At 32.9% G+C, this 288,358-nt stretch overlaps 6 protein-coding genes across 8 annotated transcripts; 2 read left to right on the top strand and 4 right to left on the bottom strand.

The window, feature by feature from the left end:
- Positions 1 to 76,853: 76,853 nt before the first annotated feature.
- Positions 76,854 to 107,807, bottom strand: LOC140442824 (serine/threonine-protein phosphatase 2A activator-like). Of its 3 annotated transcripts, none has more exons than XM_072533792.1 (7): positions 107,699 to 107,807; positions 106,101 to 106,186; positions 99,610 to 99,816; positions 85,665 to 85,882; positions 83,385 to 83,509; positions 80,097 to 80,305; positions 76,854 to 77,404 (listed from the first exon to the last, which is right to left on the bottom strand). In XM_072533792.1, exons 1-7 carry the CDS (start codon positions 107,718 to 107,720, stop codon positions 76,916 to 76,918), a joined length of 1,356 nt encoding a protein of 451 aa, XP_072389893.1. In that variant the 5' UTR covers positions 107,721 to 107,807; the 3' UTR covers positions 76,854 to 76,915. The 3 variants fall into 3 exon arrangements, with proteins under 3 accessions (XP_072389893.1, XP_072389892.1, XP_072389894.1); XM_072533791.1 differs by having other exon boundaries at positions 106,101 to 106,189; positions 107,699 to 107,799; XM_072533793.1 differs by lacking the exon at positions 106,101 to 106,186 and having other exon boundaries at positions 107,699 to 107,756.
- A 4,544-nt stretch (positions 107,808 to 112,351) lies between these two features.
- LOC140443896 (serine/threonine-protein phosphatase 2A activator-like) lies at positions 112,352 to 126,082 on the bottom strand. The gene is made up of 7 exons (XM_072535402.1): positions 125,923 to 126,082; positions 125,307 to 125,401; positions 124,532 to 124,738; positions 122,590 to 122,807; positions 119,794 to 119,918; positions 119,259 to 119,467; positions 112,352 to 112,870 (listed from the first exon to the last, which is right to left on the bottom strand). The coding sequence occupies exons 1-7, from the start codon at positions 125,945 to 125,947 to the stop codon at positions 112,454 to 112,456; spliced, it is 1,296 nt and encodes a 431-aa protein (XP_072391503.1). The 5' UTR covers positions 125,948 to 126,082; the 3' UTR covers positions 112,352 to 112,453.
- Positions 126,083 to 132,850: 6,768 nt separating this feature from the next.
- On the bottom strand, positions 132,851 to 155,723 carry Pgd (phosphogluconate dehydrogenase). Its single transcript, XM_072535401.1, has 6 exons — positions 155,566 to 155,723; positions 154,131 to 154,513; positions 147,820 to 148,164; positions 142,896 to 143,164; positions 139,968 to 140,205; positions 132,851 to 133,134 (listed from the first exon to the last, which is right to left on the bottom strand). Exons 1-6 carry the CDS (start codon positions 155,571 to 155,573, stop codon positions 132,932 to 132,934), a joined length of 1,446 nt encoding a protein of 481 aa, XP_072391502.1. The 5' UTR covers positions 155,574 to 155,723; the 3' UTR covers positions 132,851 to 132,931.
- Positions 155,724 to 161,625: 5,902 nt separating this feature from the next.
- LOC140443894 (cytoplasmic aconitate hydratase-like) lies at positions 161,626 to 252,412 on the top strand. Its single transcript, XM_072535400.1, has 15 exons — positions 161,626 to 162,064; positions 174,115 to 174,207; positions 174,926 to 175,092; positions 179,506 to 179,651; positions 187,029 to 187,098; positions 190,478 to 190,606; positions 191,777 to 191,971; positions 193,514 to 193,685; positions 202,186 to 202,403; positions 242,332 to 242,641; positions 244,727 to 245,083; positions 245,138 to 245,363; positions 245,507 to 245,672; positions 247,876 to 247,998; positions 250,967 to 252,412. The coding sequence occupies exons 1-15, from the start codon at positions 162,055 to 162,057 to the stop codon at positions 251,270 to 251,272; spliced, it is 2,688 nt and encodes an 895-aa protein (XP_072391501.1). The 5' UTR covers positions 161,626 to 162,054; the 3' UTR covers positions 251,273 to 252,412.
- A 4,608-nt stretch (positions 252,413 to 257,020) lies between these two features.
- LOC140444612 (uncharacterized) lies at positions 257,021 to 257,455 on the bottom strand. The gene has a single exon (XM_072536373.1). The coding sequence runs from the start codon at positions 257,453 to 257,455 to the stop codon at positions 257,021 to 257,023; it is 435 nt and encodes a 144-aa protein (XP_072392474.1).
- Positions 257,456 to 258,799: 1,344 nt separating this feature from the next.
- On the top strand, positions 258,800 to 280,414 carry LOC140443893 (actin nucleation-promoting factor WAS-like). The gene is made up of 5 exons (XM_072535399.1): positions 258,800 to 259,119; positions 264,813 to 265,306; positions 275,193 to 275,490; positions 276,940 to 277,157; positions 280,071 to 280,414. The coding sequence occupies exons 1-5, from the start codon at positions 258,954 to 258,956 to the stop codon at positions 280,320 to 280,322; spliced, it is 1,428 nt and encodes a 475-aa protein (XP_072391500.1). The 5' UTR covers positions 258,800 to 258,953; the 3' UTR covers positions 280,323 to 280,414.
- The last annotated feature ends 7,944 nt before the right edge of the window (positions 280,415 to 288,358 follow it).

Here is a 288,358-nt window from a genome sequence, read left to right as displayed (position 1 = left end):
CTGGAACCATGTGTTAGAAACAAGCATTTGCTCCTCTTCGCAGAACTAAAATAAGGTATCGCCTCTTTTATTTCTTATTCAAAGCCCATAGCCTCAATTACTGTTAAGATTTATAAAAAATCACTTCAAAAGATGCATTAGTCTCAAAACACAAGAAACATGCAATCAAAGAGGTAAAACCAATCATTTTCCGCGCAGAAGTAGAAAGAGCTCTCGCCAATTAAGAAACAAAAAACCCGGGAATATATGGCATTCTAGCGGAGACACTGAAAGGAAAGGATTTCGATTCAGTAAAATGAGATCCCCTCTGGAATAAAAAGGGAAATATGGGAAGCCTAATTAACCTAATTAAACTATCCCACAGAATATGTATTCTACCATATTTACATTTTCACTGCTTTCAAGTAATTTGTCAATCAATAATTTCGTTTGTTTAAGTGGTATACATGGCATTCTGGTTGTATGATATAATTTTCTAGAAGTATTTTTGAGTGTCTTATTCTTTGCAAGTTCTCCCAATATCCGAATTTTTTGTGTTCTATTGCTTGTTCGATTTTTTCCAGTAGCTCCCTCTATTGGTTAATATTTAAAGCACTTAAATCACGTGTAATTTCAGTTTATTATTTTTACTGTGAACTAACCACAATTTGATTTTAGTTTGAGTAATACCAAAGAATAATCCGTCTATATTCTTTGGTAATGCCTATATTTATTTAGACGTTTCTATTTTCACTTCGGAAATTTCCGAATTAAAGAATTTTTGAAGTAGAAATCGAAACCTTAAAATAAAAATATTTGAAACTAAAATTGTAAAAATAGTAAATTGTATTAAGATGCCACAAAAAAATAGGTTCAGAACAATATTACCTATGTAATTTCAGTGCTTTGACTATCAAACATTGTTACAATGTCTTGCCCCCGATATTTTGTGTAAGTTTAACTGAGCGCATCTTCCAGTGTCCGCTTGAAAAATTCTTGGCATTTTCCCGAGGCTTTCTTGAGTAGTTGTAACAAATGTCGGGCTATTAACATTTGATTGGTTTTATCACAATTTGTGAAACTCAATATAACAAAATATCTTAAAATTGCAATTAAAAGAAGAATATAGTTAAAATTAAAAAAAATATTGAAACTGATTTACCTTCTAAAACCACAAAAATAATTATTAACCTTTATTGGGACTAAGATATAATCAACGTGTATTGCAACTACTCACAAATGGTAAATACACACGGTACTTAGCAAATAATATAATATGGACAAGCTACCATCATCAAAAAGAGTACTTTTAAAACATATTTTCTTTTTTCCTTGTGTTATTCTTAATACCTACCTTTTTAAAGACTAGCATTGTCAAAGATAAATCAATTCAAGTAAAGGATTTAAACCTCATAGGGAATGCTTCAGCCGACATATTTTTAACATATACCTAGCTCTTAACATTTTCTGTTATCTTCTAATCATTCTACCTCTAATTTTCATAAAACCTAGTACCGTTTAGTATTTTCCGTCAGTTTTACCATACGTACGTAAATTCTTTATTCCCAATATCCTTATTTTAATACAGTGATTTGTGAACATATCCTGCTTTTTTATTTCCTTAATTTGCTCTATTATTTTGGGATTCCCTAGAATTTTGCATCACCATGGTTCCCATGAGATCACCATTGTTTTATTTTATTTCTAAATGATTTATTGAATTACTGTTCTTTTAATAAGTTTAATTAGTAAGCTTCATCGAACTACAGAATAAATTTTCTTCTGGACACTCATAATAAATATATGATAGCATTTATGTGGTTTCTTGTAAAAGAACTAGTAAATCAAAACTTTTAGAATTCAACTTCTGTGACATTGTCGATTTAAAATGGTTAAGAAATAATAACATGTTTTTGCATGTGATTATCATATCATAGTAGGTAATTTATTTTTATTCTATTAGACTAAACATATTTATGCCTATTAATGAACGGTTCAAATATGCCCGTTGATCAGAATCTTTGGATTTTAGATCTTTTTGATTCTTAATTTTTTAAAGCTATAAAGCTATAAAAATGTGTACCCTCTGTATTTATTTTGTTTTCCGTACTTTTCCATTCTCTTAGCCGTTACCAGTATGTGTACCCACGCTATATGTGACCAGCAATACAACAAGATCCTAAATATCTAATCTAAAGCTATTCTAATTCAAAAAACCGATTATATTTTGTAAGAAATAAAAGTTTTGAGTTTATCTTATTATTTTTACTGTATTATTATCATCCTTCTAAAGTATATCTCTAAAAGTTAAAATTTTAAATTTCTCTACTAAAGCTCTGTAAAAGACAAATATGTACTTGTAAATATTTTATCAAGAAAACGACTGTAAAACAATTATTGATATAACTAATAATTTTCAAATAATCTTTTAATCGACAAAAATTATAGGGCTAATTGGTAAAACCACAGAAAAAGAAACAATATTTTTCATATTCTGTGATAAAACCCATGTCAAATGGAACATTTACTGTTTTATTTTCCTTGTCTAAGATTTTATCTTTATCCTGTATCTGTATCTGTATTACTGGTTGCATATTGCGTAGGTATAGATTATAAATAATAATAATTAAGGTTTATCATACTAGAAGTCTTATTTTACTTATCCACTAGTAGACACAGTTCTGCCCATGTCTTGCTCTTTCTACTCCTCTTTTTTTTATTCAGAAGATAACAGTATATACGGTTTTTTGAATTAGAATAGCTTTAGAGTAGATTTAGGATCTAGTTGTATTGCTGGTCACATATAGCGTAGGTACACATTCACGCATCATTCACGTAACGGCTAAGAGAATGGAAAAGTACAGAAAACAAAATAAATCCAGAGGATATATTGTATTTTTAGCTTTAAAAAATTAAGAACCAAAAAAATTTAAAATCCAAAAGAATCTAATTTTAATATTTTAGCAGGTATTTAAACGACTCTTTGAAATTTGAACCGTTCATTATGCAGGCATATTATTAGTAAGGATGAGATGTGAGATCCTATATAATATATAGGAATAGCAGTTCATAATAGATTCTTATTTAATATTTTTTTTTATTTTTTTAGTGAAGTGTATCTTAGCTTGATTATGACCATACTTTCAGTGTTATTTTTACCTATACTTAAAATTTTATTTATGCCAGATATACAATTCTGAATTTAATTAATTTATTTAAATATTTGTGCACATAACCTCCATTATTAGAATACGTTTCGGACACGCATGTTATCCAAAGCACTTATTTAAAATAAAGGTTTTGGATGATGACAAATGTGAGCATTGTGGAGAGGAAAGTGATTTAGATCATATATTTTTTGGTTGTTCTAAAAACAAAGTCTTCTCATCCAAACTTATAAATGATTTATTAAAATATAAAATAGCAGCTCCTTAGAATATACTATATTTATTATCACTTGGCTCTGTAGATATTTACAACTCCTTAATTAAATTTTTAAAAGACAGCAAATTATCATTATAATTCTCTAAAAATTATTTAGTTAATCTTGTTACCTTTGTCTTAAACCATTTGTATAACTTCCTCCTCCCCGTGACCTAGTGTTGTTGTGTCTTATATAAATAAATGCCTTGATAGGTCCCTAGGCGAGAAGAGTGTGTCCCTGTTCTCCTAATATCGATGTAATAATCTTTTATTTTGATAGGGCATTTAGGTAAAAATTATAATGATGACTGTCTTAGTCCTTTTGTGTCTGGCTGTATGACGATAAGTCTAAGCCAAAAAAAAAAAAAAAAAATATTTGTGTAATAAAATATATTAAAGTAATGTAACGTTTTAGGGACATATCCGTAATAAAACACATTGTGGAAAAAATTATATGTATTTTTCATTGATTCTTCGATATAAAAATTTGAAATTCCCCAAATATGCATAAAAAACTAAAATTTCCAAATACTTAATTCGTATTAGACAGGTAATACCATGTAATACCAACTTTTAACTCATTTCCTTTTACGATTGTGTAGGAATTTACAAACGCAGTTGTTCAATGATAAGAAATACAGTTTTCATACAGGGTGTGCCGTGTAATAATGGCCAATGGGTAAACTGTAGCAATACTGTATATTAGGAAAAAGTGGCCCAAGAGTACACTCGTAACATTTTTTCCATTATAAAATAATTGGTTAGGTTTTAATTATCAAATAAGTAATGGCTAAAATATGAAATATATTAGATAGAAAGATGCCAATACTTTTTGACTGTTGCATAAAACATAAAAAAATTCACTAATATTCAAATGGTGCACATGCTTGGGAATATATTGTCATAAGGGTACGCAGTAGGTTTCCTTAGAGTGCGCACATCTTTTAAAAGCACAACATTGCAAGCACAACATTAGGTATCTGTTACATATAACTTCAGTTTACATTGATTCTTCGTTTGGTGCCTATTCGTTTCGTATATTGGCGATCATTCTGGCTATAATTATTTTATTAACTGATGGTTTAAATATATTAGTTGTTGTTGTGGAGAACCATTTCCTCAGGTTTTTCAACCATGATATTCTTCTTCTCCCAATTCCTCGCTTTCCGAATACTTTGCCCTGAAGGATTATTTTCAGTAATCTGTATTTAGTGCCGTTTCTCATTAAATGTCCGAGATATTCTAACTTTCTCCTTTTAATCGTATACATCACCTCTATTTCTTTCCTCATTATTCGTAGTACTGTCTCGCTGGTTATCTCGTAAGGCTTTTTGGTTTTTTTCCATCACTTCAGTGAGTGTCCAGGATTCAACTCCGTAGTATAATATCGAGAAGATATAACATCGTAGAAACCTTACTTTTATATCCAGATTAAGGTTATGGCTTTTAAAGAGTTTGGCCATGTTGTTGAATGCACTCGTAGCCTTCTCCATTCTACATTTTACTTCTTGTGAGTAATCCCATTGTTTGTTTACTATTGTTCCAAGATAGGTAAACTAATCTAATTTTATTCTTTTTAGTCTTCAAAAATATTGGTGTTATCTGAATGTTGTTTAGGCGTTCTCCATTTGAAAGGATTCCATGTTCGCAATTTTCCAAGGCTTCACTAAATATTTCCTCTGAATATAGGTTGAATAATATAGGTAAAAGTATACATCCTTGTCTAACACCTCGCAGAATTTGGATCGCTTCCGTCGGTTTACCTCCAAGAGTCTTTATCTGCTGGTTCCACACACTGTTCATTACATGCAGGAGAAAATTATGTCTTTCTCTGACATTTGCTTCAATTTCGATTTATATCCTTTATCCTCAATACTTATTTTAGCAGATTTCGTTTTCGACAACACCTTTCTTTTCAACTTTTTAGTATTCAGACTTTTCACTACAGTTTTCTGATTTTCATTTTCACTTCTGTTTTCATCTATTTTTGTTCATTTTCGAACTTTCAGAACATTCCATTTTTGGTAGTGGCCTAATTTCGGATGGAGATCGAATGGAAGTTGATGGCTCAACGTTAGAAAACAGAAAAGTTAGTTGATATTGCCGGAACCTGTTTAACTTGATTGCCTTCTGGACCATGATTATTAATCTTTATTAATAAATTAACTTGATCGTTACTGATCTCTGGTCTGATCTACGGTCTCTTCAAAAGATCAAATTTTAACTGAGCTACTGATTTTTTTTCATTATTGATATCTAAGGAAATTTCACAATCTACCACTTCTAATTCACCATCAGAGAAATTTTTTTATTTCCACAAACTCCTCTCATATATTAACAGATTCTATCCCCTTTTCATTTTCTCTGCTTGGGCAGATTTTGCTGCTTCCTCCGTCAGTATTTCTTGTTCAGTTTGCTTTTGGGTGTATGGTCCATCATTTACCATAGAAGAAGCGAAGTCTTCTTCTGAAAATATTAGTGGGTTGAACGGAAAAATTCCGGTCGATTTAAAAGCGTTTACAGCCATTTCAATGTTAGCTACTTTATAATAAGCTTCTAAAAACAAACCAGCTACGTCAATCTGGTTAATTTATATAATAACTTTACCAGGATGACTGATTAATAACCAAGTCAGCTGTCATAAAATTGAGTATACTGTTATGTTTTTATTAGTCTAATTTATTGTTTTTATTTATTTATTAAAGGTTCTATTTATAACACTCACAAATTTATTAAAGTCTTTATTACTAATTTACTAATTATACAATTTATTATAATACGGGCGTTACATTTTAACCGCGGCGCGATCTCCAAAAATTTACTGTTCTCCTTAAATAAAATGTCCCATTTATATATAAAATGCCGTTATCTAGAAGGATCGATGACCTTCTCCATTAGAACGGGATCCCATCAAATAGACGAGAACGTCCCTCAAGGACTGGTCTTTCGGCGAATTTACTAGAAGTCGGTCGACGGCTGAAACTGGTTTTTCAACTGAGCGCCGAAATAACTAGAACAGAAAAGATATTAGCAATAAATATGTTTACAGTTTTGAGTCATATGACACGTCATTATTTATCGTAACAATACGTTAAGACCCAAAAAGCCTTTTATCAAGCGGTTGAAATCTCTGACTTGTGTGGGGTGGAATAGTCACAAGATGAATATTATTTTTTAGGCAAAAATTAATGACTTGTAGGGTACGATGTGAAATATGTTTATCAAAAAGAAGCAAAATAGATGTTTCTTAATAACAAGTCTGCATTTATGAACCCTGATACTGAAACTATTTTTGGAGTTCGCAGAATATTTTAGACTTCTCTTGTGTATAATATCCTATACTTATCTTTAACTATTTCGTAAATATTGAGTGTTGTATTGCAAAAAGTGACATTAAAAAAAGGATAATTATTATCGGAGTACAGAAATTTGCTACAACACACTGACAAACTAATAAGTGATACTGTTTAGTTCGTGATAATGTAAAAACAAAAAAATAAATCAACATGGATATACTTCTTCTTCTTCTTCTTCTTCCTTCTTGTATATAGGCTATAAAGCCTGTTTCTTCTTCAATATTAGCGTCCTAAATTGTTTAAAATATCGCACCACCTTTTCTTGGTCTGCCAATACTTCTTCGTCCATTTGGTGACTTATCTCGTACTATTTATAATATCATATTCTCTGCAATTCTACTAATGTGTTCGTTCCACTCCTGTTTCCGTTTTGTCACCCATCCATTTATGTCTTCTATATTGCATGCTCTTCTTATGCTTTCCCTTCTCTCCCTATCCAACAGACTTTTCCCTGATATTCGTCGGAACTTTTTCATCTCTATTGTTTCTAGTAGTCGTCTCGTTTTAGATGTCTCAGGTCTTGCCACCTCCGTGTATATTATTATAGGTCTAATTGCTGCTTAATAGATTCTTGTTTTTGTGTCGTGTCTTTACTTGCTTTTAAGCTTTTTTGTCGTACATCTTCTTCAACATCTCCGTAACCAGTTATATCTATTCCCAGATATCTAAACCTTGCTTCCTGCTTTATTATTTGCCTATCAATTTCGATTTTACATCGTAGTAGGTATTTAGATGTTGTCATACATTTGGTTTTTTCTGCTGATATGATCATATTGTATTTCTTGGCTGTTGTATTGAAGATCTGTGTTAATCTTTGGAGCTCGTCTTCTGTCTCGGCGATCAATGCGGCGTCGTCTGCATAACATAATATTTGGATTTCTTTGTTTCCCATTCTGAAACCATAACTTTTACGTACTGCTTGTATTACTTCGTCCAATATTATATTGCGCTTTGTACTGGTATACACTATGTTAGTTTTCCGTTTATATTTGCCTGTATTCGATTATGTAAGTAGATGTTTTCGATGGTTTATATAATATTGATTGGTATGTTTCTTTTATACAGTAGGTGTAAGAGGTCTTCGACTTGGATGCGATCGAAAGCCTTTGTCAGGTCTATAAAACATATATATGCTGGTTTATTGTACTCGATGGCCTTTTCTCTGATTTGTCTTAGTACAAATACGACTTCTACGCAGGATCTTCCGGAGCTGAATCCTTGTTGTTCATCTGATAAACTTGTTAGTTTATTGATTTTGTTGGTTAGGTTTTTTGTGGTAAGCTTAAGTGTGGTGTTCAGTAGATTTCTTCTTCTTCTTAACATGCCATACACCAAAGTGCGTAGGCGACTATCTCATTACTAGAATTCTGTTCTTGGCGGCGTGACACAGCTCGCCTGTATTGTGTATTCCTGTCCATTCTTTAATATTCGTTAACCAGGATAATTGTTTGCAGCCGGCTCCTCTCCTACCTTCGATCTTCCCTTGTAGGATTAGCTGTGGTATTTCATATTTTGCTCCTCTCAATATGTGCCCAAGGTAACCAATCTTGCGTTTTTTAATTAATTCAAAGAGTTCTCTTTCCACGCCGGCTCTCTTAAGGACGTCATCGTTTCTAACTCTATCCACCCAAGGTATGCGCATCATTCCTCTCAATGACCACATTTCAAATGCTTCAAGTTTGTTGATAGATGTTTTTTTCGAAGTCCACGTTTCCATGCCATAAAGCAAGATGGACCATATGTAGCACTTGACCATTCTGTAGCGTATTTCGAAATTAGTTTTGATTACATAGGAGCGGTCTGAATTTCACAAAAGCTTGTCTTGCCATTTGTATTCGGGTTTTTATCTCTTGTTGTGGATCCGATTGATCATTGATTGTGGTGCCAAGGTATTTAAAAGTTTTCACGCGTTTTATGCGATCGTCACCTATGCATATTATCAGGTTTTCTGGAGGGTTTCTGCTAATGACCATATATTTCGTTTTCAAAATGTTGATTTTGAGGCCATATTTTTTACCTATGCTATTCACCCTATCAAGTAATAACTGCTGATCTTCCAAATTATCAGTTATAATCACTGTGTCGTCCGCATAGCGTAGGTTGCTAATTGGTATGCCGTTCACCTTAATGCCTAAGTAATCAGTAGATTTATACCTCTATAATTGTTGGGGTCTTCTTTATCTCCTTTTTTGAACGTTGGTATCATTATGCTCTTTCTTCATGGGTCTAGTATCTTGCAGTGCAATATAAGTTTTTGTATAAGTTTTGTCATCTCTAGGGTTATAGTTTCTCCTCCGTGTTTTAGAAGCTCGTGTCTGGTCCGGACTGGATATGAATATACCAGATATTCAAAATGTTTGCCGCGAATGTCTTGGCAATATCCTAATCTTATATATAAATTTCTTCCGTCACTCAATATATTAGGTGTGACCAATCTAATCTAAAGCATTATTCTAAATCATATCCCTATAAGGAGAAGTCTATTGGCGTTAGATCAGAAGATCGTACTAAAAGTACGTAAAAGTGCTAAATAATCATCGCTATTCTTCAATGAAAAAGGGACCTATGATATGATCTCCAACAATTCCAGCCCATACATTAACCTTTTCAGGATATTGTGTTTGTTCATTTCTCATCCAGTGAGGATTATAGCGGCAATTCTGACAATTATCATGCCCGTGAAGTATAAAGGTGCACTCATCAGAAAACAAAACATGTGTTTTTTCAGTAGAAAAAACAAATCCCGTTTTTATCGTCCAATTACAAAGCCGATTTAGGAAACTCTGTATAATTTTAGTTGCTGTCATTACATTATTCGATTTAGTATAAATAACAAAGTCATCTGCGTAAAGACTAGCTTTAATGGGTGCTTTAATTACATCCATAATACTATTAAAAGCGATTAAGAATTAAGTTGGACTAAGAATCGAACCTTGAGGAATTCCATTATCTAGTATCTTAGATGAGCTTTTAACACCATTTATTCTAACTTGAATCGAGCGATTTTTTAAAAATTTTTTTATAAATGCAAGTATGTTACCTTGAATGCCAGTATCTTTCAATGTTTGTAGAATATAGTGTCTCCATGGTCTATCGTAAGCTTGGGTTATATCGAAAAATAATGCTATTCGTTTTTGGTTATTTGCAAAAGCTTCATTAATTGAAGTCTGTAATGCAACGTGATAATCTAATGTGAACCTGCCTCTTCGAAAAAAACTTTGAAAGGGAGTAAGAAAGTTATAATGCAAAAGTTAAATAATATACATGATGTATTTGAAATAAAAAAAGTTGGTATTGGCCAGTTACACGACAAACCCTGTATGAAAAGTTTTGATTACAAAAAATGCGCAATTAAAAATACCAATCGACGTGTCCGAGCGTTTTTTTGTTGAAAACGCCCCCCATTGATCTAATATAGAAGATTTAATTACATTTGACTGTTCCACTCTGCACTCTTTATGTGGAATCGAAATTTAAAATAAACGAAAGCTTAAGAAAAATTGGAGAAGCTAATGCGGAAACTCTGACTATTGACCATAGATGAGGAAAAATTCAACAACGACCTTGTGTCAGGTGGAAAAGAAACCCTTACCACTCAGAGAAAAAAGAAAACCTTGAAATTGTCTGATATGTTTTTTTTAACGCCCTAAATGCTATTAAATGGGGAGATATGCCTTAGAATAGAAGAATTTTTTATCTTCAGAAGTGATGAAATAAAGGGGTATTTATTTTACAAATAATAAACCTGAATATTCAGTGTACTCTATTAATTTGAAAAAAAACTTGTTAATGTATTAAGGTGTGCAATAATGTCTTATAGAGTTTTATGTATTTATATATCCAAGTATGTTAATGAATCAAATCCGGTGTCTAATTCAAATTCATGACGAAAATTTTAATTTCCCGCAAATGTAGTTTCCCGCAAACAAAACATAGAGAGCACATGTAAAATACCAGAGGAATGAGTTCACTTAACATTTTTGTTATAAGGAAGTCAACAACTAAAACTGTCGTTAACGTTTCATCAGCCTAATGAGTCATTAGTTAAAAATGTTTTTGGGAATTGTAGACTCACAACAGTCACAACTAAAAAGATAATTTAACAGAAATATTAGTAACAGTTAACAGGAATTTGGTCTCGGTAATCTCTGTTTCAGAACTGGATTTTTTTAAAAGAATCTGAACGTTGGATTTAACGTTGATTACATACTACATTCATAGTATATTCGTACTATTCATAGTCGTTTGTTCACAGACAAGAAATCTTTCGATAATCATAATCTATTAAAAAAAAAACAGGATCTTTAACCTTAACAAATACATTTTGTCGAATAAATTAATGAAAATATTGCCCTGCTTTATAAACTTGCGAAAATTTATGGAAAATATGCAAAAATTAAGTAATTTACAGGGGCGTAGCGTAAGAAATTAAGTAAGTGAAAAGATGAGGAGATAGAATCCACAGGAAAAACGAGAGTAGCAGAAGCTTGGAAAACTATAAATAACCTTACAAAAACGAAAACTATAGAAGCAGCATGATAAGTATGAATGAGTGGGTGAACCACTACAATATAAACAATAAAAAAAGATATCCAGATAACCATAGGTAACGAGGTTAAACCAATAACAGTAGATGAAATAATCAACATATAAAGAAATGAAAAATGAAAAACTAGCAGTACCTGTAAATATTGATCTTGTAAAAGATGGCACAGATGTCCTTCTTGAAATAGTACCTTACAAAAAGGAAAAGGATAGAAGCAGAATGATAAGTAGCTATGAATGAGTGTGTGAACCACCACAAAAAAAAACATTACTTACTGAAGACAGACCATAATTGAGGAGGTTTCCTGACAAGGGGCACATAGACCTATGTGCCCTTTTTCCGGTAATCGTTTTAAATGAACGGCCATGTTTTAAAGTAACTCTACAAAGTTTCATTCCTGTATCTTTGTTCTATAATGTGTGGGAGATTTTTGAATGCCAGTTGGTATTCATGTGATGTTTGTTGATAACAAACTGTTGACGGTCTCTGCTTTGTTATTGAGTTCAAGATTACGTTTTACTTTAGATAAACTAATAAGGGTATTTATTTCTGTCATGGAAGGTGTTGGTATTATTAAAAAGAAACGTAAAATTTATTCTCATGAAAATGTGAAACGTGAGTGTTCTAAGAAGAGAAAGTGTAACGGAGAATCATACATCAATCGTTCTCAGATTGAGGTTATGGCAAAGGAGTTTTGTATTGTAAGTAGCTGTTGCTTGGACAGCTTCGGAAAAAGTAGGTCTTAAGATGAACTTGGAAAAAACAAAAATAATGACAAATACACCGAACATTCCAGAAATAACATTGAACAACATAAATTTAGAAACAGTAAGCGAATACATCTACCTGGGACAGATAATGAAAATTAACAAAGAAAATCAAACTGCCAAAATTACCAGAAGAATAAGGTTAGCGTGGGCAGGATTTGGAAAACTGCGTTGGATCTTGAAAAGTACTAAAATAGAACAGTATTTGAAAACCAGAATTTACGATCAGTGTATCCTCCCTATACTCACGTATGGTTCACAGACGTGGACACTCACCAAGTCCAATATGGATAAAATAGTAAAAGCACAAGGAACGATGGAAAGATCAATGCTCGGGGTCAGACTTATAGAAAAAAAACAAACAAATGGATTAGAAGCAAAACCAAAGTAAAAGACGCATAAGAACATGCTGCCAAATTAAAATGGAGCTTCGCAGGACACAATGCCCGACTGAAGGATAAGAGATGGAACCACGAAATACAACAGTGTAGGCCATGATTAGGAAAGAGAAGCAGAGGAAGACCACAAATGAGATGAGCTGATGACATTAAGAAGATCGGAGGACACAACTGGAAGCAAGTGGCGCAAAATAGAAGACACTGGATTGATTTGGGAGAGGCCTATGTTTACAGTTGGATTACTTAAGGCTGAAGAAGAAGAAGAATTCTTAATCATCAGACATGCACCAAAACATTAAATGTTTGACTATACATAGGATCAATGTGTGAATTAGATCATTTTATAGTAAAAGAAAAGTATTATAACACAATATCATCCATACCAACGTTTATACTGGGTGACAATCGGGAGCCGGATGTTTTTAGAACGCATAGTACGAAGCTTGAGGGGATGAGAGAGGGACAAGCGCTGTGTTACTACCTCTGTAGTAGTGTGCCATTTCAGTAAACATGGAGCAGTGGATGGTAGAATATCGTATGTTTGCATACGGCACGTTTATCCGAAATCAAGAATCAGTGATGACTACGCAGCGGCTTTTTCGCACTCACTTTAATATTGGTAGGCGTGAAGCGGTTCCATCTCGTAACACATTCTTAAGATGGATAAAGAATTTTAGAACAACAGGCAGTGTCTTAAAAAAGGTCCGAATAGAACAGTAAAAACTCCTGTAAACATACAGTGAGTGGGAGATGCCGTCGTCAGAAGCCCTACACGGTCCGTCCGAAAACATGCAATTGAGCTAAACAATAATCGGGAATCGTTTAGAAAAATATTGCATAAGGACCTAAAATTTCACTCCTACAAATTGCAGATTGTCCAGAAATTAATGGAGATGTTGAAAAACGTAAGGATTTCGCTACCAGAATGCGAGTTGGAGTAGAGGATAACTTAGGTCAGCATCTTCTAATGAGCGACGAAGCTCATTTCCATTTTTACGGAACCGTTAATAAACAGAATTACAGATACTGGGCTCCTGAAAACCCACGAAATCTCCATGAGCGTCCTCCAACATTCTCAAAAATTCACATTCTACCCAGTATGGTGTGCCATTGATCCAACTGGTATTATTGGGCCATATTTTTGGAAGAGGCCGGCCATACCGTTAATTCTATTCACTACATTGATATGATACAAAATTTTTTGGTTCCAGAACTACGCAGAAAAGGGAAAAACTCAAGGAATGTGTGGTTTCAGCAGGAGCCACGGCACATACTGCCCATGCTTCAATGAATATTCTCCGCAACCTGTTCCCAGGAAAACTCATTTCACGTTTCGGAGATTTGCCGTGGCCTCCAAGGTCTCCAGACCTGTCAATTTGTGATTTTTTTCTATGGCGATATTTAAAGAGTCGTGTATATGCTAGCAAGCCTCGTAATTTTATCGAGTTGAAGAACGTAATTCATCATGAAATCCTGACTATTGATCGAGCGATGTTAGAGCGTGTTATGGAGGATTTCATAAAGAGGATCGAAAACTGCATCCAACGTGGTGGTAACCATCTTGAACACAATATTTTCCCTACTACTTAATTAGATTCTAAATGGGATAATATTAGCTTCATTTTGATTTTAATAAAATAGTATTTTCTTGCAAATCCCTTGTGTACCAGTTAGTTCAAAATCGTCCTATTATAAAAAAAATGGATTATACGAAACTTAAAAATAATCTAAAATTATTCTACTGTCCCATGGGATACAATAAAAACATAGAACACAAAATCACAAGATCGAAAAGTATAGGTAAGACTAGATTACATGATTAATAATGAAGTAATAAAGACAAAGATTCTTCTTGACAAGGAAAATACGAAGAACTAGATAGACTTATAATGAGGCAGTCTCTTGGAAAGCATGGAAAACCATAATATCACTCTGCATCTCAAAATGCATCTCAAAAGAACAAAGTAAAAGTAACCCAATCAGTGCAGCAATTATAGTACGAAGACATATTAACCGAACAGAGGACGAAATATATATAAGCATTGCCAGGTTGCCTTGTAATGTATTGGTTACTGATCAGTGTAGTAGTGTCTAGGGACTGAAGACTAAGACCTCAATATTAATTCTTGTAATAGTATTAATCTTAGCTCTAGGTTTAATATATATATATATATATATATATATATATATATATATATATATATATATATATATATATATATATTGTTGTGATCTGCTTTATGATGTTTTATTATTAATTAACACTAATTTAATTAATCCAATTATTTAATTAATTAATTCACTAATTTATGCAGAGTCATACAAATCAATTACTATTAAAAATTCTCAGGGTGCCTTTTTAATTTTACTTTAATCAGTTTACTTTATATATCTCTTCTAGTGGGTTCAGTATCTCCTAGTTGCTCATAATCGGGATAGAACAGGAAACGGAACTAACATTAAAACAACATAAATATGCACACAAATTATTATTTATTTTCAATAAGCAATACGATGAATGTTAATAAATAACTTTTTGTGGGCAATTATCTTTCCCAACAAACTCCTATACTCTAAATTTAATTTTAATTAACAAACTATCTATTGATCTGCTTTATAATAATATCTACTAAAAAATTTACCATATAAAAAATATAATTTATTCACAAAAAAATAACTCTTTAAAACTTGGAATCTTAGTTCGTATGCTTATATTTGATTTTATCTTTAGAATGTCTTAAAGTTTTCTTTCATTCAAATTATTTGACTGACCTTTAATTTTTTTACACCAATGATGTCTCCTCTCGATCAAACCACAGTTCCTTCCTTGATTGATTATGTCCGGCTACCATCAAATCTTTCCCGTTCTCAGCATCGCTCCAAAACCGCATACCAGCAAACTACTCCTCCGAAAACACAAGCCCAAGCCTCTTTTGACCGGTACTCTTTATTCACAAATTCTCCTTTCTTTCTCAATTATATCTCGTGGACTATGCAGACTCAAAAGAGGTATTAATCTTCTCGATTTTGATCTGCTCTCAGCTTCCACCTTTTTCACTAACAAACGAAAACACTGGTACTCAGATTGACTACACGAAAACACGTCTTCTCTTCTGGTCTGCCGGTAACATAATAATTCTTTCAATCTCTCCCAGACAACCTTCTCAACTCTCTCATTCCCACCATTCCTTTTTAACCAATCATAAGCATTCATCTTTCCCACTTATTTTCGATTTAGAAAATTTCCAACATGATATTTAAAACAAATAAACTACTTTCACTCAAATTATTTTTCGGAAACCATTAACAATTTTGCCTTTTTCAACAGAAATAAGTTTCCAAATTCTTGTTATCTCATATCTAAATCTAATTCTTATTTACTTTCGAAAAATGCCCACCGCAAAATACAATTACAAGTTTATTCCTAAATCTATAATTATACGGGTTCCATTGTCCTTTCACTATTCACTCAGTCTCTCACGGAAAAACTCGTCAGGGTCCCGTCACGGAACAATGTTTTCTCTTATTCTAACTATTACAAATAAGTACAGAGTTGTATTTTAACTTATATGCCCGCGGTATATTAAAATAATAAAAAAACTCTTTATTCTATTTCTGATCGATAAACTGATCCATAACAATATATATATATATATATATATATATATATATATATATATATATATATATATATATATATATATATATATGTAATTATCTATATACTTTGATATAAATATACTAATAAATAATTGTTAGTAAACAAAAAATATTTTGGACTGATTTTGCTTATACTCACTCTCCGGTCTCGGATTTAGTTGTTTTTGGTTTTATTATTGAATTAATTAATATAATAAATTATATAAACTATCGTAAAACAAAACATATAATTACATAATACCACTTAAAAAAATGGTAAAACCAGTTAATCTATTAGTCTTCGTAGAAACTAAATGTTTATTTACACTGATTATAAACACAACATATGCAAAGGTAATATCCGGTCAAAATTAAAAGGTTGGTAAATAACCGGTTGAACATTCTGATAAAACTACTAACAAATTCATAGAATGCAGATTTAGGAACTACATTGTTATGTAGTTCCTAAATATTCATAAATATGATTTATTAAAAATTTTTTATTAAAATTTTGTTGGAATATACGTATATCTGTTTTTTTATTAAACACCTAAGCGGTGCTTGTACCACATTATTAAATTAATAAAGGATGCTGAAATTCTAAGAGCTTAACCCTATGGTGTCCTCTTATTTTATCTAACGACTATGCACTATAGCTAACACCCAACACAGCACTATGGTCTGCTTTTACACTAATTAACACTTTACACTAACTCCAATTGTTTTCTTCGTTTGAATCTTCTTTTTTAACCAGTATTATCGAGGATCTGGATGTCCTCGATGTTCACGTGACTATGAAGCGATTGTTCGTGACTATAACCTGCCATCTTCATGATAGATCTATCTACATCTTTCATCTCAAGGTCCTTGTGGAGGTCGACATTTCTGATATACTAAGAAGTACCAACGATGTTCCTTAATAGTTTATTCTGGAAGCTCAGGATGATCTGGCCATTACTTGAATTCTCACAGCCCCAGAGTTGGCCACACTACTTCCGTACTGTTCTCAGTATTTGTTTGTATAGTAGTTGTGTGTTATGTATAGACGATGCTGAATTTTATTCATCTTCTTCTCATGGCGCCGTCTTCTTTCGAAAGTTGGCGATCCAAATGGCAATTGTAGCTTTGGAAACTGCTGCGCGAAAGATTTCTGCGGATGAGCAGTCGAACCATCTCCTCAGGTCTTTCAGCCACGAATTCTGGCGTCTTCCTACTGATATTTTGCGATGTACTTTTCCTTCCAGTATAACTTGAAGTAATTCGTATCTTTCGCCTCTTAACACATGACTCAAATATTGCATTTTCCTCTCTTTGATTATTCTTAGTAATTCTTTTTGTTTGCACATGCGACGAAGTACCTCAACATTAGTAACTCTTTGTACCCATGGAATTCTCAATATTCGTCTGTATATATACATCTTAAAGGCATCTATTCTTTTTTCTATTTCAGAGTCCATTGTCCAACTTTCACAGCCGTAGAGTAAGACAGAAGAAACGTAACATCTGATCATTCGGATTCTAAGCTGCAGACTAAGGTCTGATCTTGTAAAAAATGTTTTCATGCTCATGAATGCTTTCCTTGCTTGTTCGATTCTTGATAGGATTTCTTTTTTTGGATTATACTGAATGAAAAATGACCTTTAAAATTCCCTATTTAGCAAAAACAAAAAAATCTTACAACTTATTAATTGCCCGATACATTTTCAAAATTGTTAAAATAAGTTTTCGCTCTATTCTTTTTAGTTCTTAAACAATTTTTAGTTTAAAAAAAGGAGAATAAACTGAAGGTATATAAATTTATTGTCATTAATTATTATTTTAATGTATTTTATATTAAATTAAATAAGAGGTAATGAATTATTTTATTACCTGATATTTATTACATTTATCGATCAATATTGTTTTTTTATATTTCGAAAGGTTTTTTTTTACCATAAATAAAGATATATACTTTCAATTTTACGTAAGGTATTTCCCCGTGTAGATATAATCAAGAATCCGTACCTATCTGTACCTGTATTTAATATGAAATTAAGAACTAAAATGGGGTACCTACCTATTTAACAACATAAATTACAAAAAAGTCTTAACAACTTTTAGCAGGTATATCTATCAGAAATATATTTGTTACAGGGGGTCAACACATTATTTACTATTTGTATTGGGAATTAGAATTAACCACAATTTCCGTATAAAACACATTTATTTTGATTTTTAATTCGATTGCATCAAGCTCTGGAATGGACTATTGAGAAAAAAATGTCTGATCAACAAATAGTAATCCTGTCGGATTCAAAATCTACGTTGTCTGCTTTAGATAATTCGCAAAAGCATTTATACAGGGTGACAATTGACAATAGGACGATTTTGAATTAAATGGTACACAAGAACTTTGCAAGAAACTACTATTTTATTAACATCAAAATGAAGTTTGTATTATGTCATTTACAATCCAATTAAGTATGGAAAATAATGTCATGCAGTTTTCGATCCTCTTTATGAAATCCTCCATAAGACCAGTGGGACCGTACAGTGTTGTAACGTTCTGATATAAATATAGAAAATATGGGAAAACAACAAGTTCTAAATCATCAAACGCAAAAAGAAATTTATGTCGTTTTAAAATTAACAAAAAATGAAGAATTTAATATTTGTACCTGTGTTCTCTTAACAAAAATTTGGTATATCCTTTGGTACGATTTACTAACAAAATAGCAATGGATACTACAGGAGGTATTATTTTATTAAAGAGATTTTAAAGATAGTCTAATTGCATAAATTAACTCAATACTATAGTTTATTTTTATGAACGAGAGAGTAATTAGCATAATTTTAACTGGTAGCTCCGACCACTCCATGGGCGTGCTCAAGATTAATTGAAAAATTACTTTGAATAATTGTAAAAAAAATGAATTATTTCAGTGTTATAAAGTGTTATGTGTATGTAAACAAAAGTGACCTCTTTTATCACACACTACAGGGTGTCCCATAATTAATTGGACATTAGCTAATGGGTGATAGCTGACATCAAAATAAAGCGTTTGAGCTCAAATTGCTTAGGCAAAATGTTGCTAGTTTTCGTTCTACAGGGTGATTCATTAATATTTTTTTATAATATTTTTAGCAATATATTGAAAACTATTCAACCGATTTAAATAAAATTTGGTATCTTGCTATTATTTAGTATGCTTAATATGAAAATGATATTAGTTCTACCGATGACACTAGGTGGCGCCACCTACTATAACATTGGTTCATTAATGGGGCCATAATTTTTTTTCCCGCCCTGTATAAACATTCTAGGAAAAAAACATGAAAAAACATTCAATTCTACACAAAAAAGGTATTCTTGTTTCAAATCAAAAAAGTACACCGTTTTCGAAATAAACGTATTTTTTAGAGACGTGCATAAAATAAAAAAATTTTACAAAAACTTATGTAAATTCAAACATTATTCAAAATGTCTTAAATAAAAGTGAATATTAAATGTATTAGTAGTAGATAATTTTTGCAAACAAAATGCATATGATTGAAACAATTATTTTCATTAAACCTTTGACTCAGTAACAAATTTTAAAAAAATCAGAAATTAAATTAAACAATGAAGTGAATATAAAACAATTAACCAAGTGAATAATTCAAAATGAAACGAAAAAAAATTACAATAAGTGTTCAAAATGTGCACCATTAGATAAACTACATAATCTAAATCTTTTGTGTAAGTTTTGTCTTATTTTAAATAATGAGTTTCTTTGGGCCCTAATTACGTTAACTCCCTCTACAATTTTTTTGCCATAACTCTTGACGGTTATTTATTTTTTTTTTATAAACAAGTAACTTTAGGTAGCCCCACAAGTGAAAGTCTAGGGGATTTAGTTCGGGACTGCGTGCTGGCCATGGGTATACACCACGTCTACCAATCCACATTTGAGGATAAATTTCATCTAGATAATTTCTAACTTCTAGGCTATAATGTGGTGGTGCACCATCATGCATGTACCAAGAGTTCCGTCTCAAATTTAGAGGTATGTCTTCTAAAAGAGTTGGTAAATCTTTTCTGAAAAAATTTAGATACGTTACTCCGTCAAGCCTAGTTGGTAATTCGAATGGTCCTACAATACAATCCCCAAATATGCCACACCAGATATCTATGGAAAACTCGTGTTGAAAATGATGTTCTTGAAATGCATGAGGATTTTCTGTCGCGTAGGTATGGCTATTGCGCCAGTTAAATACACCCCTTCTAGTAAATGTGGCTTCATCGGTAAATAAAATTTTATTATAAAACATTGGATCGTCTAAATGCCGCCCCATCATAAACTGACTAAATCGGAGCCTTGCTGGAAAATCCTGTGGTAAAAGATTCTGTACTGGAGTAAAACGATACGAATACAGATTTTCTGTCCGTATTATTCTTGACACCGTAGATTTGCTTATACCAGTGGCCGCAGAAACAAGCCTTGTACTGGTTTCTGGATCTTCTGCAACACGCACAACAATTTCATCCTCCATATCCGCATCAATTACTCTCGGCCTTCCAGCATTCCTGTTTTTTGGATGAAATGACCCTGTTTCGCGTAATCTGTCCAACAATAATCTAATAGTTTTATGGTTTGGTTGCCTTCTATTGGGATAAAGTTCGAAATAGAGTTCAGCTGCTTTACGAGAACAAAAATTTTGCTGGGCATACAAACAGATCATATCGCGCATTTCTACATTAGAAAATTCACTATGACGTGAAATTTTCCTTTATCTTAAGTGGTTTATAAAAAACTTAATAGCACTTTGACAAATAATGACTCGCACTGCACTTTGACAACTAATAATAAATAAATTCGTAGTTACCTTTGACAACTAATAATAAATAAATTCGTAGTTACCTTTGACAACTAATAATAAATAAATTCGTAGTTACGTCTTGACGTTGTCATTAAGTTCAAAGCATACTTGTTTTGCAAAAAATTAAATAGAGACATGCATCATTAACAAAATACGTTTATTTCGAAAACGGTGTACTTTTTTTATGTGAAAGAAGACTAGGTACCTTTTTTGTGTAGAATTGAATGTTAGTTCATGTTTTTGAAGTTATACTTCTTTAGGTGCAATTGGGAAAAATGTTAAGAGTGAATTTTTATAAAAATGTGCTAGTTGCTAAATCTTTGAATTTACGTATGTATCAGTGTAAATAAAGTGTGAAAAAAATATATTTTATAATTTTTGTGTCTTTGAATTTGTCTTCGTCGGATATAGGATAATAGATATTAAAATATGATGATAAGAAGATTAAAAGGCAATCTTAATATTATTTGTAGATATAATCTGTCAAAATAATTCACTTTAATATGAATTTTACGGCCATAGCACACTGGCTACACCAGTTGTCGCTCGAAAACGGGAGTCAAGTAGTGTCTACCGGGGTCATACCTTGAATGGGTGACCGATTAGGAACATAAAATGTCATGTTATTGCCTTGCTTATTTTTTTTATTTTCGGTATTATTTAAGAAAATTTTTAGGAAACTTGTAAGTATTAAAATTAGTTTAATATTTAAATAAAACACAAATAAACTGTTTAAAATATATTAATTTCGTTGAAGTCATATAATAGAAGTATAACTTCTTACCTGCGTACAAAGTACACACATATTATTTTTTAATAATAGACTCGCACTGCACTTTGACAACAAATAGTAAACAAATTCGTACTTACGCCTTGACTTTGCCATTAAGTTCACAGCATACCTAGGTACCTGCTTGGTTTGCGAAAAACAAAATACGTTTATTTCGAAAACGGTGTACTTTTTTGATTTGAAACAAGAATACCTTTTTTGTGTAGAATTGAATGTTATTTCATGTTTTTTTCCTAGAATGTTTATACAGGGCGGACAAAAAAATTATGGCCCCATTAATGAACCAATGTTACAGTAGGTGGCGCCACCTAGTGTCAATGGTAAAACTAATATCATTTTCTTATTAAGCATACTAAATAATAGCAAGATACCAAATTTCACTTAAATCGGTTGAATAGTTTTCAATATATCCATAAAAATAATATAAAAAAATATTAATGAATCACCCTGTAGAACGAAAACTAGCAACATTTTCCCTAAGCAATTTGAGCTCAAGCGCTTTATTTTGGTGTCAACTATCACCCCTTAGCTAATGTCCAATTAATTATGGGACACCCTGTATATTAGAACTGACTGGCCTACATTAAAAAGGGTTTTAAAAAATTCACATTTTTTTTAATTTTTAAAAATTACAAAAGAGAAAAAGAGTTTTTAAAACCGTCTAAGGTATGTTAAATAGATGAATAAAAATATTAATATAAAACTTACAGCTACTTAATACAAATCAAAATCAGATTCAGAAGATGAACTTTCAGAACCAAGATTTATAATAACTGGCTCGATCATTTTATCAGTAATATTGTAAAGCTTCCACATTTTTTCCTCTTCTTTAATAGTGTGATTTACTGCCTTTTCCCAGTTTTCAGGTTTTACATTATTTACGGCCTCCAAAAACAACTGTTTAACATCATGAATTTTAAAAGTGGTATTTTTTCTTGAAACTTCACTCTTTATCTGTGCCCATACCAGTTCAATCGGGTTTAATTCACAATGATATGGTGGGGATCTAAGTACTGTCATTCCACGATTTTTGGCAATTTCATCAATTTCGTATTTTTTAAATTTTTCTTTATGAAGGGCACACAACGAATAAAGTTCCTTTCTTATAGATCCGGGATGGTACGTAATATTTTTTGAACTCTGCCAATTCTGCAAGTCTTTTTTTAACCACTTGGTTGTGGGCAGGCCTTCTATAAGTCTGGAGTGATAACTTGCATTATCCATTACTATTACACAGTTCTTAGGAAGAAGATCTATCATTTGTTCGAACCATTCTTGAAAGAATGTTGGAATCCAATGTTGGAAATTCTTGTCTAAAGAAGAATTCATGCACTTTCCGTCGAAGTCCTCCTTTAAAATGATATTCTATTTGAAATTTTGGTTTCCCTGGAGCATTACGTGGCATTTGAAAACTACCACATTTCTCTTCTTTAATAACTCTCTAAATCGTAGATTTCCCAACACCAAGTGTACTGCTAACTAACTCAACGGTCTCATCAACACTTTCACATAAACGTTTGTCTGTAAATGATTTAAAACAATTAAATATTAATGTTTTTTCATTAACTGTTAGAGGACCAATTTTTCGGCGTTTACACGGCACTTCCAAATTTTCCATAACACTAGTATACACAATAAACTGCACCTTGCAACTGAAGTACCTACTTTTAGTGAACTGTTAAGAATTTTGAATACGCCACTTGGACCTTCCTACAAAATGGAAAAACCCACTATCACATTTTCTGTGGAATAAGTTTAGAAGGTAATTATCTAGTCAATTACTGTCGTAGATTCCTGGAATTAAAGAATTAAATGTTTGATTGTTGAAACCCTTACTTCGTGGAATGCACTCATTTCAGATAAAATAAAACGTTTTATTTTATCTAAAGAATTAAACTTTATTTTGCAAATAGGCAAAGAATTAAACTTTATTTTGCAAATAGATAAAATAAAACGTTTTATTTTATCTAAAGAATTAAACTTTATTTTGCAAATAGGTAGGTACTTATTAAACTTTTATTGGTTGTATATAACCAATAAAATAAACATCTTACATTTCTTGCAAATTCATTAGTACCTGTTAACCTCCATCACTCCGACACTGGCAACCTTATTTAGGGGTTAGTAACCCTCACAACTATTGTATTCTATTCTGCTCCAACCTTTATACCTGGTGGTCATACTCAATTTAAAATTGTTTTCCTATATACTTCTGTAAACTTGTTGACAAATATCTGTTTTTCATTGAGTCACCCGTATCAACAGTTTAGGGATTTGCATACATAATTCATTGTTTTATTACTCTCTCATACATAAAAATACACTATAACACCTTTTAAGCGGAAGTGTAACTTCGTCGATTTTTAATAATTTTTAAACTATTTGTCCTTCTGTCATGTTGTGTTAATGTATCATTTAATTTTTATGACATTCTTTATATGTTGTTGGATAGCCTAATTTTGATGAAATGCCACTGAACTGAAGATGTTCTATTCGCTTTATAGGAGCGAAAGTACTTGGGCAAGATTTAATAAAAACTGTGCTCGATATCTGTATTTTATTTGATTAAAAAACAAATGTAATTACTGAACTGAAACTCAAATTTAGTTCGGTTAGGTAAATATATTTTATTGGAATGAAGTATCAACAGAAAAGTGAATGGACTTTCAACAGAAAAATGTGAATATGAAATAAAAAAATATGAAAAATCAATTAATTGTTTGTACATTATTTTTCTAGAGGGTGCGCCCACCCCCCTCACCAGCAGTAAGCCGAAACACCGACCCTAAAATAATACAAGTAAAATATACTTTTTTAATGTAGTTTGGAAAAAACTGTTGTACTTGGAATAATTTAAATATTATTGTTTATTAATTACCAAAAAAAAAGACATAATTTTGAAAATTTTCCATGCAGCATTTGGACAAACTCAATTTCTTAGAGGAAAAAGATAAGACAATATAATAGGAGCCCATTAGAAAACACCAATTTTTAATCACTTTTTAATCATTTTACAGATATCATTATATTTATTGGTTTATAATTTTAAATATTAAGATAAATGGCTTAATCATTAGCTTTATCAAGGTTTTGGTTTTTTACATATTTTTATACAATTCGATTAAATAAAATTTTAACATAAATGTAAATTACAGTACAAAAGGAGGAAGTTTCCATTTATATATTAACTAAGTTAGAGATAGAAGAACTTTTTGCTACTCAACAAAAAAAAACTAACTATATTATAACTTAGAAAATAAATAAATTTTTTGACAATTTATTCCAGCTATTTCAAGTTATACGAAGGGTTGTTTGTTAAATACGATTATGGTCAACGACTTATAGGTACCTTATCTTCTGCTTATTCTAGTGCCGACTCCATTATTGAATGACTATAATCATTACAAATGCATCTCTATCTTCGGCTTTTCTAAAAAGTTATGAGTGTTTAACCTGATCCAATTGTGAATGTTTCTCAGCCAGGATATTTGTTTTCTACCAGGACCCCATTTTCCTTCAACTACCCTTCATAGTTGACTGCAATAACTTGTACTATCATTTCTTAGTATGTACCCCAAATATGCTGTATTTCTCCTTTTAATAGTGATCAAAAGTTCTCCGTCTCTTCGCATTCTGTGTCACACCATTTCGTTTGTAATATGATCTGTCCACGGTGTTTTAAAAGTAACTATCTCGTTACTCGTCTTCAAAAATGGCTGCTCTTGGTTGCTCCATTCTTGATGGAATTTCTGATTCCAGATTTAGATCTTAAGCAATCCAGATTCCTTAGTATTTCATTTTGTCCATTTGTTCAATATCTTCATTTTTTATCTGGATCCTAGTTACGACTTTGCCCCTCTTACTGGTAACTATGATTTTTGTTTTCTTAAACCAAACTGTTCTCATTTTCGGCGATAATAACAGCACAACGAATGTTTTCGAGTACTGGTGTCCAACCCTCACCTTACATCGTAACCCTTCCATACACGTCCGTATAAGTTGACTAGTTTTTTTGGAACGCCAAATTCTTGCATCGTTGTCCACAGCCTAAGCCTGCATACTCTATCAAATGCCTGTTTAAAAGCTATGAACATCTGATGAAGCTCACGATCAAACTCCTAGCATTTTTCCATTATCTGTTTTATAGTGAATATCTGGTCAATAGTAGAGCGGCTCGTTCTAAATTCTGTGTCCGTCTGATTTGGTTCTTTATAGCAGAATATTTGCAAGGACCTTATAAGTAGTATTCAGGCGCGTTATTCCCCGGTAGCTAATACACTTCTTTTTGTTTCCTTTTTTGTAGATTGGTACAATAACCCTTTCCTTCCATTCATCTACCATTGTTTCTTCTCGCCAAGAATGGGACTTACTTAGCCTCGATCTATGGTTCCTGTTTATTTGACCACAAGATCGAGGCCAAGTAAGTTACCCATCAGTTTTGAAAAACATATACGCTAAACAAAAGTTTTGGTCATATTTTTCGCATATTTTTTAAAATAATTTTTCTTGAACACGATTTTTGGAGTGGAAATCAAAACGTCTAAAGGTAAGCAAGACCATAACTTTCAAAATCATATTTTGAGGAAGCCTGTAGTTTGGAAAATTTTGGTGTAAGTAATAGTGTCCTTGTGTAGATATTAAAAGGATATGTAGCACTATCCCCAGTATGATTTAGTGACAGTAAATGTGATAAATGAATAAAAACATTCGCGACTGAAAAATAACAATTAAATACTACCACGTAACATGTAATTTCCCAAACTGTTGTGGCTCTGTGGATGGCAAGCACATTCTTTGTTACAAAAAAGATTTTAGTATAACATTATTTAGACTTTTACGGTAGTATTTAACAAGTTTATACCTCTGTAGTTTTCGGGCAGTTTTTATCTCCTTTTTTGAATAGTAGAATTAGTTCGCTCGTTCTTCATTCTTTCCGTATTTTATTGTGTTCTATAATTTAATGTTGTTAATTTTTCTGTCATTGCTACTCCACAAGATTTCAGTAATTCGTTTGGTATCCCGCCTTTACCTGCTGCTTTTTTATTCTTCAGCTTTTCAAGTATTTTACGCATTCCCTGTATATTTATATTAAATCAGTTGTGGTAATTTCCGGTGTTTCCGGTTCTAGCGTCGGCGTCGTTCATTCTTCCTCTGCGTAGAGCTTATTTAGGTAGTCAATCCATGTATCCTTTTGATTCTATTAGTTCCTTTACAGCCGTTCTTTGACCTTTTATAAAGCGCCATATTTCCTTTTGCAGACCATAAAAATCATGCTCCACTGCTTTCGAAAAGCGTTCCCAGTGATCATTTTTTTATTTTCCTTACAAGTGCATGTGTTTCGTTTCTTATTGTCTTGTAATTATGGTATGCCTCTTGTGTTTTGGTTGACATGTGTTTCAGGTAAGCTTTTTTCTTCTCTTTATATTTTACCTTCACTTCTGTGCAAAACCATGAAGTTCTTCGTCTTGAGAAGAGTCTTCACCTAGTCTGCAAACACTGTCCAAAGATTTAACACGAGAGCAAAAGAATTTAATTGATGGCATCCGTATTGAACAAGTAATGGAAATAAAATACCTTGGAATTACGCTGTTCAGCTATGAAGACCTGGACAAAGAGTTAAGAGATCAAATTCAAGTACAAAAAAAAAGTAGACTGGCACGATGCCTTAATAACACTCTATGATGAAACAGACACATTAGCACTGAGATGAAGTCGAGAATTTATAAAGCCACTGTAAGACCAATAATGACACATGCCTTAGAAAGACATTAGTAGAAAATGTATCGTACAGTATAAATGAATGGACACTAAATAGAAAAAAAGAATGGAATAACCATATAAGCAGAATGGAGGAGACCCGTGTCGTCAAAATAGCAAGAGACCATAGTCAGAGAGAGTCACCAATCGGCAGAAGAAGTGTCGGACGACCGCGCAAAAGATCGATACACAGAGGTATTAATCCGTCAATGAACAAGCAGAATTTCTTATAAAGAGGAAGAAGAAGATTATTTACACTTGTTGCTGCAAATTATAATTTTCTGTATACAGATGTGCGAACAAATGACAGAGTTATGATGTCCTGGTATTCTCAAAATCAACGTTCAATGAAACCTTAGGACAAAATATACTTGACGTCCCAGAAAATGGTGATTTTGTTGCAGACGATGCCTTTCCGTGGGACATAATTTACTTAAACCTGATGCAGGTATCACGGCATCAAACAGAACTAAATTAGTTTTCAATAACCGACTTCCGAGGACACAAGGAGTTGTTAAGAGTAGTTTCGGAATCTTAGTGCCTCGATTTAATATTTTTGGAAAACTAATTCCATTAGCTGTGGCGACAACAGAATTAATCAGAAAAGCTACTTATACACTCCATAACTAGTTAAGAAAACTATCGAATAATAATCCGCCTTATTTTGAAAAAGATTTAATAGATCCTGAAGATTGGAATCGGGGAGAAGTTATACCAGGAAGATGCTTACGGCTTAAAACAAATGTAACGACAAAATATGCAGCAAAACAAAACTCAACGATCACCAAAATACAATGAGGAAATGAGATTTAAAAAAAAATCTATTAGGTATAATCAGTATATAAAAGTCAATATAAAACCACTTCATTTATTGTTGTAAAATAAGATACCGATTTCATTGCATATTTATGCACTTAAGCAATTAAAGTAGTTTATTTAGAATTATATTTTCTTTAATATTGCTTTGATCTGATAATTTTCTATTTGCTATTAAGTACTTAACCTTTTGTACTCAAACAATACTTAATACTAAATGATTGTAAATAAGTTGTTACTAAGCAGTAAAATAGGTCAATATGAACATAGAACGAATGGTTTTTAGTAATAAATAGGTTTATTAAACTAACTAAGATCTATAAGAAAAAATCTGGAGAAATAAAAAAGTTAATAATTCTAAGATTCAAGAAAATTATCAAAATGTTTTACTAATTAAATTCTTGTTATTCTAATTCCGGTTGTTTGGTGGATATTCCATGTATAAACTAAAGCAGATCAACAAAGAGTATAGTACAATGTATAGTAAACATCAGTTATTGTGTAGCCCCAGCATTGGTAACACATTGGCTGCCACAAGGATCACCGGCGATCCTAACAGATTTCAATTGTGCCATTAGGATCACTGGTGCTACTTGTGAGTATTTAACTTTCAGAATTATTATATACTGGGCACTGTGAGGATACTCAAATAGTTTTACCAAAGAATATTGACGCATATGCGTCTATATTCTTTGGTTTTACTGTGGCACACTAGGAACCCATAGCTTGCGTATGTTCTTTTGCTGGCGCGATAATGTCGTAAACAGCTTGTACTTGTAACGACAGTTGAGAATAGGCGTTGTAGAAACGATTAGTGGCATTCATTATTAAGTTTTTCTACGGAATTAACAGTTTTTTTTTGTGAATGTAAAATTATATGAAGTAAGTATATGTAGTTTATTCGTTTTAAAATCTTGTTGCTGGATTATTTGTAAGGATAAACAAAATATTACAGTATTTATTTTACATAACCTCAAATGTTTTTGCTTACATTTAATTAATAAAAAATAGTGCTATACAGCGTTCCACGTTAAGAAAATAACATTGCGGAGATAGGGCCATGTATTTCTTATGGACGATAGAAGCGCAGCGATGCCACGATGAACACAAGCACGATTCAGGGTTGTATAATTTGTATTTTCGTTTTCACAGACATGAATTAAATTAATGTTTTTTAACGTAATTAACCAAAAGTGCCCATTCGAAACAAGAGATGAAAAGTAGGGAAAATGATTTTAATTAAATAAATAGTATTTACAAAAGATAATTTTATTTTATCTTATTTTAATTATAGTAACGACAGTTTATTTGTTTTTCGGTAAGAATATCATATACTATGAATCATAGAAATCATTAGAAAATATTGCTTAGTTAAATGATGCACTTTGCCGGCTATTAAAGATTTAAAAGCAAATAAACGGACCGTTTGGAATGCGTATATCTAATTATTAATTGCAACTTAAAATAATACGGTGTGCGTATGTCAGCGATTTTATGTCGTTCACTGAGACTACATAATGATAATAAGGCTTTGTGGTTCTTCAGTTGTTATTCTGACTTTACAGTTAAATGGTAATTGAAAATGGAAATTCGAAAAATATATCGACAATCTAGTAAACCGCATGCCTGAGAGTTTTGGCAACACTGATCTCCATAAGCCTAATGTTATTTTCTTAACGTGAAACGCTCTTTAGTAAAGTTACTTTTTTTAATTGGAATTTGTCTTTCAGATCATGGATAATGTACCAAGTACAAGTAAAACGCAGCGTATGCCAAATAAAAATAAAATGTTGACAGAGGCGGAGTTGCTCCAATTGAGGAGGAGGATTCTGATGAATTTTTTTTTATCCGGTTCAGAATACAACCCTAGTGACGAAGAAGAATCTAATAAAGAAGATGAATGTAACAGTGATTCAAGATTATTGGATGAAAATGCATAACAATCGGTAGAATCTAACGACCAGCAAAATAATGACGATGAATGGTACGAAGTTGACTGTACTCATTTACGTCTGGATATAGTTTCCTGGTAATGAATCATATGTCTATGATAATAGTTATCCTCAAAATAGAACCGAACTAACTTTTTATGTATACAGGAAACTGATCGATGATGAAATTTTACAACTTATTCTAGAGGAGTTACAGAAATTTTACATCTTATTCTAGACTAGAATATGCTGGTGTCTGATCGGCCTATGGTGGAGCAGTACGGCAAGAGATAAGGGCTTGCGACTTAGTGATACTCCTCCATAGATCCCTACCGGAAGGGCGAGGCGCCTAAATACCGGTATATATATATATATATATATATATATATATATATATATATATATATATATATATATATATATATATGTATATATATATATATGTATATATATATATATATATATATATATATATATATATATATATATATATATATATATATATATTCTAGAGGAGTAAGATGTAAAACGCAAGTAAAAAATGCACAACGTTATAGCAGATCAATCAGAATTCATGCGTGGAAACCTACCAATAAAGAAGAAATTTTAAAATTTTTGGGTTGTGTTATGTATATGGTCATTGTCAAGCTTCCCAAAATGGCTGATTATTGGAGTAAGCCACCATTGTATAATTTTACGTTTTATTTCTTCTGTAATGACCAGAAACAGATTTCAGCTTCTTTTGATATTCATTACACTTTGCTAATAACACGGCTGCTTTACCAAACGATCGTTGCAATAAAATTAGAAAATTATTTGAAATTACGTTTTGCCCAATTGATTCCCTTTCGAGGAAGACACTTTTTCAAACAATATATACCTTCAAAGCGTCACCGCTGTGGCTTGAAACTGTTTAAGTGATTATGTAATGAAATATTTAAATGAAATGTAATCCTGAAGGTTTCACTCTAAAAATGATTATATGTACCGGCAAAATGGCTAATAAAAGGCAGGATTTATCGGGAAAATTGTACTAGATTTAGCAAAAGACTATCTACAAAATGGAAGAATTGTAATAACCGATAATTACTACACGTCTGTGCCTTTAGCAAAACAACTATTAGATGCTACTAGTCACTTATTAGGGACACTACGTAAAAACAGAAAATATATTCCAGAAGATATACTTTCCGCAAAATTAAAAAAAGGAGAGATAATTGGAAAGGAACATCGTGATGGCATTGTAATAGGTAAACGGCACGATAAACGTAAATACGACGACCAGACATGGAATCGACATGAAAGAGACCGGTAAACATAAAAAAGATGGTGTAGCCATAATTAAACCTAAAGCAGTTATAGACTTCTTATTGCGACGTCTCCTTTCAAAGGTTGACGATCCATAAGGCAATTGTAGTTTTGGAAACTGCTGCACGAAAGATTTCTGTGGATGAACGGTCAAACCATCCCTCAGGTCTTTCAGCCACGAGACAACAAAGGAAAAGATGGTGTTGACGTCTCAGATCAACTCATAAGCTATTTCTCACATCTCACCTCTACTAATAATACTTCATTCAACATATTTAATATTCCTTTGCATAAACGCTTTTTTTAAGAAGTGTGTGATTTTTTTCTTAAGCATTTATTACAATTAAAGCTACTGTACATAATTTTAACTTCTTTTTCATCATCATTATTTACCTGTGTGTTTTGTCGTTGATTGAATATCGGATTTTCAGCATAACCAAAAGTAATAATTAATAGAAAAATATTAAATTAGAAGGTGGAGCATCTTTTACCTCCCCTGCTGGTCTCAATTTTTAGAAATAAACGATAATACATTGTACAGGAAAATGTGCCAGTTGTAGAAAGTACTCAATTATTTAATTGGTCTAATATAATTTTGATGTTTAATTGTTAAGACCATTTGAAAAAACAAAATATACTCAGAAAAAATATAAATATTAAATTTGTCTTTATGCCTGTCCTACGTGAAACCCAAATCCAAAAATATTTAAAAAAAACCAATCTCCATATTCTGCAAGAAGTGGAGAAACGAATACATTAATAAACAAAATGGATTTGTCGTGAGAGCTTTTAAAAAAATAAATGATTTGATTTGTTAATGAGCTATATTCACTGGGCGTGTATATTAAGTTGGTATTATTTACTGATAGTATTTTTATGATTACTGTTTCTTCTAGCATATGTTCCCAGTTAGTAACACGTATCAGTTGATGTGGATTTATTTTTCTAAATAAAAAATCGATTTTCAGTAAATATTTCCATTAACAAAAATTACGTCAATTTGCTATTCGCATATTAATTTTTATTTCGCTATCGATCTAATAATATACCTTATATTACAATATATTTCATCAAATTTGATATCTTTTCTAATGTTTGAGTTAATACCCCAAGCAATTTTTTTAAAAAAAAGTACAGCATTTTTTCTGAGAAATATGAGGGAATATTTACAAACTTCAAGAATTTTAAAATACCCACTATAACGTATAAATATATACTTTATCGCTTCCGCGATGTGTGGTTAGTTTTGTGGTTGTGAAGTAACCACGAGATAAGACTTTTTGTTGATACTTGAATGTTATTAGTTGTCGTCATATTTACGTTTTTCGGCGACCTAAAAATTTAAATAAGTCACCGTAATTGCGTCAATATGAATCAAACATTTAGGGTAATTATATTAGGTCTTTTTTTAGTTCAAATTTAATGTAGAACATTTTTGTAAAGAACATTGTTCCATACAAAATCGCATAGTTATTTCAAATTTAATGTAGAACATTTTTGTAAAGAACATTGTTCCATACAAAATCGCATAGTTTGTAAAATATTAACGGAAACATAAAAAACTACTAATTTATCGACTTCTCCTTCCTCCCTACCCCCCCACCAAGCCCGACGCTCAAAATTATATCAATTTTTATTGGACAATATGTTGACCATATAGAACAATTTGGTGTTAAAGAAAAACTTTTATTTTGGATGTCGTGGTTAGGCATTTTTTTGGACCAATTGTACCATACTGTTGGTGATTGTAAGACATTTCAATTTTTCGTACACTTGAAGCCACACAAACTACTTCATCTTTGCTAAACAATATAGCCGTCACTCATTGAGGTGGTCAACAGGGTGCGGGAACAATTACCGACGTTAAAATTATATGTTCAAGCCTCAGTTTATGTTGATGGCTTCTTTTCTGCTCAAGCCACTCTCAACAAGACCCTCGAACAAAAGACAGAACTGTATTTAGAATTTTTGAAATTTGCGTTACCCATCTTTATAGAGTTCAAAGATTAAATGAGTCTGAGACCCAAAGTTATATTTACTTTATGACAAAATACTGACTACCGACACAATACTGTTGGGTGCTTTGTTAAAGACCAATATCTAGATTTTACCGAAACAAAAAAACTTGAAACGAGCAATGCAGACGATATAAAAGAAGCATAACACGAAATATACTTCGGAAGAATGGTACTGAGTTTGATCAGAATTAAACGTGAAACAGAAGAGCTGGATGAAGAAAAGGTAAACAATTTATATGCACATTGTAGAGAGTTGTATATAGAAGCGGCAAAGCAAATCAAACGATTTCCTTTTAATGACAGACATCGCCTAGCATTGAAGTATCTGAGGATGCTAAAACCTGGAGGAATTGTTGACCCCAAAATGAAAAAGAATATACTTTCCGTTGCTGATGCTTTACTTTTGTCCTAACACTTGTCCAGCAGATAATGCGACTGAACTTGATGGAGAATAGCGAACGGACTTGCCATTTAACAAACGAAATTCCAGAAATTCACCAATTTTGGAAACACTTATCAAATGAAGAGTGGAATTGTTTCATAAACATTTACAATATTGTGTCTTCTACATCTGCCCTACAGCGGCTATATCTGCTTTTTTCAGTCATAAATATAATTAAAACAAAAATGTGTACACCGATTATTAAAGGCTGAAACTATATATCTAAAGTAGTCAAATTCATGTGTATAGATTAGAGAACAACATAAAGACTCCTTTGATAATAAATAAAAGAGAAATAAGGCTCAGAAAAAGATAACACTAAAGTACTTCAAGTGGTCTAGAAAATAAATACATTGTAAATGGTCAAGATATTTCAAATACAAGTTCATTTGAAAAGGTAAACGACTAATTAAAAACTGTGAAATAATAAAACAACCACGAACAACACTAAAAACGAAATTTAGAAATACATTAACCAACAGATCAACAAATCTGTGATTCCCCATATATACAAAGTTTTTTCTGTAAAAATTAAAAGTGAAACTTTAATAAGGCTATCTTGATAATTATAACGTGTAATTATAAAATATAAATCATTTAAACTGGTTTTCGTACTAATATATCGTATGATAAATATTATTCTTAATTAAACCAAGAAAATTTCCTTTCCAAAAATGTATAACCGGTTGGAATATTATGTGTACGACATTGTTTATGTTTTTTATTGAATGGATATTCAAACTCATTTGGGGTTATTATAGTGTAGATGAACTTTAATCTTATTTTTGATGTGAAGTACCAATCTCGTATGTTACTTGTAACTGTAATAATATACAATTAACCCATTAGATCCGTCAGAAATACACAGAAATAAACAATTTAGCACGTTAGAATTGATATAAATGATATGAATTAAAAAATTATATAATCGAATGGAATGATGATACATCTTATATATTTCTGTTATAATGCATTACCAAATTTAAAAATTTAGCAGGTTCTCGAAGAACTTTGTATAAAATAGAAAGGACTATAAAAATTAGTTACAAATTCTAAACTAGCCTGAGCAAATGACATGCCAATAGTATTAAAGAATCTCCAATTGAAAGAAAGCATTTTTTTTATTAAAAAAAATCACATCCACCAAGAGGTTATTAGTGATGCAACAAAATATAAATAATACCATTGAATAACTACAGATTATAGATCTTAAATATTTAACTATCATATCTTGACCTAGAGCTTCTGCTAGAAAGTCCGAAATATTGTAACGATGTCTTCCTAGATCATATTTACCACATGTTTTTAAAAGTGTTCAACTGTTAATCGGACGTTACACTGATCACATCACATATGGGTGGGTTATTTTTCTTTGTGAAAAGGTAAGAGTATGTTAACTTGGTATGTCCTTGACGTAGACGCACAAGCACAATTTGTTTACCATACGTTAGCGACGATGTGATCCACTGAAAAACATTATTCTTGATCTTATTCAGCTTAGAATTAGTTTAAAACCACTCATTTCGCCACAAACACATTTTTTTTTAATAGAAAGCATTCATTTAGTAACGACGTTTTTTAACATTCATAACACACACCACTGAGTGTGTTCTATACCATTGAGTTATTTAAAAGTTATTTATATTTATTCTAGAGATATATTTATGAAATATGTGTTATTTATTGAGATTTTATTTTTAAAATAAAAATAAAATAAAAAAAATAAAAATAAAATAAAAATAAAAAAAAAATAAAATAAAATAAAAAAAAAATAAAAAAAATAAATAAATAAAATAAAATCTCAATATATAACACATATTTCATAAATATATCTCTAGAATAAATATAAATAACTTTTAAATAACTCAATGGTATAGAACATTACTTTCATCAAACAAACAATTACATTACACCTATCTCTACTTCATTGGATAAAATCTATCTCCTCAAGAACTTCCCCGTTTACTGTCAAACAATTACAATAGCAGACTTGAGTTCTCCAATTAACAATACAGGATAGTTTGAACCATGTTCTTTCAACCATCAATTAATAGAGTACCGGCATGTAAGTAATGTTTTATTTATTTGTTCATTTATTAATTCATTACAGTTTAATAGACTATTTTACCAATTTGTGGGTCTTACCTTGTCTACTTAAACATTTTATTCATTTAGAAAAACCACAGACATGTAATATTGGCATAATTACTGTAATTTATATAGTTTATCTCATCTATCTCTGTTTATCTTTATTAGACAATACCCTATGGGTTTATTATTTCAGCATTTATTTAACTTTGTATCGAGACCTGAAGATGCTTTGCATATTGTAGAAAGCGAAACCGGTCGTCTGGATAGTTAAATTAAATTGATTGTGAGTAAGTCTAATTTATTATTTCTTTTACCTTTTGAAATGGACTCACACAAGCAACACATTCATGAATTGCATAATAATTTAATTGTGTTAGGAAGAGATAGGAATAGTACAAGTTAAGGACCATTGTACCGAACCAACATAGATACAAAAATGATCCACCAAGGGTGCGTGCTATGAACGTTTCTCATAATTATCATCATCATCATCATTCTCTTTGCCTTTACCTCTATGCAATGCCAGCTTCTCTAATTACAATTCTCCATAAATTTCTATCTTAAGTCATATCAATATCAATTCTCTTGGCCTTCTTGTTCAACTCCTTCCATGAACTTGCAAATGAGCAATGTCTGGACGTTATGAATGAACGCCCAAACTATCCTAATCTACACACTTATAATTTGACATGAATTGGTGCCACACCTAGACTTCTTTTAATATCTATCTATCTATACAGCCCTTGCTGTCCAATTTTGGACATAAGCCTCCTCTTCCTTCTTCCACGTCTCTCTATTGTAGGCAGTTTGTATCCACTTCGGGCCTGCGTGTTTCTTCAAGTCATCTGACCATCGCATTTGTGGCCTTCCTCTTTTTCGTTTGTAACTATATGGTCTCCAGTGTATAATCATCTTATTCCATCTGTCGTCTTTCTGTCTTATGGTATGTCCAGCAAACTTCCACTTAAGTTTTGCTATTTGCGTTAATACATCGGTCATTTTGTTTTATTGCGGAAGGATTCTTTTAATATAGTTATTCTTAATTGTTTCCCTTTTTGTCACTTCACTCATCCATCTACGTATTTTCATTTCTTCCACATGCGTTCATTGTTTCTCTTTCTTTTTAACTCTTTGGAGCTATGATGAGTTAGGATGAATTGGAATCTTCTTGTCAAACAACACACCACTCAATTTCACGTTATCCACTTCATAGCCTACCCCAATTCTGTAGCATATATCTCTATATCTATTTACCCATTACTCTACAATACCGATCCTAGCATCTCTGTATTTTTGCATTTTTTCACTTTATGCAAATTTTGATAAAAATCATTATTTTGACGTTTCGGCAAAGTCGCACTTGTCATTGCCAAGTAATGTAGTAGCGCTTCTTGCTGATGCTTAAAGTTAACTGACTAAGGTCAGTACTACCTGACTCGACAATGGTAAGTGCGACCTGGCCGAAACGTCGTCAAAATAAAATTTTAATCAAAACCAAAATTATTCAAACCGGAGTCAAACCCGGAAAACCACAAAAAGCACATATAACTCCCGCGGAACTTTCAAAAGTAACATAAAGCCTGTAACAAAAGTTATTTTGTGCGAAGCTCGTGAACTTATTAATAATGGCGTTTCTATACGTCAGACAGCAAAAGCTATGGGATTTCATGAAGCGAGACTACGGTCATTGCGTTTTTTAATTTACATTTTTTGTGTAAGAAACCGTATTGAGCATCCATTTTCACCTGTAAATCAGTTGGCTGGTCGGGACTTCACTAGATCTTTCATGAAAAAGAACCGACAATCTTTACGAGTTCCACGAAAAACAAGTATTGCTAGAACCATGGGCTTCAATAGAGTAGCAAAAGCTGTAGCTCCCGAGCAAGGACAAACAATTACGGCTGTTTGCTATATGAGTGCAACTGGTCACCATGTCCTTCCATTTTTCTTATTTACTCGGAAACGAATGAATCTTCTTCTAAGAAAAGACGTGCCCACTGCCTGCTACATGGCTGTTACTGATAGTGGTTACATGGACACTCCCACGTTTATCAAGTACCCGGAGCATTTTAAAAACATACAAGTCCAACAGAGGAGAAAACAGTTCTTCTGACTCTAGATAATCATGTATCGCACACAAGTCTTCAAGCAGTAACATTTGCAAAAGATAATTTCATCCATTTATTAAGTCTGCCACCACATAGCAGCCATAAGACCCAGCCACTCAAAAAAGCTTATTATGAGAGCAAAAAATTTTACTAAAAATCCTTTATAAAAGGTATATAATTTAAAAAATCCAATCGGGCTATATCACAAAACGTTTTCGGAATCCATATTCCATCATCAGTGCACTAGGTGGGTATACATGTATTGAGCCACTACACTATTGACACACTTTAGTGGCTCAATACATGTATACCCACCTAGTACACTGATGATGGAATATGGATTCCGAAAACGTTTTGTGATATAGCCCGATTGGATTTTTTAAATTATATACCTTTTATAAAGGATTTTTAATAAAATTTTTTGTTATATATGGTATACAGCCAACTACAGGAACTTAGATTCCTTGTGGATATTATGAGAGCGTCTCTGACAGCTGGACCAGTTCCCATCCAGGACAGGTTCTCTCCATTTACCATGTGGCTGGACTCTTTTCCACAGCATTTGCTTAAATGGTACTGTAGATATAGCAAGACAGGGCTTTCGGTCTACAGGAATCTACCCACTAGATAAAAATATTTTTTCGGACGTAGATTTTATGCCAGCGGAACTAACAGAGCAAGATTCAGGTGAAGGATCAGACGATGAAGGTCATGTTTTTATCCAGTTTCGCAAGAAGAAGAAGAACTTGTTACTGGTGCGATAGAGCCCCAGCCGTCATCAAAATCGGAAGTTAGAATTTCTGTACCTGATCCTTTAAATATTGAAGAAGAAACGGTTATTGACACGAAAGAGCCCCAGTCGTCATCAAAATCAGAACAGTCAGTAATTTCACCTTCAGACATTATTCCCTTTCCAAAAATTAAGATAAAAAGAAAACGAACCAGGAAAAGTTTGAAGTCAACCCTACTAATATCGACACCTAATAAGGAGCGATTTTTAGAAGAACACGAAGAAAAGAAGGAAGCAGAAAAAGAGAAGGAGAGGAAAGCATTACTAAAGAATCAAAAGATCAAATTTCAAAGTGCTAAAGTTCGTGCTGTCAAAAGGAAAGTTTTCGAGGAATCATCATTTGATGAATCAGTAGCACTCTCCTTTTAAGAAAGTATTTATTCTTGCGACGGTTATTTTTCCGATAACGATGAAGAGCAAGATATTGATGTTGTATCAAATATTTTAGCTGATGACTTTATAGTAGTGTTTTTTGTAGTAGTAAGATTTTTGTAAAAAATCATACAGATTAGTCTACCAAAGACTGCCAAGTAAATGATGATGGTTATGAAGGCGTATTTTTTAATAGACTGTCCACAACATTTCGTTTTCGTGAGACAACGGAAGATGCCTTTTTTCGAAAGGACGGTATTGTTTTAAAGCTTTTAAAGCCAATAAAAACCAGCAATTTCAGATTCAAATTCAGTAGGATTCTCTGACCACCTCGCCAAATACAGTTCTCTTTTAGATTAACGTTTTGTATTTTACGTTTGGTTTTTTTCAATAAAGATTGGTTTCTTCTAAACGCCTAGCATCTCTTTTATTTGGAGTTTTATACATTTTAGTTTTGAGGCAAAAATACGCACTTGCGTACTACTGGTCCATTTATAGGGGGAGATCAATAGAGACATAGTGATAAATTTAATTTGTTTCATGAATATAATCTGAGATCTTTTTTTGAACTACTGTGACTGCCCTCGAACTACTTCATAGCAGTTTCCAATGAGTTAAATGCATCGGAATGTGAAGGCTTTGGATCATCATTATCATGGTCATCGTCGCTACTATCCTTGGCGGGCGTTATCGTCAATCATATTAGAAACTATATCGACAATTTCATCGTCCTCATAAATTTGATGTCCTTGTAGATTATGATCGAATTCGAGCTATTCATTAAAATCCTCTTCGTCACATTCTTCGAACCCAGGTATTGACATATTGCAGCGATATCTATCATATTTTCGTCCTGAACGCTTTCGATTTGTTTATCATCTTGTATTTTTCATAATTTATTCCATCCATTTTTTAAATTTTCATTAGTCAAACTGTCCCACGAGTCCTCTAACATATGACAGCAGTCTTTTAAATTTAACTGTTTCGAATCGTTCAGCGATAAGCAAACGTTGTAACACTTGCTTTCGGTACAGTTTCTTACATTTAACAATGATTCCCTGATCCATGGGTTTGCAAAAGAGCCGGTATATTGGTGGGGAAAAACTACTTCTACTAAGGATTTCCACAGTTTTCACTGTCTTCCTTCACTCAACCGTTTTCTCCAATTTTCCCTGTCATTCCAGTCTCCATCTCGCAGGGTTCTTTTCTCCATAGCCTCGTCGATTTCATCTCTGAATGACCTTCGGGGTCTTCCTCTCTTTCTTCTTCCAATCGGGCTCCATTCTGTGATTTTGTTTATCCAGCGTCCTCTGTCCGCTCTTCTGACGTGGCCGTACCAGGATAGTCTCTTCTCCTCTATATAGTCGATTATGTCTGATTGCACTCCCATTCTCCGCTTAATCTCTGCGTTTTCAATTCTGTCTCTTTTTGTAAGTCTACAGCTTCTCCTCAGGAGCTCCATTTCTACTGCTCTTATTCTACCTCTATTTCTCTTGTTTATTGTCCAGTTTTCGGACCCATATGTCAGGATACTTCTTGTCAGGGTATTATATATTCTCTTTTTTGTCTTTATCGTAATGTTCTTATCCCACAACACTGAGTTTAGTTGTCTTATACAGTTTCTTGTTTGTCTCAGTCTGTTGTTTATATCTTCTTCTGTTGTTCCCTGGTTCGATATTATGGTTCCTAAATACTTGAATTTATCTGTTCCATTTATTTGTCTTCCCTCGTCTATCTCTAGGTTTCTCATATCCTTGTTTTCTGTTGTTAGGTATTCGGTTTTCTCTAAGTTTATTTCCATTCCGTTGTTTTTATATTCTTCTTCTAGTTTTCTGAGCATAAAGCTGAGATCTTCTTCATCTTGTGCGATGACTACTTGATCGTCGGCAAAACTTAAGGTGTATAGGTACTCGTCTCTTACTGGTATGCCCATTCCTTCGCACTTTCTCTTCCATGGTTTGAGTGTCTTTTCCAAGAATATTTTAAACAGAGTAGGGGACGTAGCACAGCCTTGTAGAAGTCCTTTTGTCGTCTTAAATGGATTGTAGGCTTTATTTTCACATTTAATAGCTACTTTGTTTTCTTTGTATAGTGCTTTAACTGCTTTTATTAGTGTTTGTCGGATTCCGAGATCATTCATTGCTTCCCATAATTTGACTCTAGGTATTGAGTCATATGCTTTCTTTAGATCAACAAAGGAGAGATGGACCGGTCTACCTTTTGCCATTTTCTTCTCTATCAGTTGTTCTAATGTGTACGTATGATCTAGGCATGATTTTCCTACTGTAAACCCTGCTTGGTCTTCTCCAATTTTTCCTATTATTTCAGTTTCTAGTTTTTCCTTAATAATTTTCCCGTAAAGTCTACCTACCGACGATATTATACTAATTCCTCTATAGTTTTCACATTTTTTCCTGTTTCCTTTCTTATGTATGGATGTGATGTATTCTTGTGTCCATTCCGCAGGTATTTCTTCTCCATTTAGTCCTCTTTCGAACATTCTATGTAGCATGCGGAATAGCTTTTCCGTTCCCTTTTTAATTAGTTCGTTTGGTATTCCTCCGGGTCCTTTGGCTTTTTTGTTCTTCAATGTCTTGATTGCTCTCTTAACTTCTGCCAGGCTTATTTCCATCTGGTCGTATGTCCCATTCCCTTATGTATGGATGTGATGTATGCTTGTGTCCATTCCGCAGGTATTTCTTCTCCATTTAGTCCTCACTAAATGGGGAAAAACATCACCACAAAATCTTCGGCAACTGCGTTTAAACGGTCCCATTCAGAATGAGTCGGTGCATTGTTAATAAGCAGCAATACTTTTCCCGTCTTCTCTTCTTTCTTCCTGTGTTTCTTTACTTCGGGTATAAACATCTTAGAAAACCACTCCATGAAGATTTCCGAATTCATCCAAGAACTTTTTTGTCCTCTATATGTGACAGGAAGACATGTGATGTTTTTGAAGCAACGCAGTTTCTTGTTTTTGCCTATTACCAGCAAAGGAAGAGCGTGCGTGCCACTTGCGTTTGAACATACCATGGCTGTAATTCTGTACTCACTTACTTTATAACCAGGAGATATACACCTTTTTTTCTCGACGACGAGATGCGAGGGATTTGTTTGGGAGCGAACAACAATTTATACCTGTTTCTTCATCCCTTGAATAATTGTGAGATATTACGAGCTCGCTGAATTTTATTCTAAATGTTTCTGCTGCAGCACTGTCACCCGACAGAATTTCTCGTTCAATTTGAAGTTCTCTAATGCCGTGCCGCATTTTAAAATGTTTTAACCATCCGGTACTTGCTTTGAAGTCGGTGGGCCCGTTCAGCTTTTTATTTAATTGCAGGGCTTTTTCACAGAGGAGTGGGCCGGATATTGGTTCGCCCAAACTACGCCTCTGAGTAATCCATAAATAAACAGAATCTTCCAACTTTTTGTTTTGTGAAGTTTTTAGTTTTCCTACATTTTGGACCATCATCCGAATCGAGTTTTGTGGTATAATATAGTATAGATTCCCGTTTGTTTTTAATATCGGTAATTGTCGCCTTTCCTATTCCATAAAACCTGGCCAGGTTTGCTCCAGATTCTCCCTTTTCCAGTCGATTTAAAATCTCATTTTTTTCAATCGTTAGGGTTGTATGTTTTCTTTTCCTGCTCACTGAATCAGCCATTATCATGAATGAATAAAAACGAAAAAAATTAGAAGAAATTAATAAAAAAGAAAACAAAAGTATAATCTTCCTTAAAACTTCAAATATATATTGGAAGGGAGTAATAAAAGAAAAAAATTTAGAAAAACTAGGCATGTATTTTAAAAACTGTATTAAAAAAACTCCTTAAAATTATTGTATACAACTTAAATAAAAATTTGTTGCTAATTTGTTAACATTCAGACTTGAAATTCGTTTATTATACTTATTACTGGCAAAATATACATACATTAAAAATACAATCTATCCTATTATTTTGTTTAAAACTATTTTTTTATTAAAACGTGTAAAGTTTCTTTACATAATTCAAATCCAAATTAAATTATTATCACTGGGAACTACCGTGCAAATTGAATGTTTTATACCGTATAGTTTACTGGTTTACTTATATACCGATTGTCTGATGATTTGCATATTTTCAATGCCAATTTCCGTTTTATCACATTTGTATTTTTGTTTATGAGTTTAAGAGAGATTTTTGATATTCTTTATCTCCAATGACGACAATTAATATATTTGTTTTTTTAAGGTATCTCTTATTAGAGTGGTCTTACTACGTTTTATTTAGAAAAAAAAAAGATATTTGTTGCATCATACTGACACAAAACAAAATTTGAAAATGTTTTATACTAATATTAGTAATTACTCTATCATACTTATCACAAATTATTCGATTGAAATTTCTTGCTATTCGACCTTCAAATAACTTTCTTAAAGTTGAAGGGTTTCTCAAGAAATGCTTTCAGAGTTAAGAAATGTTTCAGAAAGAAAATTGAAAATGAATCTAACAAAGACCAAGATTCTTACTTTTTGTAGAAGTATTAGTTACTGTGGAGGAGCAAGTGACAGAAAGAGTGGTAGAATATTTTTACATGGGTCATCTAATAAAGTTTTCCTATGTTAAATTCTTTGGTTCTTGTTTTTAAATCTGTGAACTAGTTTTCGAAGACTATCTTCATTTTGGGCTATCAATATGGCATTATCTGCGTGTTTTAGTGTCGCAACTGTATATAAACATTTTTAAAATATTAACAGACTTTTTGCAAGTTTTGATTCTCCCCGTATAGTTAGCCAAGATTTCGCTTAAAAAACCCAGACACTATTGAACAATTAAACGATTGTTAATAGATTGTTGCAATGAATGGACTATTTATTCATACATTGTTTTGAAGAATGAAGCATAGAAAAATGAGTGTAAACGTAGCGTCAATTTGTAAAAAACAATTCATTAACCAACCGCTTTTCTTAGAGATGAGTTCCGTCTGCCAAACTTAACAGACGTGTAAGACTGTGTAAACTGTAGATGCATGTCGTAAAAGGTGATTTCTAGCATCGTTCAATAGTAATTACTATTTAAATGGGAATAAGCCACAATTAAAGGTTAAAGTACGTTTATTGACGTTTTAATTTCCACTTCGGAAATCGTTCTCAAAATACAAACATTAGTAAATTAAACAAATTTTGTTCTTTTGTTACTTGGTGAAAAATTCTTCTAATAGTTTAATTTTATCTGACTCATTTATATTGACAATTCAGACATACATTATACATTTTAAAATAGACGACTTTAAAATGATATTGCCAATATTGTTGAGTTGCGTTCCTGGGACGACTTTACTTGTAAGATAGTTCAGTCGATTACATGAAATCAACTTTAACTTGAGAATATCCGTCAGAAAAAATCAGAGCATGTAATTCGTATTTAAAAAGACAAACACATGCCATGATGACAGTAAAATTTTCCTGTTGACTTCATAGTAAATTATAAGGGAAAAACCAAGAAAAAACCTGATAATACTATCCCTACATGGTAAGTATTTGGTCGTACATTTAGTTTCATCTTCTTCTCATTGCGCCGTCTCCTTTCGAAGGTTGGCGATCCAAATGGCAATTGTAATTTTGGAAACTGCTGCGCGAAAGATCTCTGCGGATGAGCGGTCGAACCATCTCCTCAGGTCTTTCAGCCACGAGATATTTATTCACCAAATTCTGATTTAATATGTTTGTTATTTAAAAAACATAAATGATGTATCCTCTATATGTTACTGACTTACTAAAATTGGTATTTTCCTTTTAATAACTTCCTCTTTTAATATGGGTAACCAGATCCTACTCATCCTCGGTCTCATTTAGCATAATTAGAGCCGCTTCTTTGATTTTTCTCTTTTTACCATCCGTTTCTTTTAGGACTATATTTGAATCATTTGAAAAGGACTAATCGTTCCAACAGAATTGCAGAACATTATAAAGGACTGAAATAAGGCCAGAAAAGTTTTCCAAAGGACAAGAAGACAAGAATTCAGGGACTACGGAGACACACTATCTGAAGAAATAAGAGTAAGACTAAGAAGTCTTACCGAAAATAAATGACACAACAACATAAGAAAAGCAGAAGAAAACCAAGGAAACGTCTGGAAAATGCTGAAAGCTAAACGAAGAGGAAAACAAAAGATGCCCCAAATCATAGACAACGAGGAAATACACTTCGAAACACAAGGAAAAGTGGATGCAATAGCAAGAAGAATGGCAGCTACACACAGACAAAATCAGGACATATCAGACGCAGGAACAAGAGAAGAAGTCAACACAGAATACGCTAGGATCAAAAGAAGTAATTAGTCCTAGTAGAGGAACTACAGAAACCCAACAGAAGTCGTCAAAATCATCAAGAAACTAAAAGGAAGCAGAGCACCTCCAGAAGGGATACAGAATATCAACCTCAAGAAACTACCTAAGAAGATAATAGTACAACTGCACTATATCTTCAAGTACTGTCTGGGAAAAGACCGAAAAGCTACAGGCCAATATCTCTCCTAGAAACAATTGCAAAAATTCTGGAAAAAATCATCTATAAAAGTCTAATAAAACACGCAGAAAGAAGAAGAATCATCCAAGAGGAACAACTCGGAATCAGAAAATGAAGAAACTGCGAACTACAACTTGCAAGAGTTATCAGCGACACGAAAATAAGGTTTAACAGAAGACAAAGAACAGGAATGGCAACACTGGACATAGAAAAAGTTTACGACACGGTTTGGAAAAAGGCACTAATCTTCAAGATGGACGGAGCTGGACTACCTCAATATTTAGTTAACATATGTGATATGTATTTAACTAATAGAACCTTTTAAGTTTCAGCAGACCAAAAGATGTCGATGATTCAATAAATCCAAGAAGGAATGCCACAGGGCAGTACTCTATCGCCCATTTTGTATAACATATTTGTTCCAGATTTACCAACAGACCCAAGAACATTTACAGCCCTATACGCAGATGATACGGCAGTGTATGCAACATTAAAGGATGACAGGAGCATCATCAGAAATATAGAAAATCACCTTGGAAAAATTACGGAATACACAGATAAATGGAAGATCAAAATCAACGCAAAGAAGACACAATTCGTCATGTTCACACAGGAAAACAACCCACCAGTGCAAGAAATCGCAGTAGGAGGAAACAGGATCCAATCGGGAAAGTCAGTCAAGTACCTAGGAGTCCACCTAGACAGAAGACTAAACTTCCAGTTGTATACACGAAAAACCAAGATAAAAGCAAATGCTGCTAACAAACTAATTATTCCTTATATTTTCGGAACCAGTCCACTGACAAAGGCCAAGAAGATCCAGTTCTACCAGGCCTACGTTAGATCGGTGATACTTTATGCAGTCCCAGTTTGGAGTTCCATAGCGGAGAGCAAGTGGAGGAGACTTGAAGCCACAGAAACATCCTGTTACAGGATTATCGACGGATCAACATGGGAAGAAAGAATAACCAATGCAACCATCAAAGAAAGAATTCAGTTTACACCACTGAGGGAGGTGGCCGAGAAAAGGACCAGATACTTCTTCCGCCAAGCTACAAGAAGACTCCTAAAGATCAGGGGCATCCTCGCGAAAAATCGGGTCCAGAGGATGTTTAGACAAACCCACAGACTGATCGACCATCTGATCAGGGTCTATCCGGGTGGTTGCTGAAGACAACCAAGCAGGAAAGTAGGTACGATGCCACAAATAAGTACCTACAGAAGAAAAAGCCATTAAGTCAACGATAGAAGATCATAAATGAGAGGAAGAAAAATCAACATCAGGCGGTGCAACAGAGAGACGTCAAGAAAGAAGACTATGATATCTTAAGTTAGCTTTAAGTGTGAATTATATATATTATTAAGGTAATAAACGTTTTTATTTTTATTTTATTTTTATTTCAGTTTGAACTTCCACAACTGTTCCTCATGAGAGCTGAATAACCCAAAACACGTGTAGAACAATGGTGGAATTCGAATTGAAATGAAATGCAATTAGTAAGGTCTCTTTTTATGCGGATTATTTTTATGCGATTTTAAAGTTGTGCGGTTTGTATTTCATCCAAAAATTTCTATTATTAACTATTATAATTAAATATCAACTGTTCACATCCAGATGTCAGTAAAGTGAGCCTTTGCAATTCGGAGATTCCCTTGTTACATGATGTTCCTATTACATCATTGCGAGTTTCGCATTATCGCATTAAAAGGTATAACCTGTTATTGTTTATATCATTATTCTCTTAGCGGTGTTTCGTTTTATAATAATTTGTTTAAAATTTTGCTGATTCCAGGTTGTAGTATAATAAGCAGCAGGGTTTTCGGATTGAACGATTTAAAGTGAGTGTCGTAAATTTTTATTTTTTATTAGAAGAGGTTTTTGTCATCTCAATATCAGTAAGTCTAATTAATTTCTATATCTTTTTTTAAGATTTTATTTGGCTCAATGGAGAAAAAAACATCAATGACAATAATTTCCGTTAGAAACGAAAATTGCAATTTTAGATCGCTTGGAAAGGGAGACGGATCTACGGCAATTGGAAAACATTTTAATTTAGGCGAATCAACTGTAAGAACAATTAAGAAGAATGAAGTTGCTATAAGAAAATCTATAATTTCTGGTACAAAATTAAGCGCCCAATTTTCATCTTACTTAAGGGATGTATTATTAGAAAGAACAGAAGAACAGAACAAAGAGCTACCGCAGTTTGGATTGAGGAACTAATTCAAAGAAGAATTCCTGTAAATGGTTATTTAATCCAGGAAAAAGCTTTTCAGTTTTATGAGTTAATGAAAGAGTCAGAGCCACCAACTTCCACTTCCCAAGCTGGTAAAAAAATTTCAGCTAGCAAAGGATCCGGAAATCGGGTTTATAAAAAGAAATGCATTTCATAATATCAAGATCACAGGAGAGAGTGCTATAGCAGATAAAGCAGCAGAAAAAATATTTCCACAGGAGCTGGCGAAAATTATTGAAGAGCCTAGAAGACTATTGTGCCGATCAAGTATTTCAAGCAAGCAAGCAATTTAATTAAACCCAGCCTGTGAGAAATGTTTATTCCTAAGAATGACGTTCGGGTGTAACAATTCATTGGAGCGAGGTGTGTCAACTCGAGTAAAAACAGGAGTCACCCCACCGCGCTCCAATGCTCCAGACCATCCCTTTCCCCCCTATAGCACTCTGATGCGCTATAGAGGCACAACTATCAGCCAAATGCTCTTCATGTGGAGGTCCTGAGTAATAGAACCCCAACATGGTTTCCTAACCGAATGCAAAACTCAGAACAGAGCATTGTCGCTATATTCCTGTTATCTTAATGTGGCTTATCCGCGAACTAAAATTGCTTACTTGGGCCTCAAGTCTCCGCTCTGAGCCAGGGTCAGTTCGGCGACGACTTGGTGCTCAAGGGGTTGGGCCTTAAGTGCCCGGGTTTTGGGGGGTTTGTTAATTTTTTCTGGCTTGCGCCGGTTTTTGTTAGTATTTTTTAATTTTTTTGGTGGCCGAGGCCGGTTTTTTGTGTGTTTTTTTGTTTTTTTTTTGTAGGTAGCCCTGAAATAAAAATCAAAATTAGTGCAATATCTATACTATGTCACTGAAAAATATATAAAAATATAAAACAATATAATAATATAGAACTTGTCCTCTTTAAGGCAACCGGGCTCACTTTGTATTTGGCGATTGTCCATGGGTGTTTTTGAGCTACGAACTGTCTTCATTGTGCATTGTTGTTGTTTTTTAAAGTGTTTTCTCTCTAGTGTTTTGTTTTCTCTCGTTTTAGTCTACTATTTGTTGTTTAGGTCTTTTGTGCTTCCATCTATGGAAAGCGTCATACCACATTATCTCTCGCAGTGCGATCAAGTATTTAACGCTGATGAAATGGGACTATATTGGAAAAAAATGCATAACCGTACTTACATCACAAAGAATGAAAAAACTGCAAGTGGACATAAAGCAAGTAAAGATCGAGTAACATTATTAGATACATAGAAACAATACATCAGGAGATAAGATGTTGAAACCGATCTTAATAAATAAATCTCTTAGACCACGTGCTTTAAAAGGCAAAGATTTATTTTACAGTTTTATAAGTAAAACAAGAAAAAGCAGTTGATATTAGAAAATTGATAGAAAAACCTAGATTTAAACTGGAAGGGTATTGAAGAATTAAACACGTTTTAGAACGAGACCACTTAAAAAAACATCCACCTGCAGATGAAGTTCATAAATAATTAGTTTACTTTTCACAACAATACTAGTAAAATAAACAGGTTCCTTTGTTTGCCTGTTTATCGACACGATATGAATAAATATAAATGGTCACAAAAACGAATAGAAATATGGACCAGATTTTTTTAAGCTTTTGTATGAATTTCTTTTAATTTATCATGCAGCCTATTTCTTTTAATTTCTGCAAACTTTTTTGTTTTTGTCTTGGTTTTAGAAGGCTACGGGATGTATCCCATCTTTTTCAATTTTCTATGTAATTTTTTTATATGCGCTTTTCTGTGGAACGTATCTCCAGCATAAAACGAGACCTTACTGTATTTATGAATCTACGTCACGCATATTAAACGCACTATAAAGTGATTAATTAATTCTAATTATCATTCTATACAAACAGTTTAGCGTATGATTCATAATGTAAAATTTGTCGTTGTAAAACACATTGAGAATTGACTCTCGTTCATCTGATTAACAGCATCATGGGCAAAATTAAGATTCTGATTGCATGCCAGCTTTCACTATCAATTAATTCATACTATTGTACAAACCAGCGGATTTTACGTTCTTCGATCACATTAGAAATACCTCTTTTTTCTTGCATAAAAAATACAAGCAGATTAGCACGTAACCTTGGATTATGTTTATAAGGACACGATCAAGTTTATACTGCAATTCAGAAAAATATCGCTCCAACAATTGTTTTGAAAATATAAACATGGCTTTAAATAAATTTAAATTGCACGATTAAGCAGATTTTGTGTTAAATTTTAGTTTTGTGTTAATAATAATAGATAATTAGTTTTATTTTTGCATAAAATTCCAAATAAGTTGTTGATAGTCATCATACAAACTTTGTTTACTTATACATTCTTGATTGATATTGCCTTGATCTTAGGAATCATCATGAAAAGTTTGTTTTGGAAGTGATATTTACAGTTTATTGGACAGGCGTTTAATTTAAGAATCTGAGCTACAATGCTACAAAATATATGAACTGCTGCAGATCCCTAAAGTTTCTGCTACAAATAACATTGCTAAAAAGTATTAAAAAATAAACTGATAATAATAATTCACAGTAATTCTCACATGGTACAAAAACATCATTCTTGCAGCGCACTATATAGAAAGAAAAATATTACCGTGGTATCCAGGACGAAGCAAGGGGCGGATCCAGAGAGGGGGCCATGTGAGCCATGGCCCCCCGACAATTTAAAAAAATATAAATTTAAATATTTGCAGTTCAAACGTTTATAGTTTTCTCTAAATTTGAGATACATACACAATAGCAATGTTCGTGAAGAATTTGGCAAGTTCATTGACGCTTATGAGAACATAAAAATAATTCGTGAAAATCAAGAAAGAGGGGAAGAACAACGCCCGGCAGGAAAAGCCTTGGGAAAAATAGCATTAAACTTGTTGAAAGAACTGCACTTGGATCCGAAGAAATGTGTAGGAATCGGTACTGACAGTTGAAGCGTAATGAGCTCTGAAGCAGTAAGTGCAGTAACAGAAATAAAAAAAGATAGAAACGAATGCAGTTAGATGTCCTTACCTAAATCATATTTTAAACAACTTCCCTTTCAACTTCTATTAATATATAGTCCATCACAAACACAGTGGGAACAATGAAGTAAGTAATATCATTTTTTAACATAGCCAAGAGAAATGAAATTTTAAAACTAAAACTCGGACAAAATTTAAGAAGTTTATGCGAAACAAGATGGGTTGAGTGCCATGAAAGCGTAATCCAGTTCAGATCTTGCATTTTACATATAAATTGAAGCTCTAATATATATCTCAATATGGAAGGATCCCAAGACAACAAGCTACACTTGCACCAACTTTGCTTAATTCTTTATGCACATCTGAGTTTCTAGGAACAATGATTGAAATACTAAAATTAACATTGCCACTAAGTCTACTTCTACAAACAAAATCTCCTGATGCTAAGATGGCGACTAAGGTTTCCATTCCATATCGACTTTGAAAAATAGAAGATCTAACTGCAAAGAAAGTTTTAATAAGATTGCATTCTTTGTCATTGTTTTGGTCAGTATTAATTTTATTTTTTTGTCGAGGTAGTCGTATAATAAATTTATTTACCCGCTGAAAAATGGCTCTCCCGTCCTGTAGCAAAAATCGCTATCCCATTCTGCATCCCGTCTCTTCCCGCGGAACAAAATGCTGGATAAAGGGCGGGACGGGACATCCTACGTGCATCACTAAACGACTCATGTTATTCGCCTTTTTTATACTATTTTAATTTCATAAATTAAACTACATTTCTTTGTTTGCACTTGTTGGAGTTTTTGGTGTTTTAGGTTAAAATTTGCTGATTTTTCGTTGCTAGACAAATTTTTTTTTTTTTTTTTTACTAAAGACACAGAAGTGTACTTACATTAAAATCTGGTCAGTAAGACCAATTATCAATTTGTTTCTAATTTAAATTACTAATGAAATCTTAAAATTAGGTGTCTACTCACTAGTATCTTTCCTATTATTTCTAATAACTATCATTAAATTTAGCATGCATACTCGCACAACACTTTACTCTGCTTTTCACTCACTCATTATACCAGTTCAAAAGGCTTTGTTCTTTTGAGCCTTCTTTCTAGGTTCGTATTGTCGAGGAGCTGGATAGCCTCGACGTTTACATGATGATGGAGTCGTTGTTCATGGCTCCCTGCAAATTTCTTGAGATTTCAATTATCTGATTGACGTCTTCCATCTTGAGGTAACGGTGAAGGTCGTTGTTCCTAACGTACCAAGGCGCATCTACGATGTTCCTCAGTACTTTATTCTGGAATATCTGGATTACTTTGATGTTACTAGGCTTGGCACAGCCCCAGAGTTGGCAGCCATAGGTCCATACTGGTCTCAGTATTTGTTTATAGATTAGGAGTTTATTATTTATGGATAGAGAGAAATGTCTTCCCATTAACCAATACATTTTCTTGTAGCGGATGCCTAGTTCTTCTCTTTTCTTCTTCACGTGAGCTTTCCAGCGAAGTTTCGCATCAAGAGTGATCCCCAAGTAATTTGCTGATGTTGCAATAGGCACTTGGACATCATTTATTCTAATAGGAATATTATTAATTGTCTTATTGGTAAAATTCATATGGACTGATTTATTCTCATTCAGTTTAATTTTCCATTTTTTGGTCCATTCATGGATTTTATTTATTGAATTTTGTAGTTTTTCTGTAGCTTTTTCGACGGTGTCACTTACCGCTAAGACAGCAGTGTCATCTGCGAAGGTAGCTATGGTGTCGTCTTCTAGTTCAGGTATATCACACGTGTATATTAGATATAGGACTGGACCCAATACACTCCCTTGTGGAACACCTGCTTCAATATCCTTGAGATCAGTGTATGCATCTTCTTGTTTAACTCTAAAATGTCTGTTCGCTAGATATGATTGTAATATATTTGAATATTGTTTAGGCATGAATGATTTAAGTTTATGTATCAAACCCTTATGCCAGACTTTATCAAACGCCTGTGCCACATCTAGGAAGGTTGCAGAACAGACTTTTCTTTTCTCTAATGATCTTTCAATTGACAAGGAATGGACGGCGGCATATATGACATCTATATTTAAGAAAGGAGATAGAAAACGATGCGAAAACTACAGAGGAATAAGCGTAATATCATCAATAGGAAGATTATATGGGAAGATACTGCGAGAAAAGATAGAGCAAGCGATAAAAGGCAAAATCGGGGAGGATCAGGCAGGCTTCACGGCAGGAAGATCATATATAGACCACATATACACACTGGAACAACTGTTGGAAAAGAAAAAAGCAAAAAATAGAGATATACACTTGGCATTTGTGGATCTGAGAAAGGCGTATGACTCTGTACCAAGGTCAGAACTATGGGAGGCAATGTACAAATTAGAAATACAGACGGAACTCATAGAAGCTACAAAAGCTCTGTATAAAGAAAATAAAGTGTCCATTAAAATGGGAACAAGAATCATAGGAGACTTCACCACAACAAAAGGGCTCCTGCAGGGTTGTTCCACATCTCCAACCCTATTCAAAATATACTTAGAGAAAGCCTTGACTACATGGAAAAGAAAATGCGAAGGCATGGGAGTACCGGTACGGAACGAATACCTATATACGTTAAGTTTTGCAGACGATCAAGTAGTGATTGCACAAGACCAAGACGACCTCAGCTACATGATGAAGAAACTACAACAAGAATATACCAAGGCTGGCCTAGATATTAACCTCGCGAAAACAGAGTACCTATCTACAAGTGAAGAAGACATAGAAGATCTACAGATTGATGACAACGGAACAATCAAAGGAAAGGATAAATTCAAATACCTGGGGTTCATAATCACGAAAAAGGCAACAACAGAGGAAGAAATTACACAAAGATTAGGACAAACAAGAACAGCAATCCGACAACTTAACTCAGTATGGTGGGATAGACACCTAAATATGAAGACAAAAACGCAGATTTATAAAACATTAGTGCGAAGTATTATGACATATGGGGCCGAAAATTGGATCATAAACAAGAAAAACAGCAGTAAGATAATAGCAACAGAGATGGAATGCCTGCGAAGATGCTGCAGAGTAACAAGAATGGATAGGAGAAGTAATGACGAAATAAAGCAAAGAACATCAATAGAAACAGACATACTAACATATATAGAACAAAAAAGACTAAAGTGGTATGGACATGTAAGAAGAGCTAGCGACAGCAGATGGATAAAAAGAATAACCGAATGGAGCCCCATAGGAAGGAGGAAAAGAGGACGACCCCGAAAATCCTGGAGGAACGAAGTAGACGACGCCATGAGTAAGAGAGGACTAAACGATGGAGAATGGAACAACAGAGAGAGATGGAAACGGTTGAGCGAGGGAAGGCAGTGAATACTGTAGAATCCCTAAATATATATATATATATATATATATATATATATCTTTCAATTATAGCAGTTATTCTATGCACCTGGTCAATTGTCGAATGCTTATTTTTAAATCCAAATTAATGATCTGGAATTATTTTCTTTTCTTCAATTATTGGTAGGATTCTTCGCAGGAGGAGTTTTTCAAACACCTTGGACATCACAGGTAGGAGTGATATTGGTCTATATGATGTCACCTCATTGGGGGGTTTCCCAGGCTTTGGTATCATGATCACCTTAGCTATCTTCCATAAATCTGGAACATATTGTAGTCTAAAGGCAGCATTTATTAAATTTGTTAATTTTACGATAGCTTTTCTTGGTAGATTTTTTAGCAGTCTTCCGGTAATGAGGTCATAACCTGGTGCTTTATTTGGGTCGATTTGTTCTTTAATTAACTCAGCTACTTCTTTTGGGGAAGTTGGCTTGATATTCTCATCTATTTGCTTTGGTTCAGGCTAATCCTGGTCATCGTCTTGGTCATCTTGCAACTTAAATGTGTTCTCTAGATGAGTGCTAGACAAATAAAAATACTTTATTAATGATAAATTTTGAATGTCTTTATGGCACTCAAAAATGTGTGCAAAGTGCCTTAAAACTCACAATTTTATCCCTAATTTTTAAAAAATTGCCCCCAGATCCCCCAAAAAAAGTTTGGTTCTGGATCCCCCCTTGGGACGAAGAGGATTTATGAATGTAGATGAGCAATTAAAAAACAGGTTCCTTATTTAAGACCTATTTTAAGAAGCGAGCTGTGAAATGTATTTTACATTGTGCAATTTGCGTATTTAGTAGGAAACCTCTGTTTGGGCGGCATTTAGTTGAAGTCGGCCAAAACTATGTCAACAATATAGTGTCCCATTATTAGTTGAAATCAGTAAAGATGTCTCTCGAAACAGTGATTTTTCTACTTGTTATTCATCAGGTTATTCTAACCATAAGATTACTTGAACTATAACGCGACATATCATCCAATTTACTATTTTTGTTATGAATAAGCCACAATTTTTTCTTTAAACTAAGTTTTCGATCTCAATATATATATATATATATATATATATATATATATATATATATATATATATATATATATATATATATATATAGAGAAAAGAAATTTAATCTTTGCAGATTAGTTAAATAGTAAACTCTTAAATATTGGGGAAATCTGCAAGAAATACTCTAATGTGTATCAATTGTTTCGCCGAACGTTTTCGCCAAAGAGAATTAATTTGGCTTCTTCAGGGCTGAAAGAGAATAAATTATAATTAGCTACCATATATTATCTATTAAAACATTATTGATCTTACCGTAACTTAGAATTGTAGAGTTAGAATACTAAAAAACTTTGCTAGTAACATAGTGGTGTTTTTTGTTACTATGTGCAAAAAAAGTTTTTTATAAGGATTGAAATGTATGGTAGCTTCGAACTTGACACGTAAAGGCTTACCCAAGGTTAATCGAAAAACCCAATGCAACTACATTTAAAAGGAGGTAATTCTTTGAATTGTCGAACAATTGTCCTCTCTTTCTGTGGTTTGGTGGTATCCATTGCCTAATTATTTTTGGGAGCCTTGAGTTATCCATCCTCTAGACGTGTCGTACCATATCAGCTGTTTTCTTTCTATGTCTGTTGTTAGAGAGCCGTCAACTCCCATTCGCTGTCTTATCTCATCATTACGTATTCTCTCTCTGCGTGACTCCTACTGATCTTCTAAAAGCGTCCATTTCTACCGCCTCCAGTTTTCTTCTGTTGTTTTCGGTTATTCGCCAAGTTTCCGCTCCGTACAATAGACTGTTTTTAATAAGAGATTCGTAGATATTGTGTTTTCTTCTTTTTCTTCTTCTCGATCTCAAAATACAAAACATTAATAAATTAAACAAATTTTGTTTTTTGTTACATGGTGAAAAATTCTTGTAATACTTTAATTTTATCTGACTCCTTCATATTGGCGATTCAGATATATATTATAGATTTTAAAGTTGTAGATGACTTTAAAATGATTTTGTCAATTTTTTTGAGTCGCGTTCCTGGAACGACTTTATTGGAAGATAGTTTATTCGATTACATGAAATTAGCTTTAACTTAAGAATACCCATCAGAAAAATGATAACATATTATGTTTTGTCTTTAAAGAGACAACCACATGCAATGATAACAGTAAAAATTTTCTTGTTAGTGATCCCATAGTAAACCATGAGGAAAAAAAAATATCATGATACTATCCCGATACGGTAAGTATTTGGTCATACATTTAGTTTACGCTCAATATTAACACCAAACTCTGATTTCATATGTATGTTAATTAAAAACATAAGTGATGTATCGTCGATATGTTATTGACTTACTAATAGCGGTATTTTCTTTCTATCGATTTCCTCTTTTAATATGGGTTACCAGATCCTCCTACATTCTGCCGAGGAATTTGCGACGCAATTCGTTTCATTTATCATAATTCGAGCCGCTTCTTTGATTTTTCTCTTTTTATCATCTGTTTCTTTCAGGACTATACTCGAATCTTCCCATTGATTGTCCCTCTATGTTCGTTTTCCCATCCGTGTTTACATATTTGAGATCTATCAAATTCTCTATTTTTGATATAAAATTGATGTTCACTTATTCTTTTAATGGTCTTGATGTCTGACCTAAATAAAAATGTTCGCATTCACCAAGTATTTTATAATTACCACACTTTCTCCTTTCTTGTTCGTCTATTCTTGAAAATTCCTTATTTATAAAAGACAAATGATAATATTTTTTTTAATAAAATATATGTTAACAAATGTTTCTCCCCAGAACGAATTTTCCTTAGATCAAGTAATTTTGGCTCTATCGTATAAAGGATTTAATGATTTCCTTTTTAATAATGATGTTCTGATTTGATTTGTAATTTACATATCTGTTGATGTGTGTTCGTGTTCTATACACCTGAGTCTCATATCCAGTATCCTTCTGTGAGATAAAAACATCCAGGAAAGGTAGTGTGTTATTATATTCCTCTTTCATGGTAAATGTTATTGTCTCTTCTTGTCTATCGTTTATTATTATTTGGAAATGTGTACAACAAGTTCATCATCGCAGCCATATTGAGAACAAACACACCATCTACACATCTCCACCATACTGTGGGTTTTAAATTTTGTTTAGAAATAATATTTTTTTCGATATCTTCCATAACTATATTCGGTACAATAAATAAATAAATCTTCCATAAACACGCATGAGAAAATGAACATAGAGTTCAATTGAAAGATTCAAGTATAGTACCTACTGAAAGAAACAAACGAAATAAAGAGAAAAATCAAAAAGCGACTCTAAATATGTTAAATGAAACCAATTTTAATATCTCTGTTAAACATGCCACAAGGATATCGTTTCAGAATCATCCCTTAAATCTCCTTCAAAAGAATTACCAAAATCAATAGTCATTAAAAAGATATAAAATTAAATCTAGCTGTGATAAAAATATACTCCCAAAGTTCTGTTTCTCTACTATATTATATTCTAAAGTATAAATAAAGGTTGTTTATTTTAAGTTTATGGAAAAGATGAAATGATAAGACACCATAAGATTTTAATACATATTTTCCATTTTATTTTTTTATTCATCCATTTAATCCTTAATATCATAAATATTTTAAATCGATAAATCACTTATCTAATGTTCGATAAACAAAATTATGAAAAAACCTTCACAAACTTCAAACACATGGATGGTAGTTCCCAGTAGATAAAACAACGTTGATCGAGGTATTTAGACTAAGAGCCAGCGACTGATTTAGATTTTTTATGCAATATGTAGGAATCCTTAGAATTTGAATATATATATATATATATATATATATATATATATATATATATATATATATATACATATATATATATATATATATATATATATATATAACGACGCTAAGAATACAATTCTTTGGTAGGTAACTTTCGGGAAAGCGTCAAATCAAGGATCGGATAGAGATGGTATAATCCAGTTTGGTGTAGAACTTTATTCTAAATGTGAAATTTCCGAAATCACCGAAAATTTCACATTTAGAATAAAGTTCTACAACAGAAAATAATGTTTATATTCGTAGATACGAAGAATTAAAAATTTTTAAACGGACATTTGGCTTCATTTAGAGATGGTTCTCCACTGAAGACAAGTGTTAGATTTGTAGTATTAGTATTTAGTGTTATGTTGCTTTTAAACTTTATAGTTGGTATATCACGTAACAATTTTGAGGGTACTTCAAGGATAAATTTATTAAAATTTATTAAAAGGATCTCCAGATATTTTAAAACTATTTGCCGTTTGATTAGTACCTCTAATTTTCCTGACTGGCTGCCATAAACATTTTGATTTAAAATCAAAAGATGGCAATCTTCTTCTTAACGTGCCCCATCCCTAAGGACATTGACGATCATCATGGCCCATTTGACTCTATCTGCAGCCGTTCTGAAAAGTTCTATTGACGTTTTCCCACTCCATTGTCTCAGATTCTTCAGCCAGGACGTGCGTCTTCTTCCCGGTCCTCTTTTGCCTTTCACCTTCCCTTGTATGACCAGCCTCATCAATTCGTATTTCTCGTTTCTTAATATGTGACCAAAGTACCTTATTTTGCTTTTCTTTATAGCGTTGAGTATTTCTTTATCTTTTTTCATTCTTCGTAGCGTTTCCGCATTTATTATGTGTTGTGTCCAAGATATTTTTCACATTCTTCGATAACACTACATTTCAAAGTTAAATAGAGTCTTTTCTCTGTCGCCTCTGTAATTGTCCAGGCCTCAACTCCATACAACAGGACAGAAAACACGTAGCATCTCAATACTCTAGTTCTAATTTCGATGTTGAGTTTTCCATTGCATAATATTGCTTTCATCTTATTAAAAGCACTTCTAGCTATCTCAATACGCCGTTTTATTTCCGTACTTCTATCCCATTCCTCATTTAGTTCGCAACCTAAGTATTGATATCTGCGCACCCTGTATAAAAGTTTTCCTTTAGCATAAACACTGTCTTCCTCAATCTTGTTCTTGCGTACCACCATGATTTTTGTTTTATTTGTATTCAGTGCCATTCCATACCTTTCGCAGTATTGGATAATGCGATCAACCAAGATCTGTAGTGCTTCTCTGTTGCCGCAAGGAGTATTGTGTCATCTGCGTATCTAAGATTATTCAGAAGTGCTCCGTTAATAAATATACCTTCATTTACGTCTTATGATGCCTCTTTAAATAATTCTTAAGAATGCATATTAAAAAGTAAAGGGGAAAGCACACATCATTGTCTTACTCCACGATTTATAGGTATTTCTTTCGATTTTTGTTGATCTATTCGTAATATGTCTTTCTGATATCGGTATAGATTGGCAATGATTCTCACGTCTTCGTCATCTGATTCTGTGTTCTGCAGTATTTTTGCTATTCTTCGATGTTGTACTTTGTAGAAAGCTTTTTCGAAGTCGACTAGATATATAAATACGTCGCAATTGACATCTCGACATCGTTCGATTAGTGTTTGTACAGTAAATAATGCTTCTCTGGTGCCAAAGGCTTTTCTGAATCCCAATTGGTTGTCAGCTATTCTATCATCTAGCTTTTTATAGATACGTTCGTGTATCACTCGTAAGAACACTTTTAGAATATAGTTCATCAAGCTAATTGTCCTGTGCTCTTCACACTTCATTGCGTTTGATTTTTTGGGTATTGGAATAAATATTGATATTAACCAGTCTTTCGGAATCTCTCCCGTATAATAAATGTCATTAAATAATTCTATTAGTGTGCCCATATGATTTTTTGTTAATATTCTTAAAATTTCTGTAGGTATTTCATCTGGTCCCATGGCCCTTTCTTTTTTTATACGTTTTAGCGCTTTCTCAATTTCGTCTTCGGTGATTGGTGGTACATTTCTTCCTCTTGATTCAATGACCTCAATTTTATCGTCCTCTTCGAATAGTTTTTTTATGTATTCTTCCCATCTGTTTATTTTATCTGTACATTCCGATATTATCTTGCTGTTTTTATCCATGATATTTCCGATACCCTTATTCTTGTATATGCCAGCTGTCTCTTTGATTTTCCGGTGTATGTTAAAACTGTCATGTTGTTTATCTAACCTTTCTATTTCTTCACACTTTTCTGATAGCCACAGTTCCTTAGCTTCTTTGATTTTCTGTTTGATTGTTTTATTAATTTTTTTGTACTGTTGTTCGTTTTTATTCTTGTGTGCCCTTCTTTCCGTCATCAGTTCTTTTATCTCTTGTGTGATCCATTGTTTATTTTTAGATGATGTGTCTTCTTGAAGTTTTTGTTTTGTGATATTTCTCAAGATCTCCTCTACTTTCCTCCATTTATCTGTTGTTGTCAATTGCTTTTGCCTTTCTACTTCTGAACTGAGTTTCCTTGTGCACTTTGATTTGTTGGTATATATCAGTTTCTTTTAGTTTTCTCAGATTGATTCTCGGTGTTTTGGCAGTGGTTTTTAACTTTTTTAACTTGAGTTTCATGTTTGCTAGAACTAGATTGTGGTCACTTGTTGTATCTGCTTCTGGGTACGCTTTAGCCGATATTATGGCATTTCGGAATATTTGATTTATTATTATGTAATCTATTTAGTTTCTTATTATAATTTCACCATCATCTCTAGGTGCTTTCCATGTATATATTCTTCGATTTGGGAGTTTATACCACGTGTTTTTGATAATAAGTTCGTTATCTTTGCAAAACTGAACTAGTATTTCACCTCTTTCATTACGTGTTCCCAGTCTGTGCTCTCCTACTACTTCTCCATCTCTTCCTACCTTCGAGTTGAACTGACCTAAAATCAAATTTACTTCTTCTTTTTTAGTTTCATTGAATGTTTTGTTTAAGTCATTGTAGAAGCTGTTTACTTCTTCCTCTGTGCTATCAAATATTGGTGCATACACTACAATGATGTTTATGTTGCACTGTATAACGTTTAATTTCAATAGTGAGATTTTATCGGTTATCGGTATGAACCCTTTGACTGACCTTTCGATTTCTTTTCTGATGGCTATTGCTACTCCATTGCGGTTTTGTGTATTGTTATATCCGGAATAGTAAAACGCGTAGTTGTCTATGACACTTCTGCCGCTGTTAGGCCATCGGACTTCACTACATCCAAGGATATCTATCTTTAAGCGTCTTATTTCTTGTGTTATATTATCTGCTTTTCCTTGTTAGTACAAACTCCTCACGTTCCAAGTGCCTATTTTTTCAGTGTATTTAGTTGGATGGCTGGTCTTGTAGATGTTTTTCTCAATACATCACTGGGATTTTGCTTGTTGACGACCTGAGAGGCCCTGTGATCTATTACGTTTGTACCTCTCCTGCCGAATCTTGGCTTCCGATTTCCGTGATCAGTAATGTCTACTGGTTTTGTTACCATTGCGATGATTGTTGTTCTAGGGATATCCTTAAGAATCTTTAATGTAGTAGTCATAACGTGGCTTTCCACATCCTTATGCCGTTGGTTACTTATTTGTAACTCCTCCGGCTTAGGGGTCAATTTCTTAACCCCAGGACAAGAGAGTGCCCTGCCGCTTACTTACTCGTCCTCCCAAAGCTGTTGGTCAATAAGTGGTGGATGATTGCTTATGCCGGCAATCGTTCGGTGGAATTTTCGCCATATCTGGCTACCCTCACTTAGTTTAGCCTGCAGACCAATGCAGTTGCCTGGGGTGTGGCACGTGGAGCCATAAGTGAGAGTTAGTTGTCTTATCAGGACCAGTTATCAAGAACCATCTCCTGTCTATGACGCTCGATGTGGTCGTTCCGATAAAAGGTGCTACCTCTACAGCACAACTCTACACCCCAAGATGACAATACGTCGCCAGAAACCGAACAGAATGGCGATGAATCTTAGATCAGGCCAGGATCCACAAAGGATTGTCGACGCAAAGATGATGATGATGTACTGTATCTAAATCTCTCTGCATTAGTACTCCTAATTGGTTAAAATGTCCCTTCTTGCTGAATTATTTTGCTATCCCTTAATACCTCGTTATCTTATTGGATTCTTGTAGATACATTTTGTTTTGTTTGTTTATGTTATCCTATTAAATTTTATTACTGTTAAATTAAAATAATATAAGATTTTTTGCAAATCTTAACTCTTTGAGGATTATCTTTATTTGATTTTTTTATATCATTACATTTTTAATAAAAAAAAAATAAGAGCGCAATCTCAAATTGGATTTTGTGTCAAAAGTTTTTCACAGATTTCAGGATGTTTTGTGAATTTGATGAGTTGCGAAAAACTTATTCCATTCTAATTTAGCTAATTTTTTATACCTACCGCTGAGAGTCGCTGGCTCTCATTTCATATCTCTCGTTGTTGACCGCCAACCGGTAATAGGCGGACGGTAAATAACCGATTCGATGTTTAAAAACGACGCGAGCCACATTTCAAGCTTATTCAACAAAACATTGTCGTAGTAGTAACATTAAAAAAAAATCGCAATGGTAGTTAAAGTGGAACGTAGAGTTGAAGGAGTTACCGAGAAACTGAAACCCAAACAGTTTGTCGGGAATAACTTAACCCTTAACATTGATGAAAACAAAAGCAGTATCTGCCTTACAGGAAATAACTGTAAGGTGACACTAGCAGAAAACAACGGAAAATTGCAAGTAGTGGGTGATAATTGTGAAATAGTTGTGAGAAAGGGCAACGGAAATATTAAATATGTGGGCAATTGTGGAAAAATAGTTCTTGGCCTGGGAGTTTCTTCAGAAAACGTAAACTATATTGGAAATCGAGGCAATGTGACATCTGTGAACTCCAATGGAAGTAGTGAACCTCAAGAAAGTTTTGGTTTTAGTGAAAATAACAGCAAAAGAAGTACAACTAGGTTTATTAAAGATGGTACAAGAAATTTAACAGTCAGAAACGCCAATATGATTCAAATTACTTCCTCTAAAGTACCGAAGAATTTTGAATTACCGCTACCTTTTGTTAGACTTCCAGGAATAATTCATAGATAAAAGGATAATAAAATTTTGTATCAAGTCTTTACATTATCAGTATTATAATTTATTATTGTAATTAAAGAATAAGACTTGGACTGACCGAATCCTTTTTTAATGCCAAAGAATTAATTTATTTTTATATTTATTTATTTATTTTTATTAAATTTTTTATTGTTTATTTTGTATTATTTCATACTTCTTTTCTTCTTGTAGACATATTTTCGTAATAGCCATTTAAAAAAATCATTATTAGTTTATTTTCCATTTTCATTAAAAAAGTATTAAATTTATATACAGGGTGAGTTTTTAGTGCGACATTGGTTGATAATTCCATTGTAGTACAAGATATCCAAAAAACTTATTAAGAAAAAATGTTGGCAATGATATTTTCCATACTTGGAAAATATATGGAATTCTACAGGGTGATTAATAACTACGTGGTATAGCAAACATACAATTTTATAAATGGGACACCCTATATGTTTTTTCAAATTTGTATTCTCATAATTCTTTTTCTTATAGTATTGGGTTTTGCATTACTATACAAAGTATTTAACTATGAAATCAACACCATATATATAAAGTAATGCATAAACAAGCATTTATTTTATATAATAAGGTAAACAATATATTGTAGTTTTTAAATTAAGTTTAATTGAAATGATTGATAAAAATTTGTATACAGGGTGAACTACAAAACAAAATTTCGATTTTCTTAATTTTTTTTAAATGGATTACCCTATATTTTATTTTTTAGAAACATTGTAATTATGATATTCTTCCATTTTTTATAGCATTTCCTATACCTAAACTCATTACTTTCCGAGATATTTTTAGTTTTCTTCAAATTTCGGAAATACATTCAAAAACAACAAATATAAACCATAACAATATGCAATGAATGTATCAATAAATGTGATATTATGGAAATATCATATTAAAATATGGAAATATCTTAATGAAATATAAGATTTCTAAAATGTCTACAATATGTTTTGTATAATAATATAACAAGATTATTTTTATTCAATAAATAACTCACACATAACAGAAAGCAAAACAATATACAATTAATGTAACAATTTTTAGATTGTTATATCAACAGTATCCTAAGCCAAGAATTTTTAATGAAACATTTTATATATATTTTACATTTTACATTTAATACTAGCGGACCAACTCGACATCGAGTTTTTTAAATGAAATTTTTATTTTGCGAGAAAAATTAAGAGATCAATACAAACAATATAAGCAAGACACAATGTTTTTTGTTACAATGTTATCATTTAGCAGTTAATTTTGCATGCTGATCACGAATCCGGTGTCAGATTTGCTCTATCTTGACGTTTTATGCGCGTTTCGGGTCACTTCCGGTGTCGGATCGCAACCGGAAGTACATATTTAGATTCGTCTCGACGAGACCTTTCGATCCATATATACATTTTGGGGTCTAAAACTTAAAGTAAATTTTAACTTCCGGTCATCTCAAAACCGGAAGTGAATTTTTGTACCAAAAGTATATCTTGACAATCTCATACGTAATACTAATAATATTCCGAAAAAATATTTTAATTATCTAATATGGTTTTTGAGTAAAGTGGTGGACAAGAAAAGGGCTTAGCGTTTAGTATACAAGATTTCACAAATGTAAAATAGTAGGCTTTGAAAAAATAACAGTTTTAATATTATTAAACCGTAAACGGTAGGCTTTAAAAATGACAGTTTTCATATTACCTTTGTAATCGGTCTGTGTGGCTTGTCTTTATTGTTAAAAATGAATTTTTCTGTGGAAGAGTTAACAGATATGTTCTGGGTATTAGGAGAAAGTTCGAGAAATTGCTTACTTGCATCCAGAATATAGTCACGAGCGATATCCTGAACGGAGGAACCGTAGCGCACCTAGAATTTGCCTCTGGGGGGTTTTAGTTGGTCACCGAAATTCTTTTTATGATGTTACCTCCATTCTGAGTCCTTAAAATGTGTGAGTAACACTGTCAGAATAGGGTTCTGGGGAAGGGGGGTTTAACCCCCAACCCCCCCCCCCTGGGAGCGCCACTGCGGAGGAAGCCAAACGAAAAATTAATGGATCGTTTTGTTCGCACTGGGTCAGTTGTATATGAAAAAAATGAAAGAACCCAAACTGTTCTAAGTGAATAAAAGGAATATGATGTACTAATAGCTACTACTGAAGATACCCACATCAGCACTCGTGAAATTTCACGTCAACATGACATTAGTCAAACTTCGGCGGCAATAATCCTTCGTAAGCATAAACTGCATCCTTACTCCATACAGTTACATCAAGAATTGACAGTCGATGATTATCAACGCAGATTAACTTTTTGTCAATAGTCTGAGCAACAAGTGCAAAGAGACCGACTTTTTTTTCGATTACGTGCTTTTTGGAGATGAGGCTACATTTCACAAAAATGGAACGGCAAATCGGCATAATTTTCATTACTATGCATCAAGCAATCCCTATTTTGTTAACACTCATAGTTAAACTAGTTGGTCTATAAATGTTTGGGGTGGTATTGTTGGCGATTATGTGATTGGCCCACATTTTTTTGACGGTCGTCTGAATGGTGCCATATATTTGGATTTTCTAAATAATCATTTGCCAATACTACTCAAAATGTGCCGCTTAATATTCCGCAACGAATGTGGTTTTCACACTCCACACTGCTCCTATTCCCAATAGAATCTAAATAATAACCTTCCTGAGAAGTGGATAGGCAGAGGAGGAACTGTTTGGCCACCACGATCACCGGAATTCTCCAAAATTGATTTTTTCATGTGTAGATAAAAGACCATGTATACCAGAAGCCTCCAACAACGCCAGATGATATGAAAAATATAATAAGAGAAGCTTTTAATAAAATTGATTTACAAATGTTAAGAAATATGGCTCGGCCATTTGAATATCTGTTACATACTTGACGTTGAAGGTGGACATTTTGAACATTTACTTACTGGACTTATTTCCTTAATATCACATTAATTGTTACAATCATTACATATTATTATGGTTTATATTTTTTGTTACGTTACTTATTGAATAAAAATAATTCCTCTACTTACTTCTTCTAAATACCTCTTTCTACTTACAAAAATTGAATGTATTCCCGAAATTTGAATGAAGAAAACTCTATCTATCTATATTTCGAAAAATTATATATATATATATATATATATATATATATATATATATATGTATATATATATATATATATATATATATATATATATATATATATATATATATCTGTGTCGGATTGGCTAAAAACGGCACCAACCTAACTCTAAACGGAAGGCCCAGACTCCAAAGTTTTTTAAAATCCTAATGCATGTAAAGTAAATCAATGTTAAAAGGACATTTAGGTTTCAACATGCAGTAGAAATCTTCGGATTTTTATTTTTTCCTTTAAATCAATATTATTTGTGGATTTATGAGTTTAATTTTAATTTAAATCCTTAAATTATAATATCAGACAAGGAGAGGAGTTTTTCACTGTTCTTTATACTCCGTTATACGTTTTTGTACTATCTGGATACTCCAATAAATTTTTAAAAAGTGTGAATAGTTTTTAACTACTTCTACAGAAGAATATGGCTATTCAAGAAATTTGAGAAAAATTAAAAGTAAATAACACCACAAATGGAAAAACAATTTTTCTTTTTTATATACTCACTTTGAAGTAATAAGCCCCTCGAGCCAAGACAAATAAATATAAGCGTAATAATAAATATAAATAAATAATAATCAAAATAACAACCAACTAGCTCAATCAAAACCCCTGGAATCGAATCTACCTAAATACAATATTGATACACTGCAAAACGACTCGACATCATTCTTATATAAGCTGCGACTCAGCCAAAAATTGGCAAACCTGATCTAGTCCTCAGCCCAGAATACCTATAAAGAGATAACCAATAAAATCAATGAAGCAGCTTACGAAGCGCTCGGCACAATCCAAAAGAACAAATAGAATACTCCATGAGTAAATGACATCGCCAATGCAGTACACAACAAAAAACAAGCATATCAAAAGTGGCTACAAACAAATGATCCAGATGATAGACGAACATATGCAAGATCAAACAGAGAAGTAAAAAATTTAGTAGCTAAAGCAAAAAATATTTCCTGGGAAAGTAAATTGCGAAAAACTCAACAAATATATAGGGTCAACAAGATCAAGAGAAGCATGGAAAATGGTAAAAAATCTGAGAACAAACTGAAAAGAAACGAGTAGAATAGATTTAATAGAAGAAAGATCTTGGATCGAACACTACTCACAACTTTTGACTGAAACAGACCTCAATTCACAAACATCAGTACAACAACATATGAACTGGAATTCAGTGAAGACGATGAAATAACATTACAGGAAGTCGAGAATGCCATACAAACTTTAAAAAATCGGAAGTCATGCGGACCACAAGGTATACCAAATGAATTATTAAAATATAGCCCACAAGTATTACGGGAATTACTGGCGTATGTCTTCACCTTATTCTATAATGAACACGACTTACCACCGGAGTGGACAAAAGCACATATTAACAACATCTACAAAAAAGGAGATAGAAAGAATTGTTCAAACTACAGGGGGCTAAGTGTCATAAATTCACTCTCAAGACTGTATGGAAAAATAATAAAAAACAAAATTGAAAAAGAGATGACAGATGTTGAAGAACAGAATGGCTTTCGTGCAGGCAGATCCTGTATGGACAGTATATTCTCTCTAAAACAAGTTATCGAGAAAAGATTAGCCCACAACCTTTCAACTCATATAGTCTTTATAGATCTGACAAAGCCATACGATAGTGTACCACTCTCAATGCTTTGGGTAGCAATGGAAAAACAAGGAATAAGCAAAAAAAATATACAAGCAGTACAACAGCTCTACAAAAATATGACGGCAAACATTAAAACTGGAAATAGATTAACTAGAGAAATTCCTATTAGTAAGGGCCTAAAGCAAGGCTGCTGCATAGCACCTACACTCTTCAAAATATATCTAAATGAGGCACTCTCAGTGTGGAGAAGAAAGTGCTGCAATATGGGCATCCCAATCGGAGATGATAGATTGTACACGATACACTTTGCTGACGACCAAGCCATTCTAGCTGAAGACGAGCATGATGTAGGCTACATGCTTAGAAAACTGGAAGATGAGTATACCAAATGGGGCCTCACAATTAATATACAAAAAACTGAGTACTTAGTTGTAGGAGAAAAACCAGAAAGCCTACAAACCGAAATGGGAACTATAAAACCAAAAGACAATTTTAAATACTTGGGAGTTCAAATAACATCAAAAGCAGGAAGTAGCGAAGAAATACACTCCAGGATTGGCCAAGCAAGATCAGCCACCAGACAGCTACACGGACTATTATGGAATAAAAAAATAACAAAAGAAAATAAAAGAAGAATTTATAAAACAGTAATAGAAAGTATTGGGCTGTACGGCGCCGAACTCTGGGAAATAAACCAAAGAAACAAATCAAAAATTAAGGCCATGGAAATGAACTACTGGAGACGATGTTGCCAGCTCACTAGACTTGATAGGGTGAGAAACGAAGATATTCGGAGAGAAATGGAAATAAATCTAGACATAATAGACACAATCGAAGCCAAAAGACTTAACTGGTATGGACACCTTCAGAGAATGCCTGAAAATAGATGGGCAAAAAAAATAGAAGAATGGACTCCGCCAACTAGAAGAAAACGAGGTAGAACAAGACGATCCTGGAGAGACGATGTCGACGATGCAATGACCGCCAGAGATCTAACAACTGAAGATTGCTTAGACAGAAAACGCTGGAAGTTAGGATGCGATATATTATATATAATATATTATATAAATAATACAGGTAAACTGCAGGTCTTTATTAATAAATGTGTATTACGAATTGTTCGTATTTTCTGGCCTAACATCGTCAGAAACGAAGATTGTAGTAGATCCTGACCGAACAAAAAAGGATAGATCAAATAAACTCCAGAAAGTGGAATTGGATTGGTCACACACTCAGAAAAAATACTTCCAGTATTGCAAAGATAGCATGGAATGAAGTGAAGGCCTTAGCGCAAAACAGAACCCGATGGCGCGTTGTCACTGAAGCTCTATGCTCCATAACAGGGCCCTGATTCTAATTGAGATTTCGACTCAAAACATGTCGAAATTAATATGGCGACGTCGAAATGCTACTTTGCGAACCTTGTGGATTTCAGCTGAACTAACCAAACGACGTCACTAATTTTCGACTTATCGAAATTAATTTCAACTTCAAGAAAGTGGTTGAAATTTCATTTCGAGTCTAAATTAATCTGACATGACTGACTGGACTGGGAGAAGTGAACTTAGGTTCAGTTTAGGTAGCCGGTGTTTTGATTTTTGCAAGGAAAACTGAGGCAAAAAGTATTAATATGGCTGTGTTTTAAGGACATTTGCTAGTTTTGGAGGAATTTGAGAGGATAGATATCCGACGCTCATAACGGAGGATAAGAAGAATGTTACGGGATACTCAAAATTCTTTTTCAATAAGTGATGCTCAATTTAGGCAGCAATTCCGGCTTAATAAACAAGCTTCAAATTATTTAATATGGGTATTAGAACCATATTTGGAAGAAGGTGTTTATGCCTCTAGGATACCCAAAATGTATAGGGTTAGTATTACTAAGCTGCAAATTTAAAAATATATTAGAATATAACCACTAAGTCAAATCTTAGTGGTTATAACTTAAGGATCTCCCACATCGCCTTTTTTTTCTTGCCATCTTTCCTTTCAATTCAAAATGTAATTGAGAATGGCCACTATTTATGATTTAACAACTCAAACAAGAAAAAAAAGACGTTCACGTAACGTAAACAAAACAAACATTCAACAAGCGTAGTGCAGCCAATAAACAACAGGGCCAACCCAAATTTTCAGCAGTGTCAAAATGATAAAGTAAATATCTCCAGTTTTAACTACAATCGAAATGAATGAGAATCGCTAGCGATTGCGACTGTCATGGCGTAGTCGCTTTTAAATGTCGACATCGAAATGAAATAGAATCAGCCTACAGGTGATGTTTCTGCAAATTTCTTCTTTAAGGTGCCATCTACCGGCCGAGTTTTACAACCATTACAGCTATTCTTATCTTTGATGCTGTCCCCTCTGAATATTTCAATGAAGGTGTAGTCAAACCATTCCCGGGACACTCTTCGTCTTTTTCTCGCCGACGATACAGTTCTCTATATGCTTCCCTCTATTTTACCTTGCATGAGCAGCTGGAGTAGAATATATCTTTCTCCTCTCTAGAGAAATATTCTAATTTTCTCTTTTGGATAGTAAATACTAGTAGATTGATACGTGATTTTTGCATGAGGTTCATTACTTACTCATTTGTTTAACGTTTAGTCCAAAAAATCTTCAACAACTGTGTGTTTTAACAAAACCACTGATTCGTCAGGAAGATAATCGCTTATTTAATGATTGGTGTTCTAAGCGATTAGATCTTACCAAAATCCTATTTAATTTCATGCAAGCAAAAAATCTAACTCTGGAACAATATCACGTTTTGTACAAGAAGAAATATCAAAAGTTTTTCTTCCTACTGTTTTTTTATCCGATGCTGCACCATATAATATGGTCAAGGCAGGACAAAATTTAAAAATAATTTATACCAACTTAATACACGTTACTTATTTAGCACATGGAATGAAGTTTAATTTTGTAAACTCCCTGATATCGAGCATAAAAAAGTATTTCTCAAATCTCTTATAAAATTCAACTTTAAAAAGAAATGCTTCTAAATATTCCACTTCCACCAGAACCCTGTTTTAACACGATGGGCAACATGGTTGGAAGCCGCTTATTCTATTCAGACTATTTAGTACATTTAAAAAATTAATTGACGCTTTAATTCAATCTCTGCTAGATGCTAAACAAATTTTAAAATCAACGATCTTCAGCAGCAACTTTTATTCATTAAATCAAAATTTACTTTACTTCAAAAAACTATTTCTTAATTAGAATCATCAATGTTGTCCTTGATAGAAAGCATAGCCATAATAAAAGAAATTAGATTAGCTTGTCAAAATGTTAAAGGTGAAATTGGAAAATATATTTTTCAAAAATTTGAAACAATAATTCAAAAAAACAATATGGGTTTCAGAACCTTATTAAGGTCGTTGACGTTCTTGTTGGGAATTTTTTGCGACGAAATAGATTTAGATCCAAATATTTTTGTGAATTTAAAATATGCTCCCATTACATCCATTGATGTGGATACAAATTTCTCTATTTACAAATATATGTACACAGATAGAAGCCATAAGTTTTTATTGGAAAATTTTGAAAAAGATTTGGTCATTTATTGTTTTTATAATTCTAAGGAATAGGATTTTACTTTTTTACTACTTTCATTGCAATTAATTAGTACATTACAATTACCTACTTAGTTTTTAAATTTATTTATATTGTTTTCTAATTATTAAAATAAACAATAATTTATATACCACTGTAAAATATATGTGACCATTGACAGTATGCATATTTTCTAAACAAAATGCATATTTTCTAAAATAAATACATATTTAATGCATATTTTTGGGTAAAGTAGTATGGTAAATTAGTTTTTTTAATATTTGCCTGATTCTAGTTATTATCAGTTAATTATATTTATGTGTAATATCTTAAATTTAATTATCTATAATTACTATAAAAACAATCACTTATCGATGGATAATACCCATCTTTTTGTAAAAAACTCAAAAATAAAAACAGTACTCACAAACGGGGAAACCTTTATATGATGTCATTTTCTACCTGCGTTTAATAAAACATTCATTAAACAAAACAAACTGTGGTAACGAAAAACAAAATAATACCACAGTCTAGAAAAAAAAATAGGTGAAAAAAAAATATTTAAGGTATCTGATCGAGTTGTCATAGAGGGGATATTCTTAATGAAAAATAATCATCGATATACTGTCAGGTCAGCCTATTTTTTTTATAAACAAAGGCCAAGGTCCGAAAATATAGTTTTTTTACTTATACCATTTTTTTTATTACATTAGAAGAAATTTTTATATTAAGAAACTATTATTGTGTGCAGCATATTATGAACAGAACAGACGGTTAGTTCAAATCCATCAATAATTTGTTGAGATAATTGCAAAAAAAAACTATTTTTTGTACTATTTAATAAATCTTAATAATTTTTGCAATAGTAACTATAAGTAACACCTTAATAATAACGCTATTATGTGTCTATACAAGAGGGCAAAAGTTCAAAAAGAGTACCAAAAAGGAATATTAAAAATATACAGAAATGCCAAATGTACATTTTATCAATACGTTGTATCCCTAATAAAAATCAATATACTTTATCAATATAAAATTTATATACTTGGCATATAAAATAAATAAAATTTTCTAACAGATCAAAATTATGACATCTGAATTGCAAAAATCTAAACATACAGATCCTATGTTCCTAACGTATTCTTTAATTCTAGGAACCAAATAAGAAAAACTGTTTCTATTCACAAAACCGATAACTTTTCAAAACACCTCTATCTCCCTATGACTGTCTTTTGAAAATTCTAAATTAAAATTTGATCTGCAAATTGATAGAGCTTCCACTTGTTAAAATTCTGCTTCTCCTAGTTTAAAGTGCTTTCCTCTTGGGTCGATATTTGCCCAACGAAATTATCTCTTATCAAAATAAAATATTGACAATCAAATGCTGCTCACAACTTTCAAAATCTGGTGGCCTCTCAAAAAGACATCGACAGCCTCGCCTCAGATAATTTGTTATATTTAAAAAAAAAATAAACTCACAATTGCTTGAAAATATCTGCTTTGCACTGTTTGGCTGCTACCACAAAAACTTCACGTCTTTTCCCACTATTCACTTTTTTATCCAACCGGCAAAAACACCAAAATTTATTTTTCTTTAATAATTTTACGAAGAAATTAAAACAACCTTTCTCTTCCAAATCTCAAACCGGACCCCCGTTTAAAATTCTTTTGTTTTTATACCAAACCTTTTGTTTTCTTTCATACCATTTCCTAAAATCTCTTCTTTAAAAAGTCAAGACACTCAAACAAAAAAACATATCTTTCACTTCTGGACACAATTAACTGCAACATTTTCATTCTTAAAATTTCGACTTTTGTATCGTTGGCTTAAGTGGAATTTTTTGTCATATATTTGGCTACAGGATAAGGCCGGCTCCACACATGAAATCCAACGTTGGACCAACTGTGTTCCCGCGTTCGGTGAGGCATCCATACATTGGGTTGAGTATTCTGCTGATATCAGTCTGTTCCTTCTAGATCCAACGTCAACCTGTCAGACATGGAAATTGCAGCGACTGCAACTGTCATGATAATGAGTGCATATGATTATATTTTATTACAAAAAGGCGATTTTTATGTCATTTTTTCTACAGTGTTCAAAACAAAACGATCTATATTTCAAAATTAAAAGCATATACTTTTGTAAAATATTTAGATAAGAACATTTTTTTGGTGCCTGAAAGGTACTGAAAAAACCAGATATGTATATTATTTATTTATGTAAGAAATAGCCTCATGAGCATAAACCTAGTTCTGATAGACCACCGATATTTATCGGAGTGTTAATTCTAAACAACTCAACGGAGGTGACTCAGGTGGCCGCAAATCGATTTTTACATGTTGTAAATTTGTTTTTTAATGCCGTCATGGAATGGAGATTTTCTTCGATAAACTAATTTTTATTTTCTAACAAGAATGCTGTGTAAAATGACAGAACAAAAAGAGTTTTAAAAGAAAAAAGAAACGAGGATTCTTTTGATAAACTGTGGCTTGTCATTGGTTTATTTTATGTTGCTTTGCTAGATTGTGCAAAATTAGGTACCTAATTTTATGCAGGATGTGAATATTACGCGTCAACAACTAAATTATGCGCAAATAGCATAATTATACGCCGATTGAAACACTGCTGTAGCGTTAATGTGTGGTCGGCATCAACGGCAACACTAATATTGGCGCAAATCCCTTTGATGTGTACGTAAAAATCGACAGTCCACGGAAAACTCCCAACGTTGGAGCAACTCATAAAAACGTTGGCGCCAACATTGGCTCCAACACAGTTTTGTCGGTACACACATTGGACAAACGCTGTTGGGGCCAATGTTGGCCCCCATGAGCGGAGCCGGCGTAATCCTGTTTACATATATCTCTAAACAATAACCAAACTTTTCGACTGCCATTTCGACTGTGTCCATTTTCATTGTGTAATTTCTCCATGATTTTCATTGTAACACAGTACTTGTGTAATTAGGTACAGTTCTTTTCCCTCTATTTTCAAAAAATATCATTTTCTCTATCTGCCCTTTCTTTTCCTTTTTTTCGGGAATCTTCACGTATCGGTTTAATGAAAATATTCCTTCTTCGTTTGCTAAAGTATTCAGTCCCACTTGTATTTGAATAGCTTGTTTTCTTCCCATGTCTTCATCTCGGGTGAGAGCGTATGTTTTCTTTGCCTTTGATATATTTAAAATCGAAGTCGTGTTCCTGCAATAATAGTATCCCTCGATGGATTCTATTATTTACTAAGCGATTTTTCATAATAATATGTACCAAAGCATGATCCGTCTCTATTGTAAATTTAGCTCCCAAAAGATAGAATATTAATTTGTTTACACAGAATAATACACTTGCAAACTCTAGTTCTGTTACGCTATATTTTTTCTCGTGTGTTTTCATGACCCTTGACACAAAACATATCAGAACTTCTTTATTCTCTTGTATCTGGGTTAATACTCCAGCAAATTTCTGGATCGAAGCATCTGTTCGGAGTAAAAAAGGAATCTCGTATTGAGAGTGGTATACTTTAATCTCCTTTGTAAATTCTTCTTTTAGACGTACAAAAGTTTCTTCCTGTTCTTCCTTCCAATTCCATTTTGTGCCTTTTTTAACAATTCAATTGTATTTATTTTTCATTAATATCGGGCATCAATTTTTTGAAATAATTTACCATTCCAAGGAGACCCCGCAATGTTTTCAAATTCTTGAAAACATTGATGATCTATACCCTATCTTCTGCTAGACTAACCCCTTTTGTGTCCAATTTGAAACCTAAATATAATCTCTCTCCCTTATGTCCGATAAGTATTTAGCCTACAAAATAAAAACGAAAATTTGGGAAAAATGACAATTTATTTCTCAACATAGTTTTCTTTCAGCTCGATGCTCCCTTACTTACCAGCGATGCTCCAACTACTTTAACCCGTCTGAAAAATACATTTGCTCGAGGTCTTCAAACTAGGCATCCGTGGTGGCGATGACTTCCTCATTCGACTTACAATTCTGCCTGGGGAGTGACTTTTATAAGTTTGGACATCAAAAGAAGTCACACAGGGCTAATTCTAGAGAATACGGTGGATGGGGCTGCAGTTCGTAGCCCACTTTGGTTCGGAGTCGGTGCGCTGTCTCATGGTGGAAGACCACTTTTTTCTTCGGCGTCGCATTCGCTCAATAATTCAGCATAGTAGAACCCTGCGACCATTTTGTCCTTCTCTAGGTATTCGATATAGATCACACCTTGTTAATCACAAAAAACGGTGGTTAAAGCTAAAGCCACGTACGAAGACCACTTTACCATTTAATGCTGAAACTTTATTACTAGTAGACCAAGTAAGCGAATATATCTTTTACAACATCTTTATGTATAACATTTTACTGCTCTGCTGTGTCAATCAGCGCTGTTCAACAAGTTTGATGCTCGATTTATTATTTTATTGGAATAGGACCTACGGAATATAATATAATATTGTATTCATACAGTGAATTTATTAACATGTTTTAATGATTTTGTTGGCGTATAATGTAGATTTACCAAATAATCAAAGTTTAGAAACACGTATATTCTACACGTGTTTCGAGTTATTTAAATTTGTATCAGCCGGAGTGTCTGATGAAGCAGGGATGCTGAAATGTCATAACACTCTATTGATACCGATTCTAGCAAGGGAAGTTGTCCGGGAAGAGCAACGAATGTGTCCTCCTAGGCTATATATTTGGCTATTCAATTCAACAAAGCTATAGCAGCATTTGCTAAAAGATTTAATCTTTTACACATTCCAATAACCCAGAGGATAGAAAACGATATTATTAAATTATGTATGTGTGTGTGTGTGTGTGTGTGTGTGTGTGTGTGTGTGTGTGTGTGTGTGTGTGTGTGTGTGTGTGTGTGTGTCTGTTTATAAAGTGACAAATACTTCTATAAATAAAAAATGAATAATAATAAATGAAGGAATAATAAATTTTATTCACCATGAAAATAATTACATGATTTGAATTTAATAAATTATTAAAATATATCTTCGCCTCTTTTTTACTAATCTCTTATATTTCATCATACTCAGTGTCAAGAACTATGGTTACTGAAGCATTTTTACTTCTACGAGTGTTAAAATCAGGATTTGCTTTATCCAAATTTGTATCATCTTTGAACATAGAATCTTTGTCAAAAGATGTCTGTGGAGTTTTTTGTAGGTTCTCGCTTGTTAAATCATCTTCTTTAAAATGTTTCTCATCGGATAATTTTGAATCTTGATGACCTTTTTTATTCACATCGGATAATCTATCATAATCTCGACTAAAGCTGCTCGCATTACTAGAAGATTTTCCTGCAGCCCCTGTTACGTCGCTGCGTATATCTGAAGATATTAGACTCCTTATTCCACGTCCGGTAAATTCCACGTTTGCCAGAGATTTATGTAGAGTTGCTATACTTGCCTTCGGTCTTCTGATACTCGAACCTGGTTCAGCTGGATTAAGAGTGAACACCGACCCAAAATTTATATGTTGAACTAACTCAAATTTGCTTAAAACCTAAAATGAGTAAATTAGATCATAATTATGCTTATTAGCGGTTTCATAATTATTAATTCAAATCCATCTTAATATTATCCGATACAAAAATGTACAATAATAGTATGTATTAATAAATCATAGTTCAAAATATGGACTTTCGCTAAATGATTATCTCTAAGAAGGAGCAGCAATTTGGGCGAATCAGTGTGAATGGCCAACGAAGAAAAAGAGTAAAAAGATACACGTACCTCGGTACGAACGTCAATGAAAATTTGGACCATTCCCTATTATCAAATCATGAATCAAATATAACACAGAGAATCTCAGATCTGCATTTCTGCATGATAAAAAGCAGGTCACTAAGATGTTATATCTTTCCTATACTGTTGTACGGAGATGAGTAGTGGACTGTCACAGATGCTACCTGCAAGAAAGTTGCAGCATTCGAAATGCGGCTTTACCGTCCAATCAACCACGTTACTAATTAGGATGTTTTATTGAGAATACAAAAAGAAAAAGAGCTGTTAACCACAATAAAAGCAGCCAAAATCGAATACCTCAGTAATATCATGAGGAACAGCGAAAGATATGGATTGCTGCTGTATTATTTACTGGATGAAAAATCTACGTACGTGGTTTAACACAACAATATATATATATATATATATATATATATATATATATATATAGTAAAACTTGTAGGATTATCGACCAAAACGTAAATAACAATTTATTGGATTGGTGTGTCGGGTATGCGGTCTGTTATTTAAAAAAAAAACTCTTTTTTCTTTTATTACTCTATATTTCGCCTCTTTTTTTGTCAGCTTTATCAGGAGACAACTGAAATATGGTTAAAATGTATATAAATATCAGGTGCAAATAAACAATGATTTACTTCCAGATTTAGACTTAAAAATATTTTAAAATGTTGTACATAATATATTCAAAACAGTACTGACAATATTGGTTAAAGCACCTAGTCACTAGTAATTAAATTAAATTTCTTTTTTATTTATTAGCAAAAAGAACAACTAAGAAACAATTAAAACACAATAAAATTACACATTACAAATATACAGAGTGATTTAAAATATAATTGTAAACAAATATTATTTGAACATACTAAGAATATTACAGTAGATATTGCTCAACTGTCCCGTGCCTGCCTTATAATTTACTGCATATTTTTCTTTATTAATATGACACATTTCTAAAAACAATCTTTTTTGTAATTGTTCTCTTGCTGTAGAACCCTGACATTTGAGTAGTCAAATTGATGCCCAGTTTTTAAGTAATGGTCAACTGCCGCACATGTATTCTTCTTCTTTGTGCAGTCACTTTTGTGTTGTGTGACCCTTTGTTTTAGCCATTGAGAAGTTTGGCCAACATAACAGCTCTGGCAATCCAAACAAGGCAGTTTGTAGATAACATTAGTTTTATTTACAGTTGGCGTCTTGTCTTTTACTTTAGAAAACAGTTGTCGGTTTTCTAATAAATTATATTGGACAATTTTAATGTTAGTAAATTGTTTGTCACCGGTCACTGGTCACAGAAGGTGTTAACTGTTTTATTAATGGTAGTTTTTTATATTGGATTGTTTGTACTGCTCCGATATCAGTGGGACCGTCAACTGATTGAAAAGACAATGGTTCATTCAAAAACGTGCTAAGGCAGTTCCTATTTCGGGGCCAATGGTAAGTGAAAAGGCTATATGGTTTCATGAAAACTTGAAAATTGAGGAGCCATTCTCTGCTTCCCAAGCATGGCTAAACAAATTCAAAAAAAGACACGGTATCAGGCAGTTGGCTATTCAAGGGGAGAGTCTTAGCGGTGATAATGTTTCAGCCACATTATTTATTGAAAATTTTAACTCTTTAGTCAAAAAATTTAATTTAACTCCCCATCAAATTTATAATGGTGATGAATCAGGATTATTTTGGAAAATGGTTCCTTCAAAAACTTTAGCTGCTCAATTCGAAAAATATGCTCCTGGTCACAAAACTAGCAAAGAACGGCTTACAATTATGACATGTAATGCTTAAGGAGATCATAAATTAAAATTAACTGTTATTGGAAAAGTGGTAAAACTTCGATCATTCAAAGGAACTGAAATAAGATGTCTTCCTTGTGACTATTACAACCATCGAAAAGCTTGGATGAACCAAACAATCTTTTCGTCGTGGTTTAAAGATAAATTCGTACCTTCAGTGGGTCACAACTTGAAAAAGAAAGATCTACCTTTTAGAGCTGTTTTATTACTCGACAATGCTCCTTCCCACCCAGCTGAGTCCTTTGTTCATTATCTTCCACCAAACATCACATCCCTGATCCAACCGATGGATCAAGGGGTAATATCCAGTTTAAAGAGAAGATACAAAAAAAATTTCCTGAGATTTCTCCTTGAAGAGAATAACAGCAAAGATTAAATAAAAGAAATTTTAAAAAATGGACCATAAAAGACGCCATCTTTTCAGTCTGTGAAGCCTGGGTAAACTTACCCTCCGAAACATTAAAAATTTCATGGGGGAAAATATTGGAACAAGATGATGTTGTACAAGAAAAAAATATTTGTTGCAATCGTATTTTAATATACAAAAACCAACACCAAAAAAATAAAAACCAATTTTACAAACTGGCCTGTAGGGCTAGTTTTCAAAGTATTCCAAGGCACTTAACGGGTTACTAGTAAAAACTGACTATAGTTACTTACTGCTTCTCGATACATTCTTATGAGACTAGAATTAACTGTAGCCCAAGATGAAAGCCCACTAGCATTCCATAACTGGTTTGAGTGTTCAGCAAAGGGACCGGATTTTATCCTGTTGATATGCTCAATGCAATTGAAAAACATATATTTGGACGAATATCTGTGAACAATTGCTTCTTTAAGGAAACTGGAAGGGCTCAGTAATGCGGTATCTAGATAGAGAAATTAGATTTATTAAGAATAATGACTTCATGTATTGTCCCAAAGAATTAGTTAAAAATGTAAAATAAAATAGTAAATTGTATATAATGAAAAAAACAATATTTTAATTTTGCAATTTAAATCTGGCAAGGTCTGCATCACATTATATTCTAGTGCGGTGGCCCACCTGTGGTTTTTGATCTATGAATAAAATAAGAGTAACGTTCCTGCAACAATGATATTTTTATTTTATCTAGACAAGAATGTGAATACAGAATGACTTTTTTAATTGTATTGACTAAGCTTTTAAAGTACCGTAAAACGAGGTGGCGTTATGACATCCAGGTAAATTTGTGGCAGTATGTAGTGCCCTCATTAAATCCAATATAGAGTCCATACTTACCGACTGAACGCGCTGCAGCCATAACCTAACCTAACCTACCTCTCTTTTCTATGGCCGCAGTTGTTCTCAAAGGCCTCTCATGTAGCCAGAATTTAAAATATGTACAAAGTAGGTACGTAGGTATACGTTATAGTTTAGGCTATGTTGTCATGCATAAATTGACTTAAAATTCCAACTGATAAGCAAGTGGCGTCACCTTAAATAGAATTTCGACAAAACATGAGATGACTTTGTGACCCAATTTATAACAGATTGATAAAAATGAGGTGAGATTGTGACATTTTATTATTATTTTTTAGTTAAGTAGAAATGCCACGAAAATATCAGAGGCTACCGGTAACTCGTCAATACAAAAATTATTCTGACGCGACGTTGCAAGAAGCTCTTCGCAGTGTAAGAGCGAAAACACTTAGCATACGGGATGCTATGGAAAGATATGAATATGTCTTAACAAAAATGTTTTCCTAAAAATTACCTGTTAAACTTTGAATTCACCGCAATAAGCTGTTTCACAAACTCTATAATCAACATAGCCCTCCTTCTAGTGAAGAAACAGCTCTAGAGAGGGAAGAAGAAAAGTCAATTATTGCACAAGTCACTGCTGTATCAACGTTTGGTTTCCCTGGACAGCCCATAGGCCGCGAAGGATTGTAAAGACATACCTAGATAAAAGGGACAAGAATGTAAGATGTTTCAAAGATAATTTTCCAGAAAAAGAATAGGTGACATGTTTCTGACCAGACATAACAGTATATTGGTTAATCGATTTTCTAGAAACATAAGCCTTTCAAGGGCTGCAGTAGACCGTGAAACTATAAATAGTTTTTTCGATAATCTCGAAAGAGAGTGTGAGAATGTCCCTCCATTAAATCTCTGGAATTATGACGAAACGAATCTTGCTGAAGATCCTGGTGCATCTAAAGTTATTATACGACGAGGTACAAAATTCCTTGAGCAAATACGCAGCGCAACAAAGGATTGGACGAAGAACGGGCCTGAAAATTCCAGGTACAACAGAAGCAGATTCGGCTGGTTTGATTACCAATGCTTCGAAGATTGGCTTGTCAACCTGATGCCACCAATACTTAAAAGACAAGATGGCATTAGGGAGGGAAGATGGAGGTTATAATTTGAGTTCACATTTAAATGTTGAAGTGATACAACAGTGTGGAAACAACAATATATCCTTTTATAGCATTGGGCAGAGCCCTGTATGTAGGAAAAAGGTTAATAAAACTTAATATCATAAGTTAGAGACCACTACAAGTTTCACGATTTTCGAAGGAGAGGATTCAAAAGTCATAGAACAGAAAATCCCGTTGAAGTCACATTACGACTACAATACAGCATATCAATCCTCCTCCTCCTCAGTCCTAATCCCTTTTGGGATGTGGTGACACCATCAGACGTTTACATTTTTTTTACGATTTCTCTCCATCCTTCTCTGTCCTGGGCTAGTTGTGCGGCTTGATGTAACCCTTGGTTAATCAATATTTTTGTTTGATCTATCCAGCGGCTTGGAGATCTTCCCCTAGGTCTCTTTCCTTCAACTCTACCCTCGACTATCAGTTTTTCCATCGTACCTGTTCTTCTAGCAATGTGCCCATAGCATATCAATACAGTGTGTCAATTTTAAAACTTACCATGTTTCGCGTTGAACCGAGAATGTTAAAAAATATTTGTTTCACTGGTGAATGTACTTTTATGTTGAATAGTAATGTAAATAAACCAAACTGTCGGTACTGAAGTGATGTGAGCCCGCATCGATTCAGAGAAGGTCATACTTAATATCCTGAAAAACTGAATGTTTGGACAGGAATATTAGGCGATGCTATAATTGGCCCCTTGTTCATACCAGCAAGTGGCGACATTTATCTCGATATACTGGAAAACACCATCGAACCTTTAATTGTGCATGAATTAGAGAACCAAAGGGACGATCAAGGCAACCTAGCTCTAGACGAAGATTTGTTGCACTTCCAATAAGATGGAGCCCCTCCTCACTATGCAGCTCCAGTTAGGCACTGGTTGGATACTAATTATCCGGACAAATAGATTGAAAGGAGAGCTCCTATTGAGTGGCCACCGATATTGAGTGGCCACCGAGGTCAACAGACTTACTGCCACCTGACTTTTTTCTATGTGGCTACCTCAAGTCAGTTGTTTATAAAACTCAACCTGCGTCACTTGGGGAATTCCGAAAAAGAATTACGCAAGCACGTCGCGCTATTACTAGAACAACATTTTAATAAATTTGTAGTTCAACAAAAACCTCATTAAATTTTCCATTTAAGCCAAAGTTTCACATTTATTGTTTCATCCTGTATAATTATTATTTATACCATTGGATAGCATTTTTTATAGTCTTTTCAATGATCTATCACAAGTAGGGATTTACAATTTAAACTTTTTTGGTTGTGGTGGGTGGGGCCTAGAGGGTTGGTGGGGGAGTTCTCTTCCATGTCATTTTAGTTCGCTCTTACTATACTAAAAACGGTTTCAAGCATTTTTCGATATTAGCTTTTGTTCGTGAGATACAGCCCATTGTAAGTTTTAAAATTGACACACTGTACAATTGTGGAGAAAGCATTAGCAAAAATAAATTAATGTAATTAAGATATCAAAACTGAGCAATATTATTCTTGCAACTATAAACTAAGATTGAAGAATTATCGACAATCACTAACCAATTAATTGGGAACTTCCCCAAATAAAGGGTACAAATTGATAATCATCCAGACTCCACACTCCTTCGCTTCCAAATGGTTCCATCTGGTAAGTCATTTGTAACTTTCGAGTCAATTTCAGGTACCTAAAATATTATAAAACTATTTTATTTTTTACACTAATAACGTAATAATTAAAGAAATAAATACAAATTACTTAAACAATTTATTCTAAATAGCAGACAACAATACAAATATCACAAATCATCATTACTCAGCCAATCGCGTCCACTGCTGGACATAGATCTCCCTTAGTTTCTTCCAATGTTCTCTACACTGGGCCGCTTGTAGAAAGTTTCTCGCTACTCTATTCAGTTTGTCGGTTCATGTAGTGAGTGGTTGTCCTCGGTCCTTTGGGCCGTTGGTTTGATATGTGGTCTAGAACGCTTACGCCCAAGATTGCTCGTTTCATGGCTCGTTGTGTAACTTTTGGAGTTTATTTGCGAATCTTACATTTAACTGATGCTTTTTTTTAATCCCTTTTCTCTATTCGGATTGCCGTTGTTGCCAATCTCTGTTGTTTGTAAGGCGTTTCCAGATTGGCCCTGCAGTTCTTTTAATATCGTCGCTCCATCGCATTTGTGGTCTTCCTCGTGGTCTTTTGGCTTCATATGGCCGCCAATTGCCGATTTCTTTATTCCATCGGCCATCCGTAAGACGTTCGTTATGTCCAGCCCATTTCCATTTCAGTTTAGCTGCCAGTTCGACAGCATCTTTTACTTTTGTTCTATTGTTTTCATTAGTTTTATACCCAGCATCTGTCGTTCCATAGCTCTCTGAGTTTTTCTGATCTTCTCCATGTTTATTTTAGTGAATGTCCAGGTTTGAGCTCCATATGTAAGCACAGGTAGGATACAGGAATTAAATACTTTGGTTCGCAGTCTTTGAGGTATATTTTTATTTTTAAGTACGTATGAGAGTCTTCCGAATGCTGCTCATCCCATTTTTACACGTCTGCTTATTTCGTTAGTCTGATTTTCTTTGCTTACCTTGACATTTTGACCCAGATATGTATATTCATCTACGTGTTCTATCTCTGTCCCTTCGATGTTTATCATAGGTTTGTCATCTTTGTTTGACATTAGTTTAGTTTTGCTGAAATTCATTTTCAGTTCTTTTTTAGGGATTCTATGTGTAGCTCCTCAATCATAGTATTCAGTGCATTCCACGTGTCGGCTATTAGTACTACATCATCTGCGTATCTAAGATGGTTCAAGTATCGTCCGTTAATAGGGATTCCCTTATTTTCCCAGTCTGTTGACTTAAAGATATCTTCTAGGGTAGCTGTAAATAATTTTGGAGATATTGTGTCTCCTTGTCTTACTCCTCGGTTGATTTTTACTGATCTTGTTTCGATTCCATTACCCAACGTCACTATCATTTCAGCTTGTTCGTAAATATTATGTATTAATATTTTGTACCTGGAGTCGATCCGGTTGTTGACTAATGCTTCTTCTATTGCCCAAAGTTCTACGCTATCAAAAGCTTTTTCATAATCTATAAAAGCCAGACATAATGGGAGATTGTATTCGTTAGTCTTTTCTATTAGAATTTTTAAAGTATATAGATGATCACAGGTAATGTACCCTTTTCTAAATCCGGCTTGTTCTACTGGTTGATATCCGTCAAATTTAATTGTTAACCTGTTTGTAATAATCTTTGTAAAGGTTTTGTAAAGTTGTGAAAGAAGTGAAATTGGTCGATAATTTTTCAGATCTGTGGTGTCTCCCTTTTTGTGTATAATATTGTTTTAGCAGTATTCCATTGTTCGGGTCTCTTTCTATTTCTTCGTGGCTTATTTACTTTCAAGTTCTGTTTTGAGGAGTTAAGGGGATCGATTCTGGAACGGTACAGATTGGCGTAGAACTTTTCAATTAAGTTTGCAATATCAGATTTACTTTTTTCTAGTTGTCCTTGTTCATTTTTAATGGTTATTATATTTTTCTTTCCTAGTTTCGGTTTGGTGCATTTGAGACTTCGGTTTTTCTCTATGATTTGTTCTATACGGTCTTCTTGATGTTTTTTAATGGCCTCTTTTATCTGTTTTCTTATTACTCGATTAAGTTCCTTAAATTCTGCAGTGTCAAGCAAGCGTCAAAAACGCTTTACCAAACCATAATTAATTGCTTGTTTTGAAAACTTTATTGAATTTAATTACAATTTATAGAAATAAGAGATGGTGGCAGAGGGTTGTAATAATTTGTATTGAATAAGTATATAATTTTAATCAATAATAAATACCTTAAAAGTACTTTGCAGGCTGCTGCAGATACATCGGATGGTTTCAAATATCCAATTTTAAATAGAGAACATAAAAATAAGAGAAAAGATAGTTCATGGATGGTTCCATATTCAACCGTTGTAGAATTACCGAAGCCTTCCACAAAATAGATCATTATTTCTGGTATTGCTCTATGCAAAACTTCTGGTATAAAGTTCTGAAGTAAATTAATAGCTTGCTGCAATTAAGAAATAATCATTAATGGTATTAAAAAGTATCTTACTTCTCAATAACATGAATTACTAATAATTACTGTCAGTATGTAAACACGAAAATGAATTTTCGTCTGACACTCGACATTTATTTACGGAGATAAGTGTCAGATGTAAAAGTACCTTAGTAAAGTACGTCCATTCTATCTTTTACCATGCATGAAATTGTTCACGAATTACTTTTTATACTAGGTCTCTTTTTTACTCACAGAAACTAGTATTGCAAAATTAAGCCGCTTGTCCATAAAAATCACAATAAGTTAAACAAGGATCAACAATATCGCATATCTTTAATACCTTGTTTACTGTAAATTTTGACGTTTATAATTTTCATTGACAGTGCCATTAGCTCATTTGTCGTGTTTATTGATTTATTTGAATCTATTTATTTTTTTTTTGGTTTTTCAAATTATTTAACTTGTAGTCTTTGGGTATGTCATTTGAATTATATATGTTCAAGCATAATTATTTTGAGAACGTCTAACTGTTGCTTTCTTAATTTGATTACTTCCAATAAGTATTTATTTTTAAGCTAATGAGAAAAGTAATATTTTCTAATCTACAAATTGTCATTATACTATCTGAGTCTGGCTATAGTTCCGTCGAACTGAAACTTATTTGTATTTCGTATTAACTTATGTATATTTTCGAGATTACTGATTATTATTATTTTTAAGATATGCCTGGAAAAACGCTGAATTCCCAAGCGCAGCAACTTTTGTTGAATTTATATGAATATTTTGAGTTAGAAAGAAGTAATGGAGGACCTTTGGAGCCCCTTACATCTGTTCAAGAGGTAAAATATCAAATGCATGGTCGTTAATCAGTTACTATTAAATAATTATTTTTTAAGAGAGTTGCCGCTGCTTTAAAAATATCACGGCGGACAATATACTCGATAAAAAAAGGAAAGAAAACAATCCCGTCCTTTCAAAACCAGGCAAAAATAGACGTCGCGTCGTCTTAAAAGTAAGACGACTGATATGCTTGAGGCATCAAAAATGGCAGTACGGAATACGTTGTATGATATGTAGCAGCAGAGTAAGTATTGATTTCTTCAGTGTAAACTTTATGATAAACAAGAACCTGGGTAGGTACTTCAATTTTCATGAAATCTTCTATCTACTTATTTTTGGCTATAAAAGACGATAATGAATTCTTTTTTTTTTCAGAGAAGCATGTTGCTCTGCGGAGTTTGACCTGTCAATTAAGGGATAAAGAAGTAGTGGATATTGGAAAATCATCGCTTAGTACATTGTTAAAAGACATCGGAATTAAATTCAAAAAGGATGACAATCGACGAGCATTAATTGTAATGCTGCTCTAGATTCATAGAGCCAGATTCCTTCGTAAATATATGAAAAATCTTGAAAGTGTATTTACAAGCAAAGTTGTTTTTTAGATGAAACTTGGATTTACTCAAAAGGAAATAAAACAAATTCTTGGCAAGACAATAGTGCCAAAAGTGTCCGGAAATCGGAAGGTTGTGATGGTCCACGTTTTGCAATTGTTCACGCTGGTTCACCAAAGGATTTGTTTCGGAAGCAAATTTATTGTTTTGTTCAAAATCTAACGTAGCTGATTATCATGGAGAAATTAAAAACGAACTTTTTACTAAGTGGATAAAAACACAATTAATACCTATTTAGAAGAGCCATCATTGATTGTAATGGATAATGCTTCTTATACTGTCCTTTTAAATAAACAACCTTCAACTACTTCAAGGAAGTATGAAATTATTAGTTGGTTGATAACAAATAATATTAAATGACCCACATTTTTCTAAAGCTGAATTGCTAAAAAAATTATTTCAACACCTTCATGTTTTCAGTATGATTACGGTTACAGTTTGAATAGATTTTACACATATTTTATTCTCATTACATATAGATCTATAGATCAAGTTTCATCTATAAAAACAAACTTGTAACAGTTCTTCATGTTTATATTTTTTATATAATCTCAAAGATTCTGTTCTCTTTACTGCAATATGAGATTGTTCCATCAGTCCTCGCCTTGGATCATCTTTTATCCATTTAAAACCAATGTCTTTCAGTACAATATTGAGTGACATACGATAACCAGTAAACAGATCTTTTTCCTTCAATTGAATCCATAAATGGATCAAAGTCACATGAGTGACAAAAGGAAAAGTTGCAATTCTGACTTTTGGATCCCCATACAAAGACGAGTTTTAGTAAGATTGTAGTGTTGATAACTCATTTTCTCTAAAGGTGCATTATATTAAAAATATTAATTGTTTTTTATGTAACTCATTCGATAGTTTTGTATTTCTCAACATTAGGTAATATTAAATTTTCTTAACAATATTAACTTTTTTGTTGTGACTTTTTTTAAATCTATTTATTACCGTTCTATATTTATGTTTATACTATGAGTTCGGTATGAGGTTCAAGCTGTTTAATGTTAATAAATATATTTTAAACAGCTTATTTGTATTTTTTTTAATATTAAACTAATTTTAATACTTAATATTTTCCAAAACAGTCCTTAAAATAATACCAAGAATTAAAAAAAAATAAGGAAACAACATGAGGTGTTCCACAGCTACGTGGTTCTATTATAGCGGTCATCCATCCAAATCCACACCGTGTTCGACCCTGCTGCTATGTGACAATAGAATAAAATTGATACAAAATAATTATTTTGGCAGATTGTACAAATAATATTTAGATTACTTTTTAATCTTCTTTTCATCATATTTTTATTAATCCTATTCCCGACGAATACTAATCCAAATACACAAAAATTATGATAAAAAATATATTTACTAAATTTAACTTTATAAAATACATCCACCGGGATAATAGAGTGGACGTACTTATAACAGTTTTTTTTAACGGCATTTTTTAGTTACGACGATTGAATTGCGAAGCCCTACTTCGGTGCTTAAGGCAGCTTTTAATAAAATAATTATAAATGTGCAACTTTGTTTTATATGTATTAATGAGATATGTGCGGATAGTTTCATAAAATTCAGGACTTCAGAGGATTAAGAAGCTTTCCCAGAACATGAGAGTAAAGTTTCCTGGCACGACAAAACTTTAATAAAAGATTTTATTTTTCCATTTTTGTGGTAATATTCTCAAATGAGATTGAAAACTAAAATAGGTACCACAGAGAAACGCCTTCAAAACAATAATCATTTTTATTAATCAAAATTATTATATTAAAAATAATATCAGCGTCTAAAGAAGTATTCTAGATTCAAATTTAAACTTAAATTGCATGTATGTATCAATTTAATTTTCCATGAGGATGATCATGACGTATAACGCGTAACCATAACCGCATAAGATTCATTGTTACTTACAAGATGGAGACATGTAAATTCAAAATAATTCCCCGATTTTTATTTTAATATTTGTCATTCGATAATCATTTTGAAAATTATCTGATTAAACATTTACTGCCAATAAATATTTATTTTTTATGGTGGAATAAAGGAAGATTATCAAGTACTATCGATATTCGTCAAAAAAACATGGTAAGAAATTATACAAATACATTATGTCGAAAAATGGTTTATTCTTTTTAGTGTGTGAAAAATTATGAATATATTGTTAATTTTTAGCAGCATAATTTATTTAGATATTTATGCTGAGATATAAATTATTGAAATCCGAGCATCTATGTTTGCTATTTAGCAAAATATAATGATATAAAAGAAATACCATCTGAATGACTTAAATTTATGTTCGCAGCTATAAGAATGTTCAGATTTTTAAGATATTCATGACATATTATTATAATAAAAAAAAAACTAGGTTGAAAAGGTTGAAGATAGGTTGAAGAAAATTGAATTTCAAATTTCAAAATCAGTATACATAAGAAAATGTATGTTCTCGGCTTCCAATGAAGCAATTTTCTTTTTTAATACGATGTAACTCGAATAGAGCCACCTAAATAAGGCACTAACAAATCCGAAAGATGTTTTAGTTTTGTTATAAATAAATTAGTTTATTTATAACAAAAGAAACCTACATGTTTTTTCTATATTATAGAAGTTTTTTAGAAAAAAATTAACAAATGTGTATCTTCTAACGCTCTAAATACAAATATTCTCTTTTGAAAGCTATACAATTATTAAAACTGTAACATTTTTTTAATTAATATATTAAATTAATTTTAATTCCTTTTACCCATGTGGATGATACGCTGATGGTCGTGTTTACGATCAGAAATTTTTGTTGAAATATGACTGAAGAATCTACCTAAGTATTTATTTAGAGACGCCGGTCTGGCGAATCCTTAGCTAATCCTCTTTTTCATAAAAGCGGTAATTGTCGTCGAACGCCCGTTATAATGTTTTTCGGGAAAAACCTAATCTAGGAGATTTGATATTCCATCACGTTTGTAGGTAGAAGTATACCGTTATGTTCAATGTTAATTAGAACCTTATCTTCTTAGAAATAGATACAGGCTGGCCTATCATTTTTGGGGGGAAGATACCCTCACCTTTTCTTGGGTAGCTTGCACCTTCAAGGGTAAATAAATTCAGTGTTTAATACCAGTACAGTATTAACTTCAGTGACTTAAAGCAGCAGTCGCCAGGAATCACTGTAAGTTGACATAATTTTAATATCTCCACCTATCTGGGCAAGTAACATGGTATAGCATCATATCATCTCCCATTATCTGGACGTATCGAACGATCATACATGTCTTCAAATGTAATTGAGAGTAGCTACTGAATTTTGCAGTCAATTAAAGAACATTCTATATTTTTTTTTGTTACGAACCAAATAATCGACTTAACCAAGTGCGGTTTGGTTAAATTTTTATGTTTTCACGTCAGTAAACTTTTTTGTATTTTTGTAAATTTAAATTTTATTAATTTTTGTTATCTTTTGTGTTTTTTATAATTTGTATTCAATTTTATTTGCTATAATATCTCGAGATTCGCCAAAACTTTATTTGTGCATGCTTGTGTTATACTTATATCTTTGTAAAGATATTTTCTAATTATATTTCTGCCTATTTTTATATGTATACCACCATTTTATAGTTGTTGGTGTATCTTTATTACTTGTGTTGCATTCAGCAGCGTCGTAATTGTGTTGTTGTTTAATATATTGTTATTGTTTCATGTATGTATTTTATTTGTCGACTCCTAACAAAGTTCCCTGATATATTTGCTTTTTACCTTTAAATATAACTATACCTTTGACCAGTAGAAAGATCAGGCTTATTAAGTTTCGTAGGTAAGTAAGTGTAATATCTTATATATTTATTTTTTGTTTATGTAGAGTGTTGACCAAATTTATTCAATAATTAACTGTGATATCTTTTCTTGGGTTTGGTCTCAGAACGAAAGGAAAGAAGGAAAGATGTTCTTATCTCTTTTCTTTTCTAAGGTTTCTTAATTTTCTCCTTAAAACCCAAAAAATTAAGTGGCGCCCTGTTCCCTATCTTATCTTATCTTTGGTAATTTTACCCATCTATCTTTTTGTTCATTTCTGTGTCTTTTCCAATAGCTCTTATCGTATCTTTACTTATTTCGTCCGTTGGACCCATTCCTGGTTCCAAAAGCTAGTTTCGAACCCACGACTCGCTCTCCACCAACCATCTGGCTGCCGTCCGCAGTGTCTCCATTGGTGACCTTTCTAGCACCATCCAAAAAAGGTTTCCGAGGTTACAAAACATTTTTTGTTTAAACAAATTAATTTTTTTCTGATACTTTTATCTCATGATGACTTCACAACAATATAATTTAACGCTCTTAGATTTAATAATTAATAATTAATTTAATAATTTATTTTATATTAACCTTAAAATAAATGAGGAAATCTTAGATACAAGAACAACAAGTCTGGGATTACCTCAGGGTAGCGTTTTAAGTCCTATATTGTATACAATCTATACCTTTGACCTAGAAAAGCTAACAGACGAATTGAGGGACATTAAGATACTGGAATATGCTGACGATATATGCATTTACATTGACAATTCTGATCTCGAATCTGGTTACAGTTCTTTAAATCATTTTTTTCTTTGATTTGGCCAATGGTGTCACGAGAAAAGTTTAAAGATTTCACCAACGAAATCGAAATCATGTATATTCACCCGGAAACGAACCGTTCCCAATCAGATTGTTTTACAAGAGCATAGTTTTCCCATTATTTCTTGTGTAACATATCTAGGAGTAACAATTGATAGAAAATTAGTCTGGAAAAAGTAGAAAGAATATTAAAAAAAAAGCCGAGAAAGGATTAAATATATTAAGAGCTGTAAGTTCTTACAACTGGGAAGCCGATCCAGAAATGTCCCTGTTATTATACAGGTCATGTATTAGATGAATTCTGGATTACGGATGCTTTTTATACTCTCAAGCAGCCTCCAGTAACTTAAAAAAGTTAGATGATAAATGTCTAAGATTGTCCCTTGGAGCCTTTAAAAGTACACCAATTTCAAATCTTCATATAGAATGTTGCGAAATGTCTATACAGCTAAGAAGAAAATATATCTGTAATAAATTTTTGTGCAAAATTTTATCTAAAAATAATAGTCTATTTAGTAAATGTTACAACCTATTTATAATGGATTTTAGGAATAAGTACTGGAAGAAAAAAGAATCACTGGTTTTATGTAAATCGTATCAAGACTGCTTACAATATACAGACAATGTATAAAAACGAACTGTTACCGATATACCAAACAAACTTAACTGATGTGCCTGAGATAGAAATACGTTTTCTAAGAGATTATTCTAATTATCCTAAGTAGTTGAGAAATGTGATGTTTAATTCAGACATAGAAAATGATTTTAAAAATTATCATATCATATTTACAGATGCATCAAAAAAGACGAAAGAACGTCTTGTGCATTTTGGGACCCTACACAAAACTATTTCGAGGCTAAATAAACTTCTGAGTGAATTTTCAAGTTATTCAGCTGAATAACTCACTGTATTAGAAGCATTAAAATATATTAAAACTAATTTATTTAATAATAAAAAATTTTTAATAATATGAGATTGTTAAAGTGTTTTACATAAACTTTCAAATATGTCTACTAACATTAATATTAATTATATCTTACAAAATATATTAACCAATTTTAAATACTTGTACGAGGAAGTAAAAATAGTTGTGTTTGTTTGGGTTAAAGCTCATTGTACCATTTACCAACATGTAAACTTTTTCAATTTTAATAAAATCTATAAAAATAATAAATAAATAATAAAATTAGTTTATTTAATTACTACGAATGGTAAAACAGCTACTCCGCTCACATCTTATTAGTAAAAATTTGTTTAAGGCATTAAACACCTAGGCATTTTCCGCGCTTAGCTGCTCATTTGGGATTATTAAGTGGACTAAAACGGATATAGAAACTCTTCAGCGAAAAGTACGAACACACCTCACAAAGGCACAAAAACACCGTCCTCGAAGTGCAGTAGAAATAACGACATTACCGCGGTATTTAGGAGGACGAGGACTTATGGATATAAGCGAGCAATTAGAAAAACAGATTAATTTAAGAACTTATTTTCAGGTGCAGGCGGAGACATCTACTCTTCATCGCACGATTTGTGAAGTAGATGACACAACACCGATCAAACTGAGGGAACAAGAAATGCGCATAAACCATCGTACTAAGAACGAAAAAATGCCCATCTGGATGGGTAAACCTCTGCACGGGCGACATCCGAATGAAGTCAGTCAAGACTATGTCGACAATATAGCGTCAAACTATTGGTTGACATCAGGAGAGATGTTTCCTGAAACAGAAGGTTCATTATTTGCCATTCAGGATCAGGTTATACTAACCAAAAATTAGCTGAAATATATCGTCAAACACCCTCAGGTTCAAAACGACAAATGCCGATATGGATGTCAAGCACAAGAAACCATTCAACATCTTACAGGGGGCTGCCAGGCATTTGCTGCAACTGAATATAAGGAACGGCATGATTCAGTAAGGAAGCTCCTCCATCATAAGATCATACAGAAAACTGTGCTACTTTCGACGTCCAGATGCGTGCGAAAATTTTTGCGAGATACACCGACGTGCAAGTCACCTAGGACTCGATAACATGGAAAGAATTCCACCAGAGCTCAATCCTTTTGATACCGTAGGTATCTGGGATGAGTGAATTTTCCCCTTAGAGGGAGTGTGAGCCGTATGGCTAAATCTGGATAAATTACTTTATTCAATTTTAAACATGTTATTTAAATTTAAAAAAATACAGAAAACATAGTCGGTATGAAGCTTCGCGCTAGTCTACAGTAGGTACTGCTTACTGTACCACTTTTTTTTTCTGGGTACGCTGAGTGGTACATATTATGTTGGTCCAAAAAACTTAAAAACTACCACCAAAAGAATGCTGTGATTACTAATATTCATTAAATTATATCTCCCAAACATCAGTTATTAAAAAAAATATAATATTTGAAAGTCCTTTCTATTGATCTTTTGTTAAAGGGTTAATTAAACTAAAGTTTGCGTTTCTGTAGAAGATTGTCCAGAGTTTTGTTTTTGCCTGTCTATCTATCAAGTATATACAAACACATGTAAAAGAAAACGAATTATTTTTTAACCTTTTAGGATAAATTTAAATATAGAATCTGTGACGAAAATGTAAACCCCATTTGTAATCAGAAGAGGATATACCTAAAACGCCGAAATATATATTTGCATTTAGTTGATAACAAATATTAAGTGTATTTTGCTTATCTCAAAATATGTTGCTAAATCAACCGTTTTTCATATCGGGTTGATAAAATTCGGAATGGCTAAAACAAATTATAAAAGAATACTGTAAAAAAACCACTAAATAAAATAATTTATTAGAAGAGAAGAAAAAAATATTCATATTAATGTTCTCTATAAATGTTCACTTGAAGTTCTTGTATTGTTTAAAGAGAAAATGGTAAATGTCCAGATAATTATAGAAACCTGTACAAACATCTTAAGTCAAAAATGCTTTTTTTAGGTGGCGCTAGAGTCAAGAATGGTACGACTTGAATGTCAATGCCAAGCATACACAATAGGACTCTAGATTAATAACACCAAAAGGTAAACAACTATTAAAAACAGCAGAAAACAAAAGTCTTGACTTTATATCAACAGGTGAACCAACCTATTAGCCAACCGACAGAACTAAAATCCCTGATCTTGTTGACTTTGGAAATTAGAAGGGAATTTCCAAAAATTGCATGTTGGCAAACTCTTGTCTTGAATTGTTATCTGATCATTCTCCAATTCAAATTACTATCACACTGAGATAATAAAAAAGGAACCAGCGCCAAGTTTAGGCAACAAATACACCAATTGGAATGATTTTCGTAAATATCTTTTGGCTAAATAGCAATTATCTAAATGGCTACAATGTCAAACATTGGGTCTCGGCTATGATCAGTTCACGTTGTTGTCACTTTGCAGTTGACATTGAAAAGAACTTCTTGTCATGAAATTAACCATAATTTTTTACCTATTTTTATAGTTTGTGTACTTTTGAGGTAAAGAGAAAAACGAAGGTATATAGGTTCGATATTTCTAGTGTTATAAAATTGTACTGCAATAGTAATTTTAAGTATATAGCATTTTAACTAACGACAGCTTTTTTAAGATGGCGGATAATATTGAATGGGATGACATTGATCCAGTGATCAATCTAACTCCACGTTACGTACACTCTAGGAATTAATTTATAACGTTTGTTGCAGATTTAAGAATATCAATCAAGATGGGAAGAACGTACAAAAGAAAATTAGGGAGTAAAACGTATGGCATTTTTTATGTACGTATTTTAATGTAGAACAAGTTAATCAGGCGTTGCATGATGTATTGGAAAATAAATTCTAAAGAAAAGCCGAAAAAAAACACAGATTTGCCAACGGAATTTTAAATAACAAATACCATGAAAGGAAGATTAAGAGAACAGGTGGGCAATCTGTGTTCACATATGAACAAGAAATAGCCATTATTAATAACGTTTTAACATGTGTAGATTGGGGAAATCCACTAAGCGCAATGGGTTTGAGAATGTTCGGCAAAAGTTTTTTGGAAAAAAGTGGTAGGAGTGTATCTAGATTTAAGGAGAATATCCCTGGAATTGACTGGGTAAATAGCTTGTTGAAGAGACATTGAGGTATTGCTAGTAAAAGATTAGAAACTAATATTATAAAAAGCCGAGCGGAAGTACCTCCGGACCTGATTAAAAAATACTTTTGACATTTTAAAACAAACGATTGTAAACGTTCCCGTTGAAATATTTTTAAATATGATGAGTCCAACGTCTAGATTACATCGGAAAAAAATTGTGCGTCTACCGAAGAGGTACTAAATATCCCGAAAAAATATGTAACCATTCAAAATCTGCTACATTGATTATGATTTGCGGATCCGCCTCAGGTATACTTCTGCCACCTTACGTCATATGTATGTGTATGTACAGCGTTAACAGGCCTTTTAGGCCCGTTGCTGGATGGATAATTTTCATCGTTTTCTGTTCTTAGCTATCAGCTTCCAACCTCTGATTCCCATTTCCGTACCTATTTATCCCACTAACCCTTACAATTTTTTCTAGAACTATATTGTATAGTAATGTAGACGACGGGTCTCCTTGGCGAACACCTTTTTTCACTTCGAATTCTTCTGAGACTCTACCGTTGCATTTCACAGCACAAATGGATTGTCTAATTGTCATTTTTACCAATCTTACTATTTTTTCCAGCACTTGGAATTTTTTTAGCGTTTCTATTGATTTGTTTCTATCTATTGTATCGTAGGCGGCTTTGTAATCAATGAAAAGTACTTGTGCTGAAATGTTGTATTCTTAGCAATTGATCAGGATTTGTTTTAGCATAAAAATTTCTTCGGTTGTTGATCTTCCTTTCCAAAATCCTCCCTGGTATTCTCCTAGATTCTTCTCTACTTATATTTCTAATCGTTTTTTAATTAGTATGGCGAGCATTTTATATAATACCTCTAGTAAGGATATTCCTCTATAGTTTGTGCATTCAGTTCTATCTCCATTTTTGTGTATAGGAATTATAATCGACTTATTCCATTCTTGAAGCATTTCTTCGGCATCCCACACTTCTAGTATTAGCTCACTAAGTTGGTTTATTAAGGCCTCTCCTCCATATTTTAAGTTCTCTGCTACAATGCCGCTCTCCCGGAGCTTTTTTGATTTTTCATATCTTTTATTATTTCTTCAATTTCTTCTCTTGTGGGTTTGGTATTTTTTCTATTACTATTTGAGGTTTAGGTATATTATAATTTTCTTCAGTATACACTTCTTCATTTAGCATCTCTTTGAAATATTCTTTCCACCTTTCACATATTTGGTCTTCGTCCACTATCAGATTTCCTTGCTTATCTTCTACACTCATCGTTCGTCCCTGATATCCAGTTTTAATGTATTTTACTTCTTTGTAAAACATTTTTATTTCATTTTTCTTAATTTTCTTCAATACACTTTATCATCCATATACTTTCGTTTCCGCTCCCTTAGAATTTTCTTTACTTTCTTTCGTTGTTCGGCATACCTTTCTACGTCGTCTTGTTTTTGCGATCGTAAACTTTTTTTAATCTCAAATCTGATCTTTCTTTAACTCTGTTCTACATTCGTCAACGAACCAGTGGTTTTTTCTAAATTTTTTATTATTGGTGTGTTCTTCGACGTTGCTTCCTTTATAGTGTTTGTCATTTTCAAGAACTTTTGTTGTATGTTACTCACAGTAGTACTATCTTGTTTGGCGTAGGTTTCTTGTATATTCTTTTGATAATCCTGCGCTACATCAAATTTTCGCAGTTTTTCAAAATTAAATTTACATTGCACTTTCTTTTTCCGTTTATGCTTTTTAATCATTGCTTCTCTCATATTAAGTCTAACCAAAAAAAAACGTCAGCCCCTCTGCACATTTTCACATTTGTTATTTCTCTTGTATTAAGATGTGGTCTATTTGGTTAGTTTCATTTGATCCCGGAATTTTCCACGTTCCTTTATAAATATATTTTTTCCTGTATAAAACGTGTATGGGCTAATCTTTTCAATGTTGTTTCTAGTCAAATGTGTTTCTGTATTGCTATGATGTGTATTTTATATTTTTTAAGTTCTTCTATTAGGTTAATTAATACTCCCTCCTCGTATACTCCTCGTACATTCCATGTAGCGAATTTTTGGTTCATATTCTTATTTTTTGTTTTGCTATTTATGTTCAAACTCATTTTCCTGTTCATCGCTAGGGCCCGTTGGCATAATGGGCTGTCTTTATCTTTTCCACTACTATATGCCGTTTTTTGGGTCCATTTTTCCAGAATTTTGTCGTTTGAAAGTACCATTTCCGGCCCATTCCCATTTTATGCCATACACAGTTAGGTTTTTGTAAGCTACATTCACGTTTTTACCTTTGACTCTTAGTTCCTTGCATTTACGCCATATACAAGTCGGAAAATTCAATTATTGGTTTGCCAGTTGTTTCTTACGACATGCTAGGCGATTCGATGGAAAAAAAGGTGTTAATAGGAGACAACCTAGCATCGCATTTTAATCCAGACGTACAGATTCTAATATGATAGAAATTAATAGCGTTATGAGAGCGTATTAGGAAAGTCGCATAGATTATCGGTACTCCAAACTGATAGCGAATATATCCAATAATGCAACCATGACTCTAAGACAACACAGAGATACAAAATGTATAAAAGTCAAAAAGGGAATCAAACAAGGAGACACGTTATATCCCAAACTCTTTACGGCAGTTCTGGAGAATGCTTTCAATAAATTGGAGTGACAAGCAAAAGGAATCAATGTCGACGGCGAAATGCTCTCCCACCTACGATTTGGCGGACCACATTGTTCTGATAACAGATAACTGAAACGAGATTGGAACTCTATTTACTGAGTTAGTTGCCGCCTATAACATATATTTTTGGATGACACGATACATGTCATGTATTAATAATAAGTCCTATAATCCAAATTGCTAGAGACAACCAAACTACTAAACTGAAAATAAGAATTACTTTAGCATGAACCGCATATGGAGCTCTATCAGACATCTTCAAGAGCAACATGCCAAATTATTTGAAAAAGAATACGTTCGACCAATGTGTGCTTCCAGTCATGACATACGGCGCCGAAACACTTTCCTTAACCCAGGCTACAGCAGTCAAACTGAGTAGCCCAAAACACGAATGGAACGCACTACTTGGACTGACTCTCAGAGACAGAGTTAGAAACGAAGAAGCAAGAAGAAGGACAAGCGTCACAAATGTTATAGAGCGTATAGCATGGCTGATGTGGAACTGGGCGGGCTATGTGGCCAGAATGAATGACGTATGGTGAATCCAAAACATTACAGTGTGTAGATCACGAGCTGACAGAAGAAGCAGAGGTAGATCACCTACACGATGGACAGACGACGTCAAAAGAATCGCTGGGAATTTGCTGCAGGAAGTTCAAGACGACGGAACTGAAAGAAATTAGGGGAGGCCTATATTCAACTTTGGACGCAAAAGACTGGATGATGATAATAATAATGACAAGAACAATATTCAACCTGACCAGTGTGAACTTTGACTGGACTATTGCAGTTGATTAATAAAATAAGTTAAGGCAATGTTTTCCTTTTCAATTTTAATAATTTTGGACGAGAAGACGTGCAGATATTTTCAAGATCATAGCAGTTTAGAAAATCCTTAAACTCTAGTACTTACATGTCTCACTCTTTCGTACCAATCTCTAAATGCTGGATTGCATTTCTCTTCCCAATGTTCAACTTTAGGACATTCCTGCATCCAAATCTCTATTACATCTAATAATTCGCATATCTTATTTATCTCATTGGAAGCATTAACTGTTGCCTGTTCGATGGTTTTGCATTTAACGGAATCGTTAAGGGTATAGATAAAACCCAAATATTCCTAAAATAGAGAGATATTAAGTAATAAGTAAACATAGGCAAAAAAAGTGAAATATAGTTTGTGCTATTCTTGGTAAAAATATGTTTTCGTTAGTATTCATTGTATACATAATGTATTATCTAAACTCCTATACAAAATTAACGAAACTAATTAAGTTAATGCTTTATTAATTTTTTTTTTAAGCTCGCTGTTATAAACCTGTCGTACTGCAGCTAATTGGTTTGCTGCGCATTTTACATTTATTCATAATACCTATTCCAGAATTCTGAAATCCTGTACCAGCTTGTACAGGTGGAATGTACCTGGTAGCTGGTATTGGTACCATATGTTTTTAGTCTCAATCTTCAAAAAGTGTTTGTCACCTGCAGTATAGTACCTCGCAATCACTGTTACAGAATCTTCAGCTGAAGTATTGATGATATAACCCACAACCCCAATGCATACTAGCTCATACCCGAAGCAAGCCTGTTGTGACGTTGAGATACTGTCTGCAGTATTTATTTTCTGCAGTACTTCAGCGCTATTAGAGTATGTCCGTCCAATATACAGTTTGCCGTATGTTTGACCGGGTATACTTTCCCAGTAAGGTTAAATTGTGTTCGAACTTCGCCTTTTTCCCCATCGCGGACGGTGCTTCTTGATACTCATCAGCTCTTTCATTACCATATATTCACTGATGACCTTGCACCAATGTCAGTTTGACACAGATATATTCCACCCATATGTCGAGTTGTTTTCAGCATTCCCACACTAGTCTAGAGTCTACCTTACGGTTTCTAAAAGCCCCATAGCCGCTTGTCTATCTGTGCATATATTCAAATCAATGCAAGATTGCATAAATCTCTGCTTGAAATTCTTTTTCTCCGAGAGTCGTCTTCCTACGGAGGTTGGAAGTTATAATGGCTATTTTCATTTTTAAACTTCCTGTTTTAAACAAATCAATCGATCTGTATTGATATCAATCACGTAGATTATTCTACCAAGAATTCTGTCTTCGGTCAACAGATCTTCTTCCTTGAATCTTTCTCTGTATTATGAGTCTCAAAATTTCATAGTTTGGTTCCCTCATCACGTGGCCTAGGTATTTCAGTTTTCTTATTTATATAGTGATGATTAGTTCTGTTTTTTACCAACCCTTTCAAGTATTTCTTTATTTGTAATTCTATCTTCTTCTTTTAGTGCCGACTCCACTAATGAAGGTTGGATATAACCATTACAAATTCGTCTATATCTTCTGCTTTTATTATAAACGTCTGTGTGCTTCCCCTTATAACGATGTGCTGTTGATGTGGCTATCCGACGCTGTAATTACAAGGCGAGCAAGTTTTTTGTACTTTTTTTGGCTTCTGCCTTTGGTGTCCTTTGGCCACAATACCACTAGGACATGTTATTGTTGATTTTACCATCATGTTATAACTACAACATGTCTAGTTTTACTCCTCACATTTTTTATGAGTACTCTGCTGATTCAAACTAAGCCTCGAGTATATTACCTCAAGTAACGGGAGAAAAAGCTCTCAATTTTTTATTGCTGCTTTGGGGCAGTATATAAGCTTTTATGTACTTGATTTCAGAAACCTTAGGTGGTGCATATGAGGTCAAAACATTCACATATTTCTGATGTCATTACTACTGCCACTAACAAATTAAGTTCATCTGCTACCTTACTCATTTTGTAGTCAATTTGTTTAGTGTCTTCTTGTAAATACTCCAATACATGTATTTTAGATTTTAATTATTGAATTTATGATTCAATTTATGCTGAATTAGAAGTTTTTAAAGTAAATTTTTTTGGTTAGATTTACTGTCATACAGCCCGATACAAAAGGAATAAAGCAGGAATAGGCACAGTAAGATTCTTCTTCTTCTTCACGTGCCATCTCAGCGACGGAGGTTGGCAATCGTCATGGCTATTCTGATCTTAGATGCTGCTGCTCTGAATAGTTCAATTGATGTGCATCCGTACCATTCCCTCAAGTTACGCAACCATGAGATTCTTCTTCTTCCTACACTTCTCTTGCCCTGGATTTTCCCTTGTATAATCAATTGAAGTAGGTTGTATATCTCATTACGCATAACATGTCCCAGGTATTGCAGCTTTCGTGTCTTGATGGTTTCCAATACTTCCATTCTGTTGTTAATTCTTCTCATGACTTCGTTGTTTGTTACATGCTCGGTCCATGATATCTTCAGGATTCTTCTATACACCCACATTTCAAATGCTTCCAACTTTTTAGCAGTCGACGCGTTAAGTGTCCATGCTTCTAGTAAGATTACATCGACATTATTAGAACGGGGACACACTGTTCTCGCGTAGAGACCAATCAAGGCATTGATTTATATAAGACACAACACTATACTTTATTTCACGTTAAGAACGGAACGTTTAGCTTATGCAGATCAGTGTAAAGTTCTCAGGCACGTGTTGCTACTAGACTGCCGATATACGAGTCATTCTAATCAGAGCCATATTCAGCACTGTGTAGATGTAGTTAACTTAATTTCACTAATAAGCGGATACGTATAGTTGAATACAGAATAATGCATTATAAATACTTGTTTCTTTAATAGGCAGGTGTAGGTATGTAATTATTATAGGTCTGATAAAAATAGTTAAATTTTACGCTTTGGATAAGATTTAACTAAAAGATAAAAAAACAAGTGCAACTTTTATTTCATTTGCATGTAAATAACAAAACAATAATTACTTACATTAACATTTTTTCTTGCATATAACATGATTTCGCCTTAAAAAAGATGTTATATTATTTGAAATTTTTCTCACTATTACCTAATTTTTACTTAATCGCTTACATACTTCTCGGATTTGGTACTTACTTTGGTATTGACAGCCCGTCAATAACCCAAAATTGTTGCTCCTCCTTAATAGCAAGTTTACAATAGTTTTTCAGTTGTCCACTGTTACCACACCAAATGCATTTCTTACTTACTGTTCCATTGCGGCACTTAAACTCTGTGTTGTGTGAGGCAATATGTCTTTTGACTTGACTCTATGCCTTTTCAATTGGATTCAACACAATGGTATAGAGGTAGTCTCAGAATGGAACATTTTTCTCTTTACACATCTCGTCGATTTTATATTTTAAGTATTCTTCTTTTAATGTGTTTACGACTTTCATAAGCTCTTATTTTAAATAATCTTCTTCAAAAGATATCTTTCTTAGCAATCATGTCTTAATTTGATCTTTATTAAACGCTTGCATCGGAATCTCTTCTTCTCTCCTCGAATGGTACGATGCGTTCATCGCATGTCCATCACCACAACAGTTTTCTTTAGAAGATTAGGAAACATCTTTTCCTTAAACCATTGTTTAAATATAGGACTATTCATCTCATCATGATAGTCCGCTGAGTTTTTTTTAGCTAAAAACCAAAAAGCAACACATTCCACAAAGCCTAATTCATTACCCGCATGCACTATAATAAATCGGGGGCCTCTTTGTGTCGGCTATGAAGACTTCTTTCCAAGATTAAGAGTAACACCTAGCCCAAATAAAACACAAATAATTCTCTTTAGACATCCCAATCACAGCAGTTACATCCTTCACAACGTAGCCGAAAGAATCGACCTTAGCCTCTTTGAAGATCGACTCCAGCTCTGTAACCAGATGGAATACCTGGGTTTGGAGTTTACAGAGACACTACACTGGAGGTCTGATCTAGCCACAACCCGTAACAGGGTAAGAAGAAGAGTCGGTCTACTCAACGCTCTATGTGGTAGATTTGGACGGATACATTTACGTACACTCATACGTACATACAAAACATACACCAGGCCCGTGATTGAATATAGAGCAAATATATATGCCTTATTTAGTTACGACCTTACACAACAGCTGCAGGGATTGGAAAAGGAAATCCTGCGTAAAGTAAACTACGAACGACCCGACTACCATTCTGCCCTTATACATCAACTATCGAACATTCAGCCCATAAATGGGTGGCTCTCCTCTCTGAGCAGGAGTTATACAATCAATACCATCCGAGGCCAAAACTTCAGAGTCCAAAACATCATCAAAACTACCTGCTCATCCTTTGGCAATGTATTCATCCATCCATCCATCCAATGGCGCTACAGCCCAAATCGGGCCTTGGCCTCCTTCAACAGGCTTCTCCAACCATCTCTATTTACCGCTGTTCTTTTCCATGAACGCGTTCCCAGGCAGTTCCTGGCATCCTCATCGACTTCATCTTCCCATCTCTTTTTAGGTCTTCCAACAGGTCTTTTTCCCTGCATTCTTGCATTTAATAATTTTCTGGGGATTCTATTCTCATGCATGCGGACCACGTGCCCTGCCCATCGTAATCTCTGCAGTTTAGTATGTTGTGCTAGAGTTGGTTCGCTATATTGCTCGTATATTTCTCTATTGTACCTAATTCGCCAGTTGTTGTTTTCACTTATTGGGCCCAGGATCCTACGTAATATTTTTCTTTCAAACACATCTAATGCATTGGCAGATTTCTGTGTCACCACCCATGTTTCGCAACCATAACTTACTATGGGCCTGATTATTGTTTTATAGACCCGGAGTTTTGTTTTCCGGTGTACGTCTCGCGATTTGAATATGTGGCCCATCGCGAAATAGGCTTTATTTGCCAGCACAAGCCTTCTATTTATTTCCGGTTCTTCTTCATTGCTTGCGACCAGATCCATTCCTAGGTATGTGAATCTATTTACATGTTCTATATCGTCAATAAAGTGTTGTTGCACCGGTCTATTTGATCTGGTTTGTATGAGTAGTTTTGTTTTATTTGTATTTATTGCTAGCCCTACTGCTTCTGCACTCTGTTTCAACTCAACGTAGGTTTCTTCCGCTGCATTCATTGTTCTGCTCATTATGTTTATGTCATCTGCGTATGCTGCTAATTGGGTAGACTTGTTTGTAAGTATGTTATTTCCAATGTATTCATCAGATATTCTAAAAGAAAACTCCCCTTCCTCCCCACTAAATTGCTGACTTTGGCCAGCAACGAACTCCTTGATAAATCCGTGGACATCCTGGAGGAAACTTCACTTTATTAGTTCACTTCGAGCTTTACTACGAACAGGAAAGGATCGTTTTTCTGTGGTTTCCCGATCCCATTTCACAATTATACCTGTCCTTAGCGCGACTTACATTTTTTATATCTTATTTTATATGTAAACTCACTCATTCATACCACTAATTAATTAATATACTAACAATTTCTGAAAAGGACCGTTTTAGCTCAAATCCTTTCACCTCTAATCACCCTAGACATCTACCTTCTCCGCAGGAACAACATCTACCGATGCAAACCACCAGTGAGACATAACACAGTGAACCAGAGCCGACACCAAATAGGACAAACCACGTCCTGAAGAGGTGAAGAGTAAAGACACCTAAAATAGGACAAACAGAAACATACCGAAGAAAGATAAACCAATCAGAGATAGAACAACACGGCAATGACGTTCTTTACGTGAAACGCTCTATAGGTCACGGAGAGAAGAAAGTTATACAAATGGTTTAAAACAAAAGTAACGAGATTAACTAAAATTTTTTTAGAGAATTATAATGATAATTTACTGTCTTTCAAAAAGTTAATTAAAGAGTTGTATACATCTACAGAGCCAAATGATAATAAATGTAGTGTATTCCAAGGAGCTACAACTTTACCTTTTTATAAACCATTTATTAGTTTAGATGAGTGGGCTGTATTTTTAGTACAATCAAAAAATGGATGATCTAAATCACTTTCCTCGTCAAAATTTATCCACACTTATCATTATCCAAAACCTGTATTTTAATATTAAGTGTTTTGAATAACATGCGTGCCCGAATCGTACTCTAATAATGGAAGTTATGTGGCTCTGAGAAACTCTACAAGATTTATACCTAGGAAATGTGGGAATATCTGGCTGTATTAACGAGTATCTATTTTGAATAAAGTAAATTAATTTTCAAAGATAGTAACTGCTTCATCACAAACACCAATGACATGAATGAAATTCTCCAATCTAAAATATTTAGTTTGTTCTGTAAACAAATTTTGCTACCTAATTAAAACTAGCCTAATACATTTTGCACCATTTTCAAATGCGTAAAAGATGTTGTTAGACATCTTAAAAAAAACACACAGATAAAAAATAAATTGTGTTTATGAGTTTTATTAAATGCTCAACAAATAGATAAACTGTATATGCTACAGAAGAAACCAAAAGGGCTTAAACATTTTAGATTACTTCATTTTTTAAACGTAAAATCAAGTTGTAAAGTAATTCAAAAAAATACTCAACTTACATAATAAGTTTCCGATTTCTCCCAACTCCGCATATCGTCGGTAGTTTTGATCAATTTACTTGGTATAACATAAACGTGATGATCTGCTACTAAAATAAGTTCTGTTTTAAACAACATAAATATAGAGGAACTGAAAGCCAAAAACAAGAAAGAAGTTGCGGAGTGAATAAAGAGCAAACACAAATTTTATCAACTAAAGGTACTAACACTACACTAAATTATTCTTCTCTCTCCCATTATTAGACGACTTTTTTTCCATTTATTCCAATTTTTCATTCGTTAATGGCTGTAGCACGTTGTGATTATGATTATGATTCCCATCATTTTAGGTCTTTTCTTACAAAGTTTCCTCGATTTCATTATATACTGTTGCATTCTGTGGGTTCAGATATTAAATGAAGTACAAAGCGTTATAACTAACTTTATTTAACTAAAAAACTCACTTAATTACAAATATGAATAATTATCGTTTAAAATAATTCGCACTGATGCATAGGCATTCCTGGCAACTTCTCTCCATCTTCTAGCCCTTAGAATCGGTAGGTCTTCTTCCATATCATCAATGTATCTCATTCGTGGTCGTCCTCTGCTTCTTGTGCCCTCTAGTTTTGAAAATGTTAATCTCTTCGTGTATTCGTGATCTGACATACTAGCATAGATGCATAGACTCGCCAATACTAATAATCAAAGCTGATGATGATCCCGTTTTTTCCTAGTTTAGGCTGTGTTGAATCTTCAAGAATGGGGTTTGTTAAGGGAAAAGTCAATCTGTGCATGTTGCCGTTCTCCCCAGGCTACGTGGTGGCTACAAAACAGTAATGTCAGAAGGATTTCCTACCTTTGTTTTTGCCGGTTGAACTAAACTTGCTACTAAGTACAAGTTCCATTGGAAAAATGGTCCTTTTCAAATTGTTGGCCTTTTGTTTGTTTGGTTTATATACACTAAAGAAATTTTCAATGAAGTTACCAGGAACCTGAAGATGGGACTCCAATTAACAGAGTTCTCTAATCTATAAAAAAGCGATGACAGGCAACTATACCTTACGGAACCAGCCTTACCCCACAATGATTTTACGCTAAAAAAATTAGATCCAGAATCGGAATTGCTCGGTCCACTTTTACCAGAATAAGATCCTTACTGTACTACAGTGACCTGAGTTTAGAGACCAAGATGTGGCTAGTGAGGTGCTACGTTCTTCCGGTTCTTTTATATAAAATCGAAGCCTGGACACTGACGCAAGTCGTTGAGAAGAAGATCGAAGCCTTCGTAATATGGATTTATAGGAAAATATTGAAGATATCTTATGTCGGCTATGCCACCAAGATCGAAGTCCAATTTATGAGAGAAAAAAAGAAGTGATTAACTTAGTGACGGAACGTAAACTTGGAAAAAAAATCAGAAGAGCTTATAGGCGACAAATATCTAGCCGTGGATAATACAAGTTAAAAGAGATAATGGAAAATATAATACCTCTAATCTACTTAATTTAAAAATAGTATCCAAATATGTTACTGGTCGTATATGTTGTAGGAATCATTTTCTTAGAACAAAAAAAAGTAATCAATCTTTCTCTTTTATCAAATATGTATCGACTTACCTATAGACCCATCAGATTGCATCTTGATATTCACAACTTATAAAATTATTGGTAAAATATATTTCTGTTTTGGCAGTTCGTATTTATCTCTAAAATTTGACAATTCTTTATCAGTTACCATGATATGTAAACAAATCGTGGATTTTTGTCATTTGCGAATAGAAAAATATGTCACTTAACAATTGTATCATTCGACCGTATAAATATATATATATATATATATATATATATATATATATATATATATATATATATATATATATATATATATATATATATAATATAATATGTAAAACTACAATTCGTAATTTTTTTCCTTTGCAGTGACGATTGCTAAAGGGCCATGGAAAAGGCATAGAGAGACGACGTACGGGAAATTTTCCTACACAAGAAGACGAAACCTCAACATTGTCATCAGAAGGTCGTGATGATGAGGGTGAGACGCCAAATATGGATGAAGTTACCAGCGGGAATGAATCGCAAACTACAGCAGATTTTTCAAGAGAAGTGTCACCTGCACACACATCTTTATTCGCGCCATATACAAAAAAGTCAAAGACCCAACAGATGTCGAAAAGAAATGATCCGATTGCAGATGCCTTCTTAAAAGCAAAACAGCAAAAAATTAATTATCTAAAAAAAAGGAAGAAAATAGATCAAAGAAAAATATAGAAATAGAGACGATGAAGCATTTTACTGCATGTAAAAGCATTGACTCCAAAACAAAAGATGAAGTTTCGTATTACAGTACTGCAATTATTAGATAACGAAATTCCGTCAACCACACAGCTTACTGACCCACAAAATACTGCTCAGGTAAATGTTGTTTATCACGACAGTCAATCGCCATCTTTAATGTCACCGATTAGTTCACTTGCAAGGCCCATTTATCATAATAACTCTCTTAGATTAAGCAGCATCCCCCAAAATACACAATTCGTCTCCATAATGCCTCAGAATATTTTACAGCCCATCCAACATGAAAATTTCAAGTCTTGAATTAAACATCAGTACAGAAACTGGTCAATCCATGAAAGTTTCTGGAGGCGATATGCGAACTCATCATCAAGCTCCTTCAGAAAACCTGCATTTCAGCGCCCAAGTATGCCAAATGTTTTTGATTACATGCACCTTTCACACTAATTTGTATTATATTTTTATTATTATATATAGGTATAATATTTATTTAAAACTTTTTTTAACTTACCGTAATGTTAACATAAGTCTTCCTTCAGCTGATATGGGTTGGACATGGCAATTCTTCCAAGTGATATTTATTTTTTCTTCATTTTTCTTTAAAATATAATGCTTTCTTCGTCCGGTGAAGAGAAAGACTTACAAAAACAGAATAAATGTGCGGTGCACAGTGCGTCAATACGGCCACTAATGTGCAAAGCAAAGGCTAAGCTAGGTGCGGGGTATGGTGCTGTGCGTTGCACTATGCGATGTGCGATGCGCCGTTGTGGCCGACCCCTTACCCTTTTGCGTAGGAACAGTGGACAAGCCCGAGTCGTTTATGTTCCTTGGCTCAATGGCTTTCATTTGGCTCAAAATTATTATCTATTATTACATTTGTCAATTTTTCTAAATATAATCGAATTTGTGCTGTATTAAAAGACCTTGCACGTGCAGCTGACGTTGATTCAGGTACTCTTAGAGAAATTGGAGGATTTCTCTGTGTAAATCCTCGTAACCAATCCAAGCCTGCCATTTTGGTTTGATGCGAAAATCTATTAGGGGTCCTTTTTGCCTCTCTTACTGCGTGAGCCACTCTTCTGACTGCAACTGTTGTCATATTAAAAAACCTGCTTTTTACATTTTTAAGATGTTAAACAATTTCTCATTCCAAATCTTGGCTAAACGTGGCATTATGTTCGCCCATATAGCCTTTTTCCCATCCGTTATCCTTGGAAGCACGCCGTCTAAGCATCATGGATGGAACACTGTCGATGCTAAAAGCCAACTCATTCTTTTTTCTCAGACAGCTAATATGGCCTGCCTAATTTCATTTTCACCAGTGATTTACATGTATACCGTCCCATATCTGTAAAAAAAAAATAAACGAATAATTCTGAATACAAAAGTTTTAACTAAGATCCGTGTGTGCATACCATGCCTTTTCAGACTGATCACTTGATCTAGGAACAAGAACAGCCAAATGTTACAACTAGCGTGCTAGCTCACTATTATTCAGTTTTGAAATTAGACCCTTTTTACAGACACCATTAGAAATTTTGGCGCTTGTTGGCATAGTCAAACTTCATTAAGCACTAAACAGTAAACGGCTAAATGCGTTTCCGCAGCGAAGTAATCATACTCACAGAAGAAATATCACGTGTTTCCCTAACCAAGTAGCCTACAGCGATGCCATATGTATTAAAACCCTAGGAGGAATGTGTACTATGCCATCTAAAGCATACTTCCCCTAGTCATACCCTAGTTTTATGTTTATCCATCATTATTAAACTATTTGGCTTTAAAGCAATGCCATTTGGACATTGTATTATAAATCTTATTTGTAATTTGATGCTTGCTGAATATTTTTCATGCATAGTCCTATTTCATCATCCAGTTGTTCCGAGTTTTGTAGAGGAACAGCCAGATTAATTTTGTCTTTAAGACTGAACTTGAAACTTTCTTGTTTCTTTTTCTGATGACTGTATCATTTACAGTTAAAACTATAGGTGAGTGATCACAGATCTCAACCGTCGTCAACTTCAATACAGTTTGTTGAGATATTTTTGAAGATAAAAAAGTCAATAAGATATAGAATTTTATTTCGTAGGCCAGTATGTTGGTCTACCAGTAGATATTGTTTCACAGTTTTGTTGTTTAAAAGCCGATAATAATTCTTTACCTTTAGTTGATATTCTTGATCCACAATATGTGTTCTTTGCATTAAAATCGCCACCATGATATGTCTCTTGCCTAAAGTCTTCATAAACTCTCATTGCTCTCTATTGATGGAATGTCTAGTATGACAATATAATGAGGTTATGTTTAGATTATGAGTTTTAAATTGAATACACGATACACAAATACCGGTATGCTATTGCGCACGCTACTCGCTCTCTCGCACTGTGTGATGTCAAGTGCGAAGCAAAGTTTCTATTAGAAGACTAGCGCTTGCCACGTTAGTCGCTTAATATCAAATATATAGGCATCCAATATATATTATAAGCATGATTATTTGGCACTTTATATTATAAGATGTGTAGTTTAGTGTTTTTATTTTTCTTGTGTATAGGTTTTGTGATTATTGAAAAATAAAAACTTTTTTTCAACGTTTCTCTATATAAACTGAGTATATTCATAATAATGTAGGAATATAATAGTCTTTTCAATTCATAAGCACAAAAATTGATTCTATTTTATACATATTTCGACGGTCAAATTCATTACTGGAATATTTCCAAAATTGAGTAATTTGAAAGTATGCAGAACGGTTAAATATTAAAAACACTTTCTGAATCACTTAATTAACATTTAAAATTAGAGAAAATTGTTTTAAATGAATGTGTTACAAAATATCTTTGAACTTTGACTTGCATTTTCTAATATTAGCTTAATTTACAATGTTCCAGTAATGAATCCGGCCAACAATTCATAATAAAGATTTATTGAATAATTTATATTACATTATTAAAATTTATTTCTTGAAGTTAAAAAACTTCTTCGTTTGGGTACAAAAGAGAATCATCTCTAGAGACTGTCTGTAGTCAATCTGGTTCCATATATATCTCATCATTTTGAAGGGTTTCCTAAACTATTTAAGTATCTTGAATTTGTATGCAACAAAACTACCACCATACTTCAAAGAGTCCCGATGCATTTTTTCTTTCACCTCATAAGTATGCGACCTTCAAAATGTCAATTATATGATTCTCATTCAAGTAGTGAGCTTCTATAAATGTATTTTGAAGTATTTTGTCCTTTTTAGACTGATATTCTTTCGAACCTTTAGTTTTTTCTACCAAATTAAACAGCATTCTTTGTGTCAAGCAAATATCTTCTGACGCCGAAATATCGCTTGGTAATTGAGGACTTTCTATTGAGTTGTTACTTACTGCATAGTCCAATAAAAAAAAAACCATAATCAATAACATGTTTTCGGACAAGTTAAATCAAATGTGGAGGATCTATAAAAACAAAAATATTTAAATACTTATCACAGGGGTAATTAATAAAACAATTTTTGTTTTATCCAACACTCAGATGAGACCAAAGAGCAGTTTTCCAATACCCATGTCAATGGTGATCTTATATGTGGGGATATTATAATTTTTATAATTAGCTACGGCACAACCTGTCATGTTTGTCGATAATACAAAAAATTGAACTAAACAGACTAAACAGTAGAAAAAGAGATCGAAATGAGAGGCTTTGTAATTTTGTTTTCATTGCAAACTTGTAATTAAAACAATTCAGCTACAGCACGATGCACAAATACATCTACCGGGACAGGGAATCCTATATCTCGAACACTGTAAACCCTGTACTGTTGCTTCGCAGGTGACGTCATACGCGTCGGAGTACAAATTTCTACTCTTTGAGTAGCATACCGGTATTTGTGTATCGTGATTGAATATAGACTGTGCCTTGTATCTGTTCAATAACTTACGTTTTAAAAACAAATGAAATAAAAAATGTAACTGTTTAAAGCAATAATTTATTATTATAAATGTTAAAATACATAAATATATATTTATCGGACACAATCAAAAAATCAAAACTCCTTTTTATTTAATACTTGTTTCATTTCGAATCATCCTTTTTTAATTCAACCAGTTTTATTTCATCTACTTTTATTTCATCCGCACTATTTGTAGCAAATCCAACAGAAGACCGGCGTCGGCTGGAATTACTCGTACTGCTTGTACCATTATCGAGCGTAATCCTATCAGTATTTTCACTAACTGATGCATTAACGGAATCAATGTTCGTCAATTCCCTGCTAGATTTTAAGACCTGACTGATATCACCACTGGAAATTTGAGTTATACTATCCAGCGAACTTTTATCAGATGCAGATATAGCGGACTGACACGTTGGTGGCATTTGGGGAACTTGGAAACTAGTTCTCGGTCTTAGAACTGCAGGAGGCTTAAATAAATTCAAAGTGAAGATCGAACCGAAATATATGTGCTGCACAAGAGGAAACTTGGCAAGTACCTGCAATAAAAATAGGGTTTTAAAATCTTGACTTTATCTATTAAACTTTATAAGAAGCTAAATCGAGGAATTTCCATAGCCTATAGTACGAAAAATCTCCCTCCTCTCTTGAAACAATTGAAAAAAATATTATTTTGTACTAGGGGCATAATGCAATTAACATGTAATTTGATTCCAGTACTAAAATTTGTACATTTTCATTAAGTTACTAGGCATAATAACACAATATATTAACATTATTAAACCCCTATCAATTAAATTACCGGTCACAAATAGGCAAGTAATAAAAATTGTTAAAATGCACAGTAAAACAGACAGAGGTGTTCGACAAGGTAATCGAATATGGAATAAATAGTTTCAGATTGTATTAGTATATAAACATATCAAAAATATGTACTTTTACTCACACGTAAATATAAATATATATAGATCAAAATAAATATATGTTTTAACCTTATACTGATAGCTGATGGTCACTTACGAGGCATTTTACAAAAATTGATTTTGGCTATAGACAGACAACCAGTAATTCATGATAAATGATTACTAGTTGCTTACAAAAATGATCAACAGTGATAGTTCCAAGGTGGCCTTTACCTACATCGGCAGCAAAGAAAACAATACAATGAATCCTCAAACTGAAAATAATTTCAACTTGACTAAAAATAGCCATCATCAAGGAATGAAAAGAGTTCCATGGTGAAAAATTATTCCGCCATACATCATAACTTGCAAACCACCATAAGGACAAATATCCTGCCTCGCGTGTCTTGTCTCTCCGTCCCTCTTGTCGATCAGGTCCTCTCCAGGTTCATACTCATTTGAAAAGAAGATAAAGAACACCCTTCAGTTAGCCTAGCCACACCAAATCATGTTGTCTATTCATTCAACATTCAACAGAAATGATACTTATAGAGTAGTAGAAAATAGACTCCTACACATAGAAATGAAAAAAAGTGGTACAGTAGGTGGTACTGTAGACTAGCGCGAAGCTTCATACTGTTTTCTGTATTTTTAAAATTCAAATAATTTGTGTAAAATTGAATAAACTAATTTTATTATTTTTATAGATTTTAATAAAATTTAAAAAGTTTACATTTTATATAACGGTCACCCCTAGTCACGTAAATGGACTCTTCCACTTGTTTACCAAATTTACTTGTTTATTTCGTAAAAAGTCATATTTAATAAATTAGAAAGATCAACTTAAAATATTTTACTAATAATAAAAAAAAATTATAATAAATATACTGTACAGAAAGTGTTACATTTTAATGTTATTTATATTATATAAGTAAATTTAAACTATACACCAATACGGCGTCAACATGGCGGACGGAGTGAATGTGCAATGTGCCGTCACTTCTCTCTCAAATAGATGAGGGAACATTTGAAGATAAAACATTTAAATGTTGTAATACTAAGCCAAATAAAACGATACTTTGTTGGTGTGCGGAAAAAGTTATCATATTTCCTGTGCCATTAAAAGCAAGTTAAAATGTTCTAAAATATGTGACATGTTCACATATTGTTTTTCACATCAGATTGTTTTTCACAACACCCACGGTGTGTTGTGAAAAACAATCTGATGTTAATGAACCCATGAATCTATTGCAGTTAGAAAATAAAATGCTATAAGGCACTTATTGGAGGAAAAGAAGATACGTATAAATTACTGTTAAATAATAATGAACTTTTAAAATCTAATAACTATTTGCTGCAAGAAAAAGTCGATTTATTGAAGACGGAGTTAATAAACTATCACACCAAAGATAAAAATAATGACCCACAAAATAAAAACATTGAAAATAAATATAAACAACCAATTCAATCAGATGTCGACAATGGACAGTGGAAGTGTGACGTCACAACTGTCAATTACTTTCCAAACAAAAGTTGAAATGTCCAATCTCAAGACTTTTTAATTTCTATAAAGTTAACATTTGGCTTCCTCTGCTACTCTTTCTTTTAAGTATAGTGTTTTTTACGATAATACCATCATAATTCAGTGTTCTATTTCTACGAAATATAGTTTAAAAGTTTAAATTAAAGACATTCTAACCTTACTTTATTGATACATGCATTTTATTGCTATTTTTATAAAACAACATGCTTTATTATTTACACAACCTTAAAAAATTGTTGTAGTAACTATTAGAATACTTAGATATTGCAAAAAGCGGAAAGATTCTGTAAAAAAAATGAAAAAATAACGAAAAATACAAATTATCCACACTAAACAAGGTTTGTTTGGAAAGTGAAACTGACAGATGTCAATAAAATCTACGTCATCACTTCCACGGTCCATTTTGTATACAAAACAAATAACTTGTCAACAAACACACCTAACCTACAGGTGAAAAGCGAATATCAAAATAATAAAATGGATGAAATAATTAATCTCGCTTTGCCTATGGGACAGGAGTCTAAATTTCCCGATGCCCAACAACATGTGCAGGATTTGAGTGATTTTACAACAGTGCATTATAAAAAAAGAAAAAGAAACTAGAGTTATACTTTTTCCATCGTCAATTTGCCAAGCGTCGGCTTTTGAGATTCTTTGATGCCAATGCCGACCATTGGCGTGGAAATTAAGAAAAGGGATCAGTTATCAAACGCATATTTCAAGAAAAATCATATAATTTTTATTAATTTTTACATAATTATATTCAGGAAAATTTCTCAATTTTTGGGCAGAAATTGTTTAAACAATTTTTTAAACAAATTCAAAATATCACCTTTTGTGCTCCAAAAAATATTTTTTAAAGATCTATGTCATTTTTCTCAAAAGTTAATAGTAATATATAAAGAAGAATATTGGACAAAATGAGGAGTCTGGTGATTTTGGTGTAGAGCGTAAAGTTTGGTTACACCTTTATAGAATTAAGCGGCATATATCATCTGGAAATATCCAAGAAATCGTAAAAAATCAAGAACAATTATCCGACGCGGATGTTATTGTAAAGGAAGTACCGACTGAGGAAAACCGTAATAAGTATTTTATATTTGGGATTAGCGAAAAATACAAAGATCAAATCTACAAACAATCTACGTGGCCCAAAGGAATCAGCTTTAAACGTTTCGAATTCAAAAAATTCCACAACTACCGACGTAACAATAAGGATTTTTGAAGGCCTTCCCAGATAAGAAAGGAATTAGTATCTTCCAACCAGGATCAAATAGAATCTTTGACAATACAGGGCACAAAAATAACATAAATAATATTGTAATGTGTGGTAGGTGATAAACTGGATACCAGTATATCTAAATCTAATATCGTTAATAAATTTTCTATTATTTTATACAACGTATGTTCTGTACGCAATAAAGTTGAGGAACTGGAAGTATTTCTTAGCGAAAATGATTGGCCAAATCTTGTGATTTTAACTGAGTACTGGTTGTATCCTCTGGAAACACTTAGTATTAATAAATAACTCCATAATATCCAAATTTTCCAGATCTGAAAGCATCCATGGAGGCACATTAATTTTAATTAATACAACGTTTCAGTATAAATTCAATTTTGTTGACTACAATAAATTTAACCACCTCTGCATTAAATCTGAATTTGAATTCTCTATTACTTTCAGTAAGAAGCTTAATACTTTTCTCATTGTTGTGTACAAACCCCCTAAATCTATTATTCAGTTATTCTTTCAAGTATTGGAATCCTTGCTTAAAAAATTCCACAAAATGCTTTTATTATCTTGACAGTGACTTTAATATTGATTATCTGGATTCATCCCACAGCCATGTTATTGCCATTACAAATTTACTATGAGAATGCTGGTTACCGATCCCACCAGAGATATCAGCACATTGGATTATATTTGTACTAATCTACATCCAGATCTGACTGTGTGCAGAGTGATTCCCTATTTTTTATCAGATCATGATCCCACTCTATGTGAATTTTCCCTTAAGAATCCACCTTATACAGCCAGATGTGGTAGGATTTTCAGCAAAAGTAATTTTGACAGGTTTATCAAATTATGTAATCAGGAAGATTGGAATAATATTTTTTGCTCTCCTGATTTGCTTTATCAATTTAGCAATTTAGCATTTCAAAAAAGAATTCTTAAATCGAAAATTAGTTCATAATCTTAGAGTTAAAGTTCCCCAAACTACTGATATATTCTTAGATCCTAGTGAGCTGAATAAATATTACTGCTCGGTAGGTCCAGAACTCGCTGGAAAAATTAATTCTTCTTCTGATCCAGTGCATGTTTTAAATGAAGTAAATATTACAAATTCCTTTTATTTTCTTCCTACTAAATCGGCTAAAATAAAAAAAATTATACAAGGCATTAAAAATCCTATGGCTGCAGGCTGGGATGATAATCCCATCCAAAGTTTTATCCCTTGTTCCTGATAATGTTCTGAGAATTTTAGCGGAAGCAATTAACATATCTTTTTCAACGGGTCACTTTAGCGATTGTTTAAAATGTGCTAAGGTTATTCTTCTGCATAAAGGTGGTGACAACGATTTACCTGCTAATTATCGTCCTATCTCTTTGTTACCGTCGCTTTCAAAGGTTGTAGAAAAATTGGTAAAAATCCAAATGATGACTTTCTTACAAAAACACAATTTACTTTCTTCCTTCCAATTCGCTTTCCAGTCATTAAAAAGTACATATGATGCCATCTTCGAATTCATGGAAAAACTATACTTGGACTTAAATAAAGATTATGTTGCTGCCGCAGTTTTCTGTGATCTTTCTATGGTTTAGAGGCACTGCTCTAAAGTGGTTCAGTTCACACTTGGAAGACAGATGCCAGTCTGGATCAATCAATGAGCGCTACTCTAGTAATATCTTTATTAATTGTGAAGTCCCTCTAGGCTCTGTCTTTGGTCCTATCTTTTTCTTGATATATTTTAACGACATAACTAACCTCGACATTAATGGCCGGTTTACTATATTTGCAGATGACACCACAATTTTATGGCAAAATAAGGACTCTAAAGTACTTGTGGGGAATTAACCAAACAAATGTACTATTACGAATTAATAGTAATTCAATTAACACGAACTATTCCTTCGATAACTCTGGCGAGATAAATGAACTTTTACTCATAGGTGCAAATAATTATTAAAATTTAAATGGTTGCAATAAACAATCAAAAAACAATTTAAAGGTTCAGGTAAAACTAGGTGAAGAACTTACCGCTGGGTCTAATTACCATGGTTTGCACTACGAAACAACGAACAAAATCAATTCAATATGCGTGCATGGGTTCACTTGCCGGGTTACGTCTTTTCCTCTTAACGACTGGTGCTCTTGTGTTTAGCGATATTTATTTCCGAGACTCAGCGGTACTATTAAGGGACCGTAGGAATACAGGGAGGATTTTGATTAGTTCACACAACCATATTTGAATTTAAACAGTACTGAACAAGATTATTAGTAGTGATATTCTGAAAACGTTAGAGTGGTGCAAAGCTAATCATTTGACATTTAATTTTTCAAAAACCAAATTAATTTCTTTTAAGAATGATCTAAACAACATTACTCTGGGCAATGAAGGTATTTGTTCTGACACCGTAAACAAATTTTTAGGTCTCTATATTGATAATAAACTTAAATTTGAGCAACATACTGTATGTTTAAGCAAAAAGATATCATCGGGTTGCTTTGCGGTCAAATCAGTTGCTCACCATTTAGATTTCAAGATTGCAAAAATAGTTTATGTGGCCTTAATTTGAGATACGGTATTGCCTTTTGGGGTAGCTGTTCTCTTCATCATTTGTTCCGGAAACATGGTATCTTGACACTTGCATGTGTATCCTTGAATTAGCGTACTTAATTTAAAAAAAAAAAAAACAAAGAGGATATTGGGACAGATTCCCCTTATAACACTCGTCTAAATTATGTTATTCCAATTCCTTCTTCGACATTAATTAAAAAATCATTTATTTATACTGGTAAGAAAGTGTTTAACCACCTACCACTCGATAAGATCCTCAAGCAATATTTTTGTATTCCGAAGAGCAATCAAGAAGTTTTTATTATCTAAATATTACTACAGTATAGAGGAATTTTTTGAGGACAGTTGCGCTAATTGATATATTTTTTTCTTTTTTTTTTTAATTATGGAAATTTTATAATTAGTATTTTAATGTATCTTGTGCCTTGTTTGTACTATACCATGTTGTGTTTCATAAACGCAAACTCATTTAAAAACAATAAATTTCTCTCTCTCTCTCTCTCTCTCTCTCTCTCTCTCTCTCTCTCTCTCTCTCTCTCTTTTAAGATCATCCCGCTGGTCGCCAATGTTCTTGGAGGACAACATAATTTAACGAAGAATATAACTCAATAAAGTTTTAAGCGGATATTAGAATTGCATTGTGTTTTGATTTAAAAATCAAAATTCTTGAATAACACTTACCTCTGCTTTATACATTTTAATAAGACCACCGTTGATTTTAGTCCACGTAGACACTCCACTAATACTCCATAATTGATTCGAATGTTCAGCAAACGGTCCCGTCTTCACCCTGTTAATATACTCGATGCAGCTCAAAAACATGTATTCGGAAGAATGTTTTCTTACAATATTATCCTTTAAAAAACACGTTGGTTCAAAATGGCCATTACCTAAAAACAAAAAGATATTGTTCAGTCTGTAAATAGTTATATGTACAATGCTCACCAAAATTTTAAATTCAAGAAAAAAGCTACAAAACTATGAACTAGTAGAGATAGTACAGACACTCATGACCACGGCGCAGTAGACGAAATTTGGTTTACAATAGAACCTAATCTCTAATTAATTTGACTATCACCTCGATTACATACATTTGACTGTTTTGATGTTTGGCATGTTTTGATTTAATTCGTATCGAATGATGGCGCATGTTCACAATTACATTAATAATTCACCTGTGGATATTGTTAAAAATGTTCACTTCTATTGAACTTACCTATAAATTGTGAACTCCCCCAGATAAATGGTACAAACTGGTAGTCATCTAAGCTCCACACCCCATGACTTCCTGCAGGTTCCATATTGTATGTTGTTTGTAATTTTCGAACTATCTCCAGATACCTACATATAACATACAAAATATAAAAAAAGGCAAATTAAATATGTTTTTAATACAGAATATAATAAAACCTTCACAAAAAGACTGTGGCATTTTAGTTTATAAATAATAATTGATAAACGTTTAGAAAATAGAACACACCACAAAATATTTTACTACAAATAATGTAGGCTGCAACCTGCAACTATACAGGGTGTTTCAAAAAAAAGTAACCCCGTCTCTAGGGTAGGTAAAAAACTGAAAAATAATTGGGGTTTGCTTAGTAAAAAATTTTTGTAACGCCAACCGTTTTCAAGATACAGGGCGTTGAAGAAAAAAAAATTTTACGCATTTTTTACGATTTTGCCGAAACTACTGGCAACATTGTAATGAAATTTTATACGAATATGTTTTGGAAGCTGATATATCCCATGAATTTGTTTTTATATCTGATTCTCATAGAGGGTGCTAGTTACACGGATCGTACTAAGTATTAGTCAATATAACTTTTTTAAGAGTATAATTATTATTAATCAAAATTTCAAGTAAACTTAAACATCATTTAATTTTACACGAAAAAGGTACTCTTGGTAAAACTCGATATTGTATACCGTTTTCGGAATATTTTGATTTGAAAATTTAATGAGTAATAATTGATGCTGGTATAAAATAGTTAGTAAATAAACAAAACTCTCAAGAAGAAAATTAAATTAATGACTAAGTGTTCAAATTACAGTGTTCAAAATGCCCTCCGTTTTCGCGAATACACAAGTCTATTCTTTTTTCTAAAGATTCCATTAACCTTCTAAACGGTAGGGGATCAGCTATGATGTCATTAAATTGACGTTGAATTCTTTCTTCCAATTCTTGGCGTGAATTTACCTCTGTAGCATAGACTTTTTCCTTAATATACGACCAAACTGCGTAGTCCAAAGGGTTAAAATCGCATGACCGAGGAGGCCAATGAATCGGAGCTTCTGCACCTCTACCAATCCATCGATTCGGAAAATGATTACTCAACCAATTACGACACCTTCTATCAAAGTGTGGTGGAGCTCCATCGTGCATAAAAAATAAAGATCTTCGCTAGTTTAGCGTTAAATCTTCTAATATCTCGAATAAGGAATTGTTTAAAAAATCAAGATACATATCACCATTTAAATTTCCAGGTAGAATATGATAACCTATTAATTTGTTACCTAAAGTTGCTGCCCAAACATTAACTTTACATGAGTGTTGGTAATGTGATACCCTTTTGACTCGTGGATTCCCATCACACCAGTAGTGTGCATTATTGTCCCAGACAAGGGAGTTAAACATACCTTGTCGCGTAAAGGTGGCCTCGTCCGTAAAAAGAATACATTTAAAAAAATTTGGATTGTGGGCTGTCCTTTGTTGCAATGTTTCACAAAAATCCACTCTAACCGGTAGATCATCTGGCAAGAGCTCTTGGACTTGTCTGTAATGATAAGGATGTAATTGCTGTTCTTTCAGTATCCGCCAAGTACTTGAAGAAAAAGTATTTGTTTGTCTTGGTATATTCCTTACGCTAACTGTTGGATCTTAATCAAGTAAATTTAAAATAGTATCTTCTTTATTAATTGTTCTTGTTGTTCTTGGTCTACCAGAATTTATTTTATTTGGTCTCACATTCCCAGTTTCTCGACAACGTCGTTCAACGGCTCTAAATGTTTTTTTACTTGGTAAGTTTCTTCTAGGAAACTTTTCTGCATAACGTGTCACAGCTGCACTAGAACATCCTAAACATTCGCCTAAGGTTAATAACATGTGAGTGTATTCAACATTTGAGTACATTTTGATTTGATTTTACAAATAACAAGGTTTCAAAACTCTAATTATTGTTGATTTATCGTCATGACAATCAATAAATGTCAGATTTCCATGGCACACTTGGAGAAAATAGAGGTATACCTATTAGAACTTTATTACTACCAGCATCAATTATTACTTCATAATTTTCAAATAAAAATATTCAGAAAACGGTACACAGTATCGAGTTTTACCAAGAGTACTTGAAATTTTGATTAATAATTATACTCTTAAAAAAGTTCTACTGACTAATACTTAGTACGATCCGTGTAACTAGCGCCCTCTATGAGAATTAGATATAAAAACAAATTCATGGGATGTATCAGCTTCCAAAACATATTCGTATAAAATTTCATTACAATGTTTCCAGTAGTTTCGGCAAAATCGTACAAAATGCATAAAAATCCGCTGCCAAACGTTCTGCTGCCGGCGAAAGGGCAAAATCTGGAAAGAAAGCCAATGCCAAAAAGCCGCATAAAATACAGAGAAAAAACCGGCAAAGGCGAAGAAAGTTGAAAAGAAGTCTGCACCTAAAACTATGTCATCTTCATCCACATTTCTGACTTCCGCAGAGACCAAAGTAAAAACTCCAACAAAAGAGAAGAAATCAAATAAAGGCAGTCCTATGAAAAAACCCAAGGCACCTAAGCCAAAGACCACCAAGGCTGCTGCAAGTTCACCAAAACCTAGAAAGGCTGCTGCTCCTAAGAGAAGTAATTGGACTAATTAATATCTTCTAATTATTAAAAACAATTATAATGTATTAACGAATTGTTTTTAAAGTCACATTAACTGGGATAATAAATTATTATATTTTCTTAGACTCCATGTTAAAATAAATAAAAATAGTTATGCATAACAAACCTTACGAATATTTTACAAGCAACTGCTGGTCCATCCCTGGTTTTTAAGTATCCAATTTTGAAAAGAGCACACAGAAACATAAGGAATGACAGTTCATGGCCAGTTCCATAATCAATTCTAGTAGCATTACCAAAACCTTCTATTAAATAAACACTAATTTCTGGTATAGTTTTGTGCAAATTTTCTGGAAAAATACTGTGAAACAGTTCTGCAGCTCCCTAAAAGTATATACATACATAAATAGTAATAGCATGTTTCATAGTAAAAATGACTTATCAGAGCCAAATATTCCTAAGGCCTATAGTAATTGCAAATTAGTTTTAAGGTAGATTAAAAGTTGGCTGCACTTGAGGCTCTACCATTAGCCTACATGAGCATGTGCGTCCCGCTTATAGAAGAGCAATTCAATTGGTCGATTTGGTTACGGTTTAAGAGGGTGGCTGCATAAACTCACAGCGTGGTGCCGTGGCCGTCGGCTTAAAACTATCATGAAAATTTCATAATGAAATATGTAGTTAGGGGGAAGTGGGAAAGGAGTACGAACGGGTAACTTTGCATCTACGACTAAACAAATTTCGATGCAATTGATTTGCAAACTGTCTTTTTTTTTGTTTTTTCACAATAAAATCTTTATTTTCAATATATTAAATTGTTAAATTTTTAATTTTAAAACTTAAAAATGTATGATATTTACAATATTCAAAGTATTTATTTTTTTAATTGTATAACTTTGAATTAAAAATTGGTTTGTTCCAACACAACGAAAAACAGTCACATACCTTTTTATTATATTGTTTTTCTGCCCAGAAATTAACGAAACATTTTTAAAAAATTTCAATTAAAAAAAAGTATTCAATGAAACTTTTTAATAAATTATGAAATTTTCCATTTCGCCAAAACTTCCAAACTTCCATTTCATCCATAATTTTTCAATAATAACAAAAAGCATTCCTGATTTATTTTTGAAATAACAAAATAAACTTTAACAGTACATTTTAATGAATAGTACCTATATGTGAAAGTTTTTACTCTGTATGGGTACTATTTAATCTTGTTTTAAAATAACATCTAGTAGTATCTAAAACATAATTTTCACAATGAATGAATATTAGTGAAATTATTACAATATAGTCTTAAACTGATTTATACTTAAGATTTGTACATATTTCAATTAAAAATTTGAATCATAATAATTTTTCTAAAAAGAATAATTTATTAAAAGTTAAAATAATATTATTTTCTTTAAACAATTTTATAAAACACAAAAATTTAATCCTATTCTACGACCACGCGGCATCTACTTATAAAAATATCTAAAGTTGCATTTATTGCCCCACTCTTTCATATTTTAGAAGCAAACCGCTCCTTAGTGGTACCACGTGCAACACGTGCGTTCCACTCGACTCATTTTTCTTTATCTATGTCCCACCTTTTGCTAACATTCAAAAATAACAGTGAATAATTCTTCTATAAGCGTCTATATTCTTTGATGGTATGATGTGCTCTTGTTATGATAAGGTCTGAAAATTGTACTAAATATTTTTCTCTTGAGTGAGAGTAAACTCACATTAAAAAACAAGTTCCTAATACCCATTCCCATTACATGCATTGTTATGCCAACCAAGAAAACATTTTGAAAAATTATAAATAAGATGTCCAGAGCAGTTGCTACTAGATGGAACTCTCAATATTCAGTTTTTTTTTGAACATCGACAAAATCACAGGTATGTTTGTAGATGTGATAGATGTATTAGTTTAGATGAAGTTTCAAATTTGAGTAGAGTGTCAGAAAATGAAGAATCCTTGTTATGGATGACAGTACCTACTAAATAAAATACTTATCCAACTTTTATAATACTTTTTTACCCAACACAAATTAATTATTGACTTTTATATCCAACACCCATAAGGTTAAAGGCGGGATAGAAAGAAAGAAACTTACATCTTTGACTTTTGCATACCACTGCTTAAATGCTTGATTACCAAATCTTTGCGGCTGCTGAATAGGAGGAATTTCATCAATCCATGTGTCCAAAGAGTTTAGAAGACTGCAAATCTTATTAATTTCTTCTGAAGCATCAGCACTACCAGCTGAATTACTTTTACATTTAATTGCCTCGTTTAAAGCACAAATAAATCCCAAATATTCCTGAAAAAATATTAGTAATAAAATTAGATTGTAATAAAATTCTATGCCAATAAGCAATTAATTCTTAGTGTTTCGTCTTTAATTATACCAGGAGTCAAATTTATTTAGAGTTTTTATGTATGCATGTAAAAGTAATCATAACTTTGAAAGTATCCTGTATATGGTAATAAAACTTTTTATTATTCTGATGGACAATAAATGGAAAATGTAAATTCAAAATTATGAAGTAGAGTGTTGCATTAAAAAAAAAACACTTTAAATTAGTTCAGTTTTATGGAACATTTGAAATTAATTTTACTTTATCTATGATTTATGTGTAACTCAATTTTCTCTACCCCATCTGACAACGTATATAATGAACTCCACAGTACAAATGAAATACCTTCTATATAAGAGTTACACTAAAACTTTTTACACTAAACAGGCACATTAAGACCTTACACTTCAGTAATTATACTTTCTTGAAAACTTGAAAAATGGATAGGGATAACTGAATTAGATTTTATGTAGGGTACTACCCTATTGGACCTTCAATAGATAATAATTTTTAATTTATTATAAAACTTACATGATAAGCTTCTGATTTTTCCCAATGTTGCATATCACCCATGTTTTTGACTTGCTTAGTAGGAGTAATATATACATGGTTTTCTGGAAGAACAGCTGAAAATGAAATATTATTTACAGATATGAAGGAGCAGTAAATTGAGTTTCATTTTCTATTGTTCTACTCTAACATTTAATAAATAATATTGCTTATATTTTTCCTGTATGCATGTAAAGCACTTTTCTGTATCAGTTTCACTTTGACAGTCTTTTATTCTTGAAATTAACTGTATCATATATATTCTTTGTTATCATGATCACCCTTTTTCTTGGATTGCCGATCTATTTCCAAATGTTAAGTAGCAGTCGTATTTAACAGAAAACTTTTTTTCTAATGTGCTTTCTTTCTGTTAGTGTGTTTTTAAAGGGTATAAAATATTTTTTGTCTACTTTTATTTTAAATATATTTCTCCTTCGAATCATGACAATGCGTTTAAAGGTAATCCTATATAAATTTGAAAAGGATCAGATAGAATAATATTAACAGAAATGTTAAAAAGAAGCAATTAACTTAATTTTTTACCATTTTTGACTAATATTTTACTAGCATTCATTTACTTCTGTTTTGTTAGAATTACCTGCATCATTTTTCCCAAAATTCATTATTATAAACGTGTATTGGAGAATTTCACAATAAACTTTAGTTAAAAACAATTATTTTTTAGTTTTAACCTATTTTTATTTTGTATCTTTCCTATTTTATTTTAAAAATAAATATTAGTTTTTGACATTTGAAAGGTTATCTCAGTGAAAGAAGCGACGTTGTCAGTATTTCCTCCGAGGAGACAACTCCATTCATTTAAATTACATAAAAAAGAATTAAAGATCCTAGAAATGGAAAAAGAAAGCGCCTATCTGCCGTACCAAGTTCGGGGTTCTAAATAGTACAGGGTGTATTCCATGATATGGAATGGCTCTTGTTCGCTTGTGAAATACCTAGTATTTGCCGTTTTTATTGGCGATTTTCTATAACAAAGTCTGGAAATCTTGGCATCCTCAGTATCCTGGTGATGCTTCCCAGATGGTACAACAGGGCCTTTAAATAATTTTTTTTCTTGTTTTGCTAATTTTGTGGCAGTTTTTGTTATATCTTCTTTGAGTTAATTCTTGTCACATGGCGGTTGTAGATTAGTACCAGTACCTAGTAGGGGAGACCGGGGAGAGTTCGGACACAGGGAGACATCGGACACATTTGAATTTCGCACATTTTTGAAGATGCACTGTTGTCATTTGGTAAACACAACCTTATTTGTACATAATTATAGGTTATGTATTGACAGCTGTGATTTCGGTCGTAGTCACAGAGTTATCTATTGTGAAGTGTTTTGTCGAGTTTTGTTCTAAAAATATCGGTGCAATCCAGAAGATATATTTTAAAATACATAGACTTACCACGTATAAAACTTTGGTGCTGTAATCTACTATACTTATTTCATTAATTTGCGTTTATGTTGTTGCAATATTTAGGTAAGTTTTTTTATAAACCCATTGTATTACCAATGTTTGCATTAGGGGAGAGTTCGGACACAGTGTCCGAACTCTCCCCTGTGTGTCCGAAGTCTCCCCTGATCTGTAGTTATTCTATTTTTCTCTTACAGCTCATAATGCCCCGTACATATACAAGGGTAACAGAACGACAATTTTCTGCAGACACTATGAAAAATGCCACATCAGAGGTGCTTGACGGCAAATTGAGCATTCGGAATAGCGCCAAAACCTACGGCGTTCCTAAATCTAGTCTTCTAGATTACATAAAGAAAGCTAGAGCTGTGGGTATAGACAACGTAACATTCTCTCCAAATTTCAAGCAATCTCAAGTGTTTACCGATATAATGGAAAAAATGCTTGAAAAATATTTATTAGATTGTTCTTCCATGTTTCATGGACTAACGCCTAAAGCTGCAAGACGTTTAGCTTTTGAATTTGCCAAGAAAAACCATGTTAAAATGCCTACTACATGGAGCGAAAATGAAGAAGCTGGAACAGACTGGTTTTCAGGTTTCATGAAACGTCATCCTGTACTATCTATTAGAACACCTGAAGCCACTAGTCTCGCTAGAATGACGAGTTTTAACAAAGTTACTGTTGAGACGTTTCAAAATAAATTAGAAGAAGTTTTACGTCGTCATTCTTTTGGATCTTCAGCGATTTTCAATTTAGATGAAGTGAGTCAATTAACAATTTTGTTTAGTTATTTTGATAATTAATATCACTTATTTTTTAGACTGGGGTTACTACAGTTCAGCGTGTACCTAAAATAATTGGAAGAAAAGGTCAACATCAAATAGGGCAGGTGACCTCACGTGAACGTGGAGAATTAGTTACACAAGTGGGCATAATTTCTGCTGATGGAAAAGCATTGCCTCCTATATGGGTATTCCCACGGCAACGTTTTGATGAAAACCGCATGATGAAAGGGGTTCCTCAAGTTGCTTTAGGATTAGTATCTCCTTCAGGATGGATGACAAGTGATAATTTTTTGAAAGTACTTAAACATGTTGTCAAAAATACACTCTGCTCTGATACTAATAAAATTTTACTAATCATGGATAACCACGAGTCCCATCTCTCAGTGGAGGGACTTGATTACTGCAAAGAAAATGGAATTACTGTTTTGACACTACCACCTCATACTTCTAATAAGTTACAACCTTTGGACCGAACAGTGTTTGGTCCTTTCAAAAAGTTTTTTAATGATGGTGCTAATTCCTGGATGTTGTCTAATCCTGGTCAGACACTTTCTATATATGACTTGCCTGCTATTTGTTCTTCTGCTTGGGACAGAGCTGCCAATCCAGTTAATATTAAAAGTGGTTTCAAGTGTACAGGTATTTGGCCTTTTGACAGGAATATATTCGGAGAAGAAGAGTTCTTATCTTCTTACGTGACAGATAGACCAATGCCTACTACAGAACCGGAACTCGGAAAAAGAGATTTTGATAGCTTGTCCAAACCGGGGCCAAGCAAAGTTTTAGTTTCTCCGAGTCACTCAACTTCTCCAAACATCATTTCTCCAGAAATGGTTAGACCGTTTCCCAAGGCGCCAGAACGTAAAACATCAAATAGAGGGAGGCCTAAGGGCAAATGTATCATTGCCACGGATACTCCAGAAAAAGACGAAATTGCCAACAGGAAACTAAAACGATCTGTTACAAGGAAAGTAAATCCTAAAAAAAGACAGAAAGTCACTAAAAAAATTGTTGAAACATCTTCTTCTTCTTCCTCTGAAGACATAATGAGCAATGAAAAATCCTCTGACTTCATAGAGCAAGATGACGAAGTGGATACAGAAGAAACAAATATTGCAAATGGTCAGTTTATAATTGCCAGAGTTTATGGAAAAACACCAGCTACATTTCGGCACTATGTTGCAGAAATTCAGGAAAAACAGATAAAAGGATACGACGTAAAATTTTATAAAAAACATGCCACTTCTAATCGGTTTATCTCCACTGAAGAAGATGCTTTTGTTATATTTGAAGACATAAAATGTATTTTACCGAAGCCCTTGAAAGATACACGTCAAAGATATGAAAATATGATCTATTTTAATACAGATTTAGAAGATTATTCATTGCATTAATTTTTTAATATCTAAACATGTCTATTTTTTTTAAATACATTTTTATAAGTAACATATGTTGTACTGTCCGAAGTCTCCCAGTACTGTCCGAAGTCTCCCAGTTCCTAGTCCGAAGTCTCCCCGTTTCTGGGGAGACTTCGGACAAATGACCCCCTGCAATATTTTTTTATTTTTGTTGTTAATTTATTGATTTGATATATTCTGCTCTTGATTGGTTATGCCTGAACCTTGGAAGCTTAAGTTAACTACTTTAAAAGGTAAATATATCAATACACTTTTCTAATAAAAATTAATTTTTAAAAATGGTCCGAACTCTCCCCGGTCTCCCCTACACTTGTCAATTGATTGCAAAACGACTGGTTCTAACAACAAACGGCTTCCGAAAAGTGTCGTAGAACTATAAATGATCTGTGTCATCCTCCACACCATACATTATGTATCGATCATCATTTTTATTGTATAATAATTTTTATTACGATGACTAGATTATTTGCAAAAGCGACTGTTTTCACCCCTTCCCTAAGCTTTAGCTATAATGTTCCGTTGTGCATGATGTTCCACAGTGTCGGTCCCAACACCGCTCCTTGTAGAATTCCCGACATTGTGTCCAACCATTTTTTCTGGTTAGTATTATTTTTCTGTTTGATAGATAATCACAAATAATGTTTGTTAAATATGTAAGCACGTCTTTCATTCTTTCGATTGCCATGGCCGAATTTGCTATATCAAAGGCATTTTAATATCAAACATTCCTATAACTATAACTCCTTATGGTGGGATCGCAACATTACCAAAAGGAACAAAAAAAGAATAGGACAAACCATGGTTGAATCAGTTCTTTGTTATGGCTTTGAAGTATGGATAATTAATGCAGACCTGAAGAGAAGACTGTTTGCAGTTGAAATGGATTATTTGAGAAGTGCTAGAACATCAAGGCTGGAAAGGAAGACCCACGAATCTATAAGAAATGCTACACATGAATGTTGTATCAATTGCTGATTTTCTTTCTTGAAATTCAAATGTTTCGATATTTGTTTACCTAGTGGGCAGTGATATTTTCATTTTTTACTTTATATTGATGTGTTTATTTGACGACACCCATTTTTAAAATCAATAGAAGATACAGATTTTCATCTTTTTTTATGTGAAAGTATATATAGAACATATACGAGGTGTGTTAAAAAAATACCAGAAATTTTCGTTTTTTGAAAAAAATATTTATTTATTCGTCTGCATTAATGTTGTCACCTTTAAAGTAGTCCCCATAAGATAATATGCACTTGTGCCAACGCTTCTGCCAATCCTTGAAACACTTCTCAAACTCGATCTTTGGGATAGCCTTTATTTCTATCAGCGAAGTCACACGGAGCCATGTCTGGCGAATATGGAGGCTGGGGCATCATAACAGTATTTTTTTGGCCAAAAATTCACGAACAAGCAATGAAGTGTGAACTGGTGCATTATTGTCATGCAAAAGCCATGAGTAGTTTTTCCACAAATCCGGCCTTTTTTTATTGCTTCACGCAAACGGCCATTAACTTGTACGTATTAATCTTTATTAACCACTTGATAGTCCAGTCGTCGCATACTCTCTCCGATGCTTTTTAATTTATATGTTGAAAATATATTTGCGGAAGCATTAGAAGACACGAAATTAGGCATTAAGGTGAACGGCATACCAATTAGCAACCTACGCTATGCGGACGACACAGTGATTATAACTGATAATTTGGAAGATCAGCAGTTATTACTTGATAGGGTGAATAGCATAGGTAAAAAATATGGCCTCAAAATCAATATTTTGAAAACGAAATATATGGTCATTAGCAGAAACTCTCAAGAAAACCCGATAATATGCATAGGTGACGATCGCATAAAACGCGTGAAAACTTTTAAATACCTTGGCACCACAATCAATGACCAATCGGATCCACAACAAGAGATAAAAACCCGAATACAAATGGCAAGACAAGCTTTTGTGAAATTCAGACCGCTCCTATGTAATCAAAACCTAAATTTCGAAATACGCTACAGAATGGTCAAGTGCTACATATGGTCCATCTTGCTTTATGGCATGGAAACGTGGACTTTGAAAAAAACATCTATCAACAAACTTGAAGCATTTGAAATGTGGTCATTGAGAAAAATGATGCGCATACCTTGGGTGAATAGAGTTCGAAACGATGACGTCCTTAAGAGAGCCGGCGTGGAAAGAGAACTCTTTGAATTAATTAAAAAACGCAAAATTGGTTACCTTGGGCACATATTAAGAGGAGCAAAATATGAAATACCACAGTTAATCCTACAAGGGAAGATCAAAGGTAGGAGAGGAGCCGGCCGCAAACAATTATCCTGGTTAAGGAATATTAAAGAATGGACATGAATACACAATACAGGCGAGCTGTGTCACGCCGCCAAGAACAGAATTCTAGTAATGAGATAGTCGCCTACGCACTTTGGTGTATGGCATGTTAAGAAGAAGAAGTCCAGTCGACAGAGAGTTGAGCCCTAAAAATTATATGAACAAGCTGAATTTTGCAGAGAGTATTATTTTTGGGACCCCAAAAAAGACGCACGAAAGTTTACCACTGTTACCCCCGGGCTTCCCCCTAAAACCCGCCTCGCAAAACGCAAAAAATCGATTTACCAAGAATCTGTACACCTTAGAAAAAAATGTAGCTGGAATAATTTTAAACAAAAATATTTATAAGCATTTTTTGTGTAGAATGGACCGTTTACTTAGAAACAAGAAGAAATTAAAGAGATATTTTGTATAAAGCTTGTGAGAATCATAAAAAATGGCAAAAATCGCGCCACGATTACTTATTTAATACCTGTATAACATCTGAGTTTATTTGCGGGAAAATACAAAAATAGGCCACTTGAATCAAAAGATATTGAATTTTTACCGTCGAGCTGATACAAATTTTATTCAACATTGATTTCGCGCGCGTAACTGACATGTAAAATCGACGGTCACTTCAAGCGTTGTTTCTAAGCGAACGGTTCATTCTACACAAAAATGCTTAGACATTTTTGTTTAGAATTATCTCAGCTACATTTTTTATTTGAAATATTTTTTTCTAGGGTGTACAGATTCTTGGTAAATCGATTTTTTGTGTTTTTACCCCCCTGCGAGGGGGTTTTAGGGGGAAGCCCGGGGGTAAAAGTGTTAAACTTTTTTGAGGTCCCAAAATTAATATTCTCGGCAAAATTCAGCTTGTTCGTATGTACGACTGGAGTATGACATCGTGGTAAAAATTCATGGTGCACTATGCCATTAAAATCAAAGAACATAGTGAGCATAACGTTCGACCGTACTTGTCGAGCCTTTTTTGGTCTTGGTGAACCAGAATGGCTCCACTGGGACGATTGAACTTTAGTTTTGAGGTCATATCCATAAATCCCTGTTTCGACACCCGTTATAATAACCCTTTTGAGTACATCTGGGTCGTTGTTTACGTTATTTAGTATTAAAAAAGTTTGGAACATATTTTGCCACTTGTTTCATACCCAAAACTTTTGAAAAAATGTCATGGTATGGACCAATTAATATGCTAACTTCATTAGTGACTTCCCTGATTGTGATTCAACGGTCGTACGGGCTCAAAAAACCGTCGAACCTTAGAGGCTCCCATAGACCAGGTAAACAATGAATACAGCAAATTTTTCTATACTTTAGAGCATGTATACCAACATAATTTTTTTTTTTGACGATTGGACTTCCAAAGCCGCGAAATTTAAAAATTCTGGGTATTTTTTTAACAAACCTCATACTTGTGCAAAATAAAGAATATGTTTTAGTTAGCGTATTCTGTATACGGTATATTCTGTATAAAAATTTTCAACAATGGTTCTGGATGAAAATTATTCAACAATTAACTGGTTTTAAAACCGCTAAATCATAAGTAATAAAAATGCAATTTGATCTAAAAAAATTTATTTAAAAATATATATTGTATACATAACAACATTCAACAATAAACCATGTCTTTTAATACACCTTAAGCATCGTAAGTGGAAGCAGAAACGTTTCCACCGTGACCCGTCCAGTTGGTGTGAACGAATTTACCTTCTTTACCCAATAATTCATATGTGTGTGCACCGAAGTAGTCTCTTTGAGCTTGCAAAAGATTTGCCGGAAGACGCTCAGATCTGTAACCGTCGTAGAAAGCCAAAGCAGTACTTAAAGCTGGAGTTGGAATACCTTAAAAAACAAATATAGTGTTAGATTAATATTATCAAATAAGGAAATACGCTGTGGAAATAAACACTTTCTTTGAAAGTTACAAAATTAGAAAAAATAAAAAAAAATAAATTGATCTATTTTAATCTAAACCACACTCTTCTGGATTTTCCTACAGCCCAGACACTTACTATCGATGTATATGTTAGGGTTAACGTTCGAAATCAGGTTTATCTCAATATTATCGAGTTATTCAGTTAATATCGAGATTCACCAGTCTAGTTGGTTAATATCCGAAGATAAACGATCTTCAGCCTTCAATCGGACATTAACAGGCAAATAAATACAAGTGTCTTGTTAAAGTCCACATTGTTTTGACGAGTAATCAAGTGACATTCGTGCAAGAAGTATTGTTATTTGAAAGTTAAAACTTAAGTATTCATTATATCCAATGAATTTAAAGACCGGTTTTACGAGAATCTTGATAAAATTTCCACAAAAAGGGATGACAACAGTGCTTATTTATCTCGTGAAAAATATGATTTAATTTGTAATCAAGTAAAAGAAGCAAAACGACATGCTAAGAAAACAGCGTCGTCATATCGACGTTTGGTCAAATAAGATGTAGTAATATGGGAAATGATTTCAAACTTATTGTTACTTTGCAAGAAGGTAAGGCGAAATTTTTATATTACGTAAAAAAGAGGAATTATTTGATGTTCTATATGAAGCACATTTAAGTATCGGCCATGAAGGAAGAACAAGAATGTTAAATTTTTTAAATGATAAATACAAAAATATAACACAAGAAGTAGTAACACTTTTTTTTAAATTTTGCATACCCTGTCAGCAAAAATTCAGTTCAAAAAGAAAAGGCCTTGTTGTAAAACCTATATTTTCTGAAATGAATAGTCGGTGTCAAGTTGATTTGATCGACATCCGAAGCTGATGGACCATTTTGTTTTATCTTTGCATATCAAGATCACCTTATAAAATGCGTGCGATTAAGATCTTTAACTTCAAAGAAGGCAGATGAAGTAGCTACACATTTGGTAGAAATTTTCTGCATTTTTGAAGCACCTTCAATACTCCAATTGGATAATGGCCGTAAGTTCGTTAACACAGTAATAAATGAACTGACAAATATGTGGCCGGATTTAAAAACTGTTCATGTTCATTATTATTCGCCCAGTTACAACAGAAATCGATGAAACAAACGCAGTACAAAACAAAAACAATTCCTGTATTATGTATTCCTGTATTCTGTAAATCTTCTTCCTCCAGTTAACCCAGAAGTCGTAGGAACATTTGAAGATTAAAACGAATTTAACGAAACGTTAAATGAGAATCTTAAACCAAATAAAAGCCTAATTTTTTGGGGTGTTTATGAGTTTGAATGTTCGAACGGTTGCGTATGTATCTCGTGCAATATGTTTGTTCATACAGACTATGAATGAAATTAACGAAAATAATAAAAATAATTTAAGGTGACTACTATGTTGCCGAAAGAAATCTATTATCGAAAATATATTTCAAGCAAAAGATGGTTTACTTCAACAAGCAAAAAAATGAAACTTAATTCCAATAAGTTATTACCGCTGCAAAAATTCATGATATACTCGTTTTCATCGTTCTTGGCGTGTGCCTGAAATAAGCTACTACGGAATTTTTAATATTCGTCTCTCTCTGATATACAGATGCGTAATTCAATTGTGCGAGTCACGTTCGTCATGGTAAAGTGCGATGAGAAGGGAATGAAGAGACCACTCACGTCTCCCAGTATTGTAGCAATAACACCGATGCGTTTGGCCGATACGGTGTCGGTGATAAGTTCGGCCTCTTTACGAATACAGATAGCTGGCAGTGACGTGTTTTTTTTAACATGTTACCCTGATCTGTGCAGGTTTGAAGTAGCTGATGAAATAGTTTTTAGTAAGTAAACAGTTTTTAATTAATTAATAGTTTGAGCTCTTACTGTGTGGAATTCCATTACATAAAATAATACTCTCGACACCTTAAAAATTCCAGTTTATTATAAATTAACTCTCTCTCTTCCGATACCCATTGCAATAATGACTTGTGGCATTGTTCTTGAATGAGCTGGCTAATAGGTTTATTCTTATAGCAATTACCATTGATATTTTATGTTGTTTTAGTCGATTTTAGAATAGTCATTGTTGGAATTTGTTCCGAACAGTTTTACTTATTATTTTTTGTTGTGAATAACTAATTGTTCTATTTAATAAAAAAAAATTCCGGGAAAAACGATAACAGGAGAAATGCGACAATGTGTAGTTCATTTATTGGAGTATTTAAAAAAAAAAGAAAACAACGGACCTTTGCTTTCGTTATCATCGGTACATGAACGAGTAGCGGACGCTTTGAAAATCAGTCTTCGCACAGTGACAAGAATAAAGAGTGAATACAAGACAGGGGCAGCTCTTACTACACCAGGAGAGTCACGTAATGTACAAAAAAAAAAAGACTAATGATGTCAGCGATACTATAAAAGGAGAGATTAGAAATGTACTGTATGGCATGAAAGCAAAAGGAGAGCACGTTACAATTAAAGTTCTAAATACACAATTAAGAAACAAGCATCTCTATGACGGTTCTGATACAAGTTTGTGGAGTCTTATGAAAAATTGTGGGTTTTCATACAAACTAGAAAATAGAAGACGAGTGCTATGTGAGAAACCATGTATTGTCTCCAAACGACTGTATTTTTTGAGGCATTATATGAGCAATTTTTTAAGTCCAAGCCCACTTCAGTTCGTTTTTTTAGATGAAACATGGATATTCCTAAAAGGGGCATATAAACGTACTTGGCAAGATGACTGTGTGAAAAGCATCAGAAAAGGACACGAAAATACAGGTAAACGCTTTGTTGTTTTACATGCCGGAAGTAGGCAAGGATTTGTTAAAGATGCTGGATTAATGTTTTCTACGAAATCGAAGAGTGCTGACTATCATGATTCTATGGATAAAGAGTCTTTTAAAAAGTGGGTCTCCGAAAAGCTGATACCAATGTTGGAGGAACCATATCTAATTATTATGGATAATGCCTCATACCATAACTCTTTAATAGAAAAGTTACCGAATGCCAGTTGGAAAAAACCGTACTTACAAGAATGGTTACGAGTGAAAAAAATAATTTTTGACGACGATTTGGGCAAGACAGAGCTATTGAGTCTTTGTCGCCAGAATAAACCACAAAATACCAGGTACTTTATAGACGAGCTACTCCAAGAACATGGGCATCAGGTTTTGAGATTGCGGATATAATCCGATTGAGTTGGTCTGGGCATTTCTAAACAATACTATGAACGTCATATTGGAGAACATGGACGTGGAGATGACACAGTGAAAAAAGTTTGGGGCGATGCATTAGCTGAGGCAACACCTGCAGTGTGGACGAGTTGTGTTAACCATACTGAAAAATTAATTCAAGACGACTGGGCAAAAATGGTCACATATGATGAAAATGAAAGTAGGATTATCATCGATTTGGCGGAAGATTCCAATGATGAAGACAGTTCCAGTGAAGTCGCTGACTGATTAGCTAATTAATCAAGGTCAGTACGTTGTAACAGTTCAGAATTCGCTACAGTGCTTAAAACTTAAAAAATCTGTATCATTTTTTAATTAAAGTGGGTTAAATAATTAACACTTTTTTGGGTATATTTCAAAATCCTTTTAAAATGTACTTTTCGTTATATCCTGTCCTATTGTACTGCAAGCTAGAAAAATACTTCTTCGCAATTTATACGTATATTCCGTTATTAGAAATTTAATGAAAAATAATTTATAATTTTCTTTTATAACTATTATTTCGTTTGACATGCTACATTTTGCTCCGCCACTGGAGGAGGTAAACGAATCGAGCTTAGACAAGAAAAGACAGATGAAACAACTTATTGCAAGTGTTTTTACACGCACACGCCAAGAACGATGAAAACGATTATACTGTTAGATTACCTGTCCCCGATGTTGTTAGAGGACAAGCTGATGCAAGAAATATATTAGGCGTTGTTATGACAGTTGAAGATATCATGTATTACAAAATCGAGACAGAAAAGGGCACATTACCACAGTTATTTACAAGAAATCAGTTCGGTGTATGTCCGGCTCCCCTTATTGCTACCGAAAAAGTTTCAGTTGTTGAAAAATCTCTTCGTGAGATGGCAGACTTCATCTCTATGTGTTGGTCAAGGATACAAAAGGTGCTCGTGCAAAACCAAATGTGGTTCAAAAAAGTGCTACTGTAAGGAAGCTAATATTTTATGCAACTCTAGTGTCACGGAAGTTTGTCATGTTTGAATAAATAGCAGGTATTTTTTTATACAATTGGCGGTTGAGTTTACCGAAAGTACAAGCTGAATATAGCAGCAAATGTTAAAAATATTTGGGTTTGGCAGTGTTGGGATGTTTTTATAATGCATATTTTATATGCTTCAAATATAAAGAGAGAAAGCTTTTAACAAGCACATTTTGATTATACTATTTTATGAATTCTGCAATTCTTAATTTATATGAAGCAATAACGAGTAAATATTTCTCTTTCGAGATTAATTGCAAATATATGTTGCAATCTGGCAACTGTTGATTTGACGATTGCCAAATCTATCCCCTAATCTATCAAAGGGTAATTGCCAAAATAATTTCTAATAATTAACTGCAATTAATATCTAAAGAAACAAATATTTACTCATTCTTGTTTTATATAAACCAACAAGTGCACAATACGGACTCAGACTAAATATCACAAAAACCAAATGGATGTTAGTAAGCAAAACCCAACAACCACCACAGCAACTGATACTAGACAATGAAAGAATTGAACACGTGGATTCGTACATCTACTTGGGAACAACAGTTAACTCAAATTGGGATCAAGCGAAGGAAATACGTATAAGAGTAGAAAAGGCAAGAGCATCGTTCACTAGCATGAAGCAAATTTTCACCTCTAAAAGCATCACCCTACCTCTCAAAATTCGACTTCTGAAATGTTATGTATTCCCGGTTTTGTTATATGAAATGGAGGCGTGGACAATGACCGCCACATTGATGAAAAAAGTAGAGGCCTTCGAAATGTGGGCTTACCGACGTATATTACGTATATACTGGACTGAGCACGTGACCAACGAAGAGGTACTACGCCGGATAGGTAAAGAGAGAGAGGTAGGAATAAGTATAAAGAAAAGAAAGTTGGAATACTTGGGTCACGTTATGAGACATAATAAATATAGAGTACTACAACTGATCGTTCAAGGGAAAATAGACAGCAGAAGGGGTCCAGGGAGGAGAAGACACTCGTGGCTCCAAAACTTGCGGCAATGGTTCGGATTGTCATCTGCTGAACTATTCAGATCTGCCGTAAACAAAGTCAGAATAGCCATGTTGATTGCCAACGTTCGGAACGGACAAGGCACATGAAGAAGAAGAAGATAAACCAAAAATTGCAAAATTTATAACGTAATATAAACAAAATGTCCTTTTCTAAAGCTTTATCTTTTTATATTTGAAGCATACAGCATCTACATTATAAAAACATGCCAACACTGCTACACCGAAATTTTTTGTTCCATGTTTGACATTTGCGGCTATAATCAGCTTGTACTTTCGGTAAACTCAACCCAATTGGCAACGTTGTATTATTTTATAACACAATATTCAACATTAACCAAGGAGAATAGTTAAACTCGACATTAACCTGTTAATGTCGATATATCTGAATTTCGTACGACATTAACATTACGTTTCGGTTAAAGTCAAGATTAACTAGTTAATGTCGAGATTAACCATTTTCGAAGTAAAACCGTAACATCTTAAATTTTTATATTATTGACGTTCATTCCAGGAACAACATAGTAGTAGTTTATTAGTAGAGTATTTAGTTTATTTTTAGTAGTTCATTGGTAGTTAATTTTTAATGATTATTTTCATTTTTCATAGCGGTGTATCATTTATTTCAGGTTGACATCTTTGCAAAAAAGAGTTGCGATTTTTTTGAAATGTGGACAAGTTGCCTGCGTTCCAATGTCATATGTATGCAACAACAATAAATTTTTCTTTGTTCCTTCTTTGTTTTTCCTTACCTTGAATATAACAGTAGTGTTTTTACAATTACTTTTAATTTGAGATTTTAGATATTCAAGAGATTATCTGATCTATATAGTGATCTATAAATAGTGTAACAAAGCAGTGGCGTTACTATTGACAACGTAACTGTAAACATGCTAGACAAATTGACCGAGTCTTCCGATTTTGACTCATTTTCTAGAAGTAATTTAAGAACTTAAAATTACCTTTGTATAAAGAAAAACTAATTCTAATGATACCTCCAATGCTTTGCTGTTTGTTTTATGATTTTCTAAAATAAGAAAGTTTCCGTAACACATCCTGCATTTTGCTAGATACATATATATTTTTTATTTTGACGGACATAGTACTTGATAAGTTTTGAGATAATGAACAGAAATTATATATTTAAATATATTTTTTTTGAGATTATAAAACACAAAATGTGGTTTGACCATGTATATGACATTACGCACAAGAACTTATCGCATAAGTTAAAACACTTGAAATATTACACAATCAAGATTTATGATATAGGAAACCATTATCCTACTCTTATTTATACCTTTGTTAAAGATAAGAACTCATTGTTTCACATCCGAATAGAAATATGTGTTAAATTAGTGGTTTTTAAATTTATATTTAGGTCCCTAGGTCTGTTCTTTGGTATGAAGAACGATATGCATATTTTTAAAGTAATATATAAATGTCTCACCTTATTTAAATATTCGATTTAAATAATATTTGGAAAACCAAACATTAGATATACTCACCTAGAGTAACAGCAGTAGTAAGAACATTCCTCCATCCCTGTTGAGCTTTAGTTATAGCATCTAAAAAGAATGGGTCCAATAATAACGAATTTAGGTTAATGTCTTTGTCAAAGGCTTCCTTAATCTTTCCCAAAAATACTGATCTGATGATGCATCCACCTCTCCACATAAGGGCGATTGCTCCGTAGTCTAGTTCCCAGTTGTGTACCTTTGCAGCTTCCCTCAACAACATGAATCCCTTAAATAAAACAAATTTTATTACAAATATTTCATTTGTAAGATATACCTTACAATATTTTTGACTACCACTTTATGAAATTTCGAATAATAATCTAAATAGTTAAATGCCAAGAAAACAAGTTCTTCTTCTTCCTCTTTATAAGCAATTCTGCTTGTTCATTGGCGGATTAATACCTCTATGGAAGGTTGTCACTCCATATTTTGCGCGATACTTCCTCTGCCGATTGGTGACTTATCTTTTGCTATTTTGACGACGCGGGTCTCCTCCATTCTGTTTATATGGTTATTCCATTTTTTTTTTCTATTTTGTGTCCATTCTTTTATACACTGTAAGTTACATTTTCTTCTAATGTCTTCACTTCTCTTTCGATCTCTCAGCGTATTTCCTGTAATTCTTCTCAGTACTCTCATCTCTGCCGTTTCCAGTAGCCTTTGCGTTGTGGCTATGTCCAGACTTGTTTCTGAGGCATATGTCATTATTGGTCTTACACTTGCTTTATAAATTCTTGACTTCATCTCAGTGCTAATGTGTCTGTTTGGCCATATAGTGTTATTAAGGCATCCTGCCAGTCTATTTGCTTTTTCTACTTAATCTCTCACTTCTTTGTCCAGGTCTCCATAGCAGGACAGTGTAATTCCCAGGTATCTAATTTCCATTACTTGTTCAAAACTGATGACATCAATTTCTATTTTACCTCTGTTTGGTTCTTTGCTGATTACTATTGTTTTAGTTTTCTGAGATGAGATTGTCATATTAAATTCTTTTGCTCTTTGCAGACTATCTTCATCTTGGGCTATCAATATTGCGTCGTCTGCGTAACAGAGTATTTTTATTTCTTTGTTTCCCATTCTGTATCCTCTTCCTTTGTTAACGTTTTTGATTAATCCATGATTAAATTAAAGGTTTTGGGAAGGATAAATAAAGAAATGGAAATTTGAAATAAAACCAAAACAAGAAAATACAACTTGCTCCAACTGGTTATGCAGGGACAGATCCAACGAAAGAAAAGCATAGGGAGACGTATATCATTACTATTTAAATGGGAATAAGTCACAATTAAAGGTTAAATTACGTTTATTGACATTTCAATTTCCAATAAAATATCATGGCTGCACAACCTGAGACAATGGCAGGGACGTATTTATGGGGGGGGTTTAGGGGGTTCAAACCCCCTCCTTGCAGTCCATGCAAAACTATTACTTTTAATCCAATATTACATGTATAAAAAATAAAAATAAATTAATGAGTCAGCGCACGGATGCTGTCGGTCCGCAGTAGCAGCGTAGATACAGATAAACTAATACCTATTAGAATTAGAACGCTATTAGTAGTTATATCACCGTACACCTATTCCAAATAGTAGGTTAACTCTTTTGATCTCGGCTCTTGCCGAAAGAATAGAGAGCATATAGCAATAGAGCAAATACTGAGAGAGCAAAGAAATGTATAGCAGGAATCGGAGAAATATTTCTCAGGGAAGTTGAAATAAAACATTTAGTAAGTGAGTATGAGCTTTGGCACAACCACTGGTGCAATCAAGAACAGCCGTCTACTGCACTAGAAGCTATGGACCGATGTGATGAAATTTTTTTTCCAACGGTTAGGAAACTTCTTCAAATTTTAGCAACACTTCCAGTATCTACTGCCACACCTGAACGTACTTTTTCATCACTTAAACGGTTAAAAACTTATCTTAGAAATAGAATGGGAGACGAGAGGCTTACAGGATTAGCTCTCATGAGTATTCATCGGAATGTGACAATAGGTCTAAATTCCTCAGAAATTGTAAATAAGTTAGCTGAAAGAAGGAAGAGAATGAATTTAATTTTGTAAAACGGTATTTTAAGTTTTAATAAAATTTTTAGAAATTTGTTTTTATTACTTTTTTCAAAGGTATTTCAAAACCAAGCCCCGGTTTTACTTAATTTGGAAATTAGGATCCCCCCCCATTAAAAAACTATAAATACGTCCCTGGACAATGGTATGGATGTACATCAAATGAACTTTTCAGAGCAGCCATCTCTAAATTCCGAAGAGCTATGATGATTGCCGACCTCCGTCGCGGAGATGGCACTCGAAGAAGAAGATAGGACGTAGTTTTGAGAGTTGATTAGTCATTTTTCAACAATTTTCTAGTGTAAAGAGTAGAACTTCGATCCAGATTGGTTCAACTATTTATTTATTTTTTTTAAGGAGTCGGGGAAAAAAATTTAAAATCCAGTAGACAAATTCATTCGTAAATAAAATATTGTAACGCATGATGTTAGGACGATTGGTTCTTCCAACAAGGGACAAAACACGAAACCAAACTGAATGACGTAAAAACTTGACAAAGCCGAGCCTCTTTGTAGTGCTAACAATTATGTCAAGTTCTAAGATTACTAGTGGGACAAGCATTTTCGTGTGGTGTGTATTCAGTAAATAACTTGTTATTGAGTAAAATCGGCTTCATTGTCTTTACAAAGAGTAGCTTATTATATTCTAAAGCCTGTGGTACCTCGGTCGAGCATCGATACGACAAAAATATATATTTTTTTAATAAAAATCACGACCCTGAGTTTTTACACTCAGTCAGTTAACGTTCTTACCACTTCGCTAGCGAAGCATTTCTTTTATTTTAAAACCTATATATTTGAAATATGTACCTTCAACTAAATATAAGTTATTTTCTTGTATTAAGTACTTACCTGAGTGTAAGACACGATCTTGGCAGCATACAATGCTTGTTCAAGATCATCCAGGAATTTGGAAACATTTCCGGAGAATTTAGCGTTGGGTCCTTGCAGTTTGGTACTGGCATGTTGTCTTTCGCTCTTAAGAGCTGAAAGGCAACGGCTGAAGACTGATTCTCCGATTAGGGTTACTGGAACTCCATAGTTAAGGGCGGATATAGCTGTCCATTTTCCTGTTCCTTTTTGACCAGCTGTATCACGGATTTTGGGAAGAAGGTATTGGCCTAAAAATATTGTTAAGATGACAAATAATATTGTATGCATATTTCTTTAGATCTTATTAGATTGTATTGTCAGAACAGATTTCTAACTGCAAACAAACCATAGATACATGATAGATATATTGTGTAAACTGTAATCATATTATGCAAAATTACTTCTTGTTAAAGTTGATTACTTATATTATTATATAGATACACATAAACTACAAGATGACTGGATTAGAAAAAAATTCAACAGGTACACTAGCTCAATATAGTGAAGAGACGTGAGTTCTGAGTGCACGGTGGCAAGATTCGAAAAGGTGGGAAAAGAGTAATATTTATAATTTGTAGGTTACTTTAAGTAATTTATAAGGTTTTAATATTTACAAAAAATGAAGCATAAACAGGACAATTGTTTATATATTTAAGAAAAGTACAGGTATGTGTTACTGCAATGACAGGATTGTATGTAGGTACCACTGAATAATTATTATTTTAACCTGATCTAATTTTAAGGTTTAAGTTTATCAACTATGTAAAGAATTGCTGAAAAGAAACGGTCAATACTCATATTATTAAGTGCGAATAAGGAGTTCTTCTTTTGCTAATGTAAGAGTTAATAATGTGGTTTCGAAAAACTTCAAATTAAAATCTGGAATTCGACAGGGATGCATAATATCCCCTATTCTATTCAATATATATATATATAAATATATATATATATATATATATATATATATATATATATATATATATATATAGTGAACATATTATGCGTCAAGTTTTTGAGGAATGGCAAGGTGGAGCAACGATAGGAGGAAGAAAAATCAAAAACTTACGTTATGCTGATGACACTGTTATATTGGCGTCATCACCAGAAGAACTGGAACAAATTATGAATAGGCTTATGAATAGCATTTGAAATGTGGGTCTACAGTAGAATGATGCGCATACCATGAGCCGCCCATCGCACAAATAACTCAATTCTAGCAGGACTTAACATAAAACTAGACTCATCACAACTATCAACCAAAATATACTGAGATATTTTGGACATATAACTAGAAGAAGAGAAGGCATGAAGCGAATGCTAGTTGAAGGTAACGTAGCGAGTAAGATCCAGAGGAAGATATCCAGTACGATGGTCGGGCCAAATAAAGGACATGACTGGTTACTCATTCTCCAACAAAAGCAAAAAAATAGTCAAACAAATCACATGACGTCACTAAATCCTTACGAAGGAGAAAAGATAGAGGAGAGAAGAGAAAGGAGTTCTTACAATTTATCGAGACAATATTTATCAACAAATACAGAAAAGAAAAACAAAATAAAAAGAACTGTAGCAACTGTCGTTGGAAAAAAAGCACTGAACAACATCTCTCTAACAACAAAAAACAGGAAACTTTTTTGCCCAAATGTGAATTTGCCCTTGTGAAAAATGGGAAACAGACTTTATTATAAATTATAAAGAAACATTTTAATAAAGTTGCATGTCGTTCTGCGAACAACTACGGAATGCCATAAAATCAATAAAATCTAATGAAATAAAAATGATTATTGGTGACTTTAACGCCAAAGTAGGCGAAGGAGCAGTAGAAGAAGTCATGAGACCTCTTGGCTTCGGAGAAAGGAATGAACGAGGAGATATTTATTAGGTGAACGAGGAGGAGGTACAATTCTGTCAAGAAGAACTAGTAATTAAAAAAGCATACTATGATCTATTACCCAGACGGTTATATATATGGAAATCTCCATAAGACACTGAACAAAACAAAATTAGAAACCAAATAGATTGTGTCCTAATAAATAAAGGATTCCAAAATAGCATAAAAAGAGTAGTCGCTTACCTTGGAGCAGTTATTGGCTCTTATCATAACTTACTAATTAGTAAGTCTAGGTTCAAAAGTAAAATGATCTCTAGGCCCACAAAAAAGCGTAGAAGAACAATGAGAAAACATCAAAAATACTATACATAACGCATATATAAATATATTCAGGAATTTATTTAAAATAAATATGTTAGCTGTACATAAGGGGTGGTGGATAGAATATAAGGATTAAGATAATTTGGGTCTATTTTATACAGGCGTTAATTCAAATTGTATGTTTTAGACTCACGGATCGTTGCAGAATATATTAGAGGATCTACTACTTTTTTATAAAGTTTGACCTAAATTAACTGACGATTAGAGTTTGGCGATTAAAATATTGTGTAAATAATATTTCCTCTTTACCAGGAAAAGAAGAATCACGGGCTTAATACCCCCAAGGATTCTAAACTACAGTCTAAATTTTTCTGACGAGGTGAAGTACCTTGGTATTACCCTTGACAAGAAGTTAACATGGAACTCACACTTAGATGGTAGAGCTAAAAGAGCATATATTGCCTATGAGCAGTGTCGACGAACGGTCGGACGCACCTGGGGCCTCACGCCCAGGGTGATCGCCTGGGTCTACACCGCTGTCATTAGGCCAATGCTAACTTACGGAGCTATTGCTTGGGTACCAAAAGTGCTACAGGCAACAGCGATTAACAAACTAAACCATATTCAGCGGATGGCTTGCATAAATATAACAGGTGCCATGAAAACAACACCAACTGCTGCAATGGAGTTGATCATTGGCATCACGCCTCTAGATATATATGTCAAAGAGGTGGCGCTAGTGACAATGATGCGACTGCGCTCAGCTGGTGCAAACCTTGATGTAGGAATGGGACAATTGAGAACTCGTTTCTGGCGAGAAGAGTTGGATGCGTTACCACTTCTACAGGCAGGCTGCGACTTAATTGAACCAAAGTTTGTCTTTAACAAACCCTACAAAATTGAAACAGGACAGTATATGGAGACAAACGTGGCAAATGCCTATTGCATATACACCGATGGCTCCAATATGAAAGAAGGCTCAGGATGCGGGATATACTCCAGATCACTGAACCTAAGAATAAAGTGGGATATGGGCAAAAATGCCAGCGTAGTTCAGACAGAACTGACTGGTATCTCCATAGCCGCAAAAGAGATAACCCAAAAAGGTATAGCAGGTAAAACTATAATCATCTGCACAGATAGCAGACAAGCGCTACTAACCTTGAATAGACCACGTGTCACATCAGGTTTAGTAATGGAGTGTCACAAGTCACTAACCCAAGCTTCGGATGGTAATACCATCATCCTGAGGTGGGTTAAAGGACACAATACGAATAAAGGCAACCGCATTGCTGACCAATTAGCTAGGAAGGCGGCAGGCCTAAGACTCTTAGGACCTGGGGCTCATTTTGGTTGGTCAACTACAACAATCGCGGAAATTGTCAAATGTCACTCCCATGCGCAAACCGTAAAAAGATGGGAAGAAGGGAAAGGATGTAAACTTGCCAGGGTAACACTAAGTAACCTTGAAGAGTCAACATCTAAGAAGTACTTGGGAATGACCAGGAAAAACCTACGTTTGGCAGTTGGTCTTTTAACTGGTCATTGTCAACTAAGCAAACACCTCCATACACTGGGGCTAGCAGACACACCTCTATGTAGGAAATGTGAACGAGAAGACGAAACTGTAGAGTATGTCCTATGTGAATGCCCAGAGTTATCGTTAATACGAGAGTACGCGTTCGGCGAATCCTAGCCCACACCTGCCCACATAAGAGAGATGTCTCCTGGTGACTTGTCCACCTTCCTAGAATTGGCAGGATGGACAATGAGCTAAGGGTGACAGCTCCCTGGGAGGATGCACAATGGGTCAATTGTGGCCTAAGTGCTGTGAAACTTAACTCGCCCTCCCTACTCTACAGATACAGAATATATCTAAAAAACAGGTCTGAATAACCCTTCGTGTATTGTGTAAATAAAAAATGGTCTGCAGGTGTGGAGTTTGAACACTATTTGAGATTTATGAGGTAATAAAATTAACATTTAGACATTTAACGAAAAACTCAAACTTTTTTTGCAAGTAAAGATACTTTTACAAAGAAATATAAAATATAATGAAGAAAATTATGGTACAGAGGCGTATTATGTTGGTCGAGAAAGAAATACATATAGAGCAGTATTAAGAAAGTAAACTGCTTTGTCGATATGTTACAAAGGATGTAACACATAATAAATTGTGATTCGGAATCGAAATTCGGCCTCATTTACGATAGTACAACGACATTCCACACACATCGAATAAAAGACTGTTTCACAGACATAATCACGGTCTTAAATATCAACAGTTAAATATTGTGACGCACATAAAATTTTAAATTGAGGTTTGGCCATGTTTAGATTAGATTATTGACCGAAGTGCGTTTTTTAATATACGGGAATCGATCAAAAGCAAAACTATAGGATACTTCCAAATTGATTATCTAAAGGATAATATAATTTTACTTTAGTCAATTATATATACTATACCTACATTTAAGATTAAATGTGTTTGTCATCTTTCTAATATTTCTATCTCATTGTTTGAAATAATACTCTACAGGTGACATTAAAATTATTCAGTAAACATTTTAAGTAAAATCTCAATTACCTATATAAAGATAATTATTTTTTAGTTTTTGGCCTCTTAAGAACAATTACTTTAATCTAATCAAATATAAAAAATTCTTTTTATCTACATTAAAATTCCATTAAGTAAAATATAATTTTAGTTTATTGACACTAATAAATATACCATTACATTAAATAACTTACCATCGCTATCCTTATACCTCAAAATATCTCGGGTAATTTCAATAAGAAAACTGTCTAATGCTCCTTTGTTCCATTTTTCGAAAGTGTCGCCCATCTGTTCTTGGTTGATTCCTAGGGCAGTCATTAAATGGTATACTTCACCAATAAGTTGCATATCTCCGTATTCAATTCCGTTGTGTACCATTTTGACGAAATGACCAGCACCATCATTACCGACCCAGTCACAACATGGTTGGCCGTCAGCCTTGGCAGAGATACCTTGAAAGATATCCTTTATATAGGGCCATGCTTCTTTGTTACCGCCAGGCATCAAACTTGGACCGTAACGGGCACCTTCTTCACCACCTAAGAAAATACATTGCTTACAGTTTTGATTCATAAAGTAATACCAACTTTTTAATTTCAACTTATTTTTCTGTTTAAGACTATAAAGAAAAATTGTCTTTTTATGTCACAAACAAAAATATTTATTAGTTTTCTCAGGATTTGAAAAAAATGAATGCATTTAAAAAGCATTGAACCGAAATTTTGCGACCTACACTCTTAATCCAGAAAGCAGTAAGCAGTAAAGGTTAAAGTTTCTTTCAAAAATGAACTGCATTAACTTCTAAGCCAAACAATCACTAGTAACTAAATTTACTTAAATCTCATAGTGCATCATAGAACTTCAAATTATCTTAAGTGATACTCTGTTGGCAGAAGATACTAGGCCTTACTTTCGATAGATGGCTCAACTAGAAACAATACATCAAAATCATTGCCAACCCAAAATTAGATTTATTTTTAATAATGCAGCTTCTTTTTTAATTAGACAGTTGTAAAATTCTTAGTTTTACATGGTGTGGAGGCCAGCCACACGCAAACCCAAACTATTCCTAGCAATAATAATAGTAATGTCCCAGACTCAGACAAATACTATATATTCTTACCATACATTAATGGATTAGAAGAAAAATGTCGAAAATGTTTTCAAAATATGACATTAATGTTAAGCATAAATCGTCAAAAATATCCGGAAAATATTTTTCAAAATTTAAACCCAATATTAAAAAAGATCATCAGTTACATGATGTCTATAAAGTAATTTTTAAAGACTGCAATTCAACATATATTGGGCAAACACACCAATATATAAATATAAGGGGTGTTGAGCATAAACATAGTGTACCTCTCCTGTCTTCCTCTCTTTTATTTCTCTCCCTAGCCCAAATTCCCCAACATATCCTTTGACTTTGCTTCCCCTAATCTTATTATAATATATCCTCCATAATTATCGTAATATCTTTGTTTTTAATTGACTTGGCATATATATTTTTCTTCAATTAAACCATTACTATTCTCTCTGAGTAGGGTGTAAAGCTAATTACTGATCTATTTGTTTCTTTCTCTAGTAAGATTTGTAGATTTCTGCACTGCATACGATCGCATAATCCGTGACATGCTATATAAAGCAATGATAAGCTTTGACATACGAAGGAAATTTTTAATACTGTAAGATACCATGTTGAACATAGATTGTAGGGCCGAATCTTTTTCAGCTACCACCGGCTTTAGACCAGAAAACTCAACGTCTTGCATCCCATTAAATCTAGCATTTGATGAAATATATTGTTTAGGGGACAATAGTGACATGGCATACTCAGATGATGTATATACATAGGTCGTACACGACATGTGCTGAGTCGATACTCCAGTATAGAAAGGTTTGCCACCAAGATAGGGCTAAAGGTGAATTTGGATAAAATAAAATATATGCCGCAAAAACTAACATAAATGGGAGTCTCATAATGGGATAAAAATATAAAAATCGTCTCAGAATGTACATACATAGAATACCTAATTGATAATAACACGAAGACGGAAGTTATCGCACAACCTACCTAGAAAATAGGCCTACAAAAGACTTATTAAGAGACATTGAAATCAGACACACTCACCAGGAGGAAAACTAGAATTAAATAAATCAATAAAAAAACTAAATATATGATAAATAGCTGATATAAGATGAGGGCCTTAAATGTCAAAGATTTGTATGGTTATTATCTTGGGATTAACTAAATTACGTGGGAACTATAATTAAGAAAAAAATTTAACTAGTTATGCAATTAGTTGCTACTTCAGCTACCAGAAGTCATCGCTCCTTATAATAGAACTAAAACTGAAGTGGTGTACCCAAAGAGCAATACAAGATGAAGTGAAAAAAGTTTTGTAGCCCTAAAGCACTGGCTAGAATTCTAAAAGATTAGACGCAGATTTGCGTCGATTGGAGGTGAGGCGACAAATTGCGTTGAACAAAGACGTACGAGAGAAGAAGTTATGATTGAAGGTCAGTTGCTGTTATAGTGCTCCGGTAGTTTCTACACGTAAGAAGAGCTTTTCCTTATTCAATTAGCAACGGAGCAATAATGAATATAAACTATATAATGAAGAAAAAATTAGAAAATCTCCGCGTAAACTTAGTTTGATCTTCTTTAATCGATTGAAAGTCAGAACTATGAATTGTGGTTGGATAATCGCCGTTCAATTCAAGGTTAAAGACACGTTCATCTTATTTATCAGTTTTAACTCGACCATAAAAAGTATCATTGTTAAATAAAATATTTACTAAAGATGTATTTATGTAAGATCTTCAATTAAAAAATAAATATAAAGATTGCTTTGATCCCTGCATATAATGTGTTTTAAAAGACAAAAAAATTTATCTACAATAAATATTATCGGTATTACTATTTTTTAACACGTGTTGAAATAAAAAAGTATATGATATTGGTAAAGTAAAAATAATTTAATTTCAAGATTTAAAATATGCATTTAACACCGGATCTAAAAACAAACAACCTTGAATTTTTTACTATTGTTTAACAAGTTTTTGATATCGTAGATATTTTATATCTACAATCTACTAAAAATGTGTAATTAAACAGAAAGCAAAAAATAAAAACAGCATACCATAAAATTAGAGAAGAAAATGTAAGATACATAAAAAATAAATAAATAATGTAAATGTTTGTCTTTCAGTAGGAGGCCTTTATTTTAATACATTTAATAATCCATTTTAGAACAGTTCTTGTCAATTATAAATTATTGTTATTCAATTAATTCCACTTGATTCAATGTTAAATCATCATTGATTTTTAGGGAACATTACTTTTGGGATTTTTAGGCTATCTACAAATGTTAATACAGATAACTCTATTCTCAACGACGATCGATATGATAAAGGTCGCTTTTGTCGCTCACGGATAAGCTAATCACTATTGTCTTTGACCTTCAATGTTTGCCGCAGATGCAGTTTGGAAAGAAATAATTCCAGATCACGACCCAAAAAAAATTTTTCATTACAAAACACTGGTTACAGAAACATACACACCTTAAAATTTTAGTATGTTTTTTAATACTTCAATAATGAAGGAGAATTGAGAAGTATTAGAGAAAGATTTGGTCATAAAGTTTTTCTACTTCATTATCACAGTTTTTATATGGGCCAAGACAACAGATAGACAACATTATGATATATTATTTTTATATCAGACAACAATAATACTGTGCATACATATGAATATGTAGTTTTCTAAAGCATTAACTTCCTATAGTGAAACCATTCGGAGCAATATAAGATGCTAATAAATATTGTTTGAAAGGTGTTTTTGAAAAAAAGTTGTTTACTTTTATTGTCAATGAAATACATTAAAACAAAAGAGTTTTTTTTATTGTCAATGATATAGGTTAAAACAACTTGCAACAAATGCTGTACTTGCATTTTTCCCAACTACATAATGTATAAAGCCCATTTTCAAGGATAACATAAACTATTGCTTCTGCAATTGGAAGAATTCTCTCATTTTTGACTGCTTTAAATTGTTCAGTATTATTCTATCTATCATATTTTCTAAATATGTGAAACAGATGTATTTATTGTAAAGAAGTTTATTGCGGGGCCGTTTAAAAAGGTATTTATTTATAGCCACGTCCGGGCCAAAAACGTAAAAAAAACACGTTTTTCAATTTTATTTTCTCTCGTTATAACCAAATTTGCCTCGCTATAGAGAGTTATAGTTCAATAGAAATTTTACGGGACATCTAATGTACCTCGTTATAAACGAAACCTTGTAATAACCGTGTTCGTTATAGAGGGAGTATACTGTATTTGTTTCAACTGGTTGAGTATTGTTCTGAATAAATATCACTCTATCTGAAATCGATATGGTAACACATCATTTCTGTGTTGTTATCGGGGTAATGTAATAATGTCGTATTAATGTAATATAGTAAACTTAGATGTGGTCTTTTCTGTTAGATTCCAGGTCTCTACACAGTGCGATTTGAAATCTTTTGTGTATACCCTACATCTAGGTTTGTGTCTTTCAGATAGTCCGAAAACTGGTAAGATCGCTCTTGCTGGTTCACTGGACATTTTTCGATTGTTACTGAGCTTCGGTTTTTTTGATAACTTTTCAATAGTTTCTATTCATGTTCAAAAATATGGAATATAACGGAATCCAGTGCCATTGTTTCCGGACGATGTTCCGTTTATATGTTTACTTATTATGATCATTCCTGAAGGCTAGTATAGGCACCACTGGCTTAAGGGCGATTTTCACTATCTTCACATCAGCCACCGACTTACTGATACTATGTAAACGGGGCAGATTTTCATGAGATATTTTTTCACAGTATTTTAAAGACAAAGTAGAAGAACTAGGTCTTCCTGGCCAACTCTTCTACTATAATACAGACAAATAGAAATACAGAAATAAACAGGCAAATAGAGATTGCCAGAATATATCACTTATATGAATGAAGACACTCCTAACATGCAGAAATCTTAATTTGGAAATCAGAGTATGTACCATTCAATATTATATATTTTCAATATTATTATATGTAGCTGAGACTTCGACATTAAAAAAATGCAATTTTAGAGCAAAAAATATTCAAAAATAAAAATTATGATTGCCAATTGCCAACCAAGACATACAAAACATTTGTATTCTCTTAAGAAGGTAAGCACACCAGGTTGTAAAGTGATTAAAGATAAAATCACATTTATTCCGTGTTCCAATACTACTGGAACACAAAAATTGGATTCGTTAATGATTGGTAAAGCTAAAATCCCAGAGCTTTCAAATACATTTGTCTACCAATCTGCTACAAGAACCAATTTAAAAGTTGGGTCACGAGAGATATGTTTGATAAATGGTTCTATAAAGACTTATCAGATGTGAAGAAGTTTATGAAAAGATCCAAGTTACCTATAAAAGCTTTACTCTTACTTGAAACTGTTCTAGGCCACCCAAATGAATAAGAACTTCAAGGTCAAGTCAACAAGAAGGTCAAGTAATAAGTATATATCCAAACCATCTTCCTACCACCAAGCACACTTTTTTGCAGCTGATGGATCAAAATGTTATCCAAAAGGTAAAGTCCTTGTATAAAAACAAATTGCTCATCCATATTATTTCTCAGGATGGTGACAACACAAAGCCTCAAAAAATTTAATTTGAAGGATGTATTAACTCTGTTTCAGCTGACTTAATCCAATCATCATGGATAAAGCTATGACCTACAATAAATGCTGAATCACGAGAAAAATGTGATGCTAATCTACCTATTGCAGATTGGTTTCAAAATTTATCAGAAATAGTATTAAAGCAAAGATAATGTAAATTGTGGGTTTGAAGGGACTGCTGAAATATGTGAAGCAGTACAACAAGAAGAAAGCCTAGTACAAATATTGGAGCCACCAACTACTACAACTGTAAAAGTAAAACCAGATACAGCATTTAATTGTTTCAATGTCTCCACAACATGGGCTGAATAAAATCGAGAATCTGCTAAAGGAATTTTTCTTTAGAATCCTAAAATGGGTATTAAACATACTAAAACAAAGGCCTTCTACTGAAAGATAAACATTTACATTACTTATTATTGGTTTATAAACATTTGACCTATTAAAACCAGAAGTAATCTGAGCTAGAAGAACTTTATGATTCGCAATAGATTTGTGATAAACTTTTTATTTTCAATAGTCAAGGATTTACATCTGAAAATTTAGATCACTATAGTTGGGTGGTCACCTTTTCCAATCCATCTTTTATGGAAAGTTTCCGTCAGCAAATATCCGCCTGTACATCATAATGTGCCAGTGATATCAACATCATCATTTTAATATCATCAATTTTACAAACAATTCATTGTAAATATTATGATACATATGAAACAATAATTCAACAACAAAATAATAGAATTGGCTTCAATTTTCAAATTTACTTATATTAAAAAAAAAGTAAAGCCATATATAACAAACATACCTGAAACACCAGAACCAACAAAACGGATTCCTTTGGCTGCCAACTCTTTAGTTCTTCTTTCACTGTCTTGGTATTCTGAATTACCTCCATCAATAATAATATCTCCTTTTTCAAGATGTGGCACCAATTGGTTAATAAAACTATCTACAGCATCTCCAGCTTTGACAAGCAACATTACTCTTCTGGGACTTTTTAGCTTTGAACACAAATCAGCGATGGATTCAGCTCCGAGTATACTCTTTCCTTTAGCTTCATTTGCAAGAAAATGATGGACTTTTTCTATGGACCTGTTGAATGCTACTACAGTGAATCCATGATCTGCCATGTTGAGTATAAGGTTCTGGCCCATGACGGCTAGACCAATTAAACCAATATCTCCTTTCCTGTTGAATAAAATATAAGAAATATGTTATATTTAGGAAATTAAATCCCAGCTGTTTCTGGAGGTGCTACTTAATTAATCCAATAATTGATCTTCTTGAATTTAGGTGGTTACAAAATCAGAACTTTAAGTAAATAACATTTGGTTCATGAATTCAATTTAAATTCTTAAGCATACTATACAAAAGTTTCAAACGAAAAAGTGTTAAGATGAGTTGGACATGGCAGAAAGTTTATGAACACAATTAAAATAAGAAAAATATTGTATCTGGGCGACATACTTCGAAACAATAAATACTCTCTTCTGCATGTCATCATGCAAGGAAGAGTAGAGGGAAGAAACGGCTTGGGAAGAAAGAAGAAGTATTGGTTGAGGAATATGATTATCAGAGATTGGACTAACCTCAGTGTTAAACAAATATTTCATGTTGCAAATGATAGGAGAGCATTTAAACAAGTGATTGCCAATCTTGGTTAAAAGACACCACAATAAGAAGAAGCATACTATAGTGTCTAACATTTGACAGACATTGTGTTTCGATTTTCAGCTAATACTGGAAGAACTTTTGATTGTGAAGTGGTGATTGGTATGAATATTTGATTCTCACAAACATTCACTGGTAGTTTGAGTAGTTAGGTATAAGTATAGTATAAGATTAGTTACTTAATGTACTACCTACCCTTCAGTACAACAGTTATAAAAATTGCCTGTAATATTTTTTATAGTCATAATTTTTAATTTCATTTATAGTGGGCAGGTTCATCCAGATAAATCAGATTTCTGTTATCCTTAAATAAGTTATAATGAGCAGTAATATAAAATTTTATACCGAAAACAATTTTCAGTAAAAAATTAGCAAAAATTCATAGCAATTACTGTGCAATTTTATATGACCGGATGAATGATACTGCAAAAAGTTTAACTACTTAACTTTGTGACATTTATCCACCTATATTCTTAAAAAACCTGTACATAATAAGGAGTACAAGAGTTAAAGAAAATGAAAGAGTTTAAAGAACTTTTTGAGGATTTACTCAGTTGCAAAAAACTTACCCAGCCATGGCGATACGACCTGTTGATCCCAATCTAATATTTTGAAGGTTAGGTGTATGACGACGACGTTATCGTCACCTTTAGCCGTCGTTCGAGTAACTGATTTTATTAAATTAAAAGTCGGTTTATCGTATCTTGCCCCTCTTTGCTACATCAAATATTGTGGAAAGTCACATTGAATATCTGAAGGTCAAAAAAAAGTAAAAACTTGTAATCATTTCATCTATCTAAAACATGAAGTTTTGTGGCTACACCTTATCGCTAATTGTGGTAATAATCAGTAATAATAGGTGCATGTCGACGTATAGAAACATCTTAGGAATAATTTATTATGGTATTCCTATATTATTATAGGTATTTAATTTAAACAAATGTACCTACATCGTACTATTTGTTTCAATATTAAATAAAGACAACTTAGAAATGACTAAACTTTGTCTGGAATGTTCAAAAAGTATAGGTACCTATTTTCTAACATGTTTGTTTCATTTAATAAATTTTGAATTTCAAAAAAGAAATATAAATTCTAAACTTGAAAGTTATGCAACATGAATTACTTTAACTACAAAACATGAAAATTTAACAGGACCGGAGTTTTTCTTTTAAAGAAAATCAGTTCATGGGGTATTAAATATTTTATATTAAATTTATAGCCGGTAGTCTTTTAGAAAAACCTAACTAGGTACGTTAGTTATTACATCGCCAAATTTAAATTTAAATTTACAGAGAAAATTATAAATGCAATTCTTAATTATTTTAGGAGTGTACAGAGAGAGTCTAAAGAAAGGATCAAATTATAAGTAAGTATGTTTAGCCTGGTTGTTTTATTACTTTTTGAGTTTCAGCCTTCCAGTCTTTAATTGCAACACCAGTTCCAGCTCTGTAAACAATGGCAAACTTGATTAATCAGGGGGGATCAGGGGGAATATAAGAATGCCCCACAACGGGAAACACTATCTCAATTTCCTTTATTTGTCTTGGAGCTTCAAACTGAAGCCAATAGCTCAGCATGGTGATGACCGTGGAATTTTTATTCTGTGCTCCACACCCATCGCAAATAAGCCGAAGAACACGTATATTATCCACAAAATTAAAATTTGAAAGGAAGTGGTGCAAGAACGACGATATTTCGTTTGAACTTCTATGATGGTCCAACTCCGTCCAAACATATGACGTAACATTTTCTGGAGTTAATTTACTTTTTGAAGATCCACAAACTACAGTTAGGTGATAAAAATTAAGTTGCATACTGAAATAAGCCGACTGATCCGGAAGTTTTGGTAGCGCCACATTTTTCTGACAATCAAATGAAAATGTGACCATGTCGTCTCTTTCTTCTTGAAGAAGTCTATAGAAACTCTCACTTCTTACTTTGTGGAGACGTTGTTGTGCTTCCAGACTAGTTTTTTTTTGCTTCGTCAGTCTCGCCTTTTATGCTGGATTTATACTGTAAACAAATTGAACACAAATCTGTCTTCGGAGTTCCAAAGCCAAGGTTAAATTTTTTGTTAAAATAATCTCTAAAGAAACATTCTTTGACTTTAAAGTCTTCGTTTTGGGCCATTTTGTCGTTGTATATTCTCCATAATTTTGAGATACTTAATTCAGCAGGCAAATAAATTCTGTTGAATGTTTTTGAACGGCAATAATGAGATTCCGCACATTTTAGGGACTCGATGAATCTTTTTATAGATTGTTTTTTACCTTCGTTTTTTTGTCCAATTCGATCTCCGCCCCTTCTTTCGGTAGGAATAAGCGAATGCTTCTTGTAGTTTTTCATAATGTTTAAAATTCTATCTTTTTTAATTCCCAGAATACCTTGGAAATCTGTTCGACATACAGGAACAATTAGGCTCTCACTTCTATTCAATTTGTAGGATAAAATACAAGATTTTGGTTTATTTTTCTTGGCCGTTCGTTTCCTTTGTCTTACCGGGATATGTGAGTCAATGTGGCGTAAAATGAACATGTCTTGTTCCCTTTTATCCTTATTTTGATAAAAAGCTGAATGAAAGTCTCTTACATCGTTCATGGACAGATGAGATGTACATTGAAATGGTTGATATGGCTTTCCCTTATGGCCGCAAGTGGGGTACAAAGGTAATGTTTTGGCAGCATACCTAAAAATAATTATTTCATCACAAATAATGTACTAATTTATTGTAATATTATAGGTTATACATTGCACGTTTTGCCTTGTCTCTTCTTGTTTCGACCTTCGCTCTTTTTCGAGCCTTTGTCACATCACACTGTTTTACATTAATAAACTGTCCAACAGTATTTAAAGTTGCCAATGAATCCAACGTTGTCAACCGAAATCAGGTGGCGAGTAAAATACTACGCGTCTATTGGCGTATTGGAAGTGTCGGCTTTTGCATTTAAAACGAGAATGGACCTGTCGGTATTTGCATCTAAGGTACATTTTTGGGAGCCTATAATTATCGGATAGGTATGTCGGGATTTGCTTGATAAATGTATTATGGACTTGTAGGTTTCTTCTTCTTCTTCTAATGGCGCTACAACCGTTTGTGAGTCTTGGCCTGCTTAACAATGTTCTTCCATTCTGCCCTGTCGGATACTTTCCTTCGCCACTGCCTGATGTTCATGGTTTTAAGATCCCTCTCTACGTCGTCTATCCATCTTTTACGGGGCCTTCCTATTGTTCTGTTTCCTTGGGGCTTCCATCTCTGGACTACTTTTACACCTCGATTATCTGGCATTCTTTCTAAGTGACCAAGCCACTTGTAGGTTTATGTATTTCAAATTCTTATATCTAATAAAAAAGGTTTTGAAAAAATTGTGGACTTGTCGGGTTTTAAATCTAGGCGACTGATATAACAAACTATAATAAATCATTATTGGCAAATAATCATGGGCGAAGCTTAAGAATAGACAAGGTAGACATTGTCTACCCAAATAAAAAAATCCCCAGCATATTTTTAGAAATGTCTTTAAAAATAATTAATATTAGCCAAATATACTAAAAGCCTTCACTCTATTATTACAGAAAAATTAAAACTAAACTGAACAAATTCTAAACCTAGGACGAAAAATCTTTAGCGATTGGCACCTATTCTATAAAGACAATACCATATTTGTCTATTAAACGCAGGGATTTCTCACAGTCCGACCGAGTCCGACATATACCGACGATGGCCAAATTTATGTCCCGAAGAGACAGTTTCTGATTTGTCTAGCACAACGGACCAAATTAAATCGTTGATATGTATCGCGCGGGTTTTCAACAATACTTATTTGATTTATTGGAGAATGCTTTAATGCTATGACGACGACTTGTGAAAATCTTATTTAATTTTTTTCACTCGTCTCAGACAGTTGATTTAAGGGCGTTCAATAGATCTATTTTCTTTTTTAAATAGTTTATCATGGATTCAGTTGATTTCGACCCCGTCGTGTTTTTAAAAGAGAATTTGTTTTCGGCGGTTTTTTTTTAAGGTTAAAATACGTTTATTGACGTTTCAATTTCCACTTCGGAAATCGTTCTCAAAATACAAACATTAGTAAATTAAACAAATTTTGTTTTTGTTACTTTATATATAATATCAAATTAAGCTTATCACAAAAAGATGGAAAAACAACAAGACATTTCAATCATAAATGGTGCGAGAAGTTTACATGGCTTTGCGGGAGCGAAACTGAAAATAAATTATATTGTTTTCCTTGTCTGTTATTTTGAGACGATTCATCTTGGACTAGAAGTGGCATAGACACTATAAAAAATTTTGTGGACAAAGCTAGCAAACACGCTACCTCAAAGAAACATATTTCCTCGCATAAAATGTTCCATTTGTTGGGAAAAGTTCGAATAGATCATGCAATTGACCATGGAAAAAAAATTGATGCTCAACGTCACAACGAGCGTGTTGTTAAAAATCGCAAAATTGTCGGTCGTTTAATATATGTAGTTCGTTTTTTGGCTTGTCGAGAATTAGCTTTTCGAGGACATGATGAAACTGGTACTTCAAAAAATAAAGGTTAGTAGAAGTTATTAAATTTTAATCACATTACTATTGCGAAAATATATTTTATTATAAAATACTCTAACTCTAGAATTTTCATAAACTATAAATTTGGTATATTTGTAGGAAATTATTTGGAACTGTTAGATCTACTTGCTCTGGAAGAATCTAATATGCGTGATCACTTAGAAGCCAGTAACATTTTTAAAGGCACATCCAGCGAAATTCAAAATCAGTTGATAGAATCGGTGGAATATATTATCCGACAGAAAATTTTTAAAGAATTGCAAGAAGCGGACTTTATATCTGTTCAGGCGGATGAAACAACTGATGTATCCTGATGATGTATAGTATAGCTTTGACGGGGTTTTCAATTTGTGTTAGTATCGAATTTATTGCTACTAAGAACAAAGTTGTGCTTAAGTTTGATCCTTGTGGTATACCATTTTGTTGAATTTTTGTTTGAGAATATGTTCCGTCAACTCGAACTTGAAATTGTCTGTTTTTAAGAAAATTTGAAATGTATTTTAACATGTTACCCCTTATTAACCAGTTGCTGAGTGTTTTAATGATTGAATATTTCCAAACTGTATCATATGCTTTGCTCATATCAAAAAATATTCCAACACAGTGCTGTTTTATTGCAAATACTTCGTGTATTTCCGATTCTAAGTCAACAAGGTTGTCTAAAGTTGAGCGATGTTTTCGGAAACCACATTGTTCTGGAATGATTAAGTTGTTTGATTCTAAATACCACATAAGCCTATTGTTTATTATCTTATCTAATATTTTACTTGTGCTACATGTGAGTGATATTGGTCGATGTGTTTGTGGATCTGATTTTGGTTTAGTTGGTTTTAGAATAGGTATTGTTACGTAAAAATATGAGTCATAGTTTTAACCTGTAAACATGTTTTTATTCACATGTTTATGTTTTAGATTTTACGAGAGGCTTCTATTTACCTGAAGGGACCTTCCAGAAAAACGGTCGAACCGATGTGAAAATACCCGTTTGCCTTTACCGTTATAATTTCGCCGCTAGTCGAGAAGGCTGCCGATGGTTCTAGCTAACGGCACTGGCATATATTAACAGGACATTTTATTTGGAAGGGACAGTTAAATCTGAAGACTCGCGCCCGCGATTTTAATTGTACCGTTCGTATAAAATAAATTATGTATTATTGAGTAGTTAAATAAATTAATATAAGTTATCGTGCTTTTTAATAAATTAAAATAAGAACCTTTTAATAAAGACATTATAAACTGAATAAAGACAACAGTTAAATAAATATCATTTCAGTATTATGATTGAATTTTTCCATGATTTAGGAAACACGTTTCTGGATAGGATTATATTGTAGATTTTGAGTAGATGTTCTTTAGATTGAGGGCCTAAATTTTTAAAAAATATAAACGGTATATTGTCGGGTCCAGGACAAGTGTTCTTACAGTTTTAAAATACACTTTCTAATTCTTCCTCTGTTATTGGTATATTTAGATCGTTATTGTTTTGATCGTAATAATCTATAGGGTTTTTTTCTTCTTTTATTTTGATATTTAAGAAATTGGAAGTATAATTTAAGTTACTTGATTTATATTCATAAGTAGATGCTAGTATATTGGATATTTCTTCTGTGCTTTTATAAATAATGTTAATTAAAGTTAAAAAGTTAAATGATTTATGGGGTTTGGATCTAGACATTTTGTTGACTTTTTTCCATATAGTTGTTATAGGAGTTAAACTATGTATTGCTGAAGTTTATTTTTTGTTTTAAAAAATGTATCCATGTTTTTGTTGTGTTTACTTGTTTATGAAAATAAAATATTTAAAAAATATTCTGTTTTATTTTCCTCACTCCTAAAATAAGGATTACTCCTTTAAAATTGTCTACCCAAAATTTTTCATCAAGCTTCGCCACTGCAAATAATGAAAATTTATATGATACAATTTCTTGACAACCCTGAGCCTGTTTTGATGATATTTACTGAAAAGTAGATAACACTTTTAACACATATTTTGACAACAAATTGACAGTGACAATTAAACATATGTTTTTGACCCCCTCTACCCGACCTTTCTAAAGTAGTGTTGCCATTCTATTTTCCTTCTCCCAACATGAAAATTTATTACAAATAAAATATTTTCCTTTAATTGTTTTAGTGGGGAATAACAGTTAATTTAATAGCCGATTAACATCTTAGTCAAGATCGAGGCAAACCGTTTCAGATTACTTTTCATTAACAACAGCTGTAAGAACCTTGAACCAAATTGAAAATATTTTGATAAAGGAAAAGAAACAGTACCCACACCACTTTTACGAAAATACCGATAAAACTAGTGCTTTAATGTATGCAAATGCAAATATCCATTAGGTTGAGTATTACCTAGTGCGACTCGAGGAATATCTAATCTATTGTCGTTATTTTAATCAAACGTGTGAGGTTAAGGTTCAGTGTTTGATCTGTTTTTTAATTTTTCCAGTGTTACGTGACAAAGCGTCGGGACACCATGGAAGGCGGTAAGAACTGGCTATTTATTATTTCAACTAAATGTTGCTATAGTTACATTCATAAGATTAATAACCTATGCATAAAATTAAATTTTTGATGTAGAATATTGACAAATCATGCAAGGAAAAGTCCATAGCTATAGTTTGTTATTTAAACAACTGTGATTTAGTATTTCCCAAAGAATACACTTTAGACTACAAAATTTTGTAGTTTAATACATTAAATTTATCAATGCCTTACAAAATGGGTCAATAATGGGTTTTATTATTAACTCCTATGAAGTCTTGTATAATTCTTAATAATCTCGGATATGTTCACAATATCTCTAATAGCCTGTATAACTTCCAGCAAATTTTTTTAAAGAAAACTTTTGAAAAATCTTCGTAAAAATTATCTAATGAAACTGAAACCAAAAATAGCCATGTAGTTATATTATGTTATTATAATTGATTCAATACAGTGATGTTGTGATCATCACATGGATTAAAAAAAATATTTTAGTGTTAATTTTTCATGTGTCTGTTAACAAATATTTTTAAAACAAAAATGGAGCTACAATAAATGTTGGTCTAATATGCCAGGTCCTTTTACATGGTATTTGGCTAAAGGGTATAATTCATTGATTTTTTCGATGTTATCTGTCATAATGCTGTTAACTGTTCTTACTTAGTTAGTTGTAATGTTAACCATTAAACAGAATGTTAGTTTACAAAGATAGGAAGTGGCAAAAGCAAAAGTAATAAAAAAGGGTTACCAGCTGATGTCCGTTTGAAGAGGTTTACTCTCCGGACCCTGGAACTCACGTGAGACATGGTTATGTGTTGCCTGAGGTTAAATCTAATAAAGTATTAAACATCACTCACTTTTAAACAACAACATGAACATTTTTTACTAACTTCATTTTTTGTAAAGGGTTGCACCCTAATATTTTGGTGGCTCAGGCATGTTAACCTGCTTTTTAACCTGATGATGGAATTATTATTCCGAAAACGTTTGTGTTTTTTGATGTAGCCCTTTTAAGGGTTTTTAAATACACTCGCGATCATAAAATCCGGGTCATCTTGAAAATTTCAAGTTTCTTAAATATTTTTGCCTCTGGCACAGTAGTAACCTTTTTTGGCTAATGTATTTTTTATTTGTCATCAATGTTTGTTTTAAAAGAAAAAAAATGGTTTTTTATTGTTTTTATTGAAAAAACAGAAAACAAATCAAATTGCTGCTAAAACAGACATACGAAAAAAAAATGGAAAATACAGAACGTGGAAAAAAATCAGTGAAATTTCAATGACTAATATCGTGTTTTGCCTCCTCATGCTCTAATAACCTCTTGCAGACGACGGGGCATACTCTCAATTTTTCTCCGTATTACATGTTGTGGTATGTTATTCCACTCTCTCACTAACAGATACTTAAGCTCCTGTGTGTTGTTAGGAGAAGGTGTATGGGTTTGAATACGTTTTTTTCAAATCATCCCAGAGATGTTCAAAAATGTTGTGCAAAAATGATCAGAAACATGCATTAGTTTGTATTTGTGTTATTATTATTTACGATAAAGCTCGTTAAAAATGAAATATCAGTGATTTTCAAGATTACCCGGATTTTATGATCGCGAGTGTATATATCTACATACAAAGATTAAACAGTTAATGATATTCTTTTCTCTCCATCCAGAGGATGTCAATGTTTGTAAAATAAATTTTCATTTTATCCATGTTGTGAGCAGCCAAATGGATAAGAGTTTCTTTCATCTTTGTTAGCTGATTAGCTAGTTGTGTGGACTTATATAAAAAGGAATTTAGTATCTACTTATGAACACTGTTAGATTGACTGTTTAGTTCTAGAAACTAATTGATTCGTATCTCTTTCAAATTATACAAGCTTGTTACTATATAAGGACTTTGAGAAACTGCCAATATTTATTGGTCCATTATAATTTCTTTATCAATCTTCTGTATACAAGAGAAAGATAGATTCATAATTTTAGAAGGAATCCTTTGATATCATCTTTGCCATTAGAATATTTACTTTTCTCCCTCGAAGACCTTTATTTCAAATATTTAAAAATGCTCATTTTAACAGCAACACAGGATTATAAAAATAATTCAAACTAACTCATTGACTTTCGATAGCCAATTGACCTCATTATGATAAAGAAGATTTAAATGGATGTTTTCAAAAATGATTATAAATAAGTGATTCGTTACCTTTAATTTATAGCGAATATTTTGCCTACCACCTAGGGTATTACTATAGGGGGCTGAAAATTGGGGACAGAAATTACTGGAGTGGAGATAGGGTAAGCAAAACAAACCAGAACATTTGTGAACAGCTCCTCAGGGTTTTTTGCAGAGCTGTTCCATAGATAAGTGAATGAAACAGGGGACTGAATGGGGTAACTACAAAAATGAAGTAAAAAGGGGTACTTACATGGGTCTCCTGGACAAACACAAAACAAGAAGGTTCTTAAGCTATTTAAAGTAAGGACGCTGCTTAGAAGAATCTTCCTGCTGGGTGGAAGAAAAGCTTTACTTTCCTAAAAAATACAAAAAGGGGTTAGAAACTTTTTATCAAAACATTATGTTATTATTGGTTTACAAACTCTAGAAGTTGGAGATACTATAAGAACTACAATTGTTAATGGCGACATTTTGTAGCAGAAATAAATTATTACAAATGAAAAATATCTTTTTAAAAGGAACTATGCATAGAGGTTAACCTTTTCATTTTAAAACAAAACAAAACAAGATCTTAATTTATGATTAGGTATGTACCAACTGCCAAAAAATAGTGCTAACTGTCATATGTCAATATTAAATCTTAAAACTTTTGAAAATAATTAATATGACAGCTTAGCCACTCCCTAACATTTATAATTTTACTTACTACAATTTCTTAACTTGTTATGAAAGCAATTATTTATGGAAAATATCTATTTTTACTCTAAAAGTTCAACAAAAAAATTACCTGAATTGCACTAAATGTTATTTTTTTCCTTTAAAAGTTCTGGGGTTGAAACTGGAGACTCAAATTCACTGCAACACAAACAAATGCACTGCGAAAATAGTTTGGAATGATCTGGGAGAAATAAAATGAGTGTGGAAGCTGGGCACTGGGACGCAAACTTTGAAACTTGGCTTCTTAAAAACTTAAACGCAATGGAACCATGTGGGTATCCTTCATAGTTGTTGGAAACGCCGTTTTACAAATCTCTCAGATGAGAGACGACACGAAACAAAACAGTGATTACTCTTGCAAAAACTTTACATTCGAGTATAACTCACTTTTTTACAACAAATTTGCCTATTCCTCCAGACTACCCTCGCCGCGTCTCGTCTCTTTGAAATCTCTCTTAAACCTAAATTCACATCAACCTGCTATATACTTCCAAACTTCACTATTTCCAATAACAAAAAAAAAAACAATAAGGAAAAACCTTTTCGAATCAGATGAAAATTTGGACTAACACCGAAACCAATGCCTTAGGCAGCGGCCTCACTGAGAGTGATGTAATTATCTTTAAAATTCATTCGCCCAACTCGGTATAAACAAAACATGGGAATATTTGTTTTTTTGACATGCAAAATATCCTAAAGTGGCTCTCGATCAAAGAATACTGAAGAAATACACATCTGTGATATATAAACAAACTCAAAATGTGTTTATTATCAACTCCAGTTATTCAAAAGGATTGAAAATACTTTTGCGGTGTTTTAATACATACAAGGTGATTTAAAACGCTACAAATTGAGTTCACAACTTTGATTATCTCTTTAAATCAGCATCACCTTGAATGACGGAGATGCACTTGTTATTGAAGAAAACGATGTATCCATGCAAAATTCGGAATTATAAATTTCAATCTCCTAATAAGCCTGCTTTTATTGCCAGTTATATCTTTAGTGCCATAGCTATAAATGGCACAGGCCATACATATGTTGACCAGAGTAGTGTTTGCAGAAAGTGCTTTGTAAAATAAATACAGTTTCATAGGTTTTTGTATATTGTTACTAATAAATACTCTACTCTATATCCAAGATTCTGCATTTGACAGTATTATGAGATTATATCTGCCTCTGCTGACCATATGTTCCTCCTGCTTACTTAAAATAATTTACACTATACCTATCGCTGCACATAAAATTTAATCCTTTTTACATTTCATGTGTGAGTACTAATACTAAAAAAAAGATTAATACATCACTGGCCAATTATCCTATCAGATATGTTCAGTAAGTTTCTAGCCATTTGTTCTTCACTTTGGACTTACTTAATCATAATTTAAGCACATTTCATGTTTTACATTTGTCTGTTGCAAGACTGATCGTTTGGCTTATTGCAAGCACATTGTTTCTATCTAGGAGGATACAAATTGCCATTTATTTGTTGTTTTCCCCCAACTTGTCACTAGATGTGAACTGTGCTAGTTTTATGTAAATTATATATCGCTCCTTAAATACAAAAGCACCACAAGTCAAAATAAGCAAATTGTACAGGAGAGGCATTTACAAAAATAATTTAGATTACTTTATGATTTTTGTATAAACTATGTGTATTAGGTAGATTTTTTTGGTATAAAAAGATGCGTAATTAAATAGCCTATATCAATAAAGCAATCTTAACCATAGCTCGAATGGACTGTCGAAAAAATGCAAATAAGTTAGTTTTGTATATAGACTTTGTCGTCGAGAACATTAAAATTTTAAAAATTAAACCACCATAATTAGGAAAATTTGAGTTTTATTTTCGGTTGTCAACCTTACAAAATGTCAATTTATTAAAAAAAAGGCACATACTAACTTACTACATACTAAACTTGCTAAGGGAAAACAAATAATTGTTAATTTTATCATGAGATCATCAATTAAGTCTTTAATAAGTCTTAAAACTACATTGAGCGTAATGCTCGTAAAGGATAAAAAAAACTTAACGAAAACATTAAAAATCAGTTAACAACAGTAACTTGTGCACTAATTTAGAGATTATCATAAAAAGATTCATAAAATTTTGGCACTACGTTTTTTTGGATTAGCTTTAGAATGCCTTGCTTCTTTGCTTCAGGAACTGTAAGCTTTTCAGTGTAAAGTTGGTTTAGAGTAAAATTATTATCAGGCACTGCCGTTGACTTCGTGCGGCGTGTTCTCAACGTAGATACCGACCTGAACTCTTCCTCTTCGTAGGAACTTTTAAAGAAAAATATGCCATTGCTTACTTTATCCGCCTTCAGAATCTTTATATCGGTCCATTTGAATTTATTGCCATCATCATCTATATTGTAGTTTCCTGTACACAGAGGTTTGAGGTCAAAAAAATTCTCATGTGTCAGTTCTTCAACAGTATAAGGCTTTCCAGTTTTCTTTGCTGTTTTAATCAGAGTGATATACTGGTCTGGAACGTAAATTGGAGATGATTTCAATGCTCTCGTAATGTTACGTTGGATGACAGAATGAACAGAGTCTCCTTCGTTTTGGGTGTGCCCTTTTATTAGGAACTTATGAGTAATACTCTTGATGTTTGGCAATTCTTGAGTTGCGTATTGGTACATTGCCAGCATGAATTTTTTCTTTTGTTGGCCACAGCAATTATCGCTATAGAAAGTGACATCACAAGGTTCCGTGACATTGTCATTCAATTTTCTAAGATACATTAGAACACAGGAGCCAATTTCATTAATACCTCGGGCTCCTTCTCCCTCGTGCCATACAAAACAAATTGTGTCCTTTGTACCGAGCTCGGTTACTGTGAAATTAAGTAGATTTAATTTAGACGTATAATAGAAGCTCGACACATCACCCCGTGGACAAGGCATCACCGCTTGGAGGTCGTACACAGCCACTACGAAGGTATTACTCACAAGCTCTTTATCTCTATCTTTTTCAGCTCTAGCGAGAGTCTTTTGCTTCAGGTGCTCGTCGTAAGTTTCTTGTATTAACGATTTATCTTCAGCGTTTTGGTAAGCCATGCAATCTTCGCATTGATCCTTCTTGGGCTGCCAGAAAGATAAGTTAAAATCATGTATAAATATGTTGTAGTATACTTGATATGAAACGTGTGGTCTACCTTCAGATTCACATTTGTCTACGTAATGTCGATGTAGTGCCGCGACTGTTAACCCGCCCTCAATATACTCCCGAGTCGATCGCGACCTACAGTAATGACTTTCTATGCGGGGTATTGAATTGATGTGTGCTTTGACACCATCGGTCAGCTCTGAGTCTAGTGTCTTATGGTTGTTATGTTTTACCCTGTTATCTTTAAGGTGCACACCAGTTTCGGACTGTTTTTTGACAACGGTTCTGATCATAGTGTCTGAGATTGCAAGGGTATTCATGAAGAATACTTTACATACCCGAGTTTTTTTATTATTCCGAGTCAGATAAAATGACTGATTGTAATTTTTGCGACTGCTACCTTCACGAACGTATCTATATTTTGGTTCTACCTTGGTCATGTGATCGTGAATAAACTGTCGTTGGATTTCCAGATCACCGCACTCCCAGAACCTTTCAAAGATGTGTTTTCTTTCTTCAAACGTAAACTCTGTAGAACATTTAAATTTACATTTATCGAAACATACAGGACCCATTTTTTTGGCATCATAAACTTTCTTAGACTTGGACATAGAAGTATAGGACATACCTTTGTTTTTCAATAGCTTGCTCTGGTTTCGTTTCCATAAAAGCGGTTCTGCTTTTCTTTTACGACACCTACTGCGCGATTCATCATCAACACTAGGAGACTGCTTACCGATGCTAGATGGGTGCTCGTCAACGCTAGGTGGCTGATCGTCAACTCCGGGTGATGGTGAATTAATATTAAGTAACTTCTGGTTATCCACGGCTGATTGCGGAAAGTCTTGAATGCCAGGTAACTGTGCTTGTGGTTGTTGTTCTTCATCGGAATCTGACTGGGCTTTGCGGTTTTCAGAAAATGGATCTTCATACGTAGGATCTTTGACACTATCATCGGATGAGAAATCTTTTAGGTTATTTGTAGAACTGGAGCTACTTGAAGAACTAGAACTGGAACTGCTCGAAGAGCTAGAAGATTCACCAGAGGAAGAATCACTGTCTGAGTCTGTTTCTTTAATGACTAAAGATGGTTTATTGAATATTCTGTGATTTGGAGGCGTTGCTTGAATATCTTCGTTATTTTCAACGGAGTTCAGAATATCTAAAGATAACTGACCGTCCGGTAGAGAGCTAATGCCATTAGCATCATATTCATGATAAATAATATTGTCAGTCTGAATGTCAATTGAATCCAGTTCACTAGGTCGTATTGTTGAAGAAGATTGCTGTTCATCTCGAGGGTCATTTATTGGTGGTATCATGTCCAAAATACGGCTGGTTGAGCGAAATTTTAAAGTTTCATCGGTTAAGATGCATTTTATGCAAAAAAATCAGTTTTGATATTTTTTGGAATGTGTGACTTTTGTATTTAAGGAGCGAGTGAATTAATTATGAATTTTAGTTATATATGTTTATCGAAAGGACATTTTTCTCGGGTATGTGTGTGTGTGTGTGTGATTTGAAACATATTGCATGTAGTGGTATAAACTTATTATCTATTAATTAAAAATTGGTGGCTACAGTGGCGTTTGCAGCATTTTTACTATTCTAGAGAGTCACAAGATTTGTTGACTTAAGAAATGGTCAAAATGATTGCAAAACACTGCTTTAGAATATAGGCTAACTTTTTAATGACTCATCAAGTGAGCCACATTTTCTATGTCTGAAAAATTTTGGGGGTTGTTGAAAAAATAAACCCTAGATTAGTTCCCAAATTGTTCACAAAAAATATAATTTCAGATATCAATCTCACACTTGAAACTTAATTATAATAAGCAAGTCACTGCTCTTGTTATAAAATAAAATGTCAACAGGTTCTGTTAATATATCTATATTATTTCCGTTTTTCAATTTGATATCTCTATTGACTACAGACTATAGAATTACACCATTTCTCAGCTGTTTATTAAGAACAATTTTTATGAGTAGAAAGGACCCAGCACTTTTCTTATGTAAAAGTAATTTCAGTTAAATTGGCTTAAACTTTGGTCATGCTGATCAAAAGTTATTAGTGCGCAAAGATTCACACATCAATTGTTTCTGAGCTACAGAGGTTCAAAGTGTCAGCTTAAGTCTGTTTGAGTAATACATATTTATAAAAGCGCTCCTTGATAGACCCATTGGTCAGAGAAGAGGAAGACCCAAAACAAGGTTCCTTAACATCGATGAAGAGATAAAAAATATGAGAATACATGCTTGGCGGAGGAAGATGATGGATAGGAAAGAGTGGAGAGAAGTTCTTGAGGAGGCTAGGACCCACACAGGGTTGTAAAGCCAGAATGATGATGAGATTTGTAAAATATACAAAGTTTTAGTAAATACGTGTAACTAACTTCAGGGATTGATTTTGCATGGAAAATAATGACAGTTACAAACTAACGATTTATGTCTTGCACTGAAACTGATATTGCGCATTTTTTGGCTACAAATAGAATTTTATATTCATCATTGGCAGGTAATCATTCAATTTACTTAAAAAAAAAATTGATCAGAAATTAAAAAAAATATTTTTTCAAATAAAAATCAATTTTGAATTCTTTATTTAATTTTTGTCAAAAAATCTTTCTTCTTTTTTTTCATATGAGGCGCCGTTTTTATGCAAAAAATATAACATCTCAGCAATGAAAAAGGCTTGCAGGGGCCATCTTGGCAGCATATTTTATTGCTAATTAATTATTGTTGATTGGTACACTGATCAATTCCTAAAACCTACCCCATCATGTAATAATGATACTTAAAAAAAATCACACTTCTTGATTCAGCCAAGTTTCATTTAAATAGTACACTTTTCGCCCTTCACGACGATACTCTCGGATTTTTTGTAAGTAATGTCTCCGCTACAAGATAATTTCATCTTTTTCTACAAGGACATGTTTTTGTTTCTTTTCTTATATTTGATGTTCATTTGCCCTAATGTGCGCAATAAAACACGTCGTGATTTTTTGAGTATTGAATCATCGGAATTTATTTCGACTTGCGCTTTCTTTAAGGTTGGGATTTCGTTCCGAAAAAAGAAAGCGTGGAATTTCCTCCGAATAGTCATCTTCAAGCTGGATGCGTTTTCTACCTCTGGTTTCAATGTTTTCAAGAAATACATTATCCGATTTGCCAAATGCATGACTCACGATGGACGAGCAAAATTACACATTGGAGGCCAATGTGTACTACCCACCGTACTACCACCCATCATGTAATAATGATACTTAAAAAAAAATCACACTTCTTGATTCAGCCAAGTTTCATTTAGATAGTACACTTTTCGCCCTTCAAGACGATACTCTCGGATTTTTTGTACGTAATGTCTCCGCTACAAAATAATTTCATCTTTTTCTACAAGGGCAATGTTTTTGTTCCTTTTCATATATTTGATGTTCATTTGCCCTAATGTGCGCAATAAAACACATCGTGATTTTTTGAGTATTGAATCATCGGAATTTATTTCGACTTGAACTTTCTTTAAGGTTGGGATTTCGTTCCGAAAAAAGAAAGCGTTTAATTTTCTACGAATAGCATACTTGGTGTCATCTTCAAGCTGGATGCGTTTTCTACCTCTGGATTAAATGTTTTCAAGAAATACATTATTCGATTTGCTCAATTGCCGAATTGCCAAATTGGGCAGACCATGTAGTGAGAATGCATGTAGACGAACCATCTACACGTTGTGCTGATGACATCAGGCGTTTCACCAAAAATTGGCAACAAAGAGCACAAAATCGTAAAGAATGGAGGAGTTTAAGGGAGGCCTATGTCCAGCAATGGACGTGATAAATGAAGGCTGGATGATGATTATCCGATTTGCTTTCACTTTGTTTAAAATTTTTAAGAATACTGTATACAGTTCTCGTAGACAATTTAGTCAAATCAATACACAGAGTAATTACATTGTTGACCAACATACTTTTATTCCTGTCTCGTCCACAGTACTCGGTGTATATAATAGTTTTTTCTCGCATCGAACAATTTGGGCATCGTTTATTTTGACTGCTCTCGCGTTCCATATTGCTCACAACACTGAAATACCTTTTCAATGCTTCGATAATCTAATGAAATATTTAGGCCGATTTCAGAATTTTATCTCACACCGAAAGATGAAATAAAATTTTACGACTTCTTGTATTCGCTGTCGAAAAAAACTACTAAGTATACAAAAAATGTAAAATATTTAAAATGTGTTTATGTGAGTCATGTCATAGAAAAACCGAGCAATGTGTTCGGTTGTTCTCTGGTCATGTCCTGTTATTCGATAGCAAAACAGCTGAATCCCTGAGTTGCCAGCTTTCATCGACGACCGCGGTTTTAGGGATGTTTATCTATTACCTACTAACCTAAAATTATTTATTGTAATGAATAGAACATATTTTATTTTTTCATAATGGCATCAAAATAATTGGTTAAATTCTTTTCAATATAAAGGTAAGTGGTATAACAACATACAAAATTTTTTTCCTAATAAACCATGGTTTGACACAATCCCATACATAGATAGGCGGCATATTACTACCATTATTAGAATGAGGACTGGTCATTGCCTGACAGGAGTACATTTACATAAAATCAACATTCGCGATAACCCATACTGTGAATGTGGGCAAATGGAAACACTAGAACACATATTTTGGGAATGCCCAATAAACAAAATTAAAGATTATGATGTCTATCAGGAGCTGATCAAAATTAATATTAAAACCCCAATTAACATACCAATGCTTCTATGCGATATTAACCCTAAAATTATCAAAATTCTTCTCAGATTCCTACAGATCAACCATATAAAATTATAACCTTCATAATAACCTATCCAATATTAACATTTAAACCAATTATAAGAAAACAGAAAACGTAGAAATCAGAAATCAGGAGCTGATCAAAATTAATATTAAAACCCCAATTAACATACCAATGCTTCTATGCGATATTAACCCTAAAATTATCAAAATTCTTCTCAGATTCATACAGATCAACCATATAAAATATCCAATATTAACATTTAAACCAATTATAAGAAAACAGAAAACATAAATAAAATATAGATATGTAGATAAAATGTCTATATTCACTGAAATTGATAATAGGACATGAGATATATTCTCAGACTCACGACAGTGGTCCAAAAATTAACAAAACAAATGTACTGGCTGATTATTCAGAAGAATAAAAGCCAAAAAGAAGAAGAAGAATTGTAATGGACCCAAATGTCAATAATAATCATATTCCTACATTAACGTGATACATATTATAAATAGATATTTCTTCAATACAAGTAACTTCTTATGAAATTTTTTGTACGCCATTGGAAGACCTACAATAGCGCTGAAACTTCACTATTACTTGTAAGAATATACTGCCTACAATTTTGATTCTTGATTATAACAGTGTACTTCTCGAAAAAGTGAATTTATTTCATAATTTTGTTCCTCACTGTATACTTATTTTTTGGAAACTTATACTATATTTTATACACATAAGAGTTCTTTGCCCATATACTTCTTTCTCATTTATTGGTAATACTGACGAGAAATAATTGCCGCGCTTAAATATTGAGGTTTACGGAATCGTGTTTATTTTTTATTTTGATTAACTCATCTGCAGATTAATTAATTAATGTGACAGTTATGTGACAATTTGGCATTTTTGTCATTTATTTTTTAACTAATTGTATCATAATAATACAATTTTACTTTAAATTGTCCAATTTAGAAAAAGTTGTTTCCATTCAGTTACAGACTATTTGTCTAATGAATCGAATACTATTTTCAAAAGTTTTTGCATTAAATCTTTTGCAGAATGTACCTGATAAATGTTTAACTGTTAATTTTCCAAAATTAACCTTTCAGATTATTCGATCAATATCTATAAAGAAAGGTTTGTCGGAAAGTATTAGCCACTATATACGTAGTTAAACAATTTTTAGGATATTGTATAATTGCTTAGCTTTAAAAATAATCTATTAGAAAACATGTGAGATGTCTAAGTATTAAATTAATTTTTAGGACCAAATCCTTTTAACAACTACCGAAAAACATTAGAAGTAGCAGGAAAATCTTATCAATATTATGATATCGCTCAACTACATCCAAATTATGGTAAGTTAGTTTTCTAAATCTATGTATTGCTTATTGTTTATAGTGGCCAAACAAATTTGTGAACCTGTTATTAGGAAGATTATACGAAGTTAATACAAAGAGAAAACGAAAAAAGCGAACAGATTGGTACATGAAAACACCTTTTCAACTATAAAAAAAGACAAAAGGCTGTAACATTACAACAAAACGTTCAATCAAGGCAACTGGGAATCAAAGATGTTCCAATACAGAACAAACTAAGACTAAACTGTTTACAGTCTAATAGTTTCTTACTAATCACCTTTATTACGGGTATTTTTTGAACACACCTCGTATTATGTTTAAAAAGAAGTTTGACATATAGGGGAGAACAATATGTACTACTGTTTACTGTAGAAAACAATACACGGAAAAGTCGGGCAAAAAAGAAGTATAGACTACAAGAAAACCATACACGCAAAATTTGAAAGAGTGATTAGTTAAATTCCATTCTGATACGATTATTGTCTAGCTTATTCCAAAAGAAAATAACCAAACAATCTATATAATGATCTCTTGGGTATATAGCAATGTGTTTATTGCTTGATACTGAGGGTATTATGACTAATGTTTTATTCTAAGATGGATTCACCTCTTTTTCGATATATCAATGATAATATCCAGTATACAATAAGAACAGATCTATTTAAGAAATATCCTTTCATCGTTTGGTTCATTTTTCTATTTAATTTTGTTTTAGATCAACTACCCTACTCTATTAGAATTCTATTAGAATCAGCTGTCAGAAACTGCGATAACTTTTCTATTAAAGAATCCGATGTTCAAAACATTTTAAATTGGAAAGAAAATCAAGATGTCCAGGGCGGTATTGAAATCCCTTTTAAACCGGCTAGAGTTATATTACAGGTAAGTAAAGTTATACAAAATAATATAGGAAAACAGTTTTTTGGCTATTATGAATATCTGTGAGTGCATGTTCAGTGTACATATCAAATTTCACACGTTGAGCGTTCAAATTAATTATAGTCCAGTAACTCGGGCAGAAAATGGGACCTTACCTCCCAATTCTGTCAGACTACATGGTTGAAAATTTGGATTTAAGCTTGTCTTATGCTCATTTGCAAAAGTTCTTTTTGTTTTTAAGGGATTAAAACTACCCCTAAGTGGAAAAAATAGATAAACACTTATTTAAGCGTTTTATGCATTAAAATCTGATTGAATTAAATAAAATAAACATATTCAATGATAATTTGTACTTTAATACAAATTTTATTTTCAACCATTAGAAACCACCGCTACTGACGTAAGTAACGTTAAAAAAATATTTTTTAACGATGTAAAATGCTTAACTTATGAATTAAAATCAATATCAATTGATTAATCGCTTGTGAAATGGTGTTTCATTGGTTTCAAGTTTTTAACTCCTAGAAGCATCCCTTTATGCAATAAAATACTTTTAAATCTTTTAATTGCCCATTTAGATAACTAAAAATTCATTCCTCGCTTGATTAAACGACATTTCTTTAGTTTAAACTTTTTTCATCCCTAAAAATCACCCCTAAAGACGATTACAACGTTAAAAATAGTTTTGTATACATTAAAATTCTGAACTTATGTATTTAAATCAATAAAAAATTGTTCCTTGCATATGAAACATTATTTCTTTGGTTGGAACTTTTTTAGCCCTCAGAAATTACCCCCTATGCTAATAACAGTACCAAGCACTCAAAATTATTTGATTTTTTTTATTATAAGATATAAAAAATACGTAAAAATGATGGTAAATTATGTAAAAAAATAATACAAAAAAATCAGGAAGCATCACAATCACTTAATACATCTTCATAGACTTCCTCTTGGCAGGCAGGGCAGAATTGGAGGGCAGTTTTGACAATTATCTCCCGAGCAGGTCGCATATGTGACATTACAAAATAAATCTAACCCCCTGCAACAACACGATTATCCGCAACCTTTTGTGCTATTACAAAAAAAAATCATCTTCAACAGCTCCTCTGGTGCAGGCATTCTTACTGGTTGTAGAGATCTCCCAAAAATATCATTGGTTTTTCTTCAATAAGTCAGTTAATTTTGAAACATTGATATATGTATACCATATGAAAGGTAATGTCAAGGGCAAGGTAGTTTCATTATAAAGCCGTTAATAAAATTAATGCCATTAATGTAATAAGTGTTACGTTAATAGTATAGTTTTTTAAGTTATTTTGAAAAAAAGTACAATGTTTTAGAAATTTTCAAAATAGAGGGTACAATTTACTTTTTTCAAAATGATGCATTTTTGATTCTGGTGGATATTAGGTTATTTATACTGCAATTTTTTCCTTAAAATATTCGAAGAGATCATCTTTTACGAGCTGTGACTTATTCAGTTTACTTGAAAATGACTTTTTGTATTACTCATTTTAAAGGTCTTTTCATGGACTATAAAAAAACTTTACTCCTTACCCCGAAAAATCAATTTAACATTAAATACATTAATCCAAATATTCGCAAAAAAATGTCTCCTTTCACCGACTATATCTCACTTTGTATTGTATGTAGAATATTTTGTAAAAAATAAATCTCATTCTTCTTTTACAAGCTTCAGTTTTGTTTTAAATACTTTTTCGATCAAAGGCATATTTTTTTGAGTTATCATGAAAAACTGTTAAAAACGTGACTTTTTTCAATGAAAATAAATAGCTCAGGCAGCATTAAATTTCTAAAAAAACTATAGAACAAAAGTTGCTTAGAGTTAAATCCTTTATCGATTCCCGTGTTTGTTTTGAGCAAAAGAATTTCTACCCCCGAGAAGGGGTGGCAACCGTCCTTGGGGCGGAAGCACACATCGGCGTTATATAACTTTTGTTATTTTGAGCACTTTCCCATCAACTCACCTTTCAAGTGAATCGGTTCAGTCCGAAAAAATTAGTCCCGAGTGACTGGAGTATTTTGTTTATTTATTTATCTAGAAAATCACGAAGTTTTTAAATACACAGGTAATTATGTACATTTTCGCAATTTAATTTTACATATATACTAAGCGTATTACTAGGTTTTTTCTATTTTCTTTTGTGATTGTCATATTGTTAGCGGATTTTTTTGTCGTCGATAATATTTACACAAAGTAAAGTTGTTAATAGACCTTTCTCGATCTTTCATCATTTCAACAGTTTTGTCATTGCCTACTGCAGCGTTTCCCTAACTATGTTCTGCGGAGCACCGAGTGCTCCGCGAAGCATCTTTAGGTGCTCTGCTATATGGCGATTATAAACCGTTAAACATTAGAAAAAAAATAGAGAAGAGTTTCAAAATTAAAATACTGGTTTGACATGCGCTTCTAATATTCTACCGGCGACGTCTTACGGTCAGACGGCACTTCTGAACTGGTTTAAGACCGCCCTCTCCTTACTACGCCAAACAAAGTGTACCTGCGGACGGAAATGATTAGTCATGTTTCATTCTTGTATTGTGCATTGTGCACGAATAAAATCTACCAAGTTTTCACTACAGATAGATGAGTCAACAGATGTAGCTGGGTTGGCAATTTTAATAGCATTTGTGCGGTACCAGCACTTGGAGTCTTTTTAAGAGGATCTACTTTTTGCAAACCTTTGACAACTAACACAACTGGAGCCGAAATTTTCAAGTTAATAGAAAGCCTTTTCACAGAGAATAGCATTACCTGGGATAACTGAGTTGATGTGTGCACAGACGGCGCAAAGGCGATTGACTGGAAGAACGTTGGGCGTTATTTCAAGAGTAAAGGAAAAAGCCAAGGAATGCAGCAGTAGCCACTATATTCTCCACCGCCATAGTCTCGTTGTGAAAAAAATGCCGCTTTTCTCAAAAGTAGTCGTGGACGAAACCGTGAAGATAATTAATTTTATCAAATTACGACCATTGAATACAAGGCTGTTTAGAGTGATGTGCGATGACATGGGCAGTATACATTCGTCTTTACTTTTTCATACGAAAGTAAGGTGACTTTCCCGCAACAAATGTTTAGCTAGGCTCTTTGAAATGAGAGTCGAAGTTAGAACCTTCCTAATTGACAGCAATTTTGCCTTGGGTGATCGATTGTGTAACGAGCATTGATTAATTAAATTGGCATATTTAACAGATATTTTTAACAAGGTCAATGAAGTTAGTCTCTCACTTCAGGGAAAGACAACTGTCTTTAACGCCAATGATAAAATACAAGCGTATATTTTTGGGCAGAATCGGGGAAAAATAAACATCTGGATAGCTTTCCACTAATCACAGAATTTAGAGAAGAACTGAAGACTTGGACATACCTGAAGCTGTCTTTAACGAGTTACACACCCATCTGCTAAATTTACTTGAAAATTTCCATAATTAGCAGTATGAGTGCCTGATAGATTTGGCATTGGATTCTGCGATAAAAAAAACATTTTCAAAGTAAATCGCAAGTAGATTTTTGGTGTCAACTCAAAGACGAATTTAAAATTTTGTCAGATAAAGCGAAAATTATTCTTCTCCCTTTTACAACAACATCGTTATGTGAAGCAGCATTTTCTGCCTATGTGGCCACCAAAACAAAATATAGATCTCGACTGAATGCGAAACCTGACATTTGATTGCAATTATCCCAAATTCAACCGGATATTACTAACCTGTGCAAATCAAGGCAGCCTCATTCTTCACATTAAAATGAAGACATTATGCTTTTTAAGATTTTAGAAATAGAATCTGTTTGTTCATTTTATTTCGTTATATGTAATTAAACTTCTTATGTTTGCGATTGAAAAGAAAAATTGAATAAAGTGAATAGAAAATTTTGGTTAATATCTACCCCCCTCCCCGAACTAATATAATATCTCTTGTTCTCTGTGGAGCACCTATATAGGTTTCAGGTGCAATATGCTAAGTGCTCCCTACAGAATTTCTGTCCTGAATAGTGCTCCTCGACCAAAAAACTTTGGGAAACGCTGGTCTACTGTATTTGAAGTGGATTTATGTACCTTTAAGAATGGTTTTCTAAAATTAGTAGCAGAATATTAAAAAAAAATTGATTTGAAACAGATCTGAAAATTTTTTATACAATTGATTTGAAATTTCTATGCTTTAAAGCATCACAGTGACGATAATTATAGCAAAAGAAACAGAATAAAAATTAGCTTCATAGCCTAAATTAAAACAACTTCCTTGAATAGAAGAAAAACTATGAGAGCTACTATATTTGTTTACAATTCATAAGAAACACACAATGGGAAGCAGAAGCATATCAAAACACACAATAACTTTTTTTAGTAAAATTAATTTTGCTTTCACTTATATAATTGGTTACTCGGCTTCTAGGATCTTACTGGTGTACCTGCCGTAGTCGATTTTGCAGTTATGAGGGACAAAGTTAAGGAATTGGGAGGAGATCCTAAAAAAATTAATCCAAGATGCCCCGCTGATTTGGTTATTGATCATTCAATTCAGGTCGACTTTGTAAGATCGTAAGTATGTTTCTGTAAACAATATTTTTATAAAAACAGCGATTGTTTTTATGAAATATGGACGTATTTTATTAAATTTAATATTTTATTAACTATGGATGACCATCCACCCCATAAAAAAGTTACTTTTTAAATTAAATTTGATACTTTATCATCAATTTTTTTTCTCCCATATCCATATATTCTTGTCGCTCTATTTCCAGTCTCTCATATCCTCTTCGCCTCGTTTTTTACTAAAATATTCATGTATTTTACGCCTATTTGATTTGTTGTTAGGGATATAGTTTTTTCACATAATTCACTTCTGATTAATTTTCTAATTATAGCTCTCGAAGTAATCTTTATTTATTATATTCTTTTTAAAATTTTGATTTATTAAGAAAACTTATTTGTCATAGGAAAACAGCTTGTTGCGTTTGTCATTAAGATATTCCAGTTGTTATTAGTTATTAATAACTAATTATATATATATACAGTTTATTATTAAAGTGATTAATAATTGATCACTAATAAAGCAAATTTCCCAAAAGTTAATATAATTCATTCATATGTACATTATGGAAATATTAAAAAAGAAATGTTTGGAACCATTTTCGGTATTTTGAAAATTTTTTCTGTATAATTATCTGAATGATAGTGCATATATTCGCACAAAGGATTAATAAAATTGCAGCATTTTTTAAATTGCCATAAAATGGAAATAATGCATATGATCACGACTTTTTTTGTACTCACGAGTTTAAAATTAGCTTATTAATTTATTAAATAACAAGTGGCATTTTGTTGAAATTATACCTGTATAAAATAGAAAATGAAAAAGTACTCGTCGAATATGGTTTATCAAATCTTAATTTGAGATAAACAAAGGAGAAAACTGGAAACTAATAAAATTTGAAAACTGTAGAAAAGATTAGACGCTAAGAATAAAATTATACTAAAACTAAAATGATAGATAAAACACACGAAATGCTTTTGCTTTAGGCTTAAAATGGGATAGTTCCCGGGAGTTGGCTGTATACCATATTAGTTAAAAAAGTCGAACATCGAAGTAAAAACTTTTGTTGTAAGTGGTATAATATTTAATTTTATCGAATCTTTGGATGATATTCAACGACGTTGGCTTTGCACAGCCCTTTAAGTGTAGTCCGTAGAACCAGATAGGTTTGAGTATGGCTTTGTATAGAAGATTTTTTCCGTATTTGCCGGAATTTTAAGTAGAGCTATCTTCTTTTGGCCTGGTCAAGATGGACGCCAAGGTATCTAGCGTCTGTTACTGTTTGTACTCTTACATTTTCCATTCTTACAGGTGGACATATGCTGTGACGTTTGGTAAATGTTATTTGAGTTGATTTTGTTTTGTTTACTTTTGTTCTCCATTTTGTATACCAATCACTGAGTATGTTCAGATGATGTTGCAGGTGTTTGTGAGGCTAGGACACTAGCCTGCTGGACTCGAGTTGATAGGAAAGAGGTTGGATTGTTGGTCTTTGAATTTTACAGAGAAATATCTATTTGATATGTAGGATTTTAGTAGGAGGAAACAGTTACTGTGTGCTATTTTTACTTTGTAAAGCAGACCTCTGTGCCAGACTGTGAGCTGTCTAGAAATATAGCGTTGCATTATGTCGATTCTTCAAGACTTTTTTATGTTTCATTTATCACTCGATAGACTTGTTGGGTAGTGGAGTGATTTTCCAAACTGGCCTATTTTCGTAGATATCTAATGAATTCATGATCTGCGTATATCTTTTGTAGCAACAATCTTTCAAAAACTTTGCTTACGGGTGGGAGTAGGCTGATGGGTCGATAAGATGTTACTTCATTGGTTTTTCCTGGCTTGAGCATCATAATGATTTCAGCAAATTTCCATATTTTTGGTAATTTGCAAAGTAATGGTCTTGTGAGCAAGTTGTTTTAGTACTTGTGCGTGCCGAGATTAAATCATAGCGTGGGGCGTTTCGTGAGATGAGTTTGTTTATTTCTTTCTTGACTTCCATAGGAATAAAACTTTTAATTGGGAGGGACATTTGACAAGCTGCGCTAATTAGTTCTTATATTTCTTCATCAGGGTCTGCTGGCTATGAAATACGTTTGTAAGATGTTCAGCAAAGACGTCCGCTTTTTCTTTGTTGTAATAGGTTGGTTTACGGATGGGAGGGATAGTTGTGTATGGTTTCTTAAGCTTCTTAGTCGCCTTCCATAACGTTTGGTCATTTGCTGTATGGTTTGTAATGTAATGGTCGAAGGGTTCTTTATTTGCGGCTTTGATGGCTACTCCAAGTTGCCTACGTAGTCTATTGAATATATGTAGATCTATGTTGTTTCTAGATTTTTGCCAGGTTATCCTCGCACGACGTTTTTCAGCAATGAGTTGGAGTTCAGCTTTTGTTGTTGTGAGTCTTGAGCCCCAGTGTGTGTTTCGCATTCCAGTCAACCCAGTCTACTTGATATAAGTCAACAAAAAAGGAACGGCACATGGGCACATCACAACCAGAAGTTCTAAGCTTGTATTTCCAGTGATACTGTCTGCTAATTTTGGGATTTTCTATCTTTCTATGCCTTTCTGCTGGAGGCTCCTCTAATGCCATACAACCTGCTAAAAGAGTGTATTGTTCTTTTTTTGAACTATTATCATAAAAAGTGTCAAATAAACGCTTTTGATCTTTCGAAGTTATTTTGCAAAACCAAACTGGCCTTTTTTTTGTAGATATCTAATGAATTCATGATCTGCGTATATCTTTTGTAGCAACAATCTTTCAAAAACTTTGCTTACGGTTGGGAGTAGGCTGATGGGTCGATAAGATGTTACTTCATTGGTTTTTCCTTTCTTGAGCATCATAATGATTTCAGCAAATTTCCATATTTTTGGAAAGTATGATAAGCTTAGCATGCGGTTAAATATAACTATTAGTAAAGTAATGGTCTTGTGAGCAAGTTGTTTTAGTACTTGTGCGTGCCGAGATTAAATCATAGCGTGGGGCCTTTCGTGAGATGAGTTTGTTTATTTCTTTCTTGACTTCCATAGGAATAAAACTTTTAATTGGGAGGGACATTTGACAAGCTGCGCTAATTAGTTCTTCTATTTCTTCATCAGGGTCTGCTGGCTCTGAAATACGTTTATAAGATGTTCAGCAAAGACGTCCGCTTTTTCTTTGTTGGAATAGGCCAATTCGCTATTTGGTTTACGAATGGGAGGAATAGTTGTGTATGGTTTCTTAAACTTCTTAGTCGCCTTCCATAACGTTTGGTCATTTGCTGTATGGTTTGTAATGTAATGGTCGAAGGTTTCTTTATTTGCGGCTTTGATGGCTACTCCAAGTTGCCTACGTAATCTATTGAATATATGTAGATCTATGTTGTTTCTAGATTTTTGCCAGGTTATCCTCGCACGACGTTTTTCAGCAATGAGTTGGCGAATGTGCAGGCGAAAATTTTTGGTATGTGTTGGTTTGCGTTCAGTTGGTGGTGTAGATGGCCATGCCGCTTTTTGCACAAGTGTGGTGAAGTATTGCTGCTGTATCTATATCATGTGTATATTTGATCCGCAGATTAAGATTATTGTTTTCTTCTAGGTAGGATTGAAAATCTGCTCAGTTGGTGTTTTTTCACGTGAGCAGAGGAGGTAGTGGGTACTGTGGTACTCAGGCTCATAATACTCGATGTATGATCCGATGAGAGATCATAGCTGGATTCTATTATTCAGTTGTTTCTGTACACTCCTTTGCTTATGTAGTAGTCCAGTAGATCTGGAAGTTTTCTGTGGTCACTCGGCCAGTACGTAGGGATTCCGTTGGTGTGGCAATCATAGTTGTTGTCGGTCATTGCCTTTAGAAGATTACGACCTTTTGTTGTTGTGAGTCTTGAGCCCCAGTGTGTGTTTCGCATTCCAGTCTCCCCCGGCTACGAATTGACTGCCAAGTAATTGGAAGAAGACTTTGTATTCATCTGTGGAGATTGCGTGACGAGGTGAACTATACATAGCAGATATGTTAAAGTGCTATGGCGTTGCATTCACTTGAACGATAAAAATATTATAAATTTAATTTATTTATTAGATTATAAATTTTCTAAAGCCATAGAATAAACATCATCTGAAAATTTTCTTTGATTACCGTGTTTTCCACGTTTTTCATCAAGTGGAATTTTCTCAACAATTTTTTTCTGTAATCTTACACGCTTCACTCCTACTTAATATAAGTCAACAAAAAAGAAACGGCACATGGGCACATCACAACCAGAAGTTTTAAGCTAGTATTTCCAGTGATAATTTCTGCTAATTTTGGGATTTTCTATCTTTTCATACCTTTCTGCTGGAGGCTCCCCTAATGCCATACAACCTGCTAAAAGAGTGTATTGTTCTTTTTTTGAACTATTATCATAAAAAGTGTCAAATAAACGCTTTTGATCTTTCGAAGTTATTTTTGCAAAACATTTTTCTACACAACACGGACAACAGTAAATACCTTACTCTGTACAGTTTTTCCCGTAAATTTTGACCATACTCCTGTCCACTCTGTCTCTTAGATTTTCTCACGTTTTCTTTCCAATGGTCTTTCTGAACAATTTTCTTTTGGCACCTTTTGTTAGCGCATTATCTAAAATAGCTTTACGACTAGAAATAGCTTTAAAATACACTTAAACTTACAGTTTAAAATACACTCGCGATCATAAAATCCGGGTCACCTTGAAAATTTCAAGTTTTTGGAATATTTTTGCCTCTGGTGCAGTAATAACCTTTTTTTTTAGGCTAACGTATGTTTTATTTGTCATCAATGTTTGTTTTAAAAGAAAAAAAAATCGGTTTTTTATTGTTTTTATTGAAAAAGCAGAAAACAAACAAAATTGTTGATAAAACAGGCATACGAAAAAAATGGAAAATACAGAACGTGGTAATATGTCAGTGAAATTTCAATGATTAATATCGTGTATTGCCTCCACTTGCTCTAATGACCTTTTGCAGACGACGGGGCATACTCTCAATTTTTCTCCGGATTACATGTTGTGGTATGTTATTCCACTCTCTCACTAACAGATCCTTAAGCTCCTGTCCGTTGTTAGGAGGAGATGTTAGGGGTTGAATACGCTTTTTAAAATCGTCCCAGATATATTCGATGGGATTCAGGTCCGGAGACCTAGCTGGCCAGGGTAACCTCGTAATTCCAACCTCGTCCAAGTATTGCAAACTGATCGTGGCAACGTGCGTTCGCGCGTTGTTCTGCATAAAAATGACGTTTTCTCCAAGCCTTGCCATGGTATGCATAACATGTTCTTCCAGAATCTCCGTAATGTCCCTTCATGCAGTTAAGGACCCATTTTCGATGAAGGGTAATTCTGTGCGGAAGTCGAAAGATACACCTCACCAAGCCATGACCGAGCCTCCACCAAATGGCATTCTTGGAGCAATGCAAGCTTGTGAAAATCATTCACCGGTTCTCCTCCAAACTCTTACACGTCCATCGGATCCAGTTAGGCAGAAACGGGATTCATCTGAGAATAACTCTTTGCTCCAATCGTTAATTCCCAAATGCGCATATTGTCGAGCAAAAGTTAGTCGTGCAACTCGATGCGCCAGGCGAAGTGGCGGTCCTGTAGCCATTACCCGAGAAGATACTCCAAAAGAACTAAATCTTCTCCTGACTGTTGCAACGCTAACATTGCGATTTCGTACTTCCTGTAGACGATTTCGATGCATAATCGCAGTTGACGTCAGGTTTCGTAAAGCCTGAAACACAAGAAAACGGTCATCTCGTACCGTGGTCATTCTTCTTCGTCCAGAGCCAGGTCGTCTGGATAGCAAACCCTTCTCCTGAAAGCGTTGAAGCGTAGAAAGGCTTACGCCAAGAGTTCTTGCGACTTGCCGTTGAGTGTGACCGTCTTTCACAAGCGCAACAATTTGTGCCGTTTCAATAACAGTCAAGGGTATTTCTGGCAAAAAATAAACAATAATAAACACTAATAATGGCACTAATAAACACTAATGGTGGGAATAATAAACGTTTGTTCGTTGCGTTTGAACAGAAAGTCGAAGCACAAATGAGACATTTAAAACAAGCGGCAGTTACACCGTTCATTTTGGGAAGTGTGCGCTTTCCCGCGAAATCGGCACTATTGAAATTCTTTGTTGCAAAGGAAACCGCTAAGCCAACAACAATTCCCAGAAACATGCATTAGTTTGTATTTGTGTTATTATTATTTAGATAAAGCTCGTTAAAAATGAAATATCGGTGATTTTCAAGGTGACCCGGATTTTATGATCGCGAGTGTATAACATAACCTCAATCACATTGTCAGAAATACACCAAAATAGAGTTGATTTAGAGGCACAAATCTTTCTCAGCTATGCCAACACTTCACTAAAAAAGTGTTGTACCAACGTAAAAAACCATAATATCGTAGAAAAAATTGGTAGACTAACAGAGAACAACATAAATAGTTAAGTTCTGTGTTCTCCGGAAGAAGGGCCCATAGGCCTATAGGCCCTTATTCTAGCCACCGCCTAAATTATTTGAAGGAAAATAACAAACATGTGAGCTTTATAACGTCTGCCAAATTTGCAGATCAAACGTCAGGGACAAACAATACCTTACGGTCTGTAATCCCGATGATAATGTACCTTTACAACAACAGACCGCGAAAGCTTCTTTATATCATTATAATAAGTAATTTTGTGTAGGTAACAATACCGGATATTTATTGTAATGGGTTCATAGATTTATTATAAAATCCTAGGATAGTATCAAGGGAGTTAGAACTTTACTAAAAACTATAATTCTAAACTAACACTAACTCTAAGACTATAATATAAAATTTGAATTCGGTTTCGCCAGGTAGAAATCGTTTGATTTCTCTTTTTGTTTTTATTATTTTATTATTTTAACTATTGACTTAGGACGGGATAGATTTTGTTTTGATTCAGAGCAGTGGCTATACCGCTCTGAGGAGACCTAAAGAGGTCGAAATACGTATAAGCGGCTTGCCGCTGCCCTGTATCGAAACAAAAATCTAATACCGTCATTATGTTTTATTACTTTACTTCGTTTGGAGTACTAGAAACTGAATTCACTACGAATTTTCACCATGATGAACGTCAGGTGGAATGCAATTTTTAGATTCTCTTGCCGTGTAATTTATCAAGCTGTTTGCTTTGCAAGTTTTAGAAGGCACAGTGGTAAAAATTTGAATACGGTTTCGCCAGGTAGAAATCGTTTGATTTCTCTCTTCATAATTCCTTGTTTATTTTTATAGTCACTTAATTTTTGACAATTTAGAACAAATTTCTATAATTTAATATTTATTACAATAAGAATCTAGAGGTTGTTTTTAAAAGATACAAAGAAAATTATTCGTTTTTTACTTAATTATTATTTGTTCTTCTAGGGCTGATGCGTTACAAAAAAATCAAGATATGGAATTTGAACGAAACCATGAGAGGTTTACATTTTTAAAGGTAAGGCGTTAGACTTACAGAAACGTATTTGCAATTTTTCTCATTGAGGTTTATTAAAATGTTAGTACTCATATAGTGAAAAAATTCATAGTTTGTTGACAATTAAAAATTTAAGCATCACGATATGTCATGCGAGTTTAAACTACATCTACAATAGGTAGTAAACATTTTACGGTACTATAAATAATTAATTAGGTGATTGAATTGAATAATTAGGCGAAAACTATTGCATTTTGTTACTTGTTGCATTTTTTAACACGTTCATTATTCCTTTGAATAAATATTTTGTGAAGGCGATTTATCTTGTTGGGAATAAAACATTGGTTTAATTTGGACTTCAAGGCTTAATTAGTAGAATAAATACATTGAAGAAAGCCAGGTCGAGGAGATGAAAAACAGCCAGAAAAATACAGAGGTATAAACTTGTTAAATACTACCCTAAAACTTACAACTAAAATTTTACAACTTCTAATCAATCAGAGGATAAGTTTAGCAGATGAACAACAGGATTTTTGTAGTGAAAGATCGTGTACAGGTGCAATATTTGTTATAAAGCAAATTACTGAGAAATCTCCAGAATATAATAGACCAGCATTTCTGTGTCTAATTGACTTTAAGAAAGCATTTCACAGAGTAATTCCCAAAGATGTAATCCATCTTCCGTATATCACAGAAGTTCTTCTAAATATTATAAAAACTATCGTAAACATCTACCAAAACAACAAAATGGAAGTCAGAATAGATGGACAACTTACAGAACCTATAGAAATAAGCAGCGGATTACGACATGGTGACTCATTGAACCCTATGCTCTTCAATTTATTCATGGATGAAATCATCAAAAACAAAGGAAGAGAATACAGAATGGGAAACAAAGAAATAAAAATACTCTGTTACGCAGACGACGCAATATTCATAGCCCAAGATGAAGATAGTCTGCAAAGACTGGTCCACAGATTTAACATAAGAGCAAAAGAATATGGCAATCTCATCTGAGAAAACTAAAGAATAGTAATCAGCAAAGATCCAACCAGAAGTAAAATAGAAATTGATGGCATCAGTATTGAACAAGTAATGGAAATAAAGTACCTTGGAATGACAGTGTCCAGCTACAGAGACCTGGACAAAGAAGTACAAAAAGCAAATAGACTGACAGGATGCCTTAATAAGCCATAATATGGCGAAACAGACACATTAAAACTGAGATGAAGTCAAGAATTTATAAATCCAGTGTAAGACCCATAACGACATATGCCTCAGAAACAAGACCCGACAAAACAAAGGCTACTGGAAACGGCAGAAATGAGAGTACTGAGAAGAATTACAGGAAATACGCTGAGAGATCGAAAGAAAGGTGAAGACATTAGAAGAAAATGTAACGAACAGTGTATAAATGAATGGACGCTAAATAGAAAAAAATAATGCAATAACCACATAAGCAGAATTGGGCCTTCCATAGAGGTAATAATCCGCCAATACACAAGCAAAATTGCTTATAAAAAGGAAAAAGAAGCAGAACGAGATACGTTTTAAAATAAAACATGTATATTCTTTAAAATAAAGTTCCTTTTGCTTGTATTGTGGAATATTAAATGCATCGTGTTATTATAGAGAGAGTGGTTTATTTTTATAGAAAGAGCAAAACAACTTAAAGTTTATTTGATTTTTCACAAGAACGTTTCGAAAAAGTGTAATTCTTATAAAATAAGGCTAAAAAAGAAGTAAAATTTAAGTTGAATGCAACTTTACCAAAGACTATATGCGGATAAAGATTGATATAGAGCAAAAACGACATATATTGGTCTCGTGGGTTAGCCATAACCATTGTAAATGTGGAAATATGTGATGGATTCGACCGTTCCTTGATGGAAATTTATTTTATATAACAATAAAATACTGAAAACTTTTGTTTTCAAAACAAAAGAATTTCAAATTCTTCGCATCCAAAATAAAGGCTATCTTTATCAGAATCAATGGAAATCAACAAAATAAAAAATACAGACATAATTCTGAATGACCAACTTGAGACAAACAGTTCTCCCGTCCTCAACCTATTCAGTTAAAGACTATAGAATGTGAAGACATACCAAAAATAGATCACTTGAGAAAGGCACTCTGCCGAAACAGCTGTAGTGATATGAATTTAAAATAAATTTTGTGAAAGTTTTGAAAACAAAAGTTTTCAGTGTTTTATTGTTATGTAGAAAGATGTATTTGTCAGGCAGATAGCTCAGTAACAACTTTTTGCCTTTTTGTGGGATCATTGTAAGTTACACACAAGTCTCTCTGAGTTCTTAGCAGCGTATCAAGCTGAAAGTAGTCAAAGTTCGTTTTGGATTACGATAATGGGCTATTGTGTAATCAATATTAGAACAGATATATCAAAAACTGACAAATTTTGTGGAAAAGCAGAAATGTAATTGAAATATGCCCAGTTTTATTCACCTGACGTCTCCCGAATTAGATAACAGAAGAGTTCCAAGGGTTATTGGATTTTTACTATTTCCTCGGTAAAATGGTAAATGCTGAGCGGTAAATATTTACTTTTTAGTCTGCCTTTTAACCCTTCTTTCACTAACAATATCAAGAAATGTTTCCTTGAAGTTTTCTTATTATCTGATTCAGTACTAATGAGAATAAATTTTAAGAAATTTATATTTCCTCGCATGGCAACATCGATGTAGAAAATTATACCTCATATGTTTGATTGTGAGTCATGGATACATGCAAATAGATTAGGAAACCAAATAGCAATCCGTTATATAGAGTTTCAAAGCATGCCAAATGCAACAAAATTTTTTTTCGAAAGAAGAATTTCAAAACAGATGATGATCTATTCCTTTAAAAAGGAACAGATCATAACACTATTTGTTCAACAGAAGTGTTCCAATCTCCGAAGATGGATTATTCTCTACTACAATGCGAAATCTCAGATATTACAATCAAGTAGCTTTTTGAGCACACAAAACGTCGAATTGATATGCCATCTACTCTTCAGCTCATATTTGTCTCTACGTGACTACCGACCATCAACAATGAATTGCAGCTTCAACGTTACTCGGCGCTTGAAGAAACGAATGACATTAATTGTTAAAAATTACTCTTTTAGTAGTGAAGAAAATAATTCGAACATTAATTCAAATAGATGCATGCAAAAGTGCACCAATCTTCATGGAGAACATTACAAAAAATGGATGAAACTCTATTTTTCACACTTTCGATGAGAAATATTTGTTTCTGCATATGCTTCAAAATTTAGAGACTGGTATCGAAGAAACTGTTTGGACAGGACAGATTTGTTCCAAGTGTTGTTTTCGAAAATTTAGTAATATATAAATGTATTATCATTTTTGACGTAATTTAATTTTTTTATTTTTAGTGGGGCGCAAAAGCCTTCGACAACATGCTCATCGTTCCACCGGGCAGCGGTATCGTCCATCAGGTCAACTTAGAGTATTTAGCCAGAGTTGTATTTACTGAAAATTCCCTTTTATACCCCGATACTGTGGTAAGTAATATATGCAGAAAGCAGAAGTATGATAGCAGAAAAAGCTAATAACTACAAAAGCTAACTGCAATAAATAAACATGCTTTATATGATTTCTAGCATTATAAGGTTGCGAAACATATTATATATATATATATATATATATATATATATATATATATATATATACACAGGTATGGAAAAACATTCTCTGACTATAGGGCATTAAGACAACGCAATGAAATGAGAAACAATATTATATAGAATTGTATGTCCGATAGAATAACATGTAACCACATGTCTGTGATAGACCCTTGAGTACCATGGGCAGTCAGTCTTGTCTGTACATTGTTGCCAAAAGAAAGTTTATTTTTTAGATAGTCTGGGGAAATATTTCAGCGATGCGATTACAAGATTTAAAAGCAGGTTCATATCTTAGCTTCTTTAATCTGAATTCATAAAAAATAACAATAAATTCTTAGCGGCATAAATTAAAACAATTTATTCTAAAAAATAACAATTTTATAATTTTAGTTTATACTATTAAATAATTATAATAATAAAATTATTTTAACTTAAATTTTCAAAAAGTCCACCACGTTCAGCCGAGCAGTAGCCCAATTGCCTTATTGTGTAATTGTCTTGGGGGGTTCGACAACATTTCGGGTGTTATGATTTGAAAGTCCTGAACGATTTTTTGACATTTGTTGCTTCACATAACCCCATACGAAAAAGTCCAAAGGTGCTAGATCAGGAGAGCGAGGTGGCATTTTTATGGTACATTTTGTACTAATAACTATCTAAAAACGTAATCTTTAAAAAAATCTAACATCTTTTGTGCATTGTGAGCTGGACAGCCATCTTGCAGCAACCAAATTTCATCCATATTAATAGATAATGCCCTACCTGCTGGAATTATGTGATTTCTCAGGAAATCTTGGTTAGGTTTGTGGTTTGGTTGTTCTCTTCGAATACCTTCTTGTAAGTGTTTCAGGATCTTTTTAATTTTGTGTTGTTCCAGTTCTTCCATCTTTTGAAAGTCCTTATTTATAAGTAACAGTGATCAAATGATATTCGGCTAAAAAGCACGCTATGAGGTATCTAAAGATACTGACTGGAATTATACTTTATTCAAGAAATTTCTTTCTTCAAGAGATAATTTTTTATGTATTATATATTTATTTGTTTTAGGTTGGTACAGATTCCCACACTACCATGATCAACGGTTTGGGTATTGTAGGTTGGGGAGTAGGCGGTATTGAAGCGGAGGCTGTTATGTTGGGACAGTCTATCACTATGTTGTTGCCTAAAGTTGTTGGTTACAAACTGTATGGAGAATTAAACGAATATGCTACTTCTACTGATCTTGTCCTTACAATTACAAAGGTTTGTATATTATATACACTATTAAAAAGTGTTTCGAAGCGGTGGTTGCAGTGTATTAGTGGTCGCATAAATTATTATTGTATATTCTTTAATTATTTTTGTAAAAATCGTATCAATAATATCTGCAATACTCTTTTCTCGTTTTGCTTCCTATTATATTTCAGATAAGATTCACGATAAGATTAAAATCTAAGATATAAATTATAATAATAAGTTAAGATAATTTTTACATATTTTTAAATTTTTATCTTAACTAATAAGTTAAGATATACATTTAAAAATAGTATATCAACATAAAAAAGATTATTTTTGCTAATATGAAAATAAATACATTTATATGCAATCGACTGAAATTTTTTTTTTCGGTTAGGCTTCTTTAAGGTGCTGTGTGGCTTTGCTTTCAGTTGTCATTCTGTGGAAATACTTTTTTTTAATAGTCTATGGGACACCTGAGGCTATTATAATAGATGCATTACTAACCTGGCACAGCTAAAAATTACATAGATAGACCATAAAGTTGCTCTACATATAAGCACCGCCTATTATTTTGAGGGGAAATCATGAACTCGTAGAGGGAGCACTCAGTTTATACTATTTGTCTGTCTACTGAAGTGCATTATTTATTTAGTTCACTCTGTTGTTAGTGTTCTTTGTTAATTAATCAAGTAGTGATATAATTGTTAAAAAAAATAACAGTTACATTACCTCTGATCTGTGCTGGAGTCTAGGGCTAACTAACTAATGTAAGTCCATAAAACCACACCAGCTCCAGAGGGTCATGTAAGATGCCCCCATTTTCAGTTTTTATTAATCAACAAAGTTGACAGTCTATTGCATTTACATTTATAAATACCATGAGGATTGTTTTTTTAATACTGATGTCCTTCCAATGTTTTTATGTGGCCATACAATGTTTTTAACAACTTTTTATTAAACTGATGATGGAATGATTCAATTCCGAAAAGATCTTCTTTAAAATAAAAATTTTAAGCTTTTAATAAGCATTTTTTATACCTTAATACACACGAACACCACGTGCTTTGTATTCAATAGGTATACTAGCCACTCCTGGATATCTCCACTTCATGGTTTGTTCCAGTTTCACTTTTAATTTGATTGAGGTACAATTGTTCACAGTAAAATTTCGTACCAACAGCATGATCGTCCTATTAATAAAACAAATTTTCAGTGCCTGGAAATGAAAATTGGTGAAAGTTGTGAAAATAACATTTTGTAAGTGTGCTTATAGGATTTCTGAAAATTCTTTAAGGCTTCTGAAAATTTGTTAAGAAAAATTTGTTCTATTTCTGCACAATATTTGTGAACTCGAAATTCGAAAACAATGGCTGACACTATTTTTTGATGAAAAGTCCTATTTAGTTAGTAGACTGCCATCATGGCTTCATGCTCTAGAATGAACCGCAAAGGAGGAAGGTTCAACATATTATCAATGGCTGCTGTAGGCAACCACCACCACACCAACCTATACACGGGGAAATGTTGTGGTTATTAAAATAATAAAATATATTTAATTTTTTCTAGCATCTACGTCAGTTGGGAGTAGTGGGAAAATTCGTTGAATTTTATGGTCCAGGTGTCGCTGCTTTGTCTTTAGCCGATAGAGCCACCATTGCAAATATGTGTCCCGAATACGGAGCTACAGTAGGACATTTCCCCGTCGATTCCAACTCTTTGGATTACTTAAGGCAGACAAGTAAGTATAAATAGTCAAAAAGTTTGTCATTAAAAAGTTGGAGAGTTGGCTTAGTTGGCTGGTATCAATAACTCTGGACAACGTCCATTTTTTCGAGCGGGGAAATATTATGTTTCGTTAAAAATAAAATCCTTCTACATCGACCCAGGACCGCTTTATCCATTAGGCAATATAGGTAGTTGCCTAGGGCGGCAAATTATGAGAGGGCGGCAAAAATACTGCACAAAAAATATTTGTAGGTTATAAATCTGCTGCTTTGGAATCGACTGTGATTTCGACTTTAGAGCAATGTACCACTGATTTAAGTGATTGTCGCGACTAGTCATATGATAACACATCCAATGTGTGGCAAATATTCAGGGCTGCAGGGCAGAATAAAAAATCACAATAAACTTGCTGAGTACGTACTTTGCTCTGGACATTCTCTCAATTTGGTAGGGTCTTTGGCAGCAAAATCCTGTCTGAACGCTTCTTTTTCATTTTTTTACAAGAAATATATACATTTTTCTCGACTTCCACATCTATCTATCTCTATCTAATTAGCCTTCTTCGGTCCATCTTTGGACATAGGCCTCCCCAATCCTTTTCCATTCTTCTCTGTCTGTCCCTATAGTCATCCACCTAGAGCCCACGTGCTTCTTGATATCATCTGCCCATCTCATTTGGGGCCTTCTTCTGCTTCGTTTGTATTCCCACGGCCTCCAACTTATAAGAATTTTGTTTCATCGGTCTTTTTTTTGTCTTATATTGTGTCCTGCAAATCTTCATTTCAATTTTGCAACTTCTTCCCTCACTTTTGTTTTCTCTCTTATCCACTCGTTTCTCTTTTTATCCATTAGTGTTATGTGCAACATTTGTCTTTCCATTGCTCTTTGGGTTTTTATGATTTTGTCCATATTTGCTTTTGTAAATGTCCACGTTCGGGAACCATAAGTGAGAACAGGGAGTACGCATTGATTATATACTTTGGTCTTAAGATGCTGTGGATATCTTTTGTTTTTAAGAATTCGGCTTCCACATATAGATGGAAAATTTTGACTGACAACTTAAAATCACCTGTTGTGAAATCTCTTAGTGAAACTAGGTGGTCCGCAAGGGCGGACGCAACTAAAGAGTTATACACTGGCTTTAGCGGAATAAAAAATGCACTTTTTAATATCTCCAACGACGAATGTCAAACTGCAGCTGTGAAACATCAAGCACTTTCTGTATTTGAAAAAATTGACACTTTTGAAATGGCTTTATTAGCTGTCATTTGTCAACATATTTTAGAAAGAGTGAACCTATCCAATAAGTATGTCCAGAGTCCTGCAATGGATCTGGGTTCTGTCGTTAAAGAGTATGAAGCTCTTTCAAATTACTTTACCTGAATCGCAAATAATGTTGCCATTTATGAAGAGGAAGCCAAAAATGTGTGCCCCAAATAAAACATATAAAGAAATAATAAGAGCAAAAGAAAAATTCAATTTGACGAAGGGGTCGATGATGAATTAAACTTTTTATCTAGTGATGAGATGAAAATCCATACACTCTATATTATAATCGACACTCTAATATGAGACCTGAATAGACGTCTGGAATCTTATCGACTTATTTATCAACGTTTTCGTGTTATAACAGTTTTGATAGATTAAACCATGAAGAAATTATTAAAGAAGCTGAAAATCTGATACAAATTTATAAAGACGACCTAGATGCATTATTCATACATGAATGCATTCACTTAAAGGGTCATTTGGACACCACAATAAAATCACCAATTGGCATATCTCAATATTTAAAGAAGAGTGGATTGAAAGATATTTTCTCTAATTTTGACATTGCTTTGCACATTTATTTGTGCATTCCAGTTGCCAACGTGTCCGCTGAAAGGTCATTTTCGAAAATGTCAAGAATTAAAAATAATTTTCAATCAATTATGACGCAAGAACGTCTTAACAATTTGTCGATTTTATCCATAGAAAGTTTCGTAACAAAGGCGATAAATTATGACGACATTATAGATGATTTTGCCAAAGAAAAATCAAGGAAGAAATCTCTGATGTGATCGAACTGGAATGACAATTTTTTCTGTTATATGTATATAAACATTGTAGTTTAAGTCCATTTTTAATGTATTTTTATTTAAATAAAAAATACTGTTTGCAATTTTTTTTTGCAAAAATGTTACATTTTGAAGGGCGGCTACTAAAGAATTTCCTAGGGCGTCAATTGACCTAAATGCGGCCCTGCATCGATCTATGTGTCAGAATATTTTTAAAATTGAATACTTTAAATATATGTTAAATAAGGTTCATTCTATCTCGTTATGTGGCTGGTTTCAACTACTATTAAAATGTTTTCACTGATGATTATCCGATATGACTGAAAACGTTCTGAAACTTTTAATCTTTTTTGGATAATTTAAAAAATTAATTAACAATTTAGGCCATGGAAATAAGTAAAAAAAGTACCCTGTTTCTGACACTCGTCGGGCCAGGCAAACGACAGTTCTTTTGAGTAGTATGGACCTCTGTAACAAAAACCTATATGTTTCCTGCAGTCGATTTTTTGGACTTAATTAATTATTAACAAATTAATGTCAAAAAACGGTAAATTTTCACTTTTTTCATCAGCAAAAAGTGAAGCATTTGAAACATATTTAAGAATAATAAACTTATATGTATAAAAACCTTCAAAATGGCGTTTTCAAATGTTTTTACCCTTATTTGTTGCTTAGAAAGTTGCAAAATAAGTCAGAAATTTCGGTTTTTTATAACTTTTTTAAAAATGGGCTTATAATCGTCATATTACACGAAATATTGGGCCTTGTAGTGATTAAAACATGACCAAAATTTTAAAGATATCGGCCAAATTGTTTGAAAGTTATTTTATTTGTTTATCCCAAATGAAATTTTTTTACAACAATAGAAGTCAAAAACTGATTAAGTTACAATAATTCTAAGGATAGTTTATGAAATAAGGATTATTCTATCAACAATATTAAAAAAATTAAAGAAAAAAGCTTTTAAATATTGCAAAATAATTTTGCAAAAACATGTTGATTTTTTGTTTATAAACAATTCAAATAACTTTTTAACTATTGCCTGCAAGAAAATTATTTTTCCATATTTAAAAAGCCTGCATTTTTTTTACAAATTTAAAAGAAAAAAAAAAGTTAACCTAAGATAATTTGGGACGAGTTTTTAAATTTATAAAAAAATTCATGCTTTCTAAATAGGAAAAAATTATTCTCTTGCAGGCAGTGGTTAAAAAAATATTCTAATTTGTTATTCGATATGTTTTATTATTTTGCAATATTTAAAATTGTTTTTCTTTATTTTTTTTAATCATATTAATAGAATAAATCTTCTTCTTTCAGAGGTTACCTTCATAATTACTATAAATACATAATTTTCTAAAGTGATATAAGGTTGAATGCTCGAATAAATGAACTTTAATCAAATAAAAGGCAGATTAATAAAAACTGTGCTTGATATTTGCCTTTTATTTGATTAAACTACATCATTTTCTGACCTACATGGTTGCAAAAAAATATTTGGAATAAACAAATGAATAACTTTTAAACTATTTGTCCCATCGATTTGAAACTTTGATCCTATTTTATTCACCACAAGACCCAGCATTAATATGTAATATAAAGGTTATAAGTTTATTTTTTTAAAAGTTATTAGCATTTATAAAAACCGAAATTTTTGACCTCTTTTTCAACTTTTTAAGCAATAAATAAGGAAGGAAACATTTAAAAAACGCCATTTTAAAGGTTTTTATATGACTTATAAGTTTCTTCCTCCCACATTTGTTTCAAATACTTCACTTTTTGCTGATAGACAAAAAAGCTAATATTTACCGTTTTTTGACCTTAATTTGTTAATAACTAATCTGTGAACTATTTGTTAATATACAGGGTGAGTCACCACTAACGGGACGGAAGATTACAGCAAAACGGTAAAAGATTTTGAAAAATTTTTAAACGTATAGTATGTAGGTTGATCAAGGCTACATTTTAAAATTATTCTAAAATATACAGGCTGTCACAATAAAGTGCGGCGTATCAAAGTTATATTTTTTCTTATGGAACACCCTGTATTTTATTGGATTTTCTAATTTTCTGCAAAAAATAAGGTATAGTTTCATAAGACTTCCCTATACCTATGTACAGAGTGTTCTGAGTTATGTCGAATTTTCTTAAAATGTAAAACTTTAAACGAGGACTCATTCTTAATTTATTTAAGCAATTCTAATAAAATTACTCATACATCTAAATAGCTGGATATTGGTCGAATGTATTTCATGATTAATTATTAAACATTTATTTACAGGGTGTTTAAAATTTGTAGTTTCATTATTGGATTATTTAATGTGTAATATAAGGCTTATTTTAAATGGAACACCCAGTATATTAATGAATTGTTAAATTTAAAAAAAATTTCTCTTTCGGATGATATACGGATGTCGTATAACTAGGACTAATAGTTTTGCCGTAATTTAAAATTTTGTTAAACGGAAATCGATTTTAAATATTTATAATTAATTGTTACTTTCGATTTTTAAACCCATCATATTGACATATTGTTATAAACGAAACCAGTGTAGTTGTAAATACATTTTTTGTAAATAAACTAAAATGTTTATGTCTTTGGATTTGTATTCGTTGGGAATAGGATAATTAGTATTAAAATATAATGAAAAGAAAATAAAAAAAATTTGTTGAAAACCTGATGTTGTTTAGATTTTCTACGATTCATCAAGTGAAAGGCAACTGCGCAAAGGTTACAGTTTTCAAAAATGACGTAGATATTAACGTTACGTTTAATTTTTTGTATTATTTTAAGTATTAAAATAAGTTTAATATTTAAATAAAAATAAAACTGTAAAATATATGTATTTTGTTGAATTCATAATAATAATAATAATAAGATGTACCTATAACTTCTTACGTGCTTACGAGCACACACTCTTTTTTGAAAACAATTAAATACATAACGAAACAGAAAGAATTTTAATAAAACAAATAATACAAAATGAATAATGAACATAAATAATACAAAATAATCCAAAACTTAGTATAACTAAAAACTGTTCAGGTATGTAACAGATGTTCAAATTGCTTGCCATCTTGTGCAATACAACAAGCGATTCTATCTTCGAATGATTTACTTACATTATTTAACATAGCAGGAGTTATTGAAGCAAACGCGTTTGTAATTCTTAATTTCATGTCATCTCTAGTAGTAGGAGGTGTAGCATATACAATATTTTTAATATAACCCCACTCAAAAAAATCCATCTTGGTTAGTCCTGGTGACCTAGGGGGCCAATTATATGAACCACCTCTACCTATCCATTTGTTTGTAAATTTTCTGTTAAGGTAGTTCCTAACATTACGTGAGAAATGAGCAGGAGCTCCGTCCAACTGGAGCCACATTTTTGTTCGTAGACTAAGGTTCTCAAGCATTGTCCAAAAATCTTGTTTTAAAAAATTTAGGAAATTTGTCCCATTGAGATGTCCGCCAAAAAAATGCGGGTCGATAACGTACTCGCCCATAATGCCGCCCCAAACATTAACACTCCATCGGTGTTGGCGATCAACAGTACGAAATAAATGTTTATTTTCTGTGTCATAATAATGAAAATTATGTCTATTTACTAGACTATTATTATGAAAAGTCGATTCGTCTGTAAATAATACATTTCTAAAAAAATCAGGATCTTCTCCAACTTTATCTAAAGTCCATAAACAAAAATTTAAACGGTTACCATAATCTTGTTCTGTCAAATGCTGGTGAAGTTGAATGTGATACCGATGAAAGTGGTTGGTCTTAAGTATTCTACATACACTAGTTTGACTAATTCCTAATTCACCCGAAATTTTTCTTGTACTATTATTTGGGTTTTCCGTAACAGAAAGCAGGACATTAAGTTCGTTAACGTTGTCACCAATAACTGGTTTATTTTTGTTTACCTTTTCGTATGCAACATTACCAGTAGCACGGAATCTATTAAGCAATCTCTCAAAAACTTCCTTGTGTGGGTGTCTTCTATCAGGATACTTTTAAGCATAAACTTTGGAAGCTAAGAGACAATTTTCCAAACATTCTCCAATGCAAAGTACCATGTCAACTCTTTCATGGATAGCGTAATTCTTCATTTTTAGGAACAATGAAAGTTAAATATTACACACGAATGTTTATATTTTGACAATTACCAGACTGTAATGTCAGAAAATGACAATGTCATACAATGACATTAACTAACTATATCTTTTGTTTTAAAATCAATATACCGATGAAGAGTTTAAATAATTGTAAATTACGCAAAAACTATGAGACTTAAGTATAGGACATCTTTATACCGTTCAAAAGAGGAAACTGTTTTTAGTATTACGTGTTTGGGACTTTTCATTTTGTATAATATAGGATTTTAGGTCAGTCTTGCAACAATGTGTACTTAGTTGCAACCTGTAAGACTAATGGACTCGCCCAAGTGGCAATGTACAAGGGGAGTAAGGTTGTAGAGAGAAGTTGTTATAATAGCGGAAATAACATAGCATTGTAAATTTGTTTGGTTAAATAAAAAGTTGGAAATATCAGTTGGGATATTAATTTTGGCAAAGAAAACCTACGTTAAGAAAAGTTAAAGTTCTTAGCTTAATCATTGCGACTAATTAATATCCATGGTGTTCCATTTAAAATAAGCCTTATATTAGATATTGTATAATCCAAAATTGAAACTAAGTTTTTAACAACCTGTAAATAAATGTTTAATAATCAAGAATGGAATAAATTTAACCATTACCCAACTATTTCGCTGTAAGAGAAAATTTGTTATAATTACTTAAATAAGTCGAGAATGAGTCTTCTTTAAAAAAAATTTTTTTGCTTATAATGTAGTAAGTTGTGATTTATTTTGTATTATTTGTTTTATTAAAATTCTTTCTGATTCGTTGTGCATCAGCAAGTAAAAGTATAAAGTATACACATTTGTTTACAACTACATTGGTTTCATTTATAACAAATATGTAAAAATGATGGGTTTAAAAATCGAGAGTAACAGCTATAAATATTTTGAAATCGAAAAGAAAATTTTAAATTACGCAACATCTATCACTCCTAGTTATAGGACATCCATATATCATTCGAAAGTGGAAAATTTTTTTAATATAATAATTCATTAATATACAGGGTGTTCCATTTAAAATAAGCCTTATATTACACATTGAATAATCCAATAATGAAACTACAAATTTTGAACACCCTGTAAATAAATGTTTAATAATTAATCATGAAATACATTTAACCAATATCCAACTATTTAGAAGTATAACCAATTTTATTACAATTTCTTAAATAAGTTAGGAACGAGTCTTCGTTTAAAGCTTTACATTTTTAGAATATTCCACATAACTCAGAACACTTTGTACGTAGGTATAGGGAAGTCTTATGAAACTATACCTTATTTTTTGCAGAAAATTAGAAAATCCAATAAAATACAGGGTGTTCCATAAGAAAAAATATAACTTTGATACGCCGCACTTTATTGTGACACCCTGTATATTTCAAAATAATTTAAAAATGTAGCCCTTATCAACCTTCAAACTATAAATTTAAAAAATTTTCAAAATCTTTTACCGTTTCGCTGTAATCTTCCGTCCTGTTAGTGGTGACTCACCCTGTGTAAGTCCAACAATTAGACTGCAGGAAACATAAGGTTCTTGTTATGTTATAGAAGTCCACACTACTCAAAACATCTGTCGTTTGCCTGACCGGACGAGTGTCACGAAAAAAAGTTTATTTCTATGGGCTATATACCATTTTACACCAGAAGTTTTTACTTCATTGTTTAAATTAATTTAGGTTTTTTAAATTAATTTTGTTTGTTCTTGTAAATGCTCCTGTACATACATTTCACAATTTTGTTTGGTTTAAAATTCGATCCAAGTCGTATTAGAAGTAATTAAATTAAATTAATTTTCTAACCAGTTCTTTCTTACAAACAACAATGGTATCATTGAAATTATCGATTCTAAAGTAGGTAGTTTCTCATTTTAGTTCATTCTGCAGGATTAATATGATTATTATGCTTCAGAACTTTTGAAAATACTTAAAATGATCACATAGTCAAATGAGATTTGACTTTGAACGACCTTGTTTATGAATTTTACTACATTACGGACAGATAACTCATATTTATATATATACGTAATTTAGGTACTATTCCTTAAATTTGAGTATTTTAAAATCAATTGCAAGAAGAAAATATAAATACGTTAGGTTGAGCTAAATACGTTGTTTTAAATTCCTTGTGAGGGAACGATTAACCACCCAAAAGAAGGAGGGCATATTCTAATGTTTGCTCCAATTACGATTTTTTATATGGCTCTGTATATAGTTAAATTTTTGTTCAAATACTAGATACAATTTTGATAATTTTTAATATTTTGATTTTTGATATTTTAAAAGTCAATTAAAAATTAAATCAACACTTTTTATGAATATAGATCGCTCCGAGGAACAAATTCAGGTCATAGAATCTTACCTAAAAGCTACCAAACAACTCAGAAATTATACATTGGAAGCTACTGATCCCGTTTTTAGTGAGACTGTTGGATTGGATTTATCGACTGTCGTTTCTTCTGTCAGCGGACCCAAGAGACCTAATGACAGAGTTTCGGTAGTTGATATGAAGAGAGATTTCACAGAATGCTTGTCCAATAAGGTAAGTAGTCTTTACTTATAGAAATATAAACATATTTTTGAACAGAAATTTACTAGCAATTAAAAAATATCCATTTAATATAAAAATACGAATGAATATACCATAGAAAATCACAAACAGTAATTTATGGTACTTACTTTATTTAATGTGAATAGGCCACAATTTTAATTGAAAATTTGTTGTATTTGACGTTTCGGTCGTTTTGGCGAAATAATTCCGTCGTGGAAATCGAAACGCCAAATATAAAATATTTGCAGTGAAAATTGTGGTTTATTCTTATTAAATATAGAAGATAACAGAAATGACACAATAAAATAGTTTCAGAATCATAGTAATTTGTGAGTAGGTCAAAATGTAGAATATTCTTTGAGAAAGAACAACAGTAATAACATGTGCATGGGATTATATAATAGTGGGAAAAATAAAAGGGGACTGAAAAAGAAGTTTAAACGAAAATAATTGAATTTTGGCCTAGGAAATGTAGTTCCTTCGTTTTCTTCTTTGGACGCCGTAGGTCCAAAACGAAAAAAACATCCAATTCTTCAGTTTTACTTTCATTATTACAGATGACCTCATATGGCGCAAATGACAGTTTGTATAGTATTCTTTAAGCCGCGTTCAGTGTGTATGTGTAACTTCGGGGAATGGGTAATTAATAATGATCGTAGTATGCTTCGACTGTCGTAGTGAAGATCGTTCTCTAAATGTTTTGCCGGCACCATTGTCCTGTCTGATCAGATAATTAATAAAATCTGTTTTCAAATAATCTGAGATATATAATGTAATTCTGTTGTGTCATGTTTTGACGTTGGATTTTTTAATATTGCCGAATTTGTGCTACCAAAGTGTATGCAGCATTGTATGGCAGACTAACATTTCAGAAGTATAAAGGGCAAAGTTAAGATAGGCAAAATGGCCTCACTCCCAGAATTTTTTATATTTTTTTACGTTCTATGTGATTAAAAAATAAGGTTCCACAAATTTTTGTCCGCCGCTAACCTCTCCTACCCCCTGCCTCCAAAAACGTGAATTTTTCGTTTTTTTTTGTTTTATTTTTTTTTTCGTAAATATTGTTTTTTATAATGTCTATGAACATGTATAAGCAACCTTTGTTGGAAAAAACATGTCTCCTTGATAATATTAATTTTTTTTTGTTGGTCGATAACGGGTATCCACCATGGCCAAAACTAATAAATATTTATTGTGGGCCGTGGTGGACAAGCGGTATCCACCAATGATTTCAGACTATTCGAGTGTGTGACAACACCGCTTTCACGTGCCGAAGAGCTGTTTGGCCTTGGGAATGCGTTTCATTAGTTTTCAGTTAACTTTTAGTTGTGAAGTGTGAAAGTATTGACGATGTCTTATGAAAAAGAACAGAAGCGTCTTCATGATATGTGGAATGAGTTTCTTTCAGAAGAATCATATTTTTCGGCGAGTAGTTCCGATTATGAACCCAGTAGCGAAGATGAATTATCCTTGGAAGATTCTGACGTTGAAATTGAAATAAACGAGGCCAGTAATGATACACCTTCTACTTCTAAAGTATCGACCACTTCTACTGCACCGTCAGTTTCTCGTGCACGTAATACATTCAATGAAACTATCGAGTATGTGATTACCAAATATGCATCTGCATCTGATAGTTTCGATAACACTAGAAAACATTCAATGATTACTGAAAATGTATGAGATGAAACCAGCAATTTTAGATGGGGTCCTGTGACTGCTTTATTATATATATATATATATATATATATATATATATATATATATATATATATATATATATATATATATATATATATATATATTAATAAAAGATGGAGAGAACAAGAAACTCTCAAAAGAAAGAAGACCAAAAGTATCTACCGCTCATGAAGATCGTACGCTTTTGGAAAGATTGGAAGAGAATCCTTTTGAAGATGCGAAAACTGCAAGAATTATGTCACAGTTTCCAGGAAGAAAGACAACAACTTGTCGCAGAATTAAAGCATCGCGTCTTCGGTACCGAACTGCAGCAAAAAAACAAGCTCTTACACCACAACAGAAGCAATCAAGACTTATATTAGCTTTAAACCATCAACTACAAAATCAAGATTTTTGGGACAGGGTAATATTTACAGATGAGAAAATTTTTCAATCTTCTAAAAAGGGCAAAATTGGGGTATATAGACCAGATAATAATAGATTTAATCCTCTATATGTTGATATGATATTGCAGTAGTATTGATGGCAGGTTTGTTGGGCAGACTTATCGGAATATTCTAGAAAACATCATGTTTCCCAGTGTAGAACAGTTGTATCCAGAAAATAATTTTATCCTCCAACAAGATAATTGTTCTGTTCACACTGCAAATATAATAAACCAGTGGCTCAAGAATAACAACAGCGAAACCTTACCATGGCCCAGCTACAGTCCAGATTTAAACCCAATCGAGAATGTGTGGGCGGTTATTATAAAACGGTTGTATCAGCGTAATAACTGTGGTTCTGCTTATGTTATAATGTTTTGCTACCTCTGATAGTGCCCAGTTATCCTTTAATTTAGTTACAATTCTTGCTTTAATAAATTGTTGAGTTAATTTGTTTGTTTTATTCCTTAATAATAATAAAAATAATAACAACAACCCTATTTTATGTAAAAACTATCATTTATATACCTACTCTTTATAAAATGCAGGAATTCAAAATAATATCAAAATTTAGACCTTTAATAGTTATTACAATTTATGAATTAACATATATAATCAATTGTTTGTCGTTTGTTTGTTTATTTTATTATTTGTATGTCATAATAAATATATAATGTCAGACCAATTAAATACACTGGGGAAAATGATCAAATCTTAATAAGAGTCGTATCAGTTTTTTTAGAAACCAGCTGTACATAACCTAAAAATGTATTTATTTTTCGAAAAAAGCGTATAACTGTTTTTTGGAGGTGGGAGTGATGTCCATTTTTTTTATTTTGTGTATTTGATCAAAAGATATATGTCTGATTTTTTTCAGATTTTTCCCTAATGTGCACCATCTTCAAAAATCCGAACGACTGTTTTTTCGGGGTTTTGGGGATTTTCTCCATTTTATAGACTTTAAAATAGATCAAATTTAGGTTTTTTTATAGGTTATATATATTTTAAATTAAATGAGGCCTTTAGGGTATTCAAAAATTGGGCGAATCACCTTTAAACATCCATAAAACCATGTTTTTTATGGTTATCAGAGGTTTTGCGGGGTCAATTATGTTTTTGAGATGGATACAACTTAAATCAGTTTTTTCATTCTTTACATTTTATGTAATTAAAAAATAAAACAGCTCAACCCCCTCTCCCTACCCAAAAACGTCATTTTTTTGCTTTTTTTTCGGTAGGTTGCAAAATCAATTTAAAATTTAAAAAAAAATCACACGTATAGTTGAGGCTTTTACAAAACTTGTCTAGATTTTGTAGACCCGTAGGTTGAGTGTACATACCTAAAACTGCATTTTTTAAAGACCTCATAACTTTTTTCTGAGATGGCTGCAAATCCATTTTTTTTTATTTTGTGTATTTAGTCCAAAACTATATCTCTGATTTTTTTCATATTTGTTTCGTACGATGCGCCATCTCCAAAGACATGAAAAAGTTTTTTTTTTAAGATTTTGGGGGATTTTTTCCATTTTATAGACTTCAAAATATATCAAATCCTCTAAAAAAATCCATGTTTTTCGGATTTTTGAAGATGGCGTACCATACGGAAAAATCTGAAAAAAATCAGTGATATAGCTTTTGATCAAATACACCAAATTAAAGCTTTATAAAATCCTCATCTATGCGCGTGATTTTTTTGAAATTTTTAATTTGATTGCATCCCACCAAAAAAAATAAATAAAAACAAAAAATTTACGTTTTTTTGGCTGGCTGTGGGAGAGGGGGGTTGGCGGGCTAAAATTGCGCCCTATTTTTTAATCAGATAGAACGTAAAAAATTAAAAAAAAAATAAATCTGGGAGTGAGGATGTTTTGCCTATCTTAACGGGGGTACCCTTTTATCCTGTGTGTTTTTACTGTGCTTTCCTATTTGCATGTTTTTTCTATTATATACATTTAATTTAACACAAGAAGAACTTGCTCACTGTAAACAATCAATCGTTGTGTAACATAGATTCAAGCAAGAACAATTATTGAGTTTTATTCGAAGAAACATGATGCTTAAAGTACTAGTACAGCCTTCTAGATATTTTCACACAAAAAAGAATAGTGATTAATATAACAGTAAAGTAAAGTAGTATAACAGAAAATGGAAAACGGTAAAAAATCTGAGAACAAACAGAAAAGAAACGAGTAGAATAGATTTAATAGAAGAAAGATCTTGGATCGAACACTACTCACAACTTTTGACTGAAACAAGATCTCAGTTCACGAACATCAGTACAACAACATATGAATTGGAATTCAGTGAAGACGATGAAATAACAGTACAGGAAGTCGAGAATGCAATACAAACTCTAAAAAATCGGAAGTCATGCGGACCACAAGGTATACCAAATGAATTATTATATCCCACAAGTATTACGGGAATTACTGGCGTATGTCTTCACCTTATTCTATAATGGACACGACTTACCACCGGAGTGGACAAAAGCACATATTAACAACATCTACAAAAAAGGAGATAGAAAGAATTGTTCAAACTACAGGGTGCTAAGTGTCATAAATTCACTCTCAAGACTGTATGGAAAAATAATAAAAAACAAAATTGAAAAAGAGATGACAGATGTTAAAGAACAGAATGGCTTTCGTGTAGGTAGATCCTGTATGGACAGTATATTCTCTCTAAAGCAAGTTATCGAGAAAAGATTAGCCCACAACCTTTCAACTCATATAGTCTTTATAGATCTGACAAAGACATACGATAGTGTACCTCTTTCAATGCTTTGGGTAGCAATGGAAAAACAAGGAATAAGCAAAAAAAATATACAAGCAGTACAACAGTTCAAAATATATCTAAATGAGGCACTCTCAGTGTGGAGAAGAAAGTGCTGCAATATGGGCATCCCAATCGGAGATGATAGATTGTACACGATACACTTCGCTGACGACCAAGCCATTCTAGCTGAAGACGAGAGTGATGTAGGCTACATGCTTAGAAAACTGGAAGATGAGTATACCAAATGGGGTCTCACAATTAATATACAAAAAACTGAGTACTTAGTTGTAGGAGAAAAACCAGAAAGCCTACAAATCGATACGGGAACTATAAAACCAAAAGACAATTTTAAATACTTGGGAGTCCAAATAACATCAACAGCAGGAAGTAGCGAAGAAATACACTCCAGGATTGGCCAAGCAAGATCAGCCACCAGACAGCTACACGGACTATTATGAAAAAAAAAAATAACAAAAGAAAATAAAAGAAGAATTTATAAAACAATAATAGAAAGTATTGGGCTGTACGGCGCCGAACTCTGGAAAATAAACCAAAGAAACAAATCAAAAATTAAGGCCATGGAAATGAACTACTGGAGACGATGTTGCCAGCTCACTAGACCTGATAGGGTGAGAAACGAAGATTTCGGAGAGAAATGGAAATCGATCTAGACATAATAGACACAATCGAAGCCAAAAGACTTAACTGGTATGGACACCTTCAGAGAATGCCTGAAAATAGATGGCCAAAAAAAATAGAAGAATGGACTCCGCCAACTAGAAGAAAACGAGGTAGACCAAGACGATCCTGGAGAGACGATGTCGACGATGCAATGGCCGCCAGAGATCTAACAACTGAAGATTGCTTCGACAGAAAACGCTGGAAATTAGGATGTGAGAAGCGGCGCCAGCTGTAGAAGACTCGCTTGTTTTATTATTATTATATATATATATATATATATATATATATATATATATATATATATATATATATATATATATATATATATATATATATATATATATATATTATAACAGTAGAGAAATTTAAAGTATCTAATACATAGTATAAAAGAATAAAACAAAAATTACTTATCGGTATCTTTATAATAAACACTTAAAAAATACGCCAAAGACAAACAAAACATACCTACAGATCTTGCCTTTGAAATTGTATAAAAATGTTGAATGGAAATAAAATTACACTCATTTCTAACAACAAATAAATATTGTAAGGCTTTAATTAAAAGTCTAATAAATATAAATCTACTATTTGTATACTGATAATTTGGTATATTTAACAGATTACGGATATAGAAACAGAGAAAGTTATTACAATGTGATAAATACATTAATGTTTTCTTTATCAACTTTGCTTTTGTTTTGAAGAATGTACAATCATCTAGTAAATATTAGTAGAAACACTTTCGTGTACATGATGTCATCGATTTTTTTAAATAGAATGACATTTTTTTTATTTTTAATTTGCCCAATAATAGACGATTACAAAAACGTACATAAACACTTATGGTTCAGTGTCATTTTTCCGAATAAGAGACAAGTAGGTACTGTGTACATTTTTAATCTCATTTTATTTAAAAAACGGGATTAATAACTTTTTAATTTTTATCATTTTAAATGATTATTATTAAAAATTAAATTAATTCTCCAAAATAAATTCCGTTAACTGTCTGGCATAACCAAGTCGGTTTCTAAATTCTGAATTCTGAATGAGTCTTACATCATCACAAATTGTTTGTTAATAGAGTTCTGTCTATGTCTTTTCAGTAAGTTGATATTGGTTTGCATACCTTGTTCTTGTAAAATTTAAGTTTCTATAAAATCTTCATTAATTCACTTCTATATTCAGGTCTTTGGTATCTTTCGACTGTTTGTCGAAGTATGCTCTCTTTTTTTGACCTGTGTATTCTCTTTTCCTCCTTTCATTTAACTCGGTGTTCTTGCATTAATCGTCCCATTCTTTTGACTTTTGAGCTATCTCATTTTCATATATGATGACGTGTTGTTCCTAAGTTTTCCCGAAATCGTTCAAAGCTGTTATTGTTTTTTAAGATTTCCATTCTGTATGTAACTTTTCTGTCTTATTTTTATTTTTTGTGAAAGATATTCTCACGCTAAGTTTTGAGATTACAAAGTAATGATCTGAATCCATATGACTCCTCCAAAACTTCTGCAATCCATGTCTGATCTGTGCCTTTGAGGGGACTCAGGTTATTTAAATGAATGCCCTTATGTTTGAATTTTGTGCTAGCTACTGATAAATTGAACGAAGTTGTAAGATTTATGGTCCTCATTCCATTATCGTTACTCTTTTCGTTGCTCTATGGCCCTATGGAGAGGCGGCATATCTGCTCCCTTACGATTTTCGCATTGATATCTCCGACTGATTTGATGTCATTTTTGGTACAGGTTCTGTAATCTCTTCAAGCTCTTGATAAAATGCTTACTCGTGTTGTTCTGTTTTTTGTTCAGTTAGGAGTGTGCCTTGATTATAATGTAGTTAGCGAAAGCAATTAGCCAAACAAAAAATCTTGAAAACATTTAATTCTAGAAACCATTTCAAACGTAATCTCTAATAAAAAAATTTATAGGTATTTACACAATCAAGTTTTTTCGTAAACCAAATTCGCACGACTTCGCAATAGTTGCACGACCTCGCACAATTTTCACTCCGTGACAATAGTTCATGTTCATTTTCTTGTTAGAATTTATGGTTCCACTTAGCTGCCAGGGACCAGAGAACATAAAAATCGAAATTCTGAAATATGGAGGCGCAAGGATCGTATTCTTTATGCGAGTGTTGTTCAATAAAATCTAAACAGGAGAGGTGATTCCAGATGAGTGGAAGCTATCATACATGCCTTCAATTTTCAGAAAAGGTGACAAAAGTTCACCAAATACCTATAGAGGGGGCAGTGTAATGTGTAATGCCTTTAATAGCAAGAATCTTGTCCACGGATATAAAAGAAAAAATAGAACCAACATAATATATTCATCATGACACAAGTGATAGAAAAGAACAAAGAGAAAAATATTGAAACCCATGTGATCTATATCCACTTAAAGAAAGCACACGGTAGCGTGCCAGGAAACAACTATCAGAAAAAAAAGATGAAATATCGTCATAATAGGCAAATACCCTGACCAAACTAGTACTATTGTGTAAAAGCTGTACTTAGGTACTCTATTTTTGAATAGAAACAATGTTTTAAAAAGTGTGACTTGATTTTAAGCTTAAAAGATAATAAGTGAAGACTTATTTACTTCATCTGACAAAAAGTTATACAAACCAACATCAGTTGAATTTTTTATAATCTTTGTCAACCTAAAACGTCGTGCTCTAATAGCAACTCTCTCTCTCTCTCTCTCTCTCTCTCTCTATATATATATATATATATATATATATATATATATATATATATAGTGAAGGTAGTGGCATAATACCTAAATCCAGAAATAAAGGTTTACAATGTCCGCTATACTCTGCTCTTGCAAGTATCCTCGCTACTCTTTTCTGTAGTTTAAAAGTTATATTTTGCCCCAAACAGTTATTCCGTACTGTAAATTACTATGGAATAGTGCAATGTACCTCATTCTAAGGTTACTTTTAGGAATCATATAAACTAAGTTGCGTATTAAAAATATACTTGTAGCAAGTCTAGAACTTAAGTAATCTCTATGAGCACTCTAATCCAAATTATTGTCTAGAAAGATTCCTAATAGTTAGTCTTGAGATAAATTTCCAATCTCAAGAGAAATATATCTGTAGATTAGTCTTGAGATATGTTTCCAATCGGAACCAAAAATCAAATTCTGATTTTTGTCTTTAGCTCATTATGTAAAAACCAGTTTTTTTGCTTTTCGCAAATGGCCAAGTCATTTTTGCACAAGACAAGGAGGATATGGAATATATGATAAGGAAATTAAAGGAAGAATGAGCCATGGAGCCTTAAGATAAATATGTGTAACAGCGAATATTTATGTATTGGATCCGAGGTTACAGATTTGGACTTAAGTTTAGAAGAAGAGACTATTAAGAGTTGTAACACTTGTAAGTATTTAGAGTTATTGATGCCGAAGAAATACTTGTATGAAATATATAGAAATGAAAATAGCACGGGGAAAACAAGCCACGAAATCACTCCATGGGGCGATATGGAACAACTATAACCAAAGAAAACAAAAAAAAAAGATCTTTCAGAGCATAGTGATGAATCCTACGACCCTATATGGAGCTGAAGTATGGCCAATGACAACATCAATATGAAATAAAATAAAAACTGTTAAACTGGACTTTACGAGAAGATTTCTACAAATTACCAGAGCGGATAGAATAAGAACAGACTAAATATGGAACAGAATGGAAGTAGAATACCCAATTACAAAAAAGTTGGAAAACAGAGCCCTGCTGTGATACGGGCATGTATAAAGAATGGGTCTTGTGAGTAAGAAGACGTAGAGAAAGACCTGCAACAAGATGGAAAACGTACATAGGAAATGCTATGATAGATAGATACCTCAGAGAAGATGACTGGGAAAATAGAGTGCTGTGAAGGACGAAAACGGCAAACTCATAATGGGAAAAAGACGAAAAAGACTTAGCTGCCATCAGCGAAGAAATAAAAGACTACAATGCTGTTTCGAGATACGTAGTATTTGTAAACTCTTAACAATGTAACAATAAATAAAAAAAATCACCAAATTAGTAAAACAAAAACTGTAAAAAAAATGACAAATGATAATAAACAAAATATTAATCCAGTGAAGACAAAATTATAAAAGGGGGAGAAACTTAGTTACAAAAATAAATAAATTAGAGCAAAAAAATTTAAATATCACTTTATTAATATGAAAGTATACAAATATTCTTTATAGTACATATTTTTGTCAAAAACAATTATGAAACCAAAATTTAATTTGACAACTATGGAACTTTTTGTATTTTCAAATCACTTTGTTACAAACTTGCATATGCTATTAGAATGGCATAAAACCTCATCAGACACCTTATCAATGCTTACGTGTGAAGTTAGATACTATAAATTTAATATTGATTGCACTTAAACGTTTTTTAATGATTCTGTTTATAGTTTAATTATTTTCTGCATAAAAATAATTACATATTAATTTATCGATTAATATTTTGAATGATAAGAGTAACTGTGTTTATTAACACGAGTATTTTTATACCTTTTTACGTATCAGAAACCAGGTTGAAATATTTTTAGTACGCTTTAAGTCTCGATAAAAAAAGTTGATAAGAAAAAATATGTCAATTATAAAGTACCGAGCCAGCTCTATACTATTTATAGAAAGATAATTAAGAGTACTCGTCTCTGACGAGTTAAGAAAAATGAAAAATAACAAAGCCTCAGGAGAGGTTGTAATTGTAATATAAGCTATCATAAATGGAGGAGATATGCTATTAAATCAATTAAGGAAACTGTTTAATCTATGTTTGCAGCAAAGCGAGGTGCCCAAAGAATGGAACAATGCTATAACCATCCTTTTGCATAAAAAAGGAGATAGAACGGACCTAGAAAATTATAGACCTATTAGCCTATTAAACCACATATAAAAGCTCTTCACTAGGTTAGTGACATCAAGATTGGAGAAAAAATTAGATTTCTACCAACCCAGAAAGCAGGCAGGATTCCGATCAAATTATGGTACCCATGATTATCTCCATACAGTAAAGACGCTCATTGAAAAATCTATAGAATACAACAAACCTCTTGTTCTCACTTTCACAGATTTTCATAAAGCGTTCGACACAATCGAAATAGATAGCCTTATAGAAGCAATGAATGACAGCAGGATTGACCATAGGTATAGTGAACTTATTTACAATATTTACAAAAAAGCAAAAATTGGAGAAACAAACGTCTGACCATGGAAAGCAAAATGAAAGTATACAAGACAACAGTAAGACCAATCCTAACATATGCAGCGGAGACAAGGACCGATGCAAGAAATACGAAATAACAAATCAACAATATCGAAATGAAAGTATTAAGATCAATAGCGGGCATATCATTAAGAGACAGACAAACCAACAGAAGTATACGCGAACAATGCAAAATTCAAAATATTAACAGGTGGATAAAAACAAGAAAAAAAAAACTGGAACGAACATGTAAACCGAATGGGACCAGATAGATTAGCGAACATCTGTAAAAACAACAAGCCGTATAGCAGAAGACCCGTTGGAAGGCCGCCAAAAAGGTGGAAAGATAATGTACAGTCAACAACGACTGAAACAGAATAAGAGGAAGACAAACAGGAGTAATCCTAGTCGCGCGAAGAAGAAGAAGAAGAAGAAGAAAAAGCCACTATGACTGTTAAGATACACGATAAAAATAAAGCGTGGGATAAGGCAAGGAGATACATTGTCACCGAAATTATTCATAAAGGCATTAGAGTATGCCTTTAAGATGGTCAATTGGGACCACAGAGGAGTAACAATAGACGGCGAAAAACTTAACAATCTCCGTTTCGCAGATGACATTGTCCTTATCACAGATAATTTAGGAGAAGCCACAGATATGTTGAATGAATTGGACTTCGCATGTTCGGAGGTGGGCCTCAGAATGAACTTGACCAAAGCTAAGTTTAGTACAAATATGGTCCCCAATAACCATTTAACTATTCAAAACAAAGTGGTAGAACTGGTGGAGAAATATATGTATTTGGGTCATGAAATAAGAATCAGCAGGGATAACCAAACATGCGAAATCCAAAGACGAATTACTTTAGCGTAGGCAGCCTTTGGAAAACTGCGAGACACTGCGGACCAACATACCAGTTAGCCTGAAGAGAAAAGTATCTGACTAATGCGTATTACCGGTCATGACCTATGGGGCGGAAACCATGACTCTAACCAAGACTACGGCTTCGAAATTGAGAGCGGCACAGACACGAATGGAACGATCTATGTTGGGAGTAACGTTGTGGGACCGAATAAGAAACTATGATCTGCGAAGAAGGATGAGTATTGCTGATGTTGTGGAACGGATAGCGGAACTAAAATGGAATTGGGAATTAGCGAGAATTCATGACTCACGATGGACGAGCAAAATTGCACATTGGAGGCCAAGAGCAGACAAACGTAGTAGAGGAAGACCACCTACACGTTGGGCTGACGACATCAGGCGTATCACCAAAAATTGGCAACAAAGAGCACAAAATCGCCAAGAATGGAGGAGTTTAAGGGAGGCCTATGTCCAGCAGTGGACGTGATAAATGAAGGCTGGATGATAATGATGTTGATGAATTAAGAGTAAAGTATAGGTTGATATAAAAGAAAATAAACGAAAAACTGAAGAGTGATTTACCATCGAGGAACGATAGTTAAATGGCATATACAACATATTTAGTTAATAAAAAATGTATGTGTATGATTCCGTTAATGCGTATGAATAAAAGTACGTAAGACTGCATACCTTGGACACATACTGAGGAATGATAAATATAGTCTTCTGCAGGTCATCATGCAGGGTAGAGTCGATGGCAAAAAGGGAATAGATAGAAAGAGGAAGTCATGGCTGCGAAATATTCGAGACTGGACAAACATGACTGTAGACGAATTATTTCATGTTGCAAAAGGCAGAGAAACTTTTAGAAATGTGGTCGCCAACCTCCGTTAATGGGGACGGCATTGGAAGAAGATTCCGTTCCTAGAAAAAATTTCTAACTGGAAAAAAAAAGGAGGACTGAACAAGCGACATAAACTTTATAAAAAACAACATTAAGGCAAATTAAAAGTGTGGGACTGTGCTAAAAAATTCACTAGAAAAGGCCTTTTAGAGGTATAATTTTCATGCATTATATTATTTAATATTTCCATGGAAAAGATACAACCTGAGGACGACCTCAGATATATGCTATTTAAATTAAAAGGTATTAGGTCTAAATAAAAAATAAACCGATAAAATAAACCAACAGACAATTAACAGATAGCCTGGAGTGCCTTCCATGCCTGGAATATAAACATAACATAAATATAAAGTGTATTATGTAATGTTTATTATAATTAAAGTGCTTATTGAAAATAGCAAATAGCCGAAACGTTTAAGCAATTATGAAGTGTTGTTAACATACCGACAAACCCAGGAATTAAAAAAAGTTTATATATATATATATATATATATATATATATATATATATATATATATATATATATATATACAGATATATTGTTTTTTATTTCCTGACCGTGAATTTTTAAATAGAAACTTTTTTAGAAGACTGCAATTTAACATATATTGGGCAAACACACCAATATCTACACAGAAGAGTTGTTGCACACAAACATAGTGTATAAACCAACTAATTAAACACTACAACCTCAACCAAACATTCTCTAGATAATAGCTATTATTTTGATGTTGATTTTGTCGATTTTGGAAAAAGAACAGAACTACAACAGAAGATGCATATTGGAGGTAATTCATATAAAGAAAAATCAAAATTCTATCGATAATAAAAACGATATCAAAGATCTCTCAAGTTATGATACATATTGAATAAATTGAGTTGTTTATATGCACCATGGCAGCTATTGAAGCAGCTGAACTGGAATATTTTAAAGTACCTGCCAAACGTATTTAGGACCAAATACCACTTTTTCTTTCCATCTTAAACTTTTAAACAGTGCAAACATAAATAATTGTGTAATGTAATGTGTATAAAATAAGGTGCTTATTGAAAATGGCAAATAGCCGAAACATTTAAGAAATAATTAAGTGTTTTTATTTATAACAGTTCTAACTTACAGTTAATAGATCTGAAACAGCGGAAACACCATTATGATGTCTTACTGACAGAGGATAGATGTAAATTCCAAGAGATCGAAATGGAAGAAATATCCGAAGGTACACAAATAATTGACATAACAACCGGAGAGTTAAGCGATCCCTCAAAAGATCGAAAAACGGTAAAGCAGCAGGACCTGGAGACATCCCAATTGAGTTGGTAAAGTATGAGCCAAAAATATTACATGAGATGTTGGTTCAACTATTTAACAAATGCTTAAAAAGACAAAATATCCTGATGATTGGAATGTTGGATACATCAGCTCAATATTCAAGAAAGGAAATAAACGCAAATGCTCTAATTATAAGGGAATAACTGTTATCAGCTCAGTGGGGAGGTTGTATGGTCGAATAATAAAAGAAAGAATAGAATCAGAATACGAAGACAGAAGAACAAAATGGATTTCGTGTAGGAAGATCGTGCACTGATGGTATATTCGTTCTGCAGCAGGTAATCGAAAAACGGAAGGCAAGGAATCTATTTACCCACCTATTGTTTGTAGATTTAGAGAAGGCATACGATACGGTATCTTTGAAAAAACTGTTTCAAACATTGACGAAAGTAGGTCTCAATAGAGAGTATGTGGATGTTATCGCAAATATATACAAAAATGTAAATAGTGTCGTTAAAGAAGGAAACTTGATATCTGAATCATTTCCAATAACAAAGGGGCTTAAACAAGGATGCTGTCTATCTCCGACCTTATTTAAAATATATATTCAATCATCGCTAGAGCAGTGGAGGAAACAAGTATACGGAATGGGAATAGACATAGGCGGTGGTAAATGTCTAACAACTTTATTTTTCGCAGATGATCAGGTAGTCGTAGCGATTGATGAGAAAGACATGGACTACATGTTTGGAAAACTAAAGAAAGAATATGAAAAATGGGGCCTCAATAAGAATATGTCAAAAACAGAGTATCTTAAAATAGGAGATAATGAAGAAGATCCAGAGTTAGAAATTAGAAACACAAAAATATCTCGGATCTATAATATCTAAGAGACATCGAAAACAGAACGCAGCAGGGGAAAAAAGCGGTAAACATTATAAACTCTCTACTATGGTCTAAAGATATTAGACATGAAACGAAATTGACAATCTATCAAACCTTGGAAGAGCCTATTATGACTTACGGGGCAGAAGTTTGGCAGATCACGAAAAAAGATAGAAAAAGAATAGAAATGGATTTTCTAAAGAGAGCGTGTGGTGTATCCAAAAAAGATCATATCAGGAATGAAGATATTAGAAGGAGGACAAATACTGTATATTCCAGTGTAGACAGAATTGAAACGAGACAACTAGTGTGGTATGCTCACGTGAAGCCAATGAATGAAGATAGATGGCCAAAGAAAACTTTAAATTACATACCACAACAAAGAACAAGAAGGGGAAGGCCTTCAGTTGCCTGGGAAGAAACTGTACGTCACATACTAAAATACATAATTAAATTTAGGATAGATGAAGTTTCTTCGCAAAATGTATGTACAAGTGGAAAAATATGCCAATGACACAAAAAGTAAATATCGAAAAGATAGGATTAATATACAAAATAACAAAGGATAACCCACTCAGGACTAAGGTAATTAATTCCATTTTATATATGAAAAATAATAAACAGAATTTTAAAAGTATTATCAAGCCACCGATTATGTAGAATGATAATCCCAATTGGTATGTCCAACTATAAAATACTGTAAAATACTTGGTAAAGGTTGAATCATAGTACATTATATCATGTTCCTGAGGTATAAACAAAACAATTATTAATTATTAATCTGATAAAACAGCGTAGTCAATAAATTTCCTGAGCGGTGAACGCCAATGTTGCAGAAGAATGTAGTCTTACTTTTCGGACAAACTACTACCCAGTGATGAACACTAAAAACATCATACTGGACAGAAGTTCATCCGAAACCAAAAGACATTTCAAGTTCCGTTTGTTCTAGATGATATTTGATTCCGTCTTGGATAAACGTTACCCAGTGATGATCGACAACACATCAGACTAGGCAATGTTTACCAAAGAAAAAATCAGAGTTAATTTTCATCGATCTGTGCTATAAACGATCTGTAAAAAAAGGAAACATTGTTAGTTGTGTCGGAGATACCCCTTAGAACGCAAATTGCATGAGTCAAGTAAATCTTAATATCTGGTGAGAGGAAAAGGCCGTGTAATACAAATTACATAAAAATGAAGACAACACTGGAGCCTTGCAATGCATATAAAAAAATATATATTATTAAACTTGTGTCCGCGAACGACTAGACATCAGTAAAGGATCAAGAGAAAACTTAAGAAAATTCAAATATATTACAAAAATTATGCATATACAACAAGTAAATTTTAGAGGGTCAAACATTAAACAAAAAATGAAAAATATAACTAGATATCATTTAGAATTAGATAAAACTACTTCTTAAATAAAAGAAGTGCTGAGAGAAAATGCTGAAGAAGACAAAAGTGGTCAAACAACAACACTGGAGCACATGAAGGACATTAAATTTGAATAGAAAGCTAAAAAAGGTACTTAATATAGTAAAAATGTGCCAACTAGTATGGGGATATTTTTGTAGAATCTTTGAACATATGTTAATCAAACAAATACATATTTGAAGCAATAGAGAAAAATATAAAATAAAAATCCAAAAATCCATGTCAGCAAAACTTGCAATTAAGCTAGTAAAGGACAAATAAATTCTAGAATATACCAAGCGAGATATAATATCAAAATGGTTTATAGAAGATATTTAACAAAAAAGTTAATATTTGTTAACTTGAGTATTATGCTACTGAGTTATTATAAAAAAATATTAATAAAAAATACAAGTATTTGGTGCAAAAAAAATAAATAAAAAAACCCTACAAAAAATCTAAAATCAATGTATACTCACAACATATAATACTGATCCAACGATGGAAATATTCTAAAACTGGTCGCACAATTCTCACTGGAGTCAAGCAACTAAAGGCTGTGATATGTCATGATCAACCCACATCACTCCAATAGTTCCTTAAATCCCAAAGAAAAATATTGTCTTCTCCATGACTCATTTTTCGGTGACTGTGTTGATTGATGATTTGACCGCTTCAGCGTTCTTTGTTGAAATCTAGCTTTATGAATACAAAATGTCATGGAGCTAGATAACCAAAGAGCATATGAAACGATTTGTTGATTTGAACTGACTGTAATTCCGTATCGGGCATATTTAAATAGTAAGCCAGCATTCACCCCACTAAGACACTAATTATCTTCGATAACGTTACTTACAACTAACGATGGGTTCTTAATTATATTATGATATTTTATTAATAGACTAAACAAATTCCTACCTGTACTACCGAGTCACTTGGTTTATCAATGAAGTATTTTATTGAATAACCGGGGGGTTAGATTGTTTTATTTTTATTGATAAAATTCCTAACACACTTAGACTTTATATGTTTCGAATATAAGAATCAATTTATCTTTTTTTATTGCTCAAATGGTGCAGAAAGTTCTTCAATTTATTATTTGATCAGTTAAAATGTTCGTCAATTTATTTTTTATTATTTTTTTAGTAAATGTTAGTATATTACCGATACCATTATCAACTGTTTCTTATTCAAATATAATATCTATCTAATGAGTCTAAATTGTCCACTGCTGGACGTAAGCCTCTCTAAGGTTTGTCGCTCATCTCTATCTTCTGTCAATTTTATCGATGTCAGGCCCAATTCAATTTTGGATGCAAAATAGTCTCAACAACGTCTCGCAGTCCCGTCTTATTCCTGATCAGTTGTATTCTTTTTGTCATAGAGAGTGTTTCAGCACTATCGGTTAGGACAGGTAGTACATATTGATGAAAACTTTTCTTTTCGGACACATGGGAGTATTAGACTATGGAGTATATAAAAAATGTTTTAAATGAGTTATTCCTAAAAATTAAAAATTTGAATCTTGATAGTAGTCCTCTTAATTTAACTACTATATTATTTGCTTGAGTATTCCATCGTAAATTTTTATCCATTATTATATCTAGATATTTAATCTCGTATGTTGATGAAATTTCATTTTTTGCATCGACTTTTAATGAGCCAATATTTGGGACGTCACTTACATTATGATGAAAATTGCATATATTTTGTTTTATCTACATTTAAGGTGACCTTATTAAACTGAAACCTGAATTGTAGCAAAGTCTGTTTCAGGTTTTTGTTTTAAATTACCCCATATATTTGCATCATAGAAAATGGCTGTGTCATCTGCAAATCTTATTATCTTACCTGTAATATTCAGTCTGAATAGATCATTTATGTATACAGGGTGGTCCTTAAGTAATTGTACAAACAGAAACCGTAGATTCTGCACTTTAAAATATTACGATTTAAGCCAACTTGCTTTAATAAAATGTTGATATTAAGAAAGATACAGGGTGTTAAAGTGGAAATTTAAAATTTTATTTTTCGCTATAACTTTTACGTTTGTAAATATTTTTGGACAAAAATTTATAGTTGGATGCTTTTGAGTAGGATAAATTATAATTTTATACTTACTTTAATGTAACTAATAGAGGGCGCTACATGTGTGGCATAAATTTGCGCTTAACTTTTTTGCTCTTTAAGTTAGCTCTATTTGTGTTAAAAAATATTAAAGATACATTATTTTTACAAAAAAAAGGTATACTTGTTGGTAACCTGAAAATTCAACCGTTTTCGAGATAAATACGTTTTATAAGTCAGCTGCACAATAATTCTTAGTTTGATATTTGTGCGGTAAAGCACTGAATACCTGTAGATAAGCATAATTCATAGTTTATTCTTATTAAAACAACTCAAAGATGATAATGTAACATCAAAAAATGCTTTGTTATGGGTGCTAAATGTTTTATTGGAGAAAAGATATTTCATCTTCTTCTTTAGGTGCCGTGTCCGTATTCAGACGTTGGCCGTCATCATGTTTACAATTTCCCTTGGCTATCGCTTCTTAAGTTTCTATAATGGCGTTGTATTACTTTTTTTTTGTTGTAAAATGTGAAAAACCCAAAATATGTGGTTTATGCAAGATGGTACACTAGAACATACTTAAATACAACTTTTCTGAACGTTGGATTGGTCGTGGTAGTCATATTCCTTGGCAACGTGGTGAGATATTGATATAATTATTTAATTCATACAAAATCCGAAAAGAATACTTATTGTTCATTACGTAAATTGTTTACCATTTTTATTAGGACCAATAGAAACTAGAGCACAGGTATTGAATAACACATATTATGTGTCCTGTTTCATAATACTTTTGCTACAAATCTAACCTGAAAGACTCAGCATTTTTACAAAAACATCATCGTTGTCCTAATAACCGATATTGTTATAAATATAGTAAACACATAGGCAATTTAGTACAGCATAATATTAGTTAGTTAGTAAATCATAATAGTCCATTTGTTCGAGATGTAATTATAGTTACTCGTAAGCTGTAACGTAATCATATAAATAAGTAATGTCATCGATAGGTTATTCCGTGTGTATATAAGTAACCAATGAACGAGATACATCACAGTTTAATACATTATTTAACTTCTACGACAAATAAGATGTAGTTCCATAATGTACCATAAGATTTGGATATGTATCCAAAATAATATATTCATCCATTATATATTATAGCCACCACGTAGCCCCGAATTTAATCCGCTTGATTTTGGTTTATGGAGCGCATTAAAACAACGAGTCTATAAGAATCCCATAAACATTCGCAACCAACTATGGGAAGAAATAAATACTGCAGCAGTTTCTTTAGAACCAATGATGCTATTTAATATGAGACGATCTTTTATGGAATATATTGACAAATGAATTAAAGAAAATGGTGGACATATCGAACACTTATTTTGACAAAAAGTTATGTTATTTAGTTTAACTATTTCTTAATTTGGTTTGTAAACAAAATGTTTTGATTATGACTTTAATTTAACATAAAACGCAAAATGTTTGATGTAAAATCCTATTATTCTGTTATTTTGTCAATTCCTATTATTAATTATCCTGCTGATATATTTATTTTATTTAATGTTTCGTTAACTATTAACTTTAGTTAAAGGTATTTTATATCAAAATTCAGAAGTATTAACGTTTTTGTCATATTTTTTCTTCGTTGCCTGGAGTAATTGCCTTAGATCAGAATTATGCAGTTGATTTTTAAAATGCGATTATCTCGAAAACTGTTGAGTTTTTAAGTTATTAACAAGTATACCTTTTTTGTTAAAATAATGTATCTTTAATATTTTTTATCCCAAATACAGGTAACTTAAAGAGCAAAAAAGTTAAGTGCAAATTTATACCACATATGTGGCATAAGTGGCGCCCTCTATCAGTTACATCAAAGTGTGCATCAAATTATAATTTCTCATATTTAAAAGTACTTAGTTGTAAATTTTTATACATAAATGTTTACTCTTTGTATCACTCTGTATCTTTCTTAATATCAACATTTTATTAAAGCAATTTGGCTTAAATCGTAATATTTTAAAGTGTAGAATCTACTGTTTCTTTTTGTACAATTACTTAAGAACCACCCTGTATATTGAAGAGAATTGGTCCTAAGACTGTTCCCTGCGGGACTCCATAGGATATAATTCTTCCCTTACTAATTTCTTCATCTATATAAACATGTGTTGCTTGTTTAGAAGACAACTTTCTAAGATATTATGTGCAAGCCCTCTAATACCATATTTTTTAAGTTTAGTTAGCAATATTTTATGTGAAACAGTGTCAAATGTGTTTGATAAATCTACAAACATACAAAGAGCGGGTCTTGCATTATCAAGACTTTGTAGAGGTTAGCTGTTAGAGCACAGATTGCATCTTCAGTGGACTTTCCTTTTTGAAATCCATACTGATATTCAGATAGTATATTGAATTTAAAAAAAGATTGTAGGTCTTATCTTATTTTTCTCATATATTGCCTAAGTTTGAGATTATGTGATAGGCCTATAATTCTGACAATATGTTTTTTCGCGAGCTTTGAATAGTGGTTTAATAGTTCCAGTTTTTAAAATATCTGGAAAAATGCCTCAATTAATACATGTATTTATTAAGATGTTCTCTCTTACTCTTCTAAGAATTTTCTGCTCCCATATATCTCGTTTTTGTTAAGGTTTCAGGTTGCATAAAGGCAAAGTACTTTGGAAAAATTCTTCTTTTCACTCATCTAGATGTTGTTTTCAGCCTTACTATCTTATTTAGACCTTCGATGCTCTTACTATCTTTCACAATCTTCTTTTCAATGTCATTTTTTTCAATTGTTTTTCAAACTGTTTTTTAATAACAAATTTAATAAAATCTTGAGGTTTTTTTAATATTCCTTAAAAATGAAGCCTCACAGAATCAATTGCGACTTACAAAATATCTCTAGAGTGACTGTTGTAGATTGATGTTGTTTAAACAATCGCTTTCCGGGATAAACTGAGGACTCCGAAATCTGAGTTTATTGCACTTCCAAAAAAACCAGGAGCCAAAAAATGTAAAGATTATCGTACTATATGCCTCATGAGTCATATAAAATTGTTCCTAAAGATAATTCATAAGAGAATGTACAAGCTGTGTGAAAGTCAAATTTCCCCCAACCAGTTCGGGTTCACAAATGGTGTTGGTACTAGAGACGCTTTGTTTTCAGTACAAGTCTTATTCCAGAGATGCAGAGACGTCAACTGCAACGTATACACATGTCTGGTTGATTACGAGAGAGCGTTTGATCGAGTACAGCACGCCAAGATGATGCAAATACTAAAAGAAGCAGGAATTAACAACCAAGATCTGAAAATTACTAGAAATCTTTACTGGAATCAGACAGCAAATCTCAGAGTTGAATGTGGAGACACTGACTATGTGAAAATCATGCGTGGAGTGAGGCAAGGCTGTATTTTGTCTCCTCTAATCTTCAATCTGTACTCTGAAAGAATATTTATCGAAGCTTTGCACGAAACTGAAAAACGTATTTTACTAAATCGTTACCGGCTAAACAACATTAGATATCCAGATGACACCATAGTATTTGCAGACTTAAAAGACCTACAAGTTCTTATGAACAAAATTACGTATTACAGTCAACAAGATGGACTCGATATAAATGTTAAGAAGACAAAACTTATGATAATTAGCAAGAAAAGGATAACAGAAGGTCAACTCTACGTCAACCAATCCCCTGTAGAAAGAGTGACGCACTACAACTACCTCGGTACCATAATAAATGAAGATTGGACCAACAACCAGGAGATTAGAGCACGCTAGAATCCTAGAAAGCTAGACCCACCTTCAATCGGATGGGGGCCTTCTTCAAGAGTCACAACCTCTCTCTTTATACAAAAAGAAGAAAGAGTGACGCACTACAACTACCTCGGTACCATAATAAATGAAGATTGGACCAACAACCAGGAGATTAGAGCACGCTAGAATCCTAGAAAGCTAGACCCACCTTCAATCGGATGGGGGCCTTCTTCAAGAGTCACAACCTCTCTCTTTATACAAAAGTAAGAATGCTGCGATGCTACGTCTTCTCTGTCCTTTTTTATGGTGTTGAATCGTGGACCTTGAACGAAGATATGTGAAGAAAATTGGAAGCATTTGAGATGTGGCTATATCGGAGAATACTTAAGATCCCGTGGACTGACCGAGTCACAAATGAGGAGGTCCTCAGAAGAATGAATAAGAACCGAGAGGTACTGACCACCATCAAATCTCGAAAGTTACAATTCTTTGGACATATTATGCGAAATGAATCCAGATATGTTCTCCTTCAAGCCATCCTGCAAGGAAAAATATTTGGAAAACAAGGTCCAGGAAGAAGAAGAACATCTTGGTTAAAGAACCTCAGAATCTGGTTCAATACAACATCTGTGCAGCTTTTTTGCGCTGCTGCAGATACGATAAAGATTGCCATGATGATCGCCAACATTAGTAACGGGTAGACACATCAAGAAGAAAAAGAATGCGCGTCCGCATACTGCCAGGGTCGTGCGAACATTCCTCGAAGATAATGAAATTGAGGTTTTATCATGGCATGCACAATCGCCAGATTTAAACCCAATTCAGCATTTATGGGACATATTGGGCAGATGCATTTTACAACAAAATATTGCGTTCAATACAAGACAGCAACTGTTTCGAGTCCCTTTCAATGGAGTGGAACAGAATACCGCAGCAAGACATTGACGATCTGATCATGAGTTTACCTTACAGATGTAGGACAGTAATCAAAAACCGCAAATATCATACACTATACTAACTGAACCTAAGGACTACTTTTTTTTGGAGTTGAGGGGCAATATATTAGTTTTTTTTTATGTTTTTATTACTATTTTTTGACTTATGGAGTTCTCTTTTAATTTTCTTAAGGGTTATTGCAATAATTCTAAGAAAAAATGTTTATTTTATATTCGGGACACTTTATAATTTTTTATTAAAAGTATTTGAAATCCTTCAGTGATCTCGCATTTTGTTCTTGTCCCCTAGATTATTTTGATGTGTTTATAATTGTAGGGTGTATGTGCTTGCTGATAAGCTTTACTCTTCGATGATTTTCAGGATCTCTTTAGTCGTCAGTCCTTGTTTATTTTTTTTATTTACAGTAAAACCTCCCTTAACCGAAACCTCGTTTAACCGAAACGGCTGAGTTTCAATAATTTCGTCAATAAAAAGTAAATTTTTATCGCAAAACGTAAACAGTTCCATTAATTTCACTCACCGATTGATGCCTATGTGTGTTGGGAAATCAAAAAAACCAAGAGCTCTAAAAGATATTTCCGAAAAAGCACTTCCAGCTTTTTATAGAGGCCAAAAAAGCTCATGGATGTCGACCACTTTTTCCACTGTTCGAACGTGAATTCGTCCCAAGTGTAAAATCCTTTTTAAAATCAGAAAACATTCCCATCAAAGCATTGTTGCTTGTTGATAATGCGCCAACTCACCCTCAAAATCTTCAAAATGGTCAGATTTTTACCACCGAATGTCACGCCTTAATTCAGCCGTTAGACCAGGGAGTAATAGAGACATTCAATAGACATTATAGAGGAACATTCTTAAGACATCTGTTATTACAGAAGACAAATGAATCCAAAAGTGTTGATTCTCAATCTTTAACAATGAAACATGTTGTTTATTGATGTGCTGAGTCGTGGCCAAGATCAAATCTTCAAATGCTGGAACAACCTTTTTGATGGAATTTTGATTGACGATCCTGAAGAAGAAAATGGTAAAGAAACGACAGAAAAAATTAAAACTTTAATAAAAAATTTTGCCGGGATGTGAAGAAATTAACCAAGAAGAGAAACGTGAGTGATTAGCAGCCGATGACTCAGAAAGTGAATTCATCGACTAGGACATAATTGATATGGTTCTTCATTCATACAATCTGAGCATATCAGACGACGAAGATGACGATCCAACAGACAACAGGCAGCACGAGATCGCAGACTCGCGCTGCCTTTAATGATTTTCAATGCCGTAGAGGTAAGAACTTTATACAGTAGGCCTAGTTAGTTAGGGACACGACTAGGTTCTTAATTTTTGTCGTCTTTGCATAAAGTTTTGTCCTTTTCAGATTGCTTTACGTTTCATCGAACAATCGAATGAGGCAAACTCATGACGTTCTGCAAATGAACGATGAAGAGATATAGCTGCAAAACATCGTTGTCAAACAAAAACGCAAAAAAAATAGATTTCTTTAAAAAAGCATGTTAAACTTGTTCATTTTCCTTAATTTTATTACTTTATTCTGTATTTACTTATTAGAAAACATTACGAAATCACCTCATAGTATTTTTTAATACTAATACTTTGACCAAGAATACCATAAAAAACAATTTTGTTTTTAACCGAAATTCTTGTTATCCGAAACGGCCTCCCCCCAAATATTTCGGTTAACGGAGGTTTTACTGTATAAATATTCCTCGTTCCTGTCTTCACATTTTCTTTTAGATTTTTTAGGCTCTTGTTTTGTTCTATGGTACCTATTAGTTTTTTTCTTTAGTGTTATGAGTTGCTCATCTTTCATTTCCCTTCTTTTTTGCATTAGGTTTCTTGTATTTCCTGTGAGATTTTTATTTTCCCTTGTTTACTTGTCTTGGCACTTCTGCTGTGCCTTCTTTAGTCCACCAACGTTTCGTTAATTAAAGTAACAATTAACGAAAGACGTAACAATTAAAGTAACAATTAACGTCCCACAACAAAAAGTCCCGAACTTTTTTTGTCAATCCACAAGCTCATTCTCAACTGAAAATATATTCGTGAGATTTCTATGGAGATGAATATTGAGAATTCTTGGGGTAGTTCGCAGGAAAAATGTATTAATACTAGAAGAGCAAAAAATTAAGATAATACTAAGGACATTTCCTACAACAGACTGATCAAATTATTGCAAAGGACGATATGTCATTCAGAACTTGTAAAAAGAATAATAGGACCAACAAAATTCGCAAAAGTCCATTCATAATATTACTCTACAGAAGACATTGTAAAAATAAGATATACATACAAATTAATGTTCTAAAAATATATTAATTAAATGGCAGCTTCTCTTAATGTGTCTATGACAATTAAAAAAGTGAAATCGAGTATAAATGATTCCTAAAATTTGTAAACAAAAATTATATTTAAAAATAATATTAGTAATAATGAGTATAATCTGGTCATCATTCGATAAAATAATTATAAGTGATATCCTTTATTATAGTTTTCACTTAAATTGCCTCTAATTAGGGTGATAATAGTTTCAATAGTGACGTATTTCCGATTCTTTCATTTTATTAAAAACTAATTTTAACATAATAGGACTCTTCCTGCTTTGACTTTAGCATTTTAAAAATATTTCTAACAAATCAATACATTCCGTATCTTAAAACTGCAAACTAGAGTGCTGCGTTAGTTTTTCTCTTCGTACATGGAAACGAGCTCTGGATGCTCAACGAAATAAAAAAAAATGATTAACACTTCACGTCTATAGACGAATTCTACGAATCTTTTAGACACAACATAAAATTAATGTAGAGATTCTTAAGCGTATCAAATAAACTGAATAATCCGTGTTGAAAATCAAAAAGAGTATATTGTAATTCATTATATTCGTGATATTATAGAACAGGAGTATCTCCGAAGCAAATTAATATTCTTCTTCTTGTGTAGACATGAGTGTCCGCTCTTCGATATGCCTCCAGTAAGCTGTCATTCCATCGTTTTCGTGGTCTTTACACTGATCGCCTGCCTATTGGGGAACTGTCTTTCGCCACTACTACTCTGTTTGCTGACATTGGGCTTATATGATCGTTCCATTCAACTCTTCTATTTCGTACCCAGTTCTTGATGTTCTCCACCTTGCATCTACTTTGTATATCATATCTGTACTTCAAGCTCTGTCCGATAGTGTCTTACCATCAATTTTTTTAAGGGTTTTCATCTCTGTCGGTTCCAGCATTTTTTTTTCTATGTGTCAAGTCGTGTTTCTGTCGCATATGTCATTATTGGTCTGAGGACTGTTTTGTAAATTCTGCCTTTCATTTCTCTCCCGATTTTTTATTTTTCCATATTGTTTCATTCAGGCGTCATGCGGCTCTGTTTGTTCTAAGTTGATCTTCAACTTATGTTTCGAGCTTTCCATAGCTAGATATTTAAACTCCATCACGCCCTATTATCTGACCCTCCACCTCCAATTTAGATCTTGGTAGATTTTCTGTCATAACTGGGCATTTTGTCTTTTTTGAGGAAATTAACATGCTAATTTTTTTGGCGGTTATATTAAATTGGTACAGCATACGTTGTAAGTAATCTTCACTTTGAGAGATTAGTATTGCGTCGTCTGCATAGCAGATTATCTTAAGTTGTTTTTCTCCCATTTGTCATCCTTTTTTGTTCTTTTTTTTTTATTATTTCATCCATGATCAAGTTGAACAATAGATGACTCAAAGAATCCACTTGTCTTATTCCAATGCAGCTTCAATTGGGTCAGTTAGTTCTTATAACAAAATTAGTCGAAGGCAAAATTCAATTTTGAAAGATCAGCCATGATTTGTTTCCGATACAATGACGGCCAATTTGATCGACAATATCTGTAACGAAATGTCGTCATTAGAAACTGATTCGTCTTCATAAATTTAAGAAAATTGCAGTCTTTCTAAACCTGTCTCCTTCGTGTAAAAATCCTCCTTATCCCTAACTGTGGGATATTTCACTAAAATTACTTTTATGAAAATGAAGACATTTCTTTGCAATAATTATATCAGTTTAGAACTAAGACGAAGAATGGTTAAGTGCTATACTTGGTCTGTACTTTTGTATAGAGCGGAAGTGTGGGCACTAAAAGTACCAAACATGATCCAATTAAAGTATTGGAAATGTGAATCCATATGCAATGCTGAAGATACCTAGAACAGCAAGAAAAACTAATGAGGAAGTACTAAGGAGGGTCAACAAAGATAGAGAATTTCTAAAGACTGTTAAACACCGGAAAATGTCTTATATGGGACATATTATAGTGAAGGGAAATCGATATAGAATACTAAAACTGGCCCTTAAAGGCAAAATAGAAGGCCCTAGAGGTTTAGAGAGAAAACAGGTTTCTTGATAAAAAAAAGATTCGTGAATGAACTCAGATATAAAATGCAGAACAATCATTCCATGTGGCAGAATCGAGAAGCCTTCGCAATGGTCATCGCCAATGCCGGATAATTCTGATATGGCACGTAAAGAAGAAGAATAAGGGCTATTTGATATGTTGTATCAGTTAATTTGTTAATCTCCTTTACCAAATGTTTCGAATTTTTTCTATGCATCGACTTAATGAAATTTTGACAGCAGGAAAAAAATTGCTCAAATATCAAAATCTACCCTATGTGCTTTTCTCTGGAAAAATCATGGTAATCGCTAGAATAGTGGATTTTAAGAAAAAAATGTTGTTTAAATTTTTTTCGAAAAGTCAATATTTTTGGAGTTATTCGTGACTGAAAGTTCACAAATTACTCGTCAAAAAAGCATGTTTTAAAATGGTTTTCGCGAATAACTCCAAAAATTTAGATTTTATCGGGAAACTGTTTGGATATAAATAAAGCTTATAAAACAAAATGATTTGTTTTTTATTATTATTGTAAACTTAATATTAACAAAGTCAATGGCTGTTCGAAACTAGACTTTTATTTATATTCATCGAATACATCATTGTGACCCAGAAAGTAACAAACTTATCCCCCCCAAAACCTCCCTGGTTGAAACTATTTTTTATGCATTTACAATTATTTACTTTATTGATATACAAAAATTACATTCTGGAATTTTAAATGGTATGGAAGATTTAGTTTTAAAGAAATCTGAGTTTATAGTAAAGACACTATTTTCGGAATTTCTCAAAAAATCTCCTTTTTTTAAAATAACTCAACAACTAAAACAGACACAGAAAAAGTGCTAGAATAGCACAACTGGATTCAGGGTGCTCAAGATTGGATGGAACGGAATTATTTACTGGATGCCTATGTTCAGCAGTGGACGCAAAACGGCTAATGGTGATGATGACGATGCTCCCAAGTATCCTTAATATTGCTGCTCAGGTAGCATATTTTCACCAGGTAGATCAAGTTGTACTGAACTGGATCTTGTATTGTTTCTTTCAAAATTTACTATTTTCCAGCATATTATTGGGATTAGTAATAAAATCACAGTAAGCTGACTTTTTAGCCTTTTGTAATTGCTGATTATATACAAATTTTTGTTGTTGTTGTTTATATACTTTGAACAAATCGGGATCCTTAGTGGCATCTGCAATGTGTTCAATAGGAGAAGTATTAGATGCTTAATTTGTTATTAAACCATTGCACGGGGGTTTTTCAACAGTTAGGCGTACTTTTTTACTGGAAAATGATTTAATATTAAGTTGTTATAGGTTTCGCCAATTGTTGAATTTTGAAAAGAGAACAACCTGGTGGTTCTTAACACATAGTTTAAATTACCTAAAAGACGTCTATATACGTGGAGGTCTCCTCAAGATTGCGAAGGAAATATTGTGAGGAACCAAATCGACTACATTACAATTGACAAAAGGTTCCGTAATGGTATTCTAAATGTAAAAACGTATCCAAGCTGCGACATAAATTCTGACCAAGGACAACAACAGAAGTATGAAGACATGGTAGACACGCAGTTGGAGGAATCTAGGACAATAGCTCCCACTAAGGAGAAGACAATAATAGAAACCATTGGAGACATGTGGGGGAAAATTAAAAATACTAACACGATACAAAGAACTCAACAGGGAAATTGAGAAAAAAATAAATGTAGCTAAGGAAGAGTGGATGAAAGAAAAATGTAAAGACGTAGAAGATTTGCAAATGAAGCATAAAGATAGAGAACTACACAGAAGGGTTAAAGAAGTAGCTGGAATATGGAAACCCAAACACTTATCGATTGTAACAAACAAGAAAAACCAAATGGAATTAGACCCCGAAAAACAGAAAGAAATATGGGAGCAATATCTAAGAGTTGTTTGGTGATCAGAGAACAGAAGAGCCCCCACAAATAGATACATATGAAAAATTAAACATTCTCACCGAAGAAGTTTTGCAGGCAATAAAAGACGCAAAGAACAACAAGGCACCCGGCGAAGACTTAATAACAGCCCAACATTTTAAACACCTAAGTGATAATGCTATCAGGAAATTAACATACCTCTGCAACATTATATATGAACATGGCATAATACCGCATGACTGTATTCAACATCCACATACGTGTCTCTTCCTAAAAAACAAAAAGCAAGGAAATGTGAAAACCATCGAACTGTATCCCTAATGAGTCATGCCGCTAAGATTTTTATGCGAATATTTTATAACCGAATTCACAATATGTGTGAAGAATACCTGAGTCGTTCTCAATATGGTTTTAGAAAGAGTACAGGCACTAGAGAAGCAATTATGGGATTGACACTGATGGCAGAAAGGTATATTAAGGTTCAAAAATGGCTGTATGTGTGCTTTGTCGATTATAGAAAGGCCTTCGACCGCATCAAAGACGGAAAATTGATTGAGGTGCTAAAAGAAGTAGGGTTGGAGGGACACGACGAACCACACAGGATGCGTTCGAATAGAGAACGGACACACCAAGTACATTAACATAGAACGAGGAGTGCGTCAAGGGTGCATTTTATCCCCCCTATTATTTAATGTATATGCCGAACATATAATTAGAGCTTCTCTTGAAGATCGCCCTGAAGGTGCCAGAGCCAATGGAATCATCATAACAATATAAGATATGCCGATGACACCGTAGTGTTAGCAGAAACAGAAGACCAACTAAAAATATTGATGAACATATTATCAGAAGAAAGTCACAGGCTGAGCTTTTCCAAAACAAAAATTCTGGTATTCCACAAAAACCCCCAGGAACAAATAAATGGTATCACCCTCCAGAGTTCCCAAAGCTTCATATACCTGGGCAGAGAACTAAATAGTCAACTAAACCACTCAAAAGAAATTAGAAGACGCATTGAAATAGCAAGATCTGGTTTCATGAATATGCGTAAAATGCTCTGTAACCCCAAGCTATCAGTTTCAATAAGATTGAGAACACTAAAGTGTTATGTGTGATCTCTATTACTATATGGCTGTGAGACCTGAACATTAAAACAGTATGAAGTCAACAAATTAAATTCATTTGAAATGTGAAAGTACCGCCGCATGCTAAGAATAAGCTGGACCAGCAGAACTACGAATGAAGAAGTACTGAGAGCAATGAACACACGCCCTCATCTGGTCAATACTATCAAAATTAGAAAGACATCATATCTAGGACACATAATGCGCCATAGGGAATTTAAGCAGCTCCAGGTAATATTAGAAGGCAAGATTGAAGGTAAAAGGGGCATAGGACGAAAGAAAAAATCTTGGCTACGAAACATCAGAGATTGAACCCAAGACAAGAGGAAATGAATTAATTCATCAAGCCCAGAACAGAGAGAAATTTGCCCTTTTGATCGCCAACCTCAACGGAGAAGGCACTTAGAAGGAGGATAAGTTTCGGTTGGAAAAATTGTCAAAAAATCAGGATCACTATTGGTATCATAGAAAAAGTCCATCTTTGTACTAGACAGGAGAGAGGAGTTAAGACAGGTACACACACTCCAAAAATGTATGTGGCCCCCCTGCAAGATATTATTATGTTTAATAACATAGAATGGAGATCAGTTGGGATGTACACCGACGTTAAATCACCTATGTTTTGCAGACGATGTTGTATTAATTTTAGATAATATCCAGAAAGCTCATTATATATATTGAAAGAGTTGGAAAAATCATCTAAAGAAGTCGGTTTGAAGATAAACATTTCAAAAATCCAGTTCATAAATAACACTAACAGTATAAGTATTTGGGGCATCGAAATCAAAAATGAAATTCAAAGAAGAATACAGGGTGTGCCAAACCTCTGGCGTTCTTTGATTATGGCCAAAATAATTATGTGGAGTATATAAAAAATGTTTCAGACAAAAATGATATATATTTCAAAGAAGTATATAATTTAAAATTATTCTCAATTACACAGGGTCAGTCACAACAACGGAATGAACCAAAGTTGTGTTTTTTAAATGGAACACCCTGGATATTAAGCCATTTTTGAGTATATTTTTGTAAAAATATGAAGAGTTTGTATAAGGCGTAATGTTATTAATTTTTGAAATATTTACACTTTTATTGAGATAAGATATGTCGAATATTTTCTAGTGTAGTGTTATTTTTAATTTTAGTGTAATTACCATTTTCGAATACAAAATTTTCTCATTTTATTTATAGAAAATATTACAATATTTCTTTTGGTATTAGGTTTTATATATTTAGCATGTTTTGTTTTGTAGATATTTAGAGGAAAACTATAGATTTGAACAGTTTAGTTTTTGCAGATTTTTTATTAATAAGTTGTGTTATTGACTGAAACAAAACAAACAAAAATTACAAATATTATAATCTAATTTTATAAACATAAATAAAAATGTCAAAAATTAAAAAAAAAGTAATTTTAAATCGTAAACGTCTTTGATTTAGATCAGTTTTGTTTAAGAATTCTTTATTATGCACTTATACAATCTCAACTTACCGATGGCCTTTTAGGATGAGATGGAATACGGAATAATTACTTGCATTCTATAAACATTATTCAGTAGTGAATAATGTTTGTTATATAATGTCTGTTATATAATCAAAGTCAATTTTTAACTGTACGTAAATCATCAAACTAGATATTCAAGGAGTAATGCAATTTTACTTAAGTATAATAAATCCATACTCCAGAGATATGTTGGTTACATAGGGCCTAACTTATACAATTGTCTACCAGAGAATTTAAAACAAATTAAAAATTATAAAAAACATAGATATAAATATATGAAATTAAACAATGGATTTAAAACAAAACAATACAATTTCTATATAGACGCTCTATCATGCATCTTGTTCAACATCGTACTCGAGAAAATACTGAGGGACACAACAGTTAATACACGAGGAACAATCATTAATAAAAGCGTGGAAATACTAGCATTTGCAGATGATGTTGACATAACCCCAAGATCAAGAAGAGAAATGATAGAGGCATACAACCAAATAGAACGAGCTGCACAAAATAGTGGTTTTAAAATATATGCAGGTAAGTAAAAACGCAGAAATAAGGCAGCCACAAAATATAACAATAAGAGAATACAACGTTGAGGGGGTAAAAAACTTTATATACTTGGGATCCCTGGTCCCGTCTGATAATAACGTGGCGGAAGAAGTGAAGAGGCGAATATTTATTGCAAATAAATGTTACCATGGCTTAATTAGGCAACTAAGATCAGATAACGTCGCAGATACGGCTCAGAAACCTGGACACTCTCTAAAAAAGAGGAAACGTTGTTAGCCACTTTCGAAAGAAAAATCTTGTGACACATATATAAGGGCACAAAAGAAAACAGAATATGGCGAAGAATATACAACTCTGAACTATAGAAAATATACCAGGATCTGGATATTATAACATTCATTAAAATAGGACGGCTACGTTGGATAGGACATGTAGAAAAATGGAAGAAGGCGAAATGCCAAACAAAATATTCAAACAGATGCCAGTAGGAAAAAGAACAAGAGGAAGACCGAAGCTGAGATACTTAGAACAAATAGAAAATGATATAACAACCTTAAAAATAAAAAACTGGAGAAAAAAAGCACGAAACAGATCAGAATGGAGAAGAATCCTGGAAAAGGCCAAGACCCAAAAAGGGTTGTCGAGCCAGTGATGATGATGATGATGAGAATTCTATGAAGAACTGATTAATGTACAATAGTAACTAATAATAAATATCTAAATATACTTTGATTACCATATATAACATTTCTTGAATTTACTGCAGTTAATATCATGTATTTACATTCGCGTACTCAGAGTTAAATACTATATTAAAATTAAAATTAATGTATTATTGTAAGTAACTTACTTACTGTTGTATATGTAACTTACTATTTATATTCATACAATTGTTAAATATTTCTTTGTTTGAATATATATTTTTAAGTCTCACGCACAAGGGGTGCTATTTTTATATTTAGCAGCTCTACTTCAGTGAGTTTTTATGTTTATTTAGTATTTAGTATGCTTTTCGTTTCTTGTAATCTATGTAAGCTTCCTAAATAAACGTTATTATTATTAATAATTATATAAACTGAAGCTGACACAAAACTCAAATTTTTTCAAAAGCTTTACTTGTTCAAAACACGCTACGGAATGTCTATAAATAAGTAACTAATATAAATCTAAAATTGGACTGGTATGCATCATGTAGTTAGTTACCATTTATTTATCACAATTATATATTTTATACCGAACAATAACCAGTCTGTTTAATAAGTTAATTAACCATTTTAAGATACTTACTGCTTAAATATTTACCAAGCATAATTCACAAAATATATCTTTCTCCGAAATCGACATCTCTTTCAAAGATAACGGATCTAAAGGTAGACACTGTTTACTAAAGCTGAAATAGCTAAACTAGGTGAAATAAAATGAAACATGTATCATAACTTCTTTATTGTTTATTGTTACATCGATATACTTACCTACTTCTCTGTTATGTAAACATTGCAAATGTTTATAAAAATCAGTCCAAGTGCATAACATGAAATTTAGCACTTCTCGAAAGAATTGAGTAATGACCTACTATTTACTTGTCTAATTGGGTCATTAAATTTCCCTTAAAATATTCAAAATATAATTAAAAAGTGATATACGTCTTGATGGTTTAACCACTTTTAATTATTTTATAATATCTGGAAAGCTTGTTTTCCAATCTTCTTACATAATACATTTGAAACTTAAAAAATAAACAGCAATGCCCGTACAAGCAAAAAGATGCCAATTCATAATATTGAAATGTGTAACATTTTTAATAATTCTTAGCTGGTGCAATTTCTGTTTTATAGAGCATCATCGGTCAAATTAATATAGTTTTAAAATAGGTAACTAAGTTAAAGGAATATAAAAATAAATTTTAGTTTATTTAAGAACTTTCTTTAACACGTTCGCGACGACGCAGAATTCCGAGATTTTACCTTTCATCCGTATTTTTTATTTATATTTTAACAAACAATCTCTATTTTGACTATTATCAATATATTTTTTATATGTCTAAAACCATATTTTCCTATTTAAAGACTTTTTTGGTATGTACCACTCGTGGTGCTGTAGTGCAGGGGTCACCAAATGGCGGAACGCGGTCCGCATCCGGACCGCGAGCTTGTTTTTGTGGACCGCCGTTAAATTCAAAATATAGTAATAAAATTATAGTGTAAAATTATAATCAAATCTAAATATATAAATATCTTTACATTTTTAAAATGCACAGTACTAATACTATATAGAAATACTCTATAGAAATATATAGTAATCTAAACGATATGTTTCGCCTAAAGGGTTTTTCAAAATTTCAGGAAATACCTACCTAAAAATAATCTTTTAGCAAACTATAAATGGGAGCTGCCTGAATTTTTTCCAAATTTTCAGGTAATAGAACCGTAATAAAATGAATTTCTTTTGTATTTCAAATTTTGAAATTCTTTTGTATTTTATAATATTATTTTTTTTTCAATTTTCTTATTTCTGACATAGTAACCATTATGTTGAATTCTATTGTGTTTAATAAAACTAAAGATTACTGGAGTTGATGATTGATATTTTCATTTAACATCGATTTAGCATCGATGTTATCGAATACCTAAATATCGATGGCAAAACCAGAGAACTACGAACACAAGTTCTCTGGCAAAACATCGACCATTGAGCCAAGGAGTACGATGTTTATCAATCAACAATGAATATCCCGCATCCCTAGGCTCAGTCTCAGTTTTGCTTGTTGCATCGCAGTTTTCGATCAGTCGTCATTCTGAGTATTGTTTACGTTTTTATTATTTTTATCGTGTTTCTAGTTAATACTTTCAAGTGTTGTTTTCTATATAATTCTAGCATTGTTTATATTTTACATTGATATCAATATTGATAAGAAAAGAAAAATTGAATCAGAAAACATGCAGTTTTAACCTGAATGGACAGCTTTATATTGTTTCACTTTGTCAAACCGAGTTGGAGCAGTACCTGTTTGTTTAATTTGCCATCAGACTGTGGCAATAATTATAAATTCAAATGTTAAACGGCATTTCGAAACAAAACATCAAATATCTGACGAAACATACAGAATATTAACTCTAATTCGTAGAAGTAAACTTGAGAGTTTAGTTTCAAATTACGCTACATCTACGGAAATTATTAAGCGATCAATGACCGATCAAGAAAAATCTTCTGAGGCTTCTTTACGCATTTCCTGGGCGCTTGCCAAACATATAAAGCCATTTATTGACGCAGCTATCGTTAAAGTGTTTTCTGGTATCAGGAAATTCATTATTATTTGAAAATAAAAAGGATGTTGTCGATACTATTGAGCGTATTCCAATATCTACCACTTCAAGCACAAGGAATACACAGGTATTGGCAGATGAAACATACAAAACGTTAAAACAAATCTTGGCTGTTACTAAATATTTTTGCTTTGGCATTGGATGAGTCATACGACATTACAGATACAGCACAGCTTGTAATTTTTGGGGGGTACCTGGACAGAACCAGTGAAGAGTTTGTTGAAGAATTTTTGACTATTTTGTCAATGTCAGGAACTACTACAGGAGAGGAGTACACAAGGCTGTGGTGGACTATTTTGGCAAGGATGGTTTGGATTTAAAAAAAGTTATCGATCACTACGGACGGCGCTGCAGCGATGGTTGGGTGTAGAAAAGTCTTGGTTCAGCAACTAACTAGCGATTCTATGTGCAATAAAAATCTAATATCTATCATTGTATTATTCATCAAAGTATGTTGTGTTGCAGTTTAAATCCAATTCTACACAGTAAAATGCAAACCATCATGAAGATAGTGAACTTTGTACGTGCAAAATCATCTTTGAGACATCGTCAATTCAAGGTTTAGTGCTTGAAAGATGCTTTGCAATACTTGATAACATAAAAGAATTTCTGTCCACTATTAATAATGAAGGTGCAAATGACCATTTGGGCTTCCTCTTGGACACAGAAAACGTTGCTTTGGCGGATATCTTCACACATCTGAACTTCTGAATTTAAAACTACAATGCAAGGGAAAACTTGTTTGTGAACTTTTGTCGGATATTTTCTAAAAAGAATGAACTTTTTTCTGAGGATATTAAGGCAGAACTTTTAAATTTTTTTTATCAAGATTGACTGAAATAAAAGATTTGGGAGTGTTATTTGACAGTTACTTGTCATTTATCCTCCACATCAACAATTTGTCAAATAAAGTTTACCGAAATCTAAGTTTTATCACAAGAAACTCTCGAGATCTTTCAGTACCCACATATAGAATTTTACATCTTACTTTCGTCCGTAGTATCCTGTCTTATGCTTCTATAGTATGGTCACCATACTATTTTACCCATATTCACACCCTTGAAAAAATTAAAATAAGTTTCTCCGGATTTGTGTTTATAGATTAAATTTAAGGAACATGTCTTCGGTAGAACTAAGGTCAAGGCTAAACATCAGTTCCTTAGAAGACTACAGAACTAAATGTGATCTAGTTTTTCTCCATAAACTACTTGACCATACCACTGACTGTTCTGATTTATTAAGTCTTATCAACTTTAGATGTAACACTAGAATTTTTAGAGACATGTCTTTGTTTTCTATAAAACATTATCACACATACTATGGCAAATTCTCTCCTATTAACAGGATTCATATTCTGGGAAATGACTTTAGCCAATTTCATGATCTGGTGGATATAAAATCTGTAAGATTTAAGCACTGTTTGACTGAGTATGTTAGGAATCAAAAATGAGTGACATTTAACTTGGAGTATTCATTTCATTTTATTAAGATCTTCAGGAAATTTAATTTACTTAATTTAATCATTTGTTTAATTTACTTAATTTAATCATTTGTTTAACAATAATTATTTAATCATTATTTAATACTTAGTTTTAGTATGTACTGGTATTATGGTTAGCATATTTTATTTTTGTTAAATTTTGTAAAATGGGGACATCCCGTAAATAAATAAATAAATAAATATAAACAACATATCTATTAATTGCAAGGTTTTAGAGAGTTAAGAAATAGAAATGTACCGTGTACCACCGGTGGCCAGAAGCGGCTGAACGAAAAGTTAAACCTGTACTACCGGTGGTACACGTCGTCGCGAACGTGTTAAGAAACGTATCAATTTATTTTTTCGTACGAACCCTTACAACTAAATATTCAGACAAACGAAAATTTATTGAAAACATTCATCTTGTCAACCCCCTAGACCCCACCCACCTCAACCAAAAAAGCTTAAATTGCAAACCCCTACTTGTGATAATCATTGAAAAGGCTATAAAAAATGCTCTCCAATGGTATAAATAATAATTATACAGGGTGAAGCAATAATTGTGAAACTTTGGCTTAAATGGAAAATTTAATGAGGTTTTTGTTGAACTACAAAAATTTGTTAAAAATATCAATTAAGTAAATGTAAATTTAAAGTGGGTTCCGTTGTTTTGTAAACAATAATACAGCCTATTTTCAAATTCTGTACAAACTTTGGCAAATGTTGTTCTAGTAATAGCGCGATATGCTTGCGTAATTCTTTCTCGCAATTCCCCAAGTGATGCAAGTTGATTTTTATAAACAACTGACTTGAGGTAACCCTATAGAAAAAAGTCAGGTGGCGGTAAGTCTGGTGAACCCGGTGGCTCAATAGAGAATCCATTTGTTCAGATAATTAGTATCAAACTAGTGCCTAACTGAAGCTGCATAGTGAGGAGGTGCTCCATCTTGTTGGAAGTGCAGCAAATCTTCGTCTAGAGCTAGGTTGCCTTGATCGTCTCTTTGGTTCTCTTTGCATAATAATAATTTTGCAATAATTCATGCATAATTGCACAAATGTCGCCACTTAAATTTCCTGGTATGAACAAGGGGACAATTATAGCATCGCCTAATATTCCTGCCCAAACATACAGTTTTTCAGGACATTGCGTGTGACCTTCCCTGAATCGTCGAGGGTTCGCATCACTCCAGTACCGACAGTTTTGTTTATTTACATTACCATTCAACATAAAAGTACATTCATCAGTGAAACAAATATTTTTTAACATTCTCGGTTCAACGCGAATTCTTTCAGTCATGAGTTCACAAAACTCAATTCACTCAAACTTATGTAATTTCAACACCTTTCTAACCGATACATGTGAAAGTCCTGTCATTGCAGATACTTGACGTGTTGCTGTAGTAGGCTCCATTGCAAAATTTCCAAGGACCTCAATTTGGGATGCTTCATTCAATAATCTTGGGGCATCGTTTTTTTTTTATTTTGCACTGATCCCGTTTCTTTAAACTTTTTAACTAAATCACGGACGTACATGCGACTTACATTTGTTTGTTGTTGTTTGTAATTAATAAAAGATTTTTTATAATTAATACTACTGGATCGGTTTTTGTATGTGTTAGCAAGGATTTTGGCAATCTCAGTATTACTAGTAAACTTTCCATTTATCTCAAGGCTTTTAATATTCTGATTGCTATTTAATCCAGATATTCTTCGAACTTTCTTCCACACTTCAGTCATGGTAGTGTTTACGTTTAATGTTGATACATATTGAGTTCATGGCTTTCGTTTGTCATTTCTAGTTGGCTTCTTGGCTATAGCACGTTGTTTCTATATTCAATTTTATTCTCAACAGTTTTGTAGCGTTTATATTGGTTAAAAGCTCTTTTGCTATATTAGATTTGCTCGCGACAATGTTCTGCAGATCCTTTATAGGTGGAGTATAATTTTTTGCGAGTATATTTTTTTCTTTATCATCATCATCACTGGCTCGACAACCCTTTTTGGGTCTTGGCCTGTTCCAGGATTCTTCTCTTTTTTTCTCCAGTTTTTTATTTTTAAGGTTGTTATATCATTTTCTATTTGTTCTAAGTATCTCACTTTCGGTCTTTCTCTTGTTCTTTTTCCTACTGGCATCTGTTTGAATATTTTGTTTGGTATTTCGCCTTCTTCCATTCTTTCTACATGTCCTATCCAACGCAGCCGTCCTATTTTAATAAATGTTATAATATCCGGATCCTGGTATATTTTGTATAGTTCAGAGTTGTTTTTTTCTTTATACAAATGGTAAATACTTGCATTATTGCAAATCTTACTGATTTAATATATCGAAGATAAAGAAATGTAGTAGTGGCTATAAGTTAAGGTATTCCCTATTTTTCATTCATCATTTCATTCATCAAACGTCAAAAGCTTAGATCTTTGTAAATTGCTCCTAGGCTGTAGAATGTCAATATCACATGCTTTGGTTTTAATGTTTAATGTTTAAAGGAAAACGTCTTTTTTATATCGAATGCTGCTAAAAGAAACTTACTCTTAGTTTTACTATACTCTTAGTCAGACAATGAATTTTTCAGCGTCTAAGGTGTCTAATGCTATTTCGTCCGAAATTTTTGTATTGGATCTCTTCTAACTATATTTATATCTAATTGACATCATCAATGACTAACTCGAACATTTTTTTAAGTAACGGGTACGATAAGTTTACATTGCGAGCATATTTGAATACATACTTACAATTTTTTTGTTTGTTACAGATCGGATTCAAAGGTTTCGGGCTAAAACCAGAAAAACTCAACGCAGTTGGAAAATTCATGTTTGATGGTAAACAATATGAGTTACGCCACGGCAGCGTTGTCATTGCAGCAATCACTTCATGTACTAACACAAGCAACCCGAGTGTTATGTTAGGAGCTGGCTTGTTGGCTAAAAATGCAGTTGCTGCTGGTTTGAGCGTCGCTCCATACATCAAAACCAGTTTGTCGCCTGGATCCGGAGTAGTTACTTACTATCTTACAGAATCGGGAGTTATTCCTCCACTAGAAAAGTTAGGATTTGACATTGTAGGTACGTACTTATATAGCTTACGAGATCCTTATAAATTCGTCAACTGATAATCCTAAAAGTTGTTGGATACTGTATTTATATATTTAAAACAATGTGTGATACTTAATCAATATTTAAACCTATAATAATCGTTCTGCAATAAGAAAGGTAAATAGAAAAGTAGAAATAATTTTAAAAAAAGTGGTGACAAGCAATCCCACCAAGGGGAAGAGGACGCGAAAAGGAAGTTATAATTTGTACTAACACTAGTGTATTTGATTTTTCTTACATTTAAATTTAGGAAGTGTAGCAGCGAATCGATTCGAAAGTAATACCGATTTAAACAAATTAACTTATTATAATTGAAAGATAATTATCGAAGCAAATAGAAAGCTACGGCGTTCTGTATCTCATTTGACTATAGTACTGTTTTTTCCAGCTCATAAAGATATTATCAAGTAATTTCGATTTCACAAGTATATCTGATTACATTTGAGCACTGAAAATTTTCCACGAACGTGTTTCTATTACCATATAAAACTTTTACATAATTTAATTTCAAATCGGAAGCTATTTTCAAGACAGAAAGTTTCAAATTTAATGGAAATTTAATGTATTGAACGAGAAGGTGCATATATCGAGGCATTAGTAGAATGAGGGAAAAATAAATATTTATTTCCAGTAATAATGTTATGTAAGTTACACTAGTTATGTATGTTCCTATTTGCGAAATAAATGCACATGTATTAATCACGTGTTTAAGTTGCAAAATTGATAGAAAACATTTAGAAACAATAAGGTTATCATGTGTTTCTGAATCAAAAGAGACGAAAATGATCATTCAAAATAATAATATTAGTAAAAAATGAGTAATGTAAAGTAAAAAATGGGCAACAGACATAACTAATGTCAGAACGTATCGCGGGGCGAACTCTGACTCAGATCACTATCTTGTGGAGGCAAAATTGCGGCAGAAAATCGCGACAGTGCAAAGGGGAAAATAGCCAAATTAAAAAATGGAATGTTGAAGGATTCAAAAGTCCAACAGACACACAAGAATATCAAAATACTCACCAAGTAAAACTCAACGGAATCAGAGAGGAAGATACTTCAGAGGAAGAATGGAGACAATTAAAAACAATAATAACGGAATCTGCTGAGGAAACTGTCGGAAAAGCCAAAAGGCAAAGAAATGCGGAATGGTATGATGATGCATGCAGAACTGCAGTAGAGGAAAAAAATCAAGCTAGGCTTAACCAACTTCAAAGAAACGCAAGAAATAGCAGAGAAATTTATAACGAAAAGAGAAGACAAGCGACTAGAATATGCAAAAGAAAAAAAGAGAGGCTTTGAAAATGCAAGTACAAGAAATCCTAGAACATAACAACAGACATGAGAGCAGAAAATGCTATAAAAGAAGAAAAGAAAGCACACAGTCATTTAGACCAAAATTGACAATATGCAAAGACAAGGACGGAGAACTACTAACAGAGAAACAAAAAATTATAATGAGATGGAAAGAATACTTTGAGGAAAACCTAAATGCAGACAATGGAAATGATCAAAACGAGACAATATATTTTACGGCGGAGCAGCACATTGAAAATCCGAGTTATGAAGAAGTAGTTCAAATCATACAAACAACAAAAAATCAACTTTCCTTAATAACAATTTTCAATATTGTGAAATATAAAGGTACTTTACTCTTGAGCGAAAATCATATTTTTTGAGATACCTCAGGATAAACCTTTTGACATACCTTTGAGGAAAACTCAGGGAAATCTTTAGATCAGATCTTCCCATGTGGTTGAAAAGGAAGGTCTTTGATGAATGTGTACTTCTAGTTCTAACGTATGGAGTAGGAACATCTTATCGTAATAGAGGACGTCCTCCAACAAGATGGTCGGACATCAAGCGCCTCCAGCACAACTGGATTCAAGGTGCTCAAGATTGGATGCACAACATGATTCCTGAGACTAGTTTATCTATTTTTCTAAAATCTATTTGTTGTTGTTCTTAGTTTATATCATTTGCCTATAGGTTTCGCACAAATGTTTATATATGTTGTTAAATATTTTATCTTGACTGATTTTCTTTATATTTTAGGTTATGGTTGTATGACTTGTATCGGCAACAGCGGCGGAATCGACGAAAACCTAGTAAATGCCATCGAACATAACGAACTAGTTTGTTGCGGTGTCCTCTCAGGAAATCGAAACTTTGAAGGACGTATCCATCCTAATACTAGAGCCAATTATTTAGCCAGTCCTTTATTGGTAATCGCTTACGCTATCGCAGGCAGAGTAGATATAGATTTCGAAACTGAACCGTTAGGTCAAAGGCCAGATGGTTCAAATGTATTCTTGAGGGATATTTGGCCCACTAGAAAGGAAATTCATGCTGTCGAACAAAAACATGTTATTCCTGCTATGTTTAAGGAAGTCTATGCAAAAATTCAGCTCGGTAAGTTGACGCGTTTTTAAAATCAATTTGTGTATAATATGTTATTATTTTAAGGATCTACAAACTGGCAAAAACTCGAGGCTCCCGAGGCATTGGTATATCCTTGGGATACTGCTTCTACCTATATTAAGAAACCTCCATTCTTTGATGATATGACTCAAGATCTACCCGAAAGAAAACATTTACAGAACGCCAAGGTCTTACTATATTTAGGAGACTCTGTGACCACTGATCATATTAGTCCTGCAGGATCAATTGGAAGAACAAGTCCTGCTGCTAGGTAAAGATGTTTCAAAAATGTTGCTCCGTGTGTTATTTCATTGATTTTCCTACACACATTATTTTAATCTACTTATATTCCATCTACATAACGCACATAGCCATTAGTTTGAACTTTTTGTACTAATTATAATGTACTTTTAGATATTTGGCACAACGAGGTTTAACACCAAAAGATTTCAATTCTTATGGATCAAGAAGAGGTAATGATGACGTAATGGCAAGAGGAACTTTCGCTAACATCAGATTAGTAAATAAATTCATGAGTAAGGCAGGTCCTAGAACTATATATTTACCAACTAACGAAGAGGTAGGTATTATAAGTTTTATACATTTATTCGTCATATCAAAATTTCCTTCTTGAGTTTTAATATATCTTTAACATGCATCTCACCACTCTAATAATTCTAAGAGATAATTCGTGATCAAATTCATATCTTAATTAATAATAAACACCTTAACACAGTCATGACTACTAAAACATATCCAAGTGCTGATGTAAATACCGACCATAACCTGAAAAATCATTAAAAGCAAAAGTTAGAACTAAAATTTAATGTTAACATTTAAATAAGTGATGGATTCGACTTTTGAAAACGTTTAAAAAGCCATCAGTATTGTCACCCAACTAAATAATAATCTATTTGAAGCTGTTTAACTTTTTTTTCTATTGCCTATCAGTTATCGAATAAAGAAATAATTCTGGCAATGATACTTTTATTTGTTGCTCCCCTGGTAGTCCTATGGTGGATTTTGCAAACCAGGTTTTTAAGTTATTTAACCGGGATATTCGTCTTTTCCCGGCGCGGTGTCTCTCTTGCCCTGTACTTTTCCTTGCAGAATGCATTTTAATAATATATTTGGTTTCATTTCTCATTATGTGATCCAATTTGCTACATTTTACTTTTATTTTTTATATTGATTTGTTCGATATCTACAATTATTATTTCTCATTGTCTTGGTCATTTTTAATTTTTTGGGGGAAAATATTAAGGGAACCCAGTGCAAAAGAAAAACAAAGAAGATCTGGAAGAGCTGTACAAGAGTAGAAAAATTACCAGTTTTGTAAAAGCGGGTAGCCTTCTACGAATAATACATACAGAGGATGGAAAGAAACAGAAAATCTCAATTATCGCACGTAGGTGTCCTATTAGCAAAAAGAGAAGACTGTTGAAGAGAAAGATGCTATAAAGAATTATAAGATGATATCTAATAATAACTATTGGAATCACTGGATTATAATGGAAGATACCAATACAATCTTCTTCTTTCAGTACTTTGTCCGATTATTGAACGTTCATATTATCAATATTATTAGCAATAATAACTGTGTTTACGGTAGCCCTAAACAGATTAGTGGATGTCTCTTGGCGCCACTCTCGGCGATTTCGGAGCCAGGATGTTCTTCCTTGGCTTGGGCCTCATCTTTCTGTAATCTTGCCCTGTATTATGAGGTTTAGAAGGTTATACCTCGCTGGATTTTGTATTATTTTCGTTATTTCTGTGCTCTTTCATTTGGTGCAAAACTATTTTATTCTATATTCGATCAATCCAACTTATCCGTAATATTCGCCGGTAGATCCACATCTCAAAGGCCTCCAATTTTTTCATTAGTATCTCTGTAAGGGTCTAGCTCTCCATGCCATACAGCAATGTTGAAAATATGTAGCAGTGTATTAATCTGATTTTACGATTTTATGTAATATCTCTATTAATTATAATTTGCTCTAGTTTATAAAAGGTGGCACTGGCCTTTTCAATGCTTATTATTATTATTTCTTTTACCATATCCCAGTTATTGTTAACGTTGGCACCCAAATAGATGATATTACTTAACTCTTAATACCGTTTTGCTGACAACCATAAGTTTTATCTAATCAGTATTAAGTTTTAGCTCATATGCATCACCTGCTTCGGTCACCCTGTTTAAGACGTGGCAACTCTTTTTCATTGGAAGCAATCAGTACCGTGCCGTCCGAGTATCTGAGATTGTTGACATTAATTCCATTGATTTTAATGCTTACCTCTTCATCTAAAGGCTCCTTTTAAGATAAATTCGGAGTAGATAGTAGATATTAAAAAAGTAGAGGCGATAAAATACACCCCTATCTCACTCCAAATCGTATCTCTACTACTTCTTGCGTGTTCTGACCAATTCGTATATTTTCACATTGATGCCAATAAAAATTTTTGATAATAAGCAGGTTTTGGTCATTAATTCCCATATGATATATATATATATATATATATATATATATATATATATATATATATATATATATATATATATATATATATATATGAATATATCGGTTGCTTCATATTTTTATATCTTTGGAACATAACCTTTTCTGGTTCCAAAGTGGTTTCTGAAACCAAAATTTTTAAAAAATTATCAAATTTTAATTGTCCTACTCCTGTAAAACCTGTTACGCATCTAGTGTCGTATATTTTCTATTTTAACTTTATTTATATCAAAATTATTATTTTCTATATTTATTCAACTATTTTAGATGGATGTGTTTGATGCTGCCGAAAGGTATAAGAAGAATAATACACCCCTGATTATTATCGCTGGTAAAGACTACGGATCAGGATCTAGTAGAGATTGGGCGGCAAAAGGTCCATTTTTATTGGTAAGTTATGGATTTTTCATACCGGATTTATGTTTACTATGTAAACTAATATAACTTTAAAAAATACACAAGGAAACTAAGTTCCTATAGCTGGCTGTATACCATGTATCACAAAAAATTTATTTAAAAATCCTTTATAAAAGGTATATAATTTTTTTTGAACGTTTTCGGAATTAATGTTCCATCATCAGTGTGTCTTAAAAGTATATAACCACTGTATTTAAAGAAAACATGAAATTTAAAATTTTGACCAAGGTTAATACAAAATGTGGTTAATACTTATTAAATGTACATGTTTTGAGTCACTAAATATTTGGGAAAAAATCCGTTAAATGTTTTTTAATTTGAATGTAGATATTATGTTATGATGTTTAAGTTACAATTTGAATAGATAACATGGCAACGTAATGCTCCACTGGAGGTTGTTGGTCCTGAGACAAAGTGTCTACGAGGACTTATTAATAGCATGATACTATGACTAACATAGTATCATGATTAATAGCAACTGATTGAAATGACAATAATGACATGTTAGAACGGAAGTTGGAACAAAGCAGTCAATGTAACTTGGGGTATTTGTCTAAATATGACAGTAGCCAGCAATGTTTAAAATTGAATAAGTTAAAATTATAATAAAATAGCAGTAGCAACCATCAATGTTGTAGTTTAAATTATGAATTTATCCTAAATTTACGTTAAGAAATTTGAAAATTTTTTATTAATGTAGATGGACTGAATTTTTTTAAAATTTTGTGGGTACTGATAGGCAACCAACTATACAAATATCTAAATTAAGTGGTGGTAAACGAAAGATTTTTACAAAAGGCCCTTCGTTTTTTTTGCAACATTTGGTACCTCGAAAATGGAAAACAGATATATGCAGGAAGTTGGGTTATTTAAATTTTATTGTTGAAGAGTGAAATGTTAAGTTGTCCATTTTGAAAGTATAATTTTTTTACAAACTTCGTACTATTTATAGCACTGACAGGTTTATTTTTAAGCTCCGATTTAGAATATTTCGAAAAATAAGACATTGCTCATTTCAATATCTTTCCATGATATTCTCAAGAAAAACTCTTTTTTTTGTGAATACGCATCTCTTCTCTTAAAAAAAGCTTCTGAAGCAACACAATACCAACATTTCTCGGAAATACCTAGAAAATACCAAATAAGATATTTTGAACTTCATTCTTCATTCATTCATTCATTCTTTGAATATTCAAGCTTGAAAAAAATATGTCTTCTCAATGGGGAAATATCGGAAGTTGGTGTTATCATGAAATCTATTAATGTAATGCAAGTAACTTATTAAGTTGTAATTATTCAGGATTGAAATAGTATCGTTGTTTGATCTTTTGTCCGCCTGTCTGCGGGATAACATTTTGACGGAAAGTCCTAGAGTTTTAAAAGGGACAGCATAGGTTTCTTCGGGTGCAAGGAAGAACCTATTGAATTTTAGATCAATACATGTTTTTCTTTTCAAATTCTAATGCCTTTTATTTGTCTAGAAGGACAAGTTCGAGAACTTCTAGCCTTGAAAATTGGTAGAGAGATTCCTATAGATGTAAATAAGAATTCTACTGAATTTGGGTATTATTGGTAATTTTATTTTACTGAATAGGTCTTCTTATTCCTAGAGTCTTGCAATTTGCTTCCTCTTGACCAAGAAGCCTCTTACTGAATTTGGGGTCGGTAAGTTTCCTACTTTTCATATTCTTATGCCTTTTCCCCACTTCTTTTATCCACTTCCTTCTTTTTGTTATCAATATTCACGAATGCTACAGATATAATGTATTTGGTTCTTCTCATGGCCTTTTTCCAGTGCCTCATTTCTTTCTAATAGGTGTAGGAGAAGAAAAAATTCGTATATACAGATATGTTATTTGTAAATATTTACCGTAACTAGTTAATAAAATAAAACATTTTCGATTGCCCAACAATTGCAGAATAATTTCATAATGTAAAAATATTTTTCCTAGTATTCCGCCTACAAAAACTTGTTCTAGTAAAAAACTTTTTAGACCATAGTATAACAAATCCAATCACTACGTCTGAAATTTTACATCTTGAAAGCATAAATGAAGACTACTTTGAATTTAATAATCAAATATATACAAATAACAGTGCAGGACTTATCATGGGTAATCCTCTAAGCCTATTACTATCAGATATTTTCATGGATCATCTAAAAACAAAGATTTTAAAACATCCCATATTCAAACAGTTTTCATATCGGTGGAGATACTTAGACGATACGATATAACTGGTTTGTTTACAGGTACTAACTGACAACTTGACCAATCCGTATCTTATATTTATTCACTCACTCACACACAATCAATTTCAAGTTCTTCACATTCAAAATAAAGGTCTTAAGCTATCGTTATTAGAATCTATGGAAATTAACAAATTATAAAATACATATATAATTCTGAATGACCAACTTGAGACAAACAGCTCTCCCTCCTCAACATATTCGGTTACAGACTATAAAGTGTAGACGCATAACAAAAATACTTGAAAAAGGAAAGGAGAAAATTTTGTGGAAGTGTTGGAAACAAAAGTTTTTATTGTTTTATTGCCAACTAATTAAATATAAATGTACATAACAGAATGACGGTATTAGATTTTTGTTTTGATACAGTGCAGCAACAACCGCTGATACGTATTTCGACCTTCTTAGGTCTCTTCAGAACGGTATAGTCACTGCTCTGAACCAAAACAAAAATCTCTCCCGTCCTTTGAATTCGGTTTCGCTAAGTAGACATCGTTTGATTTCTCTAAATGTACATAAATATGCTTTTTGACTGTAGGAATATACTTCGATGACGCTATGTTGATTTTCCTCCAGAAATAATCATGGACATAATTTTTTTAAATATAGTTGATTAGATATAAAGAAACTTATTTTCTTTTCTAGGGTGTGAAAGTAGTATGGTTTAGATATAAATAAACTTTTTATTTCTAGGGCGTGAAAGCAGTAATTGCCGAATCATTTGAACGAATTCATCGCTCGAACTTGGTAGGCATGGGTCTCATACCACTTCAGTTCCTACCAAACCAAGGTGCCGAATCTTTAGGTCTGACTGGTAAAGAAAACTACAGTTTCGATTTGCCCAAAGATATCAAACCAGGCCAACTCATCAAAGTAACCACCGACACGGGAAAGGCTTTCGACGTCATCTTAAGGTTCGACACAGAAGTAGATTTATTGTTTTATCAAAATGGAGGAATTCTAAATTACATGGTTAGGAATATGGTTCGGAAATCTTAAAAAATATATATACTTTTATAGCAATATAAACTTAAAACTAAACCATGAAAATCGCAGCTACTAATAAGAATCAAAGATATATATAGACTAAATAAAATAGGTTTTAAGTATTTTATTTTTAAATTTTGGATAAATAATCCTTTTGTCTTGCTTCTAATTGTGCTACATCTAAAACTGTAATATCTGTAATACCTGCCTTTAACATTGACGTTCGCATACCACTCATCTGCAACTGACTTCACTTTCCCATCATTTGTCTAGTCTCCCTTCTGATCTTCTTATTATTTAATGACGGTCATTTTAAAATCTATATATAATATTTAATCAAATTAATAGACAAACTTCTGGATTTATAAAAGAATAAATACTAATGTCTTTGCAATTTGACTAACTACAATATTTGTGTAACTGTCTTGTTCTAGTAAGATCACTAAACGTTTACAAAAGAACAAAAAGCAGTTGTTTTGTCTTGTGCCATATTGTGATCTAATAGGAATATCCGTTTTCGGTTTAATGTTATCGCTAAATCTGACAGAAAAAGAACATGGCTTATCATGATATATGATCACGCTACGTGGATGTTAAAATTGCGATGATTTGAATATTGCGATATTTTTATAGATAAGTGCACATAACCTCGAAGTGTAACAAGCTGTTTCTGTTGATTATCGGATTTCTGTTAACATCAAGTAAATGTTGTATAGTGAGACTTAACAATTTGGTATGCCAATTTTTAAGAAAATTTTGGAAGACTTTCTGTTTCTGTCTACGTACATTTTATATCGATTAACTTATTAGTGACTGTATCGGTTTTTGAAAAAGGCAATATATCTTTTTAGTAGCGACTTAACAAATATTTTATTACTTTTTATACTTTGTTTTTAGTAAAACCTGTAAGGCTTTAGGCAGGTCAAAATTATTTGGATGAAAAATAAAATTTTTCATCCAGTTTCAATATTAATTGAAATAAATCGTGCTTATCTGTTTATTTATAATAAAATTACTTAAATAATATTTTGGTTGTGCCTAAATGCTATGTGACGTACTTTATAATAAAAAGTAACTTAATATAAGCAATTGTTTTATTTTTGGTGGTAAGCTGTTTGGGTTTACATTTTTAATATATTAATATGTTGAAAATATATAAATTGTTATTTTTTTGTATGTACTAAAATAAAATCCTGGATCATTCACCGACCACTTCCTTATTCATCTATTCCCATAGTAATTTACAGCGAGAGTGTTAAGTCAAGCGGTCAAATTAAAAAAAAAAGTCGATTCTTCAGCTTGGTGCCGTTTATCTATCCATAACTTCGGCAGATACATGAAAACTGATGACAAATTTGAATTTATCTCAGAAATAATGGTTGTGTGGGGGAAATTGTATGTAAACCAAGTTTTTGATACTTCCGGTTTCAAGAAAACATACATTTACAAACAAATTGGGCAACTAAACTCGAGCGCTGTATATTGTTTTTATTTTTTATGATATTAAGGATAAATCAAAAAGGCCCTGTCAAACCACGAAGACGTAATCTGTCTAGTACAGCTCCTCTACACTTACTTATTCGGAGTCGACGTTATATTTAATTATGTGTATACTTGATATACTAATGACTAAAGGGTGGATAACATGCAACTTGCATTTTTTTGTGAATTCGTAATATTTGCATTTTTTTTAAGATTTCGGGCATTTATTTGCATATTTTATCAAATTTACATTTACCGGGGCCTTGCCCTGTTAGTCGTTTTAAGTCTATGCATTTTCAGTTGAAAATATTTACGATATTTCTACCTGGAGGGATTACAAAGGTCTTCCTATTATACACATACCATCGTAAATCTCTTAATATATTTACGTTTTTAATGACGGCACAATAAACATTTTTTTTTGATAGTCTACTAACATGGAAGCTACAGATTACAAACGTCAAAGCTAATTCTTAACTAGATTAAATCTATTAAAATCTCTAGCAAACCAACACTGGGTAGCTGATGAAGATATCCTAATTAAGGTATACAGATCTCTCATTCGCTCTGGACTGGATTATGGATGCTTTGTATACATGTCAGCATCAAAGACTTATTTAAGGACTCTTGCCATTCTTCAGAATACCGCATTATAATTATGTCTCGGAGCTTTCAGATCCAGTCCCGCCGAAAGTCTTCGCTGTGAAACAGTGAACTTCCCCTATCGCTTCGCAGGCAACAACTTCTTTTGACATACTTTGCTAGAGTGTCTTCGAATCAAAACAATCCTATAAGAAAATCAGCTAATATACAAACCCTATAATTGCGAGCCTAACAATAAATACTAGACATTACCTCAAATTTTACTTCCACTTTCACGACCTGTGGATTTTTCAATAACAAATACTCATAAACTGTTATCAAGTCCTCCTTGGATTAATAAAATACCAAAAATTAACCTTTCGCTTAATAATTATCAGAAAAATTAAACCAACAGCCAAATTCGGAGGCAATCTTCCTAGAGGTGGTCAACACAAACTCATATGACGAGATTCTCTACACAGATGCATCTAAAACTGAGACAGGTGTCAGATATTCTGTAACAACTTCAATTAGTATCATTCAGAAGTTCTCCGTTCCACAATCCACCTCTATCCACACAGAAGAGCTGTACGCCATCCTACAAGCATTAAAAGGCTTATGTAGTCAAGCTAAAGCCAAGAGCACTGCAATATGTACAAATTCGATGTTCTGCATCGACTCGACTAAAGATATATATTCCGAACATCCATTAGTTCATGCCATACATGAAGCAACAAACTGTCTCACTTCTTTTGGAACAAACATAACATTAATCTGGATTCCTTCACACGTTAGCATTTTAGGTAATGATACTGCTGCAAAAGAAGCATTTACAACAAAATCAGACATCAAATCTGTTCAACTAGCATCCGATCTAAAACCACTTTTCAGGTACTTATTGTAAAACCAGTTGGGGAGCTGACCCGAATATTGCATTGCTACTCTATCGCTCAATGATTCGACCAATTTTCGACTATAGTTGTCATTTATATGGGTCTGCGTCAACAGAACATCTTAATAAAATTGAAATCCAAAAGAATAAATGTTTGAGGCTATGTCTTGGTTACTTAAAATCTACTCCTATTACTATTATTGAAATTGAAGCTAAAGAGCCACTCCTACACTACGCACACAGTTTTGTAAAGATAAGTTTGTAGCTAGAGCTATATCAAAAAAATTCAGTTATTTAAAAAATATTCGTAACTTGAATATATTAGACTTAAGGCTGTTTTAGCAGTTCAAGCACACTGCGATTTGAAATGGGCGTATCACTTACTTTTCTACCCTGCTTACGCCAGACCATCTTTCCTCAGTGCCGCCGGCCGACGGGTACTTTAATGACAACAAATACAGTATTCTCCATTCAAAGTAGTTTTAACACGAAGTAACTGACCGTACGTTCATGAGATTTGACGTCACGAAGGCGATAACGATGAAACTAAGCGCCAATGATGAGTAACACGTTTCACTATTAGATTTTAGTATTTTTTAACAATTTTCTTCAAAGTTGGAACACGCTTTCCTCGATTATTACTGGACACAGAAAGGTGAAACAAAAATCAACGATTACAGAAAAAAAAAACTCTTTCAAGTGATGGGCGTAAAAAGTTTGGTTATAATAGAACGTTAAACAGTATAATCCAATTTTTCAACAGAAGTTTCAAAAAAGTAAAGCCATCATTTTAAAGGCAACACAATTTCGAATAACGTGTCCAAATTTCGAGACATTTTGTCGGTAAATAACAGAGAAAACACTGTCCCTAGGTTTTGGTGCACCGATAAAACAGCCTTAAACCACAAATATTGGCGTAACAAAAAAACTCCCATATACGTTGAAAGTTATAGGACATTGACAATATTTGAAGAACAATTGTATCAAAATAAAATACCACCAATTTATACTCAACCTCCTAAGACTCTCTTCTCCAAGGTAATAGAAACATATTATATGGATTCAAACCTTCCAGGAAGTATGATCAACAAAATAATTAAAGATAAGTGGCCTGCATTTCAATATATTTTTACTGACGGCTCTAAAATTCAAAATAAAACGGGTTGTGCAATATATCATTGGAATTCTGATTACAAAGAATCATGTCGATTGCTCAATGAAGCTTCAATATATACTGCCGAACTATCAGCTTTATTACTTGCGTTAAAATATATAGCCTCTATTGGTATGAATAATTATATCATTCTGACCAATTGTAGAAGCATTGTGGACAAACTCACTTCTATTAAAACCACAAAAAACCTAAACCATATTGACAGAAATAAAGAGGTTACATTATGATATTATTTCCGCAGGTTGCTCGATTATTATTTGTTTGGTAAAAGGACACTCTGGAATATTAGAAAATGAAGAAGTCGACAAATTAGCTAAATCTGCAGCTTTAACCAAACATAATATAAACAACATACTTCTACCAGTAACAGACATAGATATATCAGCAGAAACAATTGCAAACAAAGATGGCAACGTTTATACAACCAAAGTACAACTGGAATAAACTTTAGAACTTTCCAACCACTAATTCCCAATGAGAGATGGTTTAAATATGAGACAAATAGGTTATTTATAAAAACAATAAACAGAATAAGATCAAACCACGCACTCACTCCTGCATACAAACACAGCATAGCTTTGGACATAGGCCTCCCCCAAATCAATCCAGTGTCTTCTATTTTGCGCCACTTGCTTCCAGTTGTGTCCTCCGATCTTCTTAATGTCATCAGCCTATCTCATTTGTGGTCTTCCTCTGCTTCTCTTTCCTAACCATGGCCTCCACTGTTGTATTTCGTGGTTCCATCTCTTATCCTTCAGTCGGGCATTGTGTCCTGCGAAGCTCCATTTTAATTTGGCAGCATGTTCTCCTGCATCTTTTACTTTGATTTTGTTTCTAATCCATTTGTTTGTTTTTTTTATCTATAAGTCTCACCCCGAGCATTGATCTTTCCATCGCTCTTTGTGCTTTTACTATTTTATCCATATTGGACTTGGTGAGTGTCCACGTCTGTGAACCATACGTGAGTATAGGGAGGATACACTGATCGTAAATTCTGGTTTTCAAATACTGTTCTATTTTAGTGCTTTTCAAGATCCAACTCAGTTTTCCAAATCCTGGAATGTTCGGTGTATTTGTCATTATTTTTGTTTTTTCCAAGTTCATCTTAAGACCTACTTTTTCCGAAGCTTGAAATAGTTGCGTCATCATAATCTGTAGTTCTTCGAAACTTGTAGCGAATATTACAATGTCATCAGCGTATCTTAAATGACTCAGTTTTCTTCCATTAACATTTACTCCCTTATCTGCCCAGTTAATGTCTTTGAACATGTCTTGAAGTCCAAGTGTGAATAGCTTTGGTGAGATAACATCTCCCTGGCGAACTCCTCTGTTGATTGGTATAGCTTTGGTTTTCGCATCAATTTGTATTTTCATTGTAGCTTTCTTGTAAATATTGTGTATGAGCATTCTGTATCGGGAGTCTATATTACAGTTGTTTATAGCTCTCTCTATTGCCCAAAGTTCTATGGAGTCGAATGCCTTTTCATAATCAACGAACCCAATATATAAGTTCAAGTGATATGCATTGGCTTTCTCTATTAGAGTTTGTACATATGTGTCAAGAGGCTGATGGGTTTATAATTTTCTAATTTACTAATATCGCCTTTTTTGTATAACAAGATTGTATCTCTTATTTAGTCTTAGATTTATATACATACATAACTCTTGGGGAGATGCAGTCAATGCTCTGTATATGTTTCTGTAATTTTTTGTGTACTAATAAACCTATTACTCCAGTTGTCGATTCTGTTTCCCCTTTATAGTGGAATATATTGCCTGATTTTAGTTTGACCTCATGTTCACTTCTTCTTTTGACTTCGCTAATTCCTATAATATCCAATTTCACATGTTTGAGTTCTTCCTCCAGTTCCGTCATTTTTTTATCCTTAGATAAGGTTCTTATATTATACGTAATTATGTGCAGCGTTCGTCGTTCTTGGTAGCCTCCTACAACCCGGGGATTCTTTGCTCCCTCTGCCCGCTGTCCGTGAGTCCTACCGCTACCTTGGTTGGGAACTAGCGAGCTGCCGGGGACCGAGGGCCGTTTTCTTGAATGTCTGTTCATGCTGAGGGGGTTTTGGCATTTAAACACCACGCTTGTAAGGCGGTTTGGTGAGCACCAAATAAGTGTTACCAATTTATGCCAAAATATCACCTTTGTTCGATTACAGTTACAGTGTGTTCCTAACAAATGTTCTTCGTAACAACACTTTATAATGCATTTATAAAAATTAAATGAAACATATTATTGTGTATTTCTTTAAGTTAACATTAATAGAAATCTTTAAATATTATTTCTACGCGTATATAATAAAATATGTCTAGTGGCTGTAATGTCAGTGTACTCGGCAAAGTGATTCTAAAAAAGAACACACCTACCGCCTAAATATTTCTTGTTGGTATCATGTGACCTCACGGGCTAGGACGCGGATGACGTGCAACGGTAAGTAAATTAGATGAAGTATATATTCATATAATCAACAGATGATTGGTATTTGTTACTGACTTAATATGATTCTATTCAATTACACGAAAGGCTATTAATTAAAAAAATAATATTCAAATTCGAAATTGTTTTTTTATTATGGATAAGGTTTCAGACTTATCTCCAAGAAAGAACAAACTATATTACATCACGCCAAACATCCTCACAGAAATATAGCGTCAATTTCAGGTGTTTCAAAGTATATAGCTAATAAAATAAAAATCAGCTTAATTAGATGGCTTTGGTAAAAGACCAACTAATTAGCCAATCAATTTTTATAACATTCTAAATTTTTGCAGGTATGTGTTTGCGATGAATCAATTTCCAGATTTTGGTAGACAAAAGTGCATTCCTCCGACGACGTCTATAGGAGTGGATCCATCCAAACTGCCTCGTAGAAGGGGTTAAACACTCTCACTCTATTAATGTCATGGTGTGGTCTGTTGTTGGTTTGGACAAGGGTGTTGGGTATACATATACTTTTACATAACTTTTAATACAGAAATAGCGTTAACGACACAACAACAAATGAAAATTACGTGTTGTTAAATATGATACAGTGTCGCTGTAGAGAGGTATGTGCTCTCTACAATCAATAAAATCACAAAAAAGTGGTTATCAAAATCTAAAAAGATTAATTATAGAATGTTGCACTTTCTGCATTACATATTGCATAAGTACCAGGCTGTGATTATGACTTCAAATTAATTCATAAGAATTATATTTATAGAACCAAATTATTTTTTAAAATTATTTTTAAATATAAAACATTAATACTTTTTAGACAGTATTATTATTCACAAAGAGATAATGATGTTGGATAAAATTTCTGTTCTGAAACTTCGTACTCATAATAACACGGTGTAAAGTGGTGTACCTTTCAAACGCATTTTTATTAGAAATCTTGGAACTACGGAACTGTCAAAGAACAAGATTTGTCAAGGGGGACGTATATGACTAATTCTAGGTTATCTACTCTACTTTTTTGGTGATAATGAGAAGTCTTACAACAATACACAGTTAATTTTGTTATACACAGTTTGTCTTAAAATGTTTACAATTCGTATTTAACAGCAACATGCCTCCTGCCGTTGAGAATCACTATTGTGACATTTTAACGGACGAAGAAAATGTGCAAATATTTAAATTGCTAGGAAATCGTTGCCAATCCCTATGTACAACAGTAGTTCAGTTATATTTGACGACCCCTCCGGATCATTCAAAATGGATCAAAAAGACGACTGGTAAGTGCTTATCTCTCAATATTCATGAATTATATTGAGATAACATCAATCAAATCAAAATAAACAAACATTTTATCTCAATATATTCAAATTACTACAGTACTACGATAAAGTTTTATCATGTTTCCAACGATATTTAAACTACATATATGCAAAAGCAGTATTTCGAAATTATAATGCTCTTTGAAATGGTATGGAACTGCATGCAGAAGAAAACAGTGTGTACATTCTTTTTTATTATGACCAAGTTGTCTTGATTCAAGAATATTGAGACAGGTATAGAATAAATAAGACAGTTGTAGCCCAATAAGTTCAAAAACAATATAATTGTCAATTTGACGAGATTATGTAGATTCAACACTTTTAGAACATAGACAGAGTAACAGATAATGATTCTTTGAATCAAAATGTAAGAATAAAAAAGGAAAGACAAAGTTGTGTAAACTTGCACATAATGGATGTATAGACATGAAATATAAAGATTAGAATAATATTTGTTATTTTATTGCATTTAATCATTTCATATTCTCTATAATTGGTGCATTAATGAAACAAAAAGGGATAGTATTTTAAATAGCCCTCACGAAATCAATGCCAAAAAGCAACATAATCATTAAGAATTCATAACCAGGAAAGAGAAATAAAAGATAAACTAGATCTTACTAGAATGATGAATTCAAAATACTTCAAAATACATGATTAATTAATATGTATTTATTAACCTGAGCCATAATCATAATAAGTACTTAATAGGACTATAATTAAACCACTGTTTATTGCTATAAAAGTAGGCAAACAAATCAAACAAGGTTGTTTTATTTTATAAATATATATAAACTTTTTGAACCTTTCGAATGTTCTAATCAGTCTTTTATTCCAATTAACTTTTATTTTAAGGCCAAAACTGAAACTAAAACAAAAATTGAAAAGCAAATGAGAATCTTTCTATAACTCTATACAGAAGCAAAATCAAACCAAGAAAGATTTCTTGGTTAAGATGACTGTAAGAGATTTAAACGGTGGGTCTGTTTGCTTATTACAGTCAGTGACCTTTTTCATTTGTTGAATGTCATTCAAATTTGTGTGTTTCCTTCTAGTATATTTTGATGTAATTAACTTCCATGTATTGTAAGGCATTCATTATTTTTTGCCACTGGCTTGATTTAAGTGTAAAAGTTGATTTATAACATTATTTTGATTTGTTTTCTTACTATAAATAAGATTCATTTCCATTTGTTTCTTATACTTAACTATTGTCTTCATTTCTATGTCTTTTCTCCATAAATGTTATTGTTTTCAACAAAAAAATATACTACAATGAAGAATTTTCTTCTACTCCAATTTAGAAATTTTTTGTTTGCTATTAATTTTTATTACTATCTAAGCCAATACTATATTTGCATGCATACTGACCACATTATGATTATGACCACATTTGATATGTGCAGTATGTCTAATCCATTGAGCAAAAAGACAAAAGAGGGAATGTAAAGGTAGTGGGGGCAAAAATATTGTTAGACAGGAAGTGCCATCTTGAGAGGCCAAATTAAACAAGGAAAGAGAGTCTTTCCTTGTTTAAGAAATCAAATTTAGTTGGGTTATGTTATTATTTGTCCCAACTGTCACATGAAATCTTATTTATATTGAAGTTTTTTAACAATTGTTTTACATTTTAGACTGTTATCGTTAATATTTAATTAAAATATTCTCGTCTAAGACACATTCTGAAAACTATTTTATAGCTACTGTTAATAAGTGTCGGAAAATTTAAATTTGGCGCATTCGCATTTCCGGATATGTCCGCCATCAGAGGCCACTTTTTTGGTCGCCTTTTCATAACGATTAGATTCCCTCTTTTGTCTTTTTGCTCGATGGTCTAATCTAAATATGATAAGCTAGTTTCAGTCCTGACTGAAACAACATTGTATCATTACAATTTTAAATCCCAAATAAGATGTAAAAAATATGTAATTGCACATACAATGTGGATGAATTTAATTGAATTATTATGATCTGTACAGGATCTAGCACATGTCACTTAGCTGGTTTTTAGACTAAACAAACAAAAAGAAAAATTACAAACATAGTTTATTGAAGTCATTATTTAGATAATATAGTTTAAATATTACATTTTCTGTTCAACCTGTGAATTATCTCAAACATGGAACATCAAACACTTAATTTTTAGTACTTCAATACGAAAAATACCATGGCATTAGGTCTGATGACCATGGTGGCCTTTTGATGCATAATATTCTTCCTATTCACATATCAAACTTCAAATTCAGATATATCTGACTTTCTAGTCCAAAATGGTAGGGTGTGCTGTAATTGTTGGAAATATGGAATACCCACTAACTGTGGATTATTTTAAATTGTACCTTTCAAATTCACAAGCAGTAGATAATTTTCTGCATTTACAGTACTCTTAAAGAAACATCGATTAGAGCGACTACTGGTGTGAATTTTGACCTACATTGCTACTTATGGAAAATGCAAGTCTTGTGCAATGGTTTTATGAGTGTTCTCCCGTACCCAGTAAATTTAATTGTTCTGATTATGCTGCATTAATGATAACAGCGATCCAATATGACATAATTGAATTTATGCATGAACTACAGATTAGTTGAGTAACTTGACAAACATGTGGGCAACAAGTTACATATTTTCTTCTGCCACTAAAGTGCAGGAACAACTACTAGCAACACATCTAAAACAGATCCAGTTTCTTAGAACTTATTGAATAGGAACAGATCTGTTAGGATTCTATGCAACGATTTCATTGATCATCATCTTGTAATCATCCTAAAGTATGTACAAAGACAACAGACATATTTTCTTTAGTGTACATTAAACAGAGCTAGGTGGCCATGGCGACAGAAATACAGTGTCATTAACTGACTTATGCCAAATCTTCTAATAATTTACTAGAAAAATACCATAGCATTAAGTTTGATATTGTTTGAATACTCAGTGCTTCCTCATCTTCCTACCTACAAGTTAAATTTTGCAATTAGATATTTATGAACTTCTGGTATGAAGTTTAGCATCATTTTGTTGGAAATATTGAATGTATGTATTTTTTAATATTTTCAACTGTCTTCGAGGTTGTTTTCGAGTGTATTCTTTAAATCCAAAAGCATTTTACACATACAATTTCACAATAGGTTTATCACTCATTGTCTGCTTTAAATATGTGTATTTAGGGCAGACAACAAGTACCTTGAGTGTTTCTTGATTAATTACAATGTTATTTCATTGATGATATATTTCTTGGGTTTTTACTTAATATGTTTATTTTGCTTGTGTTAATTATTACTCCTCTTTTCATTTTTCTCATAGTTCTTCTAGCATCTCTTTCAATTCAGTGATATTGTTTGCAGTGTACACAGTATTATTGGTGTATTTAAGATTTATTAGTATCCTTTAGTCTCCATATCCTCGGGTATTGCCAAGGATTAAGAATAATAACAAGAATATTTCAGAGAATCTAATGCTTTTTTATAGTCTACAAGTGACATGAATACATCCAAGTTATGTTATTTTGGTATTTTCTGTACTGCCTTTCATAAAGACTATATGTGATCTATTGTGCTGAACTATATTCTAAAACTACTTCCTTTGAAGTTTGGCAGAGCTCGAATTTCTTGGTTAGTCTATTTGTTAATAATTTCTATACCTAATATAGTATGTTTATTTATTTATTTATTTTCAACGGGCTGATGCCCAATAAGATTAACAATGTGTACAATGCATGCAGTACAACAAAATAAAGTATAAATATCACAAACTTAATCACATAATTTAGCTTTACACATCAAAATGATGATTACCATTTCCACAGCCACTCAAACAAACACATGCCTGAGACCAGAAATGAATTCGGCCTTCAGTGCAAAAAAATCTAGATCTGGGTGAATATTTGCCCATCTTAGTGCTCCAGATAAAAAATTATTATATGCATAGTTGGTCCTGTGAAGACGAACATAAAAAGTTTGGTTTATTCATGTTCTACGAAGAGGTACATCCAGACCAATCTGCTCAAGTAGCTGAGAACATGTAGAAGACTGTAGAATTAATTATGCCATAATGCATATTAATTGATTGATAGTTTGGAAGCTGTTGTTTGCTTCCGTTTTTTGTGAAGTTATATCATAATTGCTTTATTCCAATTTTGAGCAATTTTCTATTCTTTGAGACATTTTTTTAATAATATTTTTAGTTTTTTAATCGGCAGGTTTTGGTATTTTCATTTGATCTTATTTTCCAGCTCGATTTAGCTTCATTTCTGATATAGCTCTCTTAATTTTGTTAATTCCTATCCCTGGGATATCTTCTGACCTTGCATTCATTGTGTTCCTTTTTGTTTGTATTATTAGCTTCTACCTTTGGAGGTACTTATCTTAATTGTATTCTTTGGTTATATTCATGATTTCATTTTGGCTATGGTATTTTTTTTGTAACCTAATAATTTGTTGTGAATTTTAATTAAACTTCCCTGTATATTCATTCTTTAATTTTACTCAAATGTTTGTTTTATTCAGTTTTTGTTATACTTAGTGATATCACTTCAGATTTGATGTCTAATTGTTTTCTTAGATGTTGAATAGATAAAATTTCGTGAAAAACCATGAAAAAAAATCCCAAAATGTTTTAACCAAAAAGAAATTATGGCTGGTTTATCTTCTTTGGTTTAACCCAAAAATAGTTACATAATCTGTGTTTAATTTTCGCGTGTAATATATCCTGTGTGGAATATGATTCATGATTGTGTAAATAACAATACTTATACACAAATTTAAAAGTTTTGTAACATTCAGCTTTTTGCACAAAAGATTGGTATATTATGCCAATAAAACAACTTTTAGTTTATTTATTTTCAATCAAATTTTTATTAATTTTTCTTCAACACATGTTTTGAACTAAAACAGAAAAATATTTAATAAAAGTGATTTTAATTTTTATCTCTCACTTAAAGACGTCGTTTCAATTTCTTACGTTTTTATCAGCTATTGCAGAATATTCTGTCATGCGTCTTTAGCCGAAATGACAAGTTTTGAAAACATACTTAGATAATTTCTTTGAGTGCGAATTGCTCTGGGCTGGGAAGCATTTTCCAAGTATTTTTTATAGGGACATATGGGGAGAAAGCAGGCTTCTTTAAACTGTTGATTCCATCACTTAATGAGGCGTGATATGCAAATGTAAATACAAAATGATTGCTAATAGCTCTTTTCCAAAATCTAATGACAGGATATATAGTATTCCTGTTAATGTATCTATTACCAATAATTGGGTTTTCAACGAGATTAAGTAGTACATGCCCCAGCCATAATACCAGCGCAAGGTATGGCGCTTCGCTCTACAAAGGGAGGTTACTTCACAAAAATCAAAAAGAATACTATATTACACTATAATATTTAATGGATATTACAATAAAAAGACGTGTTTTTTTAACGATTATTTCCATTTAAATAAAAAATATTGCCAGATCTCACCCAGCAAAAAGTTAGATATTTTTCTATGTATACAAACTACTAAAGAGCCAAAATGTTAGCTGATTCGATGATATGAGCATGGTTTTGTTGTTCAATGTCTGATATTTTATTTTTTGCATAGAATTATATTTATCGATTAATTACAGTTACCACGAATTTTATTTAATGATTAATAAATATACATTTTTGTTACAGGTGTGTTGTGCTTTGTGAAAGACAATACAAAAAAGAATTTCTTCTTCCGCTTATTTTCTATCGACAGAAATATAAAGCTGTGGGAACATGAAATGTACAACAATATGGACTACATCGAAGCTACCCCATTTTTCCATATTTTCGAAGGCGAGAACTGTCACGTAGCTTTTAATTTCGCGAGTATTCAAGATGCTCGAGATCTTCGAATAGTAGTACATCAAAAAGTCAACGCTAGGAAGAAACGAGAAGACAAGAAAAATAAAGTTATTAGTCAAAGTCAAACGCTGCCTCCACCAACTACTCAACTTAATTTTAATAACTACAGAAAGACGTTAGATCCAGCATCTCAACACGCGAAGAGAAGAAGGAACATCACTAAAGCCGATATTGGAATTCCTAGAGATTTTAAACATATCTCTCATGTTGGGTGGGACTCAACTCATGGGTTTGATGTAAACACAGAAGACGAGCATCTAAAAGCTTTCTTTAAAAAGGTTAGTACACTTATTTTTTGAAATCCGCAGTTTATACATTGATTATAAAGATCGTAATTTATTAAGGCCAATCTACATTCAAGTTTTCAGGAAGCTTCCTCTTCTCATCATTATTTCATCAGTATCCACTGACTACTTATGTTAACTTGTAAATGTTTATCAATTGGCGCTTTGTGGCAACCAATTTGACAATTAGCCATGTTTTGAGTGAAATTACTAGATGTCAGTCTAGCGCCCTCTGACATAGGAAACAAGTCACCTAGGAAGCTAATTAACTTCATCAGAAGTATTGGCATCCTAGAGTTCAACTTTATTAAGTTATGTACAAAAGATCTCTATAGGTCGAAAGTGCGGTGAGGATGCATGGTCTTAACGATCTCATATAATCTAATCTAATCTAACAATAAAACACTGTTTTATTGTTACATAAAATGAATTTTCATCAAGTAACGGTCGAATCCATCAGGTAACTTTATAAAATGTTCATATTATGTGCCAATGGCTGTATTATATCTATAAGGAACTTAAGGAACTATAAGGAATTAGCAAGTCCGAATTGAATTCCCGAAACAATTTTTTGTTACTTCTTTTTAGCAAACCATTTGTCCTATTCACTGTCTGATATTTCACTATCGAGAGTCGTCACTATCTGAATTGTCTATCCGAATAATTAGAGGCCGGACCTCATCTATAACTCGCTCGGTTTGAAAAGGCTGAACGAATATGTCTTCCGTATGTCTAATACAATTTTGCGATTGTTCTGTCTTTATTTGTTCTTGCGATTCTTTCCATAAACTAAGAACGCTAGCGTCATCGGTTGTTATCATAAAAATTTTTGGCTATACCCCAAACTAACTCAATTGCATTATAGTGGCAACGGTAGGCCATATTTAAGAGCCATTTGGTCAGTAATAAATTTCTTTTGAATTTTGTGCTCTCCACACCTTTGAAGTAAATTGACTTTTAAAAATATGTCACTGTGATAAATTTTCTTTTCTGTCATCCACAACTTTATTTCTTCTTTTGTCCAGCTGCTTGAAGGAAATCTCTCTTCTACTCTTGAGTCGTAGGATGCATTATTAAACACTATTATGGATGGGCGCTCCAATTTTTTTAACAAATTTTCTTCAAACCATTCTTCAAAAATATTTGCATCCATATTTCCATGGTAATCAGCTGTATTCTTTGTGGACGAAAAAACTAAAGTAGCCTCAGGAATAAAACTCTCACCATTTCCAGCATGAAGTATAATGTAACGTTTACCATTACCGGAACGACTAGCAGAATAACATATCGTGGTACCATCTTGCCAGGATGATTTTGACATATTTCCTTCAGCGAAAATCTAAGTTGCATTTAAAAATACAACTTGTCTCGGACTATCAGACGTTTTATTGTTCATGTATTTTCTTAAAAAATGCCACCGTTTTGAAACAACATTAAGAGAGTTCACACAATACTTGTCTATTATTTGTCTTTTTATATCGAAAACCTAAATGTTTCAGCACTCTCCACAAACTTGTTAAACTAATATCACACAGTTCCTTGTCTTTTATTTTTTGTAACACAGTACTAATTGTTACATGTTCTTTGGCTTTATACATATTATATTAAATATTTTTAATTGCAAGTTTAATTGACTGGTGCAAATCTAAATTTTTGGATGTCGACGATTTTTCTTGCTTACTTTATTTATTTCATCCTCACTCATGTTATTAATTCTTCGGAATGTCCTCTCTGTGATACCGTAAGCATCGCATGTGTGTTTCTGAATCAGTATTGTCAGGTCTATAAAACGTAGATATACTGGTTTATTGTACTCGATGGCCTTTTTTGTGATTTGTCTTAGTACAAATACGGCGTCTACGCAGGATCTTCCGGATCTGAATCCTTGTTGTTCATCTGATAAAGTTGTTAGTTTATTGATTTTGTTGGTTAGGACTTTTGTGGTAAGCTTAAGTGCGGTGTTCAGTAGTTTCATACCTCTATAATTGTTGGGGTCTTCTTTATCTCCTTTCTTGAACATTGGTATCATTATGCTGTTTCTCCATGCCTCTGGTATCTTGCAGTGCAATATTAGTTTTTGTATAAGTTAAGTGGAAATCCAAACATCAAAATACACTTATTTTAAAGTAAAATTGTGGCTTATTCCCATTAGAACTAGTAAATCGTATAAGGAGAGCGTTAATCTTTATATTCATAGCATATGCTCTGTGGTTGTGGTGAAAATATTTGATTTATTTAGGTACTATAAAAGTGTTCGTTTTATGTGCCAATTGTTGTATTATATCTAGAAGGATCTTAAGACAGTTTGCTGCAAGGAGAAACCATGCTGATGCAAATTGGTCTGAGGGGTATGTTGGCTTTGTGTATTTTAGGGACTCCGTAGAGATGTGGTATCCTGCTGTGATGGTAAATATTTTCCGAGGCAGGATGGTATTTTCCTTGTAACTGGTTCTTATAGCTATTTCTTCTAACTCGCAAAATATTGGTCAGTGATTTGTGACATGGATATAATTCTGAAACTACTTTCTAGTGGCATGTCTAATTTAAATATTATATTTGTATGGAATTAAGCCACAATTATTGGTTGTAATGAAAATCACATTTTTATTCCTTTATAAGCCTTTATTCCTAAGTTAAAAAATAAAAAATGTGATTTTCATTATAATCAATAATTGTAGCTTAATCTTATACAAGTATAATATTTAAATATATCAAAATGTTATAAGACGGCAATTTTTAAAATGATTAGATTATAAATTTGAATTGATTCCCATGTATGTTACGTCAGTGATATAAAACTATAATAATTAATGTGTTATTATCATTTAATGACTAAACATATCAGGTTTAGATTATTTAATAATTTCCATATCATTCTTACATACCTTTGTTGTTAAAAAAAGTGGAGAACACAATAAAAGAGCTCACAAATGGTAAACATAAAAGTCAGACAGCTTGCTATAGCTATCAACTTTAAATTTGTATTTGGCACGTCAAAATAGGGGATATAATATAGTATATAGGGGATATACAAAATAGCCATATTAATTAATATTATAAAAAATGTCCAACTGTTAGTCTTAAGTGGTTAAAAACGATAATAACCTGAAAAAGACCTTTTTTCTATTCGATAATTCGAATATAAGCCTCTACCATTTCCTTCAAATGTTTCTCTGTCATGTGTCAGACGTTTTCATGTTGGTCCTGCAACACTTCAATGTCATCGTTCCATCGTATTTGGTGATCTCTTCGCTTCATAAGATCTCCCAACTCCCTATTTTTCTGTTCCATCTACCATTCTCTAGGCGTTTGTTGTGTCAGAATGTTGTGTCGAGGCTTGTTCAATAACGACTTTTACTTTTATTCTCTCTCTTAATTAATAAATTAATTTCATGTTCATAAATTGCTGGATCTAGACTGCTGGATTCAAAATTGTCGAATAAAATCGTTTCAGTTGTAATATTAACATGTGTATATCAGTAAATATTTTAAAACTTATTTATTACCTAACTAGTGGCTAGTAGTATGGGTTTCCAAGCTATTTTGAAAGTAAATTAACTATACTTACTGTCTAAAAATATTGGACATTTAGCCTAATGCGGCGTTATTCGACTTTTCGATTAGTTGAAACGAAATTTTTGTTTTATTTTTACATATTTTTGTTCAGCAATTGGTTATAAACAAACTATTGTTACTATATTTTTTTAGAAGCATAAAACGTTGAAAAATAAAGTATATATAGTATTTTTCATATAAAAATGCGTGCACGTCACAATGTATATAAAGTGACGTCACTTATATTTAAAATTTCCAGAACGTCAACCTTGGAGTTCAAATTTTCCTAACATAGCTAATAATACGAAACCCATACGGAACTGCTCGATCTTTCATAGACGTCAACATGGTATAATAATCAGAAAAATGTAATCATCATTATATTGGGAATTTTAGAAATATATTGATTAAATAACCAAACACATTTGTTCTTATTAATAATATAAATTTTATGAAATAACTCTTTAAGTCTAATATTCCACAAAATAATAATTTTCATTAAATATATAGACAATTGTACGCATCTGATACGGGAATACTTCAAATTTTTTGACAGTTCAGCGTGTGGCAAAATTGTTTTAAAGGGTTGCCGCTTTTTTAGAATAAGAATTTTGTTTATGTTTTGATTTCTTACACAATTTGATCATAATATATTATATAATAATAAATTGTATTTATATATACATATTAAATTTAGGTTAATAGTTTTAAAAACTAATTATTGTTGTGTATTGTGATTGTGCTATGCCAAAACAACTAAATAGTCTGTAGAAAGCTGATAAACGTTCATGTAAGATAGATTATTTTGAACAAGAAATAATGGCGGGACTTTTTTATTATTAATGCTCTAAAAGTAGTAAGTTTAAAATTTAGAATATATAATTTTGTATTAAAATGTTTTCTTACGTATTTTAGTGTGTTGCAGTAATCTTAAAACTAAGTGTATTTACTGTTAATATAATAGCAAAGAATATAGACGCTTCTAAGCGTTTATATTCTTTGATAATAGTTTGACAAATAGTTGACATTTTAAAAATTCCTCACTTACTTAGTATTCTGATGTTTTGGCAACGCTGTGGGATTCTGACGTCGTAAATCTTGAATGACGTGCACGCATTTTTATATGAAAAATACTATACATGTACATTCTTCTTCTTATGGTGCTTATCCGTTACGGATGTTGGACACTAACATGGCTATTCTGACTTTGTTGACTGGTGCCCTGAAAAGTTAAACCATTTTCGCAGGTTATGCAGCGAGGATATTCTTCTTCGTCCTGGACCTCTTTTCCCATGCACTTTACCTTGAAGTATGGTCCGAAGTAGGTTGTATCGTTGTTCATTGCGCATTATATCGCCCAGCCAGGTATTCTAGTTTACCACGTTTTATGGTTACGACTAGTTCGCGCTCTTTACCCATTCTATGTAGTACTTCTTCGTTGGTAACTCTGTCTATCCAGGAAATCCTCAACATGCGTCTATAGCACCACATCTCAAATGCTTCGAGTTTGTACATGGAATACATGTACATGGAGAAACATTATCTATGTTTTATATGTGATGTGTGGCTGTAGCCAAAAAGTTAGTCAACGTTTAAAGACGAACTACCTTTTACGCTAAGCTTGTCCCACGCCTGCCCAACGAAAAAATCCGCGTTGAACCTACTGCAACTTGAAAATGAATCGGCCGGCTGTGTCTATGATCGGAATTCAATAGTGCCAACGTTAGTCGAATATCTCTATAAAAGAACTTCGTTTGGCGGACTTTTGGCCACGTTTTCCACATTTGGTCTCACTCTGCGTCATTTTACTTTGTTGGTATGTAATATGTACTAATATTCTCATATACATATATACCAAAGGTTCTTCGTCGATGGCCCATGGTTCCAAACTATCAGAGGCTTTTTCATAACCTATAAAGGCTAAACAGAGAGAAAGATTATACTAGTTTACCTTGTCTGTTAGAATTTTTAGGGTTAGCAAGTGGTTACAAGTGCTGTATCCCTACTCATGATACATACTACACAAAATTGTGTTAACACAACTTCAAATTCATTATAGCCCAGGCTGTGGGGGAAAAGTACTGTCTAATCCAGGAATTTATGTAATGTGGCCTAGGTTATAAAGGGCAACCTCAGGAGCAATCCCCCACTTCATTCAACAAAAAATGTTTGGTTATTGTTTATTTATGAGCGTTTATAGGTGCAAAATACGTATTTTTTGAGTTTTTTTCATTCATTCGTCATTTTTGCAATAACAAATAAATTAAATTGTACGTATACCGGCTCAAACTGAAGGTCTTTTAAAGTACTTTCATAATATATACAGAAATTACCCATTGCAACACTTACTTTAGGCAAAAATGAAAAAAACTCAAAAAATACGTATTTTGCACCTATAAACGCTCATAAATAAACAATAACCAAAAATTTTTTGTTGAATGAACTGGGGGATTGCTTCTGAGGTTGCCCTTTATAACCTAGGCCACATTACATAAATTCCTGGATTACAGTGTAAAATCACCCTTTTTCCCCCACAGCCTTTGCTATTAAGGAAAATTGCGAATGGACGTAGAATCTGATGCCAATAATGCCAAAAAAGAATTAGATTATTTCAGTTTCGGATTTTCTCAGCATTCAAATAATACAAAAAGATTAAGGTAAAACGTTAGGATAGATCTGAAAAATTCAAATAATCTCTAATAAACCCTATATTAATAAGCAAAAGCTTAACATGATATATTTCCACAAAAAACGGCCAAATATTTCCACAAAATATTTCATTTAAATGTTTTGGTCAATAAATAATTTGCTGCTACCTTAGTGTAGCGCTGCAGAGTAGATTTTTTCGGATATCATGTGCTATAAGCCTTTTTTTCGGAATCCGTCTAGTATAAACGGGTGGTATTGCAGTCAATTGGCTTATTACACCCTTCCAGTGGAATATTGGATTATTAAATGATTATTCAAAGTACATACTTCCACAGAAACAAAACCAGAGGTTGATTGAAGCCCATCTGAAAGTAAAACCATACACCAAATCGTCTTCTTATTACTTCATTCGAATGAAATGATATTATTTAATTTTTAATTGATAGCAAACCGAGTTTGCTAATTTTATCATTTGTATTCTATTAATAGCTTGCTTATATGTCCATAAATCGTACTTATCGATCTTTAATCTCATTGTTAATTCTACTAGCACACTTTATATTATTACAAGACAATGATGACTAATATCCGAGTAGTAAACTTAGAACATATAGGTAGTTATGTTTAGACAAACAACATTACATTGTTCTAATAAATATTTTTGTTTGAAATGATCTGTTCGGCATATCTGTTCGTTTCAATTACAATAAAGTCCATAATATCATCTATTACAAAAAATTTAAAGAAATCGTAGGGTTCTTTTTGCGCTAATAATGATGCGGCGTCAGTTGAAATACCAGGATTTAGTGCATTGAAATCAAATACCCTTAGAATTTATTCCGTGACAGCAGTCCATGTAAGCTGAAATTCAGCATCAGTAACTAAAAGCTCAGTGTCATTGTGATCTGTGTCTTGAGCGTCCAAAACAACGCATCGGTTGAAAGTTTTTCTACACCTTTATCTTCAAATGCTTCACAACTATGTTGAAACACTTCACTCTCCAACTTTTAGTCCCGTCTGTGTACCAGGCTCATCTCCGCAGCCTGGATTGTGTTTTCCTTTTTCCCCATCGCTCTCGTGGACGGATGTCTCCTGAAGAGATACTGTACGGTATCCGTAATTTAAATCATCCTCGTATAACGAGGTGCAAAGTAGGGAAGTTCAATACAGCCTTCATAGCTGCTGTTGGTTTGTTTTCATTAATAGAGGCAATTTAATTCTAAATGCCTTTTTATTTAAAGTTTTTTTCCGCTTAATCTAATAATTTTTTTGGTTGGTTGAACCACTCTTATTTTATCACCCAAATTATTTTATGAAATAAAACTTTACATATCCCAATTTTTTAATATTTTTCTTCAGTTTTCGTCATTGTAAATATATTAATCTTTTTAGTTCTTATACTAAAAAATACATAAATACATTGATTTATGAATGTTTACGCAATTCAAAAAACCATTTCCTCTGTACACGTGATATTAAGGTCTAGTATCTGCGGTATTCTTTATTTAAACTCACCTATCGTCTTGTTATCTAATAATTCTGGTCTTTTAGACACTATCATTGTACTAAATTTAATTTAACTGACGTCGGTATTTGTTTTTCATAAATAAAATACTGAAAATTAGCTTTCTAAATTCTCGTAAAACATTATTAACGAGGTCACCACAGCTGTTACACAGCATGAACTTACCTTTCCCAATTGAACTAATACTAATACATCATCATCATCGTATAGAGGACATTGTATAGAGGTGCATCTGTTTTTGTAAAGGTGATTCTAAATCTCAACTGCCCTGCTATTATTTTAGCTGTCGTTGAATAGGTCTTCGTTGTTGGGTATTGTTCCGTACTAAGTTATTAGTACATGTTGTCATTCTGCTCGCATCCACTCGCTTCTGCTTTTTCTTCCTTTGTCTATAATTTGGTGTATAGTTCCTTACATACAAGACTGTCGCAGTTGTTCTTAATATTTTCTTTGTTACTGGTGTTAAGACGTTTATCTCTGCTCGATATGTCATTATGGGTCGCACGTATGTTTTGAAAATTCTATACCTGAAGTGTACACTAAGATGTTTGTTGTTTTCAGATTGGATTTTTAATATTTGCTGATGATGTACATTTAATTATTTGTCTTCCCACTTTATCTTTCAAGAACTCTGCTTGGTATCTTACATCTTTCATATTTGAATGACGTGATATAGTTTAACACGAATAGTAACCGAGGAATGGAGAAATGAAAGAAAATGTAGTAAGTGATGCATTCGACCGCTTTTTTATCTAACAAAACACTGAAAACTTTTGTTTTTAACACTTCCGCAAACTTTATTTTTCATTATTATCACTACAGCTGTTTCGGCAGAGTGCCTTTCTCAATTTCCATAGATTCTAATAAAGATAGCTTAAGGCCTTTTTTTTAATGTGAAGAATTTGAAATTCGTCATTAAAAGAATGATTATGGTTTAGAAGGTGAAGTGCGTCTGTAGAATCTGTTTTTATATTATTGAAAGCCCTTTTTTGTTCTGCTATACGTTTCATAAAAGTTATACCAGTTTGGCCGACGTAAGTTTTTTGGACAGTCGCATTTACGTTTCTATATACCACTATGTAAGTACTTTTTCTCTTTTGGCTCTTATTGTTTTTAATATATTTCCCTAAGTTGTTGTTTGTTCTAAAAGCTGGTGTTATTCCTTTCTTCTTTATGTGTTTGGCTATTTTTGTTGATATCTTGCCTTTATATGGATCGTGTAATCGAGCAGAAAGTACTGAATTTTTTCTCTGGTGGTGGAAATACTAATTTCAGGGCTTTCTTATGTAGTTTTTGATTTAAAATTTTATTTAATGTGTGTTCGTTGTACCGATTGTTTACTGCTATTTGCTTAATGATATGGGAATTTCTATTAATCTATGTAACATGCTATGATAGGCTGCAAATTTAGTTTAAAGTCCTGCACTGTTGTTTGTATATATTTGATTATTAAATTCACAGTAGTCCCGGTTTATGCAAATTTCAAGACGACATAAAATTTCAGAAGCAATGATTGGATTTGTAATATTATGGTCTAAAAGGTTTTTTACTATAGTAAAATTCCACTATTTGGAAGAGTGATTTCATCGTTTAAACGCTGAATGTCCTTAAATTTAAATGTACTCAGCGGCCCCCGAAAACTACCCGTTTAATTTTCTCATCAGAACTCATAGAATGTATAATTAGTACATTTATTTGTGCTTCTTTATAACAGACGTAACCACAAGATGCCTTACAGTGTAGCCGATTCTTGTTCACAAGTAGCAGTTATGATCATACAAATCTGAATTCTTCGACGCAGCGATTATTACCGACATAAAAATTCCAAAAAAATGAGTTTTTTCAATAGTAAAAATTGAGCACAGAATTGTATTGAAATATTTCTGCTTTCTGGTGGTTGATACTGATAAATAACTGATAAACTGAATAAAAACTGAATTTATTTGTACATGGCTTACACTGTGTTATAAGATCGTTACGACATAATTCTTTAAAGTTATTGTCATGCGCGCTGTCATCAGCTGACATGCGACGAGCACTTATTTGACCTACACTTGTGTATTCTGCAACAATATTTGTGACACAAAAGTTTTTAGTTTACATTCCGCACAGAATACCCATGCACTTATTTAACCTCAATCATATTTTTAGGCTGGCGTTTCTGAACAACAACTTCAAGACAAAAGTACCCGGGACTACATTTACGATTTTATTAATCGAAATGGAGGCCGAGAAGCCATCGAAGAGACGAACAAAACAATAGAAACGAATACAGCTCCACCTGCAGTGCCACCTAGAGGACCTCCTGTTTCGAGGCCGTCACACTTTCGTAACGCACCACCACCTCCTATTCCAAATAAAACACCTAACGCTAACAATAATGTCACGCCTAGGAAGCCTCGGATGGACGTGCCACCGCCCAAGAAACCAGCGCCTGTACCGAACTTTGGTAAGTTTCTTTAATAATGTCGTTACTAATATTAGATCATAAGAGACCAAACACGTCTGGTTTCTCATGTTCCATCTTCGAGACGAAATTTAACTGCCATCACATAATCATAGCTCTAGTTTATCCTCGAACTTTCTCAGTCTGTTTCTGTCCATCACCATCCTTCCATCTCAAGTTTAGCTTGCTAGTTTAGTTTAGCTTTCATTCGCTTTTGACAGGTGTCCTGTCTATCGTAGCCTACCTATTTAATTTTTTCATTTTTAATTAGTATAGTAGAAATTATACTATAATAAATAAATAGGGTTTGACAAACTGGAAAGGAGATCGGATAGATGATTCTAAAACGTATACAAATCATAGAATACCTAAATTTAATTTTTTTATCTAAAAATATCATACATGGGCCATGTGTTCCGTAATGATAAGTACAGTCTGCTACAGATTATCGTGGAAGGCAAGATTGAAGGTAGAAGAAGTTTGGGCAGAAAGAAGAAATTTTGGCTGAGAAACTTGAGAGAATGGTTTCATATACCAGAAGCTGCGAACATAATACATGCGGCACAAAACAGAGAAACCTATCGTTTAATGGTCGCCAACCTTAGGTAGAAGACTGCGCATAAAGAAGAAGATCTAAAAATATCACACCCAACAACATAATAGTATAATTATTAACAATATATTCATTGTATAAACGTGTAGTAAGTGCTACACATATGTGAAACTTAATAAATTAATAAATATCTGGATGTTTATTGGCGCTAAATGTGGATTTTTGGTCAAAATATCAGACTACAAAACTCATATATATACATATATATATATATATATATATATATATATATATATATATATATATATTAAGGGTAAACTCCTAAATTGTGTAAAACTAGTTTTAGCGGTATACTTTGTGTATTATCCAAATTGGCGGGATAAAAGGCAAAGCAAGTTCTTGATTTATCCGGGTCATTCTAGATATCTCCAATATCAAATGGATAAAGTAGTACATTTGAAACTTTGATATAAATAACACTACTTACGTTTAAATTTTATTTGTTTTCTTTTCTTTATTAAGAATCTACTACAGAATTATCGTCGAAAAGATATAACTAAGCATTGAGAACCTGATATAACTAACAGCGATAAAAATCATTAATTTTTACTCCAAATTAGAAATGATTATTTATTTGAACAGGATAATATAATATTAACCGGATAAATCCAAAATACAACAAAATATTCACAACTATATAGCTTTATCCACTATGCTTGGATCATTCTAACTTTATCCGGGTAATTCTAGTACTATCAGATATTCGCGTTTTAACTGTAACATATCTACATAATCACTATTCACGGTTCTGGCTTATCAACCTAGGATCCACAAAACTTGATTTAAAAAAGATGATAAATTATATAAAGTGGTTTTAATTCCAAATAATATTTATGTAGGAACACCACCATCCCGAGATTTTGTTCCCGCAGCACCTCCAGCGCCTGCGCCACCTCCTCCACCTCCTTTGCCGCCTATGATGGACGAAGTTTCCAGTCCGAAAGAAAGCCTAGGACCACCACCTCCACCTATGGGACCTCTGTCTCCTGGACCAGCAGCAGGAGGTATGGGAAATTCGGCTTTGTTGGAAAGTATTAGAAATGGGACCACTCTCAAAGTAAGTTTAGTAACCATATTTTTAACGGGCGTGGAAAATATAAAAATATTTTTGTATCTCTCACAATACAGTGGAACTTGGATATTACTGCCTCGGTAGTTACGTCATCTCGGTTGTAACGTCAATTTTTAATAGGTCCGGTCAAAAACTATTCGATAACATTATTAAAAACCCGGTTTTATGGGCTAAAAATAAAGTAAGCCTCGTCTATAGTGTCATAAAATTTTACAGTAGGTTGTCGTTTTTTATTTTATGAAGCATAAAGTGCAATGCGTTTACTGCTTTGCGGCATTGTTTCTTCCAAGAATGTGAGAAAGTGAGTCATTTTAAGAAATTTTCGCTACCGTGAAATTGTGTTCGGCTTGTTTTGTTTTTACATTTTAATTTAGTAACTAACTTTTTATTTTTTAATATGGTAAGTTGCAGTACGAAAAGGAAGGCTTTGCCTATTAAAGATAAAGTGCGTGTTATAAGAATATTTGAAAGTGATCGAACAATTGCTAATGTATTTTGGCAATTTGGACTTATTAATTTGACTGTCGGCTCAATCCTAAAAAACAAAGAGAAAATTTTAAAAGCCTTTAATGATGAGAGAGAAAATGTTAAAAATATTAGGAAGTGCATTCGTGGTGATGTAGATTCAGCTCTACTCAAATGGTTCAAGCAGTGTCACAGTTCTGATATTCCTGTGTCCGGGCCACTTTTAAAGAAGAAGGCTATAGAGTTCGGAAAACTGTTTGGTTTCACATGCTCTAACGGCTGGCGAGATCGGTTTAAAGTCCGGCGCTCAATTTCCTTCGCGAAAATTGTTGGAGAGGTAAAATGTGTGGACGAGAACGTGACAGGTGATTGGTTACAAAACACATAGTCAAAACTAAGGCAACCATACAAGGATAAAGATATCTTCAATGACCATGAAACAGGTGTCTTTTACAAATTAACGCCAGACAAAACTTTAAATTTCAAAAATCAAAAATGTGTTAGTAGAAAGCTTTCAAAACATAAAGTCACGGCTTTTGTTTGTGCAAACATGACAGGCACAGAGAAAAGAAAGCTTTTGGTTATTGGGAAAAGTTTACATCCTAGATGTTTCAAAAACATAAAAACATTGCCTGTAAACTACACAGCTAACAAAAAAGCGTGGATGACTTCTGCTATTTTTGGAGAAGAATTGAGAAAGTGAGACAAGGAACTCTCTTAAAAAAAAAGAAAAATTCTTCTCTTAGTTGACAACTGCGCAGTCCATCCCAAGCTTAATTTCACCAATATCAACCTAGTTTTCTTACCAGCCAACTACACGAGTGTCTTGCAGCCTATGGACCAAGGAGTCATAAGAAGTTTAAAGTGCCATTATCGGAAACAGCTGATGGAAATGGGAAACACGTGAACATTACCATCCTTGATTCAGTTCAGTTTTTAGACAATGCGTGGAGTGCGGTTACGTCAGTGACCATTTGTAAGTGCTTTCGTCAAGCTAAATTGACTGTAGTTTCTCCCAATGTTCAGGAAGTTGACGAGAATGACGAAATGTCTTTGTCAGATTGGATACAAAAATTTAATGTAAACCAGAGAGAGTTTGGAACTGATCTTGACTCCTACATTTCAGTAGACGATCAGGTAGAAACATTTCAAGTTATAAATGATAAAGAAATTGTGGAACAAGTGCATAATGTGGAATTGAATGCTGATGAAGATAACGAAGAAGAAGAAGAAGACGGCGTTGATTGTGGTACAATCCAAGAAGCAATGAGAGCTGCTGAGACCATGTCCAGGTTTTACCAGTTCAGGGAGGCATCCACAACTACCAAAGAAGCAGCTCCGATTATTATTAAGGACACTACAGAAAAACATTAGAGAACTTTTTCATAAAAAATGTAAGTTTCATATACATGATATGTTTTATTTCTTAATTTTTTTATCCTAAATGCAGCTTTAATAATAAATAATGCTGTAATAAAATTTTGCTTCGTTAAAATTTTATTTTTTTCTACCTCTTTTATAACGTCACTCTGATATAGCATCATTTTTTTTCCTGGACCCTTCAATGACGTTATAACCAACTTCCACTGTATATCTATCGTGATCCAATTTTAAACTAGTATTGATCGTCGTAAAAAATATATTTCCTATTTTCAAATAATAATAATAAAAAATATATTATTTACTAGAATAAGATATAAGAGCAATAAATATCAAGAAATGGAAAGTTCAATGAAAAGACAGGAAGAAATGGAAAAGAGTCAAGCACCAAAAAACGCACAGCAAGTTGTAAATGCTAAAGAGGAATTATCTACTTCACCTCAGAATAGAATTTTCAAAGCGCCCCTTTTCTTAATATATTAGTAATTGGAGTCACTGTTGCAGAAAGGTTTTAACTCTTAATTTGCATATTTTTGGGAATTCATTTTTTGGTGAATGAATTGAGATCATAGCACACAGCATAGGTAATTGTAGGAGTGAACATATAAGATTTAACACGGTATTGAAGACGATGCTTTCAAATTGGACAAGAAGAGAACTAATTTTATATTGGCAACAACGCCTCAGTACGTCGAGGAATAGCAGATAAGACAAGATGTTTCGTATCAATTCTGCTGAATCAATGTTGCCGTTTATTTAAAAAAGTTCTCATTTTCGAGTAAAAATAGTATTAATTATTGATGGAAGAGTTTTTATCTAAAGAAAAAATCTAATGGCTTAAGATCCGGAGAACGAGCAGCTCAGTCTATGAATCTTCTCGTCCAATTTATCGGTTTGGAAAATTCGTAGTCAAAAAACTCTAACCCGTTCGGTAGGACTTTTTATGTTGTTTGTTTCAGACAAATATTATCAATTTTTTCCAAATTCAGTGAATCATCTGTAATTATGGTGTATGTAGTGTATTATTGCAAATTAATTATTGTTGATTTTTAGTCCGTAGACGATCGAAAAGCTCCTCCGCCACAACAAGAAGACGCCAGGGGTGACTTACTTAGCGAGATTAGAAAGGGTTGTAAGCTAAGGCCAGTAGATGAACGGGACATCAAACCAGCATCAAATGCATTATCCAGCAGAAGTGATGACTTAGCTAGTGCTTTAGCTAGGGCGTTAGCAAAACGAAGCGAAGTCATACATTCTGAAGATGATAAATCTGACGAGTCGACTGATTCGGAATGGGATTGCTAAATCAACGACTTTTTAAATTTATATTTTTATTTATTTGGTACTGTTTACCTTCTTTTGCTTGTATACTAATAAAAACTAATTGAAACATAAAATTTCGTACTTCAAGGTTTACTGAATCATAGCAATGGAATGGTAATGTTTTGTTGGTGGTTCTGTCATAAACATTGAAAAATATAACTATGTACGTCTGATTGGTAAGTTGGTTGTTATAAGACTGAATTTATTTGAAATGATGTGGCTTGGCTTATGGAAAGATATTTTATGGATCATAAAAAATGGCATGGTCATATCTATCACTGGTATAATCACAAACAACAAAGCAAACTAGAACCATTTTGAACATAAACACATATAATAATCAACAGTTTTTCTTCTCTTTTTATTTTTTCAAAAGATTGATTTTAATTAATTGATATAGTTAATAAGGCTAATAAAATCATTAGTCCAAAAACCAAAATTTTTTAATTCTCACTTCGTTCAACATATGCGTTCTTGATATAACACGACTACAATGAAAATTTACCTATCTTTGTTCAAAACATGAAGACTCGCGATATTACATACAGCACACATCGATTATGGTGAATATTATGGGTTTCCCCGCGCAAGTTTTAAAAACAATGGTTAAGTAAATCGTTCAAATATTTACTTACCGTATTCGGGCCACTTCTTCAGATTTGATACTGCCAAGTTTTCTTCACTTTGGTGGCCCTATCATTAGATCATTAGATGATATTAGGTCAAGCTGCGGTATGCCTGGGTCAAGTCCGTACATACCAACAGATGTTCGGGATTTTGCAATTCACCACAGTCTCACTTGTCATGTCACAAGTCTATTTAGAAACCTCCATCTGGTATAAGGTAATTAATAGCCTGTAGCTATCTCTTCTTTGGTCCTAAAGCACCAGTAACCGACGCTTCCCTCCAAAACAGTAGGCGACGTCGTTCACTCTAGGTTTCGATCGGAGGCGTAGTACTCATGAAAGTCCTATGAGATTTCAATTTTGATGGATGCCTTCGCTGGCCATACATGGGATTGTGTAGGTCACTCTCTTATCTCTTGACATCAGAAATCACTTTCCTTCTGATGTTTGAAGAAGCAATTCCCATTAAAGAGGTATAAGTTATAAACCGAGTAGGTTTCAAGCACCTTGATAATATTCTGGCTGTCTGGTTTATAGCGTAATCAACATGACGAGTGTGAACGGAGCGATTTCAAACTAGAGCTGAATATTCTTCTACATAGAAACACAAAGCTGTATGTGCTGTTCTTAGCATACTTTGCTGACTTGTGTGCAGGCCAATTTTACGCCCAAGTATTTTGGTTCTGTACAGTTCTCTAATTGTTCAGGTGATAGGCGTAGGCTTCAGTTGTCTTTGAGTTTAGTCTTAGCGAGTTTTTCCTACATATTAGTTTGGATTCTACATATTCAAAATCTCTCTTCTGTGTGGCCACCGCCGCGTTGTATTATCAGCATAAATAAAGCACCTCGCATTAAAGTTATCTGACAAGTAGTTGGTGTAAATATTATAGAGAAGAGGTGCAAGCAGGCTTCCTTGAAGCAGTCCATTTCTCCAGAGGCTCTTCCTGGATTGAAGGATTTTGAAAGATGCACCTCAACAGGTTTCTATCAGTCTGAAGTACTTGGTGATTTCATACACTGTCATTAGCAATTTTTGACTATTGACTGTATCATACGCAGCAGTTGAAGTCAATGAATGCTACACCCGTTTTTTTCCTTTTCTAAAAGCCATTCGGTGGGTGCTGTAAATGATTTCAGAAGTGAGACTACTCTTGATTTGCCTCTACTAAGGCCAATTTATTGTTTCTCCTCCAAACTTTTTGTTCTGTTTCGTTATAATATCATCCAAGCCTGCTGCTTTACCAACTTTCATTACATAAATGGCTGCTAGAAGTTCTTCATAGGTAAAAGAATGGTCATATCGCTCAAATCGAACACTAAGAGGCGCAAGTCTGTATGAATCGATTTTATTTTAAGCTTCGAAAATCGTATATACAAACAATAGTTGCCCATTTCATAGAAATAATGATACTATTATTAAAATAAATAATAGTTTGGTAAGATACGTTATAAAAAACCTAAGAAATTACATCATATGCTGTCAAAATGATTATTTGTACTAGGATCATACTTAATCTGTGATAATATCATTGCATCATACTGATTATATATGATATAATTAGTGCATATGTAATATTAACTCATCGTCTTCCGGATTAGGACATTTTTTTTGTGAGTAACCAGTCTGTAAGTCCATCTCAACGTTTCGATACCTTAAGTAGCATCTTCAAGAAAGACGAAGACTATTGGTCACGATAACTCGAGTGCTTAATTGTACCTAGGAGCGAAATGTAACAGCCGGATAAGGGGCTCGTTCCTCCTCCTCCTCAGTCCTAATCCCTTTTGGGATGTGGTGACACCATCAGGCCTTTACAGTTTTTTCACGATTTCCCTACATCCTTCCCTGTTCTGGGCTAGTTGTTCGGCTTGATGTAACCCTTGGTTAATCAATATTTTTGTTTGATCTACCCAACGGCTTGGAGATCTTCCCTAGGTCTCTTTCCTTCAACTCTACCCTCGACCATCAGTCTTTCCATTGCACCTGTTCTTCTAGCAATGTGTCTTCTAGCACTTCTTGCACTGGGAATGAGAACTATGTAGGTATATAAAAATTAGATTTTATTACTTTTCACCTAACTAAATATCTGCTAGAGCTAGTACCAGTGACCCCTAATTATCTATTTGTTCGAATGTTTCTATTATATTGTTTCTTTTCACGTTTTTATAGTTTGACTCATTTTAGAAAAAATTCCATGCTGTATGTACTACTTCTAAAATCGTGTAGTTTGTCAATTAAAAAAAATCAACGAAGAAAAATTTTACTGCAATTGGGCGAAGACTACGACTTTTGGAGCACCCAAGAAATATATTTCCGTCTCTCTTTATACTTTGAGCATTTACCACATTACAAGTGGTATTTTTAAGACTTTTAAACCCCTTTAATGGCTTGCCAATATTGATGCAGAAATTTTATAATTAAATACAAATGATAAATGTATTTAATTCTATCGATTTCAAATTCAGCAACATTTGACGATCAAAAGATACTTCAAATAAGGATCTAATATCACATATTAACAGAGCGTCTTCTTCTTTTTATGTAGACATAAGTCTGCTTTTTTTTTCAACGTGCCCCCAGTAAATTTGTTGTTCCATCATATTTGTCGTCTTCTCATTGGTCGCCTTTCTATTAGGAAATCGTTTTCACTCCTCTATTTGTTGTCATTCTGTTGATATGATCATTACATTTTACTCTTTTCTTTTTTATCCAGTCCTCGATATTCTTTACTTTGCATCTCCATCATTTATCTGTACTTCTAGCTCTGTCCCATAGTCCATTGTCATCAATTTTTCAAAGGGTTTTCATCTCTGCTGTTTCTAGCATTTTTTTGTTCTCTCTGTATCGGGTCGTGTTTCTGCGTATGTCAAGTGGATAACGTCCTTTAATTTGACCCTGTCAAATGCCTCCTTCAGGTCCATGAGACAGATATATGTCGGTTTGTTGTATTTTAGTGATTTCTCTTGCACTTGCCTCATTGTAAATATAGCGCCGGTGCATAATCTTCCCGATCTAAAAGCTTGTTGTTCTTCTGCTAGTGTTATATTCATTAAGTTTATTTATTATCTCCATTCTTGTAGTATCTCCATTCTTGTAGTATTATATTTTGTATATATTTTTGGATTAGTTTTAATAGTTGTTAGATCAGATCTGGTCCTCCGTACTTTAGGAGTTCGCCAGTATTCTGTCCTCTCGTGGTGATTTTCTATTTAATTTCCTCAATTCTTTTTTTACCTCTCCCTCGTCAATATTTATTTCTTAGTTTGTCGTCACTTCTGCTGTTGTTGGTTCATAATCATTACCTTTAGCAACTAGGGATCGAAACTGGTCTGCACATGTTTCCTCCTGAATGTATCTTGTTTTTATTAGTTCGTTCAGAATTCATTTATAACAGAGCATGAGGTATTAATCATGATGATCTGAATAATTTGTCTAGTAGATTATATGAACAAGATATACATTGGAGACCACAAGATTTTCGACCCAATGAAACGGGACATGAAAAGCCAGAAGAAACTGGATAGAAGATGGAGATAAAAACATCAAAGACGAGGTTCAGGGGACAATCCCTTGGAGAAAAGAATAGAAAACTGCTTGAAATTTTGTATTTGGATTTCAGTTAAATATTGTATCGAGCAAAGAACATTTGCTATGTTGTGCTATTAGTTGAGTCTGCTCCCAAGAGGATTATAAAATAAATATAAGTAATAAGGTAAAGTAGGCCAATTTGAAGTAAGATATTAACTAGTGCCAAGGGTTTAGGTGATTTCTTGTAAATTGAATTGAAATAACAACTAAAATATTTCGAAGTTTTTATGATTATTCTTTTGCCATCATTTTACCTCATCGTTACAGAACAATTTTCACTTTCTATATGATGTATGGAGTTTATTTTTTAATGTTTATGAAGAATCCAAGAAACATTTTTTTAATTTCGTTTGTATAAATATATTTTAGCCAACATATAAATATACTTAGTTACTATTTTATTTATTTTTAATTTTATGTACGTTTTAATTTTCTTGTTTATTAAAAGTAATGTCATAACAAAATGAAATGAAAACGTTTTGGTTCTCTTACGTGCATTATCTTGTTAAGCCAATCACAAAAAGGTACAGATCACGATGTTGAAAGTCTTATTGTAGTCCGGTGAATAAAGAAATTTCAATATTTAGAAAATTATATGGGAGAACTAAAGGAATACTTTATCAACAACGAAAAAGAGTAAAATTAGATTTGTTTTTAAAAGATATACTATAGATATATATTTACAAAATATGTAAATGCATCCGATTTAAGTTTGTAAATTATGCTGTGCCGGTGTTTTAGAGTTGTATGTCCTTCAACGGAGTTCATTAATGAGTGTTCGGGTCATCATATTTAGGCTGACATATTTCAAAATCAAATACCGCAGAGCCAATATCGATTTTACAGTATATTTGAAAAAATCTGGATAGAGTGGACTTTTGACCCCTTTTGGGTCCTATAAATGGACTTTTGTTCAAAAGATAACGTTTTATAATTTGTCTTTTTTGGATAATTTGATAGGAGAAGACCACAAAAATATACCAAAGGCGACAGAAATGCCCTTTTACCTGAGATGTCACTTGTTTATTATATTTTGAAATTAGCAGCACAAGCCAGATTATTTGGTTTATTAGCAGTCACCACCTACATAAAAATTTGCCTTTCATGATATTGCAATGTCTATCTGTTCCGAAATAAAAAATATTTGGGTGATAGTTACTTTCACCCATTAAAAAATTCAAATAAACTGCTCGTTCAAAGTTGGGGATTTTGTTAGGTAGTGTTTAAACATAAATAAAATACAGTTCTTTACTTTGAAATAAATCAACATCAATGCATCTGTTTTATGTAAAAATATATAAAAAAAACGGCATTTGGCACTCTGCGAGTGACTGAAGAGGGGAAGCATAGCTTTCTTATCGTCTAAGCACGGGGCGATAGTTTTTATTTTAATTTATTTTATATTCGAATCCATTCGGTTTGATTCGATTTTTATTTTATTAATAAACACGCATGGGCCTACGTTTACTACTAGACGTAGTGTGTGCTCGCGCGATCTGTCATTACAGTCCATTTTATTTTTTTCACACCTCCGTGAGATCCACCGCTTCGTCGAAAGCCCGCAATAAGAAAGCTATGCTTTCAAAAATTTTGTAAACATGGAAAAATTAAAAGGAGCGTAATTCTTTATAACGCACGAATCATTTTAAAATTATTAGTAACTGATTGGTAACGTCATTTAGGCTGATTTCGAATATGAAGGTGAGGTATGATAGTAGCTATCTTCTAGCTAGTTCTAAACAATTTTAGGTTCTGTGCATCTAGTGCTGTTGAATCCGGGAAACAGTGAAGGTAATAGGAAATAAAGAATAGACCTTTAACTACATTGGCAGATCGTTGTATTTTGTAATGCCGTGTATGATCACTTCTATAAATTAAATTGACCCTATTTATGTACAAAATAAATATGGTGTATCACTGTGGGTCTATTAAAACGACTTCCACCTTACAGTACAGCAATATCCCATATAAAAGAAATAATTTTGTTTGCATGTGTTAATGATTTCTGACCAGTAAGAGATTAGTCAACAAGTACACTCAGACTATTAGAATACGTTCTAACACAAGATTTGTCGATAAATAATACATATTTCCATCCTTCCTTCCAATTTCGATGTTCCTGACCAAGCTAGTTTTTCTCTGTGGGGCGGAACCCTCTGTGGAAGACGTCTTGGCTTCAGAAAGCCTTCAACTTAAAGTTGCTACCGAAAGCAAACCTTTCCTCACATGAAAAAACCTTTTGATGATTTTATAGTTATCGGAAGGTGTTCTTCGAGCTGACAAAAGAATGTAACGGTCTTGAACGGGCGTATAAGTCTCGGCCTAGCATTTTAAACCTATTTTTAAACATTTTCGGTCTATTTGGCCTCAAAGTAGTTAACTTTTTGTTTGGCACATAACCAACTTTAAATATTCGTTTTGTGTTATATACTGTTCAAAAACAGACTGAACACTAGGCAATACATAATTAAAATTATTGTCGTAAAATACTGATAATTTTGTTCAATTAAAAAAGCATTTACTAGATTTGTTTCTTTCTCTTTGATCTATAAATATTACAATTTTTTGTGCAATTGTTATACTTGGATACTAGCACTATCCTTAACTTTTGACATTTATTGTATTTCGAAACTCAAATTATATGATCTGAAAATGAATACTCGTACATACTGCACAGCTCATGTGATGTAACTGTACGCTCATGTATAATAAACAAATGAACGCAAATTATTTTTGGAGATAGAAAATGGCTGTACGCTGGAAGAGAAGTGGCCTAGAAAAATTCAGAGAAGGATTACGCGCGAATTTCGGAAGGATATTTATTCGCAGCTATAATCTTTCGACACTAAATATTACTAAATATTGTTTAATTGTATGATGTAAGTTTATTACTTTGACGGTTCTAGCCACACGCCAACCAGAGAAATTTTTCTAATGCAGTATAAAATCTAAAATAGATCTGTGGCTTTAATTTATAATTCGCGTCGGTCGATGAATGAGTAGCACGATTTGAGGTAAGGACTCGGTAAGATTTATTCATTATTCTCTACGGGAAGGCATTAACACGCTAGAAAACCGGAGCATGCATATTATAAATAAGTGATTGACTGAAATCATTTTTTAAATTTCATTTCACTGGACTGTTCAGAACAAATCATTATATGTATTGGTTTCCAAGGATTATTTGTAAAATAAAATAAAAAGGAATAATTCTGTAATTTTTCAAAACATTAAATACTGTTCTTATTATTTCTCTGCTGTTTGGAGTATGCTTAGCTAATCATTTATTTAAAATATAAATATTGATAATATTTATTTTTATAAACTTTGTAATTAATTTTGTATTATTTATTTATTATCTAAATCTGTATACTATTTCCAAAATCAATTTAAATCATCGATTGATAGGTATTGGGTAATATTTTAACGTTTTCATTATTACTTGTTTGGGTACCACCAAAGATAGCAATCGTGATTGAAAATGTCTTCTAGTTTACAAAATCGTCTTCCATGTTTGATAACCGCTTTTGAATGACTGATTCATTTATTTATACATTTCAAGTGAACGTTAAGCTGGATTTTATGAAGTATTAGAATGCCAAATGGGAACCAGTCGATTGGTGAATAATAAAGCAAGTCTTAATGATTTTCTACAGTACTGGAATTCCAAATGGGAATCTTTTGTTACAGGACTTGTATAAATAGGATAACCAGAAGCACAAACCGATTGCTTTATGCATAAAGCAAGTCTTGGCGTTTCTAGACAATGAAACATTTCTAAAATACGTTGGTGGTGTGAAAAGTTC

Source organism: Diabrotica undecimpunctata, chromosome 6 (genome assembly GCF_040954645.1).
Source record: "Diabrotica undecimpunctata isolate CICGRU chromosome 6, icDiaUnde3, whole genome shotgun sequence".
Lineage (NCBI taxonomy): Eukaryota > Metazoa > Arthropoda > Insecta > Coleoptera > Chrysomelidae > Diabrotica > Diabrotica undecimpunctata.
Note: the sequence above shows the minus strand (reverse complement) of the source record. Positions and strands in the feature narration are given on the sequence as shown.

Coding starts and splice junctions, on each gene's coding strand:
- LOC140442824 (XM_072533791.1), bottom strand. CDS start 107,720: ATGCAATCTGATGGGTCTATAG. Junction 85,883..99,609: donor GGTACGAAAGAGTGAGACAT/GTAAGTACTAGA, acceptor TCTTAATTGCAG/CAAGCTATTAATTTACTTCA. Junction 80,306..83,384: donor GGGAAGTTCCCAATTAATTG/GTTAGTGATTGT, acceptor TTCTCTATCTAG/ATACCGCATTACTGAGCCCT.
- LOC140443896 (XM_072535402.1), bottom strand. CDS start 125,947: ATGAATTTTGGGAAAAATGATGCAG. Junction 122,808..124,531: donor GGTATGCAAAAGTCAAAGAT/GTAAGTTTCTTT, acceptor ATATACTTTTAG/GGAGCTGCAGAACTGTTTCA. Junction 119,919..122,589: donor GCTTGTAAAATATTCGTAAG/GTTTGTTATGCA, acceptor TGTTATATGTAG/GTATCTGGAGATAGTTCGAA.
- Pgd (XM_072535401.1), bottom strand. Junction 143,165..147,819: donor GAGGTATAAGGATAGCGATG/GTAAGTTATTTA, acceptor CAATATTTTTAG/GCCAATACCTTCTTCCCAAA. Junction 140,206..142,895: donor AGATCGTGTCTTACACTCAG/GTAAGTACTTAA, acceptor GTTTTATTTAAG/GGATTCATGTTGTTGAGGGA.
- LOC140443894 (XM_072535400.1), top strand. Junction 179,652..187,028: donor CAGGTCGACTTTGTAAGATC/GTAAGTATGTTT, acceptor TTGTTCTTCTAG/GGCTGATGCGTTACAAAAAA. Junction 242,642..244,726: donor GTTAGGATTTGACATTGTAG/GTACGTACTTAT, acceptor TTTATATTTTAG/GTTATGGTTGTATGACTTGT.
- LOC140444612 (XM_072536373.1), bottom strand. CDS start 257,455: ATGAACAGACATTCAAGAAAACGGCCCTCGGTCCCCGGCAGCTCGCTA.
- LOC140443893 (XM_072535399.1), top strand. CDS start 258,954: ATGCCTCCTGCCGTTGAGAATCACTATTGTGACATTTTAACGGACGAA. Junction 259,120..264,812: donor ATGGATCAAAAAGACGACTG/GTAAGTGCTTAT, acceptor TTTTTGTTACAG/GTGTGTTGTGCTTTGTGAAA. Junction 277,158..280,070: donor GAAATGGGACCACTCTCAAA/GTAAGTTTAGTA, acceptor GTTGATTTTTAG/TCCGTAGACGATCGAAAAGC.